Source organism: Schistocerca americana, chromosome 2 (assembly GCF_021461395.2).
Source record: "Schistocerca americana isolate TAMUIC-IGC-003095 chromosome 2, iqSchAmer2.1, whole genome shotgun sequence".
Taxonomy (NCBI): domain Eukaryota; kingdom Metazoa; phylum Arthropoda; class Insecta; order Orthoptera; family Acrididae; genus Schistocerca; species Schistocerca americana.
The window spans coordinates 499,839,102-500,127,459 of record NC_060120.1 but is presented as its reverse complement, the minus strand read 5'-3'; the positions used below and the strand labels follow the sequence as shown (position 1 = coordinate 500,127,459).

The following is a 288,358-nucleotide window of genomic DNA, read 5'->3' as shown; positions in this document are numbered from 1 at the left end:
CAGTTGTGAAGGCTATGAGATGTGAAGGAAGTTGACCAAGCTCAGTTTATAGGAGAGGAGAAGTGGTTGGTGGTGTGGCTGTTTGGGGAGCTGCAGAGGGACAGGAAGGGAAACACCACTGTTGAGGTAGTTTAGGAGAAGGTGGAGTAGATTTTTGAGGTGAAAGCTGGCAATATCCTTGTCAGATCCTATGCTCATTCTGCACCCTTATCCCTACCTTATGGCTACAGCCCCTATGACCATTCCTGCTGCAATATTTGCTGTATGCACCCTCCCGCCACCACCTATACCAGCCCTGGAACTGATAAAATGTATACTATCAAAGGGAGAGCCATCTGTGAAATGATGCATGCCCTATACCAACTGCTATGTAAACACAGTTCAGCCTTTTACATTGGCAAGACTACCACCCAGTTGTCAGTTAAGATGAATGGGCAGAGGCAGAGGGTGTATACTGGCAATAATCAATATCCTGTTGCAGATCATGCTCTACAACATGACAGTTGTGACCTTGGTGCCTGTTTCACCACATGCACCATCTGGATTTGTCCCCCAGACACCAGTTTCTCGGAGCTCTGCAGGTGGGAACTAACACTACAACATGTCGTTGGTTCTCACCACCCACCTGGCCTTAATTTACATTAACTCCTTCTGTCTCAGCATTTCTTCACAGTAACTACTCCTTACTTCACTCCATTTTAGTTTTCTACATCTTTGATTTCCTGATCTATTTGTTTTTCACTATCCTCCCTCCCATCTCTGTTACATAGAATGCACTTAGCTTTTCACTCTTATTAAATCATGGATGTTGTTTTAGCAGCAACATCTGTCTTGCATATTACTCTACCTTCCACCTTTCAGCTCTCAAGTTTTCAAACCTCATCCTGTCTTTCCTTCTCATCCCATCTAGTAAATCTTCCTAACCTGGGGTTCTGGGGGACTTTTCTGACCTATATCCCTTTTCCTAAACATCTCCAGTTCTTTTCCTTCATCTCTCTTCCTTTCAACTCTTCTGCCAGAATAAGGGCCACAGGCTCTGAAAGCTTGTGTAAGTTAAATCTATTTGTGTGTGTGTTTTCTCCTGCTGTTGTTTGTATGTCAAGTACTTGTGAAATGAAGTTGTTGCTGAGGACCTGTATATTGGGAAGGAAATTGATAAATGGTTGCTGTATACTATCAAAGCAGTGGACAATGACAATTGGGAGAACAAGCAGACTTCATGAGAGGCCACATTGAGTTTCAAACAAGAGGAGCTCACTACAACTAGATGATAAACTGAACTATGTTAACTTTGATTTATGAGAAATTTCTTAAAGGAACAAACAAAACTACTGAATGGGTGGCAAATTTAAAGTTTTTATTTTTAGAGAAAAACCTATCATTTACTAAAAGATTGCATGATTTAGAAATCCTTTGCTTTAGTATGTGGTTTTGTATTTTAGAAATTTATATTCATTGTAGTATGAAACCAAAGGCTAGTGTAAGTTCCCATAGTATATGTGTTTTTAAATATTACAAAGTTGAAATGACTATTTTGATTCATTTTTCTATGTTTGTAATAAAAATAATTTGTAACTACTTCTTTGGTATTAAATTATCAAGTCAGCTGTGTGTCAATATCTGTCTGTGTAATTCAGAGAGGATATAACATAACAACCTGGAAACACACTACTTGCTGTGATTCCACTCCTGTAATTTTTTTACCCCTCATCTGGTTGTCTACATAGTGCACATATAGTATGTGTCAGAATCTTTCAAAACAATAATCAGATTGCACTTCATGTAGGTTCATTATTTAGGTGATTGTTTTCAGTATGCAGATTTTAACAGTACAATTAGTTTTACTGGAAGCCATTGTTAACTAAAAATATCTGATAACTGAAATTATTGCTGTTGTGGGTAATGCTAACATAGACTGAGCTGCCTGTTAGTTTTAGGAATACTGACACCACTCATTCAAAAACCAGGGATACAGACTTGACAGTATTTTAATTTACCTGAAACTAATTAATTTAACAGAGACTTATAATCAAACTTTGAAAACACTTATATCTTGTCTTGCAGATTTAGTAATTGTGCTTGTTAGATTCCAGCAGCTAATACTGTACTTATGTTTGCCATATTATCTGCAGAGAGAATGGCACCAGTCATTAACACAGTGAGATTGATAACCTTGTAGTTTAGTCCTTTTAGCTCCAAACCAACTAACCATTAACACATTAGAGCCAGCCTAAATTTTTTTAAAGTCTTTTTACATTTATTATATTTACTTCATCTGTTACATTAAAAAAGAAGCATATGAAGAGAATAACAATTTTTACCTTCTTTTAATATAATATACCATAGCATACATGTTACACTAAGCACTATCAAGAGCAAAACATATATTTATATGAAAAGGTTACACATTTTTGTACTGGGAGAAATGAATTAAACATGAGTACAAAGTACAAAAAGAAAAACTATAAATTACTTGATATGATAACAGGAAAACATAGAGCACACAGTCCCACATTACATTTCTTGCAATGTGTACATGCTGGTGGCTTACAGTTTATTCCAACACATCATCTTCTTTTGAGTTCCTGTATTTTCACAATCAGATGGTTCATTCCATCCATTTATTATATTTACTTCATCTGTTACATTAAAAAAGAAGCATATGAAGAGAATAACAATTTTTACCTTCTTTTAATATAATGTACCATAGCATACATGTTACACTAAGCACTATCAAGAGCAAAACATATATTTATATGAAAAGGTTACACATTTTTGTACTGGGAGAAATGAATTAAACATGAGTACAAAGTACAAAAAGAAAAACTATAAATTACTTGATATGATAACAGGAAAACATAGAGCACACAGTCCCACATTACATTTCTTGCAATGTGTACATGCTGGTGGCTTACAGTTTATTCCAACACATCATCTTCTTTTGAGTTACTGTATTTTCACAATCAGATGGTTCATTCCATCAAACCAAAGCTCATTGCTACAATACTGGAGCGTGGGTTTCATCCAGATCCTTTTGGTGGCATACCTCCTCAAATATACCTGCAAAATTTCTCCTCAAAAATATATGTGAGAGATTGTATTTCCATCTTTGCATTAGAGTCACCCGAAATTTTGTACAGCAACATCCAGTAAGTAACTCAAAAGATCCCAGTAACATTTCCTCTGATGGATTTTTATCCTGTACTGATCCATGCAATCTGTTCCATTCAAGTGCTTGTTATACTCTGTCAAAACAGAAGGTCAAGGGACTTCAGTTCATTTCTTTGACTGCTCAGAATATTTTTAACCCTAGTTATTGAGTCCACACCAGTTGTATTTGATGCAGCAGAAACAATGGAGTTGTCATGCCACTTAACAAAAATAGACAAGTTTCCATAAATATGGTAGAAGGAAGTGTACAATTCATCTTTTCCTATTTCCTTCTTCTTTGGAAGGCGTCAATTATGGAGGAGGATATGATCGTCTCTCTCAGCCCCAGTGCCTCCAAAATAGTACAAGATTATAACACCAGTTGGCATACTACCATAATACATAATATTTATTAACGTGCTCTCATTAGTCCTCAGCTGAAAATGTAGCACATTCACCGGTGATACAAATAATGTTGGACAAATTCATAATAAATTATAAAAGATAGTTTATGTATTAAAAAACTATTTACAGTTTTTGACCATGAATGATAAAATATTTTAATTGTTGTGATTGGCTCCTTTTTCAGGCAGAAGGGTTGAAGGGGAGGGTAGAAGGGCAAAGGAAAAAGACTGGAGAGGTCTAGGAAAAGGGATAGATTTTGGGAAAGTCACCCAGAACAGCGGGTCAGGGGAAACTTACCATACAGGATGAGAAGGAAAGACTGATTGTTGGGGACTGCATTCAATGAGATTTGAAAACCTGAGAGCTTACGGGTGGAAGTTAATAAGAGTGAGACGTTAAGTGCATTGTACATAACAGAGGTGGGAGGGGGTAGTGAAAAATAGACAGGAAAGACAATGAAAGATTAGGAATAGAGTGAAGCAAAGAGTAGTTACACTGTAGACAAGCTGAGACGGAAGAAATTAACATAAATTAAGGCTAGGTGGGTGGCAGGAACCAAGGACATGTTGTAGTGCTAGTTCCCACCTGCGGAGTTCTGAGAAACTGCCGTCTGGGAGAAGAATCAATATGGTGCACGTGGTGAAACAGGCACTGAGGTCATGAATGTCATGTTGTATAGCATGCTCTGCAACAGGATATTGTGAGTTGCCAGTATATACCATCTGCATACGTCCATTCATCCTAATTGATAATTTGGTGGTAGTCATGCCGATGTAGAAGGCTGAACAGTGTTTATGTGATAGCTGGTACATGACATGTCATTTCGCAGATGGCTCTCGCTTTGATAGTATATGCTTTGACAGTTACACGGCTATTACAGGTGGTGGTAGGAGCATGCATAGGGCAAGTCTTGTGGCAGGGATGGTCACATGGGTAGGATCCATAGGCGTGGGAGATGGAAGCAGAAGGAGCAGAGAGTCTGACAAGAATATTATGGAGATTGGAGGGTGACAGAAAGCTGTTCTAGGTGGGGTGAGCAAAATTTCAGACAGAATGGGTCTCATTTCAGGGCATGATTTTAGGGGTTTGGTTGGGTTGTTTGGAGAGACCAGACAGTGAGGTCACCAGTCTCATCACATTAGGCAAGGACAGGGAAGGAAGTCATCTATGCCCTTTCAAAGGAACCATCCCAGCATTTGCCTGGAGTGATTTACAGAAATCACAGAAAACCTAAATCAGGATGGCTGGACACAAGGTTGAACCATCATCCTCCCAAATGCAAGTCCAGTGTGCTAGCCATTGCGCCATGATTTTAGGAAATCATGGCCCTGTTGAAGTAGGTGATTAACACTTTCCAGACCAAGATAATACTGAGTATCAATGGTGTGCTCCAAAGCTATTTTGTGGAGAGATCAGCAGTACCAGGATTGGATTTGATGGCCCGCGAAATCTGTTTGATAACTAGGCTTGTGGGGTAATATATGTGCAGTGAAGGCTCAGAATGGTTTGCCTTGGATGCCAAGACTGTATGGGAGGGAACGTTTGACATGGAAAGATGGCAACTGTCAAAATGTAAGTACTGTCGTTTGCTGGTAGGTTTAATGTGGATAGAAATGTGCAGCTGATCTTCAGTGATGACAAGATCAACATCAGGGAAAGTGGCATGAGATCCTGAATTGGGAGAACGTATTCAGACATCCCAGAAATTTTAGCAGGTCAGCCTCACCATGAGTACATATGCTAAAGATGTCATCAATATATCTAACCAAACCAGGGGCTGAAGACTTATGGATCCCAGGAAAGCCCCTTCCAAGTGACCGATGAAAAGGTTGGCATAGGAAGGAGCCATCCTGGTTGCCATGTCTGTATCCATGATCTGTTTGTAGGAGTGCACCTCAACTTACCAACAACTACTTCACCTTTGAGGGGCTGCAAGTGTATCATCAGCTGAGGTAAAAAACATAAATCTCTTTCAGAAATGGTCTGCCCTGCAAACAAATTGTAGGTGTTTGTTACTTTAATGAGTAATGTTAATGAAATTGACTTTCTTTCTTCCCTTTGTGATGTACATCATAGGATAATGGGGAGGAGGATTTTGGGAAGGGAAAAGGCATTTATCTAAATCTTATTCCACTATCCAGTTATTCAGAAATAGAAATCTTTAATTGTAACTTGTAAATAGCTGAATGTATTGCTAATTACTGTAATCTTATAAAAGAAAAGCTGTAACTCTTCAGGTTTTCCCAGCAATCTAATGACATCTTGGGTTGTCGGGTGTTCTGCCGGATATCAGCGTCGTACTTGACGATATTTCGGTCACGTAGCTCGTGACCTTCATCAGGTGCGACCTGAGACTGCTCCTCGAGTGGACCTGGTCCAGTATTTATGCCAATGGCCTTCCCCCCTCCACCAACGGCTGCAGGCACTTCCTCTGTGGTCCGCGCCCATTCCCTGCGACCTGCTGGAGCGTTGCTGCTCCGTTTTCCGTCCGCTGCGGTTCTAGGTGTTCCCTCTGTGGTCCGCGCCCACCAAACCCGCTCCTGGGGGTTTCATCTACGGTCTGGGGTACCAAGCATTCCCCCTGCGGTCTGCGCCCGCTCGCCACGACCTGTTGGAGCGTTGCCGCTCCGTTTTTCATCCGCTGCGGCTCTGGATGTTCCCTCTGCGGTCCGCGCCCACCAGTCCCACTTCTGGGTGTTCCATCTTCGTCTGTTGGTAAGGTGCTTGGGTGAGTAGGGGAAGAGAGAAAGTCAGGAGGAGTCTGGGCAGAGCCAAGAAGGGAAGGGATGGGAAAGAGTGACAGAGGGAAGGAGGGAGCCATGGTGTGGAGTGGGATAGGTGTGGAAGAGTTAGAGTACTTAGGATGGATAAATTTCACTGTTTGGAACTGGGAGAGAGAGCTGATTTGTAGAGTAATTTCACAAGTGGAACAGTAACAATACAGTCCATATATTTGCCAAAGTTCAAAATCTTCTCAATCAGGAACTTTCTCTAACAAACATTATCCCTTTCTTTTTAATAAATTTCACTACAATTGGTGACCGTGATATCTACGAGTGTAATAACATCAATTTATGTAGACTAACAATGAAAAATGTTTCTTTTTTGTGTGAACGCCTATTAAATGTGGTATACACATATACATGCAATAGAGAGGAAATAACATTTCTAGAAAATATTATGAAAAGGAAAAAACAAGAAGACAACTGGTCACACAAGCCTAGTAAGCTAAGTAGTTCACACAATTATTATGCTTTTTACATGACATAAAGTCAAATAATTGAGAAAAGAAAATTGTAATGTGACCTCAAAGCCTTTTAAAATTTTCTGAAGAATCAATTTTGATTAGAATATTTTGGAAATGCACAATATTTACGTAATGGCTGAACATTTGCCTTCTATAATGTTTGATAGTAGATATTTTACTACTGAGGCTTAAGTTTTTATCAAAATCATTGAATAAGAATAATTTATTTACTATACAGAGCAAGTTGGGAATACACATTATATATCTGATGAAAATCAAACTATGAGTAGTTTGCTGAGCCCAAATGTTCAGGTGAGCTCAGACAATGCCACAAGTGATAAAAATGAATTAGTAACAGAAAATGGAAATACTTTGTACTAGGATGATAGTACCTCACATGCAAGTGTAGAACTGAATTTTGCACAAAAATACATGTAAACACGTGTAATAATGGAAAGTTCTATTGGCCTTGCCAATGATGTGTCACTGCAGCCACAACATTGCATCCCATTTTTACACACTGATTTCCAGAAAGACATAGCACCAGGATTGGATGTTCCACTCAGCATCATACGAAAATTTTATGTTTCTGATTATAGACAATGCAGCTTTAAATGGTGCGGGTGGCACGAATTTAATAATACAGTACATGCAATAAGTGTGTACACAAATGAATAATAAAATGGACAGCAAAATTTTCCCAGTTGCTTCAGGATCAACAAAAAGTTGCAAGTTGATTACAGGATCTCGCAGCTAAACAAGAGTCCTTACAAGTAGCATATCACAAGCTAGAAAAAAATGTATCCAACATTCAGACAAAGGTAACTGAATGACAACCAATTTCCAGTGAACTTCCAGACAGACTGCAGAAGCTATGAGAAACTAGGTTTTGTTAAAATGGGACAAAAACATTTAATTGATGATATGAAAAACCCAAATGATCTTGCCAAAGTAAATACATTTGTCAGTGACTCTACAGTTGCACAAAGGTGGTACACAAGCATCAAACCTATCTACATGAAACTGAAAGAATGATAGCTATAAAGAAACTGAACTCATAGTAAAAGTAGACAGGACATCAGAAATGCAGAGCAGCAGACGCCAATCTGAATTAGTGCTACGCAAGGTCTATGCACCCAAATCTAATATAACAGAATTTGGTAACACATAAAAATATTTTCCTCACATGTGAGAAAGGAGATACTCACCTTTCCAACACACAACACCATGGAAGCAGATTATAATACTGGTAAACAAGTATTGATACCAGCAACTTATCAAGTAAATCACCATATAATGTCACCTACACTAATGACACATACCCCAGGGATAAGACCCTCACTTTTCATCTGTATTACTGGACAATAGTTTTTTTAAAGTGTCATCAGTTTCAGATTTTTTCATCAGAAACACAACAAATGCCATACTAGGTAGCAGGTATTCAGCCTGGAACCCTACAACAGAAAACAAGGGAGTTTATGGAGGTACTTTGAGAGGTGCACTAACAAAATGAGGAACTGGAGCAAATGATTTTCTCATGTACCGTATTTACTCGAATCTAAGCCGCACTCGAATCTAAGCCGCACCTGAAAAATGAGACTCGAAATAAAGGAAAAAAAAAAATTCCCGAATCTAAGCCGCACCTGAAATTTGAGACTCGAAATTCAAGGAGAGAGAAAAGTTTTCGGCCGCACCTCCATATCGAAACAAAGTTGGTCCATTGTAATATGAGAGACAATTTAGGTCGAATGAATGACGATACAGCTACAGTAGTTTGGTTCGAGTCGTAAGCTTAGCCGTTAAGCTTTACCAGGAAGCCACTGCTATGCGGCAGGCGCTCCGTCAGTATTTGTACGGGTACCCTTCCTTTTTCACGTGCTTCGTCTGGTTTGAATCGATTGCTTATTTTGCTTTGATCTCGTAAGTGCCATTTTCTTTGTTATAGGTGTTTACGCCACTCTAAGTTGAAAATGCATTACTGTACTGTGTCGTGCACTGTTTGTCGCATTCTGATAGTGCGTGTTTACGGCCTGTCGCCGCTCGCGGCATGGCTTGCTTTTGTGCGCGCTACCGCCGCTTACAATTGAAAAAAAAAAGAGAGGAATCGTCTTATTAGCGAAACAATGGCAAGAGACTGCTATTTGTTGTTACTTACACTGCTGCTTTCTTTGATAATGATCAACAAGAACCAAATAATAGACTGCGTATGATAGAACATGTTCTGAATGATAGTTTAGCGAAAATTTTTCTCCGTTTGAAAATCTTTGCGGCCGCTTCTTTAGTACATCAAATTCTGCACAGAAATTAGTCATCTTAGATTTAAAAATCTAGTCAGTTGCCCTGCTTCATTTCTGACTGTATCACTATTAGGCATAAAAATAATACGAATATAAACATGACACGATACGTATATTCTTCCGCGTTTTCTGTTGTCCCGCTCTAGTTTCGTAGTTTATTAGGCAGACAGGATTTAAATGAGATAGCAGCAAACACGAAAGAATACATGGCAAAATGTTTATATTCGTATTATTCTTATGGTGAAGAGATTAGTGCATGTGATTCACATTGCATCAGGTTCCTATTAGCAACCTCACAGGTAGGAAAAAATTCAGTACGTAGAGTTGGCCATATTGACAAACATCCCAAACAGTCTTGCCAGTCGTATTTTCGTAGTACATTGAAATTCTGCTACATTCGAAGATGAACAAAACAGAATTTGTATTTACTTCGTTGGATAATGTATGAAAATGGTCGAAACTCGGGACGGAGAAAAAAAGCTCGTCTTCCACCTTTTAAAAATTTATTTATTGACGCAGAGGTTTTGGCGCCAGTATTTATCTTTGTGTCTACAAACCATGCCTGTGTAGCGCTACATATATTCGACGGCAGAAGTTAGTTTTGGCGGCACCTACTAACATTTTTCAGAACTTCCGCTTGCTTTGCACTCGATTCTAAGCCGCAGGCGGTTTTTTGGATTACAAAAACAGGAAAAAAAGTGCGGCTTAGATTCGAGTAAATACGGTAGATGTGCTCCAGATCCTTAAAGATAAATTACCATCAAATATAAGAGAAAAACTTGTTGCATGGATTCCATTGATCTCATTTGTGAAGATGTAATGGGACAAGCTAACAATTCAAATATGCACAGTAATGCAAGGGGGAATGGGAACCCCAACAGTGGTAACAACAATAACAACAACTCCAGTAGTTGGCACCAACTATCACTCTCCTAAGTATGTTTTACTTTATTTCATCACTCTACATCAATGGAAATAATATAAAATTCAATAGTCCATCACATCATCAGGCAGAAGACGTGCTTTGTTGGTGATGCATATTTCAGCAATTTTGACCATGATAAACCTATGCTACAGTGTTCTTCTTCAGCATGCCAGTGTAGAGGTGTGCACAGAAACAGCTAAGTGAAAATTCTGTACAATACACACATTTATTTATACAGGGTGTACATAAAGTCTGGGAACACTTTCAATTATTTATTGCACAAGAACTAAACATTATACAGATGCCATACATGTTGCATTTTGAAGAGAAACTCTGAAAGGTTTTTTTTTACAAGCATTCGATATGCAAACAATGAGTGACCCAGCAGACGTTGAATTCTTGCCATACCTGTCCCAGCATTGCATCGTCCACTGTGGCAGTTGCTTCCTGTATTCTCTCCCAGAGCTCTGCTACATCATGTCGCACAGATCTTTAATGTGTCCCCGCAGAAAAAACTCACACAGAGTGAGATCTGATGATCAGGGAGGCTATTTTTTTAAACAGCTGTCCCCTTCTGTAGCATGACCACGTTTGCCACTAGCGCTGACTATCGGCATATTACCAAACTACGCTGTGGTGGTATACACGAAAAAACTTTCAGGGTTTTTCTTTAAAATGACGTATGTATGATACCTGTACAACATTTGCTGTCTCAATCGTGGATCACTTCTCGATTACACAATGTGGAGTGACTGTCTAATGGTTTACAACCAGCATTCGTGATGAGCGGGAGTCACAGAGATGCAATTGCAGGTGTACACATGACACTGCTTGCTGTCTGAGGAACAAAGTTAACAAGACTGCCGCCTGTGCACCTGAGCGGTAAGGGAAGCCGGTGCAATAAATAGTTGAAAATGTTCCCGGACTCTAGGTGCAGCCTGTACATAGAATCCAACTTCAGAAGTTTTCTTTGTGTGGGATCATGTGTACAAGATTCATGTGTCAATTTGAAGGTCTAAATTCATATATTTTACTGTTCACATTGCTTCTGCGTAATCTTTCATTGATTTTATCAATATCAACGTATATTGTGATCTATTTTGAAATTTTGAACATTCCCAAGTGTCATGATAAATTCATACCATTATTCTCAATTATAGGCTTAAACTTCATTGTGCTCTTTTAAAATTTTTGAAAACAGTAGGCCTACCCTCATTCAGAACAATTGTTCTTTATTTTCATTGTACAGTTACATGAGAAAGAGGTTATATTTGAGAATTTTTGGACGGTTACAAAACTATTCTTTTGTAATTCTTGAGTTTCTCCTGGCGTATTTGATAATCAAAATATCCACGGGTGTACTGCCAGTCTACAGTGTCCAACGGGCACAATATTTCAGCGATCATACATGTCGCCATCATCAGGTGAGCTGATGGACTGAGCTCCTATGAACATGCTGGTACGGAGATCCGTACGCTATGGCTGTTCAGAGGATTTTGTTAAACGTATTGATAGCTTCAGGTTGGATTAGTCAGATATCATGGTGAGTTTTGACATCACTTCCTTGTTTACGAGGGTACACCTGCTAGAGTCACTAGAATTGATTAGTCAGAAGTTTGACGAGAAGACCACTGAACTTTTTAGGCATGTCTTGACTTCCATGTATTTTCTTTTTAATGGAGAATACTATGAACAAATGGAGGGAGTCGCCATGAGTAGCCAACTCTCATTGGTGGTCGCGAATTTGTACGTGGAGAACTTCGAGGAGGAAGCCCTGTCATCATCTGAATGGAAACCTACTTGCTTTTTCCATTACGTTTATGACATGTTCATCATCTGGCCACATGGTATGGATAAACTCCTTGACTTCCTTACACATCTAAACTCCATACATCCCAACATCAAATTCACTATGGTGACTGAAACGGAGGGTAAATTACCCTTCCTTGACGTCTTGGTCAAGAGAAGGGCTGATGGCACCCTAGGTCATGGGGTGTATCGGAAGACAACGCACACTGATCTGTATTTGCACACAGACAGCTGCCACCAGCCTTCACAGAGGAATGGGGTTGTGGCGGCAGCACCGTCCAACGCACGAAGGGCTGAACTACGGCACTGCCGACACAAGTAGGGGCAGCTGTACCGTTATGCGGAATTTCGGCAACGGTGCGTCGCACACCGGACCGCACGGGAACAAAGCTGCCACCAGTGCGAGCTAGTCGACGCGACGCGACACACGTCTCCCCAGTTCTTCCGTCGCGGACCACGTGCGTCGAGTCAACGTGACTCCGCCGTAAATGCGTACGCGCGGTCGTAAACGCAGTCGCCGTTAAATTGTCTTTCGTTTCTTCGCGGACGTTACGGCGCCTCCAGTCGCGCCAAGAGCAGAACATTCTGTGACGCGGCCTTTTGTCTCGCTCGGTCCACGCGGTCGCGCCACGGCTCGTCACTGGAGTGTACACCCTCCGGGATCGGTGACCGAGCCGTGCCGCCAGTGCAACGCGCCTATGTAGACGGACATTAGCGAAGTATATTATTTGTCATTTATTGTAACGGCAGGAAAAATAAATGTGTCCTGTCCAGAAACCGCTTTAGTCATTTATTGCCACAAAGCCTCTCCCATGAGCATAGTGCGTGGGCGCGGCGATAAATGCCGGTTCACTGCACATGATCGACTGTAAGCGGAGATACAACACGTTCCCGCTTCACTGGTGACCCCGACGTGATCTGAGGCTAAAAAAACACGTGGTGACAAACGTTCGTCGGTACGAGAGACGTGGAACCGCGAGTAGGCTTGCGCGCATACGCCCACGCCGAACAGTGCTCCGTAGTAAATTTTTTTTTTTTTAACTAACTTTTTTTGTATTGTTTTTGTGTGCGTATATTTTGATCGCGGACTGCTTAGTGTTATTTTTTTTCTTTTCGTGTGTTTCCCTTGTGTTACTTTCACCGTGTGCTTTCCTCTTGTACGAGGATTCGACTCTGAACTAAGATGGCGACACTGGAGTAGTTGCGAAAGACCGTCGAAGAACTGCTCGCACGCAACACGAGGCTAGAGAATGAGCTACAGGCACGGACTACACGCGCGGACGCCGCGCAGCCGCAGACAGCTCAGGACAATGTTGGCGCGCAAATCCCCGCCACACCGACGCCTCCTACGACCGCCGGAACGCCGACAAGCGCTGGACGGGCATTGATCAGGCTACCTCCCTTTTGGCCGCGCGACCCCGTGATGTGGTTCAGCCAGGTTGAGGCGGTGTTTATGAGCAACCACGTGACCTGCGACCTGGCGAAATTTGGGCACGTGGTGAGCCAGCTGGACCAGAACTATGCGGCCGAAGTGCGGGATATAATCACCGCCCCACCGACGCAGTCGAGCTACAAACGGCTCAAGGAAGAGCTGATCCGGCGGATTTCGTCGTCAGAGGAACAGCGAGTGCACCAACTGCTGTGGCAAGATGAATGCGGCGATCGGAGGCCCTCGCAGTTCCTGCGCCACTTGCGGAGCCTCGCGCTGTCCGATATGGTGCCAGATTCGCTGTTGCGCACTATCTGGGTGCGCAGCCTCCCAGCTCAGGTGCAGGCAGTGATAGCCGCACAGACGGAGATGCAGCTGGACGCCGTCGCTAACTTGGCCGACAGGGTGCACGATGCGCTGACAACGGCGCCTAGCACCGCGGCTGCGGCAGCTTACGACTCCGTCCCCCCACCTCCGTGGCGGCCAGCGCCTCCCGCACCCGCATCAGATGCCGACCTGCACCAGCTAGTGCAAAACTTGACGGCACAGGTGGCAGCTCTCTCGACGCAAGTCGACCGGTTGGCGCGCTCGCAGCAAGAGGGCAGCACGCGCCGCAGCGGCAGCAGACCGGGCGACAGGCGGCGTGGCTCGCGCAGCCGGCAACGCAGCAACAGCCGCTCCAACGGTACCCCGCCGACGTCACAGCACGCACAAAGCGGCTACTGCTGGTACCACGCCCGCTTCGGCAACGAAGCAACCAGGTGCCACGCTCCTTGCTCGCACCCAAACGCCAGCTGCGACCGGACCTAGGCGCACCCGGCTGCAATATGATATCGAAGCGTCTGTTTGTTGCGGAACGGGGGGCAGGCGTGAGGTACCTCGTCGACACGGGTTCGGACCTCTCGATCTTCCCCCGTTCTATGTTACGAGACCGCAGGCGGGCCGAGGCACTCTGCCTTACAGCGGCGAACAACTCCACGATTAAAACTTACGGCACACACAGCCGCAATATAGATCTGGGCCTACGGCGCACGTTCTCGTGGACTTTTACCGTGGCCGATGTCAATGAGCCGATCCTGGGCGCAGACTTTCTCGGCCACTACGGGCTACTAGCCGACATCGCAAACGGCCAGCTCATCGACGCCACGACTAAGTTAAAGATAGCGGGACAGCGCCGGCAGGCTGCATACTACAGCGTTAAACCCGTGAAGTGCCCCGGACCGTACGCTGACATTCTGGAACAATTCCCCGACCTCACCCGCCCAGCCGGTGCACCGAGAGACATCAAACATTCGACGGTGCACCACATAATAACCACACCCGGACCCCCCACATCGTGTCGCCCACGTCGACTCGCGCCGGACAGACTCGCAGCAGCAAAGGCAGAGTTCGAGGCCATGCTGCGGCAAGGCATCGTGCGACCATCGAGCAGCCCATGGTCATCGGCGTTGCATTTAGTGCCCAAGAAAGACAATTCGTGGCGCCCGTGTGGGGACTATCGCGCCCTTAATTCGCGAACGGTGCCGGACCGCTACCCAGTCCCACACCTTCAAGACTTCAGCTACGCCTTGGCGGGCTGCGCGGTGTTCAGCAAGATTGACTGCGCAAAGGCGTACACCCAAATTCCGGTGGCGCCCGAAGACATCGAAAAAACTGCCATCGTAACGCCCTTTGGGCTTTTCGAAAGCCTGTTTATGACTTTCGGTCTTCGGAATGCTGCCCAGACTTGGCAGCGGTTCCTGGACAGCGTCTTGCGAGGCTTGCCATTTTGCTTCGCGTACCTCGACGACATCTTGGTGTATTCCAAGTCGCCCGAACTCCACCGCCGCCACTTAACGACCATCTTTCAGCGCCTGAGTGAAGCCGACATCGTCATTAACCCCGCTAAATGCGAGTTCGGCGTGACGGAAATTGAGTTCCTCGGCCATTTAATTACGCCCACCGGATCGACACCGCTACCGGAGAAAGTTAAGGCAATACAGAACATGCCGCGTCCGCAGACGCACAAAGAATTACGACGCTACCTCGGCATGTTGAACTTTTATCGTCGACACCTGCCCAACGCCGCAGCAGTGCAAGAGCCGCTGACTAAGGCGTTACAAGGTCCTATCTCAAAAGGAAAGACCCTCGTGAATTGGACAGACGCAATGGAGCAGAGCTTCACGGACTCAAAAAGGAATCTCGTGGAAGCGACGCTGCTCGCGCACCCGCACTACTTAGCTGTAGTCGTGGACGCCAGCCAGGCCGCCATCGGCGCGGCGTTACAACAGCGCGTCGGCGGGAGTTGGCAGCCTCTCGGTTTTTTCTCTAAAAAGCTTTCCGATTCGCAACGTGCTTGGAGCGCTTATGACCGAGAGTTGCTTGCGGTGTACGCGGCGGTGAAATACTTCCGACCGTCCATAGAAGCCCGACAGTTCATCATTTTCACCGATCACAAACCCATTACCCACGCGTTCGAGAACAACCACACTAAGTGTTCACCGCACCAACTCCAGCAGTTAGAGTACGTGTCGCAATTCACGACTGACATTCGTCACATTTCGGGGATAGACAATATCGTCGCCGATTGTTTGTCCCGAGCGTGTGCCGTTATTTCACCCCCTGTGAACTTTGAGGACGTGGCCCAAGTACAGGAGAGTGACGAAGAACTACACCGATTCCATCACGACACTTCCAGCGGCCTGCAACTGGAGCTGGTGCCTGTCGCCGGCTCCGCACGGAAGATTTGGTGTGACACCTCAACCGGCACGCACCGACCGTTTCTCCCGGAGAAATTCCGACGCAGTGCCTTTGACCGTGTCCACGGACTGTCACACCCCGGCACCAACACCACTGCGACGCTCGTGGCTGCGCGTTTCGTCTGGCCCGGGCTTCGGAAGGACTGCCGCGAATGGGCGCGCACTTGCACGTCATGTCAGCGCGCCAAAGTCGGGAGGCACACCCACGCACCCGTGGGCACCTTCCCGGACGCGACACGCCGATTTGCACACGTCCACGTGGACCTCGTCGGCCCGCTTCCTCTCTCACAAGGCAAGCGGTACCTCCTAACAATGGTGGACCGCTTCACTCGCTGGCCGGAAGCAACGCCCGTCGCGGACGTCACAGCCGAGACCGTCGCCACCGCATTCGTCGACACCTGGGTGGCACGCTTCGGATGTCCCAGTCACGTGACAACTGATCGCGGCCGCCAGTTTGACTGCGCGTTGTTCACGCACGTCGCCAGACTGTGTGGCACCCGGTTACACAGGACAACCAGCTACCATCCGGCGTCGAATGGCATGGTCGAACGGTTCCACAGGACTCTCAAAGCCGCTCTAACCTGCCACGACACCTCATGGCCAGAGGCGCTCCCACTGGTGCTGCTCGGCCTGCGAGTCACGCCGAAGGAGGAGATCGGCGCGTCACCTGCCGACCTCGTTTACGGGCAATCCCTGACAATCCCGGGCGATTTTGTCGAAGATGCAAGACTCCCACGCGACGCCGTGGCACCCACTCTGGCGGAACGTCTGCGCAGTCACATGGCCGGCCTCCGAGCGCACGCACCGACGCGGCACGGCACCGGGAAGATATTCGTCCACGCCGACCTGCAGCGCTGCACGCACGTCATGTTGCGTACCGACGCAGTACAGCCACCTCTCCGACCGCCCTACAGTGGACCGCACCGCGTGATCGCCCGAGGAGACAAAACGCTGGTCCTCGAGTGCAACGGAAAGCCGTCGACAGTGTCAGTCGACCGCGTCAAACCAGCCTACGTCTTGCCCGCTCCATCAGCCACGCATTTCTTCGACCCGGCAGAAGATCTGATCACGGACGACACGCCCTCTGCCAGCGGTCAGACGGAACCCGCACCCGGAGCCGCCGGTGATGCACAGCCGCAGCCTGCTGTCATCGCGCCGCCATGTGCGCCTCCCTCCACCACGCCCAGGCAGCTGGTACGGCCGCCCGGACCGCGCCCACCACAGGCGCACCGGTCGCCCCCACCACAGCCGCCAGCGGACTACGTCACGCGCGCCGGCCGCCGCGTCCGATTCAAACGGCCGTGCTGCGTCGCCAGCGCGCCACGACACCCAAACCGGCAATCACGCGTCCGAGCCGCCGAACGCCGTCAGAATTCGGCGCCCACGAGCCGCCGTCCACTGTAGAGACCCGACCTCCAGCTGCAAGTGCCTTCGGCCGGTAACTCCAGTCGAGCGTTCGTCACAGCTCCTGGACCCGCGTTCGCGTCTTTTGCCTCCGCCGCGTCGGGCGTTGAGGCCGGATCGGCACCCGCGCCTGCTTACCTCATTCGCTTCTCCGTCGAGCTCTGGACATCGCGCACCACACCGCCCGGCTTGTCCGTAGTAGCTCCCGGACCCGCGTTCGAGTTCCGACGGTACCGCACTCGCGCAAGCGCCTTCCAGACGTCGCCACCAATGACCTGCAACGCGCACCTTCACGCGCATCGCTACGGACAGTCGCAGCCAGTGCCTGCTGCCGCTGTCACTAGCCGCCAGCGCGAGGACACGCCCACCGCACGCTCGCCGGTCCGGCGCGCTGACGTCACGGGCCGCCGCCCTTCCGACGCCGACCGACCCCCGCCAAAGCTGCCGCACTGCCATCACGCAGTGCACGAACTTTAAACACACGCGAACGATCGCCGCGTTTTCGCAGCTACGGAGCTCCGCTCTCCAAGGGGGGATCTGTGTGGCGGCAGCACCGTCCAACGCACGAAGGGCTGAACTACGGCACTGCCGACACAAGTAGGGGCAGCTGTACCGTTATGCGGAATTTCGGCAACGGTGCGTCGCACACCGGACCGCACGGGAACAAAGCTGCCACCAGTGCGAGCTAGTCGACGCGACGCGACACACGTCTCCCCAGTTCTTCCGTCGCGGACCACGTGCGTCGAGTCAACGTGACTCCGCCGTAAATGCGTACGCGCGGTCGTAAACGCAGTCGCCGTTAAATTGTCTTTCGTTTCTTCGCGGACGTTACGGCGCCTCCGGTCGCGCCAAGAGCAGAACATTCTGTGACGCGGCCTTTTGTCTCACTCGGTCCACGCGGTCGCGCCACGGCTCGTCACTGGAGTGTACACCCTCCGGGATCGGTGACCGAGCCGTGCCGCCAGTGCAACGCGCCTATGTAGACGGACATTAGCGAAGTATATTATTTGTCATTTATTGTAACGGCAGGAAAAATAAATGTGTCCTGTCCAGAAACCGCTTTAGTCATTTATTGCCACAAAGCCTCTCCCATGAGCATAGTGCGTGGGCGCGGCGATAAATGCCGGTTCACTGCACATGATCGACTGTAAGCGGAGATACAACACGTTCCCGCTTCAGGGTACTTAAAACTCTAGTACATAGGGTGCGCACTATCTCTGATGCAGAGAGTCTACCCCAGGAATTGGAACATCTGAGAACTGTATTTCAAAAAAATTGGTACTCAGAGTGGCAGATTCAACGTGCTCTCCGCTCAACCACTACAGCACAACCTGTGGAGATGGATGATATCACGAGGGAGGAGGTAGGCACTGCATTTATTCCATATATAGGCACACTCTCGGGGAAAATCACCCGCATTTTGAAGAAACACCAGGTCGGAACTGTGTTTTGTCCTCCAAATAAAACTTGTGCACTGGTGGGGAGCGCCAAAGATGACCTCAGTTTGAGGAAGGCCGGCATGTACCAGATTCCGTGTCAATGTGGCAAGTCGTATATTGGTAATACGATGCGTACCATCAAGGATTGATGCCGTGAACACCAGAGGCACACTCGACTGATGTATCCGAGCAAGTCGGCGGTTGCTGAACATTGTTTGTCGGAAAATCACGCAATGGAGTATGAACACACGAGGATTCTGGTACAAACGTTGAGGTACTGGGACAGTGTTGTTAGAGAGGCCATCGAAATTCGCACCAATGATGACCTCATAAACCGTGACTGTGGCTATAATCTTAGCAAGGCTTGGGAACCAGCGATTGGCTTAATCAAGAGTAAATCGAGCAAACGTACAGTTGTGATGACCATGGCGGACAGAGCCACCACACCGACGTCGTCTCAGACGCCGTCACAATCTGTGCCACCGTGCGACCGTGGCATGGGGTGCGGACAGCGGAGGGAGTGCGCCATGGGCAGAGGGTATTTAAATCGGCCGCCGCTGTGACCAAACCCAGTTCCCCCTGATTAGCCATAGTGTACAGATCTCCGTACCGACACATTCACAGGAGCTCAGTCCGTCAGTTCACCTGATGATGGTGACATGTATGATCACCGAAATATTGTGCCCGTTGGACACTGTAGACCGGCAGTACACCCGTGGATATTTTGATTATAATTTTGTAAGTTACCAATACGAGTGCTTTGGATACCACACTTATTTTCTAGCAAAACAGCATTTGTGGTTAACATTTCTGGCAAAGACCACATCACCACTGAATTTTATTGTATATCAATGCAAATAAATGTATGTTTTCGAGAATTTTCAGGAGCTAACATTATCCTTTGTATAATCTATGAACGACTTGTAATAAATTCACACTTGTGATTTAGTTATTGTAGCAGATATTCTAACATATTGTATTACATGTAGTTTTCCATTAAAGAGGAAAAGGCCTATATATTATCTGCATTTATCATAAATTAACTATGTTTTTGAACCAGGTGCACTCAGTGTGTATGCTTAGGGACCTCATAAAACATGTTGAACAAGCTATTCCAGTCGCTACTGAGTGCTAGAACCAACTGCAGATTGTGGTGCACATTGGAACAAATGATGCCACTCATCTGGGCTCTGAGGTCATACTTGGGTCATTCCAGTGACTGGCAGAGAAGTTGAGAAGACCAGATTTACATATGGAGTTTAATGATGCTCACAATTTGCAGCATTGTCTCCAGAACTGTTCACAGCCTTCTGAGTCAAATTGAAGGACTGAACCAGAGACTTCAAAGGTTCTACAATAAGCTGGACTGTGACTTCCTGGACTCACACTATATATGTTTCCACTGATCAAATATTAAATGCATTGAATAACTGAACATCATCCATTGGAATATTTTGTGATCTCTCAAAGGCTTTTGATTCTGTGAATCATGAAATTCTTCTAGATAAGTTTAAGTATTGTGGTATGAGTGAGACAGTGCACAAATGGTTTAATTCATACTTAACTGGAAGAATGCAGAATGTTGAAATTAATAGTACAGATAGTCTGCAGAAATAAGCAGAGACCTCTAACTGTGGAGGTATCAAGAATGGTGTCCCTTATTGTTCTTAATATATATTAACGACTTGCCACTCTATATTCATGAAGATGCAAAGCTAGTTCTTTTTGCTGATGATACAAGTATAGTAATCACACCCAAGAAGCAAGAATCAGTTGAGTAAATTGCAAATAATGTCTTTCAAAAAATTATTAAGTGGTTCTCTGCAAATGGACTCTCACTAAATTTTGAGAAAGCATGGTTTATACAATTCTGTGCAGAAAATGGCATAACACCATTCATAAATATAGACTATGAATGGAAGTCTGTTGCCAAGGCACAATACTCAAAATTTCTGAGTGTATGCATTGATGTATGAATTGGAAGAAACACACTGATGATCTGCTGAATCGGTTAGGTTCAGCTACTTATGCTATTAGGGTTATTGGAAATTTTGGCAATAAACATATCATTAAATTAGCCTACTATGCCTATTTTCATTCACTGCTTTCATACGGCATCATATTTTGGGGCAATTTGTCATTAAGAGAGAAAGTATTCATTGCACAAAAGTGTGTAATCAGAATAATAGCTGGAGCCCACCCAAGATCACCTTGCAGACATTTATTTAAGGAACTCAGGATATTCACAGTACCTTCACAATACATATATTCACTTATGAAATTTGTCATTAATAACCCATCCCAATTCAAAAATTATAGCGAAGTGCATAGCTACAACACTAGAAGAAAGGATGTTATTCACTATTCTGGATTAAATCTCACTTTGGCACAGAGAGGGGTGAATTATGCTGCCACAAAAATCTTTGGTCATTTGCCAAGTAGTATTAAAGGTCTGACAGATAGCCAACCAACATTTAAAAGCAAATTAAAAGAATTTCTGAATGACAACTCCTTCTACTCACTAGATGAATTCTTAGATATGAAGTAGTTACTGTAAAAAAACTAATTAATCAATTAATTATTATGTGTAAAGAAAACTTATGTTAAAGTGACACATTTCACATCATTACAAAATGTTGTATACATGATCCATGGAACAAGGATTTAAGTATGTATGTAAGTATGCAACATAGGGTTGAGAACTGTAAGATATCCCTCAGTGCTCAGGCGTGCACTATGCACCACAGGCTGCTACTCAGGTAGCTGACAGTGTAAGCAGTGCACACAAGGGTTGTTTAGATTAGGTGACTTTCCATCCAGTCCAGATAATGATAGCTGTAGGAAACTCAGAACTGTCAGTGTAAGATTGAAAGAAATGTCTCCCACAGGTGAGAGTATTAAAATCCTAAAGATAAACTGCCAATGTATTCACAACAATGTGCCAGAGTCTGAAGCACTTATGAAAAGCAGTGAATCTCATATAGTACTAGGTACAGAATGCTGGTTGAAACCTGAAATTGACAGCAGTGAGATTTTTAGGTAAAATTTAAGTGCATATCAAAAGGATAGGCAAATGGGAAATGGAGATAGTGTATCTGTCCCATTAAATAAGAAACAGAAATCCACCAAGACAGAAATTGAAGCTGCAGGAGAGATTGTATGGGCAAGACTCAGTATCAGGGTTGGGCATAAAAGCTAACTGAATCCTCCTTCTACTAACCACCAGATTCATCTCTGGTTGTAATAAAAAACTTTGGAGAAAACCTCAGTTCATTTGTACTTAAGTGCCCCAATCATACTGTATTCATCAGTGGAGAACATAGTCATCCAACAATTAACAGGAAAAGTTACAGTTTTGTTAGTGGTGGGCATGATAAGACAGCCTGTGAAACATTACTACCTAGAACTGATACTTAGGAACACCACTCATAATGGAAATATATTGGATTTAATGGCAACAAACAGACATGACAAATTTGAGGATGTCTACATCAAAGGTAAAATCAGTGAGAAAAACACAGCTGTGGCAACAATGATCACCAAAGTACAGAGTACAGCTAATACAGCTAACAGTAAACTCAATAAAATCAGTAGTTTCATATCTCAGTGAAGAACTTGAAACTTTCAGCACAGGGCATGAGCATGTAGATGAACTATGGCTCAAGTTTAAAAGAATAGTTGATCATGCACTGGATAACTATGTACCCAGTGGAACAGTTCATAATGGGAGGGAACCTCTATGGTACACAGCCACTGTAAAGAAACTTCTAAGGAAACATAGATTACAGCATAATACGTGCAAAACAAAGGACTTGTGGGATTTTGGGTCCTTATCATTATAAATAACAATCCATTGATCCACTTGTTAAAACGATGAGCACATTTTTATTGTCACACTTCAGATCTTCATCATTACACATGGAAAGTATCACATAGACTGACATAATGGCCACCTTGGCCCAAAGAGTTTTTGCCTGCCAGAGATGTTATGGCATGTCAGTGTTACCACAGAGTGACCCCCCCCCCCCCCACCCCACCCCACCACACCCCGCCTGCAGTGCGGAGCACGAGGCTCTGGCTGTTGTGGGGGGAGGGTGCAGGTGTTGTTGATCCACTTGTTAAAACAATGAGCACATTTTTACTGTCACACTTCAGATCTATGTCATTACACATCGAAAGTATCACATAGACTGACATAATGGCCGCCTTGGCCCAAAGAGTTTTTGCGCGCCAGAGATGTTATGGCACGTCAGTGTTTCCACAGACTACAGATAGAGAGATGCTGAATGAAACACATTTGGCTCTCAAGAGAGCAATTCATGATGCATTCAATGACTAGCACAGCAGAATATTGTCAAATGATATTTCACAAAACAGAAAGAAATTCTTGTCACATGCCAAGGCTGTTAGTGACACCAAAGTTATTGTCTAGTACCAAGTGAACAAGTCAGAAACTAAAACTGAGGATAGCAAAGCAAAGACCTAAATGCTTAATTCCATTTTCAAATGTTCCTTCACAAAGGAAAACACATGAGAATTGCCCCAATTTAAATCTTGTACCAATGAAAAGATGAATGAAATAAGAATTGTTGTCAATGGTGTTGAGGAATAGCTGAAATTGTTAAAACTGAAAAAGCTCCAGGGCCTGATGGAATCCCTGTCAGATTCTATACTGAATTTGTGGCTGAGTTGGTCCCTCTTCTGACTGTAGTCTATCATAGATCCCTCAAACAAGAAACAATGCCCAGTTCTCGGAAAAAGCACAGCTCACACAAAACTACCACCCATTATTCTTGACATACATTGGTTGTAGAATCTTATATTCTGAGCCCAAACATAATGAGGTATCTTGAACAGAATGACATCCTCACCAGCATGGACTCCAAAAATACATCGATCGTGTGTAACCCAACTTGTTTTCACATGACATACTGGAAGCTTTGGATCAAGACAGTCAATAGATGCAATATTTCTTGATTGCTGAAAAACATTTGACACAATACCACAGCTATGCTCATTGTTAAAAGTTTGATTGTAGACGATATCAAGTGAAATTTATGACTGGACTGAGTACTGAGTACTCAGTAGAAAAGACAAGACTGGGGGAGGTGTAGCAATTTTCACTGTATATGAAAGTAATTTTAATGTTATTGATGTGAGTGCCTTCTGTTTGGGAGGAGTCTCAGAATTTGCTGCAATAAACCTAAAATGGGGTAGAGATAACATAACAGTTATCGGTGTTTACAGGCCACCTGCAGCAAATAGATACCTTTTTTGTAAATCTTTCTGACTTGCTTATATATATGGACAGAACATTTTCTGGGCCAAATGGTCATGTAAATATTATAGTTACAGGGGATATAAATATAAATTTATTAACAAATGAGATCAGCACCAAAAAGTTACATCGCCTGTGTGATGAATTTAACCTGACCCCACTCACTCGGGAACCCACTAGAGAAATTGGCAATAGTAAAATGTGTCTTGACAACATAATAACAAACATGACCCACCTATCCCACAGTACATCAGTTTTAAAACTAGCCATCTCAGATCACCATGCAGTACAGCTTAAATTGGAGCTCCATGATGCCCCCATTGTCACCACAAAGCAACAGTTTGTAACTAAAAGAATAATGTATAATGACAACATAAATAGACTAAACAGCAAGCACAAATAAAATGGTTTGAAAATAATAGCTTTTCATATGATAGCTTTGCTGCTGACTTCTATTACTGCTTTGATACCACATGCCCAGTTGTAATCACAAAAAAGAAACAAACAAAAAATATAAACAAAAATATTTGGGTAAATAGTAATGTCACTGAAGCGAGGGAAAAATTAAAACTACTCCACAGTGCAATGCTGAATAATAGAGTGATTCCTGAGCTAAAGGAAGCCTTCAGAATATATCAAACACACTATAAGGACTTACTCACACAGACCAGGAGCAACTATGTTGCAAATAAGCTTCAAAACTCACACAATGCAACTGCTGGCATCTGGGCAGTCATAAACAGTTTTAGAACCTGCAATGACAAATCCTGTATGGACTTTACTATTAACCACAATGGCATCCTCATAAAAGACCAACTGGAAATTGTAAATACTTTTAATGAATATTTTTCTTCCATAGGGGAAGCCATAAATGACAAACATAAAAACATGCACTACAGTTTTAAAGGTAATACATGTGACCATAGTATATATCTAGCCCCCACAAACTGTGTAGAAATAATGGGCGTGATTAGCTCTCTAAAACCCTCTAATTCAGCTGGGCATGATGGCCTAAATATTAATGTTTTAAAAGCATGTAGCCAAAATGTCTCTGTACCTCTGTCTGTAGCAGTCAACAATATAATAGAATCAGGCACCTTTCCAGACATACTAAAAATAGCACAGGTAACACCCATTTTTATGAAAGGTGACAACAAAAAAATAGAAAACTACAGACCAGTCTCAATCCTTCCTGTCTTTTCCAAGATAGTTGAGAAAGTTATATACAACAGGATTATAAACTTTCTTAACAAATACAACAAATCAAAATGGATTCCTAAAAGGTAAATCAATTAGCACTGAAGCTGCTCAACTAATTGACGAGGTGTTAGGGGGTATCAAAAGCAAAGAACCTGTGGCAGGTGTATACGTAGACATGGAAAAAGCCTTTGATTGTGTTAATGTTGACATCCTATTAGACAAGCTATGGAACATGGGCATTAGAGGCGCTGCTTATGACCTAATAAAGTGTTATATGAGCAATAGAAAACAGTTTGTTCTACTTAAAACAGAAAGTGTTGTCTACAAATCAGAGATCACTTGCACAAAATATGGCATGCCCCAGGACTCAGTGTTGGGCCCTCTTCTGTTCTTTATCTATGTAAATGATTTTAAATACTGTACTATAAATTCCAAAATGGTTCTGTATGCCGATGACACGTCCATTAGTGTGTATAAAGGAATCATGTAATGAACTAGAGGTCGAGTGTAATAATGTGACAAAAGATATTGTTCAGTTTTTTAATGAAAGCCACTTAAATGTAAGCACCAGTGAAACATGTTTGATGGAGTTTAACAAAAGTAGTTTGAATAATGAAATTAAATTATACATTGGCAACGAACTGGTAAAGAAAGAGTCTAGTGTAAAATTCCTCAGCGTAACAATCCAAAGCAACCTGAAATGGGACACACATATTGACTTCCTAGCAACTACGTTGTCAAAAAATATATTTGCAATCAGTACTATTAGCAAGTTCTGTAGAGACACTGTAGTCCTAAAGACTGCATACCATGCTCTTTTCTCCTCTCACTTGAACTATTGTATTGAAATTTGGGGGGGGGGGGGGGGCAACAACCAAAGCTAATCTAGATAAGCTACTCATTCTTCAAAAAAGGGATGTGAGAATAATCTGTGGAGCAAAATATAGGGAATCTTGTCGCAACTTGTTTCCAAAAACAGAGGTGTTAACTGTTATAAACATATACATTCTAAAAGCCATATTTCTTGTGAAAAGACTGCACCCAAACACTTATTCAGATTTCCACCAGTACAATACTAGAAATAAAGAAAGATTTTACATTGGCAGCCACAGAACAGCACTTTACGAAAAGGGGCCTCAGTACACAGGTGTAAAATTCGATAATGCACTGCCTAGTGCAGTAATGGCTCTTCCTACAATTAAACTGAAACACCAGCTTAAGAAATTTTTAGTAAAACACCCTTTCTACACATTAGAAGAGTACCATACTTATATAAAGAACAACAAATTCTTTGTGAAATTATGTGAATAGAAATCAGTAACGGTCTTATTGTAATTTTGTTGTAAATTAATGACGTATTCAGAAGAATGTGTCTTGTGTATTGTACAAATAACTTTAATCATTGCTGTTTCTTTGTATATGTTCAGTGTACCATTTGATGTTGAATAAAGCTATTATTATTATTATTATTATTATTATTACTTTGTGGTAGGGAGAATGCAACATGTTATCTTGGATGGAGAGTCATTATCAGATGTAGGAGTAACTTCAGGTGCACCCCAGGGAAGGGTGTTGGGGCCCTGCTGTTCAAGTTGTATAGTAATGACCTTGTAGACAATATTAATAGTAACCTCAGGCTTTTTCCTAATGATGCAGTTATCTGTAATGAAGTAGTGTCTGAAAGAAGCTGCATAAATATTCAGTCAGATCACAATAACATTTTGAAGTTGTGCAAAGATTGTAAATTTGCTTTAAATGTTCAGAAACGTAAAATTATACACTTCACAAAATGAAAAAACATAGTATCTTATGATTATAAAATCATCGAGTCACTATTGGAATTGGTCAACTCATACACGTACCTGGGTGTCACACTTTGTAGAGATATGAAATGGAATGATCACATAAGCTCAGTCATGGGTAAAGCAGGTAGTAGCCTTTGGTTTACTGGGAGAATACGGGGGACTAGTAGTGGATACTGAAAGTATACAGAGAGGGGCAGCACAAATGTTTGCAGGTTTGTTTGATCCATAGTAGAGTGTCACAGACATATAGGAGGAATTGAACTGGAAGACAATTGAAGATAGGTGTATAATATCCCTAGAGAGTCTATTAACAAAGTTTCAAGAACTAGCTTCAAATCATGATTCTAGGAATACACTACAGTCCCCTACATCCACTCACACAGGGATCTTGAGGATAAGATTAGAATAATTACTACATGCACAGAGCCATTCAAGCAATCATTCTTCCCATGCTGCATATGTGAATGGAACAGGAAGAAACCATAATAACTGGTACATTGGGACCTATCCTCTCCATGCAACTCTTAGTCGTTTGCAGAGTATGGATGTAGATGCAGGTGTAGACCACTGCAACATAGGTTAAATATGCTTTATTTGAGTGATGTCATACTATCTTCCCCCAAAATTTTTATTTATTTATTACTGTTATTATTATTTCTATGATTTATTAATGTTATCAATTTTATCATTATTATTTCAAATATCTTCAGTGATATTATTTTTGTGACAAATGCACAGTATCTACAAAACTCAAATGTTAACACTGGCTTTTTCTAGCTTAACCCTTTAAGCAGAACATACATAAATATTAAGTAAATATTAAGTAACTTGGATTAGATGTATATGACCATATGAAAAACTTTACATACATTGTTTCAAAATACTGGATGTTACCTGTAAGTATCATTGTCCAAAAAAGGAGAATGGGTGATACAATAAAACTATAACAGTGTCACTTAACTGACTAAAATAATGGTTGCATTTTGCAGTACTTCATGTGAAATACTACAAAACAATTGCTTTTTGCTACAAAGGACAGAATGATTCCACATTTTCTGCATTTTATATTGACCATCCTTGAGAGGAAACCCTACATCACTGTTTTGCTGCATACTCTGGCCAGAGACCAAAACTGTTAGATCGTATATCATTCACTGACTCAGGAGCTCCTGTTTGCTTCTTTTTCTTCTTCTTCTTGTTTTTGTCTTCTTGTCCACCCAGTACTCAAAGCCAGGCTTCATTTCCCCAGAAAAGTTGAGGCCATTTGCAATGTCCAACGTAAGAATTCAATAATACGTCTGTATAATGGGTCACCGTCAAGACTTTCTCTTTCCAATTACAAGCAGTTATTGATGCACAATAAAAAGCAGAGCCAAAAAATCAAATCAAACTGCTACACTGGTAACTGATGCTCACATAACATAGGAAGGTGTCTGCTAAAGATGTACACTATTCAGAAACTTTTTACCAGAGACAACAGAATGTTGATCTATATGGGAGCTTAAATGTTGCTTGCAAGCACCATTATCCATCCATGGCTGAAACCTGAAATATTTTGTAGAAAACAGTGAGCAAATTTTGATGCTGCTTGAGAGCAACGTTGCCAGGTAAAGGGTTAACTTTAGTATTAATTACACTCCATTGGCTATCAGGAGTTAATGAGCTAATTACTTTACCTAAAACAGTGATAATTAAAGTCACCAGTAATTTTAGAACTTTGGTATTATTGTTCATATGTAAACATATACCACATACTTACATCCTGACAAAGTAAATCAAAAATGTATATCAATAAGTTATCAACTTTTGCCTTCATTTGGTTTCAATGTAGTTAAGATTTTTGGTAAAAACATTGTTACTGAAACAAAAGTACACATTTTGGAAAACTAGCCAACATAGTTTCATAGAAATTATTGTTGTATCTATAGGTGCTCAGTCAAACAAATCTTATTCCGCCATTCAGTTATCCAGAAATTGAAATCTTTAATCATAATTTGTAAAAATACAGCAAACAACAATAGTTGAATGTAATTATAATTATTGTAAATCTATGTAAGAAGTATCTCAGAAGCCATTTTAGTTAGTCTGTGGAAAGTTGTGAAACGTACAAGATCTATGTCCTCCAAAATGGGGAAATATACTCATATGCTTTGACATTAGTTGTAAGTCAGAATATGTATTGCCTTTTATCTAAATACCTCATTACAGTCACCAGTAGTTTTAGGACTTTGTTATCATTGTTCATACATAAACATAGCCAATACCCTTGTGAGGCCCAGGCTTATGTACTCTGGACACCGACAGTGCTGGGAGCAGCTTAGGATGCCATCTGCATTGCATCCAGCATGATCACAGTTGGCAGTATGACCTCAGACACTCTTTGTGGGATCTCAGCCAAGTGAGAGACTTGTCTGAGTACTGAAGGGAGCGAGGAAACAACTGCAGCCAGTTTAGCCAGTTTGCTGTTGGTCACAGCGAGTTCTACATGGCAGGTAGGTGCAGCTGTGGTATGGGCAGTGGTTGGAATGTTGCCACTTCTTCTGCTTTCCACCGTGTTGTCTGTGTCTGCTCTGTGCACCTTCCCTCTTGATGGGTCAGCACACTGATCTTCTGGCCTGCCCTCCTGGACATGTTTATTGGCATGGATTGATCTTCTTTGGATGCCCTCTGGTGTCTGGCCTGAGGAACTGTTGTTGCTGGCCAGCATCTTCTTTGCTTGGGCCTGCCTCTCCATTACTTGTACACCTGGGCACAAAGGCAGAAGGAGTAGCTGGCCATCTGTATGGGGAGTGGCTAGCTGTGTTGGCAAGCTACTGTGGCTTTTATGGCTTCACAGACATGGTAGCTAGCCATGTGTGGGCCATCTCAGTTTGTGCACTTGAGTGTGCATGATTTTGGAATGGGCACTACCTGCTAGAGTGGTTCTTGGCACATTTCACACACACCTCCAGAAAGGAGCACTAGCAAGCCACATGCTCAATCCATTGGCAGCAGAAACATTGCACCATCCCCTTCTTCTGTTTAGTGCTTCCATTGTGACTTTAGTGTTGGACACCTGCTTGAGTTGAAGAGTTGCCTGTTGTTAGTTGTGTCAGTGGTGATCACCAACAGTGATGGCATTTCCTTGTTTGTGACATTGGATTGAAGCACATCACATTGTGCATGCTAAATTTAATGCCAGTCAGCTGTTTCTTCAGAAATTCAGAGCCCACTACCTTGGGTAAGCCCTTGAACATGATCTCCAAAATCTTCTCTGAAACTGAACTGTGTGAGTACCAGTGTGTCACTCACACAGATGCCTCAGTCATCACAGTCCAGTAGTCTGCTGAATTTGAAACTTGAAGTCACACCAGGTTTTTTTTCCTGCAGCCCTCACAGTGTAGTCAGTGGTGGTCCAATGTTTGAGGAGCTGCAGGAACCCTCAGTAGTCCTCATCCACTTGCAGGACAGTGGGAGGCTGCCTCCTCTCTGACTGTCTGACAGTTTCTGTGTGGAAGCTGGCTACGTCTTCTTACATAGGATGGTCAGCAAGAGTGGCAGCAGCAGTCCCCTGCTGCTCTGGCAGGGCAGCTGCTCCAGCATATCGTCTTCCATCAGTGAGTTGAAACAGACCTTGCTGCTCGCCTTGATGAGACAGTGGTTCAGGTGAGCCTTTCCATACTGTTGTTTGTTATGGTGCTTTTCTTGCTGCCTATAGATGAGACAATGGGCTGTCTCTTCTTCTTAGGTGTCTTCTTTTGAACACCTGTTTTCACTGCAGCTGACCTCTTGCACCATTCGCCATCAAGGTGGAACAGCATGCCAGCTGTTCTGCAGTGCTACCACTCTGCAGCAGATGCATGCTTAGGACTGGGTCATTACTGGAGGAGTTCTCCATCTCTGAGGGAGGCCTGGTTGATGTAGTGGACGGGATAGACAGGGCTGTCGACGGAGCAAGTTCTGCCAGATGATGGTCCACCACACCCAATTCTTCTCCTGTCATCATAAGTGGGAGGCCTGATGAAGCCTGCTCAGGAGCAGACTCAACCCAGTGACAATCTGTCATACCCTTCTTCGGCAGAAACACACCAGGTCACATCTGTGAGATCATGACGGTGGAGTGGTGGCAGTAGTATGTCTGCTCTCTACTTGGGTGGACGTGTGACTGATGTCCTGTGTATGTTTGGTTACTGCAATCAAGCAATCATCATCATTACAGAACATCAAATGAGTGTAGTATATTGCTAACCATTTAGTTGTGCATAGATCATAATAAACGAGACATCACATGGTCATAAACCAAAGGTGATTCAACATCAAAGTGCTATTAGATCGCTGAGAAACTGCAAACTGTAAATTATGGAGTATATCATTTGAAACAGCCTACTTTAGACAATCATTTTTCAGACAGATTTAACAGAAGCACAACTACTGATGGCAAATTGGCAAAGGGAAGTATGGTTATGCTTCTTAGTGATCGGGCTGATAAGGCTGACTTCCTTTAGGAAGGGGTGCCTGAAAATTGAGAGTTTCATAAAATTGAAGATACTTGCAATATAATTTTTTCTATGTGTAAGAGGAAGCATCATACAAAAACTGATCTTCATCAGTGAATGGTGGAATGTGGTGGGGCATTATGCCAACTGGGGGAAGCAATTGCCAATGACACAGTGTCTCAGGGTCACCTGTCAAGAGGGATGAACCATTTAAACTGTGTACAAAGTCCTTAAGACTCAATACAAATGATGCAATACCCCAAGGTACAAGGAAACATAACATTTCAGTTAGGATTCAACCTACAATTAGCATTAAAACAAAGGAAATACGTGAGACTGCCTAAGTGGATACTGTTGGTAGCATGTGTTGATTGTGGCAATATAGTTTTGGGAATGAATCTCCAGAAAATATAAGGTAAATTTCTATTGAAGAGACAAAGTGCTAAGGGATGTACCAAAACAGTGATTGAAGAAGTCATCATATAGATGGTTTATTAAGAGGAAACATTTTGCAATATTAACGTTAATTTATTCTATATTTGTCATGAGATGATTCAATACAGTAATAGGTATTTGTGAGAAATGATGAAACTCAAAAAGGAAACAGTAATGTACAGCAGATGTTCCAGTGCATACAGCAATATTTTAGCGATAGGTTCCACAGACTTGTGATGATAAGTGTTTCAGTTTTGGACACCACTCATACTTTGTGCATCTTGTATCCACTTGAGGCAAAAAATTGTCCACCACTTGACCTCCCTTTGCATCAACCTTAGGAAGTAAGAATTAATTAAGTATTCAGCCAGTGAACATTGTTATTCAAGCTGGATTAGTAAAAGGAAAATCCAAATGTAATGTATGGATGTGTACAGCTTGAGAGATGTGTCAAGATCTTTTTCAGAGATATAGATAATCTGTGATCTGGAGGACCAAATCTTCCTAAGAGGGGAGGCATGTTGCATCATGGCTTTTACTAGCACAACTGGAGAATCCTGTGACCTATGTGGTACAAGACTTCATAACAAAGGTGATGCAAGAAACCTCAGTAACAGGGGAAGTTACATGTTTTTGTGTAAGAAACTGTATGCAGGTTATACTGACACCATAGAAGTAACACCCCCCCCCCCCCCCCCCCCCGGCACCAAGCCCCTGAAAGGCAGAATAGCTATACGACCTAGGCACTGCTAGGGCTGTGAAATCACTCACTCAGGGGATAGACTGAGGCAGTGATGTCACTGTTGACCAAAAGCCATGCCTTTGCACCTCAGTTCTGCCATTTCAGAAACAATGGTGGACCAATCTCATATACACAAGGTGCTATCCAAAATTTTTGGGTCTGGCACTGCCATCTGTTGAAAACCTTACCTTTGTACTAATGGTCACCATCACCCTAGAAGTAGTTCCCATCCGCATGTACACACCAGTCCCAGCACTTCTGCCACTGGTCAAATGTTTTCTGGGAGTCCTGTTCTTTGACAGTGTTTATAACCACCAGCAATGTTCCTTGAATCCTCTCTAGAGTGATGGCCTTTCAACTTGAGTATCAGTTTTGGTAATAGCACGAAGTTATAAGGTGCCAAATCTGGCAAGTACAGTGGGTGGGGTACAACTCCCATGTTTGTTTTTTTTTGCCACAAAGCAAAGAGGATGGACAGGGCGCATTGTCATGATGCAACAGCCAGTTCCCTTGATGCCAAAGTTTGGGACATCTGGTTGGGTGGGGTGAATTCTTTGTGGATAATTCCCTTGGTATGAAAGAAAACAATGATCATGCTCTTCACCTGCCTCGCTTCTTTGGGTCTCCACTGGGACGATTGTTGCTTTGTCTCTGGGTCATAACCATAAATTCAGCTCTCGTCACTGGTGATAACCTGTGACAAGAAGGTTGGATCATCAGATGCAGTCTGATGAAGGCCCATGCACACTTCAACACACCGTTCCTTCTGATCAGCAGTCAAGATCCTTGGCACAAATTTTGCAACGACACAATGCATGCCCAATTCATCAGTCAACATTCATTGACATGTCCCATAACCAATACCCACATCAACCACAATTTCTTGAATGGTTCAACATCAATCCACACGAACCAACTTTTGAAGTTTGGCAATAATGTCTGGTGTTGTACGGCTAATGGGCCTTCCAGTGTGAGCATCATCTTTGACGTCTGTACAGCCAGCCCTGAACTGAGTATGCCACTCAAACACACACATATGGCTCATGCTCTGTCTCCCAAACACGTGCTGAATCATTGCAAGGGTCTCCATAGCACTTTTCCTGAGATTTGCTCAAAATTTGATACACATGCACTGTTCTGTTTGCGGATCCATCGTAAAATCATCACACATCAAACACAGAGTATTACGAAAATCACTGTGGACACACAACATGTCCTCCCAACTAAATGCCACTCTGCACACTGACTCATCAGATATGCAGCTCTCACCACCTAGTGCTGCAAAGATCTATTACTCCTACTTTCCAGATCACAGCACCAGTCCCAAAAATTTTGGATTCCACCTCATGTTGTCCATTGAAGAGAGGCAGTATCACTCAGTGTCTGCAGCCAGTTACACAGGAAGAAATGGATCATCAAGCTGCCACAACTATAGTCTATTCACCAAGAGCTGGGATGAAACATAAACAGTGTCACATGAACGACTACGCTCGTTTCCAGAGAGCGCATTCGGTGTTCACGTGATACGTAGGGGTGTGGAAAATCCTTGGCGCACACTTTGCAGCTGGCGGCATTTGGCTGGCTGCCGAGGTGTCACAGCGGACCGTGAGAAACCTGGGCAACAATGTACAAAATAAATTTAACAATAATGTTGAAATAATGTTAAACTGAGTTCATTCTGTCGAAGCAGATTTATTTTCATTCAGGTTGCTAACAAAACGCTCCATTCAAACACAATTAATTGTTAATTTTAATAAAATACCAGTAACAATAATGATACAGGACAAAACAAGGGTCACTCTGTTGAACTTCAACTGTTTTCATTGAGGTTTATAACAAACCGCTCCTCTCTCTGCTCTATAATGCAGTCTAATTTCCACATTTGAGTTTCCACTTTTTCTATGGCATGGAGGATGCACTTGTTCCAATCCTCTGCTTCTTCTAGCAGTACTTTCACTTCCGGCGTTTTGTATGTTTTGTTTTTTGCTGCAACACAGCCTTTGATTCTATCCCACACTAACTCGATGGCTTTAATTTACAGTGGTATGGAGGAATTCTGAGAACAGTTTTCCCTGCATTCTTCACCATTCCATCTATTGCGTATTCGTTGTGCGCTGTTCTGGGATTTTTAACTATATCTAAAAGTTCTTTCTTCAACATACCATCTTCGAAATCGATGTTTTTAGATTTTAGTCTCTCTGATATTTCATGCTTATTGGAATTCACATTGGGAACTTTTTCTTTTCTCCGAGAATGTGTGGGGCGGTGGGTGGTATGATTGTTTATTATATAAATGTAGAATTGTAATGTAGTAAACAATGCATTTCCTTGCCGATGCACCAACTGTGGGGTGGCGGGTGGTATGATTGTTTATTATATAAATGTAGAATTGTTATGTAGAAAAGATTGCATTTCCCTGCCGTTTAACCATATGTGGGGTGGTGGGTGGAATTAATTGTTATATAAATGTTCCTATTATTTATGCTGTCTTTTGCCGTTCTCAACATTGGCTCTCTAACTACAATATTGGCAACCAGAAAGTGATTAGCAAAACGTGAAGCCTGTAATTAGAATTCCTAGCGCCCACTTCATCTGAGAAATACACTTATAGCTACAGCTTAAAGCTCTGAGGAATTAGGAAATTGTCTGGGATTCATAATATAAAATGATCATGTAAAAACGTTCGCTATATTCTGAAAGTCGCAGATGAAAAAAAAAAGGAACCACACAATCCAACTACCAGAGCAGTTCAGAGTCTAATCCGCTGATGCAACTATAACTGTCCAAATTAAATGTTTATGTGAATGCTCGCCATAATTTGATGAATATGCTCATCAAACACCACGCTAAATAATGGTAGAATGTCTGTCCCGCAGCGGCACGTGAAAATACGACATACGCAAACTGAAGATATATCATTAAAGTTATCCCAGAATTAACACTTCACTCGAAAATGATTTCAAGGTTACGCTTATCCCGAGTAACTTAATACGGCATCTGAGGCTGTTTATAGCAATGATACTGGCGCGACGCGACTCCCGACACAGATGGTGTGCTATTCAGCATCTGGAGAGAACTGGGGCCTTCCTTCCTCACGCAGCATTCTTATATATAAAGCCGCGGTGCGGACGGCTAAGGGAATGCCTGATCAAATCGGCTCTCCCGACTAGCCGCTGGGCTAGTATTGCACCACTTTAAGTTATTGAATAAATCATTGCTTCCTTTGCTGATGGCCTATGAAGCTCTCAATTTAAATGTGCAATCAGTACACAGGTAAGTAATCATAATAACAGTCTAACGTGGCTAAGTAAAATATTTTGGGCGAGAGGATTAATTTAATTACACTACACGCAGTAGACGAGCTCTGAACTTGCCCTTTGGAGATACGCTATCGCTATAGCTATATAGTTATTGAGTTGAAACTTCTCACATCTTTATGATTATAGCGGATCTCCCTTCTACTTAAATTTAAACGTCCTAGCTTTATTTATTCGCCTACTTAATCTATCTTGCTTCCCTAATTTTTAAGACAAAAACCAGAAAATCATGAATTTCAACATAAATCTTAATTTGTGAGATCCAGAAGACTGTTTCTACTAAATTATTATGAAAAAGGAATTTAAATATAAATTTTTAAGTCTCTAGCTCTTTTCTGTTGCACCAATGATTTTTACAGAAAAACGTCCAAATTTCAAAAATGGTTAAAGTTATTGAACTGACATTCAACACATGTTGATTTAGTATTACTCCTGACATGGTAGAACCGTTTCAGGTTATTTACTTGATTTTTAAAGTATTGCGCAACATTTATGACGTCAGAGCTAGTTACAGCAGACTAGGCTGGCACACCATGGAAAGACTGATGAGAATTTTATAAGGTGTGAGTAGGCTGCTTCCCTAAATCACCCTCTACTTAATTTTTTTTTTTTAATGTTTTGAACGAAAAAAAATTTAATTACAAAAAGGGAAGCAAGAGTACAGCTTAACTCCCTATGAAAACTAAAATTTAAATGTAAACATATAAAAATATTAAAAGAAATCTTATTACCTGCTTCAATTATTTAAATTGCTGGCTTGTTCACTGCCTCTTAAGCAATATTATCCCTCAAAATTTAAGCAAAATCAATGAAACACTTTGGCATAGATATTGCCTTAGACAAACAAACACATAAAAATATGTAAAATTATGAAAATCTTAAATCCATTAAATACATTTTTACATACACAAATTCAAAGAAAATAACACAGTTAATCATGATACATAAACAGATGATTATATCTTAGCAGTCTTTTCTAAACCTGAAAGAAAATTTCACAATCATGATAATTTCATTTTTACACACGTGGTTGTAGCCGCTTTGGCTGGCATTCTACACTTCCATTCACAAGGGTAGAGGAGGGGAAGTTGCTATGGTATGCGTCCTTTACGTTCACTCTAAATTACATGGGGAAAGGGGAGGGGTCACTGTGAGTTGTGTCCAAGTCACTCCACGCTTTCACGCAGCTACCAGGCTGCCCTTATCTGGTTTGTCCTGTAGAACAAACAAAAAGAGTGCCTCAGACCCTGTTCACTTATTATCTAAGGGTGGGTCACAATGAAATAGGGATATATACATTTTATGTTTCAATACGTTGCTGGAACAAAGTTAACAGAACTTTTTCAATTTTACTCTCACGGTTACTTAACTGTCATAAAATCGGTAAACAAATGGCTCAAAATGCCATTAGTCACATACTAGAGAAAATTTATGCTCAAGGCATACAATCATAAATTCTATTCAATTTCAATTTATTATTTCTGGGCCAGAACACTGAACCAATGTTTGGTACATTCCTGATACATCTGTATTTTATTTACTTAGCTGACTCATCTTCAATTACCTTATTCTTAGAGATAGTATGAGTATATTTGATTAGAAGTTGCCTTCTCAGCTTCTTTGTACATGTGAGTAACTTGTGGTAATAGTACAGTTCTGAGTGTTCAAAACACACTACGTTTAGTTGACTACTAAATCCCCTTATTGGTCCTCTGCTGCTGTGTCAGTTTCACATCTGCAATTATGTACTTACTTTATCAAAGTGTATTTATGCTGAGCTATAAATAATGTTTCACGTCTGCCATTATGTTATTCAATTATGTTGCTAGTGTATGTACTTATTTAACACTCACTCTATTAACATTTAAAGCATAGGATAGCACATTTATTCCATATCTATAGTGTATTGCAGCTGATCAGTTTGCTCACGTGGCAATGCATTTCCATTTGATCGGATGCTGAAACCACAGGTAGTCTCTCTCGACCTACCACTAAATTGCATTAAGTAATTATGGATGAGCATAATGCTAAATTCCTTAAACCTATAGGACACCAAGAGCTGCTCTGTCTCATCTAACATAAGGGTGCCTATGGTCGCATTCACGCCTCCAACTCATAACCTCAATACGTGTAAGTGTGCCACTGCACACCCAACACCAAAATAACGGCCAGCTCCAACCTTATAAATACTTCAGGGACGTGTCCTTCACGTCTCAACCACAAACACTGTTCAATTCTATTACACTGCCATTCCTTGCTACACAAGGTGAGTTCATTTTTACAACTTATCTGCATATTTTTCATAACACTAAGCAATCTCTTTTACTATTAATTAGTTAGCTCTACAGCATACAATAGGTTTCACTGCCACTTCAGATCCCGCTTGTACACGAATTTGTATATCTTTTTAAAATATTATTGTGGGACCATTTCCAATAAAACAACAACTTTGTACTTATAATATTACCAGGGTTCTATACATACTTGTTACTCAAATACATTGTATCTTAATTACATCATACTTCTCTGTTGTTTATGTCACTGTTAGGTTTGTCACATTAGGTTTTTTTCTTCACTAATCGGTCGATAGAATGGTTACAGAACTCATGGCTTGATAGCCATGACGGAAAATTTTAGTATTGCAAAGAAGAAGTCGAAACTTTGGTGGATAGGAAAGATGAAGAGTGAGTGAGACCTGAAATGGAAAGAAGATCTCACACAGCTGGGACTGCACAGCTGCCACACTGTGTAGAGATTACAGAACAACCTCCTCCCTACAGAATTCATTGGTTTCAGAAAATTTTCGTATTGGAAAGAAGGGGTCAAAATTTTTGTGGATAGGAAAGATGAAGAATGAGTGAGACCTGAAAAGGAAAGAAGATCTCTCACAGCTGGGACTGCACGGCTGCCACACTGTGTAGAGGTTACAGAACAACCTCCTCCCTACAGAATTCATTAGTTTAATGCTGGCTTGATAGTCATGCCGAAAGATTTAGTATTTGAGAGTAAGAGCCGAAATTTTGGTGGATAGGAAAGATGAAGAATGAGTGAGATCTGAAATGGAAAGAAGATCTCACACAGCTGGGACTGTACAGCTGCCACACTGTGTAGAGGTTACAGAACAACCTCCTCCCTACAGAATTCATTCACTGCCTATGAACTTCTTTAAGTCGATCATGTTCCTGAGACCGAATCAGTTTGAGTATTCTGATCTGTCTTACCAATTATTGTAATTACTGGCTTAGGAAAAGTAACCGCCTGGTGAGCGCCAGTGTCCTCATAGACGGGAACTAGTTTTCCTGCCTCGGCCTACTACTGTTTATTTTATTTCCATTATAGTTAACTGGCACAGCATTGCTTTCCGCACTGTTGCTTACCTGCATAATTTTGTTCGGAACAAAATTACTATCATTTGGATGCCATTGTTGGTTCTGATAATTATTTCTCCAATTCATACCTCTCTTAGGATGGCAAACACCTACTGTTCTGATGTTTACATTGCCATTCTGCTCGTTCTTAAAATTACTACTAGTGTTATTAGCATTTCTGTTATTACATGCTTGCTCCTCATTGGCAGCCACATGCTCTACACGTTCCAAATATTCAATGAAATGATCCAGATTGTCTCTAGGGGCAGATATAATTCTAGTTTGCCAATACCATGGCGGTTTGGCTTCAAGGCCTAGTATTATCATTTCAGGTTTCAGCTTTTCGGCCAAATGTGACAAACGTGAGATCCATGACCTGGCAAACTCTTTAATAGATTCCTTGCCTACATTGAAGCGTTTCCCACTCCAAAATTCTCTCAACACTTCATTTTGCTTATTACTAGACCAATACTCATTAATGAAAGCTGTTTTAAATTCCGGTAATGTTTTACACTTCAACATAACATCAGCTGACCAACGCATGGCGTCACCTGCTAAATGGCTTCTAATAAATGAGATTTTCTCTCGTTCAGACCAAGTTGGTGGAATCACATCTTCAAAATCGTTCCAGAAATCTAGCATGTGGATATTTTTATCTGGATCGAACCGCAAGAACTGCCGACACCCAATAAAAGCGGTGTTTGCAGCTACAACTTGTTGTATATTACCATTACCAGAAGTTACTGAAGCTACTTTATTCTCAATGTTAGCAATGTTAGGACTAATATTTTCTACTCTCATTTCAACATTATCTACTCTTTGCACAATATGAGTAGTATCCGTTTTGATTGCATCTACTTCTGCTTGACATATGTTTACTTTCATATTAACATCTTTAAACCTATCTGAGCACAGTTCAGATTCCGCCTTGATCTTTTCTGTCAACTTGTGCTCCAGCTTCGCATCTTCCATTTTGAAGTCTTTGCGAACCTCAGCAGCTTCGGATTTTACTGTTTTATACATCTCAGATAACTGTTGAGCAACCTTTTTCTTAATATCCTCATGGTTGTAATCAATTTTATAATTTAAACTGTCCAGATCCTCTTTCAACTTATTGCAACCAGCCTTGAAGGTATTGTCCATTTCCTCCAATCGTTTATTAAAATTAGTTTGGCTGGCCACAATCTCATACTTTAATTCAGCATTATTGGATTCTAGTTTATTGTCCATTGCCTCAAACCGTTTATTAAAATTGGTTTGGCTGGCCACAATCCTGTTATTTACCCCAATTATATCAGATTTTAATTCAGCATTACTGCTTTTGACCTGTTCACTTATTTCAGACTTTAATTCAGCTGTCATTCTAGCATTACTGGCAGCTATTGCTTGTAATATTACATTTAAATCCATATTCCCAGTATCTTTGGGTTGCTCACTAGCTGGCTTTTTATCGCACTCAGGTGATGAAAAACTAGCTCCAACACCAGAATCATCAAAACTAAATGAAACATCTGATTGATCAGTCATATCTAACTTCTCCTTCTTAAACTCTACCACCTCTGATGACTGTTTCGTTTTTAACTCATCAGATAAACTATCATCCAATAAATTAACAATTTCTAATTTCTGCTTTACTATAGGGGTCTCTATTATTGAATCATTGCCCCTTTTCACACTACTGCCAGGAGACAATACTTCATATTTCACCTTAATATTACTATTTTCATGCATATTAACACTTGAACCATTGTCTGAATTTACAGTTCCCTCAACAGACATAGGTTCTGATTTAAGTTTAACCTCAGTTTCTTCTGGCGGTTCCATCGCCGACAGTCTTTTAGTGCAGGTTAGTAAAATTTTTAACAGCTTTTCACTTAACTTAGTTCCTTCTGCACGACGTATGGCGTTGCCGGCGTGGCGTACCAGGATTACTGATGCGACGCAGCGCATTGAACTGCAGACAGCACTCTGATGGCTCTGATGGCTGTTGTGTGTTTGCGTGGCCCGCAACTACAAGCGTGGCTCCGGTTGCTCCGGCAGATGACTGCCATGAGGCGAAACTGGCTTCTCGCAATGCCGGCAGTGCCGCTAGACTCAGTGCCAGCTCCGTCAATCCAGATGCGTTGTTAATCCAATTGCGTCGTCCACATACACACGTAACACTATCACTGTTCTATTACTCAGTTGCGTGTCGCATTTCACACACGAACCCGAACATTTAAAAATCACTTTCACCTTAACTCAGTTTCTTTCCTGGCCAATGCACCAATTGTGGGGCGGCGGGTGGTATGATTGTTTATTATATAAATGTAGAATTGTTATGTAGAAAAGATTGCATTTCCCTGCCGTTTAACCATATGTGGGGTGGTGGGTGGAATTAATTGTTATATAAATGTTCCTATTATTTATGCTGTCTTTTGCCGTTCTCAACACTGGCTCTCTAACTACAATATTGGCAACCAGAAAGTGATTAGCAAAACGTGAAGCCTGTAATTAGAATTCCTAGTGCCCACTTCATCTGAGAAATACACTTATAGCTACAGCTTAAAGCTCTCAGGAATTAGGAAATTGTCTGGGATTCATAATATAAAACGATCGTGTAAAAACGTTCACTATATTCTGAAAGTCACAGATATATCATTAAAGTTATCCCAGAATTAACACTTCACTCGAAAATGATTTCAAGGTTACGCTTATCCCGAGTAACTTAATACGGCATCTGAGGCTGTTTATAGCAATGATACAGACGCGACGCGACTCCCGACACAGATGGTGTGCTATTCAGCGTCTGGGGAGAACTGGGGCCTTCCTTCTTCTCGCGTGGATTTGCATGGAGATAACTTGTCCTCCGATGTGTGATGGAGTTCGCAGCAGTTATTGCTTTGCCTCCCATGCGTGCTGATGTAATGCGTCTTCATATGTGGATTGTCTTCTTGGGTGTCTCCTCAGCACAGTTCTGTAGAGCTAGCTATGTAGCGAGCAAGTGTGGGCAGCGGGTGGCGACGCTGCGCGGCAGTTTGCGGCCCAGCATCCCGATTTGGGCATTGTGCGACTGGCCAGCACGTTCATAAAAGGTGCGGGCGGTCGTCTGGAAGAGGTCACGGAGCAGAGGTACTTCTGCGCTGTTGTGAAGATGAGCGGTGGGGAAATCGTAAGGCAGGTGTAAGGCCAGCCGAAGGATGCGATTCTGCAGTGTCACCAGCTTCTTCAGATTCGTGTCGGCGGCATTCCCCCAGACGACGGCGGCGTATTGGAGGACAGGGCGGAGCAGCGCCTTGTACAGGGTGATGCCCAGCCACAGTGGTAGTTGGGAGCCGGGGTTCAGCACCGGGTACAGGATGTGGAGCCTGTTCCGCACTTTGGTCTTCACTTCACAGATGTGCGGAACCCACGTGAGTCGGCGGTTGATGGTGACGCCGAGGTAATGCACTGTTGGACGCCACGGGACAGGGCTTCCACCAACGGTGAGCGGTTGCAGACCTGCAGGAACGAGTCGTCTGGTGACAATCAGGAACTGGGTCTTGGCACCATTGAATTGTAGACGCCACTTGACTGCCCAGGCTGCCAGGATGTCAACGGCGAGCTGCAGATGGTGGCGCATGATGGCAGCATTGAGGCTCCTCGTATATAGAGCCGTGTCATCCGTGTACAGGGCGAGCCACACACGGTCGATCTTCGGCGCATCAGACGTGTACAGCGAGTACAGGAGTAGCCCCAAGACCGAGCCCTGTGGCACACCGGCGTTGATGCAGCGGACGGAGGACAAGCGATGCGCAGCCCGCACATGGAAGGTCCTATTGGCAAGATAGGAATGGATGAGATGGACGTGCGACGTCGGGACCCCAAGTTCAAAAAGTTTGAATAAGAGGCCGCTGTGCCACACACTGTCAAAAGCACGCGGCACGTCCAGGAATACCGCGCCGAAGAACTCACACTGCTTGAGGGCAATGAATGCATCTTCCACTAGCCGAAGGAGTTGGTGAATGGCCGAGTGGCCCCTGCGAAAGCCGAACTGCTCTTCGGGCAGGAGGCCTTCCTCGTCAACGTGGCGCTGCAGCCACCTGATGTACACCCTTTCAGAGACCTTGGAGACGGCCGGCAGTAAACTAATAGGTCTGTAGTTCACGGGCTGACGCAGATCCTTCTCCATCTTCAGAATCGCCATGATCTCTGCATGCGTCCAGGACTGAGGAAAACTGCAGGACTGGAGGATTACATTAAAGACGTCGGCGAGATGAGTGACAGCCACCGGCGGCAACTTCTGGAGTAGGGCGTTGGAAACTTCATCTGGGCCCGCAGGTTTCCTGGGGTTCAGGGCACGCAGGATGGACGACACCTCCTCCGCCGTTGTCTCTTCATTGACGTCATCATTGTCGCGTGCCTCCAAGTAGCGTGGGAGCCGGTCAGCAACCAGGTCGTCATGGACAGCATCGGTCGGGTCTTCGATCGGCGTAAACGCAGCCTCAAAGACGTCTGCGAGGGCATCAGCTTTCGCAGCTGGTTCGCAGACAGCCTGACCGTGGACCAGCAGTGGAGGGATACGTTGCGTGCAGCGTAGGAAACGCTTCGTCATCTGCCAGGCCGTGCCGTCGTCAAGACAGAGGGTGGCGACCTTGTTATTCCAGTCGCAATTGCGATGGTTGTCAATGGCGGACCGGATGTCCCGACGCACCCTGTTGAGGAGGCGCTTGGTGTCGGCATTTCTTGTCCTCTGCCACTCCCGGTAGACCCGGTTCTTCTCAGTGATGGCCGCAAGGATGTCCGGCGGCAGCTGTCGGGAGTAGTCAGGCAGAGGGCGAGGTCGAGGCGGCGTTGCTATAGTGGCAGCGTCGATCGTGGTTGCCGCTAAGTGCAAAAGTGCTTCGTCCGCTCCAGCTTCCGCAGGGGGCGGCGCAGCGGCGAGTGAGTGCGTCACGGCTGCTTGAAACCTGTCCCAGTCGATGCCAGCAAGTGAGGTCGATATCAAAAACCACTGGGACATGATCAGAAGACAGTGCCGTCCTCGTCATGGCGGTGATCTGATGAGGGATGCCCTTGACGACCGCGATGGCGATTATATCCGGGATGCCACGGGCAGGGAAGATTGTCGGGTCATACGGCCCCACCACAAGCGCATGGTGACATTCCGCTACCCAGAGCAGGCAGCGGCCAGCGGCATTGGTGATCCTGGAGTTCCAGGAGACATTACTATTGAAGTCCCTGGCGACGAATACCTACCCCCTCAAGGAGAGCACGGCATTGATGTCAGCAGGGTCCAGGGGACGAGATGGCGGTTGACAGGCAGTGACGAACGTGATGGCGCCCGCCGAGGTGTGGACGATGACACCAGTGGCCTCCAGCATTGCCAGCGGTGGAAGTTGTATCACGTGATGACGAGTGCCATTGTGGACGCAAACGGCTGTCCCACCACCTGCTGTCAGTCGATCGGTGCGATAGCTGGAGTAGTTTGCCGCCCTGACGTCGACCCCAGGCTTCAGGTGGGTTTCGTTCATAAGGCAGACGTCGATGGCTTCATCTCGAAGAAATTGGCGAAGTTCGCAGCTTGAGTTCGGATGCCATTGACATTCCACGCGATGACCGTGAGCCCTCTAACGCTGCCCATGGTGCAGCTGGGGAGTGTTGACAGCGGGCGGGGCCGGAGAGGTCATCGGCACTGCAGCGGTGAGTTGCTGCGACAGGACTTCAACCAACTTCGTAGCACTGGTCACCAGGGCAGTGAGCTGTGCGACGAGGTTGGCCAGGTCAGCGGTGGAGGCAGCCAGCGCGGCCCCATCGCTGGAAGGGGGAGGTGTGGCTGCTTCGCTGCGAGAGTCCACCTGGGGCTGCTCGACTGATGGTGCTGAGCGCCGGGTACCCACAGGGCGGTGACCCCCGCACCAGCAGTTGGCGGGGCGCGCACCAGCCGACGTCCCGGGAGAGGCAGTACCCGGTTCCGCCACTAGCAGCTGTGGTGGAGGCGCAGGAGCCTCAGGTGTCAGCACGGCCTCGGATGCGGCAGGAGCAGGAACAGCCGACGCAGCCGGGACGGTGGAGGGTGCCCCTGACGTTGCCGCTGCGAAAGAGACGCCGGGCCGTCTCGTTGCTGGCTTCTTCGGACGTGGCGCTGGTGTTTGGCCACGCTGGCGAACGACGGCACGCTTCCACACCTCACACCCACGATAACTGGCCACGTAAGCACCGCCACAGAGTGCACATGTTGGCTTCTCGGTGGGCGGACGGGGGCACGCACATCCTGCGTGGGCGCCGGCGCATTTAACACATCTGTCCGTCATAGAGCAGTGGTGCGCGATGTGATTGATCCCCTGGCAGCGAAAGCACTGCACAGGGCCTCTCCAGGAGCGAAGATCTTCGGTCTGAACCGCAACATTGGCGACCCGCGTCAATTGGTAGAGTTTGCGGCTCTCCACGGTGTCAGAGCAGATGACCAGGAAGAGCGGCATATCATCGCGTGATTTTGGCGACTTCATCTTCATGACTGCCCGGATGTAGAAGCCCAGGTCAGCGAGTTCATGATGCAGGTGATCGGCTTCCATGTTGAACGGGAGGTCACGGATTACAATCTTCAAGACCTTGTCAGGTGCGGAAGCGTGGGTATAAAATGGGATACCACGCTTACACGCCTCCTGAGTGACCCGGCGATAATCGTCAGCAGTGCGGAGTGTGACCCTGTACAGGTCACGCCCTGCAGGCTTCACGGTGTACACGGCCGTTGTCCAGCTGTGCAACAACTTCTGCAGTTCCCCATAGGGCGGCCGAAACTGGAGGACCACCGGCGGAAGATGGGAGTCTTTCTTCAGCGCAGGATCGCGCGGCAGCTGGTCCGGTGCGTCAGCGAGCGCGTCGAATGAGTTGGCGACGGCAGTTGGAAGCGTCGTCGATGACAGCATGCGTCTTGCAGTTCGCTGGGCTGGGACAAAATCGTCGGCATCAGGGGCGAAATCTTGCTTGGCCCTCTTCTCGATCGGCGAGCTGTGAACAGCGGACACCGCGGCTGTTGCCCTCCTCTTCTGTTTCCCGCTTCGTCCGCGTGGCTGAGGAGCGGTAGAGCTCTCATCTTCAGAATCGGGGAGTGGAGCAGACAGCGCCGTCTTCAAGGTTTCCGGAGCTGTGTCCATCAAATCCATAGCCATAGCACTGGTCGTCATAAGTGGGGGGGCCAGATGGGGCCGCCGACGGCGCAAGCGCAGCCGGATGGCGTTCTGCCACACCCTTCGCGTCGCTAGCAAGCGCAGGTACGTCCTTCTCGTGGCTGCACATCTCAGCGACTGTGCGTGTGTCCTTCCTTCGTTGCCCAGCGTTCTTATATATAAAGCAGCGGTGCGGATGGCTAAGGGAATGCCTGATCAAATCGGCTCTCCCGACTAGCCGCTGGGCTAGTAATGCACCACTTTAAGTTATTGAATAAATCATTGCTTCCTTTGCTGATGGCGTATGAAGCTCTCAATTTAAATGTGCAATCAGCACACAGGTAAATAATCATAATAACAGTCTGAAGTGGCTAAGTAAAATATTTTGGGCGAGAGAATTAATTTAATTACACTTCACACAGTAGACCAGCTCTGAACTTGCCCTTTGGAGATACGCTATCGCTATAGTTATATAGTTATTGAGTTGAAACTTTTCACATCTTTATGATTATAGCGGATCTCCCTTCTACTTAAATTTAAACATCCTAGCCTTATTTATTCGCCTACTTAATCTATCTTGCTTCCTTAATTTTTAAGGCAACTAAATTATTATGAAAAAGGAATTTAAATATAAATTTTTAAGTCTCTAGCTCTTTTCTGTTGTGCCAATGATTTTTACAGAAAAACGTCCAAATTTCAAAAATGGTTAAAGTTATTGAACTGACATTCAACACATATTGATTTAGTATTACTCCTGACATGGTAGAACCGTTTCAGGTTATTTACTTGATTTTTAAAGTATTGCGCAACATTTATGACGTCAGAGCTAGTTACAGCGGACTAGGCTGGCACACAATGGAAAGACTGATGAGAATTTTATAAGGTGTGAGTAGGCTGCTTCCCTACATCACCCTCTACTTAATTTTTTTTTTAATGTTAATGAACGAAAACAAAATTTAATTACAAAATGGGAAGCAAGAGTACATCTTAACTCCCTATGAAAATTAAAATTTAAATGTAATTGATAATCTGGATAGAAACGCTTGTTTTGAGGAATTTATAGTGTCATCTACCCAGATGTAACTTTGGGTGTGTCCTGCGTTCACACACGTCTCGTCCAAATAGTAAATGGGTCTGCCTTCATCTCTCAACAGTTTAATGGCTCGAAGATAACGCCGCCTCCATAAAATGTCATCCCTGTCTATTAGCATGGTATCGCGCCCACACCGGACATATTTGAAATTCATTTCTCTCAATAACTTATAAAATGTAGTTCTCCGAAAATTGCCCAGATCTGCATCTTCTTTGACTGTAAGCACTTTGTCAATTGTAGGCAACTCGTTACGAAAAAAAAATTTGTGTACTTCATATCGCGTTTCTATTGAAGTCATCAACACTTGCAGAAAGTTTCTGTCATAATTTTCCTTTCTTGGGAGACTTCAAAGATTGTGTGGCCTTGCACTCATTTATCACATGATACACTGAAGAACATCCAACACCTGTAGCTGCCGCTGTTTTCAAAACAATGTCACTCATCGACTGCTCTGGATGTAACAGTTCCGTTTTATACACATTAAGCACCATGTGCTTCTCAGAAGAAATTAATGATTTCTTCTTTGCTCGCTTCTTTGGTGGACTCAGAACTGACACGTTGACCTCGCTCGCTGAATCCGTGGTTGACATAATGAGGACAGCCTTATGTGATGCTAATGAAATAAGTGAATATATAAAATAAGAAACCATGCGATGCTATTGGGTAAACAGTGAATGCTTAGCGTGACTATAAACACATATACTTACTCTAATAATCAACAACTAGCCTTTCAAGCGTCTTTACAGATGAAATTAAGATATCTTGAAATCGCCGCTGTACAACACCCACTGACGAGCTGTCACCTGCATCTGAGATGGCCACACTGAGCGCAGCGCCTGCGAACCACACAATGGATCGCTCATAAAGGGCAAACAGTTGCACCCATTGCATTCAAACAAACTACAAAGTTAAATTCAAACCTTTCTGAAACTTTTCTCGCTTACACCCCGACAAAAAAATTTAAAGGGGAAAAGTTTGTTGCTTACTATTTTTCAGATGATGATTTGGTAAAAGTTCTGCATCAGATGTGAGATTTTAATTTATTACTTCACTATTACTGACTCTAATGGGCAGAAAATTTGCAGACGTCATACACATATAGTACTGAAGGCAATTATAAAATTATTTTGCTGTGCAACACACAGTTTAGGAGATATGGCGTGATAAATATAGAGTAACACGAAATACAACTTTTCTTGAAAGCTTAAATATTTCTCTTTTTCAGTGACAATAAATTTTAATGTAATGTAAAAAAAGGTGTCGGAAGGTAGTTCTCGGATCACTTTATCACATTCAGGTGCCAAATTATAAAAAACGCGAATTTCATTTTTTTAATTTCTGAGGCCCCTGCCTTGTACACCCCTCGATGGCAACACTGTGGTCACTCGCCTTGCCGTGTTTACAGTATGTCTCTTGTTTCGGTGAATGGAGTATAGATGCTGCCTTCACTAGCTGTGGGCCTGCTATATGCTCCTATGTCCAAATACTGCTTACTTGGTGCCTCCCAGCTGATGGACCAGCTGAAGGCTAATGTTTATATACTGCAGGCCATCTATCTTGGAGATGTGGAGTTCATGCCCGGGCCACTTAGCCATCCACTCACTTCACCTTTGCAGACAAACTTTGCTACTGTTACCCCCATGTATGGACAAACTTCACTGCTGACAACTGCTGCTGTCCACACTAGGGTCCACAGTTTGGCCTACACTAAGCAGTGCATGAGTACCAGTTGGTGTGGCTTTCTTCTCCAGCTGCTGCTTACCACCTGGCCTCAGGGACCACTCAGTACTATACCACTGGAGTACTGAGCACAAAGGCTTGCCCAGCTGACACCTGCTGAACTGGGGCAATGACACACACTGGCTGTGGCAGCAGTCCACTTGCTGACCTAAGTATGATTCATCAACCCAGACTAGTCTGCACCTTGGGGATGCTGACCGCTGTCTAGCACCACCTCGGCTGATGTATTCTGATGTGGATTAAAGAAATATATGAATCTGCTGTTTTTCGATTGGACATCAGACATCCACCTGGTACATACACACCACACTGCTCCAACCAAACCTCGAGTGGAAACGTGAAGGACTTCTTGACCACTAACACCCCAACTTTGCCACCCACGATAGATATCCTTCATCCTCGACCTCTATACTAGGAAATCTAAAAGCTAGTATGCTATCCATGATGTCTCATTATCAGTGGAAGAGGAAACACCCACTGTTTCTGAAAGATCTCTGCACTAGGCCAACAAAACTGCTTTAGTGTTTTTAAAGTACACATCATTGAGAGTGAGTAACTTGGCAGATGCCAAGGTGTTAAGGGAGGGATTTTTTCAGTCATGCAGTTTGACTACAGGACTGACTGGGACTGTCATAGAAAGTGAGCTCTAGTTATGAAGAGAATTCAGTAGACCAGGTGGAAGCATTTAAACAGAAAGCAGTAGACTCAGAATATTATTAGGTTAACATTCAGGTACACGACTTACACGAGCAGAAGACACCAATCAAGCAATGTGCTTTACACTTCCTCGTCCTCATACTCAAGTTTCCTTTGAGAGTAGAAGGTATGATATCTCAGAGCACAAGAGATCTCAGAAACAAATAAGTTGTGTGTTTCACAAAATGTTGTAGCACACCAATCAACCTGAATGAAGACAGATTCAAATAATGAACCTCACAGGTCACAAATGAATTCATGAAGAACCAATAGTGTATTTATTATTATTATTATTATTATTATTATTATTATTATTACAGTGATCAGCGACAGAATTAATTTCGATGAAAAAATAAACAGAGGTGTGTTTGAATTAAGGGAATAGACACACAAGATGGAATGCAAGATTGATTTATGAGTTGACATCAAGGGGCAAGGAGACCACGCCTCAGAAAGAAATTTCTAAAACTTTACTGATGGTCATGAGACAATTAAAAGAGGGCAAGACAGAGTGTTGGGGGAACCAAAGCGAAAAGTTAAGCAGTTAAAAAAGGTATCATAAAGTCATTACAAAAAAGTTTTGAGAAAGGTTGGTGGGACATTGGCCACTCAAACTACACACTGCAGACTAGTGTGTCATATGATGTGCTTTACTCATGGATAAATATTTGGTCATTGCTGATTACTAATTATGACTTCTTGTGTTTAAGCCGCAAAGTCAGAAAGAAGCACCATGTATGTCTTCACTGCTGTAGACATTATCTCCTTCTTCATCTTCTTCTGTGCTGGGGACCAAAAAGATCTCCCACAAACATAAATATTCAAGGAAATGCTGCTCTTCTCATGATGCCACTGCAATTGTCATGGCAGTTGTTGTTCTCTGTCTTGCACCCAATGGCATCCATTTGTTATTTTGTGTATGTATGAGGGGGGGGGGGGGGAGGAGGGGAGGGAGGATGGCTAAGGGGTATTTTTAATCTTTTGGAAGTGAATGCTGAATTGTGAGGAGCCATAAAAACATTTCAGTTCAGCCTCTGTTTCAAACCTGCATAATATTGACTTTTAAATTTTTGTGCTGAGGGGAAAAAACAAAAACCAACCCTGACTACACCACACTCTTTTTTCCTTTCCCTGAGAGTTTGGAGGAGGGAGGTGGGGGATTGGGGGGGGGGGGTGATCTTACCCCTGGGCATGGATGCCCTTGCTTGCACCATATCTCCAAGGCAGGACAAACAACATGGGATAAACCCCCCCCCCCCCCCCCCAAACAGCAGATACCACAAAACGAAGTGAGAGTTCTAGTTTCCTCCCAGCTTGCAGCAGATATGCTGCATCCATGCACTCCAGAATACTTGCACATAAAGAAAACAGGCTTCTGAGCAGCATACTATACTAAATCATTACTTAAATAAAACTTTTTTTAGGGGATGATCATGCAGTGGTTCGGAAGACGTTGTGCAACACATCATTTCACCAAGTGATATGTTATGCTACAAGGGATGTTACAAATAGTATACTTCCATAACAGGAGGTTCCCGAAGAGGTACAGTCTCATCAAACTCATCAACTATTGTAACAATACTACAGAGGTAGAAAGAAAATATGATCTTCGTATGAACATCCTTTAGTAGAATCTTTTGATGAGTGCATATGATGGGTGCAAGATTATACTTTAGAATCAGAAAAACTCAATTTATTCAAGCCTGATCTCCTCAAAGATGATAACTTCTACAAAAAGTTACAGAAATATATACAAAATCATGTACGCATCATTGGATTGATTTACAGCATTTCCTTAGCCATTACACAAGTGGGCATGCAGCATACTTTGTACACTTGTAAATAATGTCTGTGTTTATATGTTATCAAGTTAAATGTATACGAGCAACATCAGAGTTTAATCTCAGTTTAATGAAACAATGAAAAACCTGAACTTAAATTATAGGACCTACAGCACTGTTTAATTAAAGAATAATAAAATAAATTTTGATTATATGACTCTGTTGCCATGGCAGGTTGTAATGAATCATCCTCCTTTAAGATTACCTTTTTCTTTTTTTATAGAGATAGCCGATACCATGTACAGTCTTGAATCTTGCATAGGTTAAAATTATCTCAGCTGTTTCACTAAAGGAATTCACATGATTTTCTATATGATGTATTATATTTCAGGCTAAAGTGTATAAAAAGAAATTAATGTGTTACAATCAATATGTACTAACAGTTAAAATTACTTTTCTTTTAAAAATATTTGAAATTAGGAAATTTCTGGCACACTTAAAATTCACAATCTAACACTAATTATTAAATTTATTTCTGGACTCAGTTATAGAATAATGCTGTATCTTGGTGATGATTCTCCTGCTGTAAAGAAAGTTTCTAAACTCCTTTGCTTTGTACACTCTTTGGAACATGGTTAGTACCATAGAATGTGAGTAGTGGTGGGGCATGCCTTTGATGGAAATGCAAGTATTTTGCTAAACTTGTCACCAACAATGTAATTATTGGTTTTTTGAAAGTGGAAATTGCAAAGTTGGTGTATTTTAGAAGAATGGGATAAAATAAAAGATATCTATAGCAACAGGCAAATCTTCAACAGTTATTTTGTCATCAAGTACTTAAGACATCGAAATTTCAGCTGCAAGAATGTACCCCTAGACAAGATTTTGAGCCATCGACAACAACAATGAGATAATGAAGATAAGCAAAAAATTCCTTCTTTTGCAATATTACTCCTCACAAAGACTTTTGAAAATAGTGAAGATACTAAGACAGTGAATTTAATAGTGATGTGTGAGAGGGTAAGATTACAGTGCAAACCTACTCAAAGCATTGAACAGCACAGTAAACAGATGACAGACAACCACAAATTGAGTTACTAATTATCTGGCAGACAACTGCTTCATTATGGAATTGTACTGTTAGCTTGTAATCTGGATCATTTTCTTGCACAAGAAGTAAATTTTTTCCTCGCCCAGCTTGGCATTTATGTTATATTACTGCTGTTCCCTTACAAGTATGACAACATAATTAATCACTGCATTAGCTGAAGCAAAACAAAAAAATGAAGGAACAGGCATAGGCTTACAGTTGTGAAATAACACTGGAATGGTACAAAACAATTTTATTTATAGCTGGCGCAATTTATACGCAACCTCTCGAGGGTTCAGTTAACAGCTGGTCTGAACCCCACATCACCAAAAGAATTCAGCTGAGGCTGGAAATGCAAAGTGGTCCATCTGCCACAAAATATGCAATATTCAGCCAAGAATACATAGTATAAGAGTAGGAAAAGCCTATGTCAGAAGAGGAACCATAAAACACGTATGAATAAAAGCGACATTATTAAGCCAAAGGAGGAGAATAGGCCATATCACCAACACATGTACAATGGAATCCCAAAATATGAAACAGAGAAGGTGTAAAATGACCCAAGGGTTTGTAATAGGACACCCTCCTCTAACTTTACCTTTTTTTTTTATAGAAATAACCAATACCATGCATGCTATCAATTCTGGTATAAGTGAACATTCTTGGCTGTTTCACTGAAAGAATTTCATTTGATTTTGTATATGATGTATTATATTTCAGACTAAAATGTATAAAAAGAAATTAATTTGTTACACTCTGTATGTGCAGTTAAAACTGTTCTTCTTTTGGAAACGTTTGAAACTACAAAATGTCTGGCATACTTAAAATTTCTTTTATTAATTGCACAACTGATGATAATTATGAAATTTATTTCTGGACTCATTTACAAACTATTGATGTGTTCTGATGAGGATTCTTCTTTTGTCAAGAAAGTTTGTAAACTCTTTTGCTTCATAAACTCTTTGGAAGATTGTGAGTACTGCAGAATATTAGCGGTAGTAGTGGGCTTGCCTCTGATGAAAACACATGTTTTTTAATTTTGTCTACAAGAATGTAATTATTGTTTTTTTTTTTATTTATTTTTTTTTTAATGGAGATTGTAAAGTCAGTGTTATACAGAAGAATGGGATAAAATAAAAGAAAATCATAGCAACAGATAATACTTCATCAGTTATTTAGTCATCTGGAACCCAGTGAGTCAAAATTTCAGCATCAAGAATGTACGTCTAGATGCAAGAATTGGAGCCAACAACAAGAAGTGAAAATGTAAATAAGTAAAAAGTTTTTTCTTTTATATCTTACCCCTCTTGAAGCTTTTCAAAATAATGAAGCAACTAAGAGAAATTTAATAGTGATGTGTGAGAGGGTAAGATTACAAGTGGGGGCATCAGCCGTAATCTGTTGACTGATAATGAAGTTCAGTCTGTTGCAGAAGAAGATGGATTTTAGATTTGTCTCATTTACAGTTTAATTATAAATGAAATTACAATCACTCAACAAAAAAGACCCAAGAACTACCCTACAAAGTCGTATCAACAGTGACGAGATAATATCAACAATGATGAACCAGATAAATTGAAAGAGGACTTTACAACTATGACAAGGGAGAGAAGGGTGAAGGAAAAAGACTGGAGAGGTCTAGGAAAAGGGATACATTTTGTGAAAGTCACTCAGAAAAATCATTCAGGGGAGACTTACCATATGGGATGAGAAGGAAAGACTGATTGTTGGGGACTGCATTGGATGAGATTTGAAAACCTTAGAGCTTAATGGTGGAAGATAGGGTAATATGCAAGACAGAGATTACTCCTAAAACATTGTGCATTAGTTAATCAGAGTGAAAAGCTAAGTGCATTGTACATAACAGAGGTGGGAGCGGGTGGTGAAATGTGCCTGAAGATACCTTAGTCCTTCACAGTAATTAATCACATTTTCACTTATCAGGGTGTATTAATCATCAAAATTACTGATATTTGAGCAGACAGAATTCTTGGTAACGTCATGAAAACCTGCTACATATGGACTGCGTAACTGTATTTTGCACAGTTGGAAGAGTCTAGATAATTGGTCCTTACTTTTTTGAAGAGGATGATGCCACTGTAACAGTAAGCTCTCAATGATTTACTTACATTATCACCATTTTTTACACCAAAACTCGATGCACTGCTGTTTGCTGAGGTATCATTTCAGCAGGACAGAGTCATTGCTCACACATCTCAGATTTCTGTCCTAGAACTGAGGCAGGTGTTTCCCGGATGCTTAATTTCTTCATGTGATGACATCCCCTGGTTAGCATGGTCACTGGACTTTACAAACTGCTTTTTGTCTCTCTGAGGGCATCTTGAGGCTGAGGTGTTGCAACATTGGCTGAAGAATTTGCCTGCCCTAGAAAATGCAATACAGGAAGAAACTGATTATATATTATATGCAGTTTGGGAAAAGATGTCAAAATGTAAATCTTGATCTGGTGTGGGGTGACAAAGCCTTAGACAGAGTGACATCCACAAAATTGCTGGGGATTCATGTGGATGAAAACTTAAATTTTAATGACCACATAATAAAACTTGCACAGAAATTTATTTATTTTTTTTTATTTATTTGTCCATATAAATCTCTTTTTAAGTACATATATTGTACACAGGATATTGGACAGAAAACATTTTTTGGCTATTGGATTTTCAAATATCAAACATAAATTTTATAAATTTTTATGACAAATTGGATCTATACAGTTAATAATTACAAATTTTTGAAATACTGTATATTTATAACTTATTTCTACAATTAAAGATACAAATTACATTTTTTCTTGCATAAGATACTGTGAGACTGAATAGTAGCAGTTTTTCAGAAGGTAGGATGTCACAGACTTTTTAAAGATTTGTAGTTCAGTAAGAGATTTTATATGTCTTGGTAATCTGCTGTAAAGTTTTGTTCCTGCATGATATACACCTTTTTGGCATAATGTGGTGTTACAATGATTGACATGTATGTCACTGTCTGACCTGGTACTGTAATCATGGACACTTTTGTTTTGAGGAAAAAGGTTTTCTTTTCTCAGTATGCTTTTTTTGACATGCGTGACTATTTCCAGTATATAAATGCAGGGAAGGAGTAGGATCTTTAGATCTTTAAAGAAAGGTTTGCATGATTTTCTGCTGCTCACTTGTTTCATTATTCTTATAATTGCCTTTTGTTTCCTGAAAACTGTTATGGCCTGATGTACATTTCCCCAGAATACTTCAGTATTGAATGTACACGAGCAAAGTATACAGCCCTAACTGTTTCTGCACTAGTACTGTTGCAGAGAATTCTTACCACATAGCTCATTTTTGCTAGTTTTGAATTTAGGGCTGTGATATGAGTGTTCCATTTAAGATTTTCCTGGATATGAATCCCAAGAAATTTAGTTTCATTGACAGAACTAATGTTTTGGTTATCTATACATATTACAGGTTGTGCCGGATTTTTATTTTGATCAGTGTGGAAATTCATTAGTACAGTTTTTTGGGGATTAACTATTAGCCTGTTTCTGGTAAACCATTCAGACACTCCTTTTGTAATATCTTTTGCAGATGCAGTAAAATTTTCTTCATTATTCCCTTCAATCAATAGACTGGTGTCATCTGCAAACAGTACTGGTTCAGAATCCCTAACGTGTGATGGAAAATCATTAATGTAGACCAAAAAAAGAAAGGGACCTAAAATGGAGCCCTGTGGAACACCATGAGTTAGTCCACATGGTTCTGAAACGTGTACCTGGAGTTCATTTCCTTCTGTGTACTTAATTTCAGTTACCTGAGAACGATATTCCAAATATGATTTGATCCACTGATTTGGCACACCTCTTACACCATACCATTCGAGCTTCCTCAGGAGTATAGAATGATCAATCACATCAAAAGCTTTTGTTAGGTCCAAGAATAAATCTGAGATATTTCTGTGGTTGTCCACTGCATTTACGACATGGTTTATCAGATTGAAAGTGGCAGTTTCAATTGATCTCTGTGGTCTGAAGCCATGTTGACACCCAGAAATAATATTATTCTTGTCGAAGAATGTAATTAGTTTTGAAAGGAACACTTTTTCAATAATTTTCGAAAACCCTGACAATAGAGACACAGGCCTATAGTTACCCATACATTGATGATCACCTTTTTTATATAGGGGTATTACTTTTGCCATTTTCAGTTGCTGAGGGAAGACACCACATGATAAGGATGAATTGCATATGTCCAATAAAGGTGAAAGTATTTGTCTTGCTGTTATTTTTATAATATAATCTGGAAATCATCAATACCAGTTGAGTACTTACTCTTCAGTGAATTAATGGTATTTAGGAGCTCTGTTGGGCTTACTGGACTGAGGAACATGGATATATTATTTATTTCAATAGATGAAAGTTCTTTCCATGTTGTATTAGGTGAATTTCCAAATTTTTCCTTCACTAATTTCCCAGCAACAGTTGCATAGTAAGAATTGAAACTATTTGCAACTTCCCTAGGGTCAGTGACATTCTTGCCATCATGTGATATCACAATATTTTTGTGAGTTGTCTTCTTCCCAGTAAGATCCTGCACAGCTTTCCACATTGACTTAGTTTTATTGGATGACTTCATAATATATTTGTCATTTTCCTTAATTTTTGCCTCCTTTATGATGCGTTTCAAAACTAGCTTGTATTTTTTGAAATAATTAATAAATTCTGGACTGCTGTTAGTTTTTGACTGCAGAAAAAGTTCCCGCTTCCTTTTACAAGATACTCTGATGCCTGATGTAATCCAGTTTCTGAATCTATCTGTGCTCTTGGAAATAACTTTCCTTTGTGGAAAAGCTATGTCAAAGTTATGCTTGAATATGTTCAAAAAATGTTCCATCTTTTCGTTAGTATTAGAGGTATCATATACTTCTCTCCAAGATTGTTCACTGATTGGGTACTGGAAGCATTCAATATTTTTCCCACTATAAATCCTTTTATGGATAACATTTTCTATACTGGTCGAAGTGTGATTTACAGGTATGGTCAGTAATTGTGAAAGGTGGTCACTATAGCCGGTATCAAAGTTTAATTCAGCTTGTTTTGCCCTCAGAATTACTGCAAATGTTTGTACCTCAGAGGGTGCCAGAATGGCATGTTTTGGCTATTTTCAATCTCTTGCCACATACGGAATAATATTTTGGGGTTACACAACAGGGTGACTAAAACAAATTTTTTTGTTGCAGAAGAGGGCCATCTGAATAATACCTCACACTCATCCACAGACACACTGCAAACCCATATTCAAAAAGCTTAGAATACTTACTATATCATCATTATACATATACAAATGTGTATTGCATGTCAGGACCCACACTGCAGATTTTCAGACAAATGCCGACTTTCATAACTACAATACCCGTAATAGCGCAGTACTCCATACTCAGCGAACAAAAAGAACGAATATACAAAGGCATGTGAGCCATATCGGTGCAAAACTGTACAGCGCACAGCCAGTCAACATCAGGCAGTTAGAAGATGTTAACAAATTTAAAACAGAATTTAAAAATTTTCTAGTAGGACAATATTTTTTTCTGTAAATGACTATGTATGTCAATAATTTTTTTCTGATGATATTTATAAAGGCAAAATGGAAAATACTCTATCTGTACCTAATCATTCATTACCTAGCCATTCTTTACATTTACATACTTAAAGGACAGCTGTTGTGTGATGTAAATATATACTTAAGCAGTGTTGTGTATATAAGGACTTGCCGTTTAGGGAGGACAAAACTAAGGCCTTATGAAAAACAGACTATGCCTTTAAAATAATAAGCAGGGATGTATGTAGGCTATATTAATTTCATTGTATTATTATTAACTTCATTGTATTATTTTGTTTTGTACTTTTTTACGTATATATTGTTTGTGTATCATTTCTTTGAAATGGCTTACATGTACCCTTGACAACATCCATACAAATTTATTTATTTATTTATTTATTTTACCTGGCAAGATTAGGGCCTTCAGGCCCTCTCTTACACCTAACCAGGCATACTCAGATTGAATGAATTACAGTTTATACAGAACATTAAGGACATATAACGTGTTATACAGTATTAATGTTAAAGAAAAAAATAGAGATTACAACAGTAGTACAATGATAATTGTTGTTGTTGTTGCGGTCTTCAGTCCTGAGACTGGTTTGATGCAGCTCTCCACGCTAATCTATCCTGTGTAAGTATCTTCATCTCGCAGTACCTACTGCAGCCTACATCTTTCTGAATCTGCTTAGTGTATTCATCTCTTGGTCTCCCTCTACGATTTTTACCCTCCATGCTGCACTCCAGTACTAAATTGGTGATCCCTTGATGCCTCAGAACATGTCCTACCAACCGATCCCTTCTTCTAGTCAAATTGTGCCACAAGCTCCTCTTCTCCCCAATTCTATTCAATACCTCCTCATTAGTTATGTGATCTACCCATCTAATCTTCAGCATTCTTCTATAGCACCACATTTCCAAAGCTTCTATTCTCTTCTTGTCTAAACTATTTATCATCCATGCTTCACTTCCATTCATGGCTACACTCCATACAAATACTTTCAGAAACGACTTCTTGACACTTAAATCAATACTTGATGTTAAGAAATTTCTCTTCTTCAGAAACGCTTTCCTTGCCATTGCCAGTCTACATTTTATATACTCTCTACTTCGACCATCATCAGTTATTTTGCTCCCCAAATAGCAAAACTTCTTTACTACTTTAAGTGCCTCATTTCCTAATCTAATTCCCTCAGCATCACCTGATTTAATTCGACTACATTCCATTATCCTCGTTTTGCTTTTGTTGATGTTCATCATATATCCTTCTTTCAAGATACTGTCCATTCCGTTCAACTGCTCTTCCAATTCCTTTGCTGTCTCTGACAGAATTACAATGTCATCGGCGAACCTCAAAGTTTTTATTTCTTCTCCATGGATTTTAATACCTACTCTGAACTTTTGTTTCCTTTACTGCTTCCTCAATATACAGATTGAATAGCATTGGGGAGAGGCTACAACCCTGTCTCACTCCCCTCCCAACCACTGCTTCCCTTTCATGTCCATCGACTCTTATAACTGCCATCTGGTTTCTGTACAAATCGTAAATAGCCTTTCACTCCCTGTATTTTACCCCTGCCACCTTCAGAATTTGAAAGAGAGTATTCCAGTCAACATTGTCAAAAGCTTTCTCTAAGTCTATAAATGCTAGAAACAGAGGTTTGTATTTTCTTAATCTAGCTTCTAAGATAAGTCGTAGGGTCAGTATTGCCTCACGTGTTCCAATATTTCTATGGAATCCAAACTGATCTTTCCCGAGGTCGGCTTCTACCAGTTTTTCCATTTGTCTGCAAAGAGTTTGCGTTATTATTTTGCATCCGTGACTTATTAAACTGATAGTTCGGTAATTTTCACATCTGTCAACACCTGCTTTCTTTGGGATTGGAATTATTATATTCTTCTTGAAGTCTGAGGGAATTTCGCCTGTCTCATACATTCTACTCACCAGATGGTAGAGTTTTGTTAGGCCTGGCTCTCCCAAGGCTGTCAGTAGTTCTAATGGAATGTTGTCTACTCCTGGGGCCTAGTTTCGACTTAGGACTTTCAGTGATCTGTCAAACTCTTCACGCAGTATCATATCTCCCATTTCATCTTCATCTACATCCTCTTCCATTTCCATAATATTGTCCTCAAGAACATCGCCCCTGTATAGACCCTCTATATACTCCTTCCACCTTTCTGCTTTCTCTTCTTTGCATAGAACTGAGTTTCCATCTGAGCTCTTGATATTCATGCAAGTGGTTCTCTTTTCTCCAAAGGTCTCTTTAATTTTCCTGTAGGCAGTATCTGTCTTACCCCTCTTGAGATCCCTCTACATCCTTACATTTGTCCTCTAGCCATGCCTGCGTAGCCATTTTGTACTTCCTGCCCATCTCATTTTTGAGACGTTTGTATTCCTTTTTGCCTGCTTCACTTACTGCATTTTTGTATTTTCTCCTTTCATCAAGTAAATTCAGTATCTCTTCAGTTTCCCCAGGATTTCTACTAGTCCTCGTCTTTTTACCTACTTGATCCTCTGCTGCCTTCACTATTTCATTCCTCAAAGCTACCCATTCTTCTTCTACTGTATTTCTTTCCCCCATTCCTGTCAATTGTTCCCTTATGCTCTCTCTGAAACTCTGTACAACCTCTCGTCTAGTCAGTTTATCCAGGTCCCATCTTCTTAAATTCCCACCTTTTTGCAGTTTCTTCAGTTTTAATCTACAGTTCATAACCAATAGATTGTGGTCAGAGTCCACATCTGCCCCTGGACATGTCTTACAATTTAAAATCTGGTTCCTAAATCTCTGTCTTACCATTATATAATTGATCTGAAACCTTTTAGAATCTCCAGGGTTCTTCCATGTATACAACCTTGTTTCATGATTCTTGAACCAAGTGTTAGCTATGATTATGTTATGCTCTGTGCAAAATTCTAACAGGCGGCATCCTCTTTCATTACTTACCCCCAATCCATATTCACCTTCTACGTTTCCTTCTCTTCCTTTTCCTACTGTCGAATTCCAGTCACCCATGACTATTAAATTTTCGTCTCCCTTCACTACCTGAATAATTTCATTTATCTCATAATACATTTCCTCAATTTCTTCATTATCTGCAGAGCTAGTTGGCATATAAACTTGTACTACTGTAGTAGGCGTGGGCTTCGTATCTATCTTGGCCACAATAATGCGTTCACTATGCTGTTTGTAGTAGCTTACCCGCACTCCTATTTTCTTATTCGTTATTAAACCTACTCCTGCATTACCCCTATTTGATTTTGTATTTATAATCCTGTATTCGCCTGACCAAAAGTCTTGTTCCTCCTGCCACCGAACTTCACTAATTCCCACTATATCTAACTTTAACCTATCCATTTCCCTTTTTAAATTTTCTAACCTACCTGCCTGATTAAGGGATCTGACATTCCACGCTCCGATCCGTAGAACGCCAGTTTTCTTTCTCCTGATAACAACGTCCTCTTGAGTAGTCCCCGCCCGGAGATCGGAATGGGTGCCTATTTTACCTCCGGAATATTTTACCCAAGAGGAGGCCATCATGATTTAATCGTACAGTAAAGCTGCATGCCCTTGGGTAAAATTACGGCTGTAGTTTTCTCTTGCTTTCAGCCGTTCGCAGTACCAAAGTAGCAAGGCCGTTTTGGTTAGTGTTACAGGGCCAGATCAGTCAATCATCCAGACTGTTTCCCCTGCAATTACTGAATGGGCTGCTGCCCCTCTTCAGGAACCACATGTTTGTCTGGCCTCTCAACAGATACCCCTCCATTGTGGTTGCACCTACGGTATGGCTATCTGTATCGTTGAGGCACGCAAGCCTCCCCACCAAAGGCAAGGTCCATGGTTCAGGGAGGAAGGATGATAATTATAACAATCAAAAAAATATTTATAACAGTCAAGAATAATAATAATAATAATAATAGTAATGACTATGTATATGAAAGTAAACATATTTTTCTTTTATGAATGTCAGTCCTATTGCTAGTTGGGAATTTTCCCGTTACGTTCTTGCAGCTTGTGAGTTATTCTCATCGAACAGAGATATAAGATGATAGAATGGGGTGAAAGAGATAGGAAGAGGTAGATAGGTTTGAGGGAGAGAAATAGAATAGTATATTGTCAATGGATGGATAAATAAAATAAAAAATAAATAAATAAATAATAAATCCCTTAAGAAATACTCTTTAGGGTGATCCAGATTTTCTGAAGTCACTTTCAACAATACAATGTAATGGGCAATGCCACTTGAGTGGCACATTGTTTAAACAATGAAAAATTGCCATCGAATAGATATAATTTGTGTTAATACAGTGCTTTATTTTGATTCATCATTTTTCATTTGAACTTTAAATTAGGAAGGGAGTTTTACCACACCTTGTAGCTTCAGAGGCTCAAAAATCTATCAGGTGGAAACATTATTAGAAAATCTAGTACTGGGAAAAGTAAAGAAAGAGCAACCATTCATAGAAGTATGTGTTTCAAATAAGAAAGAGGAAGTACTACTTCCAAGTCAATAAACAAGCCTGTCAAAGAAAGAAAGAAAATGGTGGAAATGCTTGTCATCAAGGTGATAATAGTAGGGGTTGGAGCACTGGCAGTTTGTCCTATGGCACAACAGTACAATGAAGCCCTATAGAAATATTCACATCTGAGAAAATTATACAGGACATAACTTATTATGACTCATGGTCCTGCTTCTGTGACAGATAATTACTTTGGTGTGTGTGTGTGTGTGTGTGTGTGTGTGTGTGTGTGTGTGTGTGTGTGTGTGTGTCTATGCTACGGCCTACAGCAATCACACCAGTCCACCAAAAATATTAATTTCACAAATAGTCTGTCCTTATGTTTTCTTATTGATGTCACGTGAGGAAGTGTTGTGAAGCAATGCTAGATGTGAAGAATTCTTGGAATTCTTCTCTGTTCAGAAGTCATTGCGGTAGGACACTGTGAAAGAGTTTTTTACGAATGGGTAGACTTCTTTTGTCTCTGTCTGGACTTAGCCGCCATTAGACGATGCGTTACGAATTAATGTGAGTTGTATTGTTGTTTGATCTAAATATATTAGAGTTTATCAAAAGTGTGAATTATTTATGTAAATTAGCTTGCCCACGTCATCTATAAAATTTCTTTAAGAATTTTTCAGCATTTTTTAGCGGTGTTGCTGGGCTGTGCCGCGACCAACAATAGCAAACCCGTAAATCGGGAACAGATGCATAAAAATCAATGGTGAATTAAGAAATTGTTCTTCTTTTTCAGTGATCCTGTGGCTGATAAAATTTGAATTAATTATACGTTTGTGCATTCGTAGGCAGATAGCTAATGTTAGTTAACATTGAAATTTAAACAGTTTGGTTCTTTCAAAATATCTTAAATGTGTAATGAAGTAGGTTTGATCAGTGATAAATGTCGGCTTGGCAATAATTAAAACATTTTCTGCTAATAGAGGTAATCTTGTGTTCTATGGCTAGTGCCGGGATAAAATTCAGTAAAAATATTTAACAAAAAAATCCACTGCATCAGGAAAGTGTATGCCAAGGCCGAATGATTTAAAGGACCCAATTCTCAACCTAATATTCTTAACCAGTTCATATGAGTTCACGTAAATATTATTTTTTCTTTAAATGTACGTAATAATTAAGTAAGTAAAAATTTTTTTTATTACCACACGAAAATAAGAGAGTGGTTCTACAACAAAGTTCGCACGAAAGAAAATTAACTTAAAAACAACAGATAAATTTTATTATTCTTCTTTAACGAAATTTCAAATCAATCCCATTCATTACGACCGATTTCGTTAAATTGGCACACACACAGGTTGATGTCTCTGGTCACTGTGTATGTGTGTGTGTTTTTCTTTGTTGGTTCTATTTTGGATAAAGAATTTTTTGTCCAAAAGCTTAAATGTGTAGCTGTCTTTTCATTTTGCCTGTCTGCACCGCAATATATAGGATGATTTTGAGGTAGGGTGATGGATCAAGATGGGACCATGGTCTGAACTGTTCAAGGCAGGGTTCAATGTCAGGTTTGCTGTTTGAAAGGTTTTGGGATTGGGTGGGAAAGTGATATTTCCAATGGATATTACATTTAAAGGAAAGCAGGTCCTTCATCATAGCAGCATGACCAAATGTAGGTTTCAAAGTGAGGCCGTTAGATCATACAGATAAATTCAGGAAGGGAGAGTGCTGTAGACAGGATAGATTGCTACTTACCACACAGGGGATATATTGCGGTGCAGACAGGCAAAATGAAAAGACAGCTACACATTTAAGCTTTTGGACAAAAAATTCTTTATCCAAAATAGAACCAACAAAGAAAAACACACACACATACACAGTGACCAGAGACATCAACCTGTGTGTGTGTGTGTGTGTGTGTGTGTGTGTGTGTGTGTGTGTGTCTATTTGTATTTGTTTGGAAGAAGAACTTTTTTGTCCAAAAGCCTGAAAATTTAGTAATCTTTTCGTTGTGCCTGTCTGGATCTCAGCACCTCCTCTGTGTGGTGAGTAGTAACATATCCACTTCCTACTTCTGTAAAAGAGCTCATTATGAAGTCTCATACAGGCACAATGTTAAAGGAAGACTTATTGCTTACAGAGCTCCATCTGAATGTAAATGTGACACACAGCTTGGACTGGATGAACAAGTACGAGGTCTGTTCAAAAAATTCTGCAACGTTCGTAATTTCGCACCAATAGTGTGTTTGAGCGAAATGTGGTTGGCATCCCTGCACATGTCTGTGTTTAATGTGTAACTGTTGGAAGTTTCATTGGTGTATATCTGTTAGTTATTGTTCAGAGCTGTATTGAGTAGATGGTGTGTTGCACAGCTTGTGAATTTTGAGATGGCAGAGTTAGAGGAGCAACACATCTGCATTCAATTTTGCATAAAAGTCAAGAAAACCTTTGTAGAGATACACCAAATTATGCAGGAAGCCTACTATGATGAGTTATGGAAGTTAAAAATGACTCTCACTCAGGATGCTCTTCAATGTCTACCAATGAAGCTCATGCCAGGAACATCAACGCAATTGTGCTTGCCAATCAAAGATTGACTGTCAGATATGGCAGAAGAACGTAACATTTCAGTTTGATCATGTCCTGAAATCCTGAGACAGCACCTTGGAATGCACCATGTTGTTGCCAAGTTCATCCAACAGCCCATGAGTCAAGACCAGAAAGACCTTCACCTCACAATCTGTGAAGAGCTTCTGGATCACACAAATGGGACTGAGATGTTCCTTATGAGAATCATAACTGAAGATAAGTGGGGGCCTACAGCTATGATGCTGAGACCAAGTTTTAGTCTTCACAAAGGGTTGGGAAAGGTTCCACAAGAACTAAATCAGCTCATCAGGTCAGTTCAAATGTCAAAGCAATGCTGATAATTTCCTCTGAGTTTGAAGAATTAGTTCATCATGCATTCATGCCACAGAGACTAAATGTTAATCAATGGTACTATCAACATGTATTGTGATGTCTGTGAGAAAATGTGAGAAGAAAACAGCCTGAAATATGATGAGACAATTCACAGCTCTTGCATGAGAATAATCATTCATGCCTGTTGGTGCATGACTATTGCACAAAAAATGAAATCACTGTGCTGCCTCATCCTCCATACTCTCCAGATCTGGTACTTTCAGGCTTTTTTTTTTCTTTCCAAAGTTGAATACTCCATCTAAAGGATGAAGATTTGCAGTGATAGATGAAATAAAAGAAAAAAGTCACAAAGCTTCTCATGATCGAACAAGAGGTGTACCAAAACTGATTCCAGAAGTGGAAATGGTGTTGGGAGCAGTATACCAATTGTGGAGGAGAGTTTTTCAAAGGAGACCATGCGCAATAAGTATAGGTAAGAGTAAAAAATTTTGTGTACAATGTTTCGGAATTTTTTGAACAGACCTCGTTTAGACAGAAAATTAGCTAGATGGTGAATTTTGTTAAAATCAAAAAGAGATATGAACAATTATGAAAAGGATAGATTGCTACTACTATAAAAATGACATGTTGAGTTGCAGACAGGTGCAATGAAAAGATTGTTACACATCAAGCTTTCACCCATGGGCTTTATCAGAAAAGAAACACATTCACATGGGCAAGCATACCTTATACACAAGTGACCGCTATATCAGGCTACTCAGGCCAGACGGAAATTGAGATGCATTGAACAAAAGCAACAATCCATAATGAAGCAGGGAAGGGGGACAGATAGGTTACAGGTGGAGGAAGAGGAAACACTGCTGGCTGGCAGAGCATTCAGAAACTAGAGGTGGAAGACAAGGCTACATGGTGCAGAGTTAGATGGCTGTGGGGGAAGGAGGTAATTGAAAAAAATGGAGCAGAAAGGAGAGGAGCAGACAAGGAGAAAAGATTGCAGAGTGCATTGGCAGACAGCAGTGCACATTGAGGGTAAGGGGATGTGAGTTGGGAAGCGGCGATAGGACAGAGGGGGCAGAAATGTGTACCAGCTCTGCTGCAATCATTGCACAGCATTTTATATTCTAAACTGTGCACATGAGATTTCTCCTTGCAACACATTCTCTGCTCCCAAAATCATCCCTGTCTCAAACTACAGTAACCTACTGTCTCCATACCTTCCATGCAACAGTTTCCATCAACTCTGTCCTATCACCTCCTCTCAAATCACATCCCCTCACCATCATTGTGCACTGCTCTCTGCCGGTGCACCCATCTTTCCCCTTTTCTGCTCTTCTCCTTTCCACTCCCTTTTTTCAGTCCCCCCCCCCCCCACTCCACCCCCCCCCCCCCTCACCACAACCTCTTGATGTTGCACCAGGTGGCCTTGTCTGCTCTAATTGCTGCACATTCTGCCAGGCAGCAACGTTTTCTCTTCCCCCACCTATAACCTGCTATCCCTCCCCCGTCCCCATATCATAACGGACTGTTTCTCTAGTTCAACCCATTTCAGTTTCTGTCTGGTCTGGGCAGTCCAAGATAGTGGTCATGTGTGTGTGATGTGTACTTGCTTGTGTGACTGCATGCTAGTTTTTCTTTTCTGATGAAGGATTTGGCCAGAAACTTAAAGTGTAACAGTCTTTTCATTGTGGTTGTTTGTAACTCAATGTGCCATCTTTACAGTGAGTAGCAATCTATCCTTTCATAACTGTTAATTTTCCAACTTTGACTTTCCATTGTTTAAAAAGAGATGTGATATAAACAAAGCCAGATCCCTTATGATGTTTTCTGACAAACAAACAGTTCTTGGAGTGCGTATCTTAAAAACAATGCCTACAAGTTGCTCAACGGGCAAAGAAGACTGAAAGTCCATGGGTGGAGAAAGTACTAGAGGATCTTGATGTTGTTGTTATGGTCTTCAGTCCTGAGACTGGTTTGATGCAGCTCTCCATGCTACTCTATCCTGTGCAAGCTTCTTCATCTCCCAGTAACTACTGCAACCTCCATCTTTCTGAATCTGCTTAGTGTATTCATCTCTTGGTCTCCCTCTACAATTTTTACCCTCCACACTGCCCTCTGGTGATCCCTTGATGCCTCAGAACATGTCCTGCCAACCGATCCCTTCTTCTAGTCAATTTGTGCCACAAACTTCTCTTCTCCCCAATCCTATTCAATACCTCATCATTAATTATATGATCTACCAATCTAATCTTCAGCATTCTTCTGTAGTACCACATTTTGAAAGCTTCTATTCTCTTCTTGTCCAAACTAGTTATCGTCCATGTTTCATTTCCATACATGGCTACACTCCATACAAATACTTTCAGAAACGACTTCCTGACACTTAAATCTATACTTGATGTTAACAAATTTCTCTTCTTCAGAAATGCTTTCCTTGCCATTGCCATTCTACATTTTATATCCTCTCTACTTCGATCATCATCAGTTATTTTGCTCCCCAAATAGCAAAACTTCTTTACTACTTTAAGTGTCTCATTTCCTAATCTAATTCCCTCAGCATCACCCGACTTAATTCGACTACATTCCATTATCCTTGTTTTGCTTTTGTTGATGTTCATCTTATATCCTCCTTTCAAGACACTATCCATTCCGTCCAACTGCTCTTCCAAGTCCTTTGCTGTCTCTGACAGAATTACAATGTCATCGGCGAACCTCAAAGTTTTTATTTCTTCTCCATGGATTTTAATACCTACTCCGAATTTTTCTTTTGTTTCCTTCACTGCTTGCTCAATATACAGATTGAATAACATGGGGGAGAGGCTACAACCCTGTCTCACTCCCCTCCCAACCACTGCTTCCCTTTCATGTCCATTGACTCGTATAACTGCCATCTGGTTTCTGTACAAATTGTAAATAGCCTTTCACTCCCTGTATTTTACCCCTGCCACCTTCAGAATTTGAAAGAGAGTATTCCAGTCAACATTGTCAAAAGCTTTCTCTAAGTCTATAAATGCTAGAAACAGAGGTTTGCCTTTCCTTAATCTAGCTTCTAACATAAGTCGTAGGGTCAGTATTGCCTCACGTGTTCCAATATTTCTATGGAATCCAAACTGATCTTTCCCGAGGTCGGCTTCTAGCAGTTTTTCCATTCGTCTGTAAAGAGTTCACGTTAGTATTTTGCATCCGTGACTTATTAAACTGATAGTTCGGTAATTTTCACATCTGTCAGCACCTGCTTTCTTTGGGATTGGAATTATTATATTCTTCTTGAAGTCTGAGGGTATTTCGCCTGTCTCATACATCTTGCTCACCAGATGGTAGAGTTTTGCTAGGCCTGGCTCTCCCAAGACTGTCAGTAGTTCAAATGGAATGTTGTCTACTCCCGGGGCCTAGTTTTGACTTAGGTCTTTCAGTGCTTTATCAAACTCTTCACGCAGTATCGTATCTCCCATTTCTTCTTCATCTACATCCTCTTCCATTTCCATAATATTGTCCTCAAGTACATCGCCCTTGTATAGACACCTTTCTGCTTTCCCTTCTTTGCTTAGAACTGGGTTTCCATCTGAGCTCTTGATATTCATACAAGTGGTTCTCTTTTCTCCAAAGGTCTCTTTAATTTTCCTGTAGGCAGTATCAATCTTACCCCTAGTGAGATAAGCCTCTACATCCTTACATTTGTCCTCTAGCTATCCCTGCTTAGCCATTTTGCACTTTCTGTCGATCTTATTTTTGAGACGTTTGTATTCCTTTTTGCCTGCTTCATTTACTGTATTTTTATATTTTCTCCTTTCATCTATTAAATTCAATATTTCTTCTGTTACCCAAGGATTTCTAGAATACTTATAACCCTGAATCTCAATAGATCATAACAAGCCAAATGAGAAGGTAATATAGAAATGTGTATAGGGTCTTTTTCTCACCTGGCCAGGTCAAATAATGAAATACATATGTGTTTATAGCTGAAAACCATATAACCATTCTTTGTGAATCCTATCCCCCATAATTATTACAATGAGGCAAGAAATAGTGAAAGAATGAGAAATGACATAAGGAGAAGTAGCGAAACAACCAAAAATTATAAAATACAGAGTCATTAAAGAAGTATCAGTGAGTACAACATGCCACCTGAGTTTCTAAGGCCAAAAGTGGACGAAGATAGAAAATACTAGATATTTTCTATTTTGGAACATATGTTACCAGTTCAAGGCAGTGCCTCTCACACTGAATGTATCCATTTTGGTTTTGGAGTATCAAGCCAATTCTTAGATAAAGAACTGAGCACCATACAATTATGTGAAATGGAAAATCTATTAATACCAAATACAACTTCAGAGGAACACTATGAACTTTTGAAGGAACAGATCAGAGAAAGTAAAACATGATTTTAAAATCTTAAAAATCAGCACTTGTGAGAGGGAGCCTTATTCTTATGGAAAATATCATGTTAACAGATGATCAAAAAACATGCTAAGAAAGTAAAAGCCATTCAAGAATGTCATCCAACTTGGAGCAAGAGATAACTGCAATTTTTTCTAGAACTGTACATGTTCTGTCATAAACTTACATCAACAGAAGCTTTTAATGTTCCATAGTTTGTAGAATTACTGAAAAGGGGTGAAATGCTTATCTCAATAAAAATGGCTTTATGATCACAAGAGAAGTCAACATTGTTCAACCATTCCATATGAGTTCTAACAGCAATGGTGAGGTACTGGGATAAAACTTTATCACCTTATTAGAGATGGAGTGTCACATGAAAATATGACTATAGCATAAGCCAGTCAAACTTTAGTTAATGCACAAAAAAGTATAGTATACCAGAAAGGGAAGCTCTGACAATCCAATCATAAGAAGTTAACACAAATTTAGGAATTTCCTGTGGGGGCATGAAACATTCGTATTCACTGAGCACTCAACTCTGACATTTGTATATATAATAGGTTGACACAATAGACTTCATTCCAACAACATTCAAAATGTGAGCTGAATACCTCTCAGTAAAATGTAAAAAGGGCCAATGTGCTATTGTGATTACTATAATTGCTATGGCATAGAAAGATGATCTATGGTGTAATGAAGATTACCAAAGGTTGCTCAACGTCAAAGATGTTGTTAGATGCAAAAACTTATGTTTGTGTCTGTGTAACAAGCAGACATGGGAGGTTACCTATAAGCTGATGAAACATATCATGGGAAAAGGGATCTGACAAATTGCACATACCGGTATATTACAAGAAACACAATGTAGTCTGGTCCAGGAGCAGTGATGAAAATCAGATATTTGGTGGTTTGTTGGCCTACAGCATACAAAGAATATCTGACTGCTGTGCAGTCGGCCCCAGGAATCGAGTGTTAGCTACAGTTCAGGGTGGCAGATGGTGGAAGGATGACGTGAGATTGCAAGCTGGTGATGGTGCAGAAAGACTAAACTGACAAAATCAACACTTTATTTTACTCATACATATGTATTTTGTTATGGAGGGTATCAGTCAAGTTGACCACTGCATATGGAGAAGGCAGTGTGACTCATAAGATGAGAGACAGTGTCCAGCCAGTTGGCTGTAACACATGTGCCCATCTCTGCTGAGACCAGTGGTTAGTGTGCGCCATGTGATCACACTGCATGAGTCATGCCAAAAGCACCTTTTGTCAGCAGTACACAAAGATGGGAGGAATCTTGCTACTTTAGTCAGCTCTGCAATGAATGCAAGCACACACACTGCTGTGGCGCAGCTTCCCTGCACTGGATATGACACACTGCCCCTGGCCAGGAGTCCAACTTGCCATTAGAGTAAGCATGTTGTGACCCGCAGTGCCATGGCTCTAAGTCTGGGAGGTGGACTTAGTGCAGGATGCAGGTAACGCAGCAGAGACCCTAACCTGTGACTGCTGCTGGCTCCTCCATTGTGTCTCTTCATCTGACAAAGCCCTCAGATTCTGGGCTGGGAAGGAATCTGCTAGCAAAAAGACAACTATTTATACAGGATAGCAGCACACCTGTTTCGCCAACATGCCACTTCCTGTCATGTTTTCAACACTATTAAAACTTGTCGGTGGACAAATCCTCTTGCCTGCCCTGCTGCACTGGCAGGTTTCACTGAGTGAGCCTGGCCCATCTTGCAATAATTCAACAGCTCTGTTACTGTAACAAAAATGCCAACATCTCACACTCAGCAGCTGCAATAATTCACCACATACTCCCACAGATTTGCCTGTAGTGAAACTGCAAAAGAAAGGAACCTAGTACTTATCAAACCAGACAAAAAGTCAATTGAAAAAACATGGATATGTCATAATTCTTCAATATACGAATCAGGATCAAACTCTGATTCTAACTTGTTAAGTATGCACGTGTTGATTGTCACAGTCATCTGTGAACATTTTATAAAGCATGTATTGCCATTTTGATGTTTGTTATTAAGATCCGGCACTTTCAGTTTACCTCAGTAGGCCAGGCTTGAGAATGAATCAGTTAGTTTGAAACTAGTTGCCAAACATATTTACTGCAACTGTGACAGACTTGTTAACAAACACTTCATGAAACAGTACAGGTATGTTGTCAAATTAGCAAATGAAAAAACTGAGGACTGTGAGAATGCTGTCACATAGATTTTACCATAGTGATCTATAATACTTTGAAAGATATTCTATGTAGTTTATATTAGGGATCCGATTTTCAAGACACCTGTGTAGTTATGGATGGCTCTTTGTGCAGTCTTGTTACATTTATTATCCATTCTATTTCATTCTTTAACTTTTTGCCATAGTAGTATCATTTGTTTCCATGCAATAAATGACACACTGAGCATAACTTTCCAAGAATCATGACAGTATCTAAGTAGCTTGTCAAGTAAGTATTTCCACCCACAGATATTAAGTTATGGACATAAAGGTCGTCATATATCAACTACTGTCAATAGTAGTATTATTAATTGTGTAAGTCAATTACATAAGTTGTGATTGAGACTGAATATTGGCTGTAAGCAATCTGTTATGCCTATCATAGAAACTCTAGAACATCACAGGCGACAAGTTATTTTTTGTATTAATATTTTCTGTGACTGAAGTGAATGCATCGTGTGGAGGCTTCATTCAGATTATGTCGGTATTTCCTGCTGACAGACAAAGGATATGATTCCCACATGCTTCCAGGAATGACCCTGGGACTAGTAGAAATACAATCCATAAATATACTATGAGGTGTAGCAAAATTGTAACATACTTGATCAGAAAACCATCTGTAAACAAAACTACAAAACAACACAAAGTTGCACTCACTGTCTTAGAATCTCGCTCATTTCACTCACTCAGTCACATCATCTCACATCTTTTTAGATACAGTAAATTTGATCAAATGTTCTAAGACTTTCAACTAAAACACAAGTAGTACAAGAGGAAAGCTAAAATAATTAATTGCTTACAAAACAAATAGGTAAATCAACCACCTTGCCTCACTTCCAGTTAAAACAGAGGCAGCTGTAACCCATACAGCACCACACATTGTAGGCTCCTTTCATGGCAGTAAGTAGCTATGTCTCATGGAGCTGTGTTCTATGCTAAAACAAGTGAGGAGGGCCTCATCTCATCTGTGTGGCTGGAAGAAGGTACACCATGGCCAAGTTGTTGACTTTAGATGTAGTTTATTGACTGTCACTTAAAGCCACTCTTCTTTCCAGCTACATATGATTCTGTACCACAAGAGTGAGGTGATAGCATGCAGGGCAGGCTGTTCCACTGCTGCCCCATGGGGAAGAGCCCATCTTTGCACCCATCATCTCATTCACGGGGTGGTGCAGGTAGTGCAGGCAAGATATCAAACAGTTCTATTACAAGCACTCTACACAAGCACTAGCTGCTTGGCTATCACTGCCTGCATACTCTCTGTCAGTACAAAATGGTTCAAATGGCTCTGGGCACTATGGGACTTAATCTGTCAGTACAATATGATCATTTTCACTTGGTCTGACTGCATGATTCCCTGGCACAGACTTTTCTACATGTCTGTTTCCGTCCCCACCTTACTACCTAAGGGCATGCACACAAAGTGGAACAGCCTAATGTAGTGAGATGGAACACTGAACTATCTCAATATCACTACATGGCTCTTTGGCTGCTACATCTGCTATTTCATTTCCCTTGACAAACATGTGCACTGGTACCCAGCACAATGACACCTCCTTCGCTAGCCTTTCTAGGTGGAGAATGGCATCTTCCTGGATATTTACAAGTGTTGTGGAGAGGGAAGCACACAAAAGGAGTCAAAACATGGGAGGAATTTAGCAGTCAAAAAACTGCACATTTATTCCATTGCCCTTAAGATTGCAAATAATTCTGCACTGAACACAGTAAATTCTTAAACTAACCAGATCTTGAAGACATGATTAGGGAAAACAACAGATCAGCCAGGGGAGCCCCTCTGTTTGAATCCTTCAGTGAATACAAATATACAGTTATGGTGCTCTGGTAATCATTTAAAATGTTGTAAAATACTGTGTTAAAAACAAATGTAGCAGTGCAGTCTCTCTTATACTTCATAAAATTTAAAATTACTCTGGGCCTCTGCAGTAACCAGGACGGCAGTTGAGTCCAGTCTTAGATTTAGGTTTGTGCTTGTCACACAACATGTGACTCTGGCTTATGTTTCACACGGATCCCAGACAAGCAACTACATGGTATGCTGGTGAATTTGGAACAGCAGGGATATTGTATGCTTTAAGCAAAATGAGGAGTTCTATTGGATAGAGAGCTCAGAGAGAAGGTACAGGGCTGGTCCTGTAAGCAGCCCTGGTCAGCCTGATCCCTCCGTGGCAGACTGTGTCAGTGATCTTCAGGTATTATCATTTATTATTTAGTGTATGGCAATACAAATTGAACTACAACTAAAATTCAAGAATTGCATAATTTTACAAAATAAATTGAATTAAACAACTAAATCTACAAACATATATTTAAATTTTCAATCTGTTCAAGGGCTAGCTCCATTACTTCAAAGAAATCTACTAGACTTCCAGGCTAAGCTCATCTGCTACAGCTTGTTACTATGTGTTTGACGGTCTGATGTTCACTGTCACAGTCACACTGAGAAGATACAGCGTTTCCCAATCGGGAAAACCTTCCTAACAGACACCATTGCCTGTACGAATCCTGTTCATTGTTTTCCTAGCATATCTTGGCAATTCCATGTCGAATGGTTTTGTGTCAGGTCATATGAGAATCTGATATTCATTGTGAGCAATATTATTCCACATTTCTGGCCAGTTCCTGCACTTGTTGAAATTCACTGCTTCCAGTGATTCCGAAATATGACTGGTGACTGTTTGGATTTTAAGCTTATCATTCTAAAATGTAGGCACATGAGAATTGATTGGGCCCTGAGGAACTTTAACTAATTTTTCATGCTTCTAGAGAAGGGAAAGCTGTCTTCAAAGATCCAGTGACACAATGTGGCTGAGAGATGGTAACCAGTAAAAAGGAGCAGATCTGATGCAGTCCTCATTGCTACATTTAGCTGAACATTGATTTTATCACATGTGAACTATTGAGCCACACTGGAGCACAATATTCAGCAGCATAGTACATGAGTACTAAGGAAGAATATTGTAGTGTTGTAGCATCTGCAACCCAAGAAGTACCACTCTGCATTTGTACAATGTTATTGAGCAATCCAGCTTTGCTCCAGTGTTTTCTGTATGTTTCTTGTACAACAATGTTCTATCAAGAGTTACTCCCTGTTATTTTGGGAAGTCTTGGTGGTGGTGAAGTGCTTGACCATTAAAGGTGACATGTAGCTTTGCACTGGCCATTCTACCATTCAGAATAAAGCAGCTAATTTCGATCATCATTGTATTTGGTGTTAATCTCCACTTTTTGAAACATTCATACTTAGGTCTGCAGAGACTATATACTCACCAGCTTCAACACTTTTCTATTGGGTAGCCAAAGGTAAGAAGGTCTCACTAATTCAGTCACTGTGCACCTATAATCTAACTGTGATCTCACAAAAGCCTTATATGACTGGAGCAGACATGCCCTGTTCACTCTTTGAGACCTGTGGCTAGGGCACTTTACAAAAGTGAGACCCAGACACCGCACCAAGTATTTAAAATGTAGGATAGTGTCCCTCATATCCAAGTCAAACAAATTAAAAATATGACAAGAATAATTAAAATTAACACGCACAGACTTAGGTGAAGAAAATTTAAAACCTGTCTCTGCAGCCCACTCCTCCAACCTCAAGCCTGTAAGTTGTAACAGATGAGATGCTGTTGTATGGTTAAAGGAGCAACAAAAAAACTGCAAAACATCCACAAGCAAGGAGCACTACATGGGACTCCATGCTGTAGATGTTATACTGTTTACAGCAGTGACAACAAAGGGAACATTTAAAATACTTCCCAAGAGAACATCACGCCCTGCTGAAAACTATTTGATGGCACATCACCACATCGGTGTCTAGAAAGGCATTTTGATGAGAAGGACCACCTATGCAGGTGGCTACAAAAGTCCCATTGGTGAAGTTGTCCTAAAATATTGTGCCTTTAATTGGTATCTTACCACCTTACTGGTGTCAAAAAATATCCCTATGCAATGCTATTTAATTAGGAAAGCCTGCTGGATTGCCACCTCCTTTGGGTCACAGTGTGGAGAGTGGGTCAGCCTCCAGAATCCACACTGAGAGTGGCTAAGGAACTGTCTGATGTCTAATATCAAAATCATGTGACAGTTGACAATCTGCTCCAAGGTCTTTCCTACACAACTTATTAAGTCAATGCTTCTGTTACTACTAAGGCACTTTCAGCAGTTTCCTGGTCTGAGGAGAGATACCAAAGTTGCTTCCCTCTACGAGTTTGGAAATAGTCTTGTCTGCTATATTGAACTGAAACATTGTAGAAGGATTTCCTTTGATACTGTTTGCAAGTTTGATTGCATGCTGTACTCTTTTTGGTCGTGGCCGAATGCAGTGTCATTAGCCTCAGACAGTGCTGAATCCAGCTCCCACATGGAGAAGGAGCAGTTTTAGGACTCAGAATTGTTGGATCTGAAGTCCAACTCACCTCTCCCCCTCGTTGCACAGTAGCAGGTGAATCCTGGATTCTGGCTGGCAGTGGCAGTAACCATAGCAAAATGCTCTGGTTAAGTCTGCAAAATATATGTGGGCAGAGTTTAAAGGTACTCCTGTTTCAGCACTGTTGCTGTAGATAACCATTTTTACATTTACCAGTAATCATTCTGAAGGTGTCTCATATTTTCATAGAACAAGTGGAGCAGTTGATGCATTGTGCCATGGCTCTCACTACTCGAAAGGCTGCAAGGTGTCTGCTTTCGGTTGTTACCATTTGAACCACCAAAGAGCCACATGCCTGACCCCGATTGTTGAGATGGACCCATCAGACCATTCAGGTACAGGCTGCCTTCTAAGATTACCTGGGGACTTTGAGATGAATAGGTCAGTGGCATGGTGGATCACACTTGTGTTGTGGTCCACCCATTCCTGGATGCTTCCCCAGTGCACAGATGCAGATAACTGGCAGAACAGTGTTTAGTTTGCTCTGCTGACCATTCATCTTCGCAGTTTCTCTTCAAGGAATTGCTTCATCTATTATATGGATCCAAATGGAAAGTGATCACTGGAATGAAGGTCTCCAGTAACTTCCCACTGAGCAGAATCTGCATGAGGTAGTCAAGAGAAAGAGATGTCTATGGCTGAGGATGACCCTATAGCAGCTTCGAAATGAGAGAGATTGTCCATGCTGAAGGTAGTCACTCAGGGAAACTCTTTCTTCAGTAAGGAGTTTTTGTACCACTTACTAATTTTGTTTCATAAGGCTGGTTTCCCACATACTTGCATTATTTTGTAATAAAAGTAACATTTTTAATACCTCTGTGATTTCTAGATGTATTTCAATTGTCTTTCCCCCTTCCTACAAGTTTTTAGACTTGCGCTTATTCTTTAATTTCACTGGCTGTTTGAGAACTTGTGGTACAAAGTAACTCCAATTGGTTGTACACAACTCCTATGGCATCACAAGGCTCTCTAAAATTTGACTCCTGGGGCAAGTAGTGTGTGAGTCCCTTGTATACATTAGGGACTCCCAGTTGAAGAAATGGTCAGTAAAATTGTTATATAACATCTTTGAGGGCCTCAGAATCTGTTGCATCTTGTGGCGGTTGGCACAGAAATCATAAAGTGATCATTTGACCCATGTTTCAACTGCAACAGTCATGAGCAGAGCAAGGGAGTAGTGTGTGTTATTTACAAACATGACTATCCTTCCCTTGGCCCTTTCCCTAGTCAGGTCATCCTTGTGGTGGACAGTACAGCCCTGTAGCACTGTGGCATCAGTAAGTTTAAAGTGTGTTTCTTGTAAACACAAGCACTGGGGACTGTCTTGCACTAAGAGTTTCAGTTCCTCAGCATCTGTCCTGAACACACTGATGCTCCACTGTAGTGTGGGAGCCATTAGATCACTGAGATTTTTCATTCATCCAGTCTCTCTAGAATGCTCAGAGTCTTGTGATGGTTGGAGATTTAGAATGTTACTTCAGGCAGACTTCATATTCCACTGTCTCTAAAGTGGAATCATTAGAAATCTCAGACAGAATGAGATCGGTATGGCCTGATGGTTTATGACCTGTTTTCTTCTTGACTGACACTTCCATTTTGGTTTGGTTGGTAGAAGAGACTTAAGAAGAACATTTAGACAGTATCAGTGCTGCAGTTTACTGAAGCCTATCTGTTGATATGCTGGAAACTATGTAATGTTGGTGACCATAGCCTTTTCTGATTTTTTTCTGTGGAAGATACAGGTTTTGTAAGAACACCTTCACAACTGCACTTACAAACACACATATTGTACTATCAACCTCTACTTTTGTAGAGGCATCAGCTTTTTGAATAGGCTTTTTGAGAGCTGAAGTGATCTGAAGGAAACAAAGTAGTCAAAATGGATGGAGGAGGAGGGGAGTTGAATTGCTTTACAGATCTTTTCTGCTTCATGATATGGAATATGCTTTGTTGTTTTTAGACAGGTAGACACTGCAGTTTCTGTATCAGACATGGTGATCTTCAGAGCAATTAACATACTTTGTAGAAGATGAACAAATGACTCCATCATTTGCAATAAGTGACTTTTCTCTCTCTCTTACTAGAATGGAGTTCTCAAAGTGCTGGTATTTGGTTTGGTTGGGTTTGGTCTGTAGGACCTCGCATTTAGGAATGTGAATCCTGCCTTGGCATGCTCTAGAAGTGCATGTAAGAATAAAGCCATTTTTTTACTGGTTTACAATATGTTCCTTTCATCATAGTTTAAGCATCGGTCATTGCTACTTGAGCCCACTTATCTTTCAGTTCTTCTTTGGGAATATCTATAATGTCCCTACATGATACAACACCTTTGCTGTAGTTCATACTGTTTCCTAGTTCTGTTTTGATGGTGGATTCCCTGAGGCATTTAGCTGCCTGGAGGTTTGTTGCATGTTGGGAACTAGGGGTTTCAACCAACAGCATAGCATTTATCATCCACTTTATAGACTTTCAGCTGCCAGCAATAACCTCTAAACCCTTTTGCATGTGAGAAGGTGAAACATTCTCAAAGCCTCCCTCTTTTCTTTTAACTATTAAAGACACATTCTGACTAGCAGCACTTTTTCTGTTACTATGAAGTATTTTGAGCAATCTTTTTTTCAGGTCTGACTACACAAACCCTCTTGTTAGTTTGGGTGTGATACCCACCAGCAGTACACACCCATACCACTAGGAGTTGATCTGGATAAGTTTGACAGTTTCATCTTGGTACCATGAGCAGCTAGAGAAATATGAATCCACCCAGACAGAGCACTGCTTGCTTGGGTAAGACTTATACAGCTGGGATGTGGCAGGTTCCCCAGAAGCTGCCCACTAATGCATTTTCCACTTCGACAACCTTGCATCTCATCACCATGCAGAACACCTTCAGATAGAGGTTTGTACCATCCTTGCAATCTCACAGCTAAGGCAGGATCCCTGCTGCTTGTGATAACACAATGTTCCACTGTTATACCACATGGTGGTTGTTGAAGCACACACAAAAATTACTGTTGCAGAGGTCCAGCGGCACTCACCAGCTCCAGATCACGAAACCTGGGCTCACAAAATCTATACCCAGCCAATGATAGCTGAAGTGCTCACCATTTAGAATGACTTAGGGGGCACATGGAGCTTTCCAGTTTCTAGCTTTAGCTTATTTGCAATAGCATCCATAAAATAAAGAACACTCCATAGCCAAACTGATTGAAATAATGTCTTTCTTTGGTTTTATGAAGTCTCTTGGCCCCACCAAGAAGAACTCAAAGTTTATACTATAACAGAGCATTATCAAAATGAAACAAAAACATAATGCTGGATCTAGTTGACTTAAGGAAAGAGATTTATGTGCCATATGCAGATTTCTCTAGAATTTTTCTGCAGAAAGACTCCATGAGAGTACAAACTCCCTTTAAACAGCACTTTGCTTTTTCTTTTCAATTTGTGAATGAATTTTTATTTTTCATGCAAAAATGGGCACTTTTGCACTATCTACTTTTCATTTCTAAATATTTTTCTCTAATTAACCTTTCTGTAAAACTGCTAGGGTGAATTTTGAGATTCCATCCAGTGTTCTGGGACAAGGGCCAATCATGCTTTCAGAATTTTGTAACATATTCAATTTGCTGTTGAACATACCACGGTTTCATTGTTTGTGGGGAAATAAAAGTACAAAAAAGGTAAAAAATATTTGACTTTATTTATGACTTACAACAACAGAACTTGATATACATGTGAAATTATGTGCCATACTCTGCTTATAGCTATTCAATTTTATAAACATCTTTCCTTATTCATTTACTTATAGTATTTACACTTTTAACATTTTATTATTTTCATAAATTTTGCACATCTAAACTCAGCAATTACCATTGCTGAATTGACACAGAGGCAGTGAATTGCATTATATTTATGGAGTGTTGTTAAAACAGTGTCTGAATTATTAGCTACAACATAATATAGAGAGACAGATTATGTAGGCTACCAGCATCTGATTTGCTTTGAGAGTAACTACACTTTAAACCAAACATGCATACAACATTTGGAGAATAAGCCTGAGCTATGTGGTGAGTTGTGAAAGATAGTTGGAAAATATGGAAGTGGCAGAGCAAGTGTGTCATTCTACAGCATCTGTGTAATTACCAGTAGCATCCTGAGTGTGCAATGAGAATATCTTCCCAAAGCACTATATATCATTCATCATTTTCTCATCATTTAAGGTATCAGACTTACAGAATTTAGATCACACTCTGAGCAATTTCTGCATGGCACACTGTGTAGGATGTAAGTGTTTGAGTAAACTCACAAACATTGTGATGATTATAATTCTGTTAAAAAGTTCACTGTGGCTGATGCCTATAAGTAACAAAATGAGCCATCAGCCCAATATGGTGATAGTTTTACATGGTTCTGTGATCAATGGGCCAATAAAGAACTTATAAGAGTGTGCATCCACAGATTATTATTCACTCTATTTTTAAGCTGTGAACATGTATCTGTACAGCAACAAGGTCTCAGGGAACATTTTCCGGTCTATGATTTTGTTTTCTCGTGCTTAATTGTCTGTCATGAGTACTGTTTGAAACAGCAGCTAATCAACTAACATTAAAAAGACAGAAAGAACAATAATTTTACTGACAATCAGTTACTGAGTATATTAGAAGGTATTTACAATGAGTTTAGATATAATGACTCAAGAATGCCAAAACTTGATAGAGTAATGGTAGTGAGAAAGTAGAACTTCCAAATATGTTTTGAATTTGCAGAATCATAAAATACAAAAATTATGGAGCTGAAATTATTGATGGTCAAGAATCTGCACTGACAAACCTAGTGAGCCTGGGGGTGTGACAAAAAGAACTATCTGTTTAGATAAAAGGACATTTCCATATTCATCCTATAAGCAATACACCAACGGATCTCTTTATGCTACTACCTAGATATAACATACTTCAGTTTGTAAATGATGAAATGAATGAAAATGCTGTGAAGCTATTTCTGAGTGCGCAACTGAAGGATGGGCCTAGGAAATGAAGTGGAAACCTGTAAGCAGAGAAGAAATACTTGTCTTTCATTATACTCACATAGGGGTGACATAAAACCCATCCCATTTTAAGTCTACTGGAAGGAAAATGCATTGTTTGTTAAAAGACAAATAGTGTTGAGTGTGATCAGAGACAGATACATATAACCATCTTACACTCACTACATATTTCTAACGATCCACGGCCAGGACATCTGAAACCAGGTGACAGATTCTAAAAAGTATGATCTATTTTAAATTATTTCAGTAAAAGAATGTGTCAAATGCATTACTCAGGAAGACACCTATCCTTAAATGACTCAATGAAATGTATGAGAAGAGAAAAGTATGTTCTCTCTGATCTCGTATTCTCATTACTGTGTTGTTGGATTGCACAGATACGTCACTCACTTAACTTTTTGAGATCAAAAAGTCATAAAGATGGTAAAAGCTGCTGTTAGATGATGTGAAAGATGTTTACCACAGGAAGCAGCAATGAGAGCCTCTTCACATTATTATTCAGTATCATACTTTAAATTGGGAATAAACACAGTGAGATTCAATATAGAGCTATTGAACTCAACCTCTTACAATCCTAATTTACTAACATGTTACATCCTTATATTTTGGTAACTGTAGAATGGCACTAAGAGGACAACATTTCATGGAAATGCAGTGTATGAGTGGTTCACAACAAATAGACTGTCAGCAGGATAGACTTGCTTATAGAGCAAGATCTAAAGAAGCTGCCTAGCAATGTTGAAAGAAATTATGCACAAAATACACATATATTTTAAAATTTTATCAATAAGAGTAAACTTATAAAATGAATGCTCATAGAACACCCTAATCATTCAATAATCTTTCTTTCACTATTCTTCACTTTTGTGTTTGTACCTATGAAGAAGAGTAATGTATGTACAGGACATAAGAGATAGGTATTTAGTGAACTGACAATGATTTACATACATTTATAACTAAAATAAACATGAAAGTATAGGCACTGTCAATATAGAATGGATATTTAAGAGCATTGCCTTCTTTAAATTTTCATTGTGTCAAGAAAATGCAAGACCATAATAAAATTTTTATATCAGAACATAATTTAATAACATGTACTGACCAATGAGAAACAATGTTACTTTATATATTACGATATCCAAAAGTGATGGCTGATCTGGAAGCAAATGTATTTAGGAAATATCTTGTTTGAACATGAACATGTGACATTTGTATTTTTATCAGACTTCACAAGATGACATCTTTGAACATAAGCTTAGAATGTAATATCAATGTCAGAATAGTACGACACATAAATTACCAGAAAGTACAGATCTCACAGTACATTTCAAAATCTGAACAGGAACATTAGCATTACAAAGAAAATAATTTTGAACTGAACTAAGAAATGAGCAAAAATTATATTTAAAAAAGGGTAAATACCAGAGATAAAAAGACTGGTGCAAAAGGCATAGTAGGCAGAATGGGTCAGGAGTGACAATAAGACAATTAATCAAAGGATTTAAAAAAAAAATAACTAATCTATGTGTTGGTACACATGACAGAACAAAAGGAAGACCTTGTGAAATCAAAGGCAGCTAGGATATCAACAAAACTGATGTAAAGGCAAAATTAACATGGACATGATTGATGGTTAGCCCAAAGATATACATAACACAAAACTCTTAAGGCTTTCATGCACACTTGTAGACAAATTGCCTGTTGGCTTCTGTCTAGGGTTCTTCAGTCGATGTTTGTTTGTTGGTTTTTCTGATGGTTCAACAGCATGAGTGGCTGGCATGGTCAAAGATTCACCCTCTACCTCTAGCAATACAGGGTGAAATTTTGAGAATGCCAGCCACCCGTACTCATGAAATGTCAGAAAAATTATCAAACAAATGTTGGCCAAAGAACATGAGACTAAAGCCATTAGGCAATTTGACAACATTTGTGACAGATCAGGAAATCAATCTAGCTTTGAAATGTTACTATTTTCTACTATAGACTCTCACTGACCCCCTCCCCACACACACACATAAATACATGGTGAGAAAGAGGGGGGAGTGGTGGGGGGGGGGGGGGGGAGAAAGGGGAGATGGGTGGAGGGAGGGAGGGAGGGAGAGGCTCAACCAAAGAGCGCTGTAGTGACTCTGACATTAAAGTTAGAGTGTTTTTCTGACCTAGTAGTGTGTCAATGCATTGTTCATCAATAATCTGCATGAAAGTAGTTGTCTTTCTTAACTTTTAATTGTTGCTGCCTTCTTGGTGTTTACACTTCTACAATAAAAAACTTTAATATTACTTTCTTATTAAGAAGCATCTTTTTCCTTGTATACAACAGAGAAACAAGCATGCAAAAACAAAATGCTATGAGGATGAGAGTGAGTATCAAACAGATACTAAAAATGTCTAAAATAAGTAAACATTTCTCACAAGTGTTCCGTTAATATCATATCTTGCAGCACACTTTTCTTGCACTTCGTCTCCAAAAGACTTAGTATTTAGCTTCTATTCCTGTGTGTTCAGTTTATTTGGCCTACAGTTTTCTTCCAAAAGATATTACTGTGTTTCTAAATTACAGTAGTAACGATCATAGAAGTAATTATCAAGTGAATAAATTGTCTATAACAAAAAGAGAAAGAATAACAATTCACTAGCATTTCTTGAAGACAGTGGGAACCCTGGTACATATGTGCTAAAGTTATCAGAATTAATGCTGATACAAAGATGTTGGTTAACTTGTTTAGTGATACTAGTGATTGATGAAGAGTTAATTTAAAGTTTCTCAGAAGCTTGAAAAAATGAACAGAAGACTATTATTTCATAATATCATCTCATCAGTTTTGATAAAGGCAGACAAATTACATCCCCTTCACTGGGCAAAACACAAATTCTGTGTATAATGTACACAGGGTTTCCTGGGAGGAAGTTCAGTATTCAGGGACATGAGTCTACTAAACATGGGCCCAAAAATGCAACCCCACAGAGCTAGGAGCACTTCATCTTCAATACAGTGAAACAAATCTCTTTTACTGCATGCTCTTTGCTCTCCATATTTTGGGAGGAGATGGTATAGGCCAAAACAAGAAAAAATTGTCTAGTAAACATTGGTCTTAAAATGTATACTTTAAGAGTTATGAGCACTTGCTCAGTAGAAGAGATGTGTTTCCCAGTAACAAAGATGAACCAGTGCTCATAGCTCTTAAGGTATGCAGTTTTGAGCTCATGTAAACTGGATGTTCTTTTCTTGTTTTTGTCCATACTACCATCTCACAAAATATGGAAAGCAAAGAGCTTGCAGTAGAAGAGATTTGTTTCACAGTATCAAAGATGAAAAAGTGCTCACAGCTCCAAAGGTATGTATTTTAGAGTCCACAATTATGACACTTTTTCCTTTAAATGATTTTTCCAGTCATATCCTTGAATACTGACCATTCCTCCTGGGTCACCCTGTATATAATTTTGTTAATAGACTGAACATTCTAAAAACAGCAACTCTCTCTCTCTCTCTCTCTCTCTCTCTCTCTCTCTCTCTCTCTGTGTGTGTGTGTGTGTGTGTGTGTGTGTGTGTGTGTGTGTGTGTGTGAGTATTATCATGTTTTCCTACCTGCCTGCTGTTCAGTTCTTCTTCTGTTTGGTGAACAGTGATCTGTTCTCACACACATAATAATTTTGAAGAATGACAAAAGATGATGATGTCCCTATCTTACAATGTACAGCACACAGAAAATTATTTGAACGACCACTTTATAGCAGTCATCATCAATTGGTGAAAAGTTTCTGTAGTATCTAAATGAAACCACCAAGTTTACATTACCAAATCCTACAGCCTCTGACAGACTTTTTTAAGATACGAAAGTCGATGTTGAACTCTGGTCAGGTTGACCAGCAGTGGTCTCAGAAGATTTGGTCAAAGCCATGAACGAAATGATTAATGAAAACTGGAAATCTGCAATTTCAACTTTAGCATCAGACTTTCTGAATGTGGGTAGAAGAACTCTGAAAAAAATTCTGTTAGAAAAGTTGTAGTTTTCACGGATTGTGCCCACATTGAGTTCCCAGGCTGCTCACTGAGAAACACAAAATTGAAATAATGGCTTGTGCTCTCAATTTTTTGGACTGATATCATAAGAAAGGTGATCAATTTTTAGAGAACATTGTCACAGGGAAGAAGACATGGGTTTCTCACATGATCTCAGAGTCTAAATATCAGTCAGTAGAATGGCATCACACAACATTTTCAGTCAAAGTCAAGGCAGAGCAGACAATCTCAACACACAAAGTTATGGCAACCATGTTTCAAGGTAGACATGGAGACCTGTTAGTTGAGTTTATTCCACAAGGGACAACAATAAATGAAGGTGCTTACTGAGCTACCCTTACTAAACTTTGATGTGCAATACAGAATAAGTGACATGGCCTTCTGACATCTGGAATTTTGTTACTGCATGTCAATACCAGACCAGACTCAGTTATTTACTCACAAAATCTGATCTGATCTTTTGGATGGGAACAGATTGTCCATCCACTGCACCATTCAGACATGGTGCAGACATATTTTCACTTGCTCTTCTACCTAATGGAGTTTCTCGGAAGCAAGCACCTCACAACAGATGATGAGGCTGAAAGAAGCAGTACAAAACTGGTTAACCTCACAGGCAGCAGACATCTGTGATTTAGGGGTACAAAAGACTGTAGAATGTTATGACAAATGTTTAAACAAATACGGAAGCTATGTACAAAAATAGAGATACATGTAAGGAATTAAATAATAACATTTTTTTGGAAAAACCTGATGGTTTATGTTTTATAAGGAATCAAAACTTACTTTCCAAATAACCCTCATAATATACCTTGCCTGGACACTGAAAGCGTACAGCAGAAAAGTTAAAAAAGCTAACCATTGGAAATTACTGGATGAAACCTGTTCAACTGACCAGCTTGGATTTATCAAACAACACTCTGATAGTAGCCTCCAGTGCAAAAACCTCTAACACATCAGTTTCTAGCTGGAAGAGTTAAAGAACATAGAAATTGAGGCAAATGTCAGAAAAGCAAAAACCATTATTGTTAACAACAGGGAATGAAGGCATGACATTATATTTGAAGAAAAACCGGGACAGCAAATCCGTGTACTTTGGGTCTACCTAGAGCACAGGTGGGAAGGTGGAAAAAGAAATTAGGTAAAGAGTTGGGGCAGCTGGTAAACTGTTTAACTGTATCAAACAGAATACCTTCCATAAATGAGGGACACTGAAAGAGACAAAGTCAGCAGCATACATATCTCCCTACATTCCAACACTGATCTGTGGTGTGAATCTTGGGTATTAAATAAAAAAAAAATAAAAAATAAAAAAAAAAATCGTATCAAAGTGGCAGAAATGAGATATGTCCACATAAAAGATAACAAAACTAGAAGGAACAGGATCTGAAACTTGGTCACTTGAAAAAATTTTAATGGAAAGCCTCTGGTGAACATTATCCAAAAGCGATAATTGAAGTGGTTTGGACATTTCCTGCATATGCTGAAAGATTGTCTTCCAAGGTTAATCTAAGAAGTAGGCATGGTAGGCACAAAAGTATGTGAAAAGCTACGAAAGAATGAGGAGAGGCACTGCAGTAACTTCCATCGCACACAGAGGGATGGAGATCCATCACATCATCTACACTGTGAGGTCGTGTGAAAAAGATTAACTATGTAAGTAACGTACACAGCCATCTTTACTTTCTTTGTACTTGTTATAACAAAAGACTCTGCAAATACTTGATTCCATTATTAAAAAAGACAAGTGATTAACTTAAGCCTTTACATTCAAACCTAAATGATCGTCCAGATTTATTTTTTCTGCTTGGACCTGCCTAGCTTCCAACTGACTTGCACAAATCGTGCGTATTCTGTGCTGTGTATTTCTTTAATTTAGCCGCCACTTGTCACCAGCAGACTGTGGCAGTTGTAACTATGCTTTTTAAGATAGAAGCATCATGTTGTCTTCGGTCCAGTAGCTCGTAATAATGGTAAATTGACTTGTTTCAGTGATCTGTTGGGTATGGTTGTTTGTAACGAGTATATAATGTTGTCGTATCAAGCATTATTAATAATGTCATGTCAGTGCATAGTTATTTTGCATTAAATTTATACTACCATGATTATGCCACCCCACTGCACCTATATGATCTACCCATCAGTATCTCTTCCCTCTGTCCTGTCACCCCTCCCAATCCAGCTGTCATCAACATCCTGCTGCATTCTATTCCCTACACCAGCTGCAACTCCCCCCTCCCTCTACCCACCCCACCTGACACAACAGACTCCTCAGTCTGCCCACTGAACTGCAGTCACAGCATTGTGTGTTCAGCCAGTACAATGTACCTGTGTAGCTGTGTGCATGTGTGCGTGTGCGTGTGTGTGTGTGTGTGTGTGTGTGTTTTAGAGAGAGAGAGAGAGAGAGGGGGGGGGGGAGAGAGAGAGAGAGAGAGAGAGAGAGAGAGAGAGAGAGAGAGAGAGAGATGCTTGTACTATTTGGTGAGTTGTCTCTTTTACTCCTAAATTATGTACATTCTGCCAGAACTTTTCCTTGCAATAGTAAAAAAGTTATGAATTTCTTGTGATTTTTACAGTCTTCCATCACAAAATGTGTGTTGTAAATTGTAACATTCTGCTAGCACTTCTATCAAATAAAAGTAAAATTAGAGCATGCTTTTATACATTATGGCACCTCATAATATCAAACATGTTGCAATAAATCAGAAGACAATTAAGCTGAAATAAAAAATAATCTGCAAGATTTTGCTAGTGTTTTTTCCATATTTTTAGTGAAAGTAATTTTTTACTGTTTTCTTAAAAATCTAATACGCCACAATATTCAGATAATTCAGCTTAATTCGCCACCTCCTTTAAAAATTGTTTAGGATGGAAAGTATGAAGTGTTCAAAGATGAAGTCAATAGCAACAAATGTTTAGCAGGCACTCCAGCAATAACAATGCTAGGATTCTGGGTCAAAAGAAGAAAGTGCAGCACTTCATATATTTTATTTAAAGTTGCAGAAAATGACGCAATGACATATTGCAATAAGATCTTGTTGGGTTTATTGCACTGCCACAAAAACCTTCATTTGCACAACAGAAATACAACATAAATCACATGACTGACACTTTTTCTAAGTAAAGCACTTATGGACTATATCTATGGAGCTATCACAATAACATTTAGCCTGGTTAACTACGAGGCATAGTTAAACATTACAATGTAAGTACCCTACTCAGCAAAATGAAGCTAATGTGAGAAGAAAATAAGATCAAAGACATGGACAAAAAATATTCCATAAGGCAAAGGCTAGTTGTGTCAATAAACTGAAAATTGAACACTGTAACATCTTCCTAAACAAATAACAGTAATCAAGAATTTATTAGACGCAATTCAATATTTGTGAAGGGATAAAAAGTAAAACATTAAAGAGGTTATACAACAAATGTTGAAGCAATTGAAAACAATCACTAACTCAATCTATATTTATAGGACAATACAATCATAAGTCACAATGAGCAGAAAACATGAAAAAATTACATAAAACAAAAATAACTGAAATAAAATGCAGGATCTCTTAGATGATGATCATTTTGGCTTTAGGAAAGGTAAAGGCATCAGAGAAGCAGTTCTGATGTGATGCTTTATTCTGGAAGCGAAACTGAAGAAAAATCAAGACACATTCATCGATTTGTCGACCTGGAAAAAGTATCTGACAGTATAAAATGGTGCAATATATTCAAAATTCTGGGGAAAATAGGAGTAAGCTGTAGGGAAAGACAGATAATACAAGAACCAAGAGGGAATAATAAGACTGGAAGACCAAGAATAAAGTGCTCAGATAAAAAATGGTGTAAGGCAGGGGTGTAGTCTTTCACCCATACGGTTCAATCTATACATTGTAGAAGCAATGAGGAAAATAAAAGAAAGGTTCCAGAGTGGGATTAAACCTTAAGGCGAAAGGATATCAGTGATATGATTCACTGATGACACTGTTATCCTCAGTGAAAGTGAAGAAATACAGGATGCATTGAATGGAATGAGTAATCTAATGAGTACAGAATATGGACTGGGAGTAATTAAAGAAAGACAAAAGTAATGAGAAGTAGAAGAAATGAGAACAGAAATTTAATATCAGAACTGGGGATCATGAAGTAGACTAAGTTATGGAATTCTGCTACCTTGGAAGCAAAATAACCCATGATGGATAAAGCAAGGAAGACATAAAAAGTGACTAGCACAGGCAAAGAGAGCATTCCTGGCCAAAAGGCCTTTACTCATATCAAACATAGGCCTTGATTTGAGGAAGAAATCTCTGAAAATGTACATTTTTGAGTACATCATCATATGGTAGTGAGTTATGGAGTGTGGAAAAATAGGAACAGACAAGAATCAAAGCATTTGAGATGTGGCGCTACAGAAGAAGGTTGAAAATTAGATGGACTGGTAAGGTAAGGGATGAGGAGATTCTCCTTTGACTCAGTAAAGAAAGAAACACTAATAAGAAGTAGCGAAGGACAATAGGGCACGTGTTAAGGCGTCAGGAAATAACTTCCATGACACAAAGGAGAGCTATAGAGAGTAAAATTTGTATAGGAAGACAGAGATTGGAATACATCCAACAAATAACTGAGGATGTAGGGTACAAGTGCTACTCTGAGATGAAGAGGTTGGCACAGGAGAGGAATTCATGGCAGGCTTCAACAACAAACCAGTCAAAGACTGATTTGCAGGGTGAGGGGAGGGGGGGGGGGAGCAAACAGCACGCATGCGCACACGCACACACACACACACAGAGAGAGAGAGAGAGAGAGAGAGAGAGAGAGAGAGAGAGAGAGAGAGAGAGAGAGAGAGATTTGGAGAACACATCATGGGCATGAATATTGAAAACTTCATCACAAAACTGGTGGAATTTTATTGTAGTTTATATATAAGAGGACAATTTATATTGTTACTCTGATAAAATAAGAACTGCAATGGTCTCTTGTTTATGAATATACCAGGACTTCATAACACCTGAAGAAATGTAGATATGACTGAAAATGTTCAAGTCAGAATTCTGAAAGATAAACGATAGCAACTGGTGCTGTGAGAAACAAATTAATTAAAATAGTTTCACATGGCAAAATATATCAGGATTTCATAACATGTGACACAGCATAAACACTCAAAAAGTTCACTAAACTGCATAGTCAGATAATAAAATTTGGATGTCAGTTTCCTGAGCCCTGGACATTTACCAATGAAATTGTAGGTCTTTATAGCACCTCTCTGAGACAACCATTTGATAGAGGTTTTGAAGATCAAGTTATGCAAGACAATCCCCAAAATAATTGCAATGTATTTTATAAAATGTGGCTACCTAAGATGATGCAACACCACATAAATGAACTGTGTTGGACATTAAGACAAGTGACAATGACAGATACTGAAACAGCCATAATATGCAACATACAATAAACGACCTACAATAGTTACATGTTACAAATAAAGTCCACATTTTCGGCTCTCAGATGTAACAGCAATAATAACTGAAAGAAATGCATGCTTTAGCAAAAATACTGGTAATTCAATGCTGATTTCTGCAGAAAATAAAATACAACACAGTAGGAGAAGAATGATATTATGAAAAATATAGTTGCTACTCGCCATATAACAGAGATGCTGAGTCACAGACAGGTAAAAAAAGACTGTCAGAAAGTGAGCTTTCAGTCAACAAGGCCTTCGTCAAAAACAGACAACATACACACACAAACTCATACAAACACAACTCATACACACATGACCAGAGTCACTGGCAACTGAAGCAGAAGTCTGGCTCCTGATGCCAGGGACTGTTGTCATGTGTGTGTGAATTGCATTTCTTTGTATATGTGTGTGTGTGTGTGTGTGTGTGTGTGTGTGTGTGTGTGTGTGTGTGTGTGTGTGCGTGTTGTATATTTTCGACAAAGGCTTTATTGGCCTAAAGCTCACTATCCAACAGTCCTTTTGTTGTGCCTATCTGTGACTCAGCATTTCCATTATATGGTGAGTAGCAACTATCTTCATCATAATATTGTTACATGCCATCCTCGATTTTCCATTGTAAGAGAAGAACGAGAAATTTAAACCTTCACATACTGAAGACCTCATAGAGTACAGCAACACCCATGAAATTTTTGTTATGATCACACTTATAAATGAATTATCACTCAAAACTGGCATTACAATAATCAGTATCACAAAAAATGATTATATTAAAGTCATTCCAACGAGCACTAGGAAAAAGTCCATTTTCTGAAGAAACATCTATATTGCACTGTTACAGGATATAGCAATCTGAAACTACTTTTCTTTTCTTCATAAAATATTTACAATTTTCAAATGTTAACTGTAACAAGTATGAGCATTATTCCACAGCCTTGTATTGCCATATGTCAAAATAGTTAATTACATTAACTTATGGCAGGACTTAACTTGTATTGTCTAAGTTATTTAACAGATTGAGAGAAAGCTCACATTTTATGACTGTCTAGTTTGCATTTACTGTAATTACAATAAAAATGCTTGCTTGCTAAATTAATTTTGAAAGTTACAAATTATGAAACTTCATAAGCCTTTTATATATGTGCAAACACATTACTTCTAGTTACTTAATAACAGTTTTCATTGAAAATATCAATAACAATCCAGGACACTGTAAATTGGTGACAAGGAACAAAGACTGTTCTTAACAACTACACCTAAGAGATAACAATCACTATTATGTCTATTATTCAACAAGTATGCATCAATAGATGTAAAAATTCTCATGTCAGATTGAACAATACAAAATTTTGGTGTACATAGATATAAATATCAATTCCATGCTCAGTCTAAAGAGAAAGTTCTGTAAAAATACAGAATATTGGAACAATTATTAATCTTGTCTTTGCAACACACTATGTACTACAATGTGTCACTAAAAAGTCTACATTTAATTCCATATCATTTCCTTTTCTGTGATAGGTACATAAATTTTCGAAAAGTAAAATGTAACTTATTATCTACATTGTATTCATTAAATGTGAGAAAATTACCATAGGAATATCATTCTTATACTATCGATTCATTTTTAAAGCAAAATTCTGACTTGTCAGAATATTCATTAACCATTATTGGCACGTAGCAATTGTTGAGCACTAGTAACTGAGGGATCGAGAAATAACATTTATTTACAGTATTTCTTGTTACTTAATAATAAAATTCTCCTCATTTACACAATATGGAAACAACTGGAAAATAAATAAAGTGTATAGCATCCTTCACACACAATAATACCATTAAAGGTCTATACCTGCTACTTAGGATTTTCTGAATGAGCAACATCTTACTTCAGGAACAGAATTCCACAGGCAGCTATAATTCTTTCCTTTAGACCTAACTGCATGCAAAAGCGGACTAACTTATGTAACAATTATTACAATTAGAGAAGCAATAGCTGATCATTAGTGGCATTTTTCTGAGCTGTGTGTCCAACAAGGCTTCCTCTTTTCTATGAAGCTGCGAACTCCTTCTTGGCCATCAGACATCGCTAAGTTATTTACCATTATTTCCTCACCCATTCTGAAATTAATATTGAAAAAATTTTGAAGGAATACCAGCTACATAAACTGAAGTTGATTTAAAACAAGTTTGAAATTTTGCTTATTTTTTGATACCTCCATAATAGGGTCTTATAAGATAAAAGTACTCTAGCACAAATGTGTAGCAGACATTATTCCACAATAAACCACATTTTGCTGATTCACACAGTTTACAAAAGACTAATGTCAGTTTAAAAGCAGTGTTGTGCAGCTAAAATAAAAAATAAATAAATAAAATAAAATTTAAAAAAATAAAATTAGTGTGCCCCCCCCCCCCACTCCCCCCCCCTCCACACACACACACACACACACACACACACACACACACACACACACTAGAGAACCAAGTTCATAACTGGCACACTGTTGCCATTCTAAGGGAGTAATGCTGAATAAGCTGATAGAGATGATGACTTTCTGAGAGTAAAACATCTGTAATTTTTAATCATCACTAGTCACCATCAGTGAATAGTATATATGAATATTATTAGCAACTCAATAAAGCAGTTAATTCAAATTCCTTCTTTACTGGTAACTAAAACTGATTGTGTCACTATGATTCCAAATCAAACACAGTAATTTCTGAGTCAGCATGTGAAATTCTTTGGATATCTCTAACTGCTGGTAAATATCCATATATTTAATTCTCACACCATCACAGTGGAAGGAGATTGAAACCATATTTGATAAGATTTAGAAAAATATAATGCAACAAAGGCAGAAAGGATACAATTATTCTGGAAACAAACCACAATGCATGTTTTGAAAACCTATTAATTGTGGAGATAAATTACTTCATTAGTGATATCATCAAGTATTTTAAAATCATGTACTTAGCACAACAGAAAGTCCAATATGAAATACCAATAATATGGAAAGTCTAGGTTGCTACTCACCACAGACAAGAAGCACTGAGTCACAGACAGATGGCCTCCAGCATCCTGAACAGCGGCCACATGAGTGCGAATTGTGTGTGTGTGTGTGTGTGTGTGTGTGTGTGTGGGTGGATGGTGTTTTTATATTTCAGAAGAAGGACTTTGTCTGGAAGTTTTAATATGTTAGCAGTCTTTTTCACTGTGCCTGTCTGTGACTGAATGCCTCCTCTGTGTGGTGGCTAGTAATCTATCCTTCCTATATTGTTATTACTTAGTACACTACTTTAAGATGGTAAAGGCACAAATTTGGCATGCAAATAATATGAAAAAGCTTCTTGAGGTACAACAGTTGCAAAGCAAAGCACAGAACTTCAGATGGGCAGTTTCGATTGAAGGATGGTTGTATACCAATAGAAATATACCGAAGTTCTTTGGTGAGTCCCTCAGAAGAATCCTATTGCTGATCTCCTTCTAAAGGCTTAAGAAATGATAGTGACATATAAAGCCTTTTCAGAAGCACAAAAAGTGACATCTTGACAGTTATAATGACACACGGACTGTAATATCCCATAGTGAAATGAAAGGCAAAACAGCAGGTTCTGTTTTCAAACGTTATTCATATAGAACTGACAAATAGCACTGCCACTGTTAATTAACCAAATAGCTGTACATGTGAGTACCAAACCAGAAATAGTGACACTGGAAAATAGCAGAAATTGTTAAAGCAAAACAACTCACTTGAGATTCCTCTCAAATTCTATAGATTTTTATAACTGAATTAACTATACATAACCTTAAATTAGCAAAAATTCCCTTTAGCTTAAAACTGTTCCCAATGACTGTGAGACTGTGCAAACCACATACCTGCATATTCCACAGCACTATCTATTATAGCAGAATTTTGGAACAAATTTAGTGTTGAAATATAATGGTCTATATGGAAAAAAGGCCTTCTCTATCAGTTCCAAACGAAATTTGAAAGCTTTAATTTCATTGGTACCAATTAATACACCTTTCACATTACACCCTTAAAGTTGAGGCTTGAGGGAACCAGGAGGATTTAGCATTTCTTCATCCATGAAAAGTTTTTATATACTACTGCACTGATACCTAACACAGGAAATATATACATGTGGAATATTTAGGCATCATGAAAAATTGCATACCCAATTAACTCAGATCAATTTAGTTATGTTGTAGATATATGTTCCTGGTATGTAGTATATAATTGATGCATCATTGTGATCCATAAGAGAGTATAGCTTGCTCTTTTTTAAAAAAAAAAGAACAGAGGGAGAGAGAGAGAGAGAGAGAGAGAGAGAGAGAGAGAGAGAGAGAGAAGGAGGGAGAGAGAGAGAAAAGAAAAGAAGAAAATCTGGAAACAGTGAAAAGTTTCACAGGAAAACTAAGTAACTACATAATTTTGCAATGACGGTGTTTCTTGGAAAGAAAAATCACACTGCTGTTTTTATAATACACTACTGGCCATTAAAATTGCTACACCAAGAAGAAATGCAGATGATAAACGGGTATTTGTCATTGGACAAATATATTATACTAGAACTGACATGTGATTATATTTTCACGCAATTTGGGTGCATAGATCCTGAGAAATCAGTACCCAGAACAACCACCTCTGGCCGTAATAACAGCCTTGATATGCCTGGGCATTGAGTCAAACAGAGCTTGGATGGCGTGTACAGGTACAGCTGCCCATGCAGCTTCAACATGATACCACAGTTCATCAAGAGTAGTGACTAGCGTATTGTGATGAGCCGGTTGCTCGGCCACTATTGACCAAACGTTTTCAAGTGGTGAGAGATCTGGAGAATGTGCTGGCCAGGGCAGCAGTCGAACATTTTCTATATCCAGAAAGGCCCATATAGGACCTGCGACATGCGGTCGTGCATTATCCTGCTGAAATGTAGGGATTCGCAGGGATCGAATGAAGGGTAGAGCCACAGGTCGTAACACATTTGAAATGTAACATCCACTGTTCAAAGTGCTGTCAATGCAAACAAGAGGTGACTGAGACGTGTAACCAATGGCATCCCATACCATCATGCTGGGTGATACGCCAGTATGGCGATGACGAATACACACTTCCAATATGAGTTCACCGCGATGTCACCCAACACGGATGCGACCATCATTATGCTGTAAACAGAACCTGGATTCATCCGAATAAATGATGTTTTGCCATTCATGCACCCAGGTTTGTAGTTGCGTACACCAACGCAGGCGCTCGTGTCAGTGATGCAGCATCAAGGATAACTGCAGCCATGGTCTCCGAGCTGATAATCCATGCTGCTGTTGCAAACGTCATCGAACTGTTCATGCAGATGGTTGTTGTCTTGCAAACGTCCCTATCTGTCGATTCAGTGATCGAGACGTGGCTGCACGATCCATTACAGCCATGCGGATAAGATGCCTGACATCTCGACTGCCAGAGATACGAGGCCTTTGGGATCCAGCACGGTGTTCCATATTACCCTCCTGAACCCACCGATTCCATATTCTGCTAACAGTCATTGGATCTCGACCATTGTGAGCAGCAATGTCGCGATACGATAAACCGCAATCACGATAGGCTACAATCCGACCTTTATCAAAGTCGGAAACGTCATGGTAAGCATTTCTCCTTCTTACACGAGGCATCACAACAACGTTTCACCAGGCAACACCGGTCAGCTGCTGTTTGTGTATGAGAAATCGGTTCGTAACTTTCCTCATGTCAGCATGTTGCAGGTGTTGCCACTGGCGCCAGCCTTGTGTGAGTGCTCTGAAAAGCTAATCATTTGCATATCACAGCATCTTCTTCCTGTCGGTTAAATTTTGCATCTGTAGTATGCCATCTTCGTGATGTAGCAATTTTAATGGCCAGTAGTGTATCAACTGCTTTCCTAATTCAAATTTACAAAAATGAATTTACCACATAAGAAATCAGAAATCTAGCAGAAATAAATTTGCAAAAAATTATTCTGTGTTAGCACTGCAATTAAAATGAATACTGATGATGTCATCGACTCATTTCAGATCATGTCTGCTTCGCCTGTGCGTCATATGGTTCCGTACCACATGGAAATTTCTTTTGCTACATGTATCTGTGGCTGGACACAAATCACTCTTCTTACTAAATTAGATAACTTGGGAAATGGACTGTTGTTATGAAGGAAGGATGGAAGATTAGGGTTTAACATCCCATCAACATCAAGGTTAATACAGACAAAGCAAAAGCTTGAGCTGTGTCAATAATGTCAAGAATGAGATAGGAAATCGCCCATGCCCTTTCAAAGGAACCATCCTGGCATTTGCCTGGAGCAATTTACGGAGCTCATGGAAAATGTAAATCTGGATAGCCAGAAATAGACTTGAACAGTCACTCTCGTGAGAGTCAAGTGTGCTAACCACTGTGCTACACCAGTCAGCACTACTATTACGCATCCAGCACTCAACCAGATAATCATCATCACTGCCATCCATTCAGGTTAAATAAAAGTAACCTCACTAGGAGGTTGCATATCATATGGCTCACAGGCTAGTCATTCTGAAAACAGAAACTTTTAGTGTGTCTGACATTTTCTCACCAGTCATAAATAATTATTTACAGATATCACAAAAACTGAATAAAATATTACTGTCACATTATAATGTAACTAACTTGGAATAGATAATTCATCACAAATTTGACACAGAGTTTTTAACATCTTATTTCTTATCATCAGTGGACATACTTTTTAATGAGTGAAAGATTGGCCACAGATATGCTGCTACACTTTGCAATGTCTGAATTTCAACTTTCTCCTCTATGATATGGAGACTGCACTCCTTTTGGAATTCATAATGTTTACAGTTAAAATTTGATTTTCTGTACAATCAATATTTATTAAACAACAAAATTGGGTATATAGTAATTTACACGTACCTCTGTATTGTCAGCTCTGCACTGCAAAGAGTTTTTAGTTTATGCACTTTTAAACAAACAAACTTAATTTTGGGATAGTTCTCACCTTCAAGCACTTCTGTTGCAACTTTGAAAGGCGCAAAATTGTTATGAGTTCTTTTGTTGTTGCTGTTGTTGTTGTTGCTGTAAACAATAAGTTTTTCAGAGATGTCCTTCTCTGCAAGCATTTCCATGATTTTGTCAGATTGCCTAACTACAGACTGTAACATTCTAAACAAATTGTTCCACCTTGGCCGGCCGGTGTGGCCAAGCGGTTATAGGCACTTCAGTCTGGAAACACACGACTGCTACGGTCGCAGGGTCGAATCCTACCTTGGGCATGGATGTGTGTGATGTCCTTAGGTTAGTTAGGTTTAAGTAGTTCTAAGTTCTAGGGGACTGATGACCTCATATGTTAAGTCCCATAGTGCTCAGAGCCATTTGAACCATTTTTTATTCCACCTTGGCTTTCTTTTCTGCTTTGAGCTTGTCTATATCAGTTTTCTTTAGGAAACGGATAGCATCACTGGTAGCATAAATTGCTGAATAAACCATTGCAACCTCATTTTTCAAACAACTGCCATCAAAACTGTGCTTCAGGACTGCGAACAAAACATGTGAAATGCATGCATAATGCTGAAAGGATTGCAATGCCTTGGATGTATTAGTACCTACGTTACTGACAAATGAAATCTTATTAAGCTGCTGTGGATTTACTCCTACATTAAATAACAATGCATTCATAATGCTGAAAGGACTGGGATGCCTTGGATGTATTAGCACCTAGGTTAATGACAAATGAAATCTTATTAAACTGCTGTGGACCTACTCCTAAATTAAATAGTGTTTCTGTAATATGGTTCTTAATAAATTCCCCAGATTTTTTCTTCTCAGAAAAATGAGTTCTCACCAACCCCATATTTAGAAGTGCCTAACTTTGATAAACAAACTTTGCAGTAATAGATTTGTAACAATTTTTTCGAAATGGATTGGTCCACACAACCACTGTACATGCACAGGTATTCACACCTATGGCCTGGACAATGCTGGGAATCACACTCACCCATATTTAATTGGATTGTCATTCAATGTTTCATCTTATTGTTGTAGGATCAGGCAAAACATTGGAGCTGTACAAAGTTGAGATTCTGAAAAGACGTTTACAAGCTCTTGCCAAGAAGTGTGAAATCCTCCCCCAGTTTTTAAGTAAATACATGAAGCTCTCTGGCTCACATTTCTTTGCACATTTTAGTTATTGTACTGCAACTTTCACCCTTAATGCTTCATAACTTAAGCTCTGTCGAGTTCTGCAGGCATGGCAGAGCACCTACCAAACTAAACTTAGTCAGGATGATTTCCATTTTTATCATCACTAATGAAAATCTCTCCCAAACACTGCTACGACCACACTCTTCTGCACTTACAATATATTCTTTTGAATCCAGTTTCACTTTCACCCTAGCCTTAGGCTCATGTTCAACCATCATGATCCTGCAGCAGAGGACTGAGCAGTGGTCGGGTAATTGGAGTAGACGGGCCATTCTAGCACAGTATACTCAATTGAGCATGAAAGAAGTCAAGTGCATCTGCTTCACCCATCCAAAGTGGCAGCACTGATGTCTGCAAAAATTTTGCAGAACTACATCCACCAAGCAATTTGAGAGAGCATAAATGCCAGATGCAAACCTCTATTTGTGACACTCATCTCATCATTAGCTAAAACAGAGGGCAGGTACCCTCTCACATTAGGCACTGGTCTCTGGTACAAATATAAAATGCAATCTAATAAAGCAAGGGTTATGGTGAGTAGTTGGAGAGTATGATAAAATTGTGGAAATGCTTGCAGAGAAGAGCATCTCTGAAAAAGCTATAAGGTATTCTTTGGCTAGTGCAGCATATTGTTCCTTATGCCTTGCTACCCCACCCCAGACAGTGACATGGCTCTTGGGCTCAACATCAAGATGTCAGCCTGCAGGAGTATGGTAAATAGAGCCACACTGTGTTCCTCACAGGCCTCCTTAGCTGCTTCAACTGCTATCTCATTTACCACCTTCCTACATGCTCTGGCACACAGCAGAATGACACCTGCTTCCCCTGCTGTTGGAGAAGGAACAGTTTATCCTGTATTAAATGGATCATTGTCTCTGTTGGGTACATCTGTTGCAAAGCTTGTAAGGCACTAAGGCAGCTGAATCAGATAAGAAACTTCTTGCTTTGTTGATGACTCATTTGCTCCAGCACCTCCAGGTCTGCACACACATGAACACTGAAAACTGTAAACATACTTTGGAGTCAATACTTGAAGACACTGCCAGTGAATGGTACTGAGCAGCCAGGGATATCACACTGTTTTGAACCATTTGTATGTATTTCAGAGATATTGCAGTGCTGACATAAAATGAGATGAAAACAGACTTAAGAATGACACTTGTAGTTCTTTCTTTCTTCACATGGCCATTTCTGACCTACTAAATCCATGTCTAAAAGGAAATCCTTTGCACTGGTACAAAAGGCCTCACTGGTCACCATCAGATGTTAAAGATTCATGCAAACGACAGGCCAAAAATGGAGTGGTATGAAGGTGAAAGGAAAGATTTTGTATGTCTGTGCACAATGAGCAGTTGCTGCCTAATGTGAAGTGATGGCTCGTCAGCCTTGGCAAAGAGGCTGGGAATAGGAGTTCGTCCTCAATGCCCCCATGGTCAGACTAATTACCTCATGGTGAATGGCATTCAGTATTTTTAAATACAAAGCCTCCATATGTCTGCTCCCCAAGCCCTGTGACCAATATATTTTAAAATATTAACTAACGGTGTGCATTTTTTCTTTTCTACTTTTTCCATTATTTGTTTGTTTAAGTTTTAAAACCTTTTCAAATGTTATCCAATCAAAGAACAAACTTGAATATACACTATTACAAATCTATGAACAACAGCTACACATGAAGCACCAGCCCAGCAAGGAGCCATAAAATTTCAATGTCAGGAGAATGATATTTAGACTGCAATGGCAGTAATTCCAACTCCCCCTGCCTGTGATTGATGCTAAAATGTTAATATTTATATGGACACTTTGTTTTCATCTGTAGACATTTTCATGTCATCTTTGTACCTCAAGAAGAAATATAATTGAGTATCAACAATGTGTCATGTGAATTTGTAAGTTGCCCCAGCAAACTACATGTTCAAACAAATTTCAGGTTACAGCCAGTCATTGTTTAATTCATTGCATGATATTTCAACTGGCCACGTAATGGTCATCTTCGGGTGAGCCATTGAAGACTGATGAAGACTTGCTCCATTCTGCCATATATTGCATACTGCAGGTATTCAATACATGCGACATAATTCAAATTGACAGATGGAGCACACTTCCTGGCAGCAGTGCCCGCACTGGTGGAGGCATGGAACTCAGCTGTCCTTTGCATTGCTGCCCACCATGGCCATTGGCACACTCTGTCATCTTCAATTAGAAAAAAATCACGGAGACGATAGGGTTCCAGGCACTGTGAAACTAGTAACCACTATCATGGTCCATCAGACTTTCACCTGGTATATTTCCATGGAGACTTTAATAAGGGAGTCCCAAAAAGATGTTGCTCCAGTCAGAATCATGGTTCTATCATACACCATTGAACGTCCAGTGGAAATACAGTGTTTGGAAATAGTGAACTTGCTTGGTTGCACAAGGCAACTCCAACATTAATGTTTTTGCATGACTGATTGGTAGCTTTATTAAACTGTAAAACAATTTATATTGTATGGATTTTGTCATGTAAAACATTGAAATTTTTATGGCTTTCAATTGATTCCTTATACAATAATTTGCAATGAATTTTGTTAATCTAATTACATTTGTTTTTTTTAAGTGGCTTATCTAATTATTATTCTATATACACATTATAAACAGTACTTCTCATAACAGGTAAACCGTTTTAATTTTGGTACTCCATTACTGCATAAAAACTTTTATTTTGTAAATAATCTTTCAGTTTTGTTCTGAAAAAGTAGATGGTATCTACATCTTTTATATGCTGTGATAATTTGTTATGTAATATGATGACATTCTACAATAAAATTCACTGAATTTAACTTTATTTTTTCTGTTCAGATGCAAATTATAGCAGTTTCTGGTTTTATAATCAAATACTAAGCAATTATCAACATAGCGGTCAATTTTTTTCATTTTTTTTCCATGCATATATTCACAAGGTACGGTTAATATTCCCAGCATTTTAAAAAGAATGAGGCAGTGAGCTGTATTTCTGCTCTTGGTCATTAAACACATTGATACTTTTCGTAGCCGAAATAAACTTGAATACTCTTCTTATTCACTCTCCAAAAAATTATGTCATAGTTAATAACAGTATGAATATAAGCAAAATATACTGATCTGATACATGAAATATTACATAGTGATGTATGAATTCAGAGGGCACACAATGCTGAAGAAATTCTATTGCCAAGTATTTTTACATGTTTTTCCCACCGTAACTGACAGTATGCGTTGAATGTCATCATATTACATAACAAATTATCACAGCATATAAAAGATGTAGATACTATCTACTTTTTCAGAACAAAACTGAAAGATTATTTACAAAATAAAAGTTTTTATGCAGTAATGGAGTACCAAAATTAAAACAGTTTACCTGTTATGAGAAGTACTGTTTATAATGTGTATATAGAATAATAATTAGCTAAGCCACTTAAAAAAGCAAAATATAATTAGATTATCAAAATTCATTGCAAATTATTGTATAAGGAATCAAATGAAAGCCATAAAAATTTCAGTGTTTTACATGACAAAATTCTTACAATATAAATTGTTTTACAGTTTAACAAAGCTACCAATCAGTCATGCAAAAACATTAATGTTGCAGTTGCCTTCTGCAACCAAGCAAGTTCACTATTGCCAAACACTGTATTTCCACTGGACGTTCAATGGTGTATGATAGAACCATGATTCTGACTGCAGCAGCATCTTTTTGGGACTCCCTTATTAAAGTCTCTATGGAAATACACCAGGTGAAAGTCTGATGGGCCATGATAGTGGCTACTGGTTTCACAGTGCCTGGAACCTATTTTAAAAAGAATGAGGCAGTGGGCTGTATTTCTGCTCTTGGTCATTAAACACATTGATACTTTTCGTAGCCTAAATAAACTTGAATACTCTTCTTATTCATTCTCCAAAAAATTATGTCATAGTTAATAACAGTATGAATATAAGCAAAATTTACTGATCCGATACATGAAATATCACATACTGACATATGAATTCAGAGGGCATACAAGGCTGAAGAAATTCTATTGCCAAGTATTTTTACATGTTTTTCCCACCATAACTGACAATCAATATGCGTTCTCAGAAATTTTGTGCTTTTCACACATTGTATAACTTCATTATTTATTTTCCGGTTGTTGTAATCTCGCTTTCTGTTTATCTAGGAGTTCATAGTGCTTGTTTTCTTTTTATTAGGAGTGACTTCATTGCCCATTCATATAAGCTTGTAAGTGTTTCTTCAGCTTGCCCATTCATAAAGCTACTAAGTCTTTCTTCGGCTTTCTCTCTTAGTGCATCTAGTGACCTGTCAGCGATCAGTACATTAGGGTCATCTGCAAACAATATTGTTTGTCCATGCTTGATACAGTGCACCATTCTTTCACAGTGAGTGTGGTCTGTCATATGTAAGCCATACCACTCTGACAAGGTATTTTGTCAATTCTGGCCTTCTGCAATAATAAGACATCCTCCACCAATCCTAAAAGATCTGCAATCTTTGAGGGTGGATGGAGAACAAATTTCACTTGAAATTTACAGAAGATTCTTGCTATTTTAAATGAAATGTTGGCCACAAAAGGAAGAAAAGGTAGACATTTTGCCCACTTGTTCTCTTCTTTATCCACTTCCTGATTCTTTGTTTTAACTGACAGTGCCTGTTAATCTCCTAGGTGGAATATCCATTTTTTCTGAATGCTGTGTTTAGGTGGGCGAGGTCTTTAGGCTAACTATCTAGATCTGAAGCAGTGTGAGTTCTGTGTAAGCAGGCTCATAGTTTCTGACAGGTGATGACAACTTGACGCTTGCAAATACAAATCAGTAAGCTTATGATAAACTGAATACCCTGGACGGCCATCATTTCTTCGTCTAACCAAGACATCTAAAAACGGGGGACAATCATCTCTCTCTATTTCCATAGTGAATTCAATGTTGTTGTGAATGGAGTTGACATGGTGAAGAAACTCCAATTTGTCTTCTCCATGGGGCCATACTATCTTTGTCAGCCTTCAGTACTACTACATCAGTGCCCTCTAATAGATTTCATAGTGCTGCCCTTTCTGCAGAGGTTAAGTTACCACATTGAGGCGGAGCTTTCAAAAGAGCATGGCAAGTTACCCTTCTTAGTTCTCGCACAGCATCTGAAGGAAGGTGTCCTACAGCTTCTTCAACACCATTCACAAAACTAATTAAAGGTGATGCTCTATGTGTAGGTGCAAAATTGAGTCCCTTACTTTATACAGACAGGTAATGCAACCATTTTGTTGCCTCATAGTGCATATGATGATAGGATGTATGGTCTGCTAAATGATGCTATCTATAGGAGGACTGATTATGACCATACAGGATGTGTGCAACAGAAACCTTCTGCACTACTGAATTCCTCGTTCTTACCTCAAGAGATCATCAAGAGATTAATACTGCCTTCCAAAATTTCATAAGGAAGATATTCTATTACATCCAACTGTGAGCACTAGTGGAGCACATACATATTATTTAGCCAAACATCTCACTTCTTTGCTGAAATTGTTGACACAAAATTGCCCACATCACATCCTTAACCCAGTTGACTTTATCAACAGACTTGGGGCTCTCTGTCTTAACAGTTCTGGCAGTTTAGCTTTTACGTAGTATCACTTTTTTTACAAAAGTCCCTCTAGGATATTCTTTGGTGCTAATTGGCAAAGAGCATCAAGCAGATATCGCTGTTTTGTTTCGACATGCTCTATCCTCTACCTATTTATGTTCAATCAAGAATATTTCGAACAGACTGACAGTGTCAACATGGGTAGTCCTATGCCTCTCTTGGTGGCCAACCTTTTTACGGAGGATTTCAAGGAGAGAGCACCTGAATCATCTGCCCTTAAAATAACTGTATTTTGGAGGTATGTATATGATATTTTTACAGTGTGGCCTCATGGGTAAGACAAATTGAGGGTGTTTCTTCACATCTCAGCTCCATTCATAACAACATTTGATTCAGTATGGAATTAGAGAAAGACAGTTGTCTGCTTTTCACAGATGTCTTCGTTAGATGAAAGAATGATGGCTCTCGTGGCATTCAGTTAACGATAAGTTCCCCCATATTAATTTGTATCTGCAAGCATCAAGTTGTCATCACCCATTGTAAACTATGAATGTGCTTCAAACACTCATACACAGAGCTAACACTGTCTCAGATCCAGATAGTTTGCCTGAAGAGCTCGCCCATCTAAAGACAGTGTTCAGAAAAAAATGGGTATTCCATGAAGCAGATTAACAGGGCACTTTCAGTTAAAACCAAGAATAAGGAAGTGGATAAAGAAGAGAACAAGTTGCAAAATCTTTACCTATTCTTCCTTTTGTGGACAACATGTTGTTTAAAAGAGCAAGAATCCAATACTCTCTATGTTACAGGTGAAAGTGATTTTCCATCCACCATTGTAGATTGCAGGTCTTTTGAGATGAGTAAAGAACGACTTGTTATTGCAGATGGGCAGAATTTACAAAATACCTTGTCACTTTGGTATGGCGTACACAGAACAGAGCACACCCACTGTGAAAGAATGCTGCACTGAACATCAATGGTGCACTCATCTTTTGCAACCAAGCAAGCCTGCTATTGCCAAACACTGTACTTCTACTGACATTCAATGGAGTATGACAGAACTCTGAGTCTGACCACAGCAACATCTATTTGGGACTCAATTATTAAGGAATCTGAAGAAATATGCCTCGAGGAAAATCTGATGAACTGTGATAGTGGCTACCAGTTGGACGGTGCATGGAATTCCATCATCTTCATGATTTATTCCAATTAAGGACAACAGAGTGCACCAATGGCTGTGGCAAGCAGTAATGCAGAGGACAGCTGATTCCACATTTCCACAAGTGATGGCACTGAAGCCGGGAAGTGGGGTCTGTCTGTCAACTTAAATTTTGATGTATGAGCACAATACTCACAGTGTGTTATATACGCTGGAACAGAGCAAATCTTTGTCTGTCTTCAGTGGCTCACATGAAGATCACTGGCAGGTAGCCAGTTAAAATATCATGCAATGAATTAAATGACAACCAGCTGCAAGCCAAAATTTATTTAAACAACAACATCTCATTTGTACATAAACAAAAGATCAGAGGTATTTGTTAATTAAATGCCTTTTTCTAATCTATTGATGTAATCGATAGAATATGTACAATGATAATGAAAATGTCTGTACCTGTACGTAGATTTGTGAAGGTGACTATAAGACAAAGTCCCAGCAGCTCAAAGGCTAGCTAAAATATGTTGATATGTGTGTCTCAATACCATACATCAATCAGCTAGTGCTAGATGCTTGCTTAACCTCCTTTCGGTTTAGTCAAGAATACATACCTGTATGCAGTTCTTATATCAGTTTCTAATTGCTGATAGAAAAACTTCTTGCCAAGTTCAATGACAGCACGACTTTTGTTACATATTGAATCCACTATCTTCCTCACTTCTTCTTCTGCAAGAATAATAAACATCAACAGAGTAAATTAAAAAGGTTTCCACAGCAAGAACATTCAAAATATCTATTCCTATTGGATATTGACTCCAAACAGTCCTTTCAAGAGCATATAAAACTTACTTACAATGAGATCTTACAGACTGGCCATCTTTGATTTTCTTCACATTTACACGATTTGGAGCTCAGTGACCAGACATCAATTGCCTACAGCAGTATGGTGCATGTCTATTTAAAAATTAGAAAATTTCCAAGTGCTATCCACAATTGCAAGACTACGCTATGCAAGCAACTACCAATGATATAAACTTGAAATGTTCTGTATTTGACAGTATCCAGAAATCTTATAATCTTCAAAAGGGATTTTTTTTTTTTTTTTTTTTTTTTTTTTTTTTTTTTTTTTTTTTTTTTTTTTTTTTTTTAGAATTGTCCTGCATTTCTTTATGGAACTGATGTCCCAGCAATGAGCTTAATATCATATAAGTATAAAGAAAATTATAGAGGGCCTGTCCAAATAGCTCCTCTTGTTAGTACTAAATTAAATTCACACACAAAATGTTGCTAAGGACACAGGTAATCAAAGTATTTATTCCATTATAATTACAAGAGGAACTTAAGGTGAAAACAATAAGCTAGTACAAGATGTCAGCACAGAAAACTAAATTGTTCCCAACACCACCACAAGTTCCCAAGATGTTAATCTGTGAACTATGGAAGTCCTGCAGCTTGACAACACTGCAGATGCTTAATCTTTGGAAAAGTCTTTATCAGAAAGTCAGCTTGCGGCTTGTTGGTACTGATTGACCTTATGCAGTTTCCCCACAGTCGTTAGCTCACAAATATAGTGGAGCCTCACAACAGTGTATATTGTCCAAGTGTGATGTACACACTTGTGTATTATCACAGAACACACTTGATGCAATCCTTGAAGGTACACTGCTCCTTGTGCTGTAGTTGATTGAACCATGTATTCAGCTTCTTCAGGTTAGAGCTACTGTTTGTTGCATTTTGGATTCTATGAAACTGCTGCCCTCATTAACTTAAAAATATACCCCAGTATTGATCACAGTTGCCTGATGTCTCATGCACAATCAGCATCACGTAAGCCTTCAGTTTTGGCTGTTCCACTTTTTTGGAAAATTTGTCCTATACTGACTGTACCTTTAATGTATCTCATATTTTGCTTCACTGCTTCCCAGTGGATTTTTTGATTTGCTTCAGTCAGTTCTAACTGCACCTTGTTTTCAGTCTTATTTTACTCAGTTGCCGAGACTTTAATGAGTTCAGGAATATCTCTCATCTCAAATTGATTCATTAACTCTTTTTCCCATTTATTATTTTTATTTCATAAGATAATAAAATTTGCTTTTCATTTCTGTAATAAACGCATGGCATATTCTGACTTTTCCAGTTCATTTTAAAGTTCTATACTCTGGCCCTAAACGGACCACTTGGCCCTCACAGACCCCAGTGTCTTCCTCTGCCAATAGTGTCATCAGATGTGGTATGGAGGGGCATGTGGTCAGCACAATTGAGAATTGTGTTTTATTCATCTCATGATATACATTTGCAATCCATTTGGTTTGCATACAGGAGACATGTCAAAAATTTATAATACAGTTACAAAGATTTTTGCATTAATAAATAATAACACTACAATAATAATGACACTATAATGATATTTCTTGGAATATGTGGCACATCGTATCAAGCTCCAATTTCCAGTTTGTACTGCATGAATTCATCTACTGAGTAATAACACTTCAGTGTCAGAACCTCATATAGCTTTCTTTTAAGTGAATCTAAATTTATCTGCATCAACATGTTCCCTTTTAATTTATTACAAATTTTCATTCCCATGTATTGAGGTCCCTGATCATACAGTCGGAGGTGGTGGGTAGGGAACATACAATTTTCTTTGTTTCTAGTGCCATGTGAATGGACAGAATGGCTTCCCTCAAATAATTCATGTCTGGTGTACAAAAATATAATAATCCATACATGTATAAGGATGGCAGAGTTCATATTTTAAGTTTTCTAAATTATGGTCAACATGGTTCTTTGTGATTTGTAGTGTGCATATGTTGAATGATTTTTTTTTTCTGTATTTTTAGTACGCGCACTATGTTTGTCGAGTTACCCCAAAAGACAATACCATACCTAATAATGGATTTGAAGTAGCTTGTATATGCTACTTTTTGTGTGTCAATGTCAGTTGCAGTTGATAATATCTGCATTGCGAATGCAAAGCTGCTCAGTTTGTTTACTAGGTATTCAATGTGTGCCTGTCAGCTCGAATTTTTATCTACATTTAAACCTAAGAATTTGACTGAGTCAACCTCTTCTATATCTTGGTTGTTGTGTACAATCTTAATCTGTTCACATTTTGACTGTCTGGTTTTGAACTGCATCATGTGGGTCTTTGATATGCTTAGATTCAACCAATTTAGCTGAAACCAGGTTTCTAAGGTACTGAGGGTTCTGATCACAGATTTGGGATTTTTTTTCTGAATTCTGATCTTCAACTACGACAGAAGTACCATCTGCGAACAGAACTGATGGGGAGCTGATATTTAATGGTAAGTCATTAACATGGAAGAGAAATAGGACTGGACCTTTTATGGAGCCTTGTGGAACTCCATAAAATATATATATATATATAAAAAAACAAAGATGATGTGACTTACCATACGAAAGTGCTGGCAGGTCGATAGAAACACAAACAGACACATACATACACACAAAATTCTAGCTTTCGCAACCAATGGTTGCTTCGTCAGGAAAGAGGGAAGGAGAGGGAAAGCAGCACTTTCGTTTGGTAAGTCACATCATCTTTGTTTTTAGATATATTTTTCCCACGTGGAATGTTTCTATATATATATATATATATATATAAACAAAGATGATGTGACTTACCAAATGAAAGTGCTGGCAGGTCGACAGACACACAAAAAAACACAAACATACACACAAAATTCTAGCTTTTGCAACCAATGGTTGCTTCATCAGGAAAGAGGGAACGAGAGGGAAAGACGAAAGGATGTGGGTTTTAAGGGAGAGGGTAAGGAGTCATTCCAATCCCGGGAGTGGAATGACTTACCTTAGGGGGAAAAAAGGACAGGTATACACTCGCACAAACACACATATCCATCCGCACATACACAGACACAAGCAGACATATTTAAAGACAAAGAGTTTGGGCAGAGATGTCAGTCGAGGCAGAAGTGCAGAGGCAAAGATGTTGTTGAAAGACAGGTGAGGTATGAGTGGCGGCAACTTTAAATTAGCGGAGATTGAGGCCTGGTGGATAACGGGAAGAGAGGATATATTGAAGAGCAAGTTCCCATCTCCGGAGTTCGGATAGGTTGGTGTTAGTGGGAAGTATCCAGATAACCCACACGGTGTAACACTGTGCCAAGATGTGCTGGCCGTGCACCAAGGCATGTTTAGCCACAGGGTGATCCTCATTACCAACAAACACTGTCTGCCTGTGTCCATTCATGCGAATGGACAGTTTGTTGCTGGTCATTCCCACATGGAATGCGTCACAGTGTAGGCAGGTCAGTTGGTAGATCACGTGGGTGCTTTCACACGTGGCTCTGCCTTTGATCGTGTACACCTTCCGGGTTACAGGACTGGAGTAGGTGGTGGAGGGAGGGTGCATGGGACAGGTTTTACACCGGGGGCGGTTACAAGGGTAGGAGCCAGAGGGTAGGGAAGGTGGTTTGGGGATTTCATAGGGATGAACTAAGAGGTTACGTAGGTTAGGTGGATGGCAGAAAGACACTCTTGGTGGAGTGGGGAGGATTTCATGAAGGATGGATCTCATTTCAGGGCAGGATTTGAGGAAGTCGTATCCCTGCTGGAGAGCCACATTTGGGGTCTGATCCAGTCCCGGAAAGTATCCTCTCACAAGTAGAGCACTTTTGGGGTTCTTCTGTGGGAAGTTCTGGGTTTGAGGGGATGAGGAAGTGGCTCTGGTTATTTGCTTCTGTACCAGGTCGGGAGGGTAGTTGCGGGATGCGAAAGCTGTTTTCAGGTTGTTGGTGTAATGGTTCAGGGATTCCGGACTGGAGCAGATTTGTTTGCCACGAAGTCCTAGGCTGTAGGGAAGAGACCGTTTGATGTGGAATGGGTGACAGCTGTCATAATGGAAGTACTGTTGTTTGTTGGTGGGTTTGATGTGGACAGACGTGTGAAGCTGGCCATTGGACAGACGGAGGTCAACGTCAAGGAAAGTGGCATGGGATTTGGAGTAGGACCAGGTAAATCTGATGGAACCAAAGGAGTTGAGGTTGGAGAGGAAATTCTGGAGTTCTTCTTCACTGTGAGTCCAGATCATGAAGATGTCATCAATAAATCTGTACCAAACTTTGGGTTGGCAGGCCTGGGCAACCAAGAAGGCTTCCTCTAAGCGACCCATAAATAGGTTGGCATACGAGGGGGCCATCCTGGTACCCATGGCTGTTCCCTTTAATTGTTGGTATGTCTGGCCTTCGAAAGTGAAGAAGTTGTGGGTCAGGATGAAGCTGGCGAAGGTAATGAGGAAAGAGGTTTTAGGTAGGGTGGCAGGTGATCGGCGTGAAAGGAAGTGCTCCATCGCAGCGAGGCTCTGGACGTGCGGGATATTTGTGTATAAGGAAGTGGCATCAATGGTTACAAGGATGGTTTCTGGGGGTAACGGATTGGGTAAGGATTCCAGCCGTTCGAGAAAGTGGTTGGTGTCTTTGATGAAGGATGGGAGACTGCATGTAATGGGTTGAAGGTGTTGATCTACATAGGCAGAGATACATTCTGTGGGGGCTTGGTAACCAGCTACAATGGGGCGGCCGGGATGATTGGGATTGTGAATTTTAGGAAGAAGGTAGAAGGTAGGGGTGCGGGGTGTCGGTGGGGTCAGGAGGTTGATGGAGTCAGGTGAAAGGTTTTGTAGGGGGCCTAAGGTTCTGAGGATTCCTTGAAGCTCTGCCTGGACATCAGGAATGGGGTTACCTTGGCAAACTTTGTATGTGGTGTTGTCTGAAAGCTGACGCAGTCCCTCAGCCACATACTCCCGATGATCAAGTACCACGGTCGTGGAACTCTTGTCCGCCGGAATAATGACGATGGACCGGTCAGCCTTCAGATCACGGATAGCCTGGGCTTCAGCAGTGGTGATGTTGGGAGTAGGATTAAGGTCTTTTAAGAAGGATTGAGAGGCAAGGCTGGAAGTTAGAAATTCCTGGAAGGTTTGGAGAGGGTGATTTTGAGGAAGAGGAGGTGGGTCCCGCTGTGACGGAGGACGGAACTGTTCCACGCAGGGTTCAATTTGGATAGTGTTTTGGGGAGTTGGATCATTAAGGGTAGGATTAGGATCATTTTTCTTCGTGGCAAAGTGATATATATATATATATATATACATACATTCCACGTGGGAAAAATATATCTAAAAACACAGATGATGTGACTGACCGAACGAAAGTGCTGGCAGATCGATAGACACACAAACACAAACATACACATGAAATTCAAGCTTTCGCAACAAACTGTTGCCTCATCAGGAAAGAGGGAAGGAGAGGGAAAGACGAAAGGATGTGGGTTTTAAGGGAGAGGGAAGGAGTCATTCCAATCCCGGGAGCGGAAAGACTTACCTTAGGGGGAAAGAAGGGGTATACACTCGCACACACACACATATCCATCCACATATATATATATATATATATATATATATATATATATATATATATATATATATATATATATATAGAGGGAAACATTCCACATGGATATGGGGGTGTGTGCGAGTGTATACCTGTTCTTTTTTCCCCCTAAGGTAAGTCCTTCCGCTCCCGGGATTGGAATGACTCCTTACCCTCTCCCTTAAAACCCACATCCTTTCATCTTTCCCTCTCCTTCCCTCTTTCCTGACAAAGCAACCATGAGTTGCGAAAGCTTGAATTTTGTGTGTATGTTTGTGTTTGTTTGTGTGTCTATCGACCTGCCAGCACTTTCGTTTGGTAAGTCACATCATCTTTGTTTTTTTATATTTTTTTTTCCAGTCAGAAAGTGATATGCGCCATTTGAAGAGATGCTAACTCTTTGCTTTCTGTTTGATAAGTAGGCTCTCCCTGTTGTTGACAGGTTTCCTACTTGGCTGGGTAGCTCCTCAGTTGGCCTCACGAGGCTGACTACACCCTACACCACTCCTCCGATCAAGGAAAAGCCCTGGCAGTACCAGGAATCGAACCTAGGCCCTCACATGGCAGTCAGCCACACTGGGCACTCAGCTACAGAGGCGGAGTCCAGTTCATATTACACAATACTATATCAAGCTTCTGACTCCAAATGGATGAAGACTGTTCAGATCACAAATTGCCTTCTTTGGATTGCAAACTATCATCTTTCCGTCCTTCCCCATGTAGCCTTTTGGGTTGTCATTTTTAAACACCTTCAATGAGATCACTGAACAGGAAAGGAGTTCAAACATCCATGTGTTCAACGTCAAGTTCAAGTTTATTAGGTGCTAATGTTACCAGTGTACAAAGTGAGGAATGACAAACAACATGCAAGAATGTTTCATCGAATTCCAATCCTGGTATCTGGAAATATACATTATGAAGTTTGATATCACCATCTTCAGTTTATTTGACTTTGAATACCCATTTTAACTTGATTACCTTCGTGCCTGGTGGCAAATAGGTCAAAGTCCAAGTCTCATATTCAAATAATGACTTACATTTATCATTTAAGGCTTCTTTCTACAAAGCATATTTCAAAACTAAGATCCATTTGGTCACTATAAAAATTAGCTCATGAGAAAAGGTTTTTATTGACAGTAATATTTTACTACATGTCTATCTTACTTTTCCACATAATTGCTGTTCACATCTACATGATTTCTGTAATGCTGCACCAGCTTCTTTAACCCCTCTGTGTAGAAGTCTGCTGCTTGGGGACTGAACCAGCTGGTAATGCCAGTCTTGAGTTTGTCATCATTTTGAAATTTTTGTCCACCCAGCCACTGAGTCGAATGCAAGGAGAAGAAATATTTGCTGGGTATAAGGTCGGGTCGGCACATAGGATGATTAGATTAGATTAGATTTACTTTCATTCCAATTGATCTGTAGTGAGGAGGTCCTCCAGGATGTGGAACAAGTCAGAAAAACAACAATACATGACAAATATTTACAACTAAAACAAGTAAGCCAATGTACCATTCCACAGGTCCCAAGTGGAATGATCGTCATTTTTTAATGAACACTAAGAGTCATTTTACAAATTCTAATGCACTGAATTTAAAACAAACAAGTTTTTTATTTATTTATAAAGTAATAAATATGTAATACAACTACTGTAATACTTATGTACAATGAACACATTACTGCACTGAAATGGTGCAGAAGTTAGATTATACTTACACACACACACACACACACACACACACACACACACACACACACACACACACACAAATTTTCAATGAACACATTACTGCACTGAAATTGTGCAGAAGTTATGTTGTACTTATATACAAATCAGTTGGTTTTACTAAGAAAATCATCAATGAAGTAGAAGGAGTTGGCCACCAATAAATCCTTTAGGCTTCTCTTAAACTGAATTTCATTGATTGTTAAGCTTTTTATGGCTGCTGGCAAGTTATTGAAAATGTGTGTTCCTGAATAATGCACACCTTTTTGTACAAGACTAAGTGACTTTAAATCCTTGTGAAGATTATTCTTATTTCTAGTATTGATTCCATGAATTGAGCTGTTGGTTTGAAAAAGTGATATATTTTTAATGACAAATTTCATTAAGGAATAAATATATCGGGAGGCAGTAGTTAGTATCCCTAGTTCCCTAAACAGGCTTCTGCAGGATGTTCTTACGTTCACACCACAAATAACTCTTACTGCACGTTTTTGTGCCCAGAAAACTTTAGCTTGGCTTGATGAATTACCCCAAAAAATAATCCCATATGACATTATGGAATGAAAGTAAGCATAGTATGCCAGCTTTTTCATTTTTATATCCCCTATGTCTGACAAAATTCGCATTGCAAAGAGAGATTTGTCAAGACGCTTCAGCAGTTCTGTGGTGTGCTCCTCCCAGTTGAATTTATTATGAAGCTGTAATCCCAAGAATTTAACACTGTCCACTTCTTCTATCTTCTTGTCATCGTATGTTAGACATATACTCTTGGGACACCCCTTACAAGTTCTGAACTGCATGTAGTGTGTTTTTTCAAAGTTTAGTGACAAAGAATTGGCTAGGAACCAGTGATTAATGTCCACAAATATTTTATTGGCTGATCTTTCTAAGACTACACTTGATTTGCTATTTATTGCAATGTTTGTATCATCGGCAAACAAAACAAACTTGGCATCTTGAAATGTTACTGATGAAAGGTCATTGATATACACAAGAAAAAGTAAGGGCCCCAAAATGGAACCTTGTGGGACCCCCACATGTAATTAGTTCCCAGTTGGATGATGCCTGATAGCTTGATACATGTCTCTTTCCTAATAACACCCTTTGTTTCCTGCCAGAGATATAAGATTTCAACCATTTTGCAGCATTTCCCGTTACACTATAATGTTCTAGTTTACTTAAAAGGATATTGTGATTTACACAGTCAAATACCTTTGACAGATCACAAAATATACCAGTTGCCTGCAATTTTTTGTCTAATGAATTAAGCACATTTTCACTGTAAGTGTAGATAGCCTTCTCAATATCAGAACCTTTTAGAAATCCAAACTGTGACTTTGACAGTATGTTATTTGAGATAAGATGGTTATAAAGACAACTGTACATTACTTTTTCGAAAATTTTTGAGAATGCTGGCAACAGTGAAATTGGACGGACATTTGATGCTATTTCTTTATCTCCCTTCTTAAACAGTGGCTTAACTTCAGCATATTTCAGCCACTCAGGAAATATTCCACTGATAAACGACTGGTTACACAGATAGCTTAATATGATACTTAGCTCAGAATCACATTCTTTAATTAACTTTGTTGATATTTCATCATACCCACTAGATGTTTTTGATTTTAAAGATTTTATGATGGACATTATTTCTGTTGGGGTAGTGAGGGTCAAATTCATATTATGGAAGTTACTTGAAATGTCTGGTCTAAGGTAATCCATAGCAGCATCTATCGAACCTGGCAACCCCATCTTTTCAGTAACAGTTATAAAATGTTTGTTAAAAAGTTCTGCAACACTATACACATCTGTCACCAACATTTCATTTACTCATTTACTCTTAATGCTATTTGTTCCTCTTCATGTCTGGTTCTACCGGTCTCCTCCTTCACTATATCCCATATTGTCTTTATTTTGTTATCTGATATGACTATCTTTTCCTTGTAATATATTTGCTTTGACATCCGTATTACAGTCTTTAATATTTTGCAGTATTTCTTATAATGTGCTATAGCATCAACATTGGAAATGTTTCGGATTGACAGATACAGTTTTCTTTTTGTTTTACAAGATACCCCTATTCCTTTAGTAATCCATGGCTTCTTTGTAGACTTTGCTCTAACCTTGGTAAGTTTTGGGGGAAAGCAGTGTTTGAATAAGGTAAGCATTTTATTAGCAAAAATGTTATATTTTTCATTCATGCCATGAGCACTGTAAACATCAGTCCAGTGAATGTCTCTAAGGAGTGTCCTAAAATAATCAATTTTTGACTTACTGGTTACCCTCTTGAGCTCAGATTTAACAGATTTTATATCCTGTTCAGTATTTGGTAAGTTTTGGGGGAAAGCAGTGTTTGAATAAGGTAAGCATTTTATTAGCAAAAATGTTATATTTTTCATTCATGCCATGAGCACTGTAAACATCAGTCCAGTGAATGTCTCTGAGGAGTGTCCTAAAATAATCAATTTTTGACTTACTGGTTACCTTAGGCCATTGACTATTGGTTTTGTAATATAATTTTGTTCATTGGACTTTTCTATAAAGATATTATCAATGGCTGTTTGTGAGCAAGTGGCTATCCTAGTGGGGAACTTTACAGTGGGAATTAAGTTGAATGATAGTGTTACTAACTCAAATAAGTTCTTATTGGGAGAGTCTTTAAGGAAATCTACATTGAAATCACCAGCAACCACTATTTCTTTGTTTTTGGTTGTTAAATGGGCCAGTACAGCTTCAAGGTGGTTTACAAACAGATTAAAGTTACCTGCAGATGCTCGATATATACTTAATATTACGAAGGATTTTTTGTGAAATTCTAATTTTGTTGCACATGCTTCCATATGCTGTTCTAGGCAAAATTTATGAATGTCTATGTTCTTAAATTTATGACTGTTCCTGATGAATGTGGCAACTCCTCCTTTCTCCATTTCTGATCTACAAAAGTGAGATGCTAACCTAAACCCTGTAACACTTAAAAGTTCTATACCAGTGGTCACATGATGTTCAGAGAGGCAGATTATGTCAGCTGGGTTTGAAGACTAATTCATCTATGCAGATAGTTAATTCATTAATTTTATTTCTCAGTCCTCGAATATTTTGATGCAATAAAGATAGCTGACATTTCACATTGACTGAGTTAAAATTGGGTGGAGTTAAAATATCTGCTGACAGTAGAAAATTCTTAACCAATGGCTGTTTATGCTGATGTAATAAGCTGGAATTATGTTTTTTGATTTCTTTCTCAAACTGAAGGTTTGTCTCAGTTCTAACCTCTCTTAAAATTTGCTTTCTTTCTGTCCTCCCTACCCTGAAAAAGGGTCTTTTCTGAATCCTATAACCACTGGTATTTTACCACTCATGACAGTGCCTCCCCCCTTTAACTTTCCTGCTATTTCCCCAGCCAATTTACCCTTCCCCTTCCTGTTGAGGTGAAGGCCATGCCTAGTATAATCCCACCTACTGAGAGAATCAACATGAACCACACCAATGTGTGACCCCGCACCCGACATGAGCACCCGTTCCAGCCCCAAATTAACTCTCTTGACAGAAGAGTTCAAATGAGGTCAGTCATGGCGCCCAAGAACAGATACAAACTCAACACTAGAATGCTTCGATGCTGATGCAATCTTCACCAGGTCACACTCTATACTGTACTCAGGATCTCTGTCAATACTGTTACCTGCCCCACCCACTATAACCACGGTGTCTTCCTTAGTGAAATCTTTGCAAAGTGATCCTAAATCCTCTGTCACCTGCTCCACACCAGCACTAGGTTCAAAAAAATTGGTGACCTGGTATTCTGATCCTAGTTCATCCTGCAAAAGTTGGCCAACACCTCTTCCATGGGAACTACCTAACAACAACACTTTCTTTCTCTTTACTGATTTCCCTACATTCTTACTTTTCAATTTGCTGCTGAAAGTTTGTTGTGCCCTGTCTACACCTGCAACTGCTTGAGGCTCACCAGCTTCTAACTGAAGCAACAGGTCAAACCTATTTTCCACATTCACCATAAAGCTGTCAGACAAAGTTCTAGGCCTGTTCCTCCTGTTGCCTGTTGCCACTTCCCACCTCTCTTTACCCTTCTCCCTCCTTAACCTGTCAAGATCTCCCTTGGCGTTGTCTAACTCAGCCTGAAGGGCGGCAATTTTCCCCTCCTGTTCTAGTATCTTCCTATCTCTACTACAAATCCTACAAAACCACTGATGAGTCTCATTCCCACGCCACTACAGTCACCCACATGGAAAAAACTACAGCACCCATCACACCAAAGCCCCGACCTAACAATTCTACGGCAAGTCAAGCACTTTTCACTCATGATAAACGTAATAGTTTATTAAGAATAAGTCAGTTAAATTACAGATAAACACGAAAATATGGTTACACAAATTTGACCTATACGCAACTGTGTGTAAACAAAAACAAAAGTGCAAAGTTTCTGAAACAACAACTTAAACTTTACGCTACTTTCTGGAAATGCTAGTTAAATAATGAAGAGGTACGCTAAGTTAAATTGCTGGAGAGAGCAAGGAACAACTAAACGAAATTCTATAGATTTGCTGCAGCAGAACGTAAACAGAAAATACGACTGTATGGTCTTTTCGCGTTTTCTGCTATATTACGTAAAGAAAAATGAAACCTTTAATGGTACACTTAAACGGCACACTAATACACCTATTTACCATGTAATCAGTACTAATCTATATGTTTTATAATCTAAAATGACTTATCTTTACAAGAACACCAAAACTCACGCTAGTCGCTCAAAATGTTCCCAACGAAAATCGTGAATCTTCTCTCTGGTTTTGGCAGCAGCGTTTGAAGGAGGATTATGCCAGACAATGGTTTCATGGGGCATTGCTTTTGGATTGCATGTATCTGTTTGGCTAGCATTTTGCAGTATATGTCAACTGTAATTGTACTGCAGTGTATGTCAGCTGTAATTGTTGGCCCACAGTCCACGAAATCCATCAAAAGGATGCCCTTTTTGTTCCATAAGAAGGTAGCCACCATTTTTCAATTTGAGAATAGAGATGGCTTAAACGATTTTTGATTTGAGTGAACTTGAATGGCACCACCGCATTGATCAGTTCTGCGATGGTTTATGACATCCCTGTCTCATCGCCCATGACAACTGGGAAAACAAATTGTCTGCATGTTATCTATAGGCCTTCAAAAACTATCATGCACTATGCATTCTTAGCCTCTGTGCTGATCAGTGAGCATCTTTGAAATCCACCTCACACATAGCTTGTGATATCCAAGCTGTTCAATGACAATTGATAAATTAAGGTTCAAGCAACTTTTTGGAATTCATTAGCCAGACCACTAGATGTCAACCACTGATCACTTCAAAGTTTTTGGTTCACTTCATCAACGATGTTGCTGGTCCAAATACTGGGCCTGCCACTCCACTGTTCATCATGAGCATTTGTGTGGCCATTTTGAAATTCTTAACACCATTTTTAAACTTGTTTGTCACTCATTGCTTCAGGTCCCTATACTAGGCATAACTCACAATGGGTTTAACCAGCTGAAGACCCCTTTGCCAGCAAAAATCAAACCACACTGCACACTTCACAGTTGGTGAGATTTACGATTGTCTCAGCCATTGTGATCCACTCTCACCAACTGGCAAATGGCTACTGAATCAACCCAACAGTGGAGCAGTTTCTTAAGGAATTGGTAGACAGCACTGCATGTGTGAAACTTCATTCAGGCTGAATATTGGTCACTGAACCACAGTTTTGGAATATGTCTTGTATTTTTACAATCATCACAATTAATTGCTTTTTTTATGCAAATTAGTCTCAGCTAATCTAGCAAAAGAAGTAAAAATCGTCAATAAAATATTTGGGGTTTGGTATTTCTGAACTGATGCTTTTCTAATTTCCAGCCACAAGGGGTCTAAATCTGGTTGTTTCTCTGTATCCATATCAACACAGACATTCTCTGTACACTCACTCTCACTCTGTACCAATTCCAAGTGAACTGCATATCGATCAACATTAGCAGGTTGTGTTGGTCCCACTGCCTTTTAAACCGTGTTAGATATTGCTTTTATTTACAAAATACAAAAAAATAATTGATGTATTTGTCAATTGTAAGTTTGGTACTCTTAATGATGTTAATCTCAAAGTTGCAGTTTGAATTTTTGGTTAACTGCACATCACGGCCTGTTACAGTTGTCTTTGGTGAATGTGAATCAATATGCTTTTAGTAACAGAATCTTCATAATATCCAAGGAAGATAAGTTCATTGGATTTGTCTTATAATTTTGCTTATTTCCCTTTCAGTACATGTACAAATGCCTGACATCCAAAAATTTGTAAGTACCACACATTTATTCAATGACTGCTCCAGTTAAACATATTTTGGATACTGATTTCTGTAATTTATAAGGTTTACAATTTAAATCAGAAGCCAGCCAAAAGTATCATTCAAAAACGTTTATTTAGAACAATCTGTTACCAGTTTTGGATTTAAAATAAATCCATCTTCAGATGACTCTTACAGATTTTCTTCTTTTCCTGTTGGTCCTAATTTTGTAGTCATTATAGCTTTTGTGCAGTGGAGTATATTTCTGTATGACAAACTCATCATATATTTGTGTTATACATTTTAAAGACTCCACATTCTGACATGTGCAACATGTGAGTGCTGTTAAATTCTTCAGAACTGATTGAACAGACATCATCCTATGTTTCACAGAAATAGACATGGTCAAGATTTACAAAACATGGCCCAGCTTCACATGAGTAATAAAAATAGTAGTTTCAAAGACAATTTGTCTACCTTTCCTAGTGTTTTGTTCAAGACTGCTGATCAGTGACATTACAGCAGCCTTCTGGTCACTGATTCATATTTTACAGTTAAGTAAACAGTGTTAGATTCTGTTTCCCTGTGTCTCTTCCTAAGTGCATGCATTTCTCAGTCCACAGATGACTGACTGAAATCTGCCCCAATCACCATGGCATTGTCAGGGAATTTATACACAATATTTCCCATGCTTTGCCTGACAGATCATAACTCTCCAGTACTTGGTGTGGGTGGATGATAGTAACATCAGACTACTATTTTAGGCCCACCTGTTATGCTTATCTTCACCCAGATAACCACAAATTCAAAATCTGTATCTGTTTCATTACACATTATGGAGACTTTTACAATAATCAATATCCTACCACCATTATTGCCTTTTGCCACATGCCAGGTTATGAGTTTAATAATTCACTGTTATTTCTTCCCACCAACTTCCCATACCAAATATCATTATCATCATCAATGAGGGTTGCACGTGCACACCATACATACTGTGCTACCTGAACAACTACTTGTATGCTGGACTGCACACCTGAAACATTTCATAGAGCCTCACAATTCTTCTGCAATACCAATGTGGTCAAGCGGTTCTAGGTGCTTCAGTCTGGAACCGCACGACTGCTACGGTCGCAGGTTCGAATCCTGCCTCGGCCATGGATGTGTGTGCTGTCCTTAGGTTAGTTAGGTTTAAGTAGTTCTAAGTTCTAGGAGACTGATGACCTCAGATGTTAAGTCCCATAGTGCTCAGAGCCATTTGAACCATTTTTCTTCTGCAATAGCACAGATCAAGAAATCTTAACCTAAGATTGTCACAGAATTGACATTAACCACAACAATTTAGGTTAGATCTGAGAACTGGTTTAAAATTAATGTGTGGACTGGAATTGTAGGTGACTGCTTGTTAGCATCATAGCTTTTCTCACTATGTCTTACAGGTCTAAAAGTACTTTATGGAATATTTTTTCAGTATTGCTACCAAATGATCCCCTGAAAATAATAGAGAGAAATTCTTTTTTTCCCAAATAATTGCGCTTTAGCACATTTAGTTATATTGCTCGAGATGCACAGGATGTGTCTTTGATGATAATTTGCAAGATTAAATTAGATTATTCATTCCACAGACCCACAAAAGAGGGGCTCCTCCTGGGTGTGGAAAATGTCAGATAAACACATTACAAAAATGTAATTAAAAAAACTTGAGTTTCATTAATTTTAATGATTCTCAGTAAATAAACAGTAAAATTATGTACATGAATTAAAATTAAACTTCTAATATTTACAGGTTTAATACTTACATCTGCTTTCATTAAATCCATCATTCACACAGTAGCTAGTTACTTGGCTATTACAACCAAGTATTGTCAAAAATTAAAGTAAATTATTCATTTCAATGATCCTCAGTTAAGAACAGTCAAATTATGTACAAGATTTAAAATTAAACTTCCACTATTTACAGACTTAAGACTTACATCTGCTTTCCATACATCCATCATTCACACTGTTACAACCAAGTACTGTCAAAAATTAAAGTATAATAAATTTTCATTAAAATGGTCTACTGCACTTGTTGAGAAATTTATGGATAGAATAGAAGGAGTTGGTCACCAAAAATTCTTTTAAATTGTGTTTAAATTGTGTCTTGTCTGAAACTAAACTCTTAATGGTTGCTGGTAACTTCTTGAAAATATGCGTTGCTGAATACTGGACTCCTTTCCAGGCAAGAGTAAGTGATTTTAAATCTTTATGTATATTGTTCTTATTCCTAGTAATGATACAATGTACTAAGCATTTAGTTGGAAAAAGAGATGTATTATCTACAACAAACTTCATTAGGGAATAAATATACTGAGAAGCTGTGGTTAGTATGCCCAATTCTTTGAATAGGTTTCGACAGGATGTTCTTGGATTTACACTACACAATACTCTTACTATACGCTTCTGTACTCTAAAAATTTTTTCTCGGTTTGTGGAGTAACCCCAAAGCATGATACCATATGACACAATGGAGTGAAAATAAGCAAAATATGTCAGTTTTTTAATATTTATATCTCCTATGTCTGACATCATTCACATTTGCAAACACAAACTCATTTAGGCACTTTAGCAATTCATTAGTTTTGTGACTCGCCGATTTTTCAAAGTGCCACCGCGCAGTTACGCGTGTCCTCTACACACGGCGCTGTCTGCCAGCCATGCAGCAGCAGCGCCACCTAAGTGGCCAGCCTGCCAGCGGCCGCTAGACTTGGACTCAGTTATGATTTGACTGTTAAAGTGTACACACGTCTTACTCTGTTTTCTTGATCTGTGACTTTCATGTATTTCGTCTTCCTCGAAATATATTTGTTCAACTTGAAGTTATAACAGTTAGTATGTCGCTCCCAACTGAATTTATTACCAAGTTGCAATCCCAAGAATTTTACATTCTTATCTTCTATTTCCATGTCATTATATTTTATACACACACTAGAAGGAAATCTCTTGGAAGTTCTGAACTGCATATAGTGGGTCTTTTCAAAGTTTAATGACAGTGAATTGGCTATGAACCACTTATTAATGTCAGTAAAAATTTGATTAGCTGCCCTTTCTAAATTTATATTTGATTTACTATTTATTGAAATGTTTGTATCATCTGCAAATAAGACAAACTTGGCATCTGGTAATGTAACAGATGACAGGTCATTAATATACATAAGAAAAAGCAGTTGACCTAGTATGGAACCTTGGGGAACACCACATGTAATTTCTTCTCAGTCAGATGATGTCTGATTGCCTACTGCTGAAGTGTTATGTAATGACACCCTTTGTTTTCTATTAGCAAGATATGACTGAAACCACTTTGCAACACTACCAGTGATGCCATAATATTTTAATTTACTTAAAAGAATGCTGTGATTCACACAGTGAAAAGCCTTTGACAGGTCACAGAATATGCCAGTTGCCTTTAATTTGTTGTCTAATGAATTAAGGACATTTTCACTGTAAGTGTAAATAGCCTTCTCAATATCAGAATCCTTACGAAACCCAAACTGTGACTTTGACAGTATGTTATTTTCACTAAGGTGCTTAAGTAGACGCTTGAACATAACCTTTTCAAAGAGTTTTGAAAAAGCTGGCAAAAGTGAGATTGGTCAGTAATTTGATGGCATTTTTTTTTGTCCCCTTTCTTGTGGAGAGGTGTAACTTCAGCATATTTAAGCCAGTCTGATAATGTTCCTGTGATAAGTGATTGATTACACAAATAACTTAAGATATGACTAAGCTCACATGAACACTCTTTTATTAACTTTGTTGATATGTTATCATAACCACTATAATGCTTCGATTTCAAGGATGAAGGAGGATCATTTCTATAACCTGAACATTTCTCTACTTGTACTACTACTCTGTAGTGCCACCAGTGGGGCAGCCTAAGCCAATAGAATTATACAGCGGAAGCCTCAGCAAAATATCATAAAACACAATCGAGAGGCATTTGAAAGTGTTCAACACTACATGGTTTAATGAGTGTGTGCATGCATGCATGCATGCATGTGTAGAGGTAAGATGAAAATATTAGAAATTTGACATTAGTTTCTGAAATGAGAATTTTGAAAAATGTTGTTCCATTGATAACTAAAAATGGTTTTACATTGGGTATCCATTCTCCAAAGTTCAAAAGTATATCTGTCACACAACACTGTGTTTCATGTCACAAAACCTAAAATCTACTGAAGTGACATGTCAGAAGAAGAAATAATGGTTACAGCCTTTCTGCTACACAGCGCTAGTGTGATGGATATAACTGGAAGTATTATTCACAAACATTATGTAAGGACAATATACAAACTAACCAAGAAGATAACAGTGTCTCAGACTGGCAGAAGAGAAATGGGACTCTCATGCAATGTCAGGAGTATAGCACCGCATATCATGTACATGCGAAATAGTTATGTCACAATGACTGGATGATCCATAAATATCAGGATCATTGAACATAAACAATGTTGCAGGTTGGGAGAGAGGATAAATCAGCTGTGGAGAATCACACACTATGTGAGACCCAACATGTAATAAAATTTTCCGAGGCACGGGTTCTCATCATGGAGGAGAGCTACCACACCCATTTATTCAGGACAGGATTAAAATTCATAAATATGACAACAATTTTAACAAGACTGAAGAAAGCCTCCAGATAAACAGAACCTAGATATCTAACCTGTAATAAAGAACCATTGCAAGTAACAATGGATGAACTACGGCAATAATGTCTAAGGAAGCGCCCCTGTGGATGTTCATGTGGAGAGTACATATAACCTCCGGCCAAGGACTCGACTCCAATCTGCCACCAGCGATGGAGGATAAATCTTTGAAAATGACAGTCACTTGTGCTGGGAAAATGTTAGAAAAATCAGTAAACAAATGTCAATTGAAGAATCTTAGAAAAAAGCCAACAGGTAATAAGTCAAAAAGTGGCCATGAAAACCACAACAATTCTGTAATGATGCAATTGTTGTTATGTTACGTGCATAGCAGAGGCTGTGGGGGTTCATTTTTTGTAGAATTATTTAACAATCTGTTGATGAATTCTGACAGCCAGCATATTTTGCTCTCACAAATAAAGATAAAAGGCCTCCCTCCTAATGCTGAAGGTGATCAAGGTCTCTTGAAAGTTGTGTGTGCACCCGATTCCACATGAACATGGCATACCAAACATGGAACAGGCTATCAGAACAGTTGGGGAGAAATGCAAGGAACACCAGTGACACACCTGACCAATTTAACCAACCACATTAGTTGTCACTGAGCACTGCCTCAAATATAATAATGAAATGAAATACGATAGTATCACGGTACAAAAACCAAGTTTATGAGACAGCATAATTAATGAGTGATTGAAATAAAGATGTTCAAAAACCTAATAAACTGGGACAGAGGTTTCAATTTAAACAAGGCTTGGGGTCCAGCACTCAACTTACTAAGATTTCACCATCCATCATATCAATTACAGCAACGAAACACTGAGAAAAGTGTATTTCATGGAATATAATGGTATAGGCTCTGCGAAACAAAAAAAGAGGATAAAAGGGCATAGTGAGAATTGGGAGTCAATCTTACAATCGTCTATAAATAATGTCGTGAGACCTACAATAGTTCACAGTCTGGTTAGGAAGCAAGTACACATAACAGCACAGTCCATAGCAACTAAAGAAGGTGACTGGGTTGGTCATCAAAGTACCAAGCATAAAATGGAAACTACTCAGCTGAACACCCGGGAGTATACCATTAACCAATCACACCAAGAAAACCTGAGGGATGTCATACTTCATTGTTAGTATTCTTTACAGAAGTAGCCAGCAGCGTTTGCTTCTTCCTGCAAACATATAACTTGAATCATTCTACATCACTAAAAGCTCCACTTCATGATGGGGTTTATGGAACTCAATGTGTGAATAAATGTATTAGAGGGGGAAAAAACTTACCAAAGATGATTAGTTCATGAATGGAGAGAAATCAATAGAACAGATAAAAGAGAAGAAATGTCCTAAAAATTAATATTTGTTATTCCTTCTTTCATTCATTTAATTGCATACTTTGAACACCTTGATTGATAAAGTCTTGTCAGACAACATAAAAAAACACACTTTGCGGGTTCTCTGTAGCAAACAAAGACCCATGTGAGCTCATCTCCCTCTTTCAACTAATTAAATTATGTTAAAAGTTGTGAAATAGCAGCAATCTAGAAGAAATTTTGGCACAAACACATGTCTAAAGGGTGGTGACACATCGCTCCATTTACACTACTGGCCATTAAAATTGCTACACCACAAAGAAATTTAACTGACAGAAAGAAGATGCTGTGATATGCAAATGATTAGCTTTTCAGAGAATTCACACAAGGTTGGCTCCGGTGGTGACACCTACAATGTGCTGACATGAGGAAAGTTTCCAACCGATTTCTCATACACAAACAGCAGTTGACCAGCGTTGCCTGGTGAAACGTTGTTGTGATGCCTCGTGTAAGGAGGAGAAATACCATCACATTTCCAACTTTGATAAAGGTCAGATTGTAGCCTATCGCAATTGCAGTTTATCATATCGTGACATTGCCGCTCGCGTTGGTCGAGATCCAACGACTGTTAGCAGAATATGGAATCGGTGGGTTCAGGAAGGTAATATGGGACACCGTGCTGGATCCCAATGGCCTCGTATCACTAGCAGTCGAGATGACAGATATCTTATCAGCATGGCTGTAACGGATCGTACAGCCACGTCTCGATCATTGAATCAACAGATGGGGTCGTTTGCAAGACAACAACCATCTGCACGAACAGTTCGATGACATTTGCAGCAGCACGGACTGTCAGCTCGGAGACCATGGCTGCAGTTACCCTTGGCACTCCATCACTGTGCCTGTGATGGTGTACTCAACAACGAACCTGGGTGCACGAATGGCAAAACGTCAGTTTTTCAGATGAATCCAGGTTCTGTTTACAGCATCATGATGGTCGCATCCGTGTTTGGCGACATCGCGGTGAACTCACATTGGAAGTGTGTATTCATCATCACCATACCAGTGTATCACCCGGCGTGATGGTATGGGGTGCCATTGATTACACGTCTCGGTCACCTCCTGTTCACACTGATGGCACTTTGAACAGTGGATGTTACATTTCAGATGTGTTACAACCTGTGGCTCTACCTTTCATTCGATCCCTGCAAAACCCTATATTTCAACAGGATAATGCACGACCACATGTTGCAGGTCCTGTACGGGCCTTTCTGGACACAGAAAATGTTCGACTGCTGCCCTGGCCAGCACATTCTCCAGATCTCTCACCAATTGAAAACGTCTGGTCAATGGTGGCCGAGCAACTGGGTCGTGACAATACGCCAGTCACTACTCTTGATCAACTGTTGTATCGTGTTGAAACTGCATGGGCAGCTGTACCTGTACACGCCATCCAAGCTCTGTCTGACTCAATGCCCAGGCGTATCAAGGCCATTATTACGGTCAGAGGTGGTTGTTCTGGGTACTGATTTCTCAGGTTCTATGCACCCAAATAGTGTGAAAATGTGATCACTTGTCAGTTCTAGTATAATATATTTGTCCAATGAATACCCTTTTATCATCTGCATTTCTTCTTGGTGTAGCAATTTTAATGGCCAGTAGTGTATTACCCTCTCACAAACTTAGCTGTATAGTCTTTAAATTTTTTCTGAGTTTACTAGCAACTGATAAGAAGTTCAAAATATGGCAATATTTGCAAACAAAGTTAAAAGAATGGACAGATAAGTAACTGCAGATGACAAGTATTTATGACTGAAATTGAAAAACATTTATTTTATTGAATAAAATTGAGTTCACTTGTGGATGATGGCCTTGCAATAAAAGAAATAAAATAAGGACAGTTTTGTCATGAACAATTTGTCTGTGAAGTTCATATATGCATGAAGAAGAAGTTGGAAGTACGTGAGATATGAGCACAGCAAACCCCCATATCAACAAACCATTACATGTGGACACTCAATTTTAAAGTCCAAAAGCGCCCTAACTTCATAAAAGCCATCTAAAATCAGTAATAAACCAGTTTTATGACACCTACAGCTTCTCATTAGTGAAACCAGTTCATGATAAATTAATTTAGACAAGCTTTAGTTCTCTGCAGCACTTCTCAGCACACTGCAAAATGTAACATTTCAGCTTGCTTCAATGCCTAATACTCTTCCAAATTTGAACCTTCTCACAGTCTGTGAACAGCTATCACCCACAAAAAGTAAGAAGAGTTCAACACACAGTGTAAAATTTAAAGTCTTTCACATTTGGTGAAGCCAATAGGCCAAACAAAAATCTCTCCCCACTACACCCTATCACTGAATTCATTACAAAGACTGCGACAGCAACTGAAACAGAAAAAAACCATGAGGCTCTGACGCATCTCACTTATGCAGTGTCACTGAAGTCACACAGCCCTGTTCATTACAACAGAAATTACTTTTATGACTACCATTTAAATTTTGCAAACAAAACTTTTTTCTTGGTCGTGTGATTAGGGCCTCCTGTTGGGTAGACCATTCGCTGGGTGCAAGTCTTTCGATTTGATGCCACTTTGGCGACTTGCGCATTGATAGGGATGAAATGATGATGATTAGGACAACACAACACCCAGTACCTGAGTGGAGAAAATCTCCGACCCAGCCGGGAATTGAACCTGGGCCCTTAGGATTGACTTTCTGTCACATTGTCCACTCAGCTACTGGTGGCGGACAACAAAACATTAAAACTACATGTTTATAAAGATAGCCCTCTTTCTTGCAGTCAAATGCCACCTATAAACTAAAGTACAAGTCTATTGGTTCCCTTTTATTGACAAATTACATATTGAAAATTTTTGCAACGTATTTTTACACAAAGAAAACAAGTTTATAAATTAACATGAAAATTAAGTGGCCAAACTGTCTTTCAGCATCCTTTCACTTAGTGCCTCAAGAATTTACAATACGTGCACCATACTCACATGTTAAAAGCACATGCTAATGTCTAATTTAAATAAACATAATACTATTATTAACAACACTGAATGTGATGAGATCGCTAAGACAGGAAAAAATACTGGATAGTATACTGTGAAAACTGCATGATTTGTGTTACTGTGAAGAACTTGTACTATGGCTTAAATTATTTAACTATGAAATTGTTTGTTGCTTGTAATGTTGAAACTATTTAGTGTACAAAAGCATGGAACTAACAGATCATAGGATAAAAACTTATATTTCATTTGCCACCTTCTTTGAATCCATAGCACCTCAGGTTTTCATACTACTAATTTGTTAACGAAATGACAAAAATGGCAATTATTTAATATTGCTGTAATTCACACAATATAATGTGTATGAAAACATTCTAAATGGTGATGAACTCATCTCACCTGTGCAATCAGTTTGCTAGCTTTGAAATTAATGTAGGGATACGGGATCGGGTAACGCAAAATATCCAAGAGTTTTACGTAGACATATTTTAGTTCAGTGAGCATTCTCACCATGGATCTGGCATATCATACTGGCAGGTAAACTCACCACATGCTCAGTAACTCTCATGCCTTTGCATTTCCCTGACAGCCAGGAGCTGTGCTTAAGCCCTGGCCCTTGGGCTGAATTATCACCATGCCTTCTGGTAGTTGCTTCAGCTGATGACTCCCTACACAAAATGAGTGGGCTCTCTGGGCTAGGACCCAACTACAGTTGTGGTTCATCAGTCAGAGGCTTTCTGGGAAACCTTTAGATTCTTTGAGCTGTAGGCCAGCCAGCAACCACTGCTGTGTGATGCTGCCAGCACCATCATCAGGCTTCAGTGAGACTAGGCCTCTACCAGGGACTTGGGTGGACTTAGGTATTGGCTGTCATAGTTGTTCATGTAATTAACTTTTCCTTCTCACGTCAAAGGCACTTCAGGGACACTTATATTCTTCTATGGATGCAGTCACCCCTTTTCAATGAATAATGGCCATCTCATGTGATTCCACTGCTTCCACACAGAAGACTGAGCAAGATGCTGCCCATTGGCCTGTGGTCCATATCAGTATGGTCCGTATGACAGGAGTTTCAGCTGGATGCCAACATGGTCACCTACAGGGTCACCTCACCTTCCTAAAGTTGACTACAGCTCTTCCTTGGGACCACACAAGCAAGCTATCTGGCTCCACGGTTGCACTATCTTGGAAATCTATAGGTCATTCCTTGTAAATACAAACATCGAGTGTGAAATATTTTTATTTTATGATCACATTAATTATGTTTCATATGTTAGCCTTAGTATCTGATGCTCATTAAAGATGTCACTTGAGCAGCTTTCCTGTACTCTTGTGGGAGAAACATGGACTTGTTTTTTAAGATGGCTGCTTGTTAAAAACGTGTGCTCTGTGGCATGGTGCTAATTTGTTTGTTTAAAGCAAGTAAGATATATACATTTGTGGCAGAAATTTGAAGGAAGAAATACAAAGGTAAGAGCTTTCACTTGACACCTAATTTAAAATTAAATATCAACTATGATTGCAGTAATACATTATTCAAACTGCCTACATATTACGTCGCATCATTTACCATTTCTGGCGAAAAGTTTATTTTGCAAATAAATGAAGAACCACGCATGTACTGGTTCAACATATTATGTAATTCATGCAATATCACACAAGCCAGTGCAAAAACTGGAATCTCATGTCTGTAAGTTTAGCCGAAATTGTGGTAACTGATGCAACTTGCTTGTAGTAAGTGATGCAACTTGGATCTACTTTCATCAGTTACTGCTTGCAAAATGTGTCTATCTACACGCAAAATCCGTTTGTTACAGAAAATATAACACACATTTTTTTTAATTTCACAGTCTAATAAGTATGGCACCTGAAACAGCAGCACAGAAAATGAGAGACTATAGGAGTCGAATGACAGAAGAAAAAAAATCTGAGATGAGGTAGCAAAATGCTGATCAAGCAAAGGCATATCAGAAAAGGTGGTCATCTACTAGAAAGAAGGTGGAAAAGGAGGGAAATAAAATAATAATGAGAAAAACTGGAGAGCAAATGCTGAATACAGCTGTATCTTCACCATCACAAGCATTCAAGACCCACAGTCATTAGGCAAAACAATGCAATGTGCTCAGAGAACACAGCCCCAATAAAAAGAAAACTGTGGTTGGCAAACCTGCAAATAGGTTTGGTGTAAATGCACAACTTTTACCAACAATAGTGCACCAGTCAACTGCTCTGGATTCTGAATCATTTCAGTCAGTGAAGAACTTTTTTGAAAATGATCTTGTTTTTTGACAGCTACCAGAGAAAAGTGATTTCGTAACAGTTAGAGATTTATCTGGTGAAAAGGAAAGATACCAAAAAATGATGCTTCTGATGACTACCATGGAAGCATATAAACAGTTCAAGACAGAACATCCAGAGCTGAAAATTGGAAAAACAAAATTTGCTCATATGTGACCTAAGAATGTCTTACCTGTAACAGACCAGGATCACACTGTTTGCAGTTGCATTTGCATGAAAACGGGAATATGATTTTAGAAGGAGTAACAAAGATATTTTCAAATTTTCCAAAAGACATAAATGCTCTAGTTCAGCTTTCAGTGTGTGAATGGGGATTACATTGTAATTGTGGTGTATGTCCCAGGTGCGGAGATACTGAAAAATTTCTGACTAGATTGGCATCACAGAGAGAAAGTGCATCTATCAACAGTGATCTTCCTGTGTTCTATTATCAGTGACCTTCTGGTGGCTGATTTGTAACAGAAAAAAATTGAAACCGTACTGTCTGCTGCTCAAGAAGCATTAGCTTCACCGTTAGCAGGCTTTTGCCATCATTGCTTTATCACAAAATTACAGCTGCAACAAATTCATCAACTTTGTCAGTCATGTGTGGATGGTGGTGTTCTTTAAGAAGACTCTGTTTAAGCCCTTGGTCTGAAACACCAGAATGAAATAATGTCTGCACCCTGGCACAGAAGTAAAGTTACTATTTTCACAGCCCTCTTAACAAAAAGAAATCAACAAGCTGCCTCTGCAACTGTTACAGATGAGCCACATCGTGATAAATTTTCGGTTCTCTCTTTAAAGAAATTGATAATGAGCCACACCCAACAGTTTGATCCTATTCACAAACTTCACATTTTCTCTGATGGTGCAGGATGTCTATTCAAAAACCAATTTACACTGCTGTTTATTTTATCACCTGAAGAAATTCATAATCAACTGAAGGAAATAGATTGGAGCTTTATTGCCACATCACATGGGAAAGGTCCAACAGATGGAATTGGTGGGACAGTTAAGAGAGGTGCATGGGGAAGAATTTTACAAGGACCAGCAGTCATTAACAATGGAGCAGATTTCATTTCTGCTGCAAAAGAGGCTTGCCCCAACATTATTGTTCTGCATCTATTAGAAGCTGACTTGGAGAGAGATCATCATGTCTTAGAGCAATGATGGAAGAATAATCCACCATTACCCATTCCAACTCACATCAAATGCATTATGTCCAGCACTTAAGTGAAATCACTGTTAAAACAACGTATGTAGTCCTTTTTGCAATCAGTGTACCTGTTAGCTTCATCAAAACTGAAATGTATACTTCTAATATTCCCTTAAGCATCAATTCTAGTACTTCAGTCCAACCAAATGATGAAAGGGTGAAAATTGATATCACAGAAAATAAGGTTCGTAATTTTGTAATTGTTCAGTATGGAGGTGAAAAATATCCTGGCATTATAAACGACATTCTTTCAGAAACCGGAGGTGTTCTTGTCACCATCTTGCACAAGTGTTGTGATGGGTGGCACTGGACTACTCCTGATGATAAGACATGGTATTCCCTAAACAATGTAACTGCTTCCATTGATACACCAGAACCTGTCAATAATAGAGGTGTAGTGCAGATTTCATTTCCCCCGTGGTATGTTTGGACAGATTACGTTGCAAAAGTTGCATCAGTTACCATTTGTTTTTTGAATAAGTGATAAATCAATTAACATTAAAATTAAATAAGTTTATGTTCTCAATGTAACTGATAATTTTGATTGTGTGTGAGAATCTAAAATCATAAAAAATGTTGTATCTCAGAGCAAATGTGTATGTATTTTTTCATCATGAAACCAATGTCCTTTTTGTGTTGCAGCAGTTACCAAAACATTATCATTTTTATATTTTACTAAAAGAATTTATTTTGAAATCTTGGCAACTGCATAATTTCAGTTAGCACTTTGGTGATAGCAAGCAAAAATTCAAGGTTTCTAAATCAAACAATGGCATCAGATTAATTAACTAAAATCTAATATAGGCTTCCAGCTGTTGCATCAGTTACTCTGGAATACACCTACACACTAAAAAGATAATCTGTTTTGGAGTATGTATCCAGTATCGCCAGTGACTGGCCAGGACAATGATGCTATATTCTTTTTCTTTCCAGATCTGCTCTGGGCATGTCACGCCCAAGCAAGCTCTAGCTCTTTCAATCAAACTCAAGGCATCCATACCACTGTTTGGAAGCTTCTTCACACCCTCAGGTCTATGATTCCAGGGATACAACTCAGCCTACAAGGGCACCCACACCCACAGACAGAGACAATGACTCTGAGACACCTCATCCATTTGGACGCTCCATCAACGTTGGGACCTCAATCTTCGAGATGGCATTGCCATCTCTTACCTTGTGGGGGAGGGCCCAGGATTTCTGCCCTACATAAAGATGGCTCCAACATCTTTCCCCACATTACAGGCATGGTCCAAAAGTTGCCCAAGCTCTGGCTCTGCAGGAACACTCTCTCACCAGACCCAGATGGCGGCAGGAGAGCAGGTATTGGACTGTGCCCAAAACATGCCAGACTGTTTCCAAGTGAAAATCCAGCTGGCACCACAGAAACATGTGTCACTAGCTTTGCCAGAAGAGGTGTCAGCCCTGAGACAGATGGTGTGCATCCTGGACAACAGCGCCACAACTTTGCTTCCACAAATCACATTCTATCCTAGCATCAAGCAGGTATCACTCTGCCCATTCAGTCTACTGATCTTCTGCAAACAATTCTGAAGCAGAGTGACCACCAGGATCTACACCATGCATTTCCAGCAACAGCCCAATCTGGAGGATACCACATCGCAGCCACTATGAGCAGCCAACTGCTGCCCATGGAAATTTGCCTCATTTGATTTGGCTGTCTGTTGACAGTTCATCATGTTGTAGAAGTGTTCTCCAAAACAGTCAATGGCTAATAGACTTACCTGAGCAGTGACGATACTTTGAATCACTGAAGTGTGACATGTAATTTCAAGTGAAATGATAGGTCACTTGTATGCCCTTCTAAACAAGAAAGATGATTGTGAAGTTTAGTCATCATTGTATTTTAGAATTAAGGCAAGAGCAACCCTGCATGTTGGAAATGGCATGCTGTTCTGTGCAGATGTCATGAGATTCATGGGTGCAGCATTTCGGCACCACTTACTGAAGGGTGGAGTCACCTCCTCTCAGAACGTGCAGCCCAAAGATGTGCTGTTGTCATGGAAAATCAGCCATGAATAATCCACAAAAAGTTACAAAAACAGTGGAAATTATGTCATTATTATTATTATTATTATTATTATTATTATTATTATTATTAATGAACTGTGTGGTGTCACCGCCAGACACCACACTTGCTAGGTGGTAGTTTTAAATCGGCCGCGGTCCATTAGTACATGTTGGACCCGCGTGTCGCCACTGTGTGATCGCAGACCGAGCGCCACCACAAGGCAGGTCTCGATATACGGACTAGCACTCGCCCAGTTGTACGGACGACGTAGCTAGCGACTACACTGACGAAGCCTCGCTCCTTTGCCGAGCAGATAGTTAGAATAGCCTTCAGCTAAGTCAATGGCCACGACCTAGCAAGGCGCCATTAGTAACATTGCATGTATCTAAAGAGTCTCACTTGTATCGCCACAAGCTCCAGATGTACCAAAAGGATGGATTAAAGTTAAGTATTCCAGAAGCTACGTACTTTTCTTTATAGCATTCATTACGTATCCTGTTTCAGACCTCACGCCCATCTGCGTGAGCGTAGCACATGCCTTTCGGCTTCCTCTCATTTAGTCTAGGCTGTCTTGTCTAGACACAACATTTTTGGCAATGAGGATGGGATTACTTTGCCTTCAAGGCCCAAGTCCACAAACTTTTGACATCGCTTTTTCATCCGAACAAGCCTGTACCTCCGCATACAGCGCAGAAATTCATTCGCTGGTCTATTTTCCTCTCGCAGTACCGCTACGATATCTTGTATCGGTCCACTGCTAACCACGGAAACGCCGATGCGTTGTCCCGTTTGCCTGTTGCTGAGGATAGAGCATTCGATTCTTCCGAACTTGCTTGCATGATCATTGATGCGGAAACCGATGGCGTGGTCGACTCGTTTCCGATTGATTTTCGTCGTGTAGCTACAGCCACAGCTGCTGACCCGGTCCTTGCTACCATTTTGCGTTTTGTTGCTACGCAATGGCCTTTGTAAAAGTCGCGGATCGAGGATCCGTTGGTTCGCCGATTTTTTGCTCACAAGGAGAGACTTTTTGTTCGACGTGGTGTTTTGTTGTTGCGTTCTGATAATGATCAGTCCAGAGTCGTGGTCCCACGTTCGTTACAGTCCTCTGTTTTACGGCTTCTTCACCAAGGACATTGGGGTATAGTGCGAACGAAACAACTTGCTCGTCAGCACTGTACTTGGTTCGGAATCGATGCTGCGATTACGAACATGTGTTCTTCTTGCATGGCATGTGCCGACCAACAATCCGCACCGCCGCGGAAAGTCTTTGCATGGCTGAAAGCCACTTCCCCTTGGCAACGATTGCACATCGATTTTGCTGGTCCATTCTGGAATGCTCGATGGTTGGTTCTGGTAGATGCCTTCAGTAATTTTCCTTTTGTTGTCCGGATGTCTTCCACTACGTCATCTGCCACCATCCAAGCGTTGTCTGCTATCTTTTGCATTAAAGGCCTTCCACAGACTATTGTTTCCGACAATGGCCCACAATTCATGTCCGCAGAATTTCAGTCATTCTGCCAGGGTAATGTATTCAACATCTGACATCCGCGCCGTTTTCGCCTCAGTCAAACGGTGCCGCTGAACGTTTGGTCCGGACTTTCAAGTCACAGATGTTGAAGTTAAAAGAGTCGCATTCTCGGGAGGACGCGTTGTTGCTCTTTTTGCCTTCATATCGCTCTCAGCCCCGAGATGGTCGCTCGCCGGCTGAGTTGCTCCATGGTCGTCCTCATCGAACCTTGATGTCTTTGCTGCACCCGCCGCATCAGGTTCCTGTGCAGCGGCAGACTCCTGCTTTTGCTCCAGGTGACGTTGTATTCTATCGCAACTATCGAGGTTCACGGCGTTGGCTCACAGGGCGCATTCTTCGCTGCCTCGGCCGCACGATGTATTTGGTTTTGGGGGCCTCTGGTGAGGTGCGTCGGCATCTCAATCAGCTGTGCCTCTGTCATCGCACGGGTTCTGCCGCTCCCCGTCTGCTTTCAGCGACAGTGCCGTCCGGTCAGCGCCCTGCGGACCCATCTACTGGCTCGCCTCATCCCCAGGTGTTACCGACGATGCCTTCCATTTTGCCCCATGGCGCCACGGAGCCGCCGCCGCCGCCTGTCCTCCAGCCGGCGCCGCCCGCAGTGGACGCTTCGCTGCAGCCGCCAAGCACCTCCCTGGGTCACGCGCCGCCGATCGCTTCCCGTGACCAGCCGTCCTCCGCCATGGAACTCTTGCCCGCTCCGGACCACATGGCGTCTTCGCGCGTCGGGTACCCCGACACAATGGAGATCGACCCTTCGGCCCCTCCTGTCTCTTTACGGGCGCATACAACGCAAATTGACGTGCACTCTGGACTAGGTTTTCAGGCGTTTCCTAGCTCCCCCGGACCAAATGGCCGGGTGCGGGTGGCACAGCCTCGCCTGTTGTTAGGCTCCCCACCTCATCGCGTACGTCAACATGGGGTCCTCCCCACAGCGGGCGGAAGCCTTATAACACGACCGTTCACCAATTTGCGGGGGAGGAATGTGGTGTCACCGCCAGACACCACACTTGCTAGGTGGTAGTTTTAAATCGGCCGCGGTCCATTAGTACATGTCGGACCCGCGTGTCGCCACTGTGTGATCGCAGACCGAGCGCCACCACAAGGCAGGTCTCGAGATACGGACTAGCACTCGCCCAGTTGTACGGACGACGTAGCTAGCGACTACACTGACGAAGCCTCGCTCCTTTGCCGAGCAGATAGTTAGAATAGCCTTCAGCTAAGTCAATGGCTACGACCTAGCAAGGCGCCATTAGTAACATTGCATGTATCTAAAGAGTCTCACTTGTATCGCCACAAGCTCCAGATGTACCAAAAGGATGGATTAAAGTTAAGTATTCCAGAAGTTATGTACTTTTCTTTATAGCATTTATTATGTATCCTGTTTCAGACCTCACACCCATCTGCGTGAGCGTAGCGCATGCCTTTCGGCTTCCTCTCATTGTGTCTAGGCTGTCTTGTCTAGACACAACAAACTGTATAGCAGAAGATGAGATCTTGTCTTGTGCAATAAGATATACCTATGTACGAAACAAGATACACCTACATAAGAAGAAAAGAAAATATACCACCAGTTAATTGAAATATGCAATGTTTGTAATTGGACAAGTAAGCTGAGTTACACAACATCTTTCATCTCAGTAAGGACATTTGTGGTGTAACATGTTGATTCTGTGGAATAACATGTTCCACTTCTAACCAATCTGGCCAAAAAAGATGTTCACTGAAACTGTAAATGTTTATTACGTGCTTGTTAAGTGTGGGACATCCCACTGTGTGTGCTCTGGTTTGCCACATATGCAGATGGACATCAGAGATGTTGGTGCAGAACATGGACAAGGCACAATGGTGAGCAAGCATCTCCATCTGCTGGAGAGGACTGCTTGCAGACTGGAGGCATGGCTTAGCAGTGTCTTGGAGATCATACAAGAAAGTGCACAGGTGATAATGTAAACACCAGAACAATTCATGAACATACATGAGAACAGTTAGTCTGAAATGTCCAATCAGTAAATCAACACATGGTGTGGTCTATTGTGCGCTACAAATTAAGAGAGGTTGTTTTCATTCACAATTGTAAATGATGTATAGAGGAAACATTTCAGTTGTAACACAGAAGAGTTATGGCAAAAGTGACTATGTCATTTTAGTAGCTTGAATAGATTGAAGCTCTCTTTCACCCACCCGTGCGAAATGTGAAAAAGCCCATTGTGAAGAGGGCATGTCATGGTTTAGTGGCACTGCATAGCAGGTCCACTACAGCAAATTATATCAAGAATGGAGACCATAAGATATTTGTAAAGTAAAAGTTGCCATACATATCAGCTGGGTGACAGTTCACGTATGGAGTGAAACCCATTGTACCAAAACACAACTGGTCCCACTCCAGGGCAAATAGGAACCTGTTTAGTTTCCATCATTTAATCAGTCTTGACTATTTAATATTAATGAGCTGTAAAAAATTTTTAGCTAAATCTTTTTAATGACTTATGGTTCTGTGAATTATGGTATGCTGCAGAAACACAAGTGATGTCTATTCTCAAGACAGCAATACTCAGTTGTTACTACTGTACTATTGTAATAAATCTTAACTTAGTATTAACTATTGGCTTTCATTGACAACCTCACTTTCCTATTTCATACACACTTCTGGGAAGTACATGATAAGAATAATTACAGAGAGATATGAATTAATCAAAACTACAAACTTGAGTTTCTGCCATTAAGTGAAAAACCAAAGACAAATACTATTAGCCAATACAGGGTGTTACAAAAAGGTACGGGCAAACTTTCAGGAAACATTCCTCACACACAAATAAAGAAAAGATGTTATGTGGACATGTGTCCGGAAACGCTTAATTTCCATGTTAGAGATCATTTTAGTTTCGTCAGTATGTACTGTACTTCCTCGATTCACCACCAGTTGGCCCAATTGAAGGAAGGTAATGTTGACTTCGGTGCTTGTGTTGACATGCGACTCATTGCTCTACAGTACTAGTATCAAGCACATCAGTACGTAGCATCAACAGGTTAGTGTTCATCACGAACGTGGTTTTGCAGTCACTGCAATGTTTACAAAAGAGGAGTTGGCAGATGCCCATTTGATGTATGGATTAGTATCGAGACAGATTTCCAGAACGAAGGTGTCCCAACAGGAAGACGTTCGAAGCAATTGATCGGCATCTTAGGGAGCACGGAACATTCCAGCCTATGACTCGCGACTGGGGAAGACCTAGAACGACGAGGACACCTGCAATGGACGAGGCAATTCTTCGTGCAGTTGACGATAACCCTAATGTCATTGTCAGAGAAGTTGCTGCTGTACAAGGTAACGTTGACCATGTCACTGTATGGAGAGTGCTACGGGAGAACCAGTTGTTTCCGTACCATGTACAGCGTGTGCAGGCACTATCAGCAGCTGATTGGCCTCCACAGGTACACTTCTGCAAATGGTTCATCCAACAATGTGTCAATCCTCATTTCAGTGCAATTGTTCTCTTTAGGGATGAGGCTTCATTCCAACGTGATCAAATTGTAAATTTTAACAATCAACATGTGTGGGCTGACGAGAATCTGCACGCTATTGTGCAATCACGTCATCAACACAGATTTTCTGTGAATGTTTGGACAGGCATTGTTGGTGATGTCTTGATTGGGCCCCATGTTCTTCCACCTACGCTCAATGGAGCACGTTATCATGATTTCATACGGGATACTCTACCTGTGTTGCTAGAACATGTGCCTTTACAAGTACGACACAACATGTGGTTCATTCACAATGGAGCTCCTGCACATTTTAGTCGAAGTGTTCGTACGCTTCTAAACAACAGATTCGGTGACTGATGGATTGGTAGAGGCGGACCAATTCCATGGCCTCCACGCTCTCCTGACCTCAACCCTCTTGACTATCATTTATGGGGGCATTTGAAAGCTCTTGTCTACGCAACCCCGGTACCAAATGTAGAGACTCTTTGCGCTCGCATTGTGGACAGCTGTGATACAATACGCCATTTTCCAGGGCTGCATCAGCACATCAGGGATTCTATGCGACGGAGGGTGGATGCATGTATCCTCACTAACGGAGGACATTTTGAACATTTCATGTAACAAAGTGTGTGAAGTCACGCTGGTACATTCTGTTGCTGTGTGTTTCCATTCCATGATTAATGTGATTTGAAGAGAAGTAATAAAATGAACTCTAACATGGAAAGTAAGTGTTTCCGGACACATGTCCACAAAACATCTTTTCTTTATTTGTGTGTGAGGAATGTTTCCTGAAAGTTTGGCCGTACCTTTTTGTAACACCCTGTATATTGACAGAGACAACAAGAAAAATATGTTCGACAAAAAGATGAAACTGACTTTTAAGAGATATGCACCGTTAGATAAATACCTAGATCTTCTGCAGGAACAACTTTGCTCACAAGGCCTGCTCTTAAAGCTTCTTCAGCTGAAAGAGGAAGACCTGTAAACAACATGTGTGCTGCTACTTTTTTTGGCACTGCACGACCAACAGCAATTCCAGGTGTAGAGCAGAATATTCCAAAGTTTGCTCTGCAAACAACCACAGAAAATTCATTTATATACAGAGTTTTTGCAAATTTTTTGATGATATGTTTCATTTTCCATTGCCATCATTGGTGAGAACACAAAGTATAAGTACTAATCACCACTGGAAAAACAAAACAAAAAAAATGAATGAAAAGAAAAAGAAAAAGGATTCATTACAAAGGAATTATCCAAATGGGATGGAAATCACTAGATGTGAAGAACATGTTCACAAGCAAATCATTGCAATTTCTGAAAAATTGGATGATTTATTCAAGAGACAGAGCTTCACAAATTGTACAAGTCAATAATGTATTGGTCCATCTCTGGCCCTTACGCAAGCAGTTATTTGACTTGGCATTGTTGATATATTTATTGGATGTCCCCCTGAGATATTGTATTGGAACTTAGGCTGCTTCACCTACAAGGCTATATGTTTTATTTTTTCTGTCTACTTTTACCCATTCATTTCCCTAATTAGTTTACGGCAAAGATTAAAATGCAATATGCCCACACAGCAATCAAGTCTGTGGGGCAAGCGAGAAAAGATGAAGAACATTAATTTTCTCATGTTTGTAAATGTTGATCTTTCACCAGCCTTGTACTATCTGTCTTTTCCAGTGTATAACAGGGAGAAGACATGGATTTCTGTTTAGATCACTAATGATGTTAAATACACTAACTGTTATAGTACGACATCAGTTACATTTACCAATTCCTTGTTTCACCTGATCTATCTATCTGTGTTACCAGTATCTGTAATACTTTGGAGAAGGAAGAAATTTAGGCAGAGCAAGCTGGGGGCCGTAACATTGTCTTCAAAGAAGAAGAGGAGGTAAATAACTTCAAAAAGAAGACAAGGTAAATAGCTCCAAAGGAGGTAAATAACTTCAAGGCTTAAAGAACTATCATCTAATAATCTAATATTACATGTCACAGATTTTTTGTGCATGCAAGCGAATCTGGCACAATATACCTGAGGAGGACATACAGCAACTCTTTTAATCAATACAAAGCCGAATAACTGCTCGCATGAGGCCCAAAGGTGGACCGACACATTACTGACTTCCTCAATTTGTGAAGCTCTTTTTCTTGACTAAGTCATTTGATTTTACAGAAATTGTAATCATTTGTCTCTGTGTACACGTAAATCTCATCTAGTGATTTCCATCCCATTTAAATAACTCCTTTGTGGTGTGCCCCTCATTTTTTTTAGTAATTAATTACTATAGCAGGATGCTCATCATGATTATTCACAATAGACACAATAAATTCTGTATAATTATGAACTCAGCTTGTAATGGAAAGCTGTCTATTGTGGAGAGTGGGAAAGTAATGCAGGTAAGCACAGACGAAAAAATGACATCTTAAAAAATTAAACTGTGCCAAATTCCAGAATTAAAGAAAATCAAAGCATTTTCATATCGCTTAGTTGATACTATATTTATAACTAAGAGAATTTTTTCACAATATACCAGTTCCTTTTTTTGTTTTTATCTTTTTTCCTTTATTAGATACTGGTGTAAAATTTATATATATTACCCTGGAGTTGAGAAGGAGCTGTTATCAGAGCAAATTGCAATGTCACAGCTAGCAACAAGTTGGCAACCAGCAGCAGCAGCCAGTCCTTGAACAACAGCTATGACAGGCACAGGACACTGTAAGATGCCTAGCATCAGACGAGAACAGGTTGCAAAAACCTCATGGTGGAATTCAGACCCATCTTTGCTTGTCTGCAACAGTTAGTCAGCTATTAATTGAAGGCACAAGCAAGTAATTAATCCATAAATTTCTGTTTTTGACATACCAGTTCTTTCAAATTGTGGCCAGCTGAGAACACCCGTCCTTCTCCATACAGTAAAATACACCTGAGAGAAGGGTCATTCTGATTGCAGGTGATGCCTGCAATCAAGTCTTCCATCATTTTCATGGACAGTGCATTCCTGAAAATCACACAAATGGGAATTAGGGTTCAGTTTTGACAATTCTTGCAATTCAAGTGCTTGAGAACAACAAACCTTGTTTTTTGACTTGACATGATTATTTTACGAACACCATCATATTGTACAGTCTTTGTCAATGGTTCATTTGCAATAATACATGAAGTACTAAGTGACATATTATGTTTTGGTTTCCCTCGGATTCTTGCCACCTGTCAAATATAAAAATAATGCATAGCTATTAAGAATTTAAATTCAAAGGACAGAATGAAAAGAAAGAAGATTTTAAACATTTCTGTTAGCAGAATGTGAAAGTTGATGCAAGCAATATCTGTACTACTGTGTAGAATGGGATGATAAATCTCAAAATGATTATTTAGTAAAAGTAAACCAAGTAAAAGATGGTGAAAAGTTAACAGGAATATTATTATTACTATTACTATCATCATCATCATCATTATTATTATTAGTAGTAGTAGTAGTTGTTGTTGTTGCTGTTTTTGTTGTTATTTCTTTTCTTTTCCCTGTCAAGAGTGAGAAGGAACTACACCTGAGTCTCTGCATACAGGTGTGTCGCTATGGATCGGAGGAAATCTTCTCTGGCTTCCGGCAGCTATCTGATTTGGTAAAGACTGCCAGTCTTGCTAGTGGGATGGAAGCAGAGCTCACCATCTGCAGCATCATTGACAGAACTAACTGCGGACCTTTGGTACAGAGCCGAGTGGAGGGTCTGAATCAGTGGCTGAGACGGTTCTGCGACCGTGTGGGCTGCAGATTCCTCAACTTGCACCATAGGGCGATGGGGTTTTGGGTTCCGCTGGATAGGTCAGGAGTCCACTACACACAGCATGTGGCTGCATGGGTAGCATGGGTTCTGTGGCGTGGACTAGGCGGTTTTTTAGGTTAGATGGCCTAAGGTAAGTACAGAAAGGGCAACAGCCTCAAAGGGTGCGGGGCAAAGTCAGGACATGCAGGGACCAAGCAGCAATCAGTATTGTAATTGTAAATTGTTGAACCTGTATTGGTAAAGTACCAGAACTTCAAGTGCTGATAGAAAGCACCAAAGCTAGAATTGTTATAGGTACGGAAAGCTGGCTGAAGCCAGAGATAAATTCTGCCGAAATTTTTACAAAGGTACAGACGGTGTTTAGAAAGGATAGATTGCACGCAACCGGTGGCGGCGTGTTTGTCGCTGTTAGTAGTAGTTTATCCGGCAGTGAAATAGAAGTGGATAGTTCCTGTGAATTATTATGGGTGGAGGTTATACTCAACAACCAAGCTAGTTTAATAATTGGCTCCTTTTACCGACCTCCCGACTCAGCAGCATTAGTGGCAGAACAACTGAAATAAAATCTGGAATACATTTCACACAAATTTCCTTAGCATGTTATAGTCTTAGGTGGAGATTTCAATTTACCAGATATAGACAGGGACACTCAGATGTTTAGGATGGGTGGTAGGGGCAGAGCGTCGAGTGACATTATACTGAGTGCACTAGCCAAAAATTACCTCGAGCAATTAAACAGAGAACCAACTCATGGAGATAACATCTTGGACCTACTGATAACAAACAGACCTGAACTTTTTGACTCTGTAAGTGCAGAACAGGGAATCAGTGATCATACGGCTGTTGCAGTATCCCTGAATACGGAAGTAAATAGGAATATAAAAAAAAAGGGGGAGGAAGGTTTATCTGTTTAGCAAGAGTAATAGGAGGCAGATTTCAGACTACCTAAGAGATCAAAACGAAAATTTCTGTTCCGACACTGGCAATGTTGAGTGTTTATGAATAAAGTTCAAAGCAATCGTTTTAGACAGGTACATGTCGAGTACAACTGTGAGGGACGGGAAAAACCCACTGTGGTTCAACAACAAAATGAGGAAACTACTGCGAAAGCAAAGAGAGCTTCACTGCAAATTTAAATGCAGCCAGAGCCTCTCAGACAAACAGAAGCTAAATGATGTCAAAGTTAGCATAAGGAGAGCTATGTGTGAAGCGTTCAGTGAATTCGAAAGTAAAATCCTATGTACCGACTGGACAGAAAATCCTAGGAAGATCTTCTGATCTTAACGTTAAATCAGTAAGTGGATCGAAACAGCATATTCAGACACTCAGTTGGTAGAGCACTTGCCCATGAAAGCCAAAGATCCCAAGTTCAAATCTTGGTCCGGCACACAGTTTTAATCTGCCAGGAAGTTTCATATCAGCACACACCCCGCTGCAGAGTGAAAATCTCATTCTGAAGGAACACTGTCTGATATTATTAAGATCTCAGGCAAAGTGCTTAGTCAGATCTAGAAACACACACACACACACACAAACACACACACACACACACACACACACACACACAACTGACACACCCATCACCGTTGTGCCCAGATGCTGAGGCCCTGCTAGCTGTAGTCTAGACATCTCTGAAAGCTTCACTGCTCTGTAGACTGTGGCCAGTAGTGTGCTGACAACCAAATAATTCAGGAACCAATCATGGGACAGGTGAAAAGAGTACACACTGAGGTTGGCGTTAGTCAGAGACCGAGAAAGTCCTTCTGTTAAGTTATAGTCATAGCAGAGTAATGTCCTCATTAGTGCATGACTCCCTGATTTAAGATAAGTTCATGGACTCAGTGGCATCAGGAAGAAGTGTTTTTCACCACCTACCCAACCAATCAGACTTAACCAAAGACCAATGTTGAACCCTACCTGACTCAGTTCACTCCTCCATTAAACTGTGATCCACCCCCAAATCACCCCATTAACTTTCCAGTATTTCTTAACCTCAAACCGAGCCTCACCCTCATTCCCCAAATGTCTCAACGTACAAACTAACCTTACATCTGCAGAAACAATCATAGACCACCACCTAAAACCTGAGCCCAACTGCATAATCCTACCTGGTGGCAAAGGCTCCACCACTGTTGTTTTGAACCGAGCCACAAGGACTTCCGGGCAGAATCACTCTGCCAGCTGCCAGATTCATCCACATACAAAACTTGCCACAACGACTCTTTCCAGAAATCCAGTAGGCTCTCCGGCCTCTCCTCAAATCCTTAGGCTCATCACAGAATCTCTCCCCAGAGTCCATCTCTCTCCCCACCTGTACTACTCCCTGCACTCCTACCTCCTACTTGCTTTCTAAACTCCATAGACCCAACCAGCCAGGATGCCCCATTGTGTCTGGTTACTGTGCTCCCATTGAGAGAATCTCTGCTCTCTTAGACCAACACCTTCAGCCTATTACCCACAACCTACTCTCCTATATAAAACACACCAACCATTTCCTCACCGACTCTCCATAGTTCCTGTTCCTTTACCACATGGCCCTGCTCATCACTACTGATGCCACTACCATTTACACTAACATACCTAATGCCCATGGCCTTACCACTATTGAACACTACCTTTCCCATTACCCTACGAATTCTAAATGTACAACCTCCTTCCTAGCCACCATGACCAACTATATCCTCACCACAATTATTTCTCCCTTGAAGCCATTACCTACAAACAGATCTGGTGTACAGCTATGGGCACCCACATGACATCATCCTATGCCAGTTTGTTCATGGGCTGTCTAGAGGAATCCATCCTAAACTCCCAAAATCCCAAACCACTCCCCTGGGTCAGATTCATTGATGACATCTTCGTGATATGGATTGAGAGTGAGGACAATCTATCCACATTCCTCCAGAACCTCAATGCCTTCTCCCCTAGTCACTTCATCTGGTTCTCCTCAGGCCAACAAGCCACTTTCCTCAATGTTGACCTCCACCTCAAAGATGGATTCTGTCCATATCAAACCTACTAACCATCAGCAATACCTCCACTTTGACAGCTGCCACCTGTTCCATACCAAGAAGTCCCTTACATAAAGCCCAGCCACCCCTGGCTGTCACATTAGCAGGGATGTGCAGTCCCTCTCGAAGCATACCATGGGTCACACTGAGGCCTTCACAGACTGTAATTACACTGACAGTCTTACATGAAAACAGATCTCTCCAGTCACCTACCACCTCCAAAAGCCCCACCATTTGGCCACAGAGGAGCATTCCCTCATGATTTAGTACCATCCAGGACAGGAGAAACTGGATCACATTCTCTGCCAGGGTTCTGACTACTTCTTGTCTTGCCCTGAAATGAAGAATGTCCTATGGACTATCCTCCCCAGCCCTCTCAGAGTGGTATTCTGCTGCCCACTGAACCTACACAATACCCTCATCCATCCCAACCTCTTGCCTAATGGCTCATATCCCTGTAATAGACCTAGATGCAAGACCTGTCCCATACATCCTCCCACCACCATCTGCTCCAGTCTGGTCACTAGCATCACCTGTCCCATCAAAGGCAGAGCTATCTGTGAAACCAGTCATGTGATCTACAAGCTAAGCTGCAACCACTGTGCTGCATCCTATGTGGGTATGACAACCAACAAGCTCTCTGTCCGCATAAAAAGGCTACCAACAAACTGTGGCCAAGAAACAGCTGGACCACCCAGTTGCTGAGCACACTTGCCAACACGGCGTTCTTCATTTCCATGACTGCTTCAAAGCCTATATCTTCTGAATCCTTCGTACCAACGCTAGCTTTTCTGAACTGTGCAGGGGGGAACGATCCCTGCAAAATATCCTACATTCCTATAATGCTTCTGGCCTCAACCTTCTATAAGTTCTTATCCTTTACTCACCTATCCATTTGCCTGTTCTCATTCCAGCACTACACAGCCCTCTGTTCCACCACTGAACCCACAATCTTTATGTATCTCCCTTACTGCTGCCCTCTCCCCCCTCCCCACCCACTGTTTAACCTTCCAACTGCACCTAGCTGCCCTACCCTCTCTCCACCTTGACCCTATATGCTCCCACAAGTAGCACTTTACCGTCCCCCACCCCTACTCTGCTATCCCTTACCCTCCCTGTCCCAGCCTCCTCCTTACCCCCACTACCCAGTTGCTTCTCCCATCATGTGCTGCTGACAATCTGCCTTCAGCAGCCAGAGACTGTGGTCATGTGTGTGTGAGTTGCATTTGTGTGAATGTGTATGTGTTTATGTTGTTGTATGAGTGTGTATGTGTTTATGTCGTCTATTTCCGGTGAAAGCCTTGTTGGCCGAAAGCTTACTTTCTCACTGTCTTTTTTTTTGTGCCTATCTGTGACTCAGGATCTCTGCTCTATGGTGAGAAGCAACTATCCTTTCCATAATATTGTCATTATTCCATTGTGGATTTTACATTGTTTATTCTTTGTATGCCTCTTCATCTCTGGGTAACTACTGCAGCCTACATCCGTTTGATCTTGCTTACTGTACTAAGGCCTTTGTTCCCCTCCATAGACACACAACTTCTTCCATTCCAAAAACTTTAATTCCCGTTTCAAATTTCTCCGTGCTTTCATTTACTGCTTGCTGAAAGTACAGTTCAATAACATAGTGGAAAAGCTACAACTCTATCTTACTACCTTTTCAGCTAATGCTTCCTTTTCTCCCTGTATTTGATCTCTGCTACCTTAATAATTTCAGAATGTGTTCCAGTCAGTACTGTTAAAAGCCTTCTCTAAATTTACACATGCTGTTATTGTAAGTTTGTCTTTCTTCAAACAGTTTTCTAAGATAAGTCATAGTCAGTAATTTCTCATGAGTTCCTACATTTCTCTGGAACTCAAATCAATTTTTCTCGTAATTGGTTTCTACTAGTTTTCACATTTAATTTGTAATTATTTCATATTGATATTTTGCAACCGTGACTTTTTAAACTGATAGCTCAGTAACATTCACACCTTTCTTCTTTGAAATAGGAGCTATTACATGCCTTTTGAAGTCAGAGTATTTCACCAGTCTCATGTCTTGCATACCAGGTCGAATAGTTTTGTCATGGCTCGCTCTCCCAAGGCTCCCAATGATTCTGAGGGAACGTCACCAAAGCCAGGCACCTGGTTTTGATGTAAGTCTTTTTGTGCTGTGCCAAATTCTTCTTGTAGCATCCTATTTCCCAACTCATCTTTATTTATTTCCTCTTCTCTTCTGCTTTGGTTCTCTTGTGTAGACCCTATGTCAACTCCTTCCATCCTTCAACCTTCCCTTCTTTGCTTGATATGGGCTTGCCATGTGAGCTTTTAATGTTCCACCAGATGCCTCTCTTGTCTCCAGGGGCATCTTTAGTTTTTATTCTGGTGGCATCTATCTTTCCCCAAGTCAAGCAGGTTTCTACAGCCTCACATTTCTCATCTAGCCACTCCTGCTTTGCCATGGTGCACTTCTATAATTCCAATTTCTTAGACATTTTATTCCCTTTTGCCCATTTCATTTGCTCCAATTTATATTTTTTTTCCCTTTTGTCAGTCAGATTCGACATATCATGTTTCATCCAATGATTTTTACTGGGTCTTGTCTATTTTCTCAGTTTGGTCCCTACTGCATTGTATCCTACCCTATTTTTATCTCAAAATTATCCATTCATCTTCTGTTGTGTTTCTTTCCTTTCTTTCAACCAATCATTGGATAGTGCTACCTTTGAAACTCTCAGCAACCTCTGGTCCATTCAGTTATCCAAGTTCCATCTCCTTAATTTCCCACCTTTCTGGAATTTTTTCAGTTTTAATCTGCAGCTTATAATCAGTCAATTACGTTCAGAGTTGATATTTATCCCTAGATGTGTTTTGCAATCTAAAATCTGGTTTTGAAATCTGTCTTACCATTATGTACAGTATCTGAAACCTTCTGGTGACTCCTGGTATCTTCCATGTAGAAAATCTTCCATGATTTTTAAACCAAATATTAGCAATGATTAAATTGTATGCTGTACAAAATTCTGTCAGACAGCTTTCCTTCTCTTCCTCTCCCTCAGTCCCTGTTCCTCTCCATTTCCCTTTTTAAACTGACTTGTAAGAGATTGCCATCATCATTAAACCATAGAGTAAAGCTGCAAGTACTCAGGAAATATAATAACTATAGTTTCATTTGCTCAGGAGATATAATAGCTATAGTTTCATCTTGCTTTTAACTGTTCACAGTATCAATATGGCAAGACCATCTGGCCAATGTTACAAGGCCATATCAGTCAATCATCCAGACTGACACCCCTACAACTACTGGAAAGGCTGTGGTCCCATTTCAGGAACCACAGGCTAGTCAGTTTAATTGACGTTCATGCCTGGTACACCAATCTGAGTTAGGGCATTAGGTGGTGCCCTCGCAGGCTTCTGGCTGTTGTCCACAGTCAACATGGTCACTGCATCTTCATGGTCCACACCAAAGATTTGAGTTGTGGCATCCACTGGTGCCAGTTGTATCCCAGGATGGGTGCAGGGCCCCCTCCTCAGTCCATGGTCCTGACTCCTTGTTCTTTCTGTGCCCTGGCCTCACCTGGGGTTCAGCAGGCCTGGTTTTGCCCATGTACTGCAGCAGTTGGGGCTCCATCAGCACTGACTGCATGTTTGCTTCTTGTGGGCAGTACTGGTGCCTCTCAGCATTGCACAGATGGTGCCATCAGTTAGGACAGAATCTGGGTCTCCATTGACAGAGCTGCTTCTCTCCAGTCCATCATTCATCACTGCTTATACCAGCACCCCTCATCATGGTCTCTGATGTCCATGTGGCTTCTGCCTGCCTGTCACTGGTCCTGTCCACTGGTTGCCCCTGGGTCCATTGGCAGTGGGAGTGCCCTCATCCCACTCTCTCCCCTCCATATGTACTGGTCTGGATGCATCACGAACTTCTCGCATCTTTGGCTGTTGTCCCTGGTACTGCCATGGTTGTCTATTCAGTCACAGCATTGTTGGTTGTGATGCCTGGTCTTTCCCTTGGGGTAGAGGAGGAACACATGAGGTGTGGATAATAGCAAAACATTGATTGTTTTTGATGCATAGGCAATAAGCTGTCGCGAACTATCCAAATGGCATTTGGGCCATATCACCCCCACCCTGTAGTCAAAAGCATATGCGGTGAGGACCAGATGCTCACCAAGTTGATATGTTGGAAGACAAAGTGCAAAGTGAAGAGTATCCTTACCCTGCACAAGAGCATGCTCATAGGCTGCAGACCAAACAAATCTAACTGAAGTAACAGGTAGAATAGACAAATGAGGTAGAGCTACTGGTACCGGCCCCACGTGAAGAAAGTGAGGGCACGTTTAGGGTTTGAGGGTGATGTGTGCCGTGAAACTGTTTGCATAATCTAACCTGGGGCAAGCAGATCTGAAAACTCGGAGCACAAGTGATCCAATTCCTGATAAGGCACTTGGACTGACACCAGATGCAAAACATTCGGAGTAGAAAAACCAAAAGTAGTAACAAATTAAATGTGAAAACTAGTAGAAACCAATTACGAGAAAAATTGATTTGAGTTCCAGAGAAATGTAGGAACTCATGAGAAATTACTGACTATGACTTATCTTAGAAAACTGTTTGAAGAAAGACAAACTTACAATAACAGCATTTGTAAATTTAGAGAAGGCTTTTAACAGTATTGACTGGAACACATTCTGAAATTATTAAGGTAGCAGAGATCAAATACAGGGAGAAAAGGAAGCATTAGCTGAAAAGGTAGTAAGATAGAGTTGTAGCTTTTCCATTATGTTATTGAACTGTACTTTCAGCAAGCAGTAAATGAAAGCACGGAGAAATTTGAAAAGGGAATTAAAGTTTTTGGAATGGAAGAAGTTGTGTGTCTATGGAGGGGAACAAAGGCCTTAGTACAGTAAGCAAGATCAAACGGATGTAGGCTGCAGTAGTTACCCAGAGATGAAGAGGCATACAAAGAATAAACAATGTAAAATCCACAATGGAATAATGACAATATTATGGAAAGGATAGTTGCTTCTCACCATAGAGCAGAGATCCTGAGTCACAGATAGGCACAAAAAAAAGACAGTGAGAAAGTAAGCTTTCTGCCAACAAGGCTTTCACCGGAAATAGACGACATAAACACATACACACTCATACAACAACATAAACACATACACATTCACACAAATGCAACTCACACACACATGACCACAGTCTCTGGCTGCTGAAGGCAGATTGTCAGCAGCACATGATGGGAGAAGCAACTGGGTAGTGGGGGTAAGGAGGAGGCTGGGACAGGGAGGGAAAGGGATAGCAGAGTAGGGGTGGAGGACGGTAAAGTGCTACTTGTGGGAGCATATAGGGTCAAGGTGGAGAGAGGGTAGGGCAGCTAGGTGCAGTTGGAAGGTTAAACAGTGGGTGGGGAGGGGGGAGAGGGCAGCAGTAAGGGAGAGACATAAAGATTGTGGGTTCAGTGGTGGAACAGAGGGCTGTGTAGTGCTGGAATGAGAACAGGCAAATGGATAGGTGAGTAAAGGATAAGAACTTATAGAAGGTTGAGGCCAGAAGCATTATAGGAATGTAGGATATTTTGCAGGGATCGTTCCCCCCTGCACAGTTCAGAAAAGCTAGCGTTGGTACGAAGGATTCAGAAGATATAGGCTTTGAAGCAGTCATGGAAATGAAGAACGCCGTGTTGGCAAGTGTGCTCAGCAACTGGGTGGTCCAGCTGTTTCTTGGCCACAGTTTGTTGGTAGCCTTTTTATGCGGACAGAGAGCTTGTTGGTTGTCATACCCACATAGGATGCAGCACAGTGGTTGCAGCTTAGCTTGTAGATCACATGACTGGTTTCACAGATAGCTCTGCCTTTGATGGGACAGGTGATGCTAGTGACCAGACTGGAGCAGATGGTGGTGGGAGGATGTATGGGACAGGTCTTGCATCTAGGTCTATTACAGGGATATGAGCCATTAGGCAAGAGGTTGGGATGGATGAGGGTATTGTGTAGGTTCAGTGGGCAGCAGAATACCACTCTGAGAGGGCTGGGGAGGATAGTCCATAGGACATTCTTCATTTCAGGGCAAGACAAGAAGTAGTCAGAACCCTGGCAGAGAATGTGATCCAGTTTCTCCTGTCCTGGATGGTACTAAATCATGAGGGAATGCTCCTCTGTGGCCAAATGGTGGGGCTTTTGGAGGTGGTAGGTGACTGGAGAGATCTGTTTTCATGTAAGACTGTCAGTGTAATTACAGTCTGTGAAGGCCTCAGTGTGACCCATGGTATGCTTCGAGAGGGACTGCACATCCCTGCTAATGTGACAGCCAGGGGTGGCTGGGCTTTATGTAAGGGACTTCTTGGTATGGAACAGGTGGCAGCTGTCAAAGTGGAGGTATTGCTGATGGTTAGTAGGTTTGATATGGACAGAATCCATCTTTGAGGTGGAGGTCAACATTGAGGAAAGTGGCTTGTTGGCCTGAGGAGAACCAGATGAAGTGACTAGGGGAGAAGGCATTGAGGTTCTGGAGGAATGTGGATAGATTGTCCTCACTCTCAATCCATATCACGAAGATGTCATCAATGAATCTGACCCAGGGGAGTGGTTTGGGATTTTGGGAGTTTAGGATGGATTCCTCTAGACAGCCCATGAACAAACTGGCATAGGATGATGTCATGTGGGTGCCCATAGCTGTACACCAGATCTGTTTGTAGGTAATGGCTTCAAGGGAGAAATAATTGTGGTGAGGATATAGTTGGTCATGGTGGCTAGGAAGGAGGTTGTACATTTAGAATTCGTAGGGTAATGGGAAAGGTAGTGTTCAATAGTGGTAAGGCCATGGGCATTAGGTATGTTAGTGTAAATGGTAGTGGCATCAGTAGTGATGAGCAGGGCCATGTGGTAAAGGAACAGGAACTATGGAGAGTCGGTGAGGAAATGGTTGGTGTGTTTTATATAGGAGAGTAGGTTGTGGGTAATAGGCTGAAGGTGTTGGTCTAAGAGAGCAGAGATTCTCTCAATGGGAGCACAGTAACCAGACACAATGGGGCATCCTGGCTGGTTGGGTCTATGGAGTTTAGAAAGCAAGTAGGAGGTAGGAGTGCAGGGAGTAGTACAGGTGGGGAGAGAGATGGACTCTGGGGAGAGATTCTGTGATGAGCCTAAGGATTTGAGGAGAGGCCGGAGAGCCTACTGGATTTCTGGAAAGAGTCGTTGTGGCAAGTTTTGTATGTGGATGAATCTGGCAGCTGGCAGAGTGATTCTGCCCGGAAGTCCTTGTGGCTCGGTTCAAAACAACAGTGGTGGAGCCTTTGCCACCAGGTAGGATTATGCAGTTGGGCTCAGGTTTTAGGTGGTGGTCTATGATTGTTTCTGCAGATGTAAGGTTAGTTTGTACGTTGAGACATTTGGGGAATGAGGGTGAGGCTCGGTTTGAGGTTAAGAAATACTGGAAAGTTAATGGGGTGATTTGGGGGTGGATCACAGTTTAATGGAGGAGTGAACTGAGTCAGGTAGGGTTCAACATTGGTCTTTGGTTAAGTCTGATTGGTTGGGTAGGTGGTGAAAAACACTTCTTCCTGATGCCACTGAGTCCATGAACTTATCTTAAATCAGGGAGTCATGCACTAATGAGGACATTACTCTGCTATGACTATAACTTAACAGAAGGACTTTCTCGGTCTCTGACTAACGCCAACCTCAGTGTGTACTCTTTTCACCTGTCCCATGATTGGTTCCTGAATTATTTGGTTGTCAGCACACTACTGGCCACAGTCTACAGAGCAGTGAAGCTTTCAGAGATGTCTAGACTACAGCTAGCAGGGCCTCAGCATCTGGGCACAACGGTGATGGGTGTGTCAGTTGTGTGTGTGTGTGTGTGTGTGTGTGTGTGTGTGTGTGTTTGTGTGTGTGTGTGTGTGTTTCTAGATCTGACTAAGCACTTTGCCTGAGATCTTAATAATATCAGACAGTGTTCCTTCAGAATGAGATTTTCACTCTGCAGCGAGGTGGGCGCTGATATGAAACTTCCTGGCAGATTAAAACTGTGTGCCGGACCGAGACTCAAACTCGGGACCTTTGCCTTTTGCAGGCATGTGCTCTACCAATTGAGCTATCCAAGCGCGACTCATGCCCCGTCCTTGCACTTGCCCGCAAAAGGTAAAGGTCCCGAGTTTGAGTTTCGGTCCAGCACACAGTTTTAATCTGCCAGGAAGTTTCAGTCTTCTTTTAATCTGCCGTTCTGCTGCTTAATGCCTCCTCTATGTGGTGAACAACAATCTATTTCATTTCATATTGTTGGTACTTTAATATGATGCTGGCAACAATCAGAGCAAAATGCCTCGGACCTTTGGAGGTGACGGAGTCCCACCTCTAATTGACAAACCAGGGACTCCTAAGATATGACTCAGCAAATGGATGGTAACGAGATAGGGAGCTATTAATATCAATGGGGGCTACTCTGGGAAGAAGGTAGAGCTGGCAGAGGCTGCAAGTAAGATGGGGTTGGGCGTTTTAGCTGTTAGTGACATTCGGGTAAGGGGGTGAGAAAGAAGAAGAAGTGGGAGAATACAAGGTCTACCTGTCAAGAGTCAAAGCAGGAATAGCACAATGGGGTGTAGGGCTTTACATCAGGAAAGAAATGTAACCCAGCATAGTTGAAATAAGGTATGTAAATGAATGACTGATGTGGATAGATTTGACAGTGTCTAGCAAGAAAATTAGGATTGTGTCAGTATATTCGCATTGTGAAGGGACAGATCAAGATAAGATGGATAGTTTTTATGAGGCACTCAGTGATGTAGTTGTTAGAGTAAAGAACAAGGACAGTGTTCTGCTCATGGGTGATTTTAACGCCAGGATTGGAAATCGAACAGAAGGGTATGAAAAGGTTATGGGTAAATTTGGAGAGGATATGGAGGCCAACAGGAATGGGAAACAACTCTTGGATTTCTGTGCCAGTATGGGCTTAGTAATCACAAACTCCTTTTTTAAACATAAGAACATTCACTGGTATACTTGGGAAGGCAGGGGAACCAGATCTGTCATTGACTATATAATAACAGATCAGGAATTCAGGAAGGCTGTTAGGGACACACGTGTATTCAGGGGATTCTTTGATGACTCTGATCACTATTTGATCTGCAGTGAAATTGGTATTGTGAGGCCGAAAGTGCAGGTCAGGTCCATATGTAGGAAGATAAGAGTGGAGAAACTTCAGGATAAGGAAATCAGGCATAAGTACATAACAGTGATCTCGGAAAGGTACCAGTTAGTTGAATGTAGTCAATTACAGTCATTGGAAAAGGAATGGACAAGGTACCAGGGACACAGTACTAGATGTGGCTAAAGAATGTCTTGGAACAGTAGTGTGTAAAGATAGGATGAAGCAAACAGCTTGGTGGAATGACACAGTCAAGGCAGCCTGTAAAAGGAAAAAGAAGGTGTATCAAAAATGGCTACATACTAGAACTCAGGTAGACAGAGAAAGTTATGTTGAAGAAAGAAACAAAGCCAAACAGATAATTGCAGCATCCAAGAAGAAATCTTGGGAAGACTTTGGAAACAGATCGGAGACTTTGGGTCAAGCTGCTGGAAAACCATTCTGGAGTGTAATTAGCAGTCTTTGAAAGGGAGGTAAGAAGGAAATGACAAGTATTTTGGACAGGTCAAAAAAACTGCTGGTGAATCCAGTTGATGCCTTGGGCAGATGGAGGGAATATTTTGAAGAGTTGCTCAATGTAGGTGAAAATACGATCAGTAATGTTTCAGATTTCGATGTACAATGGGATAGGAATGATGATGGAAATAGGATCACAGTTGAGGAAGTGGAGAAAATGGTCAGTAGATTGCAGTGCAATAAAGTGGCTGGGGTGGATGAAATTAAGTCGGAACTCATCATATACAGTGGAATGTCAGGTCTCAAATGGCTACACAGGATAATTGAAATGGCCTGGGAGTCGGGACAGGTTCCATCACACTGGACAAAAGCAGTAATCACACCAATCTTTAAACATGGAAACAGAAAAGATTGTAACAACTACAGAGGTATCTCTTTAATCAGCATTGTGGGTAAAATATGCTCAGGTATTGTTGAAAGGAAAGTGCGGGTATTAGTTGAGGACAAATTGGCTGAAAATCAGTGTGGGTTTAGGCCTCTTAGAGGTTGTCAGGACAAGATCTTTAGCTTACGGCAAATAATGTAGAAGTGTTATGAGTGGAACAGGAAATTGTATCTATGCTTTATAGAGCTAGAAAAGGCATATGCCCGGGTTCATAGGAGGAAGTTATTGTCTGTTCTATGAGATTATGGAATAGGAGGCAAACTTTTGCAAGCAATTAAAGGTCTTTACATAGATAGTCAGGCAGCAGTTAAGAGTTGACGGTAAATTGAGTTCATGGTTCAGAGTAGTTTCAGGGGTCAAACAAGGCTGCAACCTGTCTCCACTGTTGTTCATATTATTTATGGATCATATGTTGAAAACAATAGACTGGCTGGGTGAGATTAAGATACGTGAACACAAAATAAGCAGTCTCGCATATGCGGATGACTTAGTTGTGATGGCAGATTCTATTGAAAGTTTGCAAAGTAATATTTCAGAGCTAGATCAGAAATGTAAGGACTACGGTACGAAGATTAGCATCTCCAAAACGAAAGTAATGTCAGTGAGAAAGAGATATAAACGGATTGAGTGCCAAATAGGAGGAACAAAGTTAGAACAGGTGGATGGTTTCACGTACTTTGGATACATATTCTCACAGGATGGCGACATAGTAAAAGAACTGGAAGCGAGGTGTAGCAAAGCTAATGCAGTGAGGGCTCAGCTACGACCTACTCTCTTCTGTAAGAAGGAAGTCAGTACCAAGACTAAGTTATCTGTGCACCGTTCAATCTTTCGACCAACTTTGTTGTATGGGAGCAACAGCTGGGTGGATTCAGGTTACCTTATCAATAAGGTTGAGGTTACGGATATGAAAGTAGCTAGGATGATTGCAGGTACTAGTAGATGGGAACAATGGCAGGAGGGTGTCCACAATAAGGAAATCAAAGAAAGACTGGGAATGAATTCTATAGATGTAGCAGTCAGGGCGAACAGGCTTAGATGATGGGGTCATGTTACATGCATGGGAGAAGCAAGGTTACCCAAGAGACTCATGGGTTCAGCAGTAGAGGATAGGAGGAGTCAGGGTAGACCAAGGAGAAGGTACCTGGATTCGGTTAAGAATGATTTTGAAGTAATAGGCTTAACATCAGAAGAGGCACGAATGTTAGCACTGAATAGGGGATCAAGGAGGAATTTTATAAGCAGGACTATGCTCCAGACTGAACGCTGAAAGGCATAATCAGTCTTAAATGATGATGATGATGATTGTTGTTATTCCATACCAGATTTTCCTCTGTTTCATTAATAAATAAGATCACTTTACTTGGTACATAGGGCACCTCAATAGAATACAAAATTCAATGTATCCCATGATCTCCAATCTCAGTCTGAAGCACTGCATGCAAAACGTAACATACCTGAGTGCATGTTAGTGAATGCTGTCTCAGTGGGAGTCCTTAATTAACATCACATTGGAATCTCGAGGTTTGTTGGAAACACTTCCAACTATGAATCATGTGTAGTAATTTAGGGGGATTTAAATCCAGGACTGTTGGGAGGTCAAATTTCTTAGACCAAAACCTCTCGAAACTGTCTTACATCGATTTATGTACAAATGCCCCACGTGGGTCTTGTTCAGAAACATGTTTTTTCCAGATGGCAGTGTTTCAATCCACAGGTTCAGAATACTTGAAATAAATTTCAAATAAGCTTCTTCCATGGCAGTTTCTTTGCTTTAAAAAAATGAAGTTGGGGCATGTATGGGGTACTCACTGGATACTTTGCAACACTTAGCAGCTGAAGACAAGTAGGAAATTCTGTTCTGGCAACAAATGGGAGATTCTCTGAATCATGTCCATGCCAGCAGTCATTTCTCCAGCTGTTTTTAGTGTCTACCATAAAACTGTTCCTTATTAACACTCCTCCAAGGCTTTAACATAAACCAAAATTGGTCAGTTGCAAGTAGGACTAGCAGACTGAGGGTTCTGTAGAATCTTAATTATGCATATTGTCCATTCCAAGAATCGAGAGCCTCGACAGTTTTTACCTGTTATCAACATTGATGCTGGCTAGATATCGATCACAGGCATTCCGAGACTTTCGAGAATGTCTTAATTTCAAGTTTGAAGTCAGATAACAAATGAGAAAGGAAATATTTTTTTAATGTGATATAATTACAAATTAACAATTTCCTGTTCCCCCCCTTTACTTGTCATGTCAAACTTTTCTTCTTGACAGATTTCATGATTCTACATCAAGGAGAAGTATCCATAAGTTCTTAATGAGTGAGTTTGCTAGAAGCAAAATATGTGACATAAATGGCCATATCTTTTGACTGCATTGACTTAGAAGCTAATATTTATTACCCCACCAAGGGACCACAGACCTTAGTACGTGACTCAAATTTCAACTTGACACGTCAATCCATTCCTGAGAAAATGGGTTTTGAAAAGTCGGAGAGACAGACACACAACACAGTGATAAGTGTTCTGTTTTTGCCGATTGAGGCACACAAGCCTAAAATCATATATGGCATGAGAAGCTGATTTGAAATGGTTTAGTTGTGACTGTCAGATCAAATTCGTGGAGGTTGGTTGGTCATATGCAAACTACCATTAAGGTTAATATAATGGAAGGAAACATTCCACGTGGGAAAAATTATATATAAAAACAAAGATGAGGTGACTTACTGAACAAAAGCGCTGGCAGGTCGATAGACACACAAACATACACACAAAATTCAAGCTTTCGCAACAAACTGTTGCCTCATCAGGAAAGAGGGAAGGAGAGGGGAAGACGAAAGGAAGTGGGTTTTAAGGGAGAGGGTAAGGAGTCATTCCAATCCCGGGAGCGGAAAGACTTACCTTAGGGGGAAAAAAGGACAGGTATACACTCGCACACACGCACATATCCATCCACACATACAGACACAAGCAGACAGAGAGGCTCCATCCCTGCCGCAGTGGTCCACAACCCCATGACGACTAGCGCAGTCCACTTCACCCCTCTGTCACCCCCACACTGAACACAGGGTTATTGTGCAGTTTGGCCCCAGGTGGACCCCATAGGGAATGTCTCACACCAGACTAGTGTAACCCCTATGTTTGCATGGTAGAGTAATGGTGGTGTACATGGACGTGGAGAACTTGTTTGTGCAGCAATCACCGACATAGTGTAACTGAGGCGGAATAAGGGGATCCAGCCCGCATTCGCCATGGCAGATGGAAAACCGCCTAAAAACCATCCACAGAATGGCCGATTGACTGGACCTCAACACAAATCTGCCGGGCGGATTCGTGCCAGGGACCAGGCGCTCCTTCCCATCTGGAAAGCCGTGTGTTAGACCGCACGGCCATCCAGGAGGGCCTAAATGAAGATAGTAAGATGTTAATGGCTATCTACCCATTTTCTTGCTAACTTCATTCTCAAATGTTCTGGAAAAGATAATGAATTTAAAAAATGGTTAGGCATTTCTGAAAAATGATTCAGTCATAATTTGGATTTTTATAATGGCTCACCCACTAAATCTGTTGTCTACAGTACTATTTCACTAGTCATGTACAGGGTGAGCCACATGAACCTGAACTACTTCAATGGGTCATAACTTCCCTTCGAAAGCTCACTGAAATGGGAAAGTTGCTTTAACAGTGTCAATAGCTCTGGGAGAATCAGAAGTACTGTTCATTATTGGCAAGTTGATTGTAGTTTCTGCACATGAGGTCCTAAGTCTGGTATAATGCTGCACTTGCTCAGATTTTGTTAGTTTGTTCACAGGCTTTGTTGGTCGTGGTTTGCAGAAGTCAGTGAATGTGTAGTTTGGGCCATGTGACAATAACAAGCAAGTCAGTGGTTTTATTTATTTATTTATTTATTTCAGTCTTTATCTGGCAGAAACATGAAGTACACACTTAGAGAGTGGATTTTTATTGTGAAAACATATTGGATCGCAGACTCAATGGTTACAACACAATGGACATTCCGGAGAGAATGCAACATGCAGAATGTTCCAATGAAGTCTATTTGAAGGAAGCTGGAGACAACTAGTGGAATGAAATGTTCACAACGTTCCAACAAAAGAAATAATTTTATCGAGTTTAAGGAAGCTGGAGACAAATGGTGTACTAAACAGAGACAAATGGCATACTAAACAGTGACAGTGTTAAACACAGACCATAACTGAGAACAGAGCTAATTGAAAATGTTCAAAGATACTTGGAGAACTTTCCACGGAAATCATTGCATCAACTGAGCCACGCCTATGTCAGAGAGCTGTGAAGAAATTGGCACTGCAACCATGCAGACAACAAATGATGCAAGTATTGCAAGAAACATATAATGAGAAATGAATGCATTACTGTTGATGATTTCAGGGGCTTCTTATTCAATGTCCAGACATTCTCTCCACAGCTTGGTTCATATATGAGACAGGGTTTCACACAAAATAGCAGGTACTGGGTTGGTGTAAAGCCAACATCATCACCGAAACACCACTGCATGATAAAAGGGTTGGAGAGTGGTGCACAACGTCAGCTTCCAGAATTGTTTGCCCCATTTTCTTTGCTACAACTGTTGTTACTACAGTTTGCATGGGCATCTTCAATACATTTGTGGAGCAGCTGGACGATGACAAACTTAACAAACTGTTATTGACAACAAGATGGAGCAATGTGTCACATTTTTAACACTTCCATGCAACTTGTAAAGAATTTCTTTGGTGCCTCAATAATCTCAAAAATTTTGTGGCCCCCCGATAATGTGACCTAATGCCCCCTTCAGATTTTTTCTTGTGGGAGCATCATAATGGCCGAGTGTACAAGAGTAAACCATGGACAACAGCTGAAAACTCCATCAGGTCACTGCACAAGAAATAAGCAACATTGGTGAAGATACACTCCAAAGAACATTGCAGAATGTGGTGAAATGAGTACAGTTGTGCATCGATGCTAGTGGAAGGCACTCCCAACATTTGCTGAGAGCACTTCATATGTGTGTATGTATGTTATCATCTCACAACTGCTTACTATCATCTCCCAAAACTGCAAATGTGTGCAATTATTTGTTCAAATGTTATAACTCATGAAAATAGTTCAGGTTTATACAGATCCTAATAAAATACAGGACAACAATATTTTCTCTTTCAGAATTTTTTGTGATTTGTTTAAGATATTTGACTTGCAAATGTTAACAGTATCCGAAAGTGCTTCAAAAGATGAGTATATTGATATATTGCTTGTTAATTCTGAGGTTAAAACTATTTGCAAAAGAATCCAAGACATGTACTAAAATTAGAAAGCGCTGTGGCCATGGTCAGCTGTTGTGGTGTAAACACTGCCAAGCAGAGCTCTCATTCGAGGCTCTGACATTATATGCAACAAAACAGGCCTACGCTACTAAGATGAAACCTCATTTTCAATACAACATAGATACAGGAGCAGCTATGATTTTTGTATATGGAACTAAATCATATGCTAGCTTCTGGTGCATCAAATAGGACTTAGGAAAACTATTTCAAACGTGTGTTATGTTTCCAGGTTTTTGTGGAAACAAATACAGTTTCATCCGCCAGTTTCACATTTAAACTGTACTCACTTCTGAAACTTCCTGGCAGATTAAAACTGTGTGCTGGACCGAGACTCGAACTCGGGACCTGAGTTCGAGTCTTGGTCCAGCACACAGTTTTAAACTGCCAGGAAGTTTCATATAAGTGCACACTCCACTGCAGAGTGAAAATCTCATTCTGTACTCACTTCTTCTTACTTGTCAAAGCCAAAACAGGAACATCTGTCATTCATATTTCATAATGATAAAAAGCCCTTTTCAAGTGGAAAGGGAAACTACTGTATTAACTTTCTTAGATCTGGAAAACAAAAGAAATAATACCTGAACTGTCTTTGACTGGAGACACTTGAATGCTTCTTAAAGTAAACCACTTGGTGTTTGGACATAAGTGTCTATAAATACTATTCAAAATTATAACTAGATAGACGATACTTTAAATAAACTAAGCAACTTATTCAGAATTACTAACAACATGTCACCCACAAAAGAAATACTTTTCTTTACAAGACATAGTTTTACTCTCTACTTATGTATGTGCTCAAATTGTTTACCGCTGCCTGTAAAGCAAATTTGTAATTACCATTCGAGAGATAGATGAAGGGATGAAAGTACAATGGATAATATGGAACTGCATGCTGTGGTGATTCAACAGTGCACATCACCTGGTGTACTTGGGTCTTCATGATATACTGCATCCTCCAGTGCTCCTCATAGAATGAAATCAAGAGGAGTTTAATCAAGACACCTGACCAGCCATTGTACTGCAGTATACCTGCCTATCCAACAGTCAGGAAACTTTTCATTTGTTTTTTTGGGTTGTGACAAGGGACGAGTGAACTGTGCTGCAGTCATGTTGTAACAACATACATTGTCACTTTTACAGTTGTACCTTTTCTAAAAGAACAAATACATTGTTTGTAAGAAACTGTGCACACATATTTCCATTTAACATCTCTGAGATGAAGTAAGGTCACACTATGGAATTTCCTATGATGGAGCACCATAGGTGTTGTACCTGACAAAGCCGGTGTGAATTTTCAACTTACCAGTAGTGCATACTATACACATTTACATTACTGTGATTCATAAATGTTGTTTCATTGGTAAAGATTATGCACTTGAAAAAATGTAGTATCAGCTCCTAAGCAATGCAGAGCAAACCAACATAACTCTGTATGGCTTTTGAAATCACGTCCTCAGTGTGCCTGATGTAGTGTCAGACGGAAAGGGTGGAATTTACATCAATGTGAGATGCAAATTACACTCCTCTAGTTGATCCCACTTTCCTTGGAAACAGACCTCATGCCACCATTTTCCATATAAAAGTAGCATCTCTAACAACTCCTCATGACCTGGTAATGGATGACACAGTTCCTGCTAGTTCTGCATTGCAGGTAAGTAAACACTCAAAAAGCCTGACACAATGATGTAGCCTGGCATGAGCATATTTACAACATAACAGCTGATTCCAGCTGACTTGCCTTGAAACTTCAGAATATTTTTCATATTCTTTTGGAAAGACTTTCAGCCTCAACATGAACAAGCATTGTATCACTGTAGTTGTCTTTTCAAGCACTTACGGATGCCGTTAAAAAAGAGTATGACATTCTATTTAAAAAAATTAAATCATACTTGCTGCAATATACCAACTGATACAAGAGTTAAGACTCTTGATCGCATACAAAAGTATATACTCTTAGCATACTATCCTTTGCTGAAAATCTCATTTCAATATCTGGAACTGTTGATGAAATAAAAGAGGTGTTATGTCTTGTGTGTGTATGTGTGACAATGGTAAACCAGTAATGGTGTTCTTTGCTGGCAGTGTAAGCATCATAATCAAACCTAACTGACCTTTGAGGAAACGAGCAGCAATCTCCTGAAAGCCATGGATCAAAAAGCACTTGACTCAGTATGACATCGACATTTATTATCAAAAATAAGATCATATGGAGTATCAAGTGAAATTTGTGAGTGCACTAAGGGTTTTTTGGTAGGAAGGATATATTATGTTATCTTGGATGGAGTCATCAAAAGATATAGAAGTAACCTCAAGTGTGTCCCAGGGAAAGGCATTGGGATCCTTGTTGTTCGTTTGACTACAGCATCAATAAATCACAGTTGGAATCATTCAACTCCTATAGATACTTGGGTGTGACACTTTGTAGAGATATGAAATGTAATAATTGTAGAGGTTCAGTTGTAGATAAAGCAGGTGACAGACTGGTTTATTGGTAGAATACTAGGATAATGTAATCAGTCTACAAAGGAGATTGCTTACAAATCACTCATAAGTCCCATCCTAGAATACTGCTCAAGGACTAACAGGGGATACTGAATGTATACAGAGACAGGTAGCATAAATGGTCTCCAGATGGTCTGATGCGTGAAAGAGTTTCACAGAGATGCTGAAAAAACTTAACTGGAAGACATTTGAAGATAGACACAAACTATCCCAAGAAAGCCTACTTACTAAGTTTCAAGAACCAGCTTTGCATCTGCATCTATGCACCACAAACCACTTTTCAGTGTGCAGTGGATGGTACTCTGTGTACCAGTGACCCTTCCCCCTTTTCCTGTTCTAATCACATTTGGCTCAAGGTAATTGCTTTTAAGCCTCCATGTGGGATCGAATCTCTCTGATTGTATCTTCATGGTCTTTTTGTGAGATATACACATATGGAAGTAATATACTGACTGCCTCTTCTTGGAACAAATACTCTCGGAACTTCAACAGTAGACCACATCATGACGAAAAACCCTCCCTTGCAGTGTCTGCCACTGGAGGTTGCTAAGCAAATCCATGATGCTTTCGTTGTACAGATCCAAGACTGATGGGCAATATTCAAGAATTGATCAAACAAATGTCTTATAAGCTACTTCCTCTGTGACGGTCTACATTTCCTGAGGATTCTTCCAATATATCTCAGTCTGGCATCAGCTTTACCTGTGATTAATTTTATGTGGTCGGTCCACTTTGGGTCACTCCATACTTCTAGATATTTTGTGGAAGTAAATGCTTCCAGAGACTGTTCTGCAACCATGTCACTACACAGTAAAGGGTCTTTCTTTCCACATATTCGTAATATGTTACATTTGATTATGTTGTGGGTCAATTGTGTAAAAGGTCAGGCATAATTTGAAAATAATAGTAGCTTTCCAAAATATAATACTAGCAACAAAAATGGCTTCTACTATCCACAGGCTAACCTTACACTTACGCAGAAAGGAGCAAACTATGCAGCCATAAAAATATGTAACCATCTTCCTTGTTAATTACAAGTGCTTGCAAATAACAAAAATTTTAATAAAAAATTGAAATAATTTCCACTTGACAACACCTTCTACTTCATAAGCAAATTTCTTAGTAGATAGTATTATGTAGTTGGGTTACATTTATCAGTTTTTTGTGGGTAAGTTAAGATTAAAACTGCTATGTAAAAGGCCAGGATATAACTATGTTTTCAAATATAAAATGCTCTTATCTGTAGACTTACCCACGTGTTTCTCAGCATGGTAAGTTGTCATGAATATGAGCCATGGAACATGCAAAAACCTATCTAACAGTAGTCACACTGTCCACTGTTGTTGAATAAATACTTTGTGTACTAAGGTCATGGAATGTGTCAGTACATGAAATACAACATAATAGTAATGACGGATGAAATGTGTACAAACCCAAAAATAGTAAATGCAATCAACGATATAACATAAGAATCAGCTTAATTTTTCAAAGAACTGAAGAAGTGACCCATGAGGAAAATCTTTAGTTTCGATTTGAAGGTGCGTAAATTACTGCTACGAATTTTGAATTCTTGTGGTAGCTTACTGAAAATGGATGCAGCAGTATACTGCACACCTTTCTGCACAAGAGTTAATGAAGTGTGATTCAAGTATTAACTGTGTAAAAGCTGCTAATTCTTGGGGATAAGCTGATATTGTTAACAAGAAAAGACAGCAAACAATATACATATTGAGAGGGCAATGTCAAAATGCCTAGACTAGTGAACAGGGGTCAACAAGAGGTTTGCGAACTTACACCACTTATTGCTCGAACTGCCCATTTCTGAACCAAAAATATCCTGTTAGAATGGGAAGAGTTACCCCAAAATACAATACCGTTTGACATAAGTGAATGAAAATAAGCAAAGTAGACTAATTTTCATGTCAAACGATCACTTACTTCAGATACCATTTGAATAGTAAAAATGGCAGCATGAAGTCTTTGAAAAGATCCTGAACGAGGGCTTTCCACGACAGTTTACTATCTTAGCGTGTAGGCTTTCACGGCTGGCGTCTTCAGTAATTAAAACTTCCGGGCTAAGAGGCCGTGGTCCAATAGTAGAAATACTTCTCCCTGACGTTTCGTTGCCAGCTGCGGGCAACATCATCTACGACTCACCTCAGATGATGTTGCCCGCAGCTGGCAACGAAACGTCAGGGAGAAGTATTTCTACTATTGGACCACGGCCTCTTAGCCCGGAAGTTTTAATTACAGTTTACTATCTATCTGAACACCTAGAAATTCGAACTGTTCAGTTTCACTAATCGTTAGCTCATTGTGTGAAATTAAAATTTCGGGTTTTGTTGAATTGTGTAAAACTGAGTACTACTGTGATTTAGCATAGTTTATTTTCTACAAGCCATGAATTGCACTATTTGAAACAGAGCCAATGTTGCTACTACCAAGCTAGTGTCATCAGCAACAAGCAGAAATATTTTAGAATTACCTACACTACTAGAGGGCATACCATTTATATAAATAAGGAAAAGGAGTAGCCCCACACAGATCCCTGCAGCAGCCCCCCCCCCCCCCCCCCCACATCACAGTCTTTCTCAGCACTATGAATACTGATCTTTTGCTGTCTTGATAAAGTAAGAGGTGAACCAATTGTGAGCTACTCCCCGTATTCCATAATGGTCCAACTTCTGGAGCAATATTTTGTGATCAACACAATCAAATGCCTTAGTTAAACCACAAAATACACCCAGCATTCGAAAACTTTTGTTTATTCCATTCAGTACCTCACATAGAAAAGAGAATATAGCATTTTCAATTGTTAAACAACTTCTAAATCCAAACTTTACATTTGATAGCAAATTATGTGATATAAAACGATCAATTATCCTTACATACACAGCCTTTTCAATAACTTTATCAAACACTTAGGGCATAGAAATAGGTCTAAAATTGTCTACATTATCCCTTTCTCGCTTTTTATAAAGTGGCTTTACTACTGAGTACTTTAATCATTCAGGAGACTGACCATTCTTGAAGGAAAGATTACAAATATGGCTAAGTACAGGGCTAACATGTGCAGCACAGTACTTTAATATTCTGCTTGGCACTCCATCATCTCCATGAGAATCCTTAGTCTTCAATGATTTAATTATTGACTCAGTCTCCCCCTTGTCAGTTTCACAGAGGAGTATTTCAGACATCAGTCTTGGAAAGGCATTTTCCAAGAGAGTAACGTGATTCCCTGTAGAAACTAAGCTTTTATTTCATTCACCAGCAAAGCTCAGAAAATGATTGTTAAATACTGTACATGTATCTGACTTATCAGTTACAGAAATATTTTTACTATGAACTGACTTTATATCGTCAACCTTGTGCTGCTGACCAGACACTTCCTTCACAACTGACCATATGGTTTTAATTTTATCCTATGAATTAGCTATTCTATTTGCGTATCACATACTCTTTGCCTTCTTAATAACATTTTTAAGCACCTTACAATACTATTTGCTTGATTGTGACTACTTCTAACATTTTGATATAATTCCCACTTTGTTCTACATGATATCCTTATCTCACAAATCAGCCACCCACACTGTCTTTTACTGTTAGTATGCCATTTAGAATGTTCTAATGGAAACCAACTCTCAAATAGCATGAGAAATGTGTTAAGTAAAGCATTATACTTGTCATCTATGTTATCGGCACTATAAACATCCTGCCAGTCTTGTTCCTTAATGAGGTTTCAAAAACTCTCTACTGCTGTTGAATTAGCTTTCCTACATAGTTTGTACTTATATGTGACATTTGTTTGAGTACAAAAACCTTTTAGTGTTAAAATTTGTGCATCATGGTCTGAAAAGCCGTACACCTTTTTACTAACAGAATGCTCATCTAGAACTGAACAATGAATAAAAATATTGTCTATGGATGTGACACTGTTCCCTTGCAGCCTAGTTGGAAAAAACTCTATCTCCATCAGATCATATGTGTTTAGGAGATCTACCAACATCCTTTTTCTTGCACTATCATATACAAAACTAATATTAAAGTCACCACATATAACTAATTTTTGGTACTTCCCATAAAGTGAACCAAGGACCCTCTCTAGCTTCAGCAGATATGCTCTGAAGTCAGAGCAACAATTAGAAGTTTAGTTTCACTAAGTTCAACTGCCCTTGCACAACATTCAAATATCTGTTCAGTGCAGTGCTGTGATATGTCTATGGATTCATATGGAATACTGTTTTTTACGTACATGGCCACTCCCCCACTTTGCAGGGAACTCCTTGAAAAACAACTAGCTAATCTGTATCCTGATAAAGAAAGCCTTTGCATTTAAAATTATTTAAGTGGTGCTCTGATATACCAATAATGTCAGAGCAAACATCTCTAATACCTCTTATACTCTGCTGAAATATGCTAATTCCTTCTCTACTTGGATCCCTGACCTCCTCTGAGGTGATTCTTTAGTTAGTGGGACTTCCTTTAGGCAGGTATAACTATCAGCTCACTTCAATCTGAAAAAGGTGCAGCTCTAATACCTATTACTATAGGAATTTTTCCATGAGTGATCTCACCACCACCCGCTACACTGTCACCTATATATAATCTTTGCCAGCCTCCCCTCCCCATAACTCTTGAGGTGCAGGCCATGCCTAGTGAAATCCAACCTACTGATGGACTCAACTGGCACCACTGCAATGTGACCCATGCCCCCTGCCATCAGTGCCTTCTCCAGCCCCAAGTTAACATGCCTAACAGCTGCATTAAGATGAGGCCTATCATGATGCTGAAACAGTTGCACGAAATGCACCTTTGAGTTGCTATCTTTACCAGGTCACAACCTACATCATAGGCTATTCCCCGTCCCTATCAAGACTATTCCCTGTTGCAAACACAATCACTACCTGATCCTCTTTCATGAAATTCCTACATAACTCCTCTATGATGTCAGTCACCTGAGCCAACCCTGCACTAGACTTCACAATGCTGTTGACCTGGTACTCACTTCCCAATACTTCCTACAACTGCTAGTCCACACCTCTACCATGTGAACTACCTAGCAGCACAACCTTCTTCTTTCTGTTAGACTTTGCAACTGACTAAGGTCTCCTAACTGGTGAGGATTGCTGCATGTTTCCTACACCTACAGCTACAAGAGGCTCCTCTGCACTCAACTCTAACATTTGGTCAAATCTATTGCATATATGAAAAGTACAACTGTCTGAATAGCTCCTCCTCCTCCTCCTCCTCCTAGCTGCCTTCTTGCCAACTGCCAGTTCCCATTCATCTCACAGAGGAACTGGTTCTAAAAATGGATAAACTGATAAGCCACCATTTCATTTCAAAACACCAAAGTTCATATATGAGGCACATGAAAGAAAATGTTGCAGATGATGATGTGATCATTTTGGTGGATTTCGCTGAGCCATATTCATTTGTCATTCAAGCTGTTGTTCAAGGGTTTCACTGGGAGAACAGCCAAGCCACGATACACCACTTTTCATGGACTACTTTGGTGATAAAGAACTACCGTATTTACTCGAATCTAAGCCGTACTTTTTTTCCGGTTTTTGTAACCAATAAATCCGCCTGCGGCTTAGAATCGAGTGCAAAGTAAGCGGAAGTTCTGAAAAATGTTGGTAGGTGCCGCCACAACTACCTTCTGCCGTCGAATATATGTAGCGCTACACAGGCATGCTTTGCAGGTACAAAGATAAATACTGGTGCCAAAACCTCTGCGTCAGTAAAAAAATTAAAAAAAAGGTGGAAGACGAGCTTTTTTCTCTGCCCCGAGTTTCGACCACTTCATTTTCATACATTATCCAACGAAGTAAATACAAATTCCGTATTGTTCATCTTCGAATGTAGCAGCATTTCAATGTACTACAAAAATCCGACTGGCAAGACCATTTGGGATGTTTGTCAACATGGCCAACTCTACGTTCTGAATTTTTTCCTACCTGTGAGAAAAGATGGTTGCTAATAGGAACTTTTATGAATTGTGAATCACTCGAAGTATTCTCTTCACCATAAGAATAATACGAATATAAACATTTTGCCATGTATTCTTTCGTGTTTGCTGCTATCTCATTTAAATCCTTTCTGCCCAATAAACTACGAAACTAGAGTGCGACAACAGCAAACGCGGAAGAATATACATATCATGTCATGTTTATATTCGTATTATTCTTATGCCTAATAGTGATACAGTCAGAATTGAAGCACGGGAATTGACTAGATTTTTAAATCTAAGATGACTCTAATTTCTGTGCAGAATATAATTACTAAAGAGACGTCTGCAAAGATTTTCAAACGGAGAAAAGTTTTCGCTAAACTCTCGTTCAGAACATCTTCCATCATACGCAGCCTATTATTTGGTTCTTGTTGATCTTTATCAAAGAAAGTAGCAGTGTAAGTAACAACAAATAGCAGTCTCTTGCCATTGTTTCGCTAATGAGACGATTCCACTCTCTTCTTTTTTTTAAATTGTAAGCGGCGGTAGTGCGCACAAAAGCAACCCATGCCGCGAGCGGTGACAGGCCGTAAACACTCATTATCAGAATGCGACGAACAATGCGTGACACAGTACAGTAATGCATTGTCAGCTTAGAGTGACGTAAACACCTATAACAAAGAGAACGGCACTTATCAGATGAAAGAAAAATAAGCAATCAATTCAAACCAGATGAAGCACGTGAAAAAGGAAGGGTACCTGTATAAATACGGACCGATCGCCTGACGCATAGCAATGACTACCTGGTAAAGCTTAACTGCTAAGCTTACGACAACCAAACTACTGTAGCTGTATCGTCATTTATTCGACCTAAATTGTGTCTCATATTACAATGGACCAACTTTGTTTCGATTTGGAGGTGTGGCCTAAAACTTTTCTCTCTGCTTCGAGTCTCAAACTTCAGCTGCGGCTTAGATTCGGAAAAAAAATTTTCCTTGATTTCGAGTCTCATTTTTCAGGTGCGGCTTAGATTCGAGTAAATACGGTACATCTGTATTGTTAGTGCTGCCTTCATCATGATATCATTGCAGTTCTTTCATTGAGAAGTTGAGAACATCCATTCATAATGAGGTTGATGAAATAGTTGGGGATAAAAATAGGAGAAATCAAGCATATTCACTACTTTAGTGTTGAATCTGCTGTCAAAGACAAGAATTCCATGAATTTTATCAACTTATGTCTGCATGAAAAGGACTGTGGTATCTGTGTGAATAGAATTTTTTTGGAATCAGCAATGGAAAACTTCCATGTGATGGAATTTGGAAGAACACTAAATGACGGATGGCTCATGCTAGTTTGGATAGTCTTTGGATAATCAAATATTGATACCACTTCAACTGTTTGATCAGGAAAGAAGGTTTACCAAAGGGCACAAAGTTTCTGGGACACAAGAAAATCACCAGCTGAAGACCATTGGTTTAAACAAGATCAGACTAAGCAGATTGTTCAATGATGCTGCAGCATTCACTGTCCATTGCTTCTACTGACCATCTACTACAGACATTTGCTGAATTCCAGAGACTCACATATTTAAAATCATAAAAGCACCATCAACAACTTCATGAAGGCAATTATTTGGCAAACTGTATGTTGTTGTTGTGGTCTTCAATCCTGAGAGTGGTTTGATGCAGCTCTCCATGCTACTTTATCCTGTGAAAGCTTTTTCATCTCCCAGTACTCACTGCAACCTACATCCTTCTGAATCTGCTTAGTGTATTCATCTCTTGGTCTCCCTCTATGATTTTTACCCTCCACGCTGCCCTCCAATGCTAAATTTGTCATCCCTTGATGCCTCAGAACATGTCCTACCAACCGGTCCCTTCTTCTTGTCAAGTTGTGCCACAAACTCCTCTTCTCCCCAATTGTATTCAATACCTCCTCATTAGTCATGTGATCTACCCATCTAATCTTCAGCATTCTTTTGTAGCACCACATTTCGAAAACTTCAATTCTTTTCTTGTCCAAACTATTTATCGTCCATGTTTCACTACCATACATGGCTACACTCCACACAAATACTTTCAGAAACAACTTCCTGACACTTAAATCTGTACTCTATGTTAAAAAATTTCTCTTCTTCAGGAACACTTTCCTTGACATTGCCAGTCTACATTTTATATCTTCGCTATTTCGACCATCATCAGTTATTTTGCTCCCCAAATAGCAAAACTCCTTTACTACTTTAAGTGCCTCATTTCCTAATCGAATTCCCTCAGCATCACCCGACTTAATTCGACTACATTCCATTATCCTCCTTTTGCTTTTGTTGATGTTCATCTTATATCCTCCTTTCAAGACACTGTCCGTTCTGTTCAACTGCTCTTCCAAGTCCTTTGCTGTCTCTGACAGAATTACAATGTCATCGGTGAACCTCAAAGTTTTTATTTCTTCTCTGTGGATTTTAATACCTACTCCAAATTTTTCTTTTGTTTCCTTTACTGCTTGCTCAATATACAGATTGAATAACATCTGGAATAGGCTACAACCCTGTCTCACTCCCTTCCCAACTACTACTTCCCTTTCATGCCCCTCAACTCTTATAACTGCCATCTGGTTTCTGTACAAATTGTAAACAGCCTTTCGCTCCCTGTATTTTACCCCTGCCATCTTTAGAATTTGAAATAGAGTATTCCAGGCAGCATTGTCAAAAGCTTTCTCTAAGTCTACAAATGCCAGAAACGTAGGTTTGCCTTTCCTTAATCTATTTTCTAAGATAACTCATAGGGTCAGTATTGCCTCACGTGTTCCAACATTTCTACAGAATCCAAACTGATCTTCTACAAGATTGGTATCTACCAGTTTTTCCATTTGGCTGTAAAGAATTTGCGTTAGTATTTTGCATCCGTGACTTATTAAACTGATAGTTTGGTAATTTTCACATCTGTCAATACCTTCTTTCTTCGGGATTGGAATTATTATATTCTTCTTGAAGTCTGAGGGTATTTCACCTGTCTCATACATCTTGCTCACCAGATGGTAGAGTTTTGTCAGGACTGGCTCTCCCAAGGCCGTCAGTAGTTCCAATGGAATGTTGTCTACTCCCAGGGCCTTGTTTCGACTCAGGTCTTTCAGTGCTCTGTCAAACTCCTCCTCATGCAGTATTGTTATCTCCCATTTCATCTTCATCTACATCCTCTTCCATTTCCATAATACTGTCATCAAGTACATCGCCCTTGTATAGACCCTCTATATATTCCTTCCACCTTTCTACTTTCCCTTCTTTGCTTAGAACCGGATTTCCATCTGAGTTCTTGATATTCATATAAGTGGATCTCTTTCCTCCAAAGGTCTCTTTAATTTTCCTGTAGGCAGTATCTACATTACCCCTAGTGATATGTGCCTCTACATCCTTACATTTGTCCTCTAGTCATCCCTGCTTAGCCATTTTGCACTTCCTGTTGATGTCATTTTTGAGACGTTTGTATTCCTTGGTGCCTGCTTCATTTACTGCATTTTTATATTTTCTCCTTTCATCAATTAAATTCAATAGTTCTTCTGTTACCCAAGGATTTCTACTAGCCCTCGTCTTTTTACCTACTTGATCCTCTGCTGCCTTCACTACTTCATCCCTCAGAGCTACCCATTATTCTTCTACTGTATTTCTTTCCCCCATTCCTGTCAATTGTTCCCTTATGCTCTCCCTGAAACTCTCTACAACCTCTGGTTTAGTCAGTTTATCCAGGTCCCATCTCCTTAAATTCCGACTTTTTTGCAGTTTCTTCAGTTTTAATCTACAGTTCATAACCAATAGATTGTGGTCCGAGTCCACATTTGCCCCTGGAAATGTCTTACAATTTAAAACCTGGTTCCTAAATCTCTGTCTTACCATTATATAATCTATCTGATACCTTCAAGTATCTCCGGGATTCTTCCATGTATACAACCTTCTTTTATGATTCTTGAACCAAGTGTTAGCTATGATTAAGTTATGCTCTGTGCAAAATTCTACGAGACGGCTTCCTCTTTCATTTCTTAGCCCCAATCCATATCCACCTACTACGTTTCCTTCTCTCCCTTTTCCTACTCTCGAATTCCAGTCACCCATGACTATTAAATTTTCATCTCCCTTCACTACCTGAATAATTTCTTTTATCTCATCATACATTTCATCAATTTCTTCTTCATCTGCAGAGCTAGTTGGCATATAAACTTGTACTACTGTAGTAGGCATGGGCTTCGTGTCTATCTTGGCCACAATAATGCGTTCACTATGCTGTTTGTAGTAACTTACCCGCACCCCTATTTTTTTTTTTTTTTTTTTATTCATTATTAAACCTACTCCTGCATTACCCCTATTTGATTTTGTATTTATAATCCTGTATTCACCTGGCCAAAAGTCTTGTTCCACCGAACTTCACTAGTTCCCACTATATCTAACTTTAACCTATCCATTTCCCTTTTTTAAATTTTCTAACCTACCTGCCCGATTAATGGATCTGACATTCCACACTCTGATCCACAGGATGCTAGTTTTCTTTCCCCTGATAACGATGTCCTCTTGAGTAAACGACGTCCTCTTGAGTAGTCCCCTCCCAGAGATCCGAATGGGGGACTATTTTACCTCTGGAATATTTTACCCAAGAGGATGCCACCATAATTTAACCATACAGTAAAGCTGCATGCCCTCGGGAAAAATTACGGCTGTAGTTTCCCCTTGCTTTCAGCCGTTCGCAGTACCAGCACAGAAAGGCCGTTTTGGTTAGCGTTACAAGACCAGATCAGTAAATCATCCAGACTGCTGCTCCTGCAACAACTGAAAAGGCTGCTGCCCCTCTTCAGGATCCACACATTTGTCTGGCCTCTAAACAGATACCCCTCCATTGTGGTTGCAACCAAGGTACGGCCATCTGTGTTGCTGAGGCACGCAAGCCTCCCCACCAACAGCAAGGTCCATGGTTCATGGGGGGAGGGGAGGGGGGGGGGGGGGGTGGCAAACTGTATGGTGTGTTTAAAACTCTAACTTCTTGAATTTTCATTTGTTTTATTGTTGCTTATTGCTTGAAGTTCATTTGTACACAATTACACTTGTATTTTTATGGACATAAAATCAGTTTTCACTTATTTTACTTTCTGTTTGCTTATTAATGTCACAGTTGGGAACATACACTTTGTATGAAAAGTCATAACTTTCAGCTATGTTTTTCAGTCATAAGCAGGCATCAGTCAATTAAACTATATAGACTCTGAAGCTTGAAGACTACTCTTTCTAGATATAAACAGTGTGAGGAAAAGATAGATTGCTACTTACCATAAAGATGACACATTAAGTTGCAGACGCACAATTTCTAGATATGACAAGATAAAAAAGATTAAAAGACATACAGTTGAGAAATGCAAAATTTGGCACCCAAAACATTTTCATCAAATTTGCTGGTGCATATATTTTGATAGAAAAGGACTGAGGCTACTGTACAAAATGCACAAGAAGACAGCATGACTGTGTATCATATTACCAATTCTTGGATGAATCTGTACATAAAATTTTGATTTATGACTGGTGAAAGATGAGCTGTTCAACTTGCACAATGTATTTTCTGCCATTTTTGAAGAGGTATGGCTGTCACCAGATGCATTGTTTCTAAATCTGGTCCAATTGACATGGAACGACCCATTGTGAGACTTAAACTCTAGTTTGTGCCAATCTTTAGTTATCATCAAAACATTACAATTTATGAACAGTTTTTTAAGGTCACTGAAAATCTTATTTGTAGATAACAGACAGCAGTGGATCTAATACAGAGTCTTGTAGGGCGCCATATATTATGTTCCCCTATTTTGGTTTTACTTTTATTCCTTGTTTTGTTGTCAGTCCTCTAGTCTGATGTGGTCTACCACAAATTCCTCTCTTGTGCCAACTCTTCATCCCAGAGTAGCAGTTGCACCATATACACTGTTATTTGTGGGATGTAGTACAACTGTTGTCTCTTTCTACAGTTTTCACCATCTACAGCTCTTACTAGTACCACAGAAGTTGTTCCCTGATGTCTGAGCACATGTACTGTCATCCTACCCCTCATGTTTGCCAATGTTTTCCACATTTTCCTTTCGTCACCAATTCTGAAAAGAATCGTCTCAGTCCCTACCAGTCCACCAGTTTTAAATATCATTCTATAGCACAACATTTCAAATGCTTCCATTATCAATGTCAAAAACAGAACTGCCACTCTGGTGCCCTTACCTTTCTGAAAGCCAAACTGGCTAGCATCTAACAGATCCTCTCTTTTATTTCTTACTTTTGTGTATGTCATTCTGGTTAGAAACCTGGATGCTTGACTTCTTAAGCTGATTGTGCAATAGTTCTACCATTTAGATGACCTTGCTATTTTCAGATTGTGTTGATATTTATCCAAAAGTCTGATGCTATACGTCATGTAGTCTACATACCAACTTGAATGGTCCCTTGGTTGCCATTTCTTCCAGTCATCTTAGAAATTCCAAAGGAAAGTTATCTGTCCCTCCTGCATCTGTTTGCAAGTCTTCCAAACCTCTGTTAAACTCTTACACTAATACTGGATCCCCTAGCCTCCCACTGCACTTCAAATGCTATTTCTTCTTCTATCACATCATCAGACAAATCCTCCACATCACAGAGGCCTTCAGTGTACTGTCTCCACCTACCTGTTCTCTCCTTCATGTTGGACAGTGGAATTCTCAAAATACTCCTGATGTAGATGCCCTTATGTTTGATGTTGCCAAAAGTTGTTTTGACTTTTCTGTATGCTGACTCAGTCCTTCCAATGACCATTTCTTTCATAGTTTCTTCATATTCTTTCTGCAGCCATTTTTCCTTGGTTTTCCTGCACTTTCTATTTGTTGCATTCCTAAGTGACTTATATCGTTGACATTTTTGTATTTCCTTCTTTTGTCGATCAACTGAAGTATTTATTGTGTTACCCAAGATGTCTTCATATTTACCTTCCTTGTGCCTATATTTGTCTGTCAAATTTATGTGCTTGCCCTTTTTAGAGAAGTCCATTCCTCTCCAACCGTACTGCCTGTAGGGGTATTTATTATCATAGTATCCATAGCCTCAAAGAGCTTCAAACACATCTCATATTGCTCAATACTTCAGTACCCCACTTCCTGCCATATTGATTCTTCTGGACAGTTCTCTTCAACTTCAGCCTATTCTTCAACATTACTAAACTGTGATACCTGCTCCTAGGTATGCCATACAATCCAATATTAGAGTTTGTACTCTGTGTCTGACCAGTATATAATACAGCTGAAGGCCTCCCGTGTTTCCAGGCCTTTTCCAAGTATTTCACTAGCCAAAATTTAATAAAGAACTCAATTAGTCTTTCTGCCTTCTCATTCCTACTACTGAGCACATATTTTCCCATCGCTCTGTCTTTTGTTACTTCCCCTACTATCACGTTCCAATCATCATGATTATTAGATTGCTATGTCTCTTTACATCCTGATTTTCTCCTTCAGTATCCTCAAATACTTTCTCTGTATCTTCCTCTTCTACTCGTGATGTCTGCATATACCAACCTATTCATAATGAATCCTACTCCCATCACACTGTTTTCTGCTGTCATTGATATTACATATATATGTATAACTAGAAATTCTTATCTTCTTTCCATTTCATCTCACTGATGCCTACTATATCTAAACTGAGTCTTTCCATTCTCCTTTCAGCTTTTCTAGCTTCTCTACCACTATAGGTTTCCACAGGAATTACTCCAAGGGAGGACAAAGTTCAAAACTTTTTATCAAGAATCATAAGTTTTTGTTTTCCCTGTTTTGATTTAATGGCAGCCAGTGCTGGATTCCAGGCAGCACTTAACCGAAAACCTGCATCCCTGAAGATTTTCCACCATACAGATATGTATGGCCTCCTTAACAACACAGTCCTCGAAAGATGGCACTGGGGATAAAATTTCCGTATTCTCGTAAAACACGCGATGCCCCATGTCTGGGCAATGCTCCACTACCACTGATTTATTTAGGTTGCCCCAGGCATGTATGATGATGGTGTTTGATGCAACATTTCTGCACAGTTCGGGATCTTATACACACCACACTTCCTGAAGCCATAATCATCTTTGACCAAGCACAATACATTCCTCAACTTTGCTGAAGGCTGAAAAACACACTTGATATAATGCCTTTTGAGGAGTCTTTCTGTTCTTGAAGGCATGCCACCAAAATGCGGCAAGAACACTATTGTGATGGCTGCCTCCACATCTCCATTTACATCCCTGCTTTGAATATGCTTAGAACGGAATGTGTGGTGTGTCTGTCTATCGGAGTAGATATTCTGTTGGAAAATCATTCTTACATTTTGTAGCTCACCAGGTAGACTGTTGTCCTCAAAGACCATGTGTGCTCTATGCACCAAGGAGTATAACACACTACTGTACGGTGTAGGGTGATGACAGCTTGTGGCCTGTGTCAGCTGGTTTGTGATAGATACAATGTCCCAGAGCACTATCAGCTGTTCTTCTGACCATGACATCCATAAATGGTAAAATATCATCTTTTCCCACTTTCATTCTGAACTGTACATTGGGACGGAACAGGTTCAAGTGCAGGACAAACACAGGTAATGTCTCTATTCCAAGAGGCCACAGCACAAATTTATCGTCTACATACCGCCAGAAGCAGGAAGATTTGAGACTTTCTGACTGCAGTGAGTTTTCCTCAAAGTCTTCCATAAAATAGTTGGCTACCATGGGAGACAGAGGGTTTCCCATGGCGCACCGTCCACTTGCTCAAAATACTGGTTACTGAATAAGAAATATGTTGAGGTAAGCACATGTTTGCACAATGCCACAGTGTCTTTCTCAAAATGACTGCTGATAAGCTCTAATGAGTTTTGTAAATAAAGATACAACATCAAAGGCAACCAAAAGATCTGATGGTTATAGCTTTAAGTGTCTTCAGGCATCCTATGAAGCTCTCTGAATTCCAGATATTGTGGTCACACTAGAAAGGCCCCAACAGTGTGGTAAGATATTTGGCCAGAAAATAGGTGGGAGCATCCTTCTGTATCTTCAGCACGGCAAGTGAATGGTGTTGCCATGGGAAGTCCTTTGTTCCCCATGGTAGCCGACTATTTTATGGCTGACTCTGAGGAAAAAGCACTACTGTCAGGAAGTCTCAAACCTTCCTGCTTCTAGTAGTACGTAGACGATATATTTGTGGTATGGCCCTATGGAATAGAGACATTACCTGTGTTTCTCCCGCATCTGAACTTGCTCCATCCCAATATACAGTTCACAATGGAAGTGGAAAATGATTGCATTTTACCATTCTTGGATGTCATGGTGAGAAGAAAAGCCTTGGCACATTGGGACATAGTGTCTATCGCAAACCATCTCCCATGGAGCTATATTTGCAGGTCATGAGTTGTCATCACCCTGCACAATACTGTAGTGTCTTATACTCTTTGGTGCATAGAGCACATGTGTTCTTAGAGGCCAGCAGTCTGCCTAGTGAGCTACAACACCCAAGAACAGTATTCCAGCAGAATGGCTATTCCGATAGACAGATACACCATGCATTCCATGCCAAGTAAATTAAAAGCAGGAATGTAAAAAAATATGTGGAGGCAGCCACTGCAATGACATTCTTTCCCTATTTTATGGCATGCCTTCAAGAATAATAAGAATCCTCAAAAGGCATGACATCAAGTATGTTTTTCGGCCACCAGGAAAATTGAAGAATTTATTGTGCTCGGTCAAAGATGACTTTGGCTTTAGGAAGTGTGGCGTGTATAAGATCTCATACCAACATGGAAAACCTTATATTGGGAAGACATGCCAGACCATGAAGGAATGTTGCATTGAACATCATTGTCATACACCCTGGGGCTGCCTGAAAAATCAGCGATAGTGGGGCATTGCCTGGGCATGGGGCATTGCATGTTTCACAAAAAGACGGAAATTTTATCCCCAGTGTCATCTTTCTGGGACTGTCTCATTGAGGAGGCCATACATATCTGTATGGCAGATAATCTTATCTCAGGGATGCAGGTTTTCAATCAAATGCTGCCTGAAATCCAGTAAAGGCTGCCATTAAATCAAAACAGGAAAAACAAGAACTTCCATGATTCTGTGCAGCACACTGCTGAGATTTAATTCAGCAGCACAGTCCTTGTTCACAATGCACACGCGCAAGGCCTTTCTGCGTCTCCTAGCAGGGGGGCACTAGAAGTGCTGCTTTCCTCCACTTGCAAGTGTCTTCCCATGCATGCGTATTGCCTGCTCTTGGCCTGATAAATTTTGATGCCACCATCTGATTATCATGTCGCACCTTGCAGCAGTGACAGCAGCAACTACCACTACCTAAAGATGTCGAGCAGCTGCATCAATGAAATATTGTAGGATTTACACAATTCAATCTGGCAGCAAACCCAAGAAGTATGCGTGTTCATTTTTTGTATAACTGATTCAGTAAGTTTGGAAATGTGTAGTGCCCCATAAACTAAATCTAACAAGAAGTATTGTATCTAAAAATACTGATAGTTATCTATTTTGCATTTTTAAAGTATATTACTTTGGTACTTATACGGTAAGTATATTTCCATAGCATTCGCAAAGTACATTTTTTGCATTACCAATATGAATACAGATGCCCCATTTCTGATTTAACAATCGGAAATTACATCCTTGTATGATTACAGCCAGGGAATCCAAAGAATTATTAAGTAAAGCAAGAAAATGTTCACAAAAGTAATTTATTCCCACTCCCAAAATGTTAGGTTGAAATTGAAAATTAAAAATCTGAAATGGAAAGACGTCAGACTGATTGACAAAATACTGCCGGGTATCAATAAAAATGCCTTACAAATATCATTCGAGTTGGAAAAAATAGTGAGTATACTTTTAAAAAAGGCTTATTCAATTTATATGCCATCTGTAGCACTTGATTCACTTATCAAACTTTGCCTCACTTTAATGGATTTATTGTATTATTATATCTATTTTTTATTGTTGACTGGCATAACTGAAGTTGAGCAAAATTTATTTCGAAACTTACATTTCTTTATAGGCTGGTTAGGAAAAGTGTAGTCTAGGGCCAAAATACAACCAAATAAACGTGAAAAACCTCTCAGAATCATCCTCAAATTGGCCAGCAGAATAAACTTTTAGCAGCCTAGGATTGAACCAAGGTTATACTCATCCCTCCAGTTTGTCATGTTATTGTGCAGCTAATTCAGTTGGAATGCAGAATTTGTAGCTTGGTGACTGCCCATGGTGCTATGTTGCACTCATAGACTCGGGAAGGAGGAGAAGGTTAGTGTTTAACGTCCCATCGACAACGAGGTCATTAGAGACAGAGCACAAGCTCGGGTTAGGGAAGGATGGGGAAGGAAATCGGCCATGCTCTTTCAAAGGAACCATCCCGACATTTGCCTGAAACGATTTAGGGAAATCACGGAAAACCTAAATTAGGATGGCTGGAGATAGGATTGAACCGTCATCCTCCCGAATGCGAGTCCAGTGTGCTAACCACTGCGCCACTTCGCTCGGTAGACTCGGGAAAAGTCTCATTTCTGGAAGAGGATGTTTTGACCTTAAAATTTCACTCTCTTTTCCCTCTCTTCTACTGCAGAAAATGGTATCTGCTTTTTTTACTGGCATTTGGATCAACAAATGGCTGTGTTCTTTCAAGTTCTTCTTTCAGCTATGTCATAAAAAACTGAACGTAGAATCAGCAAGCTATCATGGCTTTCCCTGGCCACAGACAAATTTTACACTGTTGTCGTGGCTCCCTTGTGCAGCAGGTAGTCCTTAGGAGAATAAGGAACAGATGGCTGATATGTAAGCTGCTGCCATATTTAAGATGTGTTGGTAATTGATGATAGAATCTCTATTCCAAGGTGTTGGAGTGGCTCTTTTCTGCAAAGCAGTAAGGGCAGAATAAGGAAGCAACAGAAAAGGATTCAAGACATTATTTTGACACAGTTCCGTAAAGGTACCCCTATATCCTTTCTATGCAGCACTCTATGACTGTGATCTGCTGCTTTCCAATTTGAATGCTGAAATGCCTTATAAAGGGCACAAAATATATTAACAAGACAATTTTTGGTTTTCAAAAGTCACAATCTGTTACAGCAGCTGTATGTCACTTCTTTACTTCTTTAGCTGTTTTCGCTGAATAAAAGACCATCCTCAGGAGGCAAGAGGCTTGGGTGCCTCAGCGATGCAGATAGCTGTACCGTACGTACAACCACAACGGAGAGATATCTGTTGAGAGGCCAGACAACAAATGTGTGGGCCAGCATCCTTTTCAGTAGTTGCAGGGGCAATTGTCTGGATGATTGACTGATCTGGCCTTGTAACATAAACCAAAATGGTCCTGCTGTGCTGGTACTGCGAACGGCTGAAAGCAAGGGGAAACTACAGCCGTAATTTTTCCCGAGGGCATGCAGCTCTACTGTATGGTTAAATGATGATGGCGTCCTCATGCGTAAAATATTTTGGAGGTAAAAGTGTCCCTCATTTGGATCTCCGGGCAGTGACTATTCAGGAGGATGTTGTTATCAAGAGAAACAAAACTGGCATTCTACGAGTCGAAGCATCGAATGTCAGATCCCTTAATCGGCTAGGTAGGTTAGAAATTTTAAAAAAGGAAATGGATAGGTTAAAGTTAGATATAGTGGGAATAGTGAAGTTCAATGGCAAGAGCAACATGACTTCCTGTCAGGTGAATACAGTGTTATAAATACAAAATCAAATAACAGTAATGCAGGATAGGTTTTCCAATGAATAAAAAAATAGGAACATGGGTAAGCTACTGCGAATGGCATAGTGAATGCATTATTGTAGCCCAGATAGACACGAAGTCCACGCCTACCACAGTAGTACAAGTTTACACGCCAACTAACTCCACAGATGATGAATAGATTGAAGAAACATATGATGCAATAAAAGAAATTATTCAGACAGTTAAGGGAGACGAAAATTTAATAGTCATGGCGGACTGGAATTTGATTGTAGGAAAAGGAAGAGAAGTAAAAGTAGTAGGTGAATATGGAATGGGGGTGGGGAATGAAAGAGGAAGGTGCCTGGTAGAATTTTGCACAGAGCATAACTTAATAATACCTACACTTGGTTTAGGAATCATGGAATAAGGTTGTATACATGGAAGAGGCCTGGAGACACTGGAAGGTTTCAGATAGCTTATATAATGCTAAGACAGAGATTTAGGAACCAGATTTTAAATTGTAAGATATTTCTGGGGGCAGATGTAGATTCTGACCACAATTTATTGGTTATGCACTGTAGATTAAAACTGAAGAAACTGCTAAAAGGTAGGAATTTAAGGAGATGGGACCTGGATAAACTGAAAGAACCAGAGGTTGTAGAGAGTTTCAGAGAGAGCATTACGGAACGGTTGACAAGAACAGAGGAAAGAAATGCAGTAGAAGAAGAATGGGTAGCTTTGAGAGATGATATAGTGAAGGCACTAGAGGATCAAGTAGGTATAAAGATGAGGGCTAGTAGAATTCCTTGGGTAACACAAGACATACTGCATTTAACCGATGAAAGGAGAAAAAACATAAAAATGCAGTAAATGAAGCAGGTGAAAAGAAATATAAATGTCTCAGAAATGAGACTGACAGGAAGTGAAAAATGGCTTAGCAGGGATGTCTAGAGGGAAAATGTAAGGATGTAGAAGCATGTATTACTAGGGGTAAGATAGACACTGTCTACAGTAAAATTAAAGAGACCTTTGGAGAAGAGAGAACCACCTGCACGAATATCAAGGGCTCAGATGGAAAACCAGTCCTAAGCAAAGAAGGGAAAGCAGAAAGGTGAACGGAGTATATAGAGGCCCTATATGAGGGAAATGTACTTGAGGACGATATTATGGAAATGGAAGAGGACGTACATGAAGATGAAGTGGGAGATAAGATACTGCATGAAGAATTTGATAGAGCACTGAAAGACATAAGTAGAAACAAGGCCCCAGCAGTAGACAACATTCCATTAGAACTATTGACAGCCTTGGGGGAGCCAGACGTGACAAAACTCTTCCATCTGGTGACGAAGATGTGAGACAAATTCAAAGATGCAGTACCGACAGCAATAGATAGATTCATACAGCATAAGTTAATAAGAGACGGGGCTGATCCACCATGGTACACAAAACATGTCAGAACACTGTTGCAGAAGCAACGAAAAAAGCATGCCAAATTCAGAAGAACGCAAAATCCCCAAGACTGGCTAAGTTTCACAGAAGCTCGAAATTTAGTGTGGACATCAATACGAGATGCGGTCCAGATGGTATACTAATCAGGTTCCTTTCAGAGTATGCAGACACAATAGCACTTTTCTTAGCAATCATATACAACGGTTTACTTGACAAATAGTCTGTTCCTAAAGATTGGAAGTTACCACAGGTCACACCAATATTCAAGAAAGAAAATAGGAGTAACCCATTGAGTTACAGGCGCATATCACTAACCTCAATTTGCAGTAGGATTTTGGAGCATATACCGTACTCGAGCCCCCCCATGAACCATGGACCTTGCCGTTGATGGGGAGGCTTGCATGCCTCAGCGATACAGATAGCTGTACCGTAGGTGCAACCTCAATGGAGTGGTATCTGTTGAGAGGTCAGACAAATGTGTAGTTCCTGAAGAGGGGCAGCAGCCTTTTCAGTAGTTGCAAGGACAACAGTATGGACGATTTACTGATCTGGCTTGTAATATTGACCAAAACAGCCTTGCTGTGCTGGTACTGCGAATGGCTGCAAGCAAGAGGAAACTACAGCCATAATTTTTCCTGAGGGCATGCAGCTCTACTGTATGGTTAAATGATGATGGTGTCCTCTTGGGTAAAATATTCCGGAAGTAAAATAGTCCCCCATTTGGATCTCTGGGCAGGGACTACTCAGGAGGACATAGTTATCAGGAGAAAGAAAAATGGCATTCTATGGGTCAGAGCATGGAATGTCCGATCCCTTAATTGGGAAAGTAGGTTAGAAAATTTAAAAAGAGAAACGGCTATGTTAAAGTTAGATATAGTGGGAATTAGTGAAGTTCAGTGGCAGGAGAAACAAGACTTCTGGTCAGGTGAATACAGGGTTATACATACAAAATCAAATAGGGGTAATGCAGGGGAAGGTTTGGTAATGAATAACAAAATAGGAATGCGGGTAAGCTACTACAAACAGCATAGTGAACGCATTATTGTGGCCAAGATAGACACGAAGCCCATGCCTACCACAGTAGTACAAGTTTATATGCCAACTAGCTCCGCAGATGACGAAGATATTGATGAAATGTATGATGAGATAAAAGAAATTATTCAGATAGTGAAGGGAGATGAAAATTTAATAGTCATGGGAGACTGGAATTTGATAGTAGGAAAAGGGAGAGAAGGAAACGTAGTAGGTGAATATGGAATGGGGGTAAGGAATGAAAGAGGAAGCCGCCTGGTAAAATTTTGCACAGAGCATAACTTAATCATAGCTAACACTTGGTTCAAGAATCATAAAAGAAGGTTGTATACATGGAAGAAGCCTGGAGATACTGAAAGGTTTCAGATAGATTATATAATGGTAAGACAGAGATTTAGGAACCAGGTATTAAATTTTAAGACATTTACAGGGGTGGATGTGGACTCTGACCACAATCTATTGGTAATGAACTGTAGATTAAAACTGAAGAAACTGCAAAAAGCTGGGACCTGGCTAAACTGACAGAACCAGAGGTTACAGAGAGTTTCAGGGAGAGCATTAGGGAACGACTGACAAGAATGGATACCTTTGAGAGATGAAACAGTGAAGGCAGTAGAAGATCAAGTAGGTAAACAGACGAGGGCTAATAGAAATCCTTGGGTAACAGAAGAGATATTGAATTTAATTGATGAAAGGAGAAAATACAAAAATGTAGTAAATGAAGCAGGCAAAAAGGAATACAAACGTCTCAAAAATGAGATCAACAGTAAGTGCAAAATGGCAAAGCAGGGATGGCTAGAGGACAAATGTAAGGATGTAGAGGCGTATATCACTAGGGGTAAAATACACACTGCCTACAGAGACCTCTGGAGAAATGAGAACCACTTGCATGAATATCAAGAGCTCAGATGGAAACCCAGTCCTAGGCAAAGAAGGGAAAGCAGAAAGGTGTAAGGAGTATATAGAGGGTCTATACAAGGGCGATGTTCTTGAGGACAATATTATAGAAATGGAAGAGGATGTAGATGAAGATGAAATGTGACATATGATACTGTGTGAAGAGTTTGACAGAGCACTGAAAGACCTAAGTCGAAACAAGGCCCCAGGAGTAGACAAAATTCCATTAGAACTACTGATAGCCTTGGGAGCGCCAGCCCTGACAAAACTCTACCATCTGGTGAGTGAGCAAGATGTATGAGACAAGCAAAATACCCTCAGACTTCTAGAAGAATATAATAATTCCAATCCCAAAGAAAGAAGGTGTTGACAGCTGTGAAAATCACCGAACTATCAGATTAATAAGTCACAGATGCGAAATACTAATGCGAATTCTTTACAGACGAACGGAAAAACTGGTAGAAGCTGACCTCGGGGGAAGGTCACTTTGGATTCCGTAGAAATGTTGGAACACGTGAGGCAATACTGATCCTATGGATTATCTTAGAAAATAGATTAAGGAAAAGCAAACCAACATTTCTAGCATTTGTAGACTTAGAGAAAGCTTTTGACAATGTTGACTGGAATACTCTCTTTCAAATTCTGAAGGTGGCAGGGGTAAAATACAGGGAGCGATAGGCTATTTACAATTTGTACAGAAACCAAATGGCAGTTATAAGAGTTGAGGGGCATGAAAGGGAAGCAGTGATTGGGAAGGGAGTGAGGCAGGGTTGTAGCCTCTCCCCGATGTTATTCAATCTGTATACTGAGCAAGCAGTAAGGGAAACAAAAGAAAAATTCGGAGTAGGAATCAAAATCCATGGAGAAGAAGTAAAAACTTTGAGGTTTGCCGATGACATTATAATTCTGCCAGAGACAACAAAGGACCTGGAAGAGCAGCCAAACGGAATGGACAGTGTCTTGAAAGAAGGATATAAGATGAACATCAACAAAAGCAAAACGAGGATAACAGAATGTAGTCGAATTAAATTAGGTGATGCTGAGGGAATTAGATTAGGAAATGAGACGCTTAAAGTAGTAAATGAGTTTTGCTATTTGGAGAGCAAAATAACCGCTGATGGTCGAAGTAGAGAGGATATAAAATGTAGACTGGCTGCAGCAAGGAAAGCATTTCTGAAGAAGAGAAACTTGTTATCGAGTATAGATGTAAGTGTCAAGGAAGTCCTTTTTGAAAGTATTTGTATGGAGTATAGCAATGTATGAAAGCGAAACATGGACGATAAACAGTGTAGACAAAACGAGATTACAAGCTTTTGAAATATGGTGCTACAGAAGAATGCTGATTAGTATATGGTTAGATCATGTAACCAATCGGGTGGTACTGAATAGAATTGGGGAGAAGAGGAATTTGGGACACAACCTGACTAGAAGAAAGGACTGGTTGGCAGAACACTTTCTGAGGCATCAAGGGATCACCAATTTAGTACTGGAGGGTAGTGTGTGGAGTAAAAATCGTAGAGGGAGACCAAGAGATGAATACACTAAGCACATTCAGAAAGATGTAGGTTGCAGCAGTTTTTCACAGATGAAGAGGCTTGCACAGGATACAGCAGCATGGAGAGCTGCAGCAAACCTGTCTCTGGTCTGAAGACCAAGACAATAACAACAACAACAACAACAAGACAGAAAAATCTTTACCTATGATCATGTTTGTTCCTTAATGCCTGATATTGGTCTGTTGTCTGACCACAACTGGTAGTGTCCCAATACAGATGTGACATATTCAGAAAAATAATACAGTTCAAAACGCATTTAAAAGCTGTACATCACTTTCCCCTAAAGATAATAGTGTTCTGGGGTTTAGCTCTACTAAGACTACATTTGCTTGATCATAAATGTTTCTTGCTTTTGACAGCATTTATGATAGCAAAACTGAGAGCCAGTTATTAAGTTACACTTCAAATAAACAATATAATGTTTCATGATGACCACTTTCTACAGCGAAAATGTTGAGACCTAAAAGAGTGAACAAGACCGATAACTAGAGGTGAAAGCTTATTTTTAATAATATAAATCTGATAGAAAATATCCCATGAATCAACTATAGGTGGTTTTATTAAGGCAGCACGATGTTTTAATACTCTGCTAGATATATTGTCAATCACAAGCATGGCAGTTTATAGTGACAATAATTTTTGTTAACTCATTACAGGTGTATTTTTGAAGATAGTGTTTGGAAGAGTAAATCTAATGCATCTGTAATTGATTGTTTATTGGTAGGTGCAATGTCTGTCACCACTGTGAGGAAGTATTCATTGGCCATTAACTTTAAAGTGTTATCATTTCTGTGAAGGCTACTACCAGCAAAATTCATTTAATTATTCAACCTTTTTTGACAATGTACAAGATTATTTCCACTTTATTCTTGTAATGTTTCACTTCTTGTACATATTTGACCAAACTTGAGAAAACAATGTTGTAACTCTTGATTACAGCTCATGTACTGAATTAGGTAGAAGTTTCTCTTCTTGGAACAAAATACTTTAACCTTATCATTTGTTTATTTCTACTTATGTTTATTTTTATCCTTGTTTATTTCAGGGAAAGACAGGATACGATGCTCAGAACAAATATGATTAGAAAGTAATAGCAGTGTACATGGCTTCAACACTAGGAGAAAGGATGATCTTCACTACTCAAGGTTAAATCTAACCTTGGCTCAGAAGGGGGTGAATTATGCTGCCACAAAACTCTTTGGTCACTTACCTAATAGCATCAAAAGTCTGACAGATAGCCATATAGCATTTAAAAGGAAATTAAAAGAATTTCTTAATGGCAACTCCTTCTACTCATTAGATGAATTTTTGGATATAGTAAGTGGGTAATTTCCTCAAACCCCACAAAAATAAAAAAATTAAAAGTATTAAGTGTCATGTAATATTTTGTGTAATGTAATAACTTGTATAGACACCTTTTATTAACCTGACACGTTCCACATCATTACAAAATATCGTATTCATGATCTATGGAACAAGTACTAATCTAATTTAATCTCTACTCTTAGAGTTCACTAACATTCTGCTATGCTACATTCTTCCCAAAAGTTTCCCGACATTTTCTACATGCATTGTAACTATATCATTGGTACTGGTATAACTATGACATTGGTATTGATTACATTTTTGTTACACAATATTTTCTTTTATAATTATGAATCTAACTGCTCATCAAATGTGGCAGCTGACATTTATCATAGAAAAATCATTTACTCCATCTAAGGGTAGTTGTGTTTAATAATAAATTTTCAGTGACACTTGGTCTATTACTTTCAGTTATAACTGAAAATTTTACTGTGGGAAGTGATAATGCTTCAACATATTCTTATTATTGAGCTTTATAAATTAAGTTGAATCAGTTGATAGTTGTTGATAATTATTATAATAATTTCATTTCTGTTATTATTATTTTCATTACAGCAAACTATAACTCAATGTTTTGAATATGTAATGATATTCTCCACATCTACATCTACACCTATACTCTGCAAACCACCACAAAGTGCATGGCAGACAGTATGTTACACTGTATCAGTTAATAGTTTCTTTCTGTTCGATTCATACATGGAGCATGGCAAGAATAATTGTCTGAATGCCTCTATGTGTGCCATAATTAGCTACTCTGATGTTATTCTCACTACCCCTATGTGAGCGATACATAGGGGGTTGTTGTTAAATTCCTAGAGTCATCATTTAAATCTGGTTCTGGAAACTTTGTTAGTAGATTTTCTCAGGATCGTTTACTCCTATCTTCAAGAGTCTGAGGTTCAGTTTCTTCAGGATTACTGTAACACTCTCCCACAGGTCAAACAAACTTGTAACCATTTGCGCTGTCCTCCTCTGTATATGTTCAATATCCCCTGTTAGACCCATTTTGTAAGGGTCCTACACACTTGAATAATATTCTATAAAGGGGACGCATGAGTGATTTGTAAGTAACCTCCTTTGTAGACTGATTGCACTTCCAGAGGATTCTACCAACAAACCAAAGTCTACTGTCAGCTTCACCCACAATTGAGACTGTCATCATTCAATTTCGTATCCCTATAAAGTGTTACACCCAGATATTTGTACGAGTTGGCTGATTCCAACTACATCCAATTGATATTATAGTCATCTGCAAGTTGTCATTCTTTGCACCACTTTGAAATCTTTTCAAGGTCTGAATGCAGGTCCCTCAAACTGTACTTCATTACAGATAACTGCACCATCTGCAAAACGTCTGAGGTTACTATCAATATTGTTCACGAGGTCATTAATATACAACCTGAACAGCAAGGGTCCCAATACACTTCCCTGGGGCACACCTGAAGTTACTTCTACACCTTATGATGACTCTCCACCCATGATTATTATTATTATTATTTTCTTTTCCTTGGAGCTACAGCCTGCAACATACACGTAATTCATACGCAAAGACGATTGTAGTAAGTTGGAAATTTTTTCTGTAACAAAGAGGAAATAATGATCTTGCAGTACTTTTGATAGTTCTTGTCCATAAGAGTTGCCAGCATCATCTGTTTAATAGTCGTTTCAATGACGCGGGGCTCTAAAAAAACATGTAAAATCAAATCAAAAGAGAGGTGTTTCCTTTATTACTTACATGTATCACTTTAATTAAGCTCATTTTTATAAAATAACTGTCATTTTAAAACTGAATTTTAATAGATTACGACTGACCGATAAGTGGAAACAAATAAATAGAACCAACAGTACATTGCAAATAGTATCGGAATATATTTAAAGTTGCTTTTATAGTAATATATACCAACTATACACGAGCATGTGGCGTTGTATTGAAAACTGCTATGTATTTGATTGGACAAAGTTGAATATTCTGCCTGAAAAGAAGACTAAGAAAAGCCAGACGTTAGCCTTCACCCTATAACGTGCAGTGCTCTTACTAAATTGGTGACAATACACGTTTATGAACATATGTTTAAAACATAATGACAAGGTGCACTTTATATCATTACTACATGCATAACAAACAAACAGATGTAATAGTTTGACGTGGCAAAACACACATGACTCCAAAGTGGAACATAGCGTCTGTGGAAATACACAAATTAATTGTTACAGTTTTCTCCTCAGTGTCCTTACATGCTTTCCCATTGCCAAGGACATACGTGTGGTAACAGACATTATTAGTACGAACGATTCGTAAATATTATATTTTAAAATATACTTCACAACCAACAACTCTTCTATGTACTTGGTTTCACGCTTACAAGTCCTCAACTGTTTATACGCGTGACAACCGTTGCCATAGCAGCAGTTGCCACCTACGAAAGGTGACCAATCACCTGCTAGCTTTCAGTTGCTCGGAGCAACGAAAAATGGCAGATGCAGTAGGTAAGATAAACATTATTATCCTGCTGCTTTTCGAGAGAGTTAACTATTTACAAAAAGGAATAAGAAAATTTCTACACCTTAAGAAATTCAGTTTCATAGTGGACCACAGTTGTCATCTTTATGCTTGTCAGTACGTGGTTGACTAGCAAAGTTGATCGATACATGGACGAAATAGGCGTGACACTGCCAATCGTCTGCTAGTATCGTTATTTATTTTTCCCTAAACGATAATTGTTGCAAGAAGTGTAGCGGAAAATTATGAAGTTGTAAATGTAAAATGCCCATTTTCGACGCAGTTATTTGTTCCGAGTTTTTAGCTTCATACCAATAACGTCATTCAGATGAATTCTAGATATGGCTAAATATGGAATGTTGACATTGACTCGGGGACGATGTAGGTAGTTGATAGCTATTAAAAGTATAATGTTGAAAATGTCTTGATTGGTGACTGACACGCTTAATTTATATCCCCCACAAAAATAAAAAAAACAACTTTTGAAAATTAGGGACAACGAACGCCTTGCTGTTATACTCACTTTACACTAGCTTCCGTTCATTTTTTATTTTATTTTTTTACAGAAATTGCGGGATGGAAGTATAAAAAAATGAATTAATTTGTAGGCAGTTATTTTATTGATTATATCATCATTATGTGAAAGAAGTGTGTAGTTTTCGGGAATATATATGCAGAATACGGGATAAGGGCGCGAATGTCACTCTTTGTGACATATTATGTAGGCCTACATAGATAAGCGGTATCTTACAACATTTATACCAATTCATTCTCCCGTAATATGGTACATAAAATTTATTGTTTAGAGGGTGATCAATTAACTTAAGCTCACTGTCTGCTCATATACTCCACCACATTATAGAAATATTTTTGTATCACACATTTTTAGGGTTGCAGAGAAATTCCTCACGGTTTTGTAATTCCCTTTGCAATGCTTATATTAATTCGGTACTGGAGTATTGAGGTTCAGATTTTAAATCTGAAGTGAATTTGAAAGTCATAACAATTGCTTTGTGTTCCTTGTGTTATGGCAATGAACAGCCTCATTGGTGTCCAGTTTTGTGGAGTCTCGTAATGGGTTCACAGTTGTCCTGGATATAAACAGAGCTGAGGATGTTAAAATATTAATATCTTTTAAACAACTTCTATGAGATACTTTTTATTCCTTCGTTACTATAGTGCCAATGTCTTCTTTCTGTTTTGTGTTTGTTTGATTCTAATGACGGTATAATTCCCCCATACTTTGAGTCCATTTTGCATAAATGGCGTAAAAAATTCGTGGTAGTGCACAAGAGGTCATGATATGCATGCTGAGGAAATTGTATCTACATCTACATCCATACTCTGCAGACTACTGTGAAGTGCATGGCAGAGGGTGTGTGCCATTGTACCAGTTATTAGGGATTTTCCCAGATGGAGTGCAGGAAGAATGATTGTTTAAATACCTCTGTGCATGCATTAATTAGTCTGATGTTCTCCTCATGATACTAGTGGCAGCGATATGTAGGCGGTTATTGTACAGTATTTTCCCAGAGTCATCAGTCAAAGCTGATTCCTGAAACTTTGTAAGTAGGTGTTGTTGAGATGATTTATGTCTTACCTTCAAGAGAGTGCCAGTACATTTCTTTCAACATCTCTGGGGAAGTCTCTCACGGGTCAGACAAACCTGTGACCTTTTGTGCTCTTTTTCTCTGGATTTGTTCAGTATCCCCTGTGAGTCCTATCTGGTAAGGGTCCCACAAGCATGAGCAGTCTTCTCAGATGGGTCACATGAGTGATTTGTATGTGATCTCCTTTGTAGATTATTGCATTTCCCCTAGTATTCTATCAATAAACAGAAGTCTGCTAGCTGCCTCACCCAAGGCAGCCTGTGAGATCATTCACTTTCATGTCACTACAAAAGGGATTGTTATTTGTATGTGTTTACCAATTCCAATTGTGACTCACTGGTAGTCATAGCCATAGAATATTACTTTTCTTTGTTTTGTTTTGTGATGTGCACAATTTTAAATTTCTGAACATTTAAAGCAAGTTCCCAATCGTTGTATCACTTTGAAACCTTATCAAGACACGACTGAATATTTGTGCAATTTCTATGTGTGAGACCTGAGTTTCTCCTGGCATATACAACTTTCAAATAACTTCCGGGAATTCAGCCAGGTAACACTTTCAGCGACCGCCGATATTTCGGCGGGAGAACACCCCGCCATTTTCAAGGCAAACTGCAACGACAGGCGGCGTACATGCAAATTTAGTACCTCGGTTTTCTGACAGAAGCAGGAAAGATAAAACACACACACACACACACACACACACACACACACACACACTGAACACTAGTGCCACCAAAGATGACCAAAGTCAGAGCTATCGATACTGAGACTATGAATTCGCAGGTGAGGCAGCATTGACTCTGTTCCTCTGTTTTTTGACAAAGGAGAGAGCCGGATTCCAAGCAGAGTTTAAACAGAAACCTCCATCCCTGTTAACGAGGTTGCTCGCTAATTTAATCTCAACTGCTTCCCTAATGACACTGTCCCAATAGCTGGACGTGCATGCCAATATCTCGGTGTTATTATATAACATGGGGTGACCAGTATCCAAGCAATGTTCGGCAATAGCAGATCTATTTGGCTGCTGTAATCGTGTGTGCCGTTTATGCTCAGTACATCTGTCCTCCACGGTCCTGATAGTTTGACCAATATATGCCATGCCGCAGCTAAAAGGAATACGATATACACCCGCCTTACGCAGTCCAAGATCATCCTTAACGGAACTCAAAAGTGCTCTAATTTTAGATGGAGGTCGGAAAACACATTTCACATCGTATTTCCGTAAAATACAACCGATCTTATTGGACGTGTTTCCTACGTAAGGCAAAAAGGCAGTAGACTTAGGTGTTGACTCAGAATTATCATCAATCACCCGATGTACAGTTGGTCGATAGCACAACGCACGTTCAATCTGTCTATCACTATAACCATTTTGACAAAATGTAACTTCAAGATGGGACAGCTCAGCTGGCAAAGTCTCAGCGTCAGAAACGACATGTGCCCTGTGTACCAAGGTACGAAGTACCCCTTCACGCTGAGCCGAATGGTGACAACTATTAGCTTGTAAGTACAAGTCGGTGTGAGTATGTTTCCTGTAGACTGCATGTCCCAATGATCCATCATCCTTCCTCCTAACCAACATGTCGAGAAAGGGAAGGCAACCATCCTCTTCCACCTCCATCGTAAAACGAATGTTCGGGTGGATCGAGTTCAGATGTTCTAGAAAGACATTCAAATTCTCCCCACCGTGAAGCCAAACAATGAAGGTATCGTCAACGTATCTAAAGAAACAGGCAGATTTTAAAGGCGCCGACTCCAATGCACGTTCCTCGAAGTCTTCCATAAACAAATTTGCGATCACAGGAGACAACGGACTACCCATCGCTACTCCATCTGTCTGCTCGTAATACTGGTCATTAAATAAAAAGTAAGTGGATGTCAACACATGCCTAAAGAGATTAGTTAAATCAGCACCAAACCTGGCTTCAATTAACCGCAACGAATCAGACAGAGGAACACGAGTGAAGAGAGAGACCACATCGAAACTCACTAAAATATCAGAGTCATTCAGCCTCAGTCCCTCCAAACGACGTAAAAAATCAGCTGAGTTCCTGATATGATGTTCACGCCGTCCTACTTGTGGACTCAACAGAGAAGCAAGATGCTTGGATACACGATATGTCGGAGCACCGATGTTACTCACTATAGGATGGAAAGGAACCCCTTCCTTATGAACCTTTGGAAGGCCATATAACCTAGGTGGAACGGCACTATAGGTGTTAAGCCTCTTTATTGTGTCCTGCGACCGAGGTATTAAATTTGCATGTACGCCGCCTGTCCATTACACTTTGCCTTGAAAATGGCGGGGTGTTCTCCCGCCGAAATATCGGCGGTCGCTGAAAGTGTTACCTGGATGAATTCCTGGAAGTTATTTGAAATTTCTATGTGATTCTACTTCATTATAGATAACTGTATCATCTAAGAAAAGCCTGAGTCTACTGTTAATACAGGGTGTATGTAAAATCCGGGAACATTTTCAATTGCTTATTGGACAAGAATTAAGCATTGTACAGATGTCATACATATTGCATTTTGAAGAGAAACTCTGAAAGTTTTTTTACAAACATTCGATGTGTGAACCATAAGTGACCCGGCAGATGTCAATACGGTAATTGAATTCTTGCCATGCCCGTCCCAGCATGGCATCGTCGACTGTGGCAGTCACTTCCTGTATTCTATCCCGGAGTTCTGCTACATTACGTGGTAGAGGTGGTACATACACCAGATTTTTAATTTGTTGCCACAAAAAAAGTCACACGGAGAGAGTGCTGGTGATCGGGGAGGCCATTTCATGAAACCGCTGTCCCCTTCTGTGGCACGACCGATCCATCGATGCAGCAGCTCTGTGTTCAGGTACCCACGAAATTCACAACGAAAATGGGGTGGAGCCCCATCGTGCTGAAAGATGAAGGGAGAGTCCAATTGCATTTGAGGCATCAGCCATTGTTGCAGCATGTCCAAGTAGGAATATCCAGTGACAGTACTCTTGGATAAGAAGTGTGGCCTATATAGTTTTCGACGTGACAAGGCACAAAATACATTTATCTCTGGGGAATCACACTCAAATTCAATGCATTCGTGTGGTTGCTTTGTACCCCAGATTCAACAATTATGTCTGTTCACTTTCCCATTAGTGTGAAAAATGGCTTCGTCACTAAAAATTAAGTGATCAACAATGCCATCCCCATCCTCATTCAATTGTTTCAATTGCGAACAAAACTGAAAATGCTTGTCTTTGTCGTCGTCATTGAGCTTCTGCACTAGCTCCAATTTGAATGGTTTCATAGACAGCTTCCGTCGCAAGATTTTCCAAACTGTCATTGGAACCATTTCGAGTTCACAGGATACACAATACGCCAGTTTCTTTGGACTCCTTACGAATGTCTCTCTTATGCACTCCACATTCGCTTCACTCACACTGGGACGTCTGCTTCTCATTGCTGGGCCCAAGCAACCCGCTGTAACGAATTTGTTGTGCCAGTGGTAAGTGGCCTTCATTGTTTGTGGCTTCTTACTGTACTTGGTTCTAAACATCCATTGAACAGCTGTAGCACATTTGTTTTTATTGAACTCCAACACACAGAAAGCTCGCTCCGCACCTGAACTCGCCATGTTTGCAACTAGCGCTGACAATCGGCAAATTACCAAACTATGCTGTGGCAGTACACACACACACACACACACACACACACACACACACACACACACACACACAAAAAACCACTTTTAGGGTTTCTCATCAAAATGGCATATGTATGATATCTGAACTATGTTTGGTCCTTGTGCAATAAATAATAGAAAGTGTTCCCAGACTTTATGCACACCCTGTGCTGTCTGCAAGGTCATTAAGATATGACATGAATTACAATGGATCCAGCACACTTACATGGAGTACACCTGAAGTTAGCTCTTCATCTGTTTATGATGATCCATCCAAGATAACTTGCTGCATCTTACCTACCAAGAAATCCTCAATCCAGTCACAAATTTCGTTTGATTCACCAAGCAACAGTCATTCAGTAGTACTTTTGAGAATAAGTGTAGGTATGGTACTGAGTCAAATGCTTTAAAGAAATTGAGTAGCACTGCATCTACCTGACGACTGCCTTGATCCATAGCTTTCAGTATGTCATGTGAAAAAAATATGAGCTGGGTTGCAAATGATTGATGTTTTCAAAATTGTGCTGTTTGGTATTGAGGAGTCATTCTGTTCGAGATGCCCCATTATGTTTGAGCTCAGAATATGTTCTAAGATTCTACAACAGATGGATGTCAAGGATACTGAATGGTAGTTCTGAGGAGCATTTCTGCCATCCTTCTTCTATATGGCTATGACCTGTACTTTCTTCCAAGTACTGGGCACAGATTTTGTTCAAGGTATCTTATGATAGATCATTGTTAATGCAGGGGCTAACTCATCTGCAGATTGGGTATAGAATCTAATAGAAACTCCATCAGGCCCAAGAACTTTGTTCAGTTTTTATGATTTAAACTGTTTCTCAACACCACTGAGACTAGAATCTGTTTCACTCATCGTTTCATTGGTACAAGGATTAAATTGGGGCAATAGGTTGGTTTGTTGGATTAAAGGGACCAGACTGCTACAGTCATTGGTCCCTTAATTGGGGCAATACTTCTGGGCTTTCTTTTGTAAAGGGACATTTGAAATCTGAATTAACAATTTCTGCTTTTGTTTTGCTATCCACAATTTCAGTTTATGTCTCTTCCATAAGTGTGTGGACACTTACAGCATTCACATATAACCAGAATTTCTTTGGGTTTTGTGGAAGATTATTCAACAATATTCATGTATGGTAGTCATTGAAGGCTTCAGGCATTGCTATCTTGACAGTCAAACACATCTCTTTTAGCATCTTTCTAGACAGTCCAGGCTTTGTTTGATACCTGTTAAGCAATACCATCTGGTTCTTTAAAAGTTTCTCTACAATGGCTCTATACCATGGAGGGTTCCTCCCATCATGAACTGTTCTACTGAGTTAATCTCTCTCCCTCTCTCTATCTATCTATCTATCTATCTATCTATCCATCCATCCAGAGCATGGTCAACTATTCTTTTAAACTTGAGATATGGTACTAAGCATCTTTGTGTAGTTTATTGAAGATACAGATTTTTCTACTTGTAAAATTTGGGTTTTTGGTTACTGATACCACTTCGATGTGTACATCCTCAAAGAGGTCAGCTGTATTTGTTGCCATTAGATCTAATATATTCCCATCATGGTTGGGGTTCCTAACTATCTATTCTAAGTAGTTTTCAAAGAAGGTATTTATTAAATTTTCGTGGGCTATCTTATCATACCCAACACTAAAAAAAACTGTAATTATCCCAGTTGATTGTTGGATGGTTAAATTCTCCTCCAGTGCTTACAGTTGGTAGGGAACTTTCATACAAATGAACTGAGGTTTCCTCTAAAATTTTGGTTACATCAAGAGGTGAGTCTGTTGGTTTATAGAAGGATCCAATCAACTTCCTCAAACAATCTCATATGCAGTTTCTGTCTTGGTGGATTTGAGTTTCTTGTCTACTATGACAAATACACCACCTCCATTTCCCTTAGTCTATCCTTTTGGTACACACTTAAATTTCCCCCAAAAATCCCACTGCTGTCAACTCCTGGTTTTAACCAGTTTTCTGTACTTAATATTGTGTGAGCTCCACTGCCTTTAGAAGTGCTTCAAACTCTAGCACTTCGTTGCAAATGCTTCATCAGTTAACAACTAGGATTTTAATGCACTAATTTGTGCTGCGCATTTCTTTGGATTTACACTGATGCTTCTGGGCTTCCTGCAGCTAATGTTGTGTGGATGAGATGGAGAGTTGCCTAATAATTCAAGAAACCCTCTTGTGCACCCCACACAATGTCAGCTACCTGCCTTTGACGTGTAGTGAACACCTGAATCACTTTCATTATAAATATCACTGAACTTAACTTATTGCAAACAGTGCTGTATCTGCTGTTTCCAGTGTAGCTCACACTCTATCACTATACTTAAAAATTTAGATGAAGTTATTTCTTCCAGCCTCTTCTCAACCAAAAAATACACATCCATGTGTCCTGCTTTTTATTTATTGTTGTAAACCATGCTTGTAGATTTTTCTTCAGATTAATAATTAAGTCATTTTCTTTGAGCCTTTTTGATGTTTTAATGACATATGAAAGTGTTTTTCTCAGGTGGCACAGAATTGCTAGCCATATTCAGCACGGTCATACTGTATCGTTTACATATGGTACCTTATTTCACTCTCATGTATGTACATTATTTACAAATAAATGGAGGAGTATAGGCCCCATTTTTGTCAGTTATCCTGTTGAACATTAGCATATCTAATATTTTTGAGAAACTTGTTACTAAAGCTGTTTGTCTTTAATTATTAGGATCATCTTTTTTTTTGCACAAGTACCAATCAATTTAAGTTGACCAGGAACTTCTTCTTTTGGAATGGGTAGTTGACAAATTTCAGTAGTGATGTAATTATTTCTGCTGTCACCTGCGTGAGTTTATTATGTCCAGCAGTCTTTTTTGCCTTTAGATTTTTTGTAATCTTTGTTAGTTTTTCTTCAGTTACCAGTTTCAAGAACATTGAGTGACCTGGATTATTAATTATGATGAGTATCCATAATAGAAAGTTTCCAGGGGGAGAGGATTGGGGGGGGGGGGGGGGGGGGGGAGGCGGGGAGTCAAATACAGGTGCATTACATTTACTTTATACCTCTCAGTTTGGTTTTCATAAAGAATTTTCCATAAAGAAGGCAGTACAAGACCACATAAATGAAGTCTTAGAAGAGCTATACAAAAAAAATGGTCCTTTTTGGCATACTCTGTAACTTTGCCAAAGCCCTTGATTTCGTGTATCACAGAAGTCTACTTAGCAAAGTTAAGTGATACAGCATCCTATCTCAGGCATGAAAATGACCTCAGAATGGGGGAGCATAATATGGGGAGTACCGCTAGGATCTGTACTGGGTCTGATCTTGTCTCTAACCTACATAGAAGAATTTCTGTTTCTGTAACGCGTAAATGTGGTGGGGAGGAATTACTTTTGTCTTTTTGTAATAATAATAAAAAACTTAGAAATGTTCTGAATGTAAACATGTACTAATTAATATGTGATGTGAATGTAAAATGACACATTCCATATCGTTATGATCTGTCATGATCTGTGGAATGTGTATCTAACTTATATTATCTTCGAATGACTTAAGAATTCAGTTCAAAGACAGTAATGTTTGTTGGTAACACAAGCATTCTAATCAAATGTCACAACTCAAGCTTAGCAGTATAGCTCAGATGATAGCTAAATAGACTTACAATTGGTCCACAACTAACAATTTAAAACTACACAGATACTTATATTATGTAAGTTTAAACACGTTTTAGTAACCTTTTGGTACTAGAAGCAGACATTAGTGGTCATACATGAAATGAAATACACTGTGTAAAATTCCTTGAGGTCCAGCTGCATAACAAGTTAAAAGGGAATCAACACATGGACAAAGTTTCAAGGTTATAAAAAAATCAAGGAACATGTACCTAACGTCGGAAATCAGTAATTCTGATAAAATGTGGAATGTAGTGAAAATGACTGTAGCTGATGAATAACAGGTAGCAGATATATTTAATAATAATTTCTTAAATATAGTAGAAATTATATCACAGTTCAAGAGAAAAATCACAGCAATATGTTGAGAAAGTAACACTCATAAAATTCAATCATATGAATGTATCACCAACTTCTTCTTCTCAAATTAAAAAAAAATTATACATTCTCACAAAAATAAAAGCTCATCTGGTTTTGATGGGTTTTCTAATAGAGTACTAAAGATTTTTTCACGTATAATAAGCTCAGTCTTATCAGAAATATATAGAGTATCACTAACTCAAGGTGGTTTTTCAGAGAGACTGAAATATGCTTAACAACAATAATATCCACAGCAAATCACAGTTTGGGTTTCAGAAGAGTAACTCCACTGAGAATGCCATTTACATGTTCAATCACTAAATTTTACAACCGTTAAATAATAAAATAGCATCAGTTGGTATTTTTTGCGACTTATGTAAGGCATTTGATTGTGTGAATCACGACATTCTCCTAGATAAATTGAAGTTTTATGGAATTGATGATACAGCCAATCGATGGATAATGTAATATCTAACCAAAAGAATGCAGAAAGGCGTACTTAGTAATCCAACCAGTATAATCCAGAGCCGTAATTCTGATCGTGGAGAGATCATATGTGGGGTTCCTCAAGGCTCAGTCTTTGGTCCACTATTGTTCATCATATATGTAAATGATCTTCTGTCTAATACACAACAAGTAGAATTAGTTCTTTTTGCAGATGGCACTAATATTGTAATCAGTTCAAGCATATGCACAGAAACAGAAGAAATGCTAAACAATCTTCTTAAAAGTATCATTGTCCGGTTTTCTGTGAATGGTCCCACACTCAGTTCTAAAAAGACACAAAATCTTTAGTTCTGCACGTCTGGGGGTACTACACCAATGATAATCATAACATGTCATGAGGAAATAATAAATAGGGTGGAATCTTCAAAATTTTAAGATGTCTCAATTTATGAGAACTTAGTTCAGCCACATTTGCACTCAGAATAATTTCAAATCTTGGTGAGAGACACATCAGTAAGTTGACGTATTTTCATTCAGTAATGTCGTATGGAAAGGTGCTCTGAGCCTATCATCAACACTCCACTTTCATAGCTGAAAGTTGGTGATCCATCACACAATCCTGTTAACAGTCTGTCTCCATTTTTCCCAGTCTTCTGCATCACTAACTAGATGGTTCCATGTTTGGTATGTCATCTCCTTTATCTGGTCTATCCGTCATCTTGGCAGTTTTCCTTGCAATATTTTCTCTTCGACTTTGCCTTGGATGATCATCTTTTCCAAATTATCCTCCTGTCATTGAATTACGTGACCAAAGAACTGCAGGATTCACTGGAAACAGTTGGCTTATTTGTGTATTTTCACTGACTATTGTCTTATATGAAATTATCTCCTGGCAGTGCACCTAAAGCAAGCATTTAAGGTCCCCCCCCCCCCCTCTCCCTCCCCCCGATATTAAAACCATTTTCAGCTCAACTGTGTTAGACACAGTCATAATACAGGATACAAAAACAATTTTCATATAGATTTTGCCCCCTTGTCCAGGATTCAGAATGGAGCTATGTACTCTAGTAGCAAGATATTCAACACACACTCAGCTACCATAAAGCGAAACATTGGGAATCCCTACCAGTTCAAAACAAAATTAAAATTGTACCACATTACCCACCCTCTTTACAAATTATCTAGATTCAAGGATTGAAAAGTTCTGCTAGCTACATGGCAAGTAGCAATGTTTGCTATAAAGCTGGACAACAAGCAGTAGTGTACTGTACATAGGACGCATTATTTAATTATGTAAAAATATTTTCTTTGAAAAATAGCGATGTAATAAAGTAAATATTTAGCTACTAATATTAGCAGATAGACACCAGCAATATAGTGAAACTGAGGAGGCAGCAGGTAACTCCCCCCCTCCCTGAAAAGTAGCAACTTTATTAGTAATTTACTCCATTAAAAGTACATGGCAGAATTGTGAATAGCATTAAGCAGTGTAGTGATAATTTGCTATATATATATATGCAGACTGAAGCGACAAATGAAAATTTGTTCAAAGGCTGAGATTTGAGTCTGGGTCTCCTGCTCAGTAGGCAGATGTCCTAACCACTACAGCACTCTGGCACAGTAACTTTACACAACTGCACAGGCTATTCTTGCACGCCTCCCTTCTCAGTCCAAATTCCCATTCACACCTCAGCCCACTTGGTATTCCCTCTAAACTCCAACAGCATTGCAGAGCCTCTTCAGCTGTATTGGAATCGCACCTCAGCATCAAATGAAACTGCGGATCATGAAACCCAGGCATAGGTGTTTTAATCAAATGAGACTACATGGTTCCAGAGACATATTTAAGTCTCAAACATCTATGATGTGTCGATGAAGACTGAAGTGAAAAATGAAAATTTGTACTGAGGCAAAGACGCGCAGGATTAGCCGAGCGGTCTAAGGCGCTGCAGTCATGGACTGTGCGGCTGGTCCCGGCGGAGGTTCGAGTCCTCCCTCGGACATGGGTGTGTGTGTTTGTCCTTAGGATACTTTAGGTTAAGTAGTGTGTAAGATTAGGAACTGATGACCTTAGCAGTTGAGTCCCATAAGATTTCACACACATTTGAACCTTTTTTACTAAGGCAAGGATTCAAACCTGGGTCTCTTGCTCACTTTGCAGATGTGCTAACCACTGTGTCAACCTGGCACAGTGGCTTTGTTCAACTGCACAGACTACCATAGCATGCATCCCTCCTCACTGGAGGGTGAACGGGAATTTGGATTGTCATTGTCAGCAAGATGTCAAACCCACCTCTTGCTTCCTTCTTCCTTGTTAGTTCTTGTCTTTTAACATATAGGTTACCTGTTGCATGTTACTATTACTGTGGCATCTGTCAGCTAATCTCTTTCAGTACATTCCTTTGTCATTTCCAACAGCTTATCTACCTCTTTCTTGTTCCTTATTACATGAAATGCTTAATGATTTCAATTCCCTGTTGACTACTGGTACATCATTTAGTAAAATTTTCCTTCCTTTCCAGAGAAGAGGCAAAGATTAGAATTTCATTTTCTTTCACCTTCATATCCATTTTCTGTTTCCAGCTATTTGTAAGGGTAAATGGAATGTATTCACAGTTTCAAATATGGACAACCATCAGCTGTATAATGGAATGATGATAATGAAAATTCGCACTGGAGCAGGACTCAAACCCGGATGTCCTGCTTATTGCGAGTGGTCACCTTACCATTGGGCTATCAAGAATGCTTCACAGCCATACCCAAACCTCCATATGTTGTTCACCATGTGTGCACAACCTGCTCTCACACATCTGTTATGTATATTCCTGTGTAGAGGAGACATTTTAATTGAAAGTCACTTGCTTGTTTCGGAGATAAATATGATAATGCAGTGCCTGTTCCGTTCAGAAATATGATGCATGCATGTCTGAGGGAAAATGGGGTGACAACAGATGCTACAAAATACATGAAATGTATTTGCAGTTGCAAATATCGGCAACTATCAACTGTGTAATGGAATGACAACTATAAAAATTTGTGCTAGTCTAAGATTGGAACCCAGACTGGCTGCTTATCACAAGTGGCCACCTTACCATTAATCTATCTGAGCATGCTTCACAGTTGATGTCATGTCAGGTGCAAATTTTCAGTGTCATCATTCCATTATACAGCTGACTGTTGTCCATATTTGTAACTGCAAATATATTTCATGTATTTCGTGGCAGCTGAAGTCCCTGCGTTGCCTTAAGATGAATACTGCATTCAACTTCTTTACAAGACAAGGCTTGGTAAGGGGGTGAGACAGGGTTGTAGGCCCTCCCCGATGTTATTCAATCTGTATACTGTGCAAGCAGTGAAGGAAACAAAAGAAAAATTCAGAGTAGGTATTAAAATCCATGGAGAAGAAATAAAAACTTTGAGGTTCGCCGATGGCATTGTAATTCTGTCAGAGACTGCAAAGGACTTAGAAGAGCAGTTGAAGAAATGGATAGTGTCTTGAAAGGAGAATATAAGATGAACATCAACGAAAGCAAAACGAGGATAATCGAATGTAGTCAAATTAAGTCAGGTGATGCTGAAGGAATTACACTAGGAAATGAGACTTTTACAGTAGTAAAGGAGTTTTGCTATTTGAGGAGCAAAATAGCTGATGATGGTCGAAGTAGAGAGGATATAAAATGTAGACTGGCAATGGCAAGGAAAGCGTTTCTGAAGAAGAGAAATTTGTTAACATCGAGTATAGATTTAAGTGTCAGGAAGTCGTTTCTGAAAGTATTTGTATGGAGTGTAGTCATGTATGGAAGTGAAACATGGACGATAACTAGTTTGGACAAGAAGAGAATAGAAGCTTTTGAAATGTGGTGTACAGGAGAATGCTGAAGATTAGGTGGGTAGATCACATAACTAATGAGGAGGTATTGAATAGAATTGGAGAGAAGAGAAATTTTTGGCACAACTTGACTAGAAGAAGGGATCGGTTGGTAGGACATGTTCGGCGGCATCAAGGGATCACCAATTTTGTATTTGAGGGCTGCGTGGAGGGTAAAAATCGTAGAGGTAGACCAAGAGGTGAATACACCAAACAGATACAGAAGGATGTAGGTTGTCGTATGTACTGGGAGATGAAAAAGCTTGCACGGGATAGAGTATCATGGAGAGCTGCATCAAACCAGTCTCAGGACTGAAGACCACAACAATAACAACAACAACAACAACAACAACAACTTCTTTATAACACTTGCACTATAATATCATTTCTAAGAATTATTGATATAGATTTTGGAAAGCCTGGGCACAACGAAAAGACTGCTAAACATTTAAATTTTCCAACAGAGGAGTTGTTCTTCTGAAATAGAAAGTGCACACACACTCACACTAGCACAACTCCCACACACATTGCCACTGTCTCTGGGCACTACAGCTCAACTGCATCTGCATCTGAAGCCAGATGGTAATGGGCTTTAGCCATCAGAGGCAGTGGCCATATGTGGGTGAGTTGTGTGTGTGTGAATGTGTGTGTATTTGTGTGTTTTCTACTTCACAAGGAGGACTTTTGTGTTGGAAGCTTAAATGCTTGATAGTCTTTTTCATTGTGTCTGTCTGTGAGTCAATGCCTCCTCTATGTGGTGAGTCTCGGTCTATCTTTTTCGTATTGTTGTAAAACAATCACGTATTAAAGCTGTCAGTAATGCAAAAAGCAGTTTTCAATCAACTATTGGTGACTTGGGACCCATATATATTGACAAAAGAAATGAAAGCCTACACAAAACCAACTGAGCTATCAAGCCGTTTGGTCAGTGAAAAGAAACGTAGACGAGTGTATAAATATAAATATTAATGACGTATATTGTTAATAAGACAATCTTTATAAAAAAATTTAAGCAAGGATTGTTTACCATTCACCACGTAAATGAAGCACTGCATTTTTTTATGGATGTATAAAAATATACGTTGACAGGACTGTTACCCAGCTATTGAACTGACACTCTGCTTCACACACACTGTTTTACTCCTTTCTCTCCATTGTTGTTTGACTGCTAAATCAACCCACTAATCTTTCTGTTATTCCACAAGACACGAATGAAGCTAAAAATTATTTCTGTTTAAAAGGTAGTTTTTATTAAATTGCGCTAGAAAGACCAAAACACAAGGGAAAGCTTAGAAAGTTGTTGGAGTGCCAGGGTGACAGGTTAACATCACTGATTTCCCAAAGACTGGATATTACTAGTGGATGCAGAAAAACAATGTGGAGGGGGAGTTAGAGAAATTGTAAAAAAGTGGACATACAGGATGCACTAAATAACAGTTGCCACATACAGAGCTGTTATTCTGGGTATTCTATACTAGGCAGCAGAGAAAGTCATGGCTGGAGGGGTAAGTGTAGAAAGCACTCAAATAACAGTTGCCACATACAGAGCTGTTATTCTATACTAGGCAGCAGAGAAAGTCATGGCTGGAGGGGTAAGTGTAGAAAGCACGCCCTAAACATTTTCTGCACCCTTTCTCCCTCTCGTGTTCTTATGTTGCACATTAGTCACTTCAAGATGAAAGCCTTTGGTCTGCATGTGTAAAGCAAAAGCTGGCAAACGGTGCCAACAGACAAAGCTGTTTGCCACACATACCCTCAGTGCATTACAAGGTGCTCACTTGAAAATGATATGTTGCCTGAAATCAGTAGACAGCACATTGCAATAAATATTTTTTAATCGGAGCTGGACAGTCATTATTCTAAGCAATTTACTATGGCTGGAAAACCACATGTCAGAAAATGTTTGGAAAATACTATAGTGAAATAGCAGCCCCTCCAGGGTGGCTATAATTAAATTTTCATCACTTCAGCCAGCGTATATGGAAAACTATTTACCATATGAGTACGCAAATTTATAGTAATGATGCTGAGACTGTGTGCTGTGGGATTGGCATTGTCAATAGTGTTAGTGTCATGACTCACCGTTAGGATCGGTACTGGTATGGCAGTGTAGGGTTGAAACACAAGCATCGGAGTGCAGATGCAGATAGTCAAAATGGGTCTGGATGGGGTGAGCGGGGTTTTACTCATGAACCTGTGTTATCAAAACAACAGCAATAGTGCTGCTGCTCTTCTCAAGTAGTGATGCATTAAAGGAATATGGAGAGGTCCTCTTTCCACACTGGGGTTGAAGAACATGATTCGGAAGTTAAATTAACTGGCAATTTGGGTATTGCTCCTGAGAGAGGCTGACTGCCAATTGCATGGCAAACTGTGAAGAAGTTACTGTTGCCATGGCTGAGGGTGCTCAGCACATTGTGCAGTCTTCTAGCAGCGCATGAGCAGTGTCACAACAGCTGAACATTCCATAGGCCACCATTCAGAAAGTGCTGTGAACAAATGTAAAATGGTGCCTCTAGTGCAGTTCCAGGCTGTCTTGGATGCAGATAGTGCTCACATTGAGCAATGCTTGTAACCTGGAATGTAAACATGGTACACAATTAACAGATGTTACCCACTCATATGGAAATTAAAGTGTGTTTCTTTCAATGGTTTGTTCATTATTTTTCTTCCGCAACTCCTCACAAATATTTCCATGAAGTTTCGTTGCCCTACAATCACTCATTTTTCAGGGGTCCCCTATCAAATAGTGGAAGTTTAAATATAAACCCACTGTGTTTCAGAAAGTATATTGCAGCCAATGCATTAACAATGCTTATCTGTTAAATTATAAAGCTATTTCAGTTTTGATTATGTGAACATTTAAGCATTCCTTACCTTTGCATGTTAGTTTCAACCTCAGTACAAAGCAGAGGACACTGATCTTCTGTTGCCCACAAGTAACATTACAAATATGATGGCACAGGCTATATACACCCAGCAGCTGTTCTACCTCATACTGATAATTTTTTTGGGGAGAGAGAAAGAGGAAAGCGAAGGGAGCATAGTGAGGGGACATGTTTACAGCTTTGGGGAAGGAACAACAAAGATATCATTTATTGCAAATTATTGCTGTTTACAAGATCTGTTCAAAAAATTCTTGAACTCTGCCCACAAAATTTTTATGTGCTTATCTTTTAATTATTGTGCATCATCTCCTTCAAAATATTCTCCTCTACAATTGATACACCACTCCAAATGTCATTTCCATTTCTGAAAACAGTCTTTTGTATGCCTCTTACTGGATTGCATGAAGTGCCATCTGCGAATTTTCTTGTATCTGGTCTATCATTGCACATTTTTGACAGTTCAGTGGGGTTTTCAACTTTAGAAATAAAAAAGTCCACAGGGGCCAGGTATGGAGAGTATGGAGGATGAGGCAGCACAGTGATTTCATTTTTTGTGCAATAATCATGCACTGACAGGGATGAATGTGTGGGTGCATTATGGTGATGCAAGAGCCATGAATTGTCTCGCCGTATTTCAAGCCATTTCCTTCTCACATCGTAACATGTCCTGATAGTACCATTGATTAACAGTTTGTCTCTGTAGCGTGAATTCATGATGAACTAATTCTTCAAAATTGAAGAAAACTATCAGCTTGGCTTTGACATTTGACCTGACCTATTTTTGGTCCTGGAGAACCTTTCCCAAGCCATTTGGAGACTGAACCTTGGTCTGAACAGCATAAGTGTAGACCCGTGTCTCATCACCAGTTATGATTCTCTTAAGGAACATCTCATTCTCATTTGCACGATCCAAAAGCTCTTCACAGACTATGAGGGGAAGGTCTTTCTGTGGTACGAACTTGGTGGCAACACGGTGCATCCCAAGATGCAGTGTCAGGATTTCATGACATTATCTAACTGAAATGTACATTCTTCTGCAATCTCTTGGACAGACAGTCTTTGATTCGCATGCATAGTTTCATGCACATTCCTAACATAAGTGTTATCGGCACACGTTGAAGGGAGCCCTGAATGAGGATCATCCTTAACTTCCATCTGGCCATTTTTAAACCATGCAAACCAATCGTAACCCCGATTACTGCTTAAGCACTCATCACCCTAGGCTTCTTCCATCATTTGGTGTGTCTCTCTAAAGGTTTTCTCACACAAATTTTAATGCAGATGCATTGCTCCTCTAACTCTGCCATTTCGAAATTTGCAAACTGTGTGATACAATGTTTTACTCAATAGAGCACTGAACAATAATTAACAGACATACAACAGTGAAAGCCCCGGCAGTTACACATTAAACACAGATGTGTGTAGGGATGCCAACCACATTAAACTCCAACACACCATTGGTGCGAAATTAAGAATGTTCTGGAATTTTTTGAACAGACCTCCTAATTGTTCTCTTCTGAATATTCACTATCTGGGGACTCATTTGAAGCAATGATAATGCTTTAAACAAACTTTTCTTGGCTGCCTTCCTTCAAAAAGTTGTTTTCTTGAAGATTTTCAGCATGGTATATGTGCTTAATCCATTCTTTCACGGTGACATCATCAATTGCTTCCCAAAGCAAATTCTGCACATCTTTCATTCTGAATGTGCAATTTATGGATGTGACCTTTCCTCTGTGGCCCACACTTTTTTTTTTGGTGTGTGTTGTATGGGCAGTGGTAAGAGGACAACCTCACAACGTTGTGCCCCATTTCTCTGCGAAGCTGTCAAGTTCATATTGATTATAAAGCTGCTTGTGGCAGAACCTCCTGCAGCATCTCCATTTTTCTGCAGTGGCCTGCAATTAAAATACTTCTAGCCACTGTACAATTTCTTTTTCTTGTACTTGAATTAACAGTTTTCTTCTTTTTTTCTGTTGTGATCCATAAAGATCACACAACGCTCTTCTAAATACATCATTATTCATTCTTCATGTGATAATCACTGGATTTGCATACTGTAAATATTAACTCTGCACTTCTGATAAAGTTGTAGTCAGATGGTACTGCATTACAGACAATAAGTAGGTTATATCTTTCTGTGGGACGAACTTGGTGGCAACACGATGCATCCCAAGATGCTGTGTCAGGATTTCATGACATTATCCAACTGAAATGTACATTCTTCTGCAATCTCTTGGACAGACAGTCTTTGATTTGCACGCATAGTTTTGTGCACATTCCTAACATAAGTGTTATCGGCACACGTTGAAGGGAGCCCTGAATGAGGATCATCCTTAACTTCCATCTGGCCATTTTTAATCAATGCGAACCAATCGTAACCCCGATTACAGCTTAAGCACTCATCACCCTAGGCTTCTTCCATCATTTGGTTTGTCTCTCTAAAGGTTTTCTCACACAAATAAAATACTTTTCTCTTCTAGCCACTGTACAATTTCTTTTTCTTGTGCTTGAATTAACAGTTTTCTTCTTTTTTTCTGTTGTGATCCATAAAGATCACACAACGCTCTTCTAAATACATCATTATTCATTCTTTCTATGATATATAAGTCGCTCTCAGACCCGTCAGTCGGCAAGACTCACCGGAGTAGAAACACCCCTCTGAAGATGTCCAGCGCAGCTCTGGACGAAACGTTAGGAGCTGAAGAGTTTCATGGACCATGACCTTACATCCCGGAAGGTTTACCAGAAGATATGTCATCCGGTCGTGAAAGCCTTCATACTATGAATAAGTAGGTTTCCTTTGCCAATCGGTACTTTCTACCAACCATTGAGTTTCAAGTACTGCTAGCTGTGCTTCCTACCATGATTTTGATTGGGCCAGATCTCATCCTCATCGAGATAAATAATAGGGTGATGATGCCTTTCTTTCCTGATGATACGCATTTTTCTTAGAAAAGTAGCTCTGACTTACCTGTTTTTTGGCCTCTCTATCACAGCCTAATCTTGACAATCTTCTGCTCATTTCTCTCATGTTCCTACTCCCATCTTTTTTGCCAACTCCATATCAACCAGCCATCACCATCTTCCACCTGGATTTCCTCTGTAGACCTCTTTGACATATCTGCCCTCTGACATTTGCTCTATATGGCCCAACTTTCTTTATTTGTTGCTTTTGTTTCTGAAACTAGGTCAGCATAACAATACAGTTCTTCCAGTTCCTTGTTTTTCCTTATACCCCTTTGCCCTGACTTACCCGTTGCTCCAAAAATCTTTCTTAATATTTTCATCTCTTATCTTCTCAGGAATTCTTGCCACAGTCATTGTCCATGTTGATGAGCCATACATTACCACTGGCCTTATAACCATTCAGTAGATGGTCAACTTTGATTTTCTGCTGAGGCTACATGTCTGAACAATCTTAATCATGGCCCATTAAGATCTATTTCCTACAGCAATCTTTGCTTTTATTTTTTCACTTATGTTGTTGTCATCGGTTACCATTGTTCTCAAGTACTGAAACTTCTCATATCTCTAATGCTGATTTCTCTTTAACAGCAGCATTTTTCCTGGAAGCAAAACAATACTTTGTTTTGGTGTCATTTACTCAAATCCACAATTCTTCTCCTTCCTTTTGTGGTACGCCAAATCCTTCTTCTAGCTCTTTCAGTCTTCTACATAGCATACAAACATCATCAGCATGTGCTAGGTTTGGTTTCATACAGTTCGGTAGAGTGCCATCTGGTTTATTGATCTCCTCCCTTCTCATCACTCTTTCCAATACAGTGTTAAAAAGCAGTGTGGATCACACATTCCCCTGTCCTGAACCCTGGATAACTTCAAATTCTTTAGTTGTGAGATTTCCTTTTATTCATTCATTCATTTCCGTGTCCGGTCAGCATTTCCAAAAATTAGCAGCTGCGATAGCTTTGTTATTTCCTTTGTAAACATCTTTTATTGTGCACGGGTTGTCCAGGAGAGGGCATACAAGTAGCTGGCTTGGATCTGCTTCACCCCAGCAGTTGCAAAAGTGCCAGCACTTGCTGGAAGGATTCCCCATTTCTTCAGTTTGGTCTCGCATCGGGGGACGCCCACTCTTAGGCAGTTGAGGGACCTCCGTACAGGGTCTTGTAGGTTTGCACCAGGAGCTAGTTCTTCTTCCGGTGAGATGTCTATGGGCAGGGAGCTCTTCCATGTTGCAAGACGAATTGCCTCTGGTGCTCCCTCCAGTGGCGCAGTCCTAGCAAGGAAACTCTTGTGGGATTTAAGGCAGGATCTTGCTGCCTGATGACCATACAGAGGATGTCGGCAGTCATTCTCCTGCTTTGTTCTGTCTTTGTCTGCAGCAATGGCCATCCAGATGTTGGGTGGGGCTAGTCCAACTATCAGGTACAATTTCTGCACTGGTGTTGGCTTCAAGCATCCTGAGATGATCCTTGTAGTATCAAAAAAATGGCTCTGAGCACTATGGGACTTAACTTCTGAGGTCATCAGTCCCCTAGAACTTAGAACTACTTAAACCTAACTAACCTAAGGACATCACACACATCCATGCCCGAGGCAGGATTCGAACCTGCGACCGTAGTGGTCGCGCGGTTCTAGACTGTGGTGCCTAGAACCGCTCGGCCACTACGGCCGGCTTGTAGTATCGTTGACCACAATATCGACTTGCTTAGCATGGGCTGAAGCATTCCACACAGGAGCAGCATACTCAGCAGCTGATACACAAAGCGAAAGTGCAGAAGTCCTTAGGAAGTGCGGATTGGTTTCCCAGCTGCTGCCAATCAGCTTCTTAAGTATCCTATTGCGAGCAATGGCTTTCTGTTTCACGTTTAGACATTGCTGCCTGTATGTTAGAGCCCTGTCCAGTGTGACACCTAGGTAGACTGGTATTGGGAAATGTTTCAGTTGCTCTCCTTGCCATGTGATGTCCAGCTTTCGCTGCGCCTCCCTGTTTCATAAGTGGAAGGCGCTCACTTGAGTTTTACTGGGATTGGGCTTCAGGTGGTTGGCATCATAGTACTTGGAGAGTTCATCCATTGCCAGAGACAGATTTCCCTCTACTTCTTTAAAGGTTGGTCCCTGAACAGCTACTGCTGTGTCATCAGCATAGATGAAGAGCCTAGTATGTGCTGGTATTGGCTGATCATTTGTGTAGATATTGTACAGTGCTGGAGCAAGCACACTGCCTTGGGGGAGACCGTTCTTCTGCATTTGCAATCTACTCCTCTTACCCTGCAATGAAACTTGGAATCTTCTTTTCTGAAGGAAGGTGCTAATAAGGGATGTTAGTTGGTAGCCATTAGCAACGTCATACACTTTCTTTAGTTTCCTATGATTCACAGTGTCGTATGCAGCTATTAGATCAACAAAAGCAACTCCAGTAACAGGCTTAAGTATTGCAATGACTCGAGACTTCCACCAAATTTTGGCAATGTGTAGCTTTGCGACACATGTGTTCATTAGGCTTAGTAGCCATTCCGTCATTATACAGCTGAAGTTCTTTATCTGTTCAACTCTAAGGTCATTGACACCTGCAGCCTTATGCATCTTCGAGCTGGAGATGGCAGCTTCGCGAGTTCAGCCAAGGAGAAGGGATCCCTAAGAAAATAATCCTCTGTTTCTGGGTCACAATGAAGAGCTTGTTTGGACATCTTTCCTTTTATTTTGCTGTTCTGCAGGAACTGGGTTGCCACTTTATCGGAAGTCACACTCGTAAAATTGTCTTGTGATTTTACAGGGTCACCACTCAGATTTTTAAGCAGTTTCCAGGCTTGTCTACTGTTCAGCTTCATGTCTAGGTTCTCTACCAGGTTACTCTACTTGGCCTTGCGAGTTGTTGAAATGGCTTGCAGCAATATTTCACCAGCTTGGATTGTTTCTTCTGAAAATGGATCTTCTTCAAACAGAGTTTGGTATCTTTCTAACAACAGTTTGTTGTCACTGAACATACCTGGAACATACTGAGTTCTGCATCCTCTTGGAATAGTTTTCCTCGAAACTTGTTGGACACATTTGATGAAGGTTTCATACATTTCAGGTTGCGGTGGAATGTTTATCACTTTTGAATCAAGCTCTTCACTGAACTTCTGCCAGTCAGCCTTCTTGAAGTTAAACCTCCTCTTGAGTGGTACCTCTTCAGGCACTATTACAGGATTCACAGTGCATATGACAGGTATATGTTGGGTCTGGGGGATGGGCTCTCCTACTGTCTTCATACATTGTACAGCTACCTTTGAAGAAACAAAGATGTTGTCTGGGTTGCACCCTCTTTTCCACATGCTGCTGTTAAAAGAAGGTGAGAGCTTTGGATCATGGATCAGATGTAGGTCGTAAGCCGCAACCCTTGTTTCTAGACTCGTTCTGTTTATGTCGGTATCTGGGTATCCCCATGATGTGCTTCTGCAATTGAAACTGCATATTACAAAGTTCACATCCTGATCATTGAAGTTGGCTGGTGCTTTAATGCTGAAATTGGCATTGGGTGGTTTGTAGACTGATGTTACACAGAAGAATGGAGTTCGTACTGTGAGGAGCTCGAGGTTGTTTTCTTCGGTCAGTGAGACTGATGTGATATTCACGTTAGATCTGGCAAAGATGGCACTGCCGAATTTGTCGTGAGGCCTTTCCAGTATTAATTCCATACCAGCAATTCTTGGACAGTTTTTAGTACTTCCCCTGTGTGTTTCCTGGACTAACAGAATGTCACATGTATATTTATGGCATAAATTTGCTACTGGAACTTCTTTCTCTCGTGAAAATCCCTCGATGTTTATGGAAATAAAAACAAATGGTCTTGAGAAAGACCAGTCGGAATGCAGTCCATTTGAATGGAGACCGGTTGTGAAAGGATCTGCCATCAGTGTGCTTCGTAGTGTCTTCTAATGTTGCCCAGGGTACACCCAATTGCTACTCATTGCTTGTTCTTTTCTTTTTGCAATCTTTATGGAGGTTCTTTTCATGTACCCCTTTTATTGTCACTTGGCATTTCATGCTGTTGAGGAGCTTTCATACCAATCTGATCAGTTTATATGAAAATCTTGTATCCATTAGTGGATGATACAGATATTTTCTTTTAGTGCTATCATAAACTTGTTTGAAAGGTACAAAGAGTTGATGTACATCCACATTATATTCGTATCATTTCTCCATTATTTGTCTTACAATGAAGATATGGTCACTCATTGGTCTGCCTATCAAAAACCAAACTGGCAGTCTCAAAGTATTGAGCTAATCTCGTAACAATGACTTTGGGTAAGATTTTGTAACACTACTGAGTAGATAGGTGCCGGGGTGATTTTCACAGTTTGCTTTGTCCTTATTCTTATAAATCAGGCAAATAATAGCCAAATTCCATTGGTCCTGTCTCACTTCTTTTCCCATATTTCAGCAATCAGCTGGTGGGCTAGATGTCATATGTTCATCTCCACCTTTGATCATCTCTGCTGGAAAGTTATCATTCAGGGTGTTGATTTGCAACCTTTCTTTCCCTATTGTTGGTCTGGGTACAGTTATTTCTTCCTTGCTAACATTGTGCTGTGGTTAGTCACTCTCCATTTCATTTTCTTCTTGTATTACTATCTCTGCAGTGACATCCTACATCTACATACATACTCTGCAAGCTACCATATGGTGTATGGCAGAGGATACTCTGTACCACTACTAGTCATTTCCTCTCCTGTTCCACTCACAAATAGAATGTGGAAAAGATGATTGTCCGTATGCCTCCATATGAGCCCTAATCTCTCTAATTCTATCTTTGTGGCCCTTATGCAAAATGTCTGTTGGCGGCAGCAGAGTCATTATGCAGTCAGCCTCAGTGCCAGTTTTCGGAATTTTCTCACTAGTGCTCCTTGAAAAGAACATTATCTTCCCACCAGTGATTCCCATTTGTGTTCCTGATGCATCTCTGTAATACTTGCATGTTGTTTGAACCTATCAGTAAGTAACGAATCAAGCAGCATACCTCTGAATTCCTTCTGTGTTTCCCTTTAATCCAACCTGGTTTGGATCCAAAAAGTCAAACATTACTCAACAATAGGCTACACTAGTGCCCTACATATGGAACCTCCTTTACAGGTGAACCACACTTTCCTAAAATTGTTGTAGTAAACTGAATTGACCATTTGCCTTTCCTACTACAATCCTTACGTGCTGATTCCATTATGTATTGCTGTCCAATATTTTTCCTATATATTGAATCAACATGACTGTATCAAGCAGCACACTATTAACGCTGGGATCAAACATTATCAGTTTGTTTTTCCTACTCATTCACATTAACTTACATTTTTCTACATTTAGAGATAGCTGTCATTCACCACACCAACTAGAAATTTTGTCCAAGTCATCTTGTATCCTCCTACAGTCATTCAGTGATGACGCCTTCCCATACATCACAGCATCATCAGCAAACAGCCATAGGTTACTGCTCACCATGGCTGTCAGATCATTTATGTATACAGGGTGTATTGTAATTAATGGCATAAATGCATACAGTTGAAAGTACATGATACTAGAAGCAAAAAAGTCTCAGTAAACACAGGATCGAAAATGCACACCTTAAGAGCTATGAGCAATTTTTCATCTTTGATATATGAAACAAATCTCTTCTACTACAAGTTAAGTGAAATATTCAGTCTTCTCCTCCTATAAAATTTCCTACTTTATCTCTGCTGATAACAGTATTGGCTGGAAGCTTCTCTTCAGTTCCTGAATTCTTGTACAGAATTTCCTAACTTCTTGGTCATTACATTTTCCCTCTAGCTCCATCAGAGAGGTTCCGAAATCATATATCAGATTGTAAGGTTTACCCACAAGCAGGTATTGACTCAGATCACAATTTAGTAATGATGAAAAGTAGGCCAAAGTTTAAGAAACTATTCAGAAAAAATCATGGATGAGGAAATACTAAGGAGTGAAGAGACATGCTTGACGTTTCCTGAGGCTATAGTTCAAGGAAGGTTATTGTGAAGAAACCTTGGATAATGGAAGAAGTACTTCAACTGATCAATGGAAAAAGGAAGTTCAAAAATGTTCAGGGCAATTCAGGAATAGAGAAATAAAAGTCACATTGAACAAAATAAATAGGAAGTGCAGGGAAGGTAGGGCAAAATAGCTGCATGAAAACTATGAACTCAAAAAAGAAATTATTGTCAGAAGAAATGACTCAGCTTATAGAATAGTCAAAACAATCTCTGGTGAAATGAAAAGCAAGGGCAGTTATATTAAGAGTGCAACAGGAATTCCACTGTTAAATGCAGAGAAGGAAATAGTACAGTGAAGCCCCTCTACAAGGAGGAAAACTTGTGTAGTGACGTGACAGAAGAAGAAACAGAAGTTGACAGTGAAGAGATAGGGGATCCAGTATTATATTCAGAATATACCATCAAACTTGCAGAAAAACATTGTTCCCACACTTCCTAAGGTAGCAAGAGCCTACAAGTGTGAGAATCATCACACAATCTTCTTAACAGTCCATGCATGCAAATTTCTGGTGAAAATAATATCCAGAATAACAGAAAAGAAAATTGAGGATATGTTAGATGGCAATCTTTTGACTTTTAGGAAAAGTACAGACACCAGAGGGGCAATTCTGATGTTGTGGTTGATAATGGCACCAAAACTGAAGAAAAATCGAGACACATTCATTGGATTTGTCGACCTGGAAAAAGTGTTCAACAATTAAAATCTCGGAAGATGTTTGAAATACTGAGAAAAATAGGGGTAAGCTATAGGGACAGATGGGTAATATACAATGTGTACAAAAACTAAGAGGGAACAATAATACCGGGTGACTAAGAACGAAGTAATCACATTGAAAAGGGTTAAGGCATGGGCGTAGTGTTTCACCCCTACTATTCAATCTATACATCGAAGATGCAATGAGGAAAATAAAAGAAAGGATATCAATGACAAGATTTGTTGATGACATTGCTATCTCGAGTGAAACTGAAGAATAATTACGGGACGTGTTGAATGGAATGAGTGCATAGTCTAATGAGTACAGAATATCGACTGAGAGTAAATTAAAAAAAGACAAAATAATGAGAAGTAACTCAAAAGAGAACAGCAAGAAACCAACATCGGACTTGTGGATCACAAAGTAAACGAAGTTAAGGAATTCTGCTACGGAGGCAGCAAAATAATGCATGATGGCAGAGCAAAGAGGACATAAAAAGCAAACTAGCACTGGCAAAAATGGCATTCCTGGCCAAGCGATGTCTACTAGTATCAAACATAGGCCTTAATTTAAGGAAATAATTTCTGAGAATGTATGTTCAGAGCACAGCATTGTATGCTAGTGAGACGTGGACTGTGGGGAAACTGGAACAGAAGAGAATCAAACCATTTGAGATGTGGTGCTACAGAAGAATGTTGAAAGTTAAGTGGACTGAAGGATAAGGAATGAAGAGGTTCTCTGCAGAATCAGTGAGGATTTGAATATAGGGAAAACACTGACAAAAAGAAGGGATAGAATGATAGGACATCTAGTAAGACATAGGGGAATAACTTCCGTGGTACTAGAGGAAGCTTTAGAGGGTAAAAACCGTAGAGGAAGACAGAAATTGGAATACATCCAGCAAATAATTGAGTATTATGTTACAGTTGCAGCCCTGAGATGGAAAGTTTGGCATAGGAGAGGCAATTGTCAGTCAGAAGACTGAAGACTCAAACATAAAATAAAATAAAAAAGAGCTGCATAATCCATTTCTTTTTTTATTCTCATTTCTTTCTTCTACAGATTCTGCCTGCCATTTTCCTTTTCTTCCTGAATTCTTGTTTATTACATCTTGTTGTTTATCATTTTCTTTCTTGGCTCATTTCTCTCTGTCATTGCCTTTTAGACTTAGAGAAAGCTTTTGACAATGTTGCCTGGAATATGCTCTTTCAAATTCTGAAGGTGGCAGGGATCAAATACAGGGAATGAAAGGCTATTTAGAATTTGTACGGAAACCAGATGGCAGTTATAAGAGTTGAGGGGCACGAAAGGGAAGCAGCATTTGGGAAGGCAGTGAGACAGGGTTGTAGCCTATGCCCGATGTTATTCAGTCTCTATATTGAGCAAGCAGTAAAGGAAACAAAAGAAAAATTTGGAGTAGAAATTAAAATCCACGGAAAAGAAATAAAAATTGTGAGATTTGCCGATGATATTGTAATTCTATCAGAGACAGCAAAGGACCTGGAAGGGCAGTTGAACAGAATGGACAGTGTCTTGAAAGGAGGATATAAGATGAACATCAACAAAAGCAAAACAAGGATAATGGAATGTAGTGTAATTAAATCAGGTGATGCTGAGGGAATTAGATTTGGAAATGAGACACTTAAAGTAATAGTTGAGTTCTGCTATCTGGGGAGCAAAATAACTGATGATGGTCGAAGTAGAGAGGATATAAAATGTAGACTAGCAATGGCAAGAAAAGCATTTCTGAAGAAGAGAAATTTGTTAACATCGAGTATAGATTTAAGTGTCAGGAAGTATTTTCTAAAAGTATTTGTATGGAGTGTAGCCACGTATGGATGTGAACTATGGATGATAAATAGTTTAGGCAAGAAGAGAATAGAAGCTTTAGAAATATGGTGCAACAGAAGAAAGCTGAAAATTAGATGGGTACATCACGTAATTAATGAGGAGGTACTGAATAGAATTGGGAAGAAGAGGAATTTGTGGCACAACTTGACTAGAAGAAAGGACTGGTTGGTAGAACACTTTCTGAGGCATCAAGGGATCACCAATTTAGGGTTGGAGGGAAGTGTGGAGGGTAAAAATTGTAGAAGGAGACCAAGGAATGAATACACTAAGCAGATTCAGAACGATGTAGGGTGCAGTAGTTACTTGGAGATGAAGAAGCTTGCCCAGGATAGAGTAGCATGGAGAGCTGCATCAAACTAGTCTCTGGACTGAAGACAACAACAACAACAACATTGCCTTTTTACAGTTTTCATCAAACTTCTTGTCCTTTCCACCTTTTCTTTTGTGTGCAAAGCTATTATTGCAGCTTCTTGTAGAACATCTTTCATCATGCTCCACATCCCTCCAATATTATCCCATGTCCAGTTTTGTGTAGTGTCAAATTTCTGCTGCAGTTGTACTTTATACTTTTTGCATATTCCCCTCTCTTTTAATCAGGAAACACTGTATCATCTTGGAACTTTTCTTCTCACCCTGTTTCTAAAGACCACAATGCATTGTCTGTATTTCACTCTAACCATTCAATGATGTGAGTCGCAGACAGCTCTGCAACAACTATGAACCTCAAAGATGTCAGATGCACACCTCCTGCAGTACATTGTTGATGGCATTGTATGGCAAGCATCATGTGTCTTTTCTTATCTTCTTTTCCTGGAGCCATGTAGCCTTCACTACCATTACACTGCCCATGGCAAAGTCAGTAAGTCTCTGTCCATTATTTTTATTCAACATATCATGCAGGGACCCCTTTTCTATTATCTGTCTAAAGCCTTCTTGTTTTCCCTCTTTTGCAATAAAGTCCCCCACCACTGTTTTCACATCTTGCCTTGGTATATTGCTTAATTTCTGTTCTAGTCGTCCATAAAATTCACCTTTCACTTCATCCTCATTAACTGTGTAGAATTGTGTGGTTGCCACTGCTTAGGATATCTCCTCCTTTCCATCTGACCTCTTGAATTACTGCTTCTCCTATGCTGTATTTCTCCATATTTAATCTGAATCCATGTATTCAAAATTCTGTCATTCCAAGTTGAGAAGTATCTATATTTTCCTGTTTGCATTGTTCTTTTGTTTGCATGGGTCATGCATCAGTATCTTAAATTTGGCTGTTACTGTCTTTGAGTTTCATAACAATTTTTTTCCCCAATATGATCTACCCCCAACCTGCAGGACCAGGAACTGTATCAGGTTTACTGCTTTAGGGAAGCTGGCTTTACCACACCTCCAGAGCCACACCTGCTCTATCTTGTGGGACACATTTTGTGTGGCTCCTCCATGAAGACCATTCTGCCTTTAGTGACCCTGCCGTTAGCTGTGCTACCGCCAGCACAAACAACCCTTGACTTCACCAGACATGCAAATCCTCCCCTCCCCCTGGTATTAATGTATCTTCAATAAAGTCCTGTCCCATGGGAGAGGAAAAGTAGCCCTAGCTGCTACAATTTTGAATCTCTTCATCAGAATGTGTCTTCCCATCATTGCATTTTCTGAATCTAAATCCCAAAGATTTCAGAATTTTTCCACTCAAATGGTGGCCCCAACTGAAAGCAGTCTTGTCATCTAAAACATCTGCTACCTTCCATCTTGTAGGATACTCACCATGATTGTAAAATTCCAATACATCACGATGAACAGCGTCTTTCTGGAAATTGTCCAACTCAGTGACAGTTCTTTTTCCACTCTTATTTGTGAGGCATTTAAGAGTAGTAAATCTTTCTTCACTTTATATTCCCTTTGGGCAAAATTACCTGAAGTTGCTGCCTAAAATAAGTCAATGGTTTTGCACATTTTCATTGTTGTCCATCCAAGCAAAAGTGGCATCAGTTCAGGAGAAGGCACAAACTGTGCTTTGGCACACAGAGTTTAAATCCATTCTTATGGTGCAAAGGCAGTCTCATTCTGTTTAAAACAAAGTAGCACTAGGTGCCAAGAGGACAAAAGCATGCAGTTTCTGTACAGTGGCAGCATTCCGAAGTGATGTGCAGGAGGTCAGTGTGTCTCTGAAGAACAAGTTAAGAATGTCTGCCATCTGTTGCAATGAACTCAACATAAATCAATTCACCAAGTTTCACAGGAACTTCATATGCAACATGCAACTATTTGAAATTTCCTCATAAAGTGGTTGCATCTGTATTCATACAAGGTTCAGATTCTACAAACCAGAAAGCCCCGATGACAAGCAGTGGCGATATGGATTCACATGTGCAATGCTTAACCAAATCAACAAATATCCTTCTTTCCTGTCAAATATAATATTTTCCAATGAGGCCACTCTCCACATCTCTAGATCTGGTAGTAAACACAACATTCACATTTTGTGGTCACAGAATCCACACAGTCTCAGGGAAAAGGTGTGAAGTAGGCTGAAAGTAAGGTTTTAAACTCGGTCATCTTAACTCCCGAATGAAAATATTGTGCACTTAACCAATACTGGATAGTGGGTAGCATCAAAGGTGCAATGCAATGCTAGCAGCAGCATGAATGAAGCACAGTCTTGTCACATTAAGCCTTGTTAACAAAAGGTGTTTATTTATTAGCCATTGTTTCTTACTGTGCCACCTGGACGGCACCTGTAGCGGAAATGACAGTGTGGCAACAGTGTGAGCTTAGAGTCGGGAACCAAGCTGGACTATGCCAAAGGTATCTCGTTGGCAGTTACAAATGGAAGGAAGGCAAAGAATTGGAGAACTGACCTACCTTCATAACTGTCACTTTCATTGCTTCCTAGTATAGCTGTCTGTCAATGCACCAGAGGCAGCCACGCAAGATGCAATGCATATAAGTGCAAGTGGGGTCTATGCGACTCACTAGCCAGTGACTGTGGAGCACCAGAACAGAAAGTCCGCCATATTATTGAGGAATGCCCATTAAGAAGATACGCCGGACCCGTCTCTGAGGTTATATATGTGAAACCCTCTGCTTTTGATTGGCTGTGCGATCTAGATATTGAGCTTTAAATATATGAATGAGTTTCTAGTCAGGCTTGCCAAGCTTTTAACGTGTAGTTATTTTGTCTTGAGTGTTTGTACTTTATCCTTTTTTACTATTGCTTGTTTTTTACACATGTACTATTTACACATTGTTTTGTTTTATACATTTCGTTTACATATTGTTGTACTTATATAAAATATTGTCACTGTCTTGCCATATGCAAAATAAATAAATAAATAAATAGAGGCAGCTTAATATCCAAACCGCTAACTTTGTCTTCTGCTGGTCATACATGGCTGGTAATGGATATTCCCTAATGTCAAGAGTGACTGGGAAGAATGCAAATTATATCTTCATACCTAACAGCTGCCTAAGACCATTCAAAGGCTATCTACAAGTAGATTTCCTAGTATTATTTAGATGCATCTTGCAAGCACCTTTGCTTACTTTGAATAATTGTCCTAGTGCATAAAGTTGCTGGTTTTCCTGGTCCAGGTCCTGGTATGCCCAGACCATTAGGAAATAACAAACATCTTACTTATGCCTGATGATTGGGTGCATCAGTTATTGTGGGGACCTGTGATATTGTTCAAGACGGTTGATTCCCCTCCCATATATATTTTGGAATTTAGAATGGGTTTGTTTCTGGTGCTGCAACTCCTGGAACATTACACTCTCATGTCTGTGGTTGTGACTACCAATAAAATACAAAAGAGTTAATCAGCATGTACAGTAGATGGAATTATAAGTTGAATATTAGTTCATTTTCAAAAGGACTACAGACTTAAAATTTGAATTGTGTGTAAGACAAAAGTTAGTCAGCTTTTCTTATAAGTTTCTTGTTTCTGCCCTTATCTTCCTCCTTATTTCACAAGCCACCTTACTATTTGCTGTGAGGGATACTTCCGGAACCACCATTATTTTGCCTCTTTCCTGTTCCATTCGTGAATAATGCATGGAAAGAATGACTGTTGGTAAGCTTCCATATGAACTCTTTAATTTCTACAATTTTCCTGGTGTGCTCACTTCATTAGGTGTATGACTGAGGAAATACTATGTTGCATGAATCTTTGTGGAACACACATTCTCAGAATTTTTATCCTTCCCAACATGTAGAATGCCACTCTTGTAACATCTCCTGCTGGAGTTCAGCGAACTTCTGTGTAATGCTCTTGTACTTTGTAAACTATCCCATGATGAAACACACCACTCTTCTTCGAATCTTGCTATCAAATTTATTAATGACACTTCCTATGTGGATGCATTACATTTTCTTGCAATTGTTCCTCTGAGTCTCATCAAGACAACTGCATTTCCTACACTAGTTTCATGTGGTCATTGTTCATTAGCTCTCTCTGACAGATACACTGCCTGAAAAAGTGAAGCACTTTGAAGACATAGTGAGATGTCAATGAAACTTCATACACATACGTACAATGGGTGGTTATGTAAATGATTAAGAGTTGCAATTCATTATTTGTGTTTTGTGTTGTTAAAGGGCTCAAATGGCTCTGAGCACTATGGGACTTAAGTTCTGAGGTCATCAGTCCCTTGTTAAAGGGCTGTTAGGCTATATGAGTGAGGTGGCCTGCATGATATGTTGAGTGATCACTATGAAGGGCACTGATATGCTGCATACTCATGTGAGGCAGCATTATCAGCACCTAACAGAATTTGAAATGGCCTCATTGTAGGTCTCCATTTGGCTGGCTGGTCAAATCATGCAGTATCTAGATTTGTGGTGCATTTGTATGCCAAGTGGCCCCATGTTGGACTACAAGGGATTGTGAGGACAGGCCTACTCCACATCTGACCACCATAAGAGAAGATCGCCCTATTGTGCAGCAAGCACATCGTGATCTCATGACATCTGTGTGTCTCCAAGAACTAGTAATGGACTTCCTGCAACATTCTGTATCTTCTCACACCATTGGTTGGATACTAGCAGCAGCTGGGCTTGGGAATTACCATCCCATTCACAGGCTGCCATAAACACCACAAAACAAATGGTCGTGTTTGGATTGATGCCGTGATTGGGAAGCATGGACTGCTGATGACTGGCATTGAATTCTATTCAGTGATGGATCATAGTTCTGCACAATCCTGGATAACCATAATCAGCAGGTATGCTAGTGACAGGTATGCTAGTGACATAGGGAGAAGGCCCATTCTTCCAATGTTTCTGAGAGACACAAGATTATTGCTCCTGTTGTCATAGTGTGGAGAGTCATCAGGTAAGACTTCGGGTGATGGCTGGTAGTGGTTGAAGAAACACTCTGACGGCACAGTGGTACATCACAGACATCTTGTTCCCTAATGTGTTAGCTCTCATGCAACAGTATCACAATACCTTTCTTCAACAAGTCACTGCTTTTCCACACACATCTCTATGAACTATGTCTGTGATGTTGAGGTACTCCCATGGCCAGAAAGATCACCAGGTCTTAGGATATCAAGGGCCAGTTACAAGATTATGTACACCCTTGCCTCAGGAGAGGATATAATGGCTTTATGACACCCTTCCCAGCAGAATCGTGCATTCATCCTGGTCAGTTTGAATTAGTTGTTCAAATACAAATTCCCAGAAATTGCCATGAACAGGAGGGTAAGAACTCCATTAAACTTAAGAATGAGAAGATGTGCTTATATTTAGTTTGGAGATCTGTGTTAACTATGTTAGAAAAAATATACCCCCCCCCCTCTCTCTCTCTCTCTCTCTCTCTCTCTCTCTCTCTCTCTCTCTCTCTCTCTCTCTCTCTCTCCTCCCCCCCCCCCCCCCCCCTCTCTCTCTCTCTGTGTGTGTGTGTGTGTGTGTGTGTGTGTGTGTGTGTGTGTGTGTGTGTGTGTGTGTGTGTGTGTGTGTTTTTCTCTTCAGATAGAAAACTAAGTTCAATTTCAAATCCCATCATTTCATTTTGTACTCTTGAAGTTGAAGTAAGTGCACTAAGCACAGGCATAATAAAATTATCACTTGTGACAAGAGAACTCTTGGCATAATGGAGAAAGGTAACATGTCTCAGAATGTGACAGAGTTATTTCTGCTGTACAAATTTTTGTTTGGTTTTTAGTTTCAATGCACATAAAAAAGAATACTTACTTAATTACAACGAAACTTGCGAAACTTTGTGAAGTAGGACCTAAGATGAGAGACACCTCCAGGCTTCTTTCACTTTTGTGTATGTGATGCAGTTATCTATAAGTAAGTGCTGCTTGAGAAAAGCTGCATTGATATTTGGTGATATTTTGATAAGATTTCAAAGTGATGTGAAGACTGGAAACTTTAAATGTTCAGATATATTTGACATGTCAAAAAACTGAGTCACAGTTGAAATCATTAAACTCATCCAAATAACTAGATGTAAAAATTGTAAATACCGAAGAAGAAAGGAGAACACTCATCAAAAGGCAGAAGTGCTGAGTCATTGACAGGCACACATAAAAAAGATAGAAAACTTGCTAGCTTTCAAAGTAATCATGGACAAACCAATGCCCGTACATGGCAGTGGATGGACAAACAACACCGTATCCCTCTAACAAATTAACTATCAGTTTTGAAAGCTAGGAATAATTTCTTTTTTTCTACATTATCTACCTGCTGTAGATAGGTGTAGATGTAGATGAGACAAATATCAATTGTGTAAAAATGAGATTAGCCTTATAGAACATTGGAATTTACTGCTGACAAATAAGGAAAATGTAGAAATTCTTTTGTGATCTCTTAAGGAAAACACATAAGGACACGAATAATTAGTGGTGGTGGAACTAGATTGATAATAGCAAGTTTTTCTAATCACTACATTCTAAGACGTCAGTTGTATTTATTAAAAACAGCCTAAGGTCAATATTACAGCAATGGAGTTGCAGAAGTGTGATTTAAGTTGGTCTGTTGTTGTTGGTGGTGGTGATGGTGGTGGTGGTCGTGGTCATGGTTGTGATCTTCATAGAAACTGGCTGGCTGAAGCTCTCCATGGTAGTCCATTCTGTACAGGTCTCTTCATTTCTGCATAACTACTTCAGCCTACATCCATTTGAAGATGTTTACTGTATTCAACAAGCTTTGGCATCCCTCTACAATTTGTACCTCCCCACCTCCCCAATTCCTTCCATTAACGAATTGACAACTCCTTGATGCCTCAGGATATGGCTTATCAAACAAAGCTTTCTTTTAGTCAATTTGTGCTCTAAATTTCTTTTTTCCTCAATTTGATTCAGTACCTCATTTATTATTCAATCTAAACATCTAATCCTCAGCATCCTTTTATGACACCACATTGCAAATGCTTCTATTCCCTTATTGCCTGAACTGCTTATCACCATGTTTCACTTCCATGCAAAGCTAGTTGCCAGAAAAAATCGTAACACTTAAATTTATATCGGATGTTACCCAATTTCTTTTTTGCAGACGTGCTTCTTTTGTTGTTGCCGTCTCTGTTTATCTCTTCTCTACTTCTGCCCTAATAGCAAATTGACAACTCATTGATGCATAATGATCCAATTCCCTCAGCATTGCCTCCTTTAACTCAGCTACATCTCATTACCCTTATTTTATTGTTGTTAATGTTCATCTTATAATCTCTTGTCAAGATCCTAAGTTTCTCTAAGTTCTTTGTTGTCTCTGACAGAGTTACAAAGTCATCAGTAAACTTCAGAGTTTTTATTTGTTCTCCCTGAAATTTAATTCCTTTTCAAAATTTGTCTTTGTTTCCTTCACAGCTTGCTCAATGCACAGATTGAATAACATGGGGACAGGCTACAATCAGTCTCACTCCCTTTTCAATTACTGCTTCCCTTTCATGTCTTTGACCCTTGTAAATGCAGTCTCATTTCAGTAAGGTTTGTAAATAACCTTTGGTCCCTACATTTCATTACTGTTACCTTCAAAATTTCGAAGAATGTAGCCTAGTCAACATTGCCAGAAGCTTTCTTTCAATGTACAAATGTTAGAAGTATTGGTTTGTCTTTCTTCAACCTATCTTCTAGGATAGGACGTAGGGTCAGTATTGCATTACATGTTCCTACATTTCTCCACAACCCAAACAAGGTCAACTTCTATTTTTTCCATTCTTCTGTAAATATCTCAAGGATATCCATAACTATGAAGGAATATCTTTTCTCCCAGGGATCCTGTTTCCACTTATGTCTTGGAGTGCTTTGTCAAATTCTTCTCTCAGTACCATATCTCCCATCTCATCTTCACCTCTTTTCTGTTCTCTTTCTATAATATTGTCCACCAGTTTGCTTCCCATATGTAAACACTTTATGTACTCCTTCCACTTTTCATCCTTCCCCTCCTTTCTTAGTAAAGACTATCTGTTGATATTCATACAGCTGCTTCTCTTTTCTCTGAAGGTCTCTTTAATTTTTATACAGGTGGCATCTATCTTTGCCGTACTTAAGCACACTTCTATAGCCTTGCATTTGTTATCTAGCCATTCCTGCTTTGGCATTTTGCATTTTCTCTCAATTGCATTTTTAGATGTCTGTATTCCCTTTCTCCAGCTTTATTTGCTGCATTTTTATACTTACTCCTTTCATCAGTTTAATTCAGTATCTAGTGTTATGCAGGGATTTCTGGTAGACACTGTCTTTTTACCTCTGTGATCCTGTGCTGCCTTCTCTACTTCACTTCCAAAAACCACCCATTTTTCATCTATTGTTATTCTGTCTCCTGTTTCTGCTCAAGGTTTGCCTAATACTTCCTCCAAAACTCTCAACACCCTCTGAGTCTTTAAGTTAATCCAAGTCTCATCTCCTTAGTATCCTACCTTCTTGCAATTTCTTCAGCTTTAATCTGCATTTTGTAATCCATCAGTTATAGTCAGAGTCCACTTGTGCCTTTTAATGTCTTACAGTTCAAAATTTGCTTTATAAATGTGTGCCCTGCCATTATATAACCAATCTGAAATCTCCTTGTCTCCCCAGGTCTTTTCCATGGATACAACTTTCTTTCATGATTCTTAAATCAAGTGTTACCAGTGACTGAACTATACTCTGTACAACATTTAGCAGGCAGCTTCTTCTTTCATTCCGTTCCCCCAATTCATGTTCTCCTATTACTTTTCCTTCTCTTCCTTTTCCCACAACTAAATTCCAGTCACCCATTACTATAAAATTTTTGGCTCCAGTAACTACTTGAGTAATTTTCTTTTTCTCATTACATGTTGTCTCAATCCGTTCATCATCTGAGGAGCTAGTTGGAATATAAACTTGTAGTACTGTAGTGAGTGTTAGCTTCATGTCTATCTTGGCTAGTATAATGCATTCTGTGTACTATTCATAGTATCTTACACACATTGCTATTTTCTCATTCATTATTAGACCATCTACTGCTTTTTCCCTATTTGATTTAGTGTTGATAAACCAATATTGAACTGAACAGAAGTCTTGTTCTTCTGGCCACTGCACTCGACTAATTCCCACTGTATCTATCATCAAACTCTCCAGTTCCCTCTTACATACCTGCCAGATCAATGGATACAACATTCCACACTCTGACCTATACAGTGCCATTCGTTTTTCTTGATGGCGATATCCTCCTGAATAATCCCTGCCCAGAGAGCTGCCGAATGAGGGGCTATTATATTTCTGGAACTTTTAACTCAAGAAGTTCCCAGCATCATTAAACCATACAGTAGAGCTGCTTGCTCTTGGAGAAAAAAAGGGCTGTAGTTTCACCTTGCTTTCAGCTATTTGCATTAGCAGCACAGCAAGGCCATGTTGACTTATGTTAAAACACCAGACTGCTGCCCTTGCAACTAACGAAAAGGCTCTTACCCCTCTTCAGGAACCATGAGCTAGTTTGGCCTCTCAACAGATCCTACTCCATTGTGATTGCACCTACAGGATGGCTGGCTATACCGTTGAGGCACCCAAGTCACCCCATCTTGGAAAGGTCTACAGTTCATAGGGTATAAATGAGAAATTTTCACTCTAGCCCATTTATACTGTGGTAATGTTTACATCAAATGACTCTTTAAGCATAATTATAATATTTTGACTGAGACTTAGCAATGTAATAATGTGGAACACACTTTTTCAATTTAGACATCCCTACTAATAAGGAAAATAAATTTCCTGGATGGTTTTGCAATCATCGTGGATTTTTTATGAATAAAGCTGTATAGGTTGTTTAATACATTTCTTTATTTATAACATCATTTCAGCTACTGTTGAGGATTATAAAGCAGATTTAATGAATTATTAGTTGTCATACTTTAGTGAACTTCACAGAACTTTATTGCTGAAATCTTAAAAGCAAGTTTTATGAGCATGCAGCTGTATCCAATTTAATTCATATTTTATAATTTAACTTTGAATCTTTGTAATTTTAAAGACTATCTGTCATTTTATAAATATGACCTGGAGAAAAAAAATAATAAATAAATTGGACAAATGAAGGCAATGCCCTACACTAGTGCCACCTCTCAGCTAGCACCAGTAACTATGAAAATTTTTTGAGCTGAATTGAAAGTACCTGTACTTTCCCATTGCTTTCAAGCGTTTGCAGTATGAGCACAGCAAAACCATGTCCCCCCACTTAGGCAAAAGTTTTATTGATACTGACAATGACAGCTGCTTTATAAGTCCTAATTTTTGGTGTGAACTTTTTAAAATGTTTTAACTTTCTAATTTTTCATCTTTTTTAGTCTCATAATGTATAACAAACACATTGTATTCATATGATCCTTTAATATTAATTACAGATCTGTTGTTGGCAGTAGCCAGAATTACATTATAAATACAGAAATATATTGGGCAATCTAAATGACATTATTTGCAGAATGTAGTTGGTATAGTTTTGACAGCGAAAACTACACACGAGCCTGGGAGTAAAGAAAAATAGGATGCAAAGCAATAGTGAGTCCATCATCAGGCAATTGCTTGAGCAGCTAATCTGACAGTTCATAAGTGAGATAAATATTTTTATGCCTCTTGGCTACAGATGAATCAATCTCCTCAAAAATTTCACGAAAAATAAATGGCTTAGCAACTATGATATCATAGTGGTCACAAAACAAACACACACAAAAATTCAGTAATAAATCTAGGAGAGTATTTGTATTTGATACAACTGCAGCTGTTAACATCATTCTTCACGACAAACTCCGAACAGTGAGTTGAAATTCAACAAATGCATAACAATGGTGGTTTAAGGTCACACACATCAATTCACAGGATTGGTATGTATACAGGGTGTTACAAAAAGGTATGGCCAAACTTTCAGGAAACATTCCTCACACACAAAGAAAGAAAATATGTTATGTTGACATGTGTCCGGAAATGCTTACTTTCCATGTTAGAGCTCATTTTATTACTTCTCTTCAAATCACATTAATCATGGAATGGAAACACACAGCAACAGAACGTACCAGCGTGACATCAAACACTTTGTTACAGGAAATGTTCAAAATGTCCTCCATTAGCGAGGATACATGCATCCACCCTCCGTCGCATGGAATCCCTGATGTGCTGATGCAACCCTGGAGAATGGCGTATTGTATCACAGCCGTCCACATTACGAGCACGAAGAGTCTCTACATTTGGTACAGGGGTTGCGTAGACAAGAGCTTTTAAATGCCCCCATAAATGAAAGTCAAGAGGGTTGAGGTCAGGAGAGTGTGGAGGCCATGGAATTGGTCCGCCTCTACCAATCCATTGGTCACCGAATCTGTTGTTGAGAAGTGTACGAACACTTCACTGAAATGTGCAGGAGCTCCATCATGCATGAACCACATGTTGTGTCGTACTTGTAAAGGCACATGTTCTAGCAACACAGGTAGAGTATCCCGTATGAAATCATGATAACGTGCTCCATTGAGCGTAGGTGGAAGAACATGGGGCCCAATCAAGACATCACCAACAATGCCTGCCCAAACGTTCACAGAAAATCTGTGTTGATGATGTGATTGCACAATTGCGTGCGGATTCTCGCCAGCCCACACATGTTGATTGTGAAAATTTACAATTTTATCACGTTGGAATGGAGCCTCATCCATAAAGAAAACATTTGCACTGAAATGAGGATTGACACATTGTTGGATGAACCATTCGCAGAAGTGTATCCGTGGAGGCCAATCAGCTGCTGATAGTGCCTGCACACGCTGTACATGGTACGGAAACAACTGGTTCTCCCGTAGCACTCTCCATACAGTGACGTGGTCAACAGTACCTTGTACAGCAGCAACTTCTCTGATGCTGACATTAGGGTTATCGTCAACTGCACAAAGAATTGCCTCATCCATTGCAGGTGTCCTCGTCATTCTAGGTCTTCCCCAGTCGCGAGTCACAGGCTGGAATGTTCCGTGCTCCCTAAGACGCCGATCAATTGCTTCGAACGTCTTCCTGTTGGGACACCTTCGTTCTGGAAATCTGTCTCGATACAAACATACCGTGCCACGGCTATTGCCCTGTGCTAATCCATACATCAAATGGGCATCTGCCAACTCCGCATTTGTAAACATTGCAGTGACTGCAAAACCACGTTCGTGATGAACACTAACCTGTTGATGCTACGTACTGATGTGCTTGATGCTAGTACTGTAGAGCAATGAGTCGCATGTCAACACAAGCACCGAAGTCAACATTACCTTCCTTCAATTGGGCCAACTGGCGGTGAATCGAGGAAGTACAGTACATACTGACGAAACTAAAATGATCTCTAACATGGAAATTAAGCATTTCCGGAGACATGTCCACATAACATCTTTTCTTTATTTTTGTGTGAGGAATGTTTCCTGAAAGTTTGGCCGTACCTTTTTGTAACACCCTGTATGTCCAAGTATAAGATAATAGAAAACAACAAAGGCCCACATTGGTTTAATATCGTCATTTGAGAATGTTGTCAAAACAGAAGTTCTCACTAAAAAGTAATTGTAATTTAAGTGAGGGAGAAATCTTAACAGCAACTCTTGCATGCTTAAGAAGTACTATAAGTATGTATAAGTGCTACAAAAATTTCCTCTATCAGGTCCTGGCAAAAGATCTACCATAAAATCTCATGAAGCCTCGTCCTATGTAAAGTCAATGAAACACACCTAATGCATCCATCCTGTTCCTTGAATCAGTATGCTTAAGGCAATAGATAGAAAGTCAAAATATTAAATTATCCATTTAAGTGTGCAGTAATGTGCAAGGATACTGCTGCACATTCTCACCAATGCATAACATTTAAATAAACAAGCAAAGTATCATAAAACATTAAAAACTAGTCAAGATGAAAAAGGCACCAGGCTATAAAGGAAATGATATTAGATTTTACAATGAATATGCTGCGGAATTTTCCCCCTTCCTAGCTTCTGGTTATCAAGAATGTCTCGAGCAGTGAATAGTCCCTCGTGATGAAACGACCAATGAACTACAATCAGTACCCTTAACATTCATATGTTTTCAAATCATAGGAAAGAAAAGTAAAGAAGATTAAGGTTTACCACCCCACCAGAGACGAGTCATTAGAATTGAAGCACAAGCTAACATTAGGCCTTTCAAAGGAACCATCCCAGCTTTAATCAATTTATGGAAATCACAGGATGTCTACATGTGGATGGCTAGTCAGGGATGTAAACTGCTGTCGTCCATAAATATGTAATGCTTGATTTATGGTATTTTTTTACTAGTACATTCCAGTACATTACACTGGAAAGTGAATGTTTGACTCAAGGGAAAGCAACATTAGGTGTACTTCTCCAAACAATTGCTAATATTCTCAATAACCTATTTATTAGCTAAATCAAGTCTCACAACCCAAAAGCAAAAGGTAGAAATAACATCCCTGAATGTAAAAACATTCCTCTTCAATCTGACTCAGCTCTGCAATTGAAATACAAGATTAAGGACATAATTGAAAAACTCCTCTCCAAAATGCAAACAAGGCAGCATATACACTCAACCATCTTGCCTGTAGGGAAGCCTTACAAATTGATGGAAATAAACTGGACAAGTAGCAGAGGCGAGGTTTTTGGGAATGTCGATTGACAGTTCACTCCCGATGGACCATCACAAAGAGAATCTGTAACAAAAGCTACACAGTCTCTGTTACATATTCAGAATCCTCAGGCAATCTTGTGATATCAACACTATAAAAACTGTGTATTGTGGGCTTGCACAGTCAATAATAGCATATGAAACTCCTTTTTTTATAGGGGTTTACAGAAAATTTTTGCCAGCCGGTGTGGCCGTGCGGTTCTAGGCGCTTCAGTCTGGAACCGCGTGACCACTATGGTCGCAGGTTCGAATCATGCCTCGGGCATGGATGTGCGTGATGTCCTTAGGTTAGTTAGGTTTAAGTAGTTCTAAGTTCTAGGGGACTGATGACCACAGATGTTAAGTCCCATAGTGCTCAGAGCCATTTGAACCATTTTTTAAGAAAAATTTTCATTCTCCAGAAAAGAATAATAAAAATAATGAAGAGACTTCCAGTGCAGTCAGCCACCAAACCTATTTACAAAGCACATCTGTATTACCAGTCCCCTGTATTTATATTCTAGAAACTGTCTCTCTTGTCACAAAAAATCTTAATCTGTTTGCAAAAAATAGAGAAATCCACAACAGTGACACACAATCCAAGACAAACACACATGTAGTGGGGGGGGGGGGGGGGGGTAGATGTCAAGATAAGATGACAAATACATGCAACTTATGAACAAATTACTCTTATCTTCTTCTTCTTCTTCCTGAAACAATTCTGCTTATGCAGGCCGTTCACTATCCCTATCAATTAGAAATGAAAGTAATACCTTTGGGACAAAAGTAAAGGAATCACTAATGCAGCATTTATTCTGTTGATGAGTGCCTGAAGGCAAACTTTTATTAACTATGTGACATCATCGTCTCTCTCGTATAATTTAAATCTTAAAAAGATCTGTCTCCTAAATGCACTCTAAGAAAAAAGAAAAACACACACCAGAAGGGCATTATCTGAATGGAACAGAAATCAGTAGCTGTGGTGTACATGTGCAGATAAACAAATGATTACAATTTCAGAAAAATTAGATTATTTATTCAAGAGAAAGAGCTTCACAAATTGAGCAAGTCAGTAATGTTTTTGTCCACCTCTGGCCCTTATGCAAGCAGTTATTTAGCTTGGCATTGATTGATAGAGTTCGTGAATGTCATCCTGAGGGGTATTGAATCAAATTCTGTCCAACTGGCATGTTGGTTGGGGGGCCCTGCTTGTAATGTTCCAAACATTCTCAGTTGGGGAGAGATCTAGTGACCCGCTGGCCTTGGACATTTTTTGCAGATGATGTATCATTATGACATAATTTTTTACTCTGTATTTAATATTTTGTTATTATCAACCCCACATCTTTATGGAAATACAATATAAGATTTTTGGGCGTCAGTAAATCAATAGGAATGTCAACAGCCATCTGAGTTTACTTAATGAGAGTTCTGTTGTCTACAGGCAGTAGAAACTCTCGTCATATGCAGTCAGACATTATCTTGCTTAGGTGTAAGATCCGGATTTCTTGCCATGAAGGGCAGCAAAACGGGTCGTAGAGTATCATCAACATACCACTGTGCTGTAAATGTTCTGCTATGAAAGGAAATGGCATCCCAGACCATCATTCCTGGTTGTCATGCCATACGGCAAGCGACAGTCAGGTTGGTATCCCACCACTATTTGGTGTGTCCCCAAAAACGTCTTCGCTGGTCATCGGGGCTCAGCCCATAGTGGGACTCATCATTGAAGACAGCCGTACTCCAGTCAATGAGGATTCCAGGCCAAATGTCCCCAACACCACTGCAAATGGGGTTCTTGGTGTACATAAGTCAATGGTAGTAGGTGTAAGAGGCACCGTTAGCTCAGCCCCCTGTCTGTGAGCCACCTACAAATGGTCCTAGTGGTCACTGAAGCACCAGTTGCCTGTTGGATTGTGATAATGATGAATCCAGGGCTCTGAGCCCCTCTGAGGACTGCTCGGTCCTCACACTCTGTCGTCTCTCTAGATCAACTGCTGCCTTTTTCACACTGTTTTCAGCCATGTTCACTCATTCCTGCCAACATTGTCGAATAGTGGCATTGCTCCTATTCAGATGTTGAGCAATTCACGAATTACTCCAAGCAGCTTCTTTGAGCCCAATTACACATTCTCTCTCAAATGCTGCATGTGTGGAGTGTTCACACACCTGTCTGCGAGGCATAGTTACTGTCCAACTGTATACATGGAACAAAATTTGCAAAGCTTTTAAGCCCTTGTATCAACATGTCCCCTTTTACTATCCTTCCCAGTTGCATGATGAAATTGTGCTGCAGTGTCGCACATTTATTCATTGTCCACCAAAACTTATAAATTTAAATTCTCCCTTGTCCATCGATACCTGTATATGTGTAAATTTGTGACCAATTTGCATAACTCTTCCATGGTGCATCTCTCTCTCTCTCTCTCTCTCTCTCTCTCTCTCTCTCCCCCTCTCGCATTTTGCAGTGTACATTATGGCAAAGTGGCCAATAGAGCATATAATTTATTTTTTGATCTTGCTCTAAGCATGATATTCTGGTTGCCCTATATCCTGTACAGCTTTTGCACTATAAAATGGTCCAAAAAAAGAAATAATATGCATGTATTTCATATTTAGTATAGTCTGTTAATGTGTTAGCAGATATTGTTTCTACGAAGGTATTTTGGAAAGTAAAGATACACTGTACACCAGAGGAAAAGAAGAGTTTTGGCGAGCAAGTTGGCAACACTGGTGTTAATCTTGAACTGTTAGCTTTCTCCTCATGGTCATTCGGCAGTTGAACGTTGCTTCTGGTTGGAGTAGGTCGTGTTTAAAATGGCTGCGCCGATTCAGAATCCCGCCAAATGCGAAGTGCGCTCCATCATGCGTTTTCTTCATACAAAAGGTCAGCGACCAGTGGATATTCACAAAGGAATTGTTTCTGTTTATGGGAACATTATGAATCGACAAAATGTAACCAAATGGTGTCGTCATTTCTCTGAAGGTAGGACTGATGTTCATGATGAACAAAGAACAGGTCGGCCATCTGTGATCTCTGATGCCCTTCTTCGGAGAACGGAGGAAGCAATTCAAGCAAATAGACATCTCACATTGAAAGAATTGCTTCAGATCATACCGGACGTGTCAGTGACAACTCTTTATGACGTTGTGACTGTCAAGTTAGGGTACAGGAAATTGTGTGCGTGCTGAGTTCCAAAACTGTTAACGGAAGAACACAAAAAGAAAAGGATGGGCTTTGCACTCGACTTCCTCACACGCTCTGCTGAAGCAAGTGATGAGTTTCTTGATCACATTGTGACAGGTGACGAGACGTGGGTTTATCGCCATACACCTGAATCCAAGCAACAATCAATGCAATGGCACCATTCGAATTCACCAAAAGCCAAGAAAACAAAACGTCAATTTCAGTGAAGAAAATCATGGCTTCTGTTTTTTGGGACAGACAAGGCATTCTTCTGCTGGAATTTATGCCTCCTGGAATGACAATTAATGCTGCTGCATATTGTCAGACTTTGAAACATCTTCGAAAGGCAGTTCAAAACAAACGCAGGGGAATGCTGACAAGTGGAGTCCACTTGCTTCATGACAACATTCGGCCTCACACAGTGCTTGTAACCGAAGCACTACTCAAACAATTCAAATGGGACATATTGGACCATCCACCATACAGCCTGGACCTTGTGCCCACTGACTTCCATGTGTTCCGTGTTTAAAATGGCTGCACTGATTCAGAATCCCACCAAACCCGAAGTGTGTTCCGTCATGCGTTTTCTTCATACAAAAGGTCAGCGACCAGTGGATATTCACAAAGGAATTGTTTCTGTCTATGGGAACATTATGAATCGACAAAACGTAACCAAATGGTGTCGTCATTTCTCTGAAGGTAGGTTCAAATGGCTCTGAGCACTATGGGACTTAACATCTATGGTCATCAGTCCCCTAGAACTTAGAACTACTTAAACCTAACTAACCTAAGGACATCACACAACACCCATCTCTGAAGGTAGGACCGATGTCATTCCACGACGATGAAGAGATCAAATATGAAGTTGAAATGTGGTTCCGACAACAGGCGGCAACCTCCTATGACTGTGGGATACAAAAGCTTGTGCACTGACTTAACAAATGTTTGGATAACAGGTGTGATTATGTCGAAAAATAACAAATAATCCAGTTAATAAGATGTAACTGATGTTTTCTAAATAAATGTTCTATTTAAGGACTGCGAGCCATTGTATCTTTACTTTTCGAAATGCCCTCGTATTTTTGTATATGAACGTATCCACTGTGGTGTTTTCTCCCCCTCATAGCCTCTGGTGTATGGAACAGTGTGTGTGCCGAATTCTGATGTCTGTTTATATTTTTAGCTGCATAAGGTAAATGGTACTTTATTGTTGTAAGCACTAAAAATTTTTTATAAATGATGTAACTTTGTAACATAATTTTTTACTCTGTATTTAATATTTTGTTACCTTTGACCCATACATTTGTGGAAAAACAATATAAGATCTTTAGGCTTCAGTAAATTGATAGGTATGACAATGTACCTCTGAGTTTATATACTGAGAGTTCTGCTGTCTTCAAGCAGATATCATCATTGAACATTGTAAGAAAATACAGAATGACGTGGACGAAATTTCCACATGGTGTATTGAATGACAACCCTATTTAAATGTGAATAAATGCATGCTAATGCCCACATCCAAGGGAAAGAACCCAGTAGTTTGTTATAGCAAGATAAATGGTAAACATCTGGACTATGTCACATTCTTGAAACAGCTAGAGAACTACGTAAAATGGAGAAAATTTATGACATGCCAACTAAGTGACATGGTGCAGTGATTAGCACACTGGACTTGGATTTGGAAGGACAATAGTTCAAATCCCTCTCTGACCATCCAGATTTAGGTTTTGCGTGACTTCCCTAAATTGCTTAAGGTAAATGATGGGATGGTTTCTTTTTAAGGCACAGCCTGTTTTCATCCTCATCATTTCCAAATCCGATCTTGTGCTCCATATCCAATAGCTTTGCTGTCAACTGGACATTAACCACTAATCTTCCTTCATGACATCTATACTAGAGAAAATGAATGGATGACTTAAATTTGTTATCATTTTATCTCATCTTGTTTTGACTCAATCCTGTGTACTTGTAAAATATAATTCTGTTAGCCATATGCTAAATAAATAAATTAGGTTTGTTGGGAACATTGTAGGAAAGTATGGTGTGTTGCCAAAGGAAGCTGCATATAAGATGGTAATATGCTCAATTCTAGAATTCTGCTAGGCATTTGGAGCTGTAATCAAGAAGACATGAAAGTAGACATCAAAATAATTCAGAGAATCACTGCTAGGATCACAACAGATCTGTACAGTTCATATGAAAGTGAATCAGAGGTGTGCAATGAATTTTAATGGTTATCTTTGAAAGTAAGGTGATATTGTTCTCACAAATCCCTATTGGGGAGAATTGGAGAGGAAGAATGCACAACAATTTTTGCTGACTCCATCATGTATTACATGTAGGAACTGTGGGGAGAAGATAAATGAGATCAGGGCATATATCAGTCCACATAGAAAGCCATTTTTCCATCAGTCTCTAAGCAAATGGAATATGGCAGTAAATTGTCAATATTGGTACAATGTGCAATCCACCATGGACTATACAGTGGTTTGTATGTAGATGTAAAGTAGATCTCTGAAGAACTGTGGATGTAATTATTCACTTGACTTCTGTCAGCTTAATTAATTTTCATATAAGTTCTGTTTTTCTGATTTCTTGTGATTTCTGCCTGCAGTGGACAAATGACGATTCATTGGGTTGCTTGCGCAATGAGTGAATTTAATGGAAATTATATTTTGACAGAATAAATCTCCTTGTACTTTGAAGTACTACTAAGATAAGAGGAACCACGGGTGCCCTTCTCTAACAAAAGTTTTTAGTTTGTTTCTTAGGCCCTCTTGTGTGAGTGCAACAGTAGGGGACTGATTTGATTTGTACAGGGAGACAAAAACAACAGCAGTCCTAGCCCACTATTGCGCACACTGAAGCAGGGTTTATTGTCCGGTTTCACTCCCTGTGATTCTAGTAAAGCCAACCAGTGGCCTTAAAGAGTAGCAGAAGGCCCTTTACTTGTTCTTTATTAGACACAATTTCTTCAATGTTTGATCATCCTATTCAAGCTCAATATTACAGAATTTCTTTTAAAACATGACTTTGACATCATTAGTTTGCCATGTTTTTGTATTTGGATCACAGTCTTTAGTAATGGTTAGGATGGGTTTCCAGTCCAGTAAGTGAAGTTGTCGTAGCTGGCCTGGCCAGGCTATCATCTTGTTCATTGCCACTGATTCCTGAGTGATCAGGGGCCCACAGTAGGTTTACTCTGTTGCTTTCCCCAAGTCTCATAAGAACGTTGTGGCTTTCTGCAACAATCTTTCATCTCGTTGCAGGGGCTGATAGAGATTTCAGAGTTGCTTGGCTGTCTGAATAAATGTAGATGCTACGATCTCCTCACTGCATTCCCTGATAGCAGATATTTCTGTCTGGAATACACTGGCCAGCTTCTCTAAAGAGATTGTGCTCTCTAGTGTAGGTTGCACCATGTATACCGCAGACCCAGTTCCTTCATCTGTTTTAGGCCCACCAATAAACTAGAATATGTCTCCTGAATGTTGTTATGGTTCATTCTTCCATCACTTCCTACTTCCAATTGTTACATCGCCAGGTTTATTGAAGCAGCTGGAAGTTATTGTATAGTCAGCCAGCATTTCCTTTGTCCCACCTACTGTAGTTCCATAAATTATTGTAGGTATTACTACAATTGTGTATGTCCAGTACATACTTTTGGGGTTTAGATCCCAGTTTTTTTCCACAGACTTTTGTAGTGCTTGTAAGAGTACCTTTCACCTTGGGACACACATTCCTTACGTGAGGGGTCCATGATAGTTTCGCCTCCAGAGCTACCCCTAGATACTTCACTGCCCCTTCAACAGGTAGAGTTTCATTGAAAAGCTTAAGGTTCCAGTATGTGTGCTGGGTATGCTTTCTCGTAAGTAGTACTGCAACAGTTTTCTTGTTTCCTGCAGCAATTTTGCACAATTGTCAATGCACATTGTGCCACTGTTCTAGCTAATTTGCCAAATTTTACTATGACTAATTCAACAGCATATCCTTGTCAAAAATACCAATGCCCTCTAGTATTTAGCTCTTCAATGAGTTCATTGACCATTGGGCTCTGCAGCAGTGGGAACAAAATCCCCTCCTTGCAGACACCATCTGGTAGTGTTGATCAGCATTTTTTCATTCATATTGGTGGCATGAACCTTTCTTCTGCTCAGCAGGGTCTTAATCCCCCTACACAGTGATCTCTGTGCCAAGCTTTTCTGCAGCTCTAGCCATGGATTCAAAGCTCATATTGCTATATCTAGTAAGATGCAGAGAGCTATTTTCTGAAAGTGTAGTGTTTCTCCGCCATCCCAACAAGTTGGTGAAGTGCTGTTTCAAGTGATTTGCCACATTGATATGCGTGTTGGTTTATATGTAGAGGAACCTTAGTTAGCCTTCTTTCCCTAACATGCAGATGAAACAGTTTTCCTAATGTTTTTGAAAAAAAAGGAGGACAGACTGATCAGTTTTATGTCCTTGGCCATGGTATGATCAATTGCCCTGGTTTCAGAATGAAAACAGCATCACTTTCAAGCTCTGGGAATGATTCCTGCTGCTAGGCTAATCCTGAGCAGGCTACGTATGAGTCTAATTAAACTCTCTCCTGATTGTTGTTGTACTGCTGCCAGGATTCCATCTGGGCCTGGTGACTTGAACAGTTGAAGCATTCCCACTACCCACTGACCTATTTTTTTCCGTTTTAATTGATGCATTGTCTGACAGATTCCCAGGTTTCTTTTTGATTACATGAAAACCAGTGCACCTCAGGGGCTGTCTTGTAGTGTATTCTGTCTGCTAGAACTGATTGAGGACACTTTGGGTCTACACAAGGCCTGATCGGATGGTGTTTGTTTGTTTGTTTTCAGTATTGAGGAGCACATCCAATGTCTCATTCACTGTCCTTGTATAATTACCATCCTCCTTTCTTACAGTACCTCCCACATTAGTTGGTATTCTGGTGAGGATTTTCTGAAGTCTGGCACAAGTAGCTGTACATTCCACTTCATCTCAGATTACCTTCCAGGATCATAGTTTTGCTTGCTTAATCACAAAGTTGTATTTGGCAAGGGCCTGCCAATATTTTGCTCATTGTCCTTTTCTACTTGGAAGGTTGACCATCTTCTTACCTGCTTCCTTTTGAATTCCAAGCTATTGTCACATCAAGGTACATTCCTGTTTGTGTACTTCTTAGTGTTTGGACAGTTTTCTAAATATGAGGTTGTAATAACAGATAGCAGTGCATCTGACAATTCCTCAAAGCCTGCTGGATTCCTTATCAAAGTTCTGGCTTGTATTGAGGTGTCTCCTACATGAGTCCCGGTCTCTTTTCTTAGGATTCCTATAGGACATGATCTGTATAACACCCATTTCAATCTCAAACTTAATATATATGTGCACGATAAGGATGGCTCCAAGGCCACATGTCATTGTTTCACATAGCTGCCCATTAAAGTGACCCAAAACTTACATCAATTACTTCCTCCCTTCTTATGTTCCTATTCCCTATTCAGGATCTTCAGATTGCTTTCGAGTAAAAATTCAAGGTGTTCACCTCTACTGTAGGTGTCACTGCTACCCCAGATCAGGTTGTGTGCACTGGTATCACAACCGACTAGCACTTGTTCATTCTGCTGTGAGAAACTGTCTACCAGTCTCCTTACTTCCTGGGAAGGGGAAGGGGAAGGGGAAAGGGAGGGGGGGGGGGGGGGGGTACTGCCCTTGTAAGGAAGGTAAACTGAGGTCATTATAATTTTCATCATGCTTCCTTCCTCTCACTTTTCATCCCTGGAACAAGAGCCCACCATCAGAATGAATGAAATTTCATTTGTGACATAAATGCATATTTGGAGTTCCTTCGAGTTCTGGTCTAGTTCCTCCTGAGGCCTGAAATGGCCCCTTTATTAGACACAGAGTCTCTGGATAGGGCCATGTCCAGCTCTGTCTTCAGGGAAGGGTGGGAGTTGCCCATTTACTGTGTTGCAGGTTTAACTGCAACACTTGCAGTTTCTATCTTGCAGCCATGGTTGCTTCTGATATCTTTGATGACTCTCACAGTAACCAATGATAACCCTAGGTACACGACTGTTCCCGTGTTACCCTCAGTGCACATTTTTGGGACACACACTGTCTCAGTACATTTCTAATTATGATGTCTTAGAAGCTTCTGGAAATCCCAGAAAAGATTGTTTATCATAAAGCAACAGTTTTCTCTCAGTTTTGCTTTCACAAGCTTGACAAAGTCATATGCTTCTCATAAACATCTGAATATCTTTCCTTAAACTCACAGTGTCATTGCTTCAATTTTATTCATCAATGCAGAAGGTCCACATTTCAAACAATTGACAGTAAATTTTGACAGCAATTTATCCTCTTGCATATATAAATCTAATCACTGACTGAGTTTCATAATTAGTAAACTTTATTAGTGCTTCACTCATTCAACAAATTGTTTTGGAAAGGCAGACAAGAGTGAAATGACAGCAATACGGAAATTGCATTCTCAACAGATCAGCGAATGCTACTATGTACACGTAAAACAATCAGTATTTTCAACATATTTTAGCCCTTATTTTGAATTGCCTCTCAGTAGCGTGTTTACGTTTTGCGGCATGCACTGCAGCTGTCGCAGTTATAAGCTAAGTAATGACAAACTTATATGTGCTCTGTAATACAGTTATTAAATTTAATAGATTTCAGCGGTGTTGCGTGCCGTTTGTGGCGAAATAACGACTTAATAAACTTTTGTAATTGTTTGCTCGCTGTGTTTTAGAGAGTTTTCAGTGTGTTGAAGTCGTTAGTAATTTTCATGCTTTAGTTTTCAACTGACGTTTATTATTCTCTCTAGTGAAATATTTCAGTAAAATTTTCATATAGTGTTTTAACCTCGTTTAGTGTTACAGTGGTAGTTATAATTTATTGGTTGTAGCTAATAATTTTGTGAAGTTTTGCTGGTATTGGTATCGGCTGTGTTGTAATAGTATTAATACAAGTAGCTGCTTTCTTAGTAGGCAGAGAATTTCGAGACCATTATTGTTAGTTCTTAAATAGTTCTATTGGTGTAACTGAACTTTGGTAACGTAGACGTATAGTTTTTTTTTCAGTAACTGTAAAATTTACCATGAGTGAAAAGTGTGGGCTCTGTCGTAGGTTTGTGAGTAGTGGATTACGGTATGGGATTTGTTCAAAGTATTTTCATTGGGGGGAATGCAGTGGGGAAGCCAGTGGTCATTTTAGGGAGATCCTCTCCTGGGAATGTAGAATCTGTAGTAGAAACAAGTTAATAGAGGAGCAGGAGCATAAGATCTGTGCCCTTCAGGTGCAGTTACAATGTGCAAAGGAGGAACTAGATAGGTTGAGGAGGGTGAAGGGTGGCGGGGAATGGGAACTGGCAGTTGGCAAGAAGGCAGCTAGGAAGAGGAGGTACTCAAACAGTTTTACTTTGCATACACACAATAGATATGACCAACTGTCAGAGTTGAGTGGAGAGGAGCCTCATGTAGCCGTAGATGTAGGTAACTTGCAGCAGTCCGCAGCAATTAGGAGGCCTAGGTTAGTTGCAAAGTCTAGCAGAAAGAAGGTTCTGCTGCTAGGTAGTTCCCACGGTAGAGGTGTGGGCCAGCAGTTGCAGGAATTGTTGGGTGGGTGTTGGTATGTTTAAGGGGGACTAAACAGCGAAGGTCATCAGTCCCGAATTGTTGGGGAGTGAGTACCAGGTCACCAGCATTGTGAAGCCTAGTGCAGGGTTGGCTCAAGTGACTGAAAGCATAGGGGAATTATGTAAGAATTTTACGAAAGAGGATCAGGTAGTGATAGTGGGTGGACCAGGGAACAGTCTCGATAGGGACGGGGAATATGATGTCAGTGGTGACTTGGTTAAGATAGCTACTCAAACTGGTGGTACTAATGTGCATTTCGTGCAACTGTTTCAGCGTCATGATCGGCCTCACCTTAATGCGGCTGTTAGGCGCGTTAATGTGGGTCTGGGGAGGGCACTGATGGCGGAGGGTGTGGATCACATCTCAGTGGTGCCAGTTGGGTCTATCAGTAGATGGGGTTTCACTAGGCATGGCCTGCACCTCAATAGGTATGGGAAGGGGAGGCTGGCTAAGCTTATAGGTGACAGTGTAGTGGGTGGTGGTGGTGGTAGTGGTATCACTCATGGAAAAATTCCTATAGTAGTTGGTGTTAGAGCTGCACCTTTTTCAGACTGAAGTCAGCTGATAGGTATACCTGCTTAAAGGAAGTGCCTCTAACTAAGGGCTCACCTCCAGAGGATGTAATGTTTCCAAGTAGAGAAGGAATTAGCATATTTCATCAAAATATAAGAGGTATTAGAGGTAAAGTTAGTGAACTGCTAATAGATGCTAACTCTGAAATTATTGGTGTATCTGAGCACCACTTAAATAATTTGATAATTCAGAGGCTTCCTTTACCAGGCTACAGATTAGCTGGCTGTTTCTCAAGGAGTTCCTTGCGGGGTGGGGGAGTGGCTCTGTACGTAAAAATCAGTATTTCATTTGAGACCATAGACGTATCACGACACTGCACTGAACAGATATTTGAAAGTTGTGCAGCATTAGTTGAATTTAGTGGAACTAAACTTCTAATTGCTGTTGTTTATAGATCCCCTAACTCCGACTTCAAAGCATTTTTGTTTAAGCTAGAGAGGGTTCTTGATTCACTTTGTAGGAAGTACCAGAAAGTAGTTGTATGTGGTGACTTCAATATTAATTTTGTACATGATTGTGCAAGAAAAAGGATGTTGGTAGATCTCCTAAATTCATATGATCTGATGCAAATTGTGTTTTTTCCAACTAGGGTGCAGGGGAACAGTAGCACAGTCATAGACAATATTTCTATTCATTCTTCATTACTAGATGGGCATTCTGTTAGTAAAAGGGTGAATGACCTTTCAGACCATGATGCACAAATTTTAACACTAAAAGGTTTTTGTACTCTAACCAATGTCGTATTTAATTACAAACTACGTAGGGAAGTTAATCCAACAGCAATAGAGAGTTTTTCAAAACTTGTCAAGGAACAAGAGTGGCAAGATGTTTATAGTGCCGATAATATAGATGATAAATACAATGCTTTCCATAACACATTTCTCATGCTCTTTGAGAGTTGCTTTCCATTAGAACATTCTAAATGGGGTACTAGCAGTAATGGACAGCCCGGTTGGCTGAATAGTGGGATAAGGATATCATGTAGAACAAAGTGGGAATTATATCAAAATGTTAGAAGTAGTCACAATCAAGCTACAGTAGCCCATTACAAACAGTATTGTAAGGTGCTTAAAAATGTTATTAGCAAGGCAAAAAGTATGTGGTATGCAAATAGAATAGCTAATTCACGGGATAAAATTAAAGCCATATGGTCAGTTGTGAAGGAAGTGCCTGGTCAGCAGCACAAGGTTGACGATATAAAGTCAGTTTGCAGTAATAATATTTCTATTACTGATAAATCAGATATATGTACAGTATTTAACAACCATTTTCTGAGCATTGCTGGTGAATTAAATAAAAATTTAGTATCTACAGGAAATCGTATAAATTTCTTAGCAAATTCCTTTCCGAGATTGACATCTGAAATACTCCTCTGTGATACAGACAAGAGGGAGATTGAGACAATAATCAAATCACTGAAGACTAAGGACTCTCATGGTTATGATAGAGTGTCTATTAGAATATTAAAGTACTGTGCTGCACATGTTAGCCCTGTATTTAGAGACGTGGCATTTGGCAGCTGAAAGTCACCAGGGAAAGTCGCTCAGCTAACGATAAGGATGCTGATGAGTTTGTAAGGAAGATATGCAACATAAAAGAGGAAGAAGATGTAACTGCTGATGCCTTGTATAATGCTGATGAAACAGGACTCTTTTACATGATGCTTCCTTCAAAACCATTGGTTGCCAAGAACGAGGAGGAAGCTCATGGTTACAAGCAACAGAAACAGCGTGTAACATTAATCGTGTGTTGTAATGCAAATGGGAGTCATAAACTACCGCTTATGGTGATTGGAAAATCCCAACATCCATGTTGTTTTCAGCACACTGACGTAAATGCTCTACCAGTGCAGTATTGTGCTCAGAAGAAAGTGTTCATGGACAGACAAATATTCTCTTGGTGGTTCCATGAAACATTTGTACCGGCAGTGAGAAAAGAGCTAAAGAAGAAAAAGCTTTCGCTGAAAGCTATCCTGATAATTGACAGTGGTCCCAGTCATCCTTCAGATATTTCTCTAAAGTCCAATGATATACAAGCACTCTTTCTCCTACCCAATGTGACAGTCCTAATTCAGCCCATGGCCCAGGAAATTTTAGAATCAATTAAACGTCATTATTGACATTCACTTCTCATCTCCTTGCTGAACAAAATTGAAAATGACCCTCTCGAGACTATACTGAAGGCGTGGAAAGCAATTATGTGATGTTGTTTTCCAAGCAGCAGAAGCATGGGATAAAGTGGAGAGCGCTATCATATTGAAGAGCTGGAGAAAATTGTGGCCATCCATTGATGCCAAGTTGAATCTAGTAGTGAGTGACAGCAATGTGCCAGTCAATTCGGAATTATCAATTACTCTGTACACTGACATGTTCCACAATCTTCCAGGAGGAGAAAAAATTGATGAGGAAGAGGTTACTAAGTGACTGAATGAGGAAAACTGTGATACGGACCAAACTTTTAACAGATGAAGAAATAATCAAAAGCATGCAAAAAAAGTAATGATGAAAGTAGTGAAGAAGAGAACACAGGAAGAGAGAGCATGAAAATTTCTCACACCACTGGTGCTGAAGATGTCGAGGTCTTCCTGGAATACATTATGCAACAACCAGATACATATAGTACCGATGTCATGCTTGTAAAGCGGTTGCATGATAAAGCATGCCACCATTGCGTATCATCATTGCGACAGTTAAAAATTAGGTACATGTTTCGTAGTGAGTGATACGACTGTATAATTTTGTCCAGTATACACTCAAGAACTAAGTTTTCTTTGAAAATTAATGTATTTTTGGATTTAATAAAGTATATCCTCTGTGTTTTAAAATTGTATCCTTCGATTTAATAAAGTACAGTACACTATGTTTTCAAAATAAATAGAAAACAAAATAAATGAATAAAATAAATTCCAGACACTCAATAATCCAGCACTTCCGCTAATCCAGCACCCGTGTGTGCCAGGAATGGCCGGATTAGCGAGAGTCTAGTGTACGTAGTATCAGTATTTGATACAATTTTAATTTTATGTTGTTAGCATGAACCACTGACAGAAAATATGGAAATTTTTGCTTAACAGATATCACATCCATTCTACCTAATTTGCGTATACACTATGAGAAAATTCATTTTTTTAGAAAAAGGGCATAAATACAATTTATATGAATAGTAGTATGAATGTTTTAATTCTGACAGGGAACATACTGTATACAATCTATTTAACACAGATTAAAATAAAGAGATGTATACTTAAACTGTTCATTTGTGAGTTCATGAGAAAGAAGAGGGAAACTATAAAGCCTTTGCCTTTTTCTGACTTGTGAAGTGACCTACTTAGCCATTTACGGAAGAACCTGCAGTCATATACAGTGCCTTACAGCATTTCTATCATACATGAAGCATTGCTGGAGGTAGATCCCAGAATCAAATGCATGTCAAACCCTAAGTAATTACATTTAGTCTGACACTTATCTACTCAGCCACCAAACCATGCATAGTATCTAATGTTAGCAAATAAACATGTTAGTGATGTTCCATCAGTTCTCGTCAGTGGTTGTATCGGTGGAATCTCAATAACTAGATATGCATTTACCTTGTTTTTACCATATGTGTCAGTTTGTAGAAGACGACAAAACAGTTTATTTATCACAATACAAAGTATAAGATGTTCCTGAATACCTTTACTGGCATTCAATGTAACCACCAATAGCTACAACTTACAACTCACATTGGTTGTAAAGCCATTGGAAACTGTTATCAAATGTTTCTTTTGGAACTGCTTGAAGCACCGTGGCTACATTTTGTTTGATATCCTCAACATCTGTCAATGTTTATGAACAATAATGATTATGCTGTCTTCACTTATATTCAACTCTTCTGCTCTCATTCTTACAAGTATTTGCAGACATTGTGGATATCCAACAACATGACTGCGGTGCTTTGAGCAATTCCACAAGAAGTGTTTGCTGACATTTTCCAGCAGCTTTATAAGCGATGCCAGAAATGTATTGTAGCAAATGGTGATTACTCTGAAGGCAAGTAAAGGTATTTCGTTTGTAATTTTCGTTTCCTGTATTTTCTGAGACCATTCATGAAACTTCACAGTTGCACCTTGTCCTTGGTACTGTATGTATAATTCGTATTTCACACTGAGGACCCCTTGGGAGTCTAAAACATTATTTGAAAAATGTGATGTTACTACCTTGAGCTGATGGTAAAATACTTTATTTATACAACCAGTATCAACAATCTGACCATCGTCAGGTTCTTATATAACAAATAAAACAATACATAAGTAACTTTACAGGCTCAAACTATCACAGACTGTTAACTGATGTAAATGTTAATAGCAGAACACACACACACACACACACACACACACACACACACACACAATGGAATGTCACATGCTCACATAAAAGTATTTACAGATTTGTGTTAGGTGAAAGTCAAATCATTATCGTCAGATCATAAAAACATGAATAATGCCCTGGAAATAAAAGTACACCAGTAATTTGGCTCATTACAAAAATCCCTTGCTGTAAGGACATAAATGGTTCATATCTGTAGAGAATTACCTGTCATGTCATAATATGAATTACGTTGTCAGCCTATAAATTGTGCTAGGGAGTGTACAGATTCATGTTAATATTATAATCAGCATCAAAGCTGTGAAGAGATTCATATCTCACAAAGGTGACTGAACAGCTGATCACTGTCTACTGATAAGAGCCAAAGATGTTCATAGAAGTCTAAAAATTTCAATAGTGACTAGAATCTTATGATGACCAAGCTATGTGTCATCTGCTGTTATAAGTAAATGTGACAGTAATAACAGGTGTTATTTATGGATTGCGAAAGTAATTCTATTATGATTTGATGACAGATAACTTTGTACAAATGTGAACCACTTGCATCTTTATGGTATATAGTTTTCATTATGAATCAGACCACTGTGTTATGGTATACTTTCAGTTTTTGTGTGTTATTGATGGTGTTATCTGACAATAAGGATATTATATTTACATAAGGATATTATATATCAGCCATCATGATGCTGCGAATACTTTTATGTATGTGACAGTCCATTAAATGTGTGTTGGTGTTAACATTTACTTCAGTTAACAGATTTGTGGCAGTTTAAGCCTGTAGTGTTGCTTACGTATTATTTTATTTGTTATATAGGAACATGCAATGGTCAGATGACTGAAACTGGTTGTGTAAATAAATTATCTTACCAAATAAAACAATGGATAATCCAGGATGGACTAAAGACAATACTGTGAAAAGGATAGATTACCACTCACCATATAGTGGAGATGTTGAATCTCAGATATGCCCAACAGAAAGACTGTCAACCAGTGATGGGAAAAGCAGTCTGGATCATGGAGGTATGGAGGATGTTGGGCAGGGAAGGGAGGGATAGCAGGGTAGAGGTGGAGGACAGTAAAGTACTGCTTTTGGGAGCATGCAGGGATGAAGTGGAGAGAGAGTAGGACAGCTAGGTACAGTTGGGTTGTTAGACGGCGGGCAGGGGGAAAGGGGGAGGGGGGCCGAAAAAGAGAGAGGTAAAGATTGTGGGTTTGTTGGTGGAATAGATGCCAGAGTGGGAAGGGACAACCGTTTTTGGAGAGACGTCATGGGTAAACAAGGGGTGGGAAACTGCAATGCAAATGGGTTGTTACTTCTTGGTCTATGTGCTGAGCACTAGCTTTTCATCTCCAATACCAATTCCATTTGCGTAACCGCTATAAGATCACATGGATGCACCCACGCTCCAAACATTGGCATCTTATAGACTACGTTATTACGCGACAGCGTGACAAGAAAGACATTGTCATCACAAAAGCAGCACTAAACATCGATGATTGCTGGACTGACTATAGACTTTTAGTCAGCCGTTTGAGAATACCAAAGTATCGCAAGCCACGATCCCACTTTTCAAACCCACCACGCAGAAAATTCAACATAAGCAACCTGAACAACAAAAACGTTCGCTCACACTTCCAAGACATACTGTCTGAACAACTTAACAAAGCTCCAGCAACCACAGATGACGTCGAACAAGAATGGACCACATTAAAGAACGTCATCAACGAAACTGCTGAGAATGTTGTTGGTTTTAGTGCACGGAAAAGAAATGACTGGTTTGATGACAACCATGGAGAAATCCAAGCCATCATCAATGCAAAGCGGGATGCATCCCTTGCTCAAGATCCGTCCTGCGCAGAAAAGAAAGCACACTTTCAAGAACTCAAGCAGAAATGTCAAAGTGAAATACGAGTAATCAAGAACAAATGGTGGCAACAGAAAGCCACAGAACTCCAAAATCTTTCCGATGCAAGGAACCTGCATGGCTTCTACGCTGGTATTAAAGAGCTGTATGGACCTATCTGCTCCTCATAAGGAACACTGAAAGCTGCTGATAACTCCACCATTCTTACTGAAAGTCAGGACATCTTAAATCGTTGGAAAGAGCACTTCAGCTCACTGTTAAACCGCCCTTCTACTGCCGCTAGAGATTTTCTCAAAAATGTCCCACAGCACCCTCCAAAACCCTGGATGGCTGATCCTCCAACTTTTCAAGAATTCTGCAAGGCACTCAAGAGCGTGAAACCTGGGAAGGCTCCTGGACCTGACAGCATCCCGATGGAGCTTATTGAGGGTGGCGGCTTGCCTCTAAAAACTAGACTCTTCTCACTCATTCTCTTAATGTGGGAAACCCGCAAGGTACCAGCTGACTTGAAGAACTCCACAATTGTCACCATCTTCAAGAAGGGCGACAGAAGCATCTGTGGTAATTACCGGGGAATATCTCTACTCTCTGTCACTGGCAAAATTTTTGCAAGAATCCTTGTAAATCGCCTCCAGACACTTTCAGAGACTATACTACCTGAGTCTCAATACGGGTTTCGACCTTCAAGAGGGACAATTGACATGATTTTCTGTGCACGACAACTACAGGAGAAGTGCAGAGAACAGCAAAAGCCTTTACTACTTGTTTTCTACGATCTAGAAAAGGCCTTTGATACAGTTCCCAGAGAAGCCATGTGGATGGTCTTAAAACGCTTCGGCTGCCCTGAACATTTTGTTGACCTGATTGAAGCTCTCCACAATGATATGACTGGACAGGTCCTCTGCCAGAATGAAACGACTGGTGAATTCCCAATAACAAGTGGGCTTAAACAAGGATGCATTCTTGCACCAACATTATTTGCATTGTATCTGGCAGCTATATTTTACGAGACAACCGTAAACAATGCAGGAATAGAACTAAAGTACAGGTTTGACGGAGGATTATTCAGCCATTCCAGACTCCATTCAAAAAGGTTCACCAGTACCACTCGTGTGACAGAGCTGCAGTATGCTGATGACAATGCTTCTCCAGCTCATTCACCTGCAGAGTTGCAGCTGTCAGTTGATTCCTTCAGCAGGGCGTACAAACGATTTGGTCTCTCCATCAATATTCCAAAGACAAAGGTGATGGTGCAGCCAACTCCTGGCTCCTCCATTCCTGACTTCAGCATATCCATTTATGATACACCCTTGGAACAAGTGGACCATTTCCTCTACCTGGGAAGCATACTGTCATCTAACTGTTCATCTGGAAAAGATGTGGAGAATAGATTATGTGCTGCCCATGTAGCATTTGGACGTCTTACAAACCGTGTCTTCCTGAATAAAGACCTAACACTGTACACCAAACTGATGGTGTACAAAGCTGTAGTCATTTCCACCCTGCTATATGGTTGCGAAACCTGGACGTTATATCGCTGTGATCTGAAGAAACTAGAACGCTTCAACCAACAGAAGCTAAGATATATCATGAACCTGAAATGGGATGACTTCATATCCAACACGGCTGTTCTTGAGAAAGCAAAAATGTATAGCATGGAAGCTCTTATCATTGGGCATCAACTCAGATGGGTCGGACATGTCCAGCGGATGAAAAATGACAGACTTCCACGCCAAATGCTGTACAGCGAAGTGAGCACAGGTAAAAGGCCACGAGGTGCCCCTCTCAAACGTTATAAGGATCAGTACAAGAAAAATCTGAAAAACTTGAACATCGGTCCGAGTAACTGGTCCACAAATGCAGAAGACCGAAGTCGCTGGCGCTTAGTTACCTCAAATGCTCTTCAAAACTTTGAGCTGGAACGTCGAAGAATGGAGGATGACAAACGCCGGATACGTAAACTCCTCCAGGCTCAGCCACGTCCTCCACCTTGCATCAGCTGTAATGTCTGTGGCCGCCTGTTCCACGCTAGGATTGGATTGCTAGGCCATCAACGACACTTCCACGCCTGAACCATGACAAAGGAAATCTCAGGAGAGTAATGAAAACTCGGATACGAGTATCAGCCGACGACGAGAGCACTGTGTAGTGCTGGAATGGGAACAGGGAAGTAGATATGTAGGTAGAGGGTAGGACTTAATGAAGGTTGAGATCAGGAGCTTTACATGAACAGAGGATATATTGCAGAGAGAGTTCTCATCTGCACAATTCTGAAAAGCTAGTATTGATAGGAAGGATCCAGGGGAGAGACAGGCTATGAAGCAGTCATAGAAATGAAAAATGTTATGTTGGGCATTGCGCTCAGCAACTGGGCTAGCTGTTTTGGGCCACAGCTTGTTGGTACCCATTCATGCATACAGACAGCTTGTTGCTTGTTATACCCAGCAGAACGCAACACAGTGGTTGCAGCTTAGCATGGAGGTCACCTGACTGGTTTCACAGGTAGCGTTGTCTTTGATGAGATAGGTGATGCTTGTGATCAGACTGTAGTAGGTGGTGGTGGGAGAATGTATGGGACAAGTCTTGCATCTATCTCTGTTACAAGGATATGAGCCAAAGGTTTGATACGGACAGAGGTATTGATGAAGCCATCTTTGAAGTGGAGATCAACATCGAGGAAGATGGCTTGTTGGCTTGAGGAGGACCAGGTGAAGCAAATGGGGGAGAAGGACCAGGTGAAGTGAATTCTCTAGAGGGCTCATGAATAGGTTGGCATATGATGGTGCCATGTGGATGCTCATTGCCATAGCCCAGATTTGTTTGTGTGGGTAATGCCTTCATGCGGGTATAATTGGTTGTGGTGGTTAGGAAGGAGATTATAGGTTTGGAATCCGTCAGGTGTTGGGAAAGGTAGTGTTCAATAGCAGCAAGGCCATGGATGTTAGGGTAAAGGGAGGTGGCATTAATAGCGATGAGCAGGGCACCATGTTGTGGAGGAACAGGAACTGTGGAGAGTTGGAGGATTTGGTATCTTTTATACAGGAGGACAAGTTGTGGATATTAGGCTAAAGGTGTTAGTCTATCAGAACAAAGTTTCTCTAAGTGGGGGCACAGTAACTGGTCCCAATGGGGTGTCCTGGGTGGTTGGGTTTATGAACGTTAGGAAGCATGTAGAAGGTAGAGGTGCGGGGAGTGGTAGGGGTAAGGAGAGAGAGAGATGGACTCCAGGTCAAGGTTCTTGGGTTGCCCTAAGGATTTGAGGAGAGAGTGGAGATCCTGCTGGATTTCTGAAATGGGATCACTGTGACAGGGTTTGTAGGTGGATGAATTCGACAGCTGGCAGAGTCTTCCTGTCAGGTAACCCTTTCAGTTCAAAACAACAGTGGTGGAACCTTTGTCAGCAGATAGAATTATAAGGTCAGGATCACTTTTTAGGTGGTGGATTGTGGTTCTTTCTGCAGATGTAAGGTTAACTTGAATGTTGAGGGATTTGGGGAATGATGGTGAGACAAAGTTTGAGATTAAAAAATGGAAAGTTAACGGAGTGTGATTTGGGGGCTTTGGGGGTGGATAACTGTTGGATGGAGGAATGAACTGAGTCAGGCAGGTTTCAACATTGGTTTCTGGTTGAGTCTGATTGGTAGGATTGATGGCAAAAAAGTGTTTCCACTGTAGGGAGTGGGAGAAGGAGAGAATGTCTTTAACAAGTCCTGCATGATTGAGTGTGGGAGTGGGGCAAATGGCGAGGCCTTTGGAAAGGACTGATACTTCTGTGGGGCTAAGGGTTTTGGAGGAAATATTCATGACTGTGTTTTGGGTCTGTTCTGGATTTTGTATGGTGGTGGTGGGGAGTTTTTGAGGGTGCGGTAAATGTAATAGTTCTGCGGGGTTTGTCAACTATGAAAGAATGTGGGGGAGTTTTGAAGTTTGTTGTGAAGGTGGTGGATAGTTGTATTCTGAAGTGAGAGTAGGAAGTGACAGAGTGGAGAGATTTTTGAGGTGATGTTGTGTGTGGTGCTCTTGTTCCTGGAGGTCAAGAGTGTCAGTGTGTGATATCAGAACCAGGAATTTGGGAATCCACAGCAGGAGAATTTTACGTATGGAGAGGAGGTGTTGCAAGGAGGTTTGGGCCTGATTGACATGGTTTTGCAGGAGTACATTGGTGAGGGTTAAGGACTGGTGGAATCTAAACAGATCGAGGTATTGTGGAAGGAGGGGTTGCAGCCAGAGATGGGTAATTTGACAGTAAGGCCATCTGCGGAGGGTGGGATTCCATGAACCAAGCAACAATGCAGGAAAAGAATGTGGTACTGGGTTCTGGCTAGTAATAAGGAAACTTTCCTGTACTGACACAGATGTAAGGAGCAATGATCCATAGTGAAGGATAAAATACATAAATAATGTCTAAATACATGTAAAAAATACACCAAAATCATGGGAAAAATCATGAAAAGGATGAAACAGATGAAGAATGGGGAAACAAAATAAAATGTTAGGGAGTAAGCTGATAGTGAAAAGTGAAAACCAATTGAAATCAATGTGAAAACACAATGAAATCAAAGGAAAAATAAGTAAAAAGATTGTAATGTGGGTTGCAGATCTGTGGGTGGATAAGTCTGAAGAAGGGGACAGCAGATGTGGCTAGATTAGGTGAAGTTAGTATGCATGAAATGGAATAAGAGAGGAGAAGGAGCGGGAGATGGAGAGGGATTGGTAGGATGACGTTCAAGTTCATGTGGCACAGGAAGGTACAGAAAATAATGTGCGAAAATACACAAGAGTGATGTGCAGGAAGAGTGAGCAATTTAAAGGTCTCGCAGTCTGGCCTCAGCTGCCAGAGACTGTGGTCATTTGTGTGAGAGTAGCATTTGCACGTGTGTGTGTGTGTGTGTGTGTGTGCGCGTGCTTCATGGCCTTTTCAGCCAAAAGCTTAATTGTATGACAGTCTTGTTGTTGTGCCTATCTGTGACTCAGCATATCCACTTATTTTACCAACAGCTCAAGATGGTAATATGACACTTTTCAGATATGTATGAGCTGTCGGACACCACCACTGGAAAATACTTCACAATCATTATGTCATTACATGAGTGGCGTGTCACGGTTAATACTCATGAGCAATGCCTACTGCTTCATTAAAGATTAATTAAGAGTACAAAACATGTTATGTAAATTAATCTTCATTTAGTGCTACATGAAGGAAGTTCTGTGAATTATGCAAAGAAAGAATGAAGCCATTCATGAAAGAATGAAGCCATTCACAATTGTGTCAGTGTTTTGTATGCCTACTTACAACTTAAAAAAGAAAAGTGAAAGCAATCAACCTTCTGTCTATTTCACTACAACCAATTGTGAATTTCTCTCCTGTGCTAATCTCTTCATGACAGAGTACTAACAAACATTTACATCCAAAATCTTCAATTATTTGTCCTATATCGAGTAAATTAATTTCATATCTTCATAATAATTGGAAGTGTGCTTCAGCAAGTTTCTTTTCCAAAGATATGATCAGGATGTTTATTACTATGAGTTTCATCACATATCCACAGACAATAATTTTTACCAAAAAGGCAGGCAATTTATTGTTTCAGGAATATAAACATACAGTTTACACAACCAACTAGATGATATGTGGATTATTTTGCACATTTAAATTATGCTTCATCTTAAGTAGTGGTGTTAGTACAAATATACATCCCTGAGTAAACTGTTTTTTGATTTAGTGCCAAATGTATATGTACATTATATTGTCTGCATAAATATGCAAGCAACATTATTACTGTTTATACTTGCAACACACATAATAAACTTACATTCATTACAGAAAAATTTATGAAAATGTACCGGATCAAATTTCTGGCTTTAGAAATATGGTTTCAATCCCTACATCAGGTTTCACTGTTACATGTACCAACAAACACCACACTGTATTTTTTTATTAATTATAGGTTAAAAGCAAGGTTCTGAGTTAAAAATGTACAAGCCAGACATAGTCAGTTGCACGTATCTTCACGAAGTTTCATGCCAAGTAATTATATGTATCCTTCTCTGTCTCAGACCGCTCCAGATATTCTTTCTCAATCAGTATATCAATGCATTTTTTAATTGTATGTACATCAGGGTGGAACTGAGAGGAAAAAAATTCCAGCACTTCAGCTACCAACTGGTGATGTTTTATAGTGCGCCTTGTCTTAACAATACGCACAATCGCTGCTTGAATCAGTACTCTGCGGTCTTCATCAATGTTGCAGTGTGTTTTTTCTTGTTCTGCCTTAGTCAGCTGCCCTTTTGTTGGTAGATTTATATTAACTACGACTTTGCGGTTATGATAAACAGAGGACAGATTGACTGTTGTTTCTAATTCAATGCTATCATCAGTATCATCTACAACAAGCAGCTTTGCCTTGATTAAACTTCTTATAACCTGTATCAATACATCCTGAGAGATTCCAGTTGACTCCATTAACTGAGTTACAGTCCATGACAACTGGTCATTAAATTGTAATAAAACACCCATCTGAAATGTCGAAGTTTGTAATGTATAGCGCATGCTGAAACAGTTAGTTACAAGCTCACCACGTGATAGTGAATGCATCCAGATAAGTTTACGACCACTGTGTTGTGTAGTGTAAAACTGAGTGAAGCGCTGTATTGGGTTTTGTAATTCTGTTGGAACAATAAATTCCTGGACTGAAATCTGATATGGCCAGCAGCCAGAGGATAATACCAGAATACTGAAATCCACTCCATTACTTTTTTCTTCGTCTCTGGTGTTCCATTCCCTAAAGCCTTCATTAAGACTCTTTGATAAGTCCATATCCTGGAACATACGTTGCAGCTTTGAAGTATACTCAAAACCACATGCTTGCTTCAATTTGGATATCATTGCTGCTTCAGCGTCATCATTGGTTAATAATCCTGCTACAAGTCTACGTGCCAACATGTTTGCATAAAATTTCTGAAAAACATCCTTATCTTCTACATAGGCAAAAATAATCATAACCTCATTGAGCATATCCTCAATGTCATCGTCTTCTGAACTTTTTGGCCCTTTCCGCAAAATGACATCACAGTAACGAGCAAGCAGTTCAGGTGATTTTGACTGATGCGTAGGTGCAGCACGCGTGACTGCATTATCATTAACAAATTGTTTGCAAGCTTTATCAAGTGATGCAGCAAATGCACCATTATTTAAAAATGCTTCTGCTATCGTAGTACTGAATCTTTTGTAAACCCTCAAAAGTGCTTGAACATAGGTAATTGGAGAAACATCAGCATCCTGTTTCTCAATTTCTGCATTACCTTCCTGAATTACCTGTTCCTCTAACAGATCTGTAAAAAGTTTAATGTGTTTTGGAACACGTACTACAATCTGATAGATTCTTCGAAGTTCCTCAGTTACGTCATTACTGGATGTCTTTTGCAAAAGTGCCTGGAATTCTAAACGCAACTGCTCAATATACCTAGAGATCATTATCTTCTCACAGCATTCAATTAATGGTATCTCAGTAGAAGGATGTAAATACAGATTTACACGCTTCTTTTCTTCTTGGATACGCTGCTCCACTCTGCGAACATACCTTAAAACCAAGATGATGATGATAATAGCTTTTATTTTAAAATTCAACACACAGAGACATAATACAAAGGTATAAAGACTTATCAGGAAAAATGTAGATTGATTTTAAATGTGGTAAGGAAGTTCTTGTAGAATGTAAATGCTTTAGGATTAAAGGAGACCACTCACCGAAAAGCAAAAGTGTTGAATTGTTGATACGCACACTCAAAAGAAAGGAAGAAAACTTGCTGGCTTTCAGAGTTATCCTTTGATGAGATAAGAAAAACAACACACACACACACACACACACACACACACACACACACGCACACACGCACACACCTGTGCCCTTTCGTTTATTTTTCGGCATGTGGACTGGTTGAGTTGGGGTAGTAGGAGTTGGGGTGGGGCAGGTAGAGGGAAGGGTGGAGGTAGCCTAGGGGTGGGTGTCTAGCAGCGTGGAGTGTGGCAGCCAGTTTTCTATCTAGGAATGCAAGAGGGATAGGTGGCAGGTATATGGACTGGCACAACTGTAGTAGCCAGTAGGAAGCAGCACATGCTGAAGGTGTTGTGGGTATGTGAATTGGGACGGGGTGCCAGGTGGAAAAAGGAGAGACTGTTGGGTGGAGGATGCAGGGACAGTGGGTTACCTGAGACTGATGCCAGCCATACAATCATGCCATTCCATATACAGGACACCCATCCCTGCTGCACTCCTAGCCAGCAAACCGGCTGCCTCCCTCTGAGCCACTATCCACCCATACTGAATCCTTCTCCCGGCTTCCCTCTTCCTCTCCTTCTACACCCCCTCCTCCTCCCCCCCCCCCCCCCATCTACCCCACCCCCCACTCAACACTATTCTCACCACAACCAGTCCACCTACTGAAAAATAACAATGGCACTGCTAGTCTAGCCAGCACCATGTAGTGGCACAGGTGCACATGTTTGTGTGTGTGTGTGTATGTATGTGTTTTATTTTATTTTATTTTATTTTACTCTAGCTTGTCAAAATATAACTCCGAAAGCGAGCGAGTTTTCTTTCTTTTGTGTGGGCCTATTGATAACTTAACACTTCTGCTTTTTGGTGAGTGGTCTCCGTTAATCCTAAAGTTGATTGCTATTACATGAACAATAGCTAAGTCCATGGACTATGAACATATTTTGTCACATTCAGGCAAAAAGGTAAGGTATGAACAAATATTTATAGTGTTGGAATAGTTCAATACCAATAGAAAGAGGAGAAAGTATTAATGACTCAAAACAGGTTTGCAGCTTACTTCTATACATAGTTCAACAATTCAGTCTCTATTTTTTACAGGCTAAATATGATTTTATACTATTTCTTAAAGGCAAAATGTTGTTACGATTCACTGGAATGTGAGGTTTACTATAAATTCACAAAAAAACCAGTCCAAATAAATGTGTGCCATTCTGAAGAAATTTTTTAACATTTTGGCAAATATAGTAAAGTTGAAGGATTCACTACTAAAATAAAGAGACAGGTGGGTTCACTCTGCGGAGAGTAGTAACTTCAAAATAGGTATGGCGTGAAGACTCCCAACAAGTGCATATTTTGTTGTGCATCTAGCACGGGATTGCAGAAAAAGTTGTCCTTGACGATAACACTGTATCTGCATGTTCTTCAAAAGTAAAGAAATTTTGCAAACTTAAAGTGAAACACATTATATTATTTCTCGTAGATAAGGGACAACATTTCTGGACAGCTACTCCTTCACTTAGGCTTGGTTAATGTCTTACCCAAAATAGAATGATTCAATGCTGTTTCCATGGATTGCCATATATGGGATTTATGATGAGCATTTGTTCACATTCTGAAACAGTTCACTATTATGTGATTATAGTAATGATGAAAAATGCAGCTCCAGTTACAAAAGTGATTCATGTAACATTACTTGAGTACCTAGCATAACCCTGTTATTTGTATCTTCTACTAGACATAATAAAGAATCAGATGTATCTATTGCATAAAATCAAAGGTATTTTTTTAACACGTCTTCAAAAATATAGCTACAGTATATAAATTATAAAATAAAATGTTTAGTGTATTTACTCCAGTATTAATAAAAACTTTATTACTTTGAACATTTGTAATTTCCCCAGCAGCAACAAAAATAAATTCTTGGGTGAACAAAAAAACTAATAATGCCATTGGATTATAACCTCCACTCCCCCCTCTTCCTCCCTCCCTTCACCCCCCCCCTCCCTCCCCCCCCCCCCTCTCTCTCTCTCTCTCTCTCTCTCTCTCTCTCTCTCTCTCTCACACACACACACACACACACACACACACACACACACACATGCACTTGTCAATATTGTTCCATCCTTTTAAGTGATGTCATACCCCATGATGATTTTTTTTCCACAATAAATATAATAAATCATATTTGTAGCAAGTTTGGTTGAAATTGCTCTAGGCATTCTGTACACCCATTTGTACATGTCACACCTTTCCACACTCACCTCGTTTCAGAAAGTTGTCTCCTGCTGGCAATTTATTTATTTATTATGTAAGTTATATGTATATCAAGTATGGTTGGAATCACCCCAGGCATTCCAGAGTTGCTATCCCTCACCCCATGCCACACTCCTATCCTTAATGATAGGAAAGAGGTTTCTTACCTACACAGTATTAAATCATATGTGTACCAAGACAGACTGAAATTGTTCTATGCATTCCATAGCTACAGTGACATGAACCCATGTTACACCCACATCCATCCATTTATACATGCATACAGAAATGGTTGTCGACCTAGTCTGGATCATTATCAAGTAACAATACTGGAAAGCAGAATGTTCCAATGGCCAGAACTGTAACAGTTATATACATTCCTGTAGTATGTGTGATCGTCACCAACTTCCCGCATTCAACTGTTATAACTTTATAACTTTTTTAGGGCAGGTATGCGACTTTAAACTTGTAGCATCTCACTGACGGAGTTGCAAGAGGCTAACGATGGCAGACCAATGCAATAAGGAAATCAGGCACCCAATAGCATAGCATTACCGTCAAGCACACGGCTGTAACCACGCCACAACACCTAGGCACGTCAGTCCACAACAGCTCCCGAGCCGTCTCAGTGCGACAGCATATCTGGTAGCTATGGGACGGCCATTGACTTGTGTCAACAACTTCAATGTAAGACGAGGACCCACAGTCCAATATACTTTTAATTCTGTTTTACTCTATGGACTTCCCAACTATTTGTGATGGTATTTTGTCTTTTTAGTTTGTTTAATTTCATGACATAGACTTCACAACCTGATGATGAGAGCATTGTCTCTTGAAACGCGTTGTTAAAATATGTGTGTAAGAATCGCGGTTGAATGCTAACAGTGATAACCAGTAACCAACTTTATAACAGTCCTGACCAGGGTCATAACAAGTCATATCAAGTAAACAAATTCTGCGAATGGAACTGTTTTTCATCACTGTAATTATTGTTCAGGTACCAGAATATCAAGGATGTGAGTGAAGTATAAAAATAACAGAAACTATAATCCACAGTAAGGAACTATACCAATAGAAATGTAATTTAATGTATCTTAACTGTGAAGCCTTAGTATGAAACTAACCTGAATAATTATTCCAAAATGGCCCCTGATCTATAACATTTCTATTTGAGTGTAGTGTGTGAAATGAGAGACACTACATGGATTTGTGAATATGACCAAACCTAAAATCTTTGAAGCAATAAATAAAAGAAACAAAAGTAAAAGCTATATGTGATCATGATGGACTAGTGACTTCTGGTAGTTCAAAAAAAGTTATTTGTCTGGTGTATGTGTCAATAAGAAAACTGGTTATGACAAACAGAAAATCAAAAGCAAATTTTCAAACTGAAGTAAGTAGACACATAGGATTAAAACTTACATCCAGTATGCCTTGGGTATTATAACTTGTTTCTGGTTTCTATGATTGAAGTTAGTGTCAATGTGGTGATAGAAACCTGTCATTGGAATTTAAATAGTTTAAGGAGTAAAAGTGACAAGTCACTGAATAGTTGAGGTGCTGACCCATAGATAGGTACATAAACAAGATTGAGAATTTTGCTAGCTTTCAGAGTAATTCTTCTTCAGAACTATAGTACACATATACACAAACACATACATGCTCCTGGCCTCAATTTCTGGTAGCCCCTGCTCCAAACAACCATTTTCACCTGCCTCATGACCCTAACTTCACACATCCACCAACCACATCTTCTCCGCAGTTGCCTCTTTCCTCGTTCTATCTTTAGCTCTGAAGAAGGATTTGTCCAAAAGCTAACAAAGTTCTCAGTCTTTTTTATCTGCCTGCAGATGACTCAGCATCTCAAGTATTCAGTGAGTTGTTACCATTACTTCTTAAACTATTTAAAGCTATTGTCATATATCTGTAAAGATAGACACAAAACAGGTGTTAGTCGAGGGAAAGAAAAAATGTAATCATACTGAAAGACCTAGCTTGAAGGATAAGTGGTTCAAGTATATACAAAGTGAAAAAGGTAAATTGTCGTAAAATAGTATACATATGGTGCAAAGTCTCCAAGATGCCTGCTTCTGTTCACATCAAAGGTTGCTGCCTTGTAAATAATCAGTAAACCCTGGATTCTTTAAAGAATTGAACTCCTGTATACAAAACTGCTTCAGACTTCTGATTACTTCACACATGCGTTAATGTGTTGGCTATTTGATGTAAGCAAGAAAAAGTTTAGAAAAGTTTGAAAATATGTTTAAAGTTTGTTGGAAGTTGCTAATTGTTCTGTCAAACACTGGGCAAATATAGTCTGTTCTAATGACATCAATGTCAGCAGGATGCATCTCCTGAACTATATGTCATACAGTGACATAATTTTGCAGGTACATTCAATGATATATGAGGTTACTGCCTGCTCAATGTGCTGCAAACAGAGTTAGTAGTAAAGAAGTAATAGAGTAAAACATTGTGGCTGAAGTGGTAGTTTTATTGAACGACCAGCAAAAATGTAATAAGTAATAAACTTTTCCCATTTCATAATTTTTTGTGGTCGTCAGCGAGAAAAGATTTGTAAAAGTTTGAAATAACCTTTATAGTTCATAGCAAGTCACTAGGTACTCTCATTCTCAAATACCGGACAAATATAGTCTGGATATTTCCGTGTGGTGAGTAACTTTACCTCAAGACATCTACACAATTTCTAACTGCAATACTTACCTCACTGTGTTAAATCTTTAACATAAGATTACACATCTTAATGAGTAGATTATGAGAGCATTTTACATTTTCAAATTTGGCCAATAATTATATCATATATTATAATTCAAATTTTTGTTGCCCCTGGAAGCCGTTTGCTAGGCAACCTGCAACTGGTATTATGCACTGTGAACCAAGAACTGGATTAGTCATTTAGTAGTATAGATGGAGTGTACAAAATCCTTTAGCTAAAATACAGTAGTTAATTTTCAGGAAAGGTTTGTTGTGAATTCTGATATCCTGAAGGCAGAATTTGTTTGCGTTCTTCTTGAATCATGGTGAAGAATTGTTGCCATAATAGTAGGCAAATTCATTTAGCAAATACATGATAGCACATTTATTCCAAGGTGTTTAAGTGGAGTTGAGGTCAGGGCACTGAGCATGTCTTTCAATAAAATCTGTTTTATTGTCTTCAAACCATGATGCAGTGGCCCCTCAGAAGTAGTGTTGAGCTAATACAGAACAGATCCAAATCCATACCTTTGTCACCATGTAGAAAATTTGATGCCTTCTAAAATGTTTCCATATGTTATGTTTTTTTTTCACCCAAACTTTCTGGTCCAGCACTATACCATGACCCCACCTGCATCAAACTTTACTGTTGCTATAGTGCACTATCATAAGTACTAGTCACAAAGCATTTTCCAGGGCCACCTTGTGTACTATGACCTGCCAGTACATGAAATCATCATCGCTATTTTACAGGCCAATAACAGTAACATTGTAAGTGACAACATGCATGGAAACTGAGTACTCTTATATTTCAATGGAATGCCTTGTTGTCCATCTCTCTGTTTAAGTTGCAGTGAAAAAACACAAAACTTCAAAACGTGTGCTTCGCTCATCAAATGATAACAAGTCTATAGTTAATTATGTGAATGTTTTCTCATTAGCAAAAGGAAATTCTGTACAATAAATTAAAATAAAGAGTAGCAAGAGAGGTACACCACAATGACAGCATGCTGTAGGATCTTTTCGCTGGAAGAGAAACGTGTGGATCAGCATTGTTGTGCCCTACAGTAGAATCTTCTACCAGTCACTTCCAGCCACTTATACTCTCAATGACATGTAACACATTGACGCAACAGTGACACCATAGTGTATAGTGGGATGGCAGAGTACATTACACTTTTTCAGGCTCAAGCCTCCTAGGCTGCTGTATCTCAGTGTATTTTTCCCCCGATTCACAAACAAGCTGATACCCAGCAGAATAACATTTCCCTGTCTTTGCAATAAGTAATGGGTTTTTGGCTGTCTTCTTTGCTGGGTAAAGCCGCTAAATGTTCTGTAAACCACTCAGGGAATCAGGGCATATGCAAAATTTTTGTACATGATCACATCTCACACACTTAAATGCCATCAAGACTACATCAATTCAACATTAAACTTTTACATTCATTTGGCTGGTGTGTCCAGAGGACATAGTTGAGAGCACTAATGGAGCAGCCAACCAAGTCCACCAGTCATGTCTTTCAGAAAGAGTTCATTCAGATTATATCTGCTTTGCAAATGGGCTTGATGCTTGTGGGTAGTTTTTATGAATGCTGCATGTGTCACAGTCAATCTGCGTAAGTAGGTAACTGCAAATGTCCTGAGAAGTGTAGGTGTTTGGCACCATGAGTATAGCTGCCCCTAAATGGCTAGTGGCAGTTCTACAGCCTGTGCATTTAGTCAAGATATGGAGCTGATCCTATAGGACATGTAACTGATCTGGGGCCCTCCTTGTGCACTCAGTTGAGCATTTTAAGGTTTGAGGTTTGCACTGACCAATCTGAAACACAAGCATAATGAGACCAGGACAGAAAAAACTTTCCCCTAAGCTTTGAAATGAGGTCTCATCATTTCAAATATTTTGGAATATTAAATGCACTGAGAGCTCTTACCTTCAGATAAGGCAGCAACAATAATTTCCCATTGAATATAAGGCTCATGGATCTCACACTCATTAAAATTGAGCATGGCATCTCACACCCATAGCTCTGGTTGGTTAAAAGCAGGACAATGTTAATGAAACCTCATAAAAAAGCCAAAACCAGTTTTTTTCTTGTCCTTTTCTAGATCTTTTAAGTGTCAATTGCAGTTTATGGGCTGTAGTTGTGAGAATAGAGACTTAAACAAGAAAAAGGAAGGAAGAAAAAAAATTGTTTTGAGAAAAGATCTAAGCATGGGAGATGTTCAAAGAAGCTCCAACTATGCATCTAATGGATGATGATGTGCCTGCAAATAGTGCTATATTTTTGGCGATTGTTAAAAAAGACCAATATAAGGTGTTTGCAAATGAAGAAGTCTTGTGTGTATATTAACTACAGTTGACTTGTGCTCATTAAATGCCTGCTGGCAGTAGTGTGTATGATTTCTTGTTTCCAAAATACATATTAAACAATTATTAAAATTTGCTTAGAGGCTTTAAGAGGCAGTTCATAAAGTCTATTGTGCAAAATTAATTTGGATATAGATAGCACTTTTCCTTTTTTACTGAAAAATCAGAATATTCTCTTTCCAATGGGAGTAGGTGTATTATGCCCTAATTTTGCTAAAAATTATGAGGATTTTCCTAAAAGCCAGGCACAGTTGTTATGCCATAATGAATGACCCCTGTCCTGGATCAGCGGAGTGATATGTAGTCAGTGCAGCAGTAAGTCATACACACAGAAAGGCTGATTGGAGTGCAAAAATCAAAGCTACAGCTTTCAGAAACTGTGCCATTATGTGGGATGTCTCTTCTGGTATCCTCGTGAGCACTCCACTGTTTGATATGACTGTCAAGCAAACTGTCCTGTGGCTGCTGGAAATTTTCTGACTCTCTTTGATCTGGAGCAGCGAAAACCATTCAGAAACTCAGCCCACAACATCTTTTACTGGGCATTAGGAACTCAACCCACAACATCTTTTACTGAGCATTAGGAACTCAACAAGACACCTTTTTCTGGGCAATAGCACTTACTATTTAAGATTCAGTGTATTTCCACCTGAAATGACTGTTATTGAATCTTCATATTGCCAATCACCTGTCACTTATTGCAGAGCTGCATTGCTGATTCCACCTCTTCTAATGCGTTCCACCCATTCTGGAGACTGTTATATCCCTCAGATATGCAATGATGTCTGTGAAATAGCTAGTATGCCTCATCAAAGATGAACTGTGTTTCACGCTCTCCTCTGACATGGAGATGCAGCTAGACTGGGAGGGGGTTACTCAAAGGAAGGTCCCTCATCACTTACCACTGAAGAGTATCAGTGAGGACTGGGCTGGGCTAAAAGCTAGCTGTCATACACCCATTATTCAAAAGGCAAATATCTTCTGATAGCAAGAGACTCTCAGCCAATTGACTCTAAGAATATGTGCTAATAGAGCTCCATAGCAGATTTTGTGCATTGTAATCTCAGAAAGTAAGAAATGTTCAGGAAAGTTGGCTGGCAAGCATCTGAGAGCCTCACTGTCAATGGATTCATGAAGTGAAAGTGTAGTATAAATACTGAAGTAGAATTGATGCATTTGTGGTGGAAGCAACAGATTTGGCACCTTGTGGTTAAGGTTATTGGCACTGAGTGGTTGGAGTTGCATCTCTGCCTTCATCCTTTCTCCAGTAGAGTTTTGTTTTCTGTCAAGACTATAGCCTAATAGTGCAAATGTATGAAAAGATTTAAGAACAATCTCTTGGAGAGATACATAGAAAGGATTTCGTGCTACAGGAACTTCAATTCTTCCATGTCAGTCCTGAGACCATTTACATGCCATTTAAGATTGGCATTTCTGTTTCTCCTTTCTCTTTTTTTTATGTTCTCCTCTCAGGGAGGAAAGATACATTGAGAATGATTCTGTCTTTTTTATTATTTTTGTTGTGTTTTCCTTCTGTTTGTTTTTCAGAAGATGATCTGTTGGATGCCGCTGAGGACACAGTTTTTGTGTATTTTGTGTTTTGCTAAGCACTGACCTTTTGCTGGAGCAACACTCTTCACCTTGGCAATGTATGCAGATTCAGTGGTTGCTCTCCTTTTACAGATACACTTAGGGATACAAGGACGACTTGTGACTTCATAGGCTTTCCCAGTGTAATAATTCTTGGCAGTCTCCTCGGGTTTGCTGCCAGATCCTAAATCAACACGACTCGATATTTCAGTGATCCATCTGCCTGCCTTCTTCAGGAGAACGCAGCTCCCGAGTACTGCTGAAAACTGATGCCAAGGCTGCAAGTCATCATTATATATGCCTCCATACTGTACACAGTGCATGAACTACCCACCACGCAGTTGCTGTCCCCAAGGCAGGGCTAGAGCTGCCATCCCTTGTGGAACACTGGCAACAACAATATATCGCACTCAGACACTATCTTCAAACACTGGGGCAGCCATACCGAAGAACACTGGGGCAGCCTTACCAAAGAACACTGCATTTTGATGCAAGATAGTACAGTGTTCTTTGTCTTCTGAGAGGGGTTTCCTCGTAGCAGGACTTGGAACCCAGTAATACACTACACTGGTGCAAGTGATAATGAAAGTGTGGATTCTAAGACGTTACAGTGTACTGTGGAATCACATGTAAAGTGGAAATTCTGCTGACGTGCTGCCCTAAGCCCAAGAAATCCAACAGACAATGGCTGCTGATTGGGGTAGTGCAAGGGGGATCCAGCAGTGGAGAAAAAACATCATTGAGATGCATCCTAATAAATGAAAATAAACAGACCAGAATCTGTAGCACTAACAGTAATATTAATAATTGGGAAATTGGTAAAGAGGTTTTAATTGAAGTTTTGTAGGGGTAAAAAGAAATAGTTGTAGCAGCATTTTTGCAGAATTACCATTTTTTTCTAAATGTTTATAGGTATGAGGAAAAAATAATTAAGACATACATTTATTACTAGCCACAAAAATGTGACTGCATGGCCTCTGTTAGATTTCTATAAGATGGGCTATAACATGAAGAATAAAGTTGTCTATTGGCACCACCAGTCCAGTCTAGGGACAGCAACTGAGGTGGGCAGTGCGTGTGCCATGTATGGTATGGAGGTCTATATAGGATGACAATTTGCAGACTTTACATCAGTTTTCATTGAGATTCAGCAGCAGCAGCATTCTCTTGAAAATGATGGACAGATGGATTGCTGAAAATATTGAGTTATACTGATCTTAGTAACCGACGTCAAGCCCATGGAGACTACCAACAAGCAGGACGTACTTCCTTTAATGGTTGGATATGAATTGTGGCAGTTACCTTTATCATTGGAGTTTTCAGAGCTGCAAAGAACAACAATTTAAAAGTGGGAGACTGTATCGTCTTGAATTGCTGATTCACTTACATTGAGTATATATTTTGTAACCTTAATTTCTTGGACTCTTCTTTCTGCAGAAAAGACTGGGCATTGTTTGCTGAAAGATAGGTGATTAACTGAGCATTTGACACGTGTATCAGGGGACATATCTGCAGCACCAGGATAATGAATAAGAATGCTACAGTTCCCACAAGCTGCTTCACCCTATATCCCAAAGTATGAGACCAAACGTGTGGCACACCTCATTGTGCTTGGAATTTGCTGTGAGATCTTGAGACATAGGGAACCTGCTTTAATATGTTCAGGCCACTAGAAATTCAAAAGTCAAGATGAAATTGGTAATTGATTCTAGTATACTATTTACCAGCATCATTATCTTTTTCACTTCTATGTCTCCCTCCTGTTTCCGCTGCTTCGGCAATTCAAAGGTACTTATGCACATTATATCACTACAAGCTATAAGACACTTGCAATAATGACACTGAAGAGCAAAATGCAACAAGCCTCACTTTTTGAATGAATTATTTATTTCATCGTAATTAGTTTTGGCTTGAGTCCATCATCAAATGGCAGTGAGGATTTCTTATACAAATTTCATTTTTTTTCTTGAGAAATGGTTTTTCTTTATGCATTACAGCATAGGGCTCTACATCATCATCATTAATGTGGAGCATGTTGAACATGAGCTTGACTAAAGATAAAATCTTGTCTTTAATCATGCTCATGTTCATGTTGCAGACTCTTATGCTGTAATGTATAGAAAAAAACATTCCTTAAGACAAAAATGTGAAATTTGTACAAGAAATTCTCACTGCCATTTCAGCTTCCCCTTTTCTCACATTATGCCCTGCCAACCATGTATGAAGGGCTACAGGCAGATTCCATATTCCTAGATTTTTTTCTAGTAAGGATTTTGATGGGTATCTCACTGCTGGATGTTAACGAAGCAAACAGATTATACTTTTTAAGTAATAAAATCCATTATGTTGTCCTGTATGGTGAGTGTTCATCAAAGACAAGGGTCTATCATGAGAGCCTCAGGGAAGTGTGATAGGACTGCTCATATTCTTTATACACACAAATAATCTGATGGGCATGATAAGCAGCAATATGTGGCTGGTTGCTGAGGATGCTTTGGTGCACGATAAGGTGATATCATTCAGTGACTGCAGTATGACACATGGTGATTTAGACAAAATTTCTTGTTCATGTGATGAATCGCTGCTTGCTCTAACTGTAGAAAAATATAAGTTAATGTAGATGAGTAGGAAAAACAATCCTGAAATGTTTGAATAAAGCATTACTAATGCACTGCTTGACACAGTCACATCAATTAAATACCTATGCGTAATGTTGCAAAGCGATATGAAATGGAATGAGCACATAAGGACGATATTAGGGAAGGCGAATGGTCGATTGCAGCATATTGGGAAAACTTTAGGCCAGTGTAGATCATTTATAAAGGAAACCACATATAGAACACTAGTGCAACCCATTCCTGAGTACTACTCAAGGATTTGGGATCCTTACCAGGTCAGATTAAAGAAAAACATCAAAGGAAGAGGTGTGCTGATAGACTTGTTACCATTACCAGTAGGTTCAGTCAACATGCAAGTATTACAGAGGTGCTGTGTGAACTCAAATGGGAATCTCTGGATGTAAATCAACGTTCCCTGCATGAAATGCTGTTGATTTAATTTAGAGAACAGGCATCTGAAACTGACTGTATAATTATTCTACTGCTACCAATGCATATTTGATGTAAGGACCACAAAGATAAGAGAAAATAAGTCTTTTACGGAGGCGTCTTTTTTCTTCGCTCTGTTTGTGAGTGGAACAGGAAAGGAAACCACTAATAATGGTACAAGTGACCCTCCATCATGCACCATACTGTGGATTGCAAAATATGTATGTAGATGTAGATGATGGGATCAGGCCTGAAATTAGTTACGGTGAAATAATTCTTTTATTCAAAAAGTGTGGCTGGTTGCAGTTTTTTCTGCACTGATATTTACAAGAATGGCAATGGTATTCCCAAGCCATCATGGATAAAATAATAACATTTGCAATAATTCAGAGTATCATGCAGTTCTGCTGTTATCACAATAATATTTTATTGTAATGTAACCTCATGTGTGAAAAACACACAAACTACGTTTATAAAGCATTATGTTAATATTTCAATATCATGAAAAGAAGGAAGAAAATATTTGACTTATTTTTTGTTTTATGTAATATCCTAAATGTGCACTTTCTGTAGTTGTTTGTGGAAACACCTGAAACAGTAAAAAGCAGTGAAAAAAACTTGGTAATGTACACAGTGACTGGTTGCTGCAACTCCTTCTTCAGTAACACAATCATAATGTTCCTAAATCCATTATACAAAAAAAGTATCATGATATATGTAAAAGTATTTTGACACAATGTGAGTCACCCACTGCTTGTTGTGACTCTCTCATTTAACAGGTGTGTGATCCACCTGGCTGCCCTCCCAAGTCCTCTTAATAGGATGTTGTATGTTTATAATGCCCAAAGGCCCACATGAATTGCCAAATATTTAAAATCTGATAAAGAGTTTTATTTTGGTACCATGACAATCTTTAGAAATATACAAACACCAATTCAGAACACCGTATAATCACGTGAGTTTAATTTATCAGGAGTGCTGGCCAATGTGTCAAAAGTTAGCCACTAATGATGGTTTTATCTTAGCAGTCATCTACCCCATCAATAAGCAGCATCCCTTTATGATCATCGCAGGCAAGATACACATTCCTTGTGGCAAACTCAGTTCAACTCCTGTATGTACGGTGGCTTTTAAAGCACACAGAGTTTACTATTGTGTAGGACTGGTGGCACCCACCGACCTCCACCTAAAAAGCTCAGGTTTCCGAAACTTGTATTCAGTCACCACTGACTGACTTTTCCTGGATGCTTGCAATTTGACATGGCCTGGAGCTCAAATATGGTTCATATCATGTCGTGAAAGCAGCAAACATTACCCATCGAAAAGAAAATAAATTCTGCCCTCTCCACGCAACTCTTGTAAAGCTCCAAGTGAAAGAAACTGGAAAAATTTCCAAACTAATGAGATGTACTGTAAATGACAAATTTATCAGCATTTAAGATACCACTAAACAAAAGTTTGTATTTTTTTTTTTTTTTTAATTTGAATTGTGGGAAATATTTGGACAGTATGAAAGCTGCATCAACTGAACAATTAGGACACTGGCACTTTAGCTCAATCTGTGCTCCTTTTTATAAATAATACAGCTTCATTTTCTAGGGTTACAATGAAGGTTGTGACTAATCTTGAAAAACAAAAAGATTTCACTATAGTAATCTTCTCAGTTCTGCAATACACTCCTATGTAATGTGGAACTGGCCACCAGATGTAACAGGAGGCAGATCCACCAGTGTAGCAGAAGGTAAGAAGTACTGCATTGTCAATGAGAAGCAGTAACAGCAAAATGGGTTGGTCAGGAAAGCTCAGTAACTTCAATGTTTGATTGTCATTAAATGTCACTTGCATAACTAATCCATCAGGGGCATTTCAGTCCTCCTAAACACCAAGTTTACTGTTGATGATGTGACTGTAAAGTGGAAATGTGAAGGAACAACCACAGCTAAACCAACACTAGGCAGAGCTCATGTACTGACAGATAAGGACCATTGAGTGTTGTGCAGGATGGTTGTAAAAAATTGCATGAAATCAACAGAAGGGATTACTTGTGATTTCTAAAGTGCTGCCAGCAGTCTAGCTAACACAATGACTGTGCGTAGAGTTAAAACGCACGGGGTACAACAGTCAAACAGCTCCTCATAAGCCACACATTTCTGTAGTCAATATTAAGTGACATTTTAGGTAGTATAAAGAGCAATGCCACCTGGACAGTAGATGACTGGAAATGAATGATTTGGAGTGATGCATCATGCTACATCCTGTTGCAATCTGATGGAAGAGTCTGGGTTTGGAAATGCCTGGAAAACATTACCTGCCATCATGTGTAGTGCCAACAGTGATGTACCAAGGAGGAGGTGTCACAGTACGGGAGTGTTTATCGGTGTTAGGGTCTCATTCCCTAATGTGGTTAAGAAAATGCTAAATAAAGATGAATATGAACACATGTTACAGCATTGTTTACTGCCTACAGTAGAGGAACAGTCTGAAGACAATGTATATTTGTATCTGAGTGGTTTGTGGAAAATAACATTCCTGATGAAATGGTCTGGCCTGTCCATACTCTGTACATGAACCTCATAGAACACCTTTGGGATCAACTTTACTCCAGACCACTGTGTCCGTCACTATCCTTTCTGTTTTCAGCACTTGAGGAAAAATGGGCTGCTCTTCCTATACAGACTTTCAGACACCTCATTGAAAATGTCCCCCCAGAAGAGTTCAAGCCATCATATAGGTGAAGTGTGGACACACAATGTATTACTGTCCACTAATAGGTGTCTGGATACTTTTGATCAGATAGTATGTATGAGGCATGTTTGAAAAGTAAGGTTGCTTGTAGTTAGATGTTGGCAGCTCAGAACAAAGTAGCAAGAGTACAGTGCCATGTGTTGGTTGTTATGTAACCACAGGAATCATTGTTTTTATTCAGTAGACGTGGGACTGTGTGTGAAAGAAAACAGCAATGGCTTTGAAAACTGTGCTCGTGACAGCTGCAAAGTGTATGCTGTAATTTAGTTTTAGTGTAGGAAAGGTCCAAGAGCTGCTCAAATTCACCATTAGTAGCGCCTCTTTGAGGGCCTACAGTAATGAGTACAGAAAAGGTTAGACAATGGTGCTAAGACTTTTTTGATGTGATTGATTTACACGGGGAAGCAAAACAAATGTGTTCTTAGCTCACTGTTGCCTGCACCGAAACTGAGTTTATTGTGCGGTTTCTGTCCCTGTAATTCTAATAAAGCCAGCCAGTACCTTTGAGGAGTAACAGGAGGTCTTTTACTACTTCATTTGTCAAGACTTTAAAAGTGGCAGTACAAATGTGAACAATGAAGATCACAGTGAAAGGCCTAGTATCCAGACTGATGAAATCTTGGAACAAGTGTGCCAACAACTGTGATCTGACAGATGATTAGTGCTCTGGCTGACGAATTTCCTCATATTAAACCTGCAATATCACTAATTATATGCAAAGTGGGTGCTAATAAATACTTACTGACAACACAAAAAGTAGAATGTCAAGTTGATAGATGTTTTTGTACCACTGTCAATAAAATGAAAATGATTTGCTATTCCACACTACTTATGGGCAATGTGTGTATAGGCCCTTTTCTACATTGCATAGAATCAAAACGTCAATGCAGTGTTGCTACAATTGTGACAAAACCAAAAAAATAATAATTCAAGTAATCTCTTTACTTGTGTATAAAATGATGGCTAGTATTTTCTGAAATTAAAAGGGCATTCTTTTAATTGATCATATGGAATATGGGTCACCAATTACAGCTGATGTGTACTGTGAAGCTCCCATAATACAAAATCGGAAATGTGAGAATCTGTCTTTCAGTGTAGTTCTCCTCTGTACACTGCATCTGCACCCACTGATGTTTGTACCAAGCATAAGATTCAGCATTTCTGTTAAATCTTTTCAACTTCCCACCTTACAACCCTGACCTTCCATATTGTGACTATTTTTGTGTGTGTGTGTGAAACAAGGCTTGGAGGACAAAAATTTGAAGATGAAAGGAAATTAAGACAGCCATTGTCAGATGGCTGAATTATTAGGTCAATAATGTCTCGGCAGAAGGGTGCACATTGTAAAAAGTGCTTAAAAGAGAAAGGTGATTGCATGGAAAAGTGAATTACTTTTGTACAAAACTGAAACCATCAATAGACAGTCTATACTTTTCAAAAACACCTTATAGTAAAGGAAACTGGTTTTCTTGATGTATTTTCTCTATTTCCTCCTGTTTCTGCCTGTATGGCTGGCTGAATCACTGAGTTAAGAAAGAGTACTGGAACCATATTTAGTTCTACTATTTCTAAAGATTCCAATGTACTAACAGAAAGAACATTTCATACAGGAATTGTGGCAACTGTATTCAACTAGACTTATAGTACCCTCAAATGACTTCATGAATTATGTAGAAATTTATTAAAGTATACATAAGTTAAATGGAAATTACCTGGATACAGGATTGTGAAACAAGAAATCAGCGCATTCCAAGTTATAGAATTGTTGAGTTTCTGCAATGAAATAAAGTTCAAAATATCGACGATAAAAATACAGATGACACTGCTCTGTGCCCTGAGTATCAGCATCTCTGTCAAAGCTCTTGATACTACCAATTTCTACCATGCAACGTACTAGAAGTGGGACCAGATGAATATTCTTCACTGTTTCTCCATGGCGCTCCCGAGCAATTAATGATAATGCTGCTTCTGTCAACTGAAACAGATTATAAGATATATTATAACTCTGTTAATTGTTATCAATTTACAGTTAAAAATGCTTGTACAGCATGGGCTTCAGACTCACTTTCAAACAAACAAGCCTTGTCAGTTTAAAGTGGCAAAACTTTTATCAGGAGAGCCTCAAAGAATTTTAAAAAAACCTTAGTTATTACCAGTAGCAGCAAGTAACAAAAATAAGCTTTCGGTGCAATCAGTGTTTTCCCTTTGTCACTCATTCACTTATTTTGTCTGGCTTGTAATCATGAGTGGTTACATTTATATTACCAATGAAAACAATTCAGCATTATGGTTTGAAATAGGAAATACATGATATATAATATGTTCATAATAATGCACCCTTGTTTACATGAAACCTGCATGCTACTGTCATTGCTACAGGAAACAGATCGTCATCCTACTAGAAAGAGAAATGATTTACATTTAACAAGAGCCAGCCTTAATGTGGCACAGAAAGGAGTGGAATCAAACATGGAAAGTCCACAGTGTAAAAGCAACAGTTTGAAAAGGATAGATGGTCACTCACCACACAAAGATAGGCACAACAAATGAAGAATACTAGAAATATTTAAGCTTTTGGACAGATTTGTTCGTCAGAAGTAGAACTTCCACACATTCACACAACAACAACTCACACACTACTTCTCCCAGCACTTAGGCCCAACTGTGACTGTGTCTGATGTGTGCAGCAATCTGCTGGAGTGGGCAGTGGGGATAAGGAGGAGGCATGTAATGGGGAGGGGGAGTGATAACAAGGTAGGAGTGAGCCAAGTGCTAGTAGCGTATGTGGCAGCAGCGTGCAGGGATGTGATGGGGACAGGATAGGGCTGCTAGGTGCAACTTCGGAAGGCTGTGCTGGAGAGATATGGGGAGGGGGGAGGGGAGGGTAGGGGAGAGGAGAGAAGTAGATAAGAAGAAAGGATGTGTAGATGCACTGGTGGGATGGAAGGTATGTGCACTGCAGTGGAAGGAGGGAAGGGGATAGACAGGAGGAGGACAGGGACTGCTGAGACTGGTTCTGAGTCACAAGAGGAGTGCTCCTTTGTAACAGGACTGTGAATATGTGGGGGATGGTAAGTGACTGATGAGACAAGGCATGGGAGATTGGTTTCTGGACAAGGTTGGGAGGGTAATTTTGGTCTGTGAAGGCCTCAGTGAGAGCCTTGGTGTATATGGAGAGGAACTGGTCATTACTACAGATGCAAAAACCCAAATGGCTAGGCTGTGTGTAAGGGACTTCTTGATGTAGAATGGGTGGTAGCTGTCAAAATGGAAGTTTTATTGGTGGTTGGTAGGTTTCATGTGGACAGAGGTACTGATGTAGCCATTCCCAAGTGGCTTACTTGTGATCAGAAAGACCAGGTGAAGTGAATAGGGAGGAGATGTTGAGTTTCTGGAGGAATGTGGATTAGGTATTCTCACCATCGGTCCAGATCACAAAGATATCGTCAGTGAATCTGAACCAGGTGAGAGAGTTTAGATTCTGGTTGGCATAGAATGGTGCTTTGCAGATGCACCTATTGCTGTATGATGGATTTGTTTGTAGGTGATGTCTTCAAAGGAGAGGTAATTATGGGTGAGGATATAGCTTGTCATGTTGACCAGGAAGGAGGTTGTTGATTTGGAGTTAATTAGGTATTGGGAAGGGTAATGTTCAATAGCAGCAAGACCAAGGACATTGGGAGACTTTGTCTGAAAGATTAGGTATTTCTAGTATTCATTCTCGTTGTACATGTCTGCATCTTCAACATCCCCTCTGTGTGGTGAGTAGCAGTCTGTCCTTTTCCATATTGTAGTTATTCCATCCTGGGCTTTTCATTGTTTCATTTGGTGTGAATACATCAGATGTAGTCAAGATTCCATAATAGACAAATTGCAATATGAAATTAAACACCCTTACTCTTTTGCCTCATTTGTAAATATTAAACACTGAGATTGTATCTTAGCAACATAAATGCCAGTATGTTACACTTTGTGCTCCATTCCTCTACTGGGATATTCATTTCTAGTTAACCCACATAAAAAAAATGCTGTTACATCTAAGCTATCAGCAACTACTGAATTGGCTGTACCTCCTCTAGTTGATTAATTTTCTCCTGGTTTTCAAGTCCTGATGAAAATTATACACCAAAAAGCTATGAATCTTGTAGCATAGGCCAGAAATCTGAAAATATTAGACTAAGATACATTTGTTATTTCAACAGTTCTTCTCATAGTAGCAATGAATAATGATGTACTATTTTCTTCTATAAAAGATCCATTTATGACACTTTGAGTTCTTATTTCAACATCTTTACATGTGTAAAGTTTCATAACTGTCTAGATTTCCTCTTCCCACAATTTCATCTGTACAATGTTTTTGTTCACATATTTATATCATTAACTGTTGCAAAACCACTCCATGAAACTGGATGTCCAGTGCACATAAAGTTGACAAAAAACTAGCCTCATTTAATTTAACTGTGCAGACACTTTATGTAATGTGACTACATGTTCTGATGATGATACATGTTTCATGTACATTCGAGGTAGACAGCAGGTGTGCAGAATAGAATGTGGGAGGGAGGCACAGCAGGTGCAGGGGATGGGTGCACTAGCAGTGTGTCACATTTCCATCCCATGCATCTGCTGCCTCCCTCAAAATCATCAGCCACCCATCCCCAACTCCTCCACCCATTTCACACTTCTTTTCTCCCTCTACTCACCCCATCTGACACCTCTCACTCCAGTCTACCTGCCAAACTGCATTCCTGATATTTCCTGTCAAATTATTTACAGATGTAAAATTTATTGAGATATATCAAACCAAATTCTTTCTGCAGATCTACAAGAAGTTTATAGAGTCTTAAAGTCTGAAAAAGAAGAAGGAATATACTTGAACAATCCTCCAAATTGTGCTGTTTATCTCTAGTGCCAATAAAGACCACCAACTAATAGAATAACTGGGTAGAACAAGTTTGAAATTAAGCCTGAAAACCAGTTCTTATAATATGTACAACAACTAAGCAGATAGCAGAAAGAGAGTGAAAATAATGTGGACTGCTTTGGGTAAACTAAATACTTTTTAAGGCTAAGTTTCCAATGCTTCTGAAAAGGAAAGTTTACAATAACCGTTTATTACCAGTTTTGACTTATGGTAGTGAAACTTGGACTTCAACATTAAAATCATTAACAAAAACTGAGAGAAATGAAAGAAAATAGAAGTAAGATTGTAGTTTAGTGTCACATTGATAACAAGAGCACTTGGAGATGGATCACTTATTCAAACTGAGAAAAGATGGGGAAGGAAAGCAGCCATGTCATTTTCAAAGAAATTATCCCAACTCTGGTAAAAGCAATTTACAGAAACCACATAAAACCTAAATCTGGATGGTTGGATGGGGATTTGAACAACTGTCCTCCCAAATGAATGTATCTTAACCATTGCACCATCTCATTTGATGTGAACAGTGGAGATATGCATGATGGTAGTTACTATGAAAGGCTAGAAAACAAACAGATTGTGCAACAAACTTGAATGAAAGAAATAATTATGCCTGCAACTAAAACAAGTAGTATCTGGGAAAGATACATAGCTCAGCAGATGATAATGGATATGAAAAGACTGAAGCAATAACCTAATGAAAGATGGGCAGATGACTGAAGAATATATATTGGAAACATGAATGTATATAGCTAAAGAATGTAATATATTGAGAAGTTTGCAGGAGAATCCAGGACTGCATGCTAGATTGATGACGATGATGATGATGATAACAGAAAAACTTCTGTTTCTATTATTCCATAACATTAGCTTCATTTGGTGAAATTTGTCTCCCATCAGAATATTCTGAAATAGTTAACTATGAAGAAATTATATTTTACACGTAATCTTACCTGAACACTTAGTGGACAGAACATGCCACAAACCCATGCATAGAGGCCAGTGTGATAAATATCAAAGATATCCCTGTGGCCTTCTTCAACTTCACGTTTTATCCAGTGTCTGTTTAGATAACCACAAATACCATCTAATACGTGTATCCTCAAACGATATGTTTCCCAGCACTGTGTGTAATGCAGCAACAGATCTTCAGCTAAAAGATCTTTCATCCCAGACAGGAGATTAGCCATGTGATTTTCTAGAAAATGACGCAAACACAAATATAGTTCAGAAGCAGCACTGGCCATGCTGCCTCTTGATCCAGCTGCCAAAGTATCTTGGTTATCTGCAGTATTAGTACAAAAATTGTATACACAAGTGTATAGTTCCATATAATGTGTTTTACTAAGTCCAGCACTTGCATCTTGGCTGAAAAAGGCATTTATGCCTGTCATAAGATCTTCTTTGATTCTTGATTTTGGCATTTTTCGTGGCATTTTCTGTAACAAGATTATATTGTCATCTATATGAACTGAAATTTCTGGTGCACTTTAAACTAGGCTATCTGCTCTACTTTCTCTATATTTATTTCTTAGCTATGTGAAGAGAAAGTTTCTCTATTGTTTCAAGCAAGAGAGATACAACTGCACATGGGGTTGATGTTGTTTGCCACAGAAAATCTAAATCTGGATGCCAGCCAAAAATGGTTATGGAACAAACTGCAGTGGAAGGCATAGTTGTGATTGTAACTGAAATGTATTGGAAATGGTTGGTGCAAGTAACAAGGAGGATGGTCCAAGGAAGTTCTTCACTGGATGCCAAGAGATGTAAAAATTGAGATAAAAACTAAATGATGGTAGGAAGGTGAAGGGGTGACATGGTTACATATAGCTGAAGCCACCAATACACGGAGAAGTCACATGATGATAATGAAGATGATGATAATGTAGGTGGTGGTAGAACTCAAAATCACGGCTAACAGTGCCCTTATTGAGTAAGAGTATGTTCATTTTGTACACTGTATCAAGAATAATTTCCTCTCAAGCGTGTTTTTAATATTGTTGTTGACGTGGTATTCTAATTGAAGACCAGTTTGATCCAGCTCATTTCATCTCTTTTTTTAATGAATTTTATATTTTATTTCTGTAATTTGTATAACCCTATCATCTAGTTTCATATAACGTCCACAATATGTCGTATTTGGACACAGTATCAAATAAACAACACTTGGTTAATAATCATTACTTAATGCAGATTTCTGTTCAACTCGAAGAGAACTATTACTTAGGTCCTTAATGATATATTATTATTATTATTAGTAGTAGTAGTAGTAGTAGTAGTAGTAATTATATCAGTAATAATCTATGCATAATCCACTAGTTTAGTCAATGTCTTTCAGAAGACTCTCTGAACTGACCCTGGTCCACCACACTGCACAAGGCAAAATTCTGGTACAATTATCTGTGAACTGTCTTGAATTTTATCTTTGCATATCTTGCAAGAGCAATACATAAGGGTCTGAAGAATATTAAAAACTTGACCCTGAAAATTGGCTCTTTGAATTTCCAATGCAAGTTCTCATGAGATGTCTCTCCCTCTTGGAGTCAAACAGCCTTTTACTAATTGCACAGACTCCCTTTCTTTATATTTGTATATCTCTTTTTGATCCAGTCAGATATGTACCCCAGATATCTGAGTTGTATTGCAGTGTAGGTCATATTAGCATGCATCTGAACATTTTTTAAAATAATTATGTTCTGTTTCTTGTCATACTCCAAAGACACCTCAGGATAGCATTATCCAATGTAATCGATTTTTTCATGTTTCAACAATGTGCAAGCACATAGAACCAATGGAGTAATTTGTATCATTTTTAATAGTCAGTCCCATAGACCAAACAACAGACACTTTCTTTTGGTGTCTCTTGTAATAATAATTTAAACATGTCATCTTCTAACTTACCAACAGACTCCTAGTACACTCTGGAAAGTTTGGGTTCATCATCTACTTGACGATACAGTCATTGGAGACAGAGTGCAAGTCAAGATTGGAGAAGAATAGGGAAAAAATCGATCTTGCCCTTTTCAAACAAATAATCCCAGCATTTTCCTTAAAATGTGTAGGAAAACCATAGAAAACTAAAAACTGGATTACCAGGTAGGGAACTCAACCCCAGTCTTCTGAAGTGCAAGTTCAGTGTCTTATCATTATGCCATATCAGTCAGTAGCATTCCTTGTGTTGGATTGGAGAGATTAATTCATAGATTGCTGTTCTCTCCACAAATGCTTGGTAGATATAAGTGTGGCATGCCAGCATTTTACCTGATCACAAATGTAGCTATATCTAGAGACAAAGCTGCCATCATTCATCAGAATGTTCCCCAGTTGTTTCGGTGTATAAGTTGCAATGGGGTCCACAGACGTGATAAATTTCTTGAATGATTGCAATGGGGTCCACAACCATGACAATTTTCTTGCATGTTATCAATTTGCCACACTAGCTGTTATTGTCAGGATTAAACTATATTTTTATTTTATATTGTTCAGTACTACATAATTTCAGCTATGTAGCCATTGTCAAGTGTAAAATATAAATCATTAAACACATATTCTTGGGTTACACTTAGCATACTTGTCTGCATCACACAGTTGTAGAAGCAGTGTGTGTTCAGCATGACAATAGGTGTTATTGTCATACTTCAGTTGTTCTTTATGCTTGTAAGTGACAGTGCAGACTAATCACTGTTTTTGTAACACTTCGTGTCATGCCTAACTGTAAAGCCTGGCCAACCACACTTTGATTCCACAATTGTTTGGCATAGACAAGTATGTTGATTTTAACCCAAACACTTGAGAATGGCCACATAGTCAAATCTATATAGAACTGAACAATATAAAATAATATTATGATTTAAACCTAATAATCTGCAGTGCTGCAAACCTACAAACAGGCCCATTACCAGAATCACATCTGAGAAGAATAGTATAATAAGTGAATATTAGGATGTTGTCAGCCTCTGTAGCGGAGCGGTAGCGTTACTGCCTACCAAGCAAGGGGGCCCAGGTTCAGTTCGCAGCAGGGAACTGGGTGTTGGGTGTCCTTCATCACCATTTTCATCATCATTGACACTCAACTCAACGAAGTGGCGTCAACTAAAAAGACTTGCAATATGGCAGCTGAATCCTGAAGGGGATATTCCGGCCAATAAATGCCACAAAATCATTTCATTAGGACGTAAAACTGTGCCTTTCTAATGACAATTGTGATCAAAGGAGGACCCTTGCAGAATCTTTTTGCATAATGATAAAATCTTCAATTAATAGGACACCCAAGAACATTTCTTGAGGATTAAAATTCAGACAATATTGCATGAATCTTACCAGTCATAAGGGAGCAGAAAACAAACTTGCATGGGCATCATTTGTTGACAGTGTGGCTGTTACATCCTTTGAATCATTTCTTAATAACCTCTCCGAGGAATTGTTATGTGGAGCCTCCACTAAGTGACTGGAGACATATCAGTATACATAACTTGTAGAAGAGTATCTCAAGAATATCTGTCGACCTTTTGGGAAAGCAATTATTTGTATTACTTTCTTGAAGTTTTAAAATGATAATTTTATGTTCTAGATTAATTATCAATATGTAGTCTACTGTTATGATATGGAAACTCCATCAACTTTCACAGAAAATAAGCTTGCAGAGTCACACTGTGCAGAGAAATTTATCTGTGATGCACAAAGCTAGTGAAAACTCATCACCCATTTTACAAACTGGTATGAACAAAGACAATGAACATTAGAGTATAAATTCCTCACATGTAAAAGAATAACACAAATGGAAAAGGTTTCCAGCAGGCAGATTTAACTAAAATGAGACTAGATACTTTCAGCACCAGTACTGTGGTACCAGCAAAAAGGCGAACTCTGAGGATAGAAAATCAAAGTATTAGAAAATATGACACAAATCAAACTTGGAACTTCCAAGTGAGGTATTTAAAAATATATGAAATACATTGTTATTTTTTAAAGAGGAGACGTGTAACAAAAAATCCATAGTAGTTAAAACTTTTCAAGAATATACTTTCTGATAAATTTATGACTCCAGAGACAGAAATCTGTTAAGTGTCTGTACTGTTTCTCAAATTGGATGAAGTTCTTTAGTTCAACTTTGAAGAAGTATCTTAAAATAAAAAGAGAAAATTATCTTTCCCTTTTGGTTTTTTATCAGTCATGCTACGTTTTTTCACTGCTCTTCATTACTTGTGTTCTACCATGTTTTCCCCCACAATTTCTTTCATATGTATCACTGCCAGTGCCCTTAGTTTAAATTCACCTAACTAATTAGGTCTTTGTTAGTCTACTTTGTATTAACTATCATAAACTGCCCTCATCTTCTATTATAACTACTACTGTTTTCCATTATTTATCTTACACTTATTTCTAAGTGTTGTATCCCACATTGAGTGTAAGTTTTTTCACTTTTTATATCGTATTTGTCACTGTGAAAACAAAGTAAATTTGTAGCATCCCTAGATAATAATAATAATAATAATGCCAAATTTTTAAAAAATGTGTCTCCAAGCACACAAATCTACAACATTACAATATCATCATAAAACCAGAATACCTATGTGGATCAGAGACACTAATTTTAAAGAGGAAAACAGACATAGAAAACGTTCAGGAAAAGGAGCGGAAGATCATAAGAAAAATTTTAGGCCCAAAACTTGTAGATGAACAGTATCAGCTCAGAGGCAAACAGGAAATCAAACAATATTCTAATATTCACAGGGACATTAGAAAACACAGATTAAGATTCTATGGACACATCAAAAGAATGAATCCAGACTGACTTACAAAGCAAGTAGTTGAATTCTATGAAATCAGGAGTAAATCTAAAACAGACCCAGTGAAATGGATTGGTGAAATCAAAACAGATCTGAAACTAGCAGGAATTACACCAGAGGATATCCAAAACAGGAATATCTTCAGATCCAAAATTCTTGACCAAGAGGAGAAACCAAAGAAGAAGACTGGAACAACGTGGTCTCAAGAAATAAAAGAAGAGTCCACAGCAAAAGTATGAAAGAAGTATGGGCACAAAAAAAGGCAAATGCACACCAATACGTACTTTGTGTAGTCATAATGGGCTCATTCGCAAGCAAATATATATAATGAAGCCAAATTTTGCTTCAAAAGTGTACGTTTAATAAAAGCTAAAATCCTGCAAAAACTCCAGACTTTGTTATTAATAATCTCTTATGCATTTAAATAGTCACAAACTGCTGCATATTTTGTGGTAGTACCAACATAGAAGTGCTCAAACACTGTTTCTACAATCACATTGAAATTTCTCTCTGGGAGTAAAGTGTTGAAAACAAAATTACTGACTTAGAACCATGGAAAAAAACTGAATGGACAGTAAAAATAACTCAAGGAATCAAGGAAGGAAGGAAGAATAGAGTTTCATGTCCCACTCCAGCAAGGTCATAGAGGGAAAGCACAACCCGAGATCAGGGATGGATAGAGAGGAATGCTGGTTATCTACTTTTCAAAGGAAAGCAATTAGGGAAACAATTTGGAACCTAAATCTGGTTGGCTGTTCAGGGATTTGAACTGTCATGCTTGTGAATGCAAGTCCAGTGTCTTACCAGTGAACCACCTCACCTTATTAGATGAATCAGGTAAGTGTAACACATACAGACATAAGTAAAATCACAAATCAAATCCAGATGCTGATTGGTCTCTATGTAATTTTCAGTACTGTAAGGCAGGTTGGTAAAGTACTTATAAGACATAATAGGTTGTTCTGAATGACAGTAAACAATTCATTTAGTTTTAATTAAAATGTTCATCATAGTCTACAGTTGATGGCCATAACTAATAACAGAAAAAGTGCAATAAATAACACTTAGAAAAGATAAAAAGTAAATCTGGCCATAACCTGAAGGTTGGTTTGAGCACCAGTCATTTGCTAGGCATTGTTCTATTCAGTATTTTATACCCTTGCTTTCCTCTAACCACAGAACTGTCTTACCCAGCAAATGGAGTGTTCTGCAGTTCATTTTGAAACCAAAACCACAGTGTAACTTGACAGTCTTCACATTAACAAATCATTACCAGAGATGAAAGAAGTAATAAGCTCCAGGAAAAGTCTTGGGATCAACAGGATATCAAACAGACATTTGAACCCTCAGTGTTTGTATTTGATGCCTGTCATTTATCCACTTAGCCCTGGATGCTAGTTTGGGAGCCCATAAGCAATGAAAATATCTTAGACCTCGTAGCTACAAACGGACCGGATCTTATCGGTGGTGTTAGTATGGAGATGGGGATTAGTGGTCATGATGTCTTCATAGTGAGTGACTGGCATGAAAGTTAATAAATCAGTCAGGAAGGCTAGCAGAGTTTTATTGCTAGAAAAATAAGCAGTTATTAGCATCTCACTTAGACACTGAAATGGCATCACTTTGTTCCAGTATGAGGGACACAGAGCAATTATGAGCAAATTTTAAACAGATGTTAAATCATGATCTAGGCATATATGTGGCTAGGAAATGGATTAAGGACCCACCATGGCTTAACAACGTAATTCGGAAAATGCTGAGGAAGCAAAGGCCATTGCCCTCTCAGCTCAAAAGAGAATGCGCAAATGATGACAGGCAAAGGTTAGTAGAGATTTGTGTGTCTGTGAAAAGATCTATGTACAAGGCATACAACACTACTACCATCATATCTTAACAAGAGATCTAGCTGAGAACCCGAGGAAATTCTGGTCCTATGTAAAATTGCTAAGTGGGTCTGTGGTTTCCATCCAGTCATTCAGTGACCATTCTGGCATGGCAGTTAAAGATAGCAAACCAAAAGCTGAAGTTTTATATTTCGTGTTTAAAAAATCGTGAATGCAGGAGAATCATACCAATATGCTGTCGTTTGACCATCGAATAGATTGCAGTATGGACAGCATAGTAATAAGTATCCCTGGCAAAGAGAAACAACCAAAAGAGTTGTAAACAAATAAGCCACCAGGTCCAGATAGAATCCCTGTCCAATTTTGCAAAGAGTACATGGCAGTGGTCCATTATGTATTTATCACAAATATCTCACCCAGTGCAAAGTCTCATGTGACCAGTAAAAAGCATAGATGATGTCTGTGTATAAAAAGGGAAAAAGGACAAACCAGCAAAATTAACATTGGTTTGCTGCAGAATTCTTGAAAAAATTCTGAGTTCGAATGTAATGAATTTTCTTGAGACTGAGAAGCTTATGTCCACAAATCAGCATGGTTTTAGAAGACATTGCTTGTGTTAAACTCAGCTTGACCTTTTCTCACATGATACACTCTGAACTAAGGGCAAAGGGCAACAAGCAGATTCTGCATTTCTAGATTTCTGAAAAGCATTTGACACTGTGCCCAATTGCAGACTGTTAACAAAGGTACAAGCATATGGAACAGGTAACCATATACAGGGTGTTACAAAAAGGCACGGCCAAACTTTCAGGAAACATTCCTCACACACAAATAAAGAAAAGATGTTATGTGGACATGTGTCCGGAAACGCTTAATTTCCATGTTAGAGCTCATTTTAGTTTCGTCAGTATGTACTGTACTTCCTCG

The 288,358-nt window shown here is 39.9% G+C and overlaps 3 protein-coding genes across 4 annotated transcripts; 1 reads left to right on the top strand and 2 right to left on the bottom strand.

Moving 5' to 3' along the window:
- Nucleotides 1-16,780: 16,780 nt before the first annotated feature.
- Nucleotides 16,781-17,881, top strand: LOC124594126 (transcription initiation factor TFIID subunit 4-like). The gene is made up of 2 exons (XM_047132483.1): nt 16,781-17,366; nt 17,466-17,881. Exons 1-2 carry the CDS (start codon nt 16,781-16,783, stop codon nt 17,879-17,881), a joined length of 1,002 nt encoding a protein of 333 aa, XP_046988439.1.
- A 74,685-nt stretch (nt 17,882-92,566) lies between these two features.
- On the bottom strand, nt 92,567-192,622 carry LOC124596460 (enoyl-CoA hydratase domain-containing protein 3, mitochondrial). Of its 2 annotated transcripts, XM_047135594.1 has the most exons (8): nt 192,053-192,622; nt 164,784-164,808; nt 143,576-143,709; nt 143,365-143,500; nt 143,100-143,290; nt 141,403-141,563; nt 107,106-107,220; nt 92,567-93,635 (listed from the first exon to the last, which is right to left on the bottom strand). In XM_047135594.1, exons 1-8 carry the CDS (start codon nt 192,067-192,069, stop codon nt 93,518-93,520), a joined length of 897 nt encoding a protein of 298 aa, XP_046991550.1. In that variant the 5' UTR covers nt 192,070-192,622; the 3' UTR covers nt 92,567-93,517. The 2 variants fall into 2 exon arrangements, with proteins under 2 accessions (XP_046991550.1, XP_046991551.1); XM_047135595.1 differs by lacking the exon at nt 164,784-164,808 and having other exon boundaries at nt 192,388-192,503.
- A 65,778-nt stretch (nt 192,623-258,400) lies between these two features.
- Nucleotides 258,401-281,222, bottom strand: LOC124594125 (cullin-1-like). The gene is made up of 3 exons (XM_047132482.1): nt 280,752-281,222; nt 276,590-276,852; nt 258,401-259,961 (listed from the first exon to the last, which is right to left on the bottom strand). Exons 1-3 carry the CDS (start codon nt 281,220-281,222, stop codon nt 258,401-258,403), a joined length of 2,295 nt encoding a protein of 764 aa, XP_046988438.1.
- Nucleotides 281,223-288,358: the final 7,136 nt, after the last annotated feature.

Coding starts and splice junctions, on each gene's coding strand:
- LOC124594126 (XM_047132483.1), top strand. CDS start 16,781: ATGGCCGGCCTCCGAGCGCACGCACCGACGCGGCACGGCACCGGGAAG. Junction 17,367..17,465: donor CGTCCGAGCCGCCGAACGCC/GTCAGAATTCGG, acceptor CGTTCGTCACAG/CTCCTGGACCCGCGTTCGCG.
- LOC124596460 (XM_047135594.1), bottom strand. Junction 143,501..143,575: donor ATGTCAAGTCAAAAAACAAG/GTTTGTTGTTCT, acceptor TGTGATTTTCAG/GAATGCACTGTCCATGAAAA. Junction 107,221..141,402: donor TGTTCCTGCAGAAGATCTAG/GTATTTATCTAA, acceptor TTATTCTTGCAG/AAGAAGAAGTGAGGAAGATA.
- LOC124594125 (XM_047132482.1), bottom strand. CDS start 281,222: ATGCCAAAATCAAGAATCAAAGAAGATCTTATGACAGGCATAAATGCC. Junction 276,853..280,751: donor TCTGTCCACTAAGTGTTCAG/GTAAGATTACGT, acceptor AATCTGTTTCAG/TTGACAGAAGCAGCATTATC. Junction 259,962..276,589: donor TTTCACAATCCTGTATCCAG/GTAATTTCCATT, acceptor CTTGGTTTTAAG/GTATGTTCGCAGAGTGGAGC.